The sequence below is a fragment of the Sorex araneus genome, chromosome X (assembly GCF_027595985.1).
Source record: "Sorex araneus isolate mSorAra2 chromosome X, mSorAra2.pri, whole genome shotgun sequence".
Taxonomy (NCBI): domain Eukaryota; kingdom Metazoa; phylum Chordata; class Mammalia; order Eulipotyphla; family Soricidae; genus Sorex; species Sorex araneus.
In genome coordinates this window covers 367,390,397-367,606,169 of record NC_073313.1, presented here as the reverse complement: position 1 = coordinate 367,606,169, position 215,773 = coordinate 367,390,397, and the positions used below count along the sequence as shown (strand labels likewise).

The window sequence follows — 215,773 nt, the reverse complement described above, 5'->3', positions numbered from 1 at the left end:
CTCCTTCAAAACCACACATACACACACACCCTCCTTCAAAACCACACACACACACACACACCCTCCCTCAAAACCACACACACACACACACCCTCCCTCAAAACCACACACACACACCCTCCCTCAAAACCACACACACACACACACACCCTCCCTCAAAACCACACACACACACACACCCTCAAAACCACACACACACACACACCCTCCCTCAAAACCACACACACACACATACACCCTCCCTCAAAACCACACACACACACCCTCCCTCAAAACCACACACACACACACACACACCCTCCCTCAAAACCACACACACACACACACACCCTCCCTCAAAACCACACACACACACACACACACACACACACACCGTTGCTATTGAGCGCTTGGGAATTCTGCTAGAAAAGCAAACCGTGGGCAGCGTTGGTACTCTGTCAGTGCCCGCTCGGGCTTTGACTACTGGTTTCGAGGCACCCTGGGAACAAGGTGCCAGGCCAGAGCCGGGGCCGGTGTCGCGGGAGGCTGGAGTCGGAGTCTGGGCGAGTGGCCGTGAGCTCCCAGCAGAGAGCCCTTTGCCTGATGAGCCAGAGAGTGTTTCCACGGGAGACACCCTGGCACTCCACCCGAGGAACCGCCGCAACTGAATCACGTCCCACTGTTTCCAATTAGCGGCGAACGTTGGCGTGGTGACCCCCAACATGACACACCGGGAAGCTCTGCCAGAGACACACGTGGGGCTGGCCTGCCCCTGGGCTCCGCGCAGGGCCCGTCCCTGCCGCATGCAGGGAAGCAGAGGGGCGAGAGGCCGCAAGCCTTCCATCGCCCCCTGGAACCCGGGCCAGGGGCAGAGACGGTCCGTGTCTCGATGGCTTCCACCACCCCACGCCCCCCCACATATGCACACACACACGTACACATACGCATGCACACACATGCACACATGTACACACAGAGACATATGTGCGCACATACATGCGCACACATGCACATATACAGACACACATGCACACACGCATACACATGGACACACACGCATATACATGCACACACACAGACACACATGCACACACGCATACACATGGACACACACGCATATACATGCACACACACAGGCGCACACACACACACACACACACACACACACACACACACACACAAGAAAACAGCCACATCAGTCGCGGTGCTGGTAGCTGGGGAGACCAAGTTCCAGTTGCCACGATGGATTTTCAGCATTTCCAGAGCCGTGTCCCGACACTGACCCTGAGGGGACAGGAGTGGGGATGGAGCCCACAAGGAGCCTCTGCCGAGACGGCACCCCTGGTCCCCCTCGCCCACACGCCAGGCCCGGCCCTCAGCCGTCTCCGGGGCCCTGCCTTGCTCCCTCTGCGCGTCACTTAGGACGGGTCGAGTGTGAACTGAATACTTTTAGGTCGTTCTTTCAGTTTTGGTTTGGGGGTCACACCTGGCAGTGCTCAGAGTGGACTCCTGGCTCTGTGCTCGGGGATCACCCCGAGGCGGCGGGGTGGGGTGGATAAACGTGGTGCGGGGGTCGGGCAGGCTAGCCAAGCTCTGTGAGCACTGGGAAGCCCCCACCCGCGCTCCTAAGCGAGGGGCCGCTCTCCCCTCTCCCGGGGCTGGGGGCCCTGAGCAGCGTTTCCTTCCTGACGCCGGGAGGGGACCCGCGGCCCGCAGCTCAAACGTGGGCTTGTTCCATCCCCCTCCAGCCCCCTGGTCTGTCACGGTGACAGTTCACCCTTAGCCCGCACCCCCCGCCTTGGCCTGCAGACCCCCAGGGAGCCGCTCTCGTGGCAGCCACCGAGGGGTCCGGGAGCGGTGCGCGGGGGAGGGGTTGGGGGAACGAGGTCGCTCATCCGCACACTGGGCAGAGGGCAGCGCTCGGCCACCGGCAGTCTCTCCCCCAGGGTGGGGGGCGGGCGCGGGGGGCAACAGCCTTGCAACACTGGGGCTCAGAGAAGGGCCGGGACGGGGGGCCCTGAACCCCCGGGTCCCGGGGTGCAGCCCAGCCTCCCCACAGCAGTTTCTCCCTCCTCCTCCGCCCATCCCACCCCTCACCCCCCAACCCCGTTCCTTCGGGAGGGGGGAGGGCCGAGACCCTGGCCCGGGCAGTTAGCCTGCTCGGAGGGGGGATCAGGACGAGGGTGGGCGGGGGTTGTTGGGCTCGAGGGGCTCCCGGCAGTACCGAAGGCCGGAGGAGGCGGCTGTGAGAAGCAAGAACAGCCCCTGGCACGGGACAGACGCTCGGACACGGGCTCTGCTCGCAGCTCTCCTGCCTCAGGGGCTGGGGCCGGGCCCCTGAAGCGAGTGGGACACGCGCGGGGCAGAGTGCTCCGGGAGCACTGACAGCTCAGATGCCAGGAGACAGCGGGGAGCAGGGCCCTGAGCCCGGGAAGGCCTCCCAGGGTGGGATGGCTGCGCCTGGCCGCTGGTCCAGAGAGGCAGCGTGAAGACGTCTCCAGAACTCAAACACAGAACCAGGCGTTTGCTGGTGGGCCTGGGTTCGATGCCCGGCACCCCCACGGTCCCCCAAGCCCCGCTGAGCGCAGAGCCAGGAGTAAGCTTTGAGCACCACCGGGCGTGTTCCCAGTCCCAGAGAAAACACAGAACCACCACAGGACAGTCAGTTATGGTCCCCGGGGCTTCCCGAGAACATGGGCTGATTTATACTTCTGTGTGTATTTTTTAAAAACACGGAGATGGGGCTGGAGCGATAGCACAACGGGGAGGGCATTTGCCTTGCACGCGGCCGACCCGGGTTCGATCCCCGGCATCCCATATGGTCCCCCAAGCACCGCCAGGAGTAATTCCTGAGTGCAGAGTCAGGAGTAAACCCTGAGCATCGCCAGGTGTGACCCAAAAAGCAAAAATAAATAAATAAATAAAATAAAAATAAATAAATAAAAACACGGAGATTTACAAAGTGGCTCATCCTAAGTTGTTTCAGGCGCTGAGTGTCCCTACCCCCGTCCCGCCACCAGTGTGACCTGTTCCCCACCGTGTCCCCGGTTCCCAGCCACCCTCCAAGCCCGCCCCAGAGCACGAGCAAGCAAGTGTACTCCGCATTGCCTGTCACAGCCGAACAGCAAACGGCAGGTCAGAAGCGATCAGTGAAAACCAAGTCACGATGGCGGTGACATCTCGCAACGGCGCTAAGGCCTTGTGGGATTTGCTGTTTGTTGCCAGCTGAGCCTTTCGTGGCGTTGCCTTGCTCACTGGTGGCTTCTGGGAACCCTCCCATCTAATCCAATCCAATCTAATCTAATCTCATCTCATCTCATCTCATCTAACTCATCTGATCTGATCTAATCCCATCCAATCTGCTGGGCTCCTGCGGGCTGTCCGTGGAATCTACCTGCATCTGTGTTCACTGTGAGCCCTTTCTGAGAGCAGAGACCCGGGGCCACCCCCAAGGCCGAGTGAGAGGCGAGAGGACAGAGGGTGTGTGTGTCTGGGGGGGCAGGGGGTTTGCTCCCCGCACCACATGCCCTCTGGGAGTGACTCGTGCACCAACCCCAGGCAAGAGCGCCAACATCCCAAAGAAAAAAAGAAAAAACAAAGGGCCTGGGGCCATAGCACAGCAGGCAGGGCGCCTGCCCTGCACACGGCCAGCCCGGGCCCCAGCCCCGCCTCCCATCTGGTCCCCGGCCCCCCAGGACTGAGCCCTGAGCACCGCCAGCTGCGGCCCCCAAAGCAAATCAGAACAAAAACGAGAAAGAAGAGAAGAAACGGTCTCTGGGCGCCGTGAAGGGCTGCTGGGCCCCAGGAAGACGGAATCTGATCTTCCGTTTCTGAGAGAACGTGAACGAAATAAATCAGGGGCAGGAGCACAAATGCCGGACGATCTCACGTCTGCGGAAGAGAAAAAACGAGGGAGGGAAGCGGCACACACGGCCGAGACTCGGCGGCAGAGCCCGGAGGGGGAGGGGGCGGGGGGAAGAGGAGGCAGCTGCACCTCGGGGCAGTGCGAGGGGTGACCTGGGACCCCCAAAGTTGAACATGAGCACTGTGTGAGCCAAGTCGCCTCGACAAGGACTCAGTTGCTCTGGGGGATTCCACGCTGACCCGGGCGCCTCCTTGGCTGTTTTTTTTTTTTTCTTTCTTTCCTGTTTTCAGCTGCAGAGAAACTTTCCAGCCTTGCAGAATCGCTGACCCCGGCCACGCTGGGCCTCCCTTCCTGTGGCCCCACTGGCCCCTGCACTTTGCAGGCCTGCGTCGGGGTGCAGGGACAGGCTGCTCCCTCCTGTCGGTCTGGCCCGCGGTGGAGAAGGTTCTGGAATGCAGAGGCGGGGAGTGGGGATGTTCTGGGCACGGGCAGAGGTCGCTGCTGCTGGCCCTGTTCTGTGGACCCCGAAAGCCCAAGTGTCTGCTCTGCAGCCGAGCACGGGTGGGGGGGCCTGGGGACAGCTTCGGGGGGACCCGGCGCCCTGGGGTCAGGAGAAGCCCTAGAACATGCATGGAGCACACAGGTGTGTGACATACACCGCAGGCACGCACACGTGCAGGTCCACGCAGAGCTCCAGGGCCCGTGTCCACCTACTCATGCGTGCACGCACGCAGACGTACACAGACGGGCATGCACACGCATGCACACCCACGCCCACGGGCGTTGCGCCCATGGACAAGCACGGCCGTCCGGAGGGGACGTGCGCGGCCCTGAGCAGAGGCTGTGGGCAAACGCTTCCTCCCCGCTTTAAAGCACGAGTGCAGCCGCCACTGCTGGCCAGAGGTCAGGGCGACGGGGGAGGGGGGCTGCAGATGCCCCCCGTCTCTGCCCACTTGTGAGGCGCCCAGCACAGGGTCCAAGAGCTGCACTGAGCCCCCTCCTCCATACTAGGAACCGCAGCCAGAGATGGGGGTGCTGGGGGTGCAGGCAGCCCTGCAAAGCGGGTGTAGACTCTGACCCCCACCTGGGCGGTGTCCGGCCCCGTCACGCCCCACCCCTGCTGCATGGCCTCCTGGCTGGCCCCGTCCTGTGGGCCCTGCCCTGCCCCCCGTTCTGCGCCGGGTGGGAGATGGGGGGCACTTCCCGCTCCTCCAGGACGGCAGGGCCACAGCAGGCTCTCGGGAAGGCCCCAGGGACCCGAGACACGAAGGGGCTGAGGGGTCACTGCAGAGCCGATGCCGTCATGGTGCCCTCCCCTGAGGCACCCGGACTGAGTCCAAGCCCCAGCCCTGAACAAGCCCCACCCCACCCCACTCCCGCTCGCAGGCAGAGCCCCAGGGCGGACAGAGGAGGCTGCAGCCTCCCGCAGTGCGGGGGAGAAAACGTGAGGCCCCCAGGACCCCCACAAAGACCTCCCTAACACGCCAACGGTGGGCGAGCAGACACGCACGCGGGACAGTGAGGGGGTCTCATAGCCCACGCCGGGAAGGAGCAGTTCCGGGACCCCCACCGCCCCGGCCACGCAGCTGGGCTGCAGAACCAATCGTCACCCTCCTCCTCCCTCACGCCTTCCTCCTCTTTCCTTCCCTCCTTCTCTCGTTCCTCCCTCCCCCTCCTCCTTCCCTTCCCTCTCCTCTCCCTCTCTCCCTCTCCCTCTCTCCCTCTCTCTCTCTCTCCCTCTCCTTTTTTGGTAAAAGCAGAGAAACCTTCTTTGCACTTGTTTCAGTGACAGAAAACAGACACAAGTGTGGGTGTGGGGGTCCAGGGAAGCCCCCCAGGAGCAGGGTGGGGGCGGTCCGTCACCACCAACTCCCCCGTCCTCAAGTACCCCGGGAAAGAAGAAGGTGGGTGTCGCCAGAACCGAAATGCTCAAACCAGCTGTTTTCAGGACAAAACCCGACGGCTCCATCTTTCCAGGCCCAGCGGAACAGGTGCCCACTGCAGCCCGGGGTCTCATGGGCCTCTCAGCACGGGGGTCACGTGCCCTCTCAGCGCGGGGTCCTGTGGCCCCTCCTGATTCCAAGAGAGCGGAGGGAAGAACGGTGCCTGGCGCTCCTTGCATCCTCCGTGGAGAGTGCGTGCACAGAGCACTGGCCAGGAGAGGACGGGGCAGCGGGAGGGCACTTGCCATGCATGCGGCCAACCCAGGTTCGATCCCTGGCATCCCATGTGGTCCCCTGAGTACCATGACGAGTAATTCCTGAGTACAGAGCCAAGAGTAAGCCCCGAGCATGACTGTGTGGCCCCCAAAGCAAAACAACTAAAACCAAAAGAAGTCCCTATGAGGATACCCAGGACAGTTTTCAAAGAAATAGACCAGACACTCCTGCAATCACGGTGAACGATAAACCCCCAGGGCAGCCAAAGCATCCTCGGGAACAAGAGGAGGCCTCGCCTCCCCCAGCCTCAGACTGGACTGCAAAGCGGTGGTGATTAAAGCAGCATGGGACCGAGCACAGGCAGAGCTGCAGAGAGTGGACAGAGTCAGATATCCTGACACCAGCCCTTAAATATCTGATCACTCAGTCTTTGATAGAGCAGCAAGAAACACGAAGTGGAGCAAGGACAGCCTCTTCAACCGTGGGGCTGGGAAAATGGGCAACTACATGTGAAAAAATGAACTCAGACCTCCGTCTAATGCCGGGCACAAAAGTCAGAGCAAAATGGATCAAAGACCCCAACACCAGACCTGAATCCATTAGGTACATGGAAGAAAACATAGGTAAAACCCTCCGTGATATTAAGGCCAAAGGCATAGTTTTTTTTTTTCTTTTTGGGTCACACCTGGAGATACACAGGGGTTACTCCTGGCTCTGCACTCAGGAATTACCCCTGGCGGTGCTCAGGGGACCATATGGGGTGCTGGGAATCGAACCCGGGTCGGCCGAGTGCAAGGCAAACACCCTACCCGCTGTGCTATCACTCCAGCCCCCCAAAGGCACAGTTTGAGATCAAACACCACTGAGCAAGCTAGTGGAGGCAAAGATAAACAGTGAGACTACAAGAAACTAAAGACTCTGCACCTCTCGCTCCGCTCCTTCCCGCGAACACCGAGGAGCAGGATTTTAAGCTGAAAACCGTAACCAAGAGGCCGCTAGGATCCCGGTGGCGATCACAGTGGACTGTGAGCCCACGGAGACAAGGGGCGGCTTCTCCCCTCCCCCCACCCTGCTCCGTGCAGAACCCCGGGGCTGCACCTCCAGACCGTCGCCAGCAAGGGCAGGTGGGCTCGGTGCCCCCAAACGCCTCCTCGCACTAACCTGCTTTTCCCAAAGTCTCTGCCCACAGCCTCCTGCCAAATGCTGCAAGACGGTCGGTGGCCTGGACCGCGGCCGGGACTCAGCTAGAACATCGGTGGCCTGGACTGTGGCCGGGTCTGAACCAGAATGTCAGTGGCGTGGACCTCGGTGAACAGTAACATCTGACGTGGACCGTGGCTGGGTCTGAGCCACTGAAGGTTCCCGCGGGCGGGCCCCCACCCAGTCTCCGAGTGGCACTGCTGGTGGCCTGCCTGTCCAACGCCTGTCCCCGGGAACCCCATCTGGAGCACAAACCAGGCCCAGGCGGAGCCCCGGCCCGTCACCAGGGTTCCTCCCTCCACCCCACTCTGCTGTTACCCCACAAAAGGCTCAAAACCGGCTGACGCTTCCCAGGCCTGGGCGCTCGTCAGCCCGAGAGAGTGAGCGACCAGGCTCTGGCCGGGGCACGAGAGGCTGGGAGCGGGGGGCTCACAGGTCAGCAGGGGGTCACCGGTGAGGGGGAGGTTGGGGGGGGGGGAGAGCCAGTGACGGCTGCCGAGACCTGATGGGTCCAGGAGGCGGCGGAGTGTCCCCAGCAGTGCACTCGGCTTCTCGACCCGGCTTCAACCGCCGGCACTGCAGGGCCCCCCAGCCCGACTCATCGGGGATAGCATGGTGCTCCCCACCAGTGGCTTCTGGGAAGCCCCGTCCACGCCCCCCATCCCCTCTTTTCCAAAATGAACATTGTCTTGCCATTTGCCCTCAAGTCCAAGGCAGAAACCAAATGTGCTGCCTTTGCCAGACGGCTGAAAGAGGCACTTGACAAGGTAAGTGGCCACATACACATGCACACACACACACACATGCACACACACGCACACACACATGCACACATGCGCACATGCACGCACACGCATGCACATGCGCACACATGTACATGCGCATGCATGCACACACGCACACACATGCACACACACATGCACACACACGCGCACACGCACACATACACACACGCATGCACACACTCACGCACACACACACACATGCACACACACACGCACACACACACGCCTCAAACTCGTGTCCAAATTAACTTTGCCGCGGGCTGCGGGCCCAGAGCAAAAAGCGCCTCTGTCCATGGAACAGCGATGAAGGATTAACAAAGCTGTCACCCCTGACTGGGCTGTCATGTGGTGAAACCCTGACGCAGCGACAATTGCCACTGGGCCGTGGTCTGTGACAGCCCGGGCCCCCAGGACTGCCCGGTGACGAGTCCGGTCCTGGGTGGGAATGACACAGGCGCTTCCGACACTGCCACTCCGTCTGCAGGGGGGCTCAAGTGCTCCACCAGGTGCCACCAGCCCCCCGGGGCTGCTGTAACAGGCGCGGAGGAAGAGAGAAGCTGAGGGGGAGGGGCGCGTGGCCGGGAGTGGCGGTGAGGCTGGCAGGAAGCACAAGCTGTCCCCGCACTTCCCGGCACATGGGACGCTCACCTCAGACTCAGGACAGAGTAAGGTCCCGTCTCAAAAGCAGGCGACCGGTGCTCCTCCCGGGACTGGGAACGTTTCAAGACCAAAGGGGGTGACGGGCAGTAAAGAGAGGTCTGGGCTGGGCAGGACATTTCAGAGCAGGTGTGGAGAGGGACTGGGGCTGCCCACTTGACCGACGCCTTTCTGCCCTGAGCCCGACGGGCAAAACAACATTGAAACAACTTGGTGACTGTCAGTCTTCCACTTGGTTTCTTAAGTCGCTGCTCCCTCCCGTCCTGTGCATTGGCTTTCTCTTGGCTTTAGTTAAATGTCCATACAGTTCATCTTAAACCCTGCACTTCCACCCATCCACTGTCCATTCATCCATCCATCCATTCATCCATCCATCCATCCACCTATCCATCCATCCATCCATTCATCCACCCACCCACCCACCCACCCACCCATCCATCCATCCATCCATCCACCCACCCATCCATCCATCCATCCATCCATCCATCCATCCATCCATCCATCCATCCATCCATCCACCTATCTATCCATCCATCCATCCATCCACCCATCCATCCACCATCCACCTATCCATCCATCCATCCATCCATCCATCCATCCATCCATCCATCCATCCATCCATCCCCATCCATTTATTCTCCCACAATCCACTCACCCACCACTAAACCACCATACCCCCACCCCCCATCTATCCACTCACCCGCCCTTCGCCCATCCCCTATCCATCCATTAATCCATCAATCCACGCACCGCTGAGTCATCATCCATCTACCAATTCCCTAATAATTTCTATACCAGCAAACTTTTCTTTGAGCTTGCACATTTTCTGTTCCCCCACTTCATTTAGACAATATCGCTCACAAAGTTGTTCATGATGACTTGTTCCAGGCATTGAATATTCCAGCCCCAATCCCACCACCACTTCACCTTCCCTCCACCGTTTCTCCATTTTCCCAACCACCCCCAAGCCCGCCCCGGTAGCAGGCCCACAATCATTATTCTATGTTGCTTCATACCCACTAACGGGCTAATGAAATGATCTAAAAATACTTCCGTAAAAGAAACTTGGTGAAAATTGTATCCTACCATGGGGACATAGTCCTTGTCAGAGGGCTTACTGAGCTGTTGTTGCGAGTTAAGCTTCTGAGTTACTGTTTCCGTTAGTTATGCCTAGTTGGCTTCTACACGACACCCCGCCCACTCTGGTGTGCTCTTAGTGGGACATTAGGATCGTAGCGTTTGGAGATGTTTTGCTCCAGAAAATCCAGAATGTTTAATGGGGGAGCGAGCTTACATGTTGGTGGTGGTGGAAAGTGGGTGTGGCTGCCGGGTTTCTGGAAGCAGGGGACAGTGGGGGGAGGTAGCCCACCCCGATTCAAGAAGGCCCTGAGTTTTCAGCCAAGACAATACCCTGTTGTACCTGAGATTGTCGGTAGTGTGGCTGCAGGCACGGCGGCAGTTGCTGGGGTGTGAGGGCAGCTGCTGGCTCTGGTAGGGCGTGAACCTGGCCCACCCCCACCCCCCAAGGCTGCCCTAGAAGCCTCAGCCCGTACGGGTGCATCTGAGACATTTTTGCGGCTAGTTGATCTCTTTCAAGATTTAACTGGGTGACTCTGGAGCACGGCTGCCAAGTAAGCTCACTTGGCGTCAGCGTGGGACGTGGTGGTGCTCGAGAAAACAACAACCAACTCAGGTGCCGCCTCAGTTTGCCGAGTCAGACCTTGGGATCTAACTAAAGAGGGGCAGGACCTGTACAAAGAAAACTACAAAACACTGCCTCAAGGGACGAGAGGAACCAGCAAATGGAGACACATCCCTCGCTCTGGGAGCAGGAGCACTAATGGCATCAAGTGGCAATACTCCCCAAAGCACGTACACACTCAGCGCAGTCCCTAGGAGGGACACCGTGCCATCTGTCAAGGAAACAGGTAAGATGCCCCCGAGATTTATATGGAACAATAACCCCCATGAATAACTAAAGCAATCCTTGGAGAAAAGAAGACGGGAGGTATCGCCTTCCCCAACGTCAAACTACAACACAAAGCGGTAGTAATCAAAACAGCATGGCACTGGAGTAAAGAAAGACCCACAGGTCAGAGGCACAGAGGTGACTATCCGGACACGGGTCCTCAGGTAAGGCTGAAGGAAAGCCTCTTCGACAAGGGGTGCTGGAAAATCGGTCAGCTATATGCCAAAAAATAAATTGTTATTATCCCTAAAGAAATGCCTTTTCTTTTCTTCTCCTCCGGTATTATACTGAGGGTAAGAGCAGGCGGTCAGAGAATGGAATATCCTAGCACCTAGACCCAAACTCACGGAGGGAGACTTGAACGGTGCTTCTTAACATCAGATGTACTTTCATGGGCTACATTTCCAAGGGCCCCTGAAACTCACAGGAAGGACTAGAAATTATTCAGAGTATAAATTAGAACGTGGAGAAAAGCAAGACCCCGTGACTCGTGTGGGGCACCCGAACGCCCCATTCGGCTTTCCTGTGTGACTTCTGCAGGAAGACTCGGCTCAACGGCTGCCTTCGGCCCTGGGTCCCGACGCCACCGCCGAGGTGTTTGTGCCGGGATGTCGGTCACGTGGCACCTTTCGCATGACCATGCTGAAGTCCATGCTCGGGCCTGGGGGAGCACGCCATGGAGGGCTGGCCTGGTGACCAGTGGCTTACGGCTGAGTCAAAATTTGGATCCCGTCCCCTTTTCCCTTGTGTGTTGCTGATCTCGGCGTGAAGCCACGCCCCAATCTCCCCGCTCCAAGCGTCAAGGTTTCCATCGCTGTGCTGACTTTCTGGGTTTTTAAATCACTCTTGGACAATAAGACAAAACAGCTGATCTAACCATCCCACAAACTTGCAATTGTGTGCTTTTCCTATTTATTCTGTTTTTCCAAAGAATGACCTAATGCATGGCAGGCAGCGAGGGGATAAAAACTAGGCGGTGAAGACGGATGATTATGTGGAAATGCCTCGAGAAGAAGGGATGTCCTGCATGTGACTATGATGACGACTGCAGAAACTGGGAACGTTCCGTCCGCTCTCCGTCAGAAAGTCGGAAAATCACGAGACCAAGGAGGTAAGCATATCGGACATTTTGTTTATTTCTTTAAAAATAATAATAATAATGATAATGTCACTCTGGTGTTTTGGGAATGCAGATGCAGGAGGCTGCCGTGGCAGAGACGCCCTTTCCGGGCCCTGTCCTGGGGCCGTCAATACTGATTCCTGAGCTGGTTGCTCAGGTCCTGCAGCTCCGTGACGAGCGCGTCCATGGCGGCGACATCCTCGGCCAGCTCCCCGCAAACCTCGCCAGTTGCCACGTCTGTGAAAAGTTGCTGCAACGTGACAAAGCAGACAGTGAGACAGGGACAGCCTCTTCCCATGGGACAGGCCCAGGGTCCTGTGGCTCGGTGGGGCCACAGCACAGAGGTGACCAGAGGTCTCACTGGTGGCCCCCCTGGGCAGTGCCAGCTACGCCCCCGGGCAGGGCGGAAAGACAACCGGCTGGCAAGGGTGGTGCCACAGGCTGGAGGTGTGGACGGGCAGACGGATCCCGAGACAGAGCACCGCGTGTGGGGCGGACAGGCAAGGCCTGTTTCACAGTCACCCTGGCCACACCGTCAGGGCTCCTGCGTGGAAACTGTGTGTGACAGGACCCACGAGAGACGATTCGGTAAAAGCAAACCGAAGGAGCCAAACAAGATCAATTAAAAATACACCCTCCTGCCGCAGAAAGGGTAGCTCTGGGAGGGATCTTCTGCTTTACCAAGGCCGCTACGGGGAGCAGAGCGGAGGGAGAGCGGGTGAGCCACCTGCACACCGCAGACCTGGGCTCGGTCCCCGGCATCCCATATGGTCAAACGAGCACTGCCAGGAGTGATCCCTGAGTGCAGGCAGGAGTGAACCCAGAGCACTGCCAGGTATGGCTCAAAAAACCCCTAAATAAATAAAAACAATGCAACTATAGGGCTGGAGTGAAAGTACAGCGAGCAGAGCATTGGCCTGGCATGTGGCAGGGAGGGGGGAGGAAGGGGAGGAGGGGAGAGGAGGAGGGAGGGGAGGGACAGGGGCGGGCGGGGAGGGGGAGAAGCAAGCTTCAGGACCGTGTGTGCATGAGTCAATGTCTCCACCGAGCTACCTGCTCTCTACCAGCCGTCTCTCGTCCCGGGAGTAACGTGTGTGTGTGTGTGTGTGTGTGTGTGTGTGTGTGTGTGTGTGTGTGTGTGTGTGTGGTGTGAGGCCTGTGGCTCTCCTGGACATGTTCTCCCACTTGGGGAAACTCACACATCCCGTCCCGGGGAGTAACATGTGTGTGTGTGTGTGTATGTGTGTGTGGTGTGAGGCCTGTGGCTCTCCTGGACATGTTCTCCCGCTTGGGGAAACTCACACACCCCGTCCCGGGGAGTAACATGTGTGTGTGTGTGTGTGTGTGTGGTGTGAGGCCTGTGGCTCTCCTGGACATGTTCTCCCGCTTGGGGAAACTCGCACACCCCGTCCCGGGAGTAACGTGTGTGTGTGTGTGTGTGTGTGTGTGTGTGTGTGTGTGTGTGTGTGTGTGTGTGTGTGTGTGTGTGTGTGTGTGTGTGTGTGTGTGTGTGTGTGTGTGTGTGTGTGTGTATAGTGAGGCCTGTGGCTCTCCTGGACATGTTCTCCCACTTGGGGAAACTCGCATGCCCCGAATCCGGGCAGCGCTGGTGTCCAGGGTGGGGCCAGCCCGGCCCGGCAGCACGGTGGGGAGGGCCCTTACTCTGCATGTGACTGACCCGCTTCCATCCCCGATGCCACCCAGGGTGCCCGATCCACCCCGGGAGTGCTCCCTGAGCACCGCCGGTGTGAGCCGAAGTGCTCCCCGCCCCGAGGGCAGCTGGTGGGGCGGTGTCCCGTCCGGCACTCACCTTGGCCTTGGCCAGCAGGCCCCGCAGGTTCAGGCGGACGGAGGAGAGCACCTGCACGGCCTCCTGGGGGCTGGCTTTGGTCCTGCTGCACTTCACGGCCACTGCGTGGGAAAGGGGACACGTCATGCCACGGGAGCCACTTTGGTCTTCTGAGGAGGGGCCACGGCCGGCGGCCTCAGGGGCCGCTCCCAGATCTGGGCTGACGCCTGCCTCTCCCGGGATTCCTCGACACAGCAGAGAGCAGCCTTGAAACCGGAAGCGGGGCCAGGCGTGGTCGGCTGAAGGACAGTCCCGAGGGCACTGGCCCCCCAGTCACCCCTGAAGGGGTCTCGGCTCAGAGGGGGAGGGGTCAGCGCATCAAGGGTCAGTGTCAGGGTCGGCAAGTTTAAGTCCATAAAAACGTTTCAAGGGGCTGGAGCGACAGCACAGCGGGGAGGGCGTCTGCCTTGCACGAGGCCGACCCAGGTTCGATTCCCAGCATCCCATATGGTCCCCTGAGCACCGCCAGGGGTGATTCCTCAGTGCAGAGCCAGGAGTGACCCCTGTGCATCGCTGGGTGTGACCGACAAAAAAGAAAAAGAAACGCTTGGAGGCGAATGGCAGCCTGCACGGGCTGGGCACGCTCTCCTGAACGGGTCCCCAGTGCTCCGGCACAGGGCCAGGCCCCTGTTCACCCCCGGCCCCCGCAGCCCCCACCAGGCCACGCCGTGCTGTTCCCAGCGCCCCAGAGTCGGAGCTGCGGCTCGGGGGAGCCGCCTCGCCTAGAAGGGACAGGCACCCCCGAAACGGGCCCTGACACTTGTCCGGGCTGAAGGCTGTGAGCGGGACGGCGAGGCCCCTCCCCAGCTCCTAGGGGCCAGGCGAGACTTTCCCCCGCTGGGCGCTGCACCGGCTCATCGGACCCGCTGCCCGGGGCCCTGGGACCTGCGGGCGTCAGGAGGGAGACGCTGCAGCCCCGTCACCTGGGCCCAGTGTCCCCTCTCCGGCCGGGTCACTGCTCCCCAGCGCTGGGGCCAGACTCGTGAATCTTTTCCCGTTTTTTCCTTTCTGGGTCCCACCCGGCGATGCACAGGGGTTAGTCCTGGCTCTAGGAGACTGGTGAATCTTCTCATTCGGGGTGGGAGACTGTGGCCCGGGCACGAGGGACACCCCGACACCAACAGCCGACGAGAGCTGCTCCCGGTTCCCGCCGTCTCTCGCCCCTGGGACCCCGAGCTGGGGCCCGTCGGCCCGGAGCCAACCCCCCGCACGGTGTCTGGGACCCGGCGTCTGGGACCCACACCCGGGAGAGAGACACGCCTGGGCCCCAGGGTGATGCCACGTACCGCGGGCCAGGCCCAGGGCGCTCTGCACCACGGCCCTGAAGGACGGCACCTCCTTCTCCCAGCAGCCCGCCTGGGTGTCGCACTTGTAGGCCTTCGAGAGACACTGGAACGCCTGCGGGGGACAGGGCCCGCTCAGACAGGAAGGGCGGACGGGCCACCGGCTCCGGGGACAACCGTGGCCGGGGTTCCAGGAGAGGTGAGCCAGGAGAGCGGGGCGCGGTGGGAGGGAGGAAACCAGGCGGGAGACGCCCAAGGCCACCCCCGCCCGGGGACAGGACGCTGGGTCGGGCCCCAGCACCACACGGGGGCCCCTGCCCTGCCAGAAGGGACCCCAAGCCCAGCGCCAAGGGGAAGCCCAGCGTGGGGCCCCAGAACTGTGTGTGGGGGCCCCCAAACAAACACAAAGCTGAGCGGGACGGAGGCGGATTCACACTCCATAGGGGCCGGATGGCGGCACGGCGGGCAGGACAGGGCGAGGGAGTGGCGCCCAGCACCCATCTGGGGACCCCGAGCAGGAAGAGCACCTAACTCCCAAGGGGGAGCCCATCTGAGGGGCATCTCGGAGACCCGACACTGCAGCTTCGAGCACGGCGACGGGGCTGGGGGAGGTGTCGGCTCCTTCCGGGGCTGGGGGGGAGGGAGGCACTGACGGGGGAGGGCCGGGATTCGGGCTGGGAGGCTGGGGGTCCGCTCTGGGTCAGGTTTCTCCTTTCCTCCTGCCCGCATCAGCCCCGTCATCACCCCGGGGTGAGAGTGGGCACAGGCCAGGATGGATGGAGGGAGGGAAGGAGGGAGGGAGGGAGGGAGGGAGGAAGGGAGGGAAGGAAGGGAGGAAGGAAGGAAGGAAAGAAGGAATAGAGGGAGGGAGGGAGGGACCAAGGGAGGGAGGGAGGAAGGGAGGGAGGAAGGAAGGGAGGGAGGGAGGGAGGGAGGAAGGAAAAAGGCAGGAAGGAAGAAACAGGCAGGAAGGAAGGGAGGAAGGGAGGGAAGGAGGAAGAAAGGCAGGCGGGCAGGCAGGCGTGCGTATGTGGAGAAAGCCGTGCGGCTACCCCGCCCTGTGCCCGGGGGACGGGTCCCTCTGGCCCTGAGTCCCTGCTGCCCGGCGGGAACCGACCTTCTCCAGCTCCTCGGGCGCGTCGCTCTGCCCGTCGCCGTAGAGCTGGGCGTACAGCCTCCAGACGGCCGCGTCGCTGGTCACTCTGGACGTCACCCGGCCCAGCAGCTCCCGCAGCTTCCCTCGAAGGCCGCCGGCGCCCTCCCCGTGGCGGTCAGCCGTGCCGTCCACCACCGCGCGGACCAGGACCGTCAGCACCTGGGCAGGACACGGGGGTCGCGGTGAGCGGGCGGGCCCACCACGCTCGCGTCACGGGGGGGGCGGACGCGGGAGTCTGTGGACCCCCCATCCCGCGGGGTCCCTCGTCCAGAAGCAGGCCCGGGGCCGGGAGACAGGACAGCGGGAGGGCATCTGCCTTGCCCGTGCCCGACCCGGGTTCGAGCCCCGGCACCCCACAGGGTCCCCGCAGCTCAGACCAGGAGTGACGCCCCAGCACCAGGGGGTGTGGCCCCAAATCCAACAGCACAAAGCAAAAATACAGATGAGGCCGGCCATGTGTGGGCGGAGGGGTGGAAACAGACAGCAACGGCCGCGGAGCCCAGGGCGGGGCACCTGGTGGTCAGCGGAGGGGGGCGTGGGGCCGGTGGTCTGCTCCGGGCCGGTGGCTGAGCTCTCAGGTGACAGAGGCGGGGGGGGGGGCAGCCCGAGGGGCTGGGTCCCAGTGTCCGCCGCCCGCGCCCAGGAGCACTGGGGACAGAGCTAGCTTCGGGCCTTCCTCTCCCAGGCTCAGTCCCAGGGACCCCCGAAGGTGGCCACGGGCCGTGCCACCTCGCCCTGCTCTGGGGCCAGGGCAGCGTCCAGGGCCACTCCCTGCCGGTCAGTCCTCAGGGGCAGGAGGTGTTTTCCCCCCGGGGTGGGGTCAGCTCACACCTGCGATGCTCGGGGGACCTGTGGGACGCGGGGGTCGAACCCGGGCCAGTGCGAGGCAAACGCCCACCCTGCTGTGCTCTCTCCGGCCCCCAGGGCAGGGGTTTCAAACTCCCGCACTTCTCGATCCTTCTCCCACCGCTGCGGGGCTTCTGGGTCACGGGGAGGACGCCCAGGGGACGCCAGTGTGGCCACCCCTTCTCTGAGCTGGGACGACGGCCCTGGCCAGCTGGCCCTCCCCCGAGCTCGGCCAGTGAGTCCAGTGCGGGGCGGGGAGGGGCCCCCCAGCCCTCCCTGACTGAGCGCCTCCCCCCTCCCCCCAGGCCCTATTTTTACCCATTCGAGTTTATTTGGGTTGAAGGCGGCTGGCGGAGCTTTAGTTTTTGGCCCCAAGTATTTGGCTGACCCCAAGCCCCTCTTGAAAATCCTATTTTTAATCCCCGGATCTGAGCTGCCGTGCGGGACGGCATTCCCGCGCCTGCTGCGCCCCGTCCGGAATTCTCCGCGCTGCCCGGCCCATTCCCGGGCAGATGTGACCTCTTCACCGGACGGCGGTATTCTCAGCGGCCTGATCCCTCCTGCTCGCTGCACAGATCTCACATATCTTTCGCATGTGGTCACAGATTCCTTCCCCCTTTCCCTTCCATGGCTTCAAGGCTCAGGAAATTTGGTACGTGTCCACTTCGCTTTCCTGACTCTCCTCTGAGGCGAAACAGACGAAAGCAGACCATCTGGGGCGGGACAGCCGCCCCGTCCCCGGTCCTCCCCAGGCCTGAGGCAGGGTGCACTTGGCCTTCGCCGGCCACTCGGGCGTCCATCAGCGCGGGCCTCGCGCTGCGGGGAGGCAGCGGGAAACGTGGGGAGCCCCCAGCGCCCCTGAGAGCCCGTCCCCGCCCGCCCGCAGCAGCCGACCTGTTCTCTGTATCCATATGCTTAGTTTTTCTTATTTTCATTCTTAAGATTTTGCACCTAGGAGAGAGCACACAGAACGTGCCCCTCGGACCTGTGCGATGAGATGACGCGCTTTTAAGAGAAAGGGGCGGGGTGAGGCGCAAGGAAACAAGCATTTCATGCTCACGATGGGAAGAGTTCTCATCGCTAACGTGACCGCCCAGCCCCAATCACACAGACTCAAAGCGCGTCCTCCCAGGTCCCAGTGGCATCCCTCGCGTGCAGAGTCGGGCCATCGAGGGGCCCAGGACAGGCCCAACAGCCCCGCGGAGACATCGGAAGGGGCCCCAGGTGGCGCTGAGAGACGGGCCCTGGCCGGGGAATCCTGGACCGCAGGTGGCCCCCGGAGACCCCCCAGGGGTGGCCTGAGCACAGAGCCGACAGCGACTGCTCTGTGGCCTTCTGGCCAAGACACGTGTCGCGCCTGTCCGCAGTTCAGCACAGCCAAGAGCGCTGAGCGCCGGCCTGTGCCCCCCACTCCCCCCCCCCCCGGAAGCAATGGCCGTCCTGGGACGCAGCTCCAAGAGCCGGAGCACTGCTTTGCGGAAGGAAGCATGCCCCGAGCACTGCTTGGAGGAGCCCCTGAACCATCAGATCCAGCCCGACGGCCACGCACGCAGGAGCGCATCACGTGACCGGACTTCAAAGCACACTGGTATGGTCGCGTCTACAAGCAGGCCAGGAATGGCACGGAGAGCCACAGACACACCCGGACCCCGCAGACAGTGGCCCGGCCAGGAGCAGCTCCCGGGAGGGGCAGTCTCTGCAGGCCGGGGTGCTGGGGCGGCTACACGGGAAAGAATGGGGCGGGATGACATCTCCTGTCTCTCTCACACACACGAATGAAGCAGAATGACATCTCCTGTCTCTCTCACACACACGCACACGCACACATGCATACACTCCAACAAGGGCCCGGGCTGGCGACGCTCGGGGGACCCATTTGGTGCCGGTATCTGAGCCCCGGTCAGCCCCGTGGCGGGCAAGGGCCTCGGCCCCACTGTGCTCTCTCCGATTCCCGCAGATTTCCTTAACTCTGAGACCTTAACCCATGAAAGGAAAGACGAAACCAACGGCAACACTCCCCTGGGCCAGCTGCAGTGCCGCACCAGGAGACTCGACTCCACGGGTAAGAAAAACAAACACAAAGATTAGCAAGTGAACTAGGAACCGAGAGGCTCCTGCACAGCCAAGGAGACCATCAGGAAAACAGCAAGATCCTGCTTCATGAGCGGAGGGGAGGAGGCAGATGGAGTAGAGAAGGGATCACTAAGAAAATGATGGCTGGAGGAATCAGTCGGGATCGGAGATGCATGCCGAAAGTAGATAATGGACCAAACATGATGACCTCTCAGTGTCTGTGCTGCAAGCCACGATGCCCCAAAGTAGAGAGAGAGTATGGGGAATATTGCCTGCCATGGAGGCAGGGGGAGGGTGGGAAAGGGGGAGTATACCCGGGATATTGGTGGTGGGGAATGTGCACTGGTGGAGGGATGGGTGTTTGATCATTGTGAGAGTGTAACCCAGACATGAAAGCTTGTAACTATCTCACGGTGACTCAATAAAATTTCAAAAAAAAGAAAGAAAGAAAACAGAAAGATTCCACCGCATGGACGGAAACATCTATGTGTCCCATGACTCCAAAAAATGCCAAGAACTCACAAAATCAGCACCACAACACGCAGAATCCCCACCGAAACAATAGGCCGAGGAGCGGAACAGACCTCCAAATGGACAGACTGTCAAAGGCACGAATGCGAAACGCTTTCAAACGCACTGCCCAGGGAAGCAAGCGCGCCCGCCTCTCCCCGGGCAGCTCCCATCAGCCCCAGGCCCGGGGCTGCGGCGAGACGGAGAAAGAGTCTCTCGTCCACCGATGGCGGGGACACGAGTCAGCCTGGCGTCCGTGGGAGGCAGCATGGGGGGTTCTCAGAATCCGTAAGCCGGGTGGACGGGCTAGCTGGGCCGCGTGGCAGCAGGTGTGAAGTCACGACTCTGAAAGTCACGACTCTGTCCTGGCCACCACCGCTGCTGCGCCCCCAGCCAGCACCTGGAAACAGCCCCGGGTCCCTGCCGCGTGCCAGGGCGTGGGTGGGTCACAGGAGTGAAGGGAGCCTGGAGGCAGAGAAGTGGCCGGGGGTTTACTCCCAGACCACCTGGGAGGAAACCGTCACAGCAAACAGTCCCGGGCTCTGTGGGCCGCTGTGGCAGTGCGGGTCAGACTGCGGGAGGGGGTCTGAGGACCGTGGACACCCCCCGAAGCTCTGCAGACGGGGCGGCGTGGCGCGGAGGGGCCCTGGGGGTGGGCTGGTGTGGCAAGGTGCACCTGATGAGACGACATTCACGCACTACGTGAATGTCCGTGATGGCGCCGTGATGCCAGCCACGGAGAGCACACGACTCACTCGTGTTCAGGGTTCCGAACCTGCCTTTCTCTGAGCTCGCTTATCAGGGTCCACCCACGGGGCCAAAAGGAGCAGAAGTTCAGTTCATGTTCGGGGCTGAGTAATACTCTACTCCAGTCCTGTCCGGGGGCACTGGAGTATTACTCAGCCCTAAACATGAACTGAACTTCTGCTCCTTGGACCCCCGTGGGTGGACTCCGATAAGTGATCGGAATACTAAACATAAGTAAGTAAGTAAGTAAGTAAGTAAGTAAATAAATTGTGTGCTCATCGGATGTGCCTTGCTGCACCCAGCCCAGTCCCAGGGCCCCTCAACGCCACGCCGCCCCATCTGCAGAGCTTTGGGGTGGGGTGGGACTGGAGCGAGAGCATAGCAGGTATGGTATTTGCCCTGCATGTGGCCGACCCGGGTTCAATTTCTCAGTCCCTCTCGGCAAGCCCGGCAAGCTATCGGGAGTATCCTGCCCGCACGGCAGAGCCTGTCAAGCTCCCCGTGGCGTATTGGATATGCCAAAGACAGTAACAAAAAGCCTCACAATGGAGATGTTACTGGTGCCCGCTTGAGCAAATCGATGAGCAACGGGACGACAGTGCTCCAGTGCTACTCCAGTGCGCGTCCCATTTTCTTCATCCATTCGCCTCCTGACGGGTACTTAGGCTGTCGGCGTGTCTTGGCTGGTACCAACAGCGCTGAGGCGAACACAGGTGTGCAGACCTTTCTGAACAGTGTCTCCGCTTCCTTCCGGTCGGACCAGGGGAGGCACAGCTGAGTCACAGGAAAACTCCAACTCCAGCGCTGTGAGGCCCCCCAGCCTAGCGCGGCGCCAGCTCACAGCCACCCACGGTGCTCGAGCGACCCCTCTCTCAACCCCATGCCAGCGCCGGGGGCTCCCGGCTCTCACCCCAGCAGGTACAAAGCAAAGGCTCTCTGGGCAGGGTGGGCTGGACTTGGAACCAGGCTTCGGAACAGGGACCTTCTCACTGGCCCAAAGGCAGGACCCACAGCGGCAAAAACCCAGAGATGCATAAATGTGACCCGATTCTCAGCCTGTCTGGGCCCGGAAGCCGGGCTCGCGGGGGGAGGGACACTGACGGTGTCAGCGGAGACTCTGCCTGGCCCCACACGGTGTCAGCGCAGACTCTGCCTAGCCCGCACGGTGTCAGCGCAGACACTGCCTGGCCCCACACGGTGTCAGCGCAGACTCTGCCTGGCCCCGCACGCCAGCCAAGCGCGTTTCAAGTCAGAAACGGAAAGGGCAGGAACATGAAAGCATCCAGGGCACGTTAATCCCCGCCTCTGCTCACGGGCAGCAAGTGCGGGGTGATAATGCAGCAGGCACATTCCTGTCCCAAAGTGACTGTGCCAAGTCATCGAAGGAGAGCCGGGAGGAAGGCGAGAAAAGGGCAAAGAAAACAAGAAACCGGCGAAGAAGTCCGCACCCGAGTCGGGCCGGGGAGAGGCGCGGGCCCTGCAGGAGTGCTCGTCCGGGGATGCTCAGAGCACCACTCTGGGAGCGAGACCCTGGAAGTGACGCAGCAACAAGCGCGTCTGAGCATCAGTGAAGATGTGTCTGGGCCCCACATGAGCAGCTGTGAAGACACAGCCTGAGTTTCATGCATCTACACGGCAGTCAAACTTGGGGACAGAGAGAAAGGTGAGAAGGCGACAATAGTGGGTCACCCGGCCGCTCTCCACAGAGACAGGAGGGGGGCACAGATGTCAGCCTGATTTACCCAACCTGCAGTAGAATGAGCACAAATTTACATATTTACACACACAGAAACAGACACGAAAAACTTGACATGATAGCAACCACATCCACACGTTAGCAGGAAAGCTCCGTCACGGGGCTGGAGCGACAGCACAGCGGGGAGGGCGTCTGCCTCACACATGTCTGACCCGGGTTCGAGCCCTGGGCTCCTCTACAGGCCCCTGAGCACCATTAGGAGTACTTCCTGAGTGCAGAGCCAGGAGTCACCCCTGAGCATCGCTGGCTGTGGCCCCACCCCACCACCAAAAAAGAAAAGCTGCATAAGAAGAAAATTTGAAAGCAAGCGGAAATAGCGCGGGGTCGGGGGCGTCGGCGCGAGAACGCCGGAGCTATTCTGAAAGGCACCTGTCGCTGCACCAGCAGCGTCACAGTAAGTAAAATGTTTTTAGCGGAGACAAAAATAATCTGAACAACCTGTCAAGTGCTCCTCCAGCCCAACGCTCCAGGCCCCCGAGCCCGCCCTCCCCACTTGACCAGCCCACGACCCCCCCGTCCCCGCCGGGCGCACCAATGACCGGCAGCCGCCCCATCTCCCCGGACACGGGAGCCTGTATGTCCAGAGCCACAGACGGGCGCCGCGGGGCGGCAGGCGGAGGCCCCGGTTGGGATCCCCAGAGCCAGACAGACCCCCAGCACCACCAGGTGAGGGTCAGACCTTACCCCCAGGCTCCAAGATGACCCCTTGTCCGGGGCCAGTCACGGCCTTCGAGCCGTCAGACTCCTGGTGCTGTTTCCCAGGCCCCCCAGAAACGCCAGGCTCACGGCCACTCGAGGGCCCCGACGGGGCTCCGTGAATGGGGGTGATTCCACCTCGGGGGCTGCCCCACTGAGCATCACAGAGCGGCTGGGACACTCAGCAGCACCGACACCCCCTCCGTGCCCGAGCCTGCAGGCTTGTTTCCGACGGCCTGTGTTGTGTTTTGGGGGCTGGAGCGATAGCACAGCGGTAGGGCGTTCGCCTTTCACGCGGCCGACCCGGGTTCGATTCCTCTGCCCCTCTCGGAGAGCCCAGCAAGCTACCGAGAGTATCGCGCCTGCATGGCAGAGCCTGGCAAGCTCCCCGTGGCGTATTGGATATGCCAAAAACAGTAACAACAAGTCTCACAATGGAGACGTTACTGGGGCCCGCGTTGCATCTGGAGCCACACCTGGTGGTGCCCGGGGCTACTGCGCTTAGGGCTTCCTCCTGCCGGGCTCGGGAACGTGTGTGATGTGAACCTCAGCCCCAGCCACTGCCCTGACTCTCGGCGTGCCGGCCTGTCGCGTGTGTGCGCCTACAGGAGGGCGGTCAGAGCACCGGAGTCACAGCCTACAGGCGCACACGCGCGGGCCAGGGAAACGTCTCGATTCACGAGGAAACTCCGCCAGAGAACAGGCACCCGGCTTCCGAACAGCTGTGTTCAAAGCCAGTTCCCGGGCACACTGGCATCAGTGGCTTGCGGCAGAAAACTCGTACGAGCACCAGACGCAGGGGGAAACCCCGTGAGCAGCCTACCTGGACGTCTTTGTATTTGTCCCGCAGGTCCAAGAGCCGGTGGTAGGCCTTGATGGCCTCGGAAAACTCCCCCACGTCGGTGCAGGTGAGGATGTAGTTCTCCCAGATCTGCCAGTGCTCGTAGTTGCACTTGAGTGCCTCCTGCAAGGTCCTGAAGGCTTTGGCCCTGTGGAGAGCCGGGGGCAGGGGCCGATGATGCAGGAGGCCGCGGGAAACCCTCACTGAGACTTTCTGCCCGTCCCCGTCCCCGCTGATAAGGAGGCCGCGACGACCAGAGCCCCCGACGCAGCTCAAATTTCCCTGCACGATGATCTCTTAAAAACTTACAGATAAAGGAACTGCAAAACAAGAGCAGGAAGAAATAACATAAAGACAAGGAGGAAGAAAATAAAAGCCACACGGAGTGTCAGGATATACCAGAAAACCTTCCAGTTCCTGTACTACAAACCATGAGTCAAAAGAGAGGGGAGGGGGGAGGGGGAGGGAGAGAGGGAGGGGGAGAGAGAAAGGGAGGGGGAGAGAGAGGGGGAAGGGGAAGGGGAGGGGGGGGGAAAGAGAAGGAGAGGGGGAGGGAGAGGGGAGGGGGAGAGAGAGGGGGAAGGGGGAGGGGGAGGAGGAAGGGGGAAGGGGAGAGAAGGGGAGGGGGAGATGAAGAGAGAGGGGGAAGGGGGAGGGGGAGAGAGAAGGGGAGGGGGAGGGGAGAGAGAAGGGGAGGGGAGGTGGAGGGGAAGAGAGAGGGGGAAGCGGGAGGGGGAGAGAGAGGGAGGGGGGGAGAGAGAGGGAGAGGGGGAGGGGGAGGGGGAGAACCTGCCACAGAGGGGCGGGAAACTGGGACATGGGTGTTGGGACTGTGTACGTGAAGGAGGGAGGGTGCTGGAACACTGTATCACTGAAACCAACCCGAGCATGAGCAACTCTGTAACTGTGCATCTCACTGTGATTTAATTTAAAAATAAAGAAATAAAATTACTTGTTACTAATGACTAATCTCGACAATCATCACTGATTACTGACCAATGACCCAGGGCCAGGGGAGAGCTGGAATGAATGCCGAGCGGGACCCTGGCCATGCATCGTCCCCAAGGTTCCCACGCGGCCCTGGGCATGGGCACTGCGTGTGTGGCCAGCACAGTGGGGTGGGGATAACCAACAGTCCCCGTGGCTCTCAGCACAGCAGAGGCCTCAGGAAAAGCAAACCGAACCGAGTATAGTGTTCTCAGTAGCCAGAACCTGGAAACCCGAGTGCCCGAGAACAGACGACTGGTTAAAGAAACCATGGTACATCTACACAATGGAATACTATGCAGCTGTTAGGAGAGATGCAGTCATGAAATTTGCTTATAAATGGATAGATGCTTATAAATGGATATCATGCTAAGTGAAATGAGTCAGAAAGAGAGGGACAGACATAGAAGGACTGCGCTCATTTGTGGAGTATAGAATAACATAACATGAGGCTGACACCCACGGACAGTAGACACAAGGGCCAGGAATATTGCCCCGCAGCTGGAAGCCTGCCTCATGAGCTGGGGGAGAAGGCAGCTGGGACAGAGAAGGGATCAGTAAGACAGTGATGGTTGGCGGGATGGGTCGGGATGGGAGGTGTGTGCTGACAGTAGATAAGGGACCAGACGTGATGGCCTCGCAGTACCTACACTGAAAACCCTCGTGCCCAAAAGTAGGGAAAGAGTCTGGGGGAAACTGTCTGCCATGGAGGCAGGGGGAGGAGTCGAATGGGGCAGGGGGGACACTGGGGACACTGGTGGTGGGGACTGTGCACTGGTGGAGGGATGAGTGTTTGATCTTGGTAGGACTGAAACTCAAACATGAAATTTTTGTAACTTTATCTCACGGTGATTCAAAACACCAAAACCCAAAACCTGGCTGTGTATGGCCAATACTCTGAAGGCTGCAGCTCAGCCAAGACATACATGAGTCGGCGATAAAACACTCTCTCTGGAAACTCCGAAACACCCCTTCCAGGGAAAGAAAAGGAACTCACGTACGCAGAGGGGGCTCACTAAAAACGTCCAAACCAGGGGCTAGAGCCCCCGTACGGCAGGGAGGGCGCGTGCCTCGCACTCGGCCCTCCTGGGCACTGCCCGGAGAGGCCCCACAGCGGGCCCACGGGCCCTCTGCCTGCGCAGGCCTCGCCTTGACCCCCCCCCCCCGCGCCCACTCTTGCAGGCCATCTGTCAATGCTGGCAGTGGGTCAGGTGAACCCCAAGACCCCGGAATCCGGGCGCATGGGGCCTCAGCTTCTTTCACAGCCAGAGCCCCACGCGGGGTGCGGGGGACCGGACCCGGGTCAGCCGTGTGCAAGGCGAGTGCCGGAACCCGTGCAGCGCTCTCCGGCCCGGGCTCTCTCCAGCCCCCGCTCCCGGAAGAGAACGGCTGACACTCGTCGCTCTCAGTGCTGACCAGAACCCACTGGCCCAGCGGGCTGACGCAGGCTCAGGGGCCGGGACCAGGGGAAAGCACAAAACTTCAAACAACAGTTCTTTCCGGAGAGACGGTCCCAGGGCAAAAGGTGTTGCCTTCCTGCACACGGCTGACCAGGGCTGGAGATCCCTGGCACCACCGGCGCTGGCCCGTGAGCACAGAGCCAGGAGTAAGCCATGAGCACTGTTGAATGTGAGCCCTCTTCCAAAAAAGAAAATCAAAACCAGCAATTCTTCTTGGTACTGCCTATCAAGACGTCCTCAAGAAATAAGCCACACTGCGATGACCGCACGGAGCCACTTGAACGCAGCCGTGTGAGTGGGTGAAACGGGAAGGGGGGGTCCGGAGAAAGCCCGCCCTGACTCTGGCAGCGAAGCCCACCACACGCAGGGAACTTACTTCTGTTTCAGCCGGATGTAGGACGTCGAGAGATTGTTCCAGGCCTCGGCGTTCTGAAAGGAGAGAGAGGCCGTGAGACGTGCCCGGGCGCCCGGGAGGGGAGCGGCCACGCACCAGCTCACCCGTGGGGGAGAATATTCGCCTTCCGTGACTTCAAACCAAAAGGATCACCCAAGAGACTACAAACTAGGGAATAACCGCGGGAGCATGGGCCAGGAATGTTCAGGTTTCCACGTGCCAAAGAGCTGGGCAGTGCCCACTCGGGCCACCCAACAGACCGGTGAGTCACAGTGCTGAGCCATGCAAAAAGTTTTTGTGTTTTTTGTGGTTTTTTTTTTCTTTTTGGGTCACACCCGGCGATGCACAGGGGTTACTCCTGGCTCTGCACTCAGGGATCACTCCTGGCGGTGCTCAGGGGACCATGTGGGATGCTGGGAATCAAAGCCCGATCGGCCGCATGCAAGGCAAATGCCCTACCCGCTGTGCTATTGCTCCAGCCCTGCAAAAAGTTGTTTTTCCCATGTGCAAAGGCCGGGTGGTTCCGGCCCCTCGGGAGCAAAGGGGTGGCGTTCCCCAGTCACTTCTCTCTGCCCACTTCCCAGGTCACGACCAAGCAGCGGAGTCTCCGGATGGGGGCCGACTCTCTCGGGGACAGTGAGAACCGAACTGGTCGCTCTTGGTCCCACCGTCGCTATGATCGGAGCCTGGAGGCCCTGCACACGCCTCAGGCTCTTCGAAGCGAAGGGTCTCTGCACGCAGACCCACCACGGTCAGGGCCAGACGGGCTCAGCACCTTGGAAAGCCGTGGACAAAGCGGACAAACTTAGGGTCCACCACTGACCGTCAGCGCCAGGTGGCTCTAAACTGGTTCCCGGGAGAAGGGCAGTAGCACAGGCCTCGCCGCCGAGCTGGACACCGGACATCTCCGCCACCAGCTAGACCTCCCCGGACTGGGCCCTTGAGGCCACACAACAGAGGGGTAGTGAGTGCCCGAGGCACAGTCCGGCCGAGCCGGAGCGGGGACACACCAGGGCACCTCGTTCTCTCTGGGGCCTCAGCCCCCAGCAGCACGCGGCCGCGCAGGACTCTCTCCGGAAGGTCTCCAGAGGGCACAGGCCAGGGGCCAGCCGCGGGCACGGGGCAGCGGTGCAGAGTAGGGCGTGCTCGTGACCACCTGTCCCCAGTCTCCGCCCAGGAGGCGGACACTATCGGAGACACTGCTGCCCCCACCAAGCTGACCTGGAGTGAGCTGCACGCCAGCAGGACAAGGAGCGAAGGGAACGATCTGGGCTAGGGAGGGAAAAACCCAGCACCAACTGCAGGATACTCTGTTTCTGTGGGATGAAACTATCACGGTGTAAGTCTGCGATGCCCAATCCACTGCTCCGGCAGGTCACGGCGATGAGCACGCCAAGCAGGGGAAGACCGTGAGTGTCCAGCAGCGTATCAGAGAGCAGGAGATGAAAAAAAAACAAGCTCTGAGCAAGAAGAGAGTAATCAAAAGAATCCAGACAGAAGTAGAAAAAAACAGAACAAACACAAGGTTCCGAGGCCTGCTGGGACCACACAGGCAGCATGAAACAGTCGAGACTGGAATATGGGGGGGGGGTCACTGGCAGAAAGGGGCGGGGGAGGTGGCGGAGTGGCCAGGGCACTTGCCGGGCACCCTGCTGGTCTCTGTGCCCCGCGAGGAGTGCTCCTAGCTCAGTGCTCGCATACGGGGCAGACACACCAGCACACACAGCCATTAAACTACTGATGACCGGAGGGGCTACCTTCAAGGCAGACGAAGACGGTGACAGACACAGGAACAAAGGGCCCGAGGCACAAGAGCACAGCGTGCACGATTCTGCTTCCGTGTGACACCCAGCAGCTGCCGCGGAGACGCCAAGAGGACAGGGGCGGGGGGGGGGGGGGCAGTGACGGGCTCTGTGGGCGAGTGCCACGTGTGTCCCCGAGCACAGGGCCAGGAAGGGGCCCTGAGAGTGTCCCAGACCACAGCCCCAAAGCGGAAACTGCAGCAGGGTGAGGGGCGTCCCACGCCGTCACCCAGGTACACAACCCGAAGACACGAATCGCTGTCCGAGCAACACGGGGTTCACGATCGGTGGCACCGGGCACACGGCAACAGCGACAGGCAAAGCCGGGGTAGCGGGACCAAGGCAAAGGCCGAGCCGGCGGGGGCACGGCAGCGAGTGCGGCCACGATGGGCCGCGGGGACACAGGCTCTCCGATGCCCGCTCAACACGCAGCCACGGCACGCGTCACGGTGACCGGCCGAACTGATGACGCGTGTCCAGTCACTTAGTCACTGCCTGTAAGGTGGGGAGGGACGTCCCCAGGGGCTCGTGCTCACCTGTCTCCAGTCTCCGGAGCACAAGCCCTGCGGTGAGAGCCTCAGCTCCCGGGGCCCCACCCTGGGGGCACCCAGCCCCGTGCCAGGAAGGGCAGCACCCCCCCGCCCCCCCACCCCACCCCCAAAGCAGGACCTGTGAAGAGGCTCGTGGATTTAGCAATGTCCAAACCTCCCCGCAGAGAAAGCCCCAGAACCAGGAGGGTTCACTGACACATTTCACAGAACGGAAAATTCCTTTACAGCCTCTTGTAAAGAGACAGAAGAGGGAACAGCTCCTGGCTTATTCCATGAGACAACTCGTACCCTGAAACCAAGCCCAAATAAAGGCATCGTAAATATACGTATATAGAGACCAGCGTCTCTGAAGAATGTAGACGGAAAAAGCCTCCATAAAACACAAGCTGGCCGGAGAGATAGTGGGGAGATAAGATACTTTGCTCTGAACACGGTCAACCCTGGTTCAGTTCCCAGCATGTCAGAGGTCAATTCTGAGCACAGAGCCAGGAAAAGTTAGTGTGGACCCCGAAACAAGGATAATAAATACTAGCAGGGGCTGGAGAGACAGTGCAGCGGGAAGGGAGCTTGCCTTGCACACGGCCTTGCACGCAGCCGACCTGGGTTTAATCCCCAGCACCCTACGTGGTCCCCTAAGCACAGTCACCCCTGAGCATCGCTGGGTGTGGCCCCCCAAACAAATAACACACACACTGTCACTGTCATCCCATTGCTCATCGATTTGTTCGAGCAGGCACCAGTAACGTCTCTCATTGAGAGACTTATTGTTACTGTTTTTGGCATATCCAATACGCCACGGGAAGCTTGCCAGGCTCTGCCGTGCGGGCGAGATACTCTTGGTAGCTTGCCGGGCTCTCTGAGAGGGGCGGAGGAATAGAACACGCTCAGCTGCGTGAAAGGCGAATGCCCTACCGCTGTGCTATCACTCCAGCCCAAACAAATAAATAAAATTTAAAAATAATAAGAGTCGGGCCAAGTGGAATTTTCCAGGAATGCAAGGTTGAGTCAACAAGCAAAGTAATTTACTGTATTCACAGAATAAAGGATGGAAGAAACCACAGAATCATCTCAAAAGACACAGAAAAAGAGTTTGGCAAATTCCATTACCTTTTCATTACAAAATTATTCAACAAATCAGGAGTAGACGGAAGGTCCTTAGAGCCATAAAGGGCGCCTGCAGAAAACCAGGCCTACGGCAGCCTCCCGCTGAGAGATAAAAAACCAAAGTCTTCCATAGATGAGCGAGGAGACAAGGACCCCGTTTCTGCTCCTTCCACTCAGCCCGAACCGAAAGGACAGGAAAAAGAAAAGCACCCCAAGGAAGGAGACGAAGCTGCCCCCGCAGCAAGAGGCACGGCAGTCAGTACAGAAACCTCGTTATCTCACAAAACAACAGCGAGCGTTAAGGAGTCTGAGGCTGCAGGACACAAGACTGATGCTGAAGGCATGAACTGGGCTCCACGCAGCAGAAAAGAACATTCTGGAAGTAACACTAAGAATCCAACTTCCTTTATAATAGCCCCAAGAGCAAATGACACAGAATATCTCAGCAAGGACAGAATCTCGGGCCAGAGTGCTAGCACAGCAGGGAGGGTGTTTGCTGGACAACCCCGATTTGGTCCCAGTACCCCACCTGGTCCTCCAAGCCTCACCAAGAGTGATCCCCCGAGCACAGCTGGGTGTGGCCCCAAACAAACAAACAAAATGTAAGAAATTTCTACTCTGGAAACTACCAATTATTGTTGAAAGAAAACAAAAATAAATGGAAAAACATTCCATATTTGTGGGTTAGAGGATTTAATATTGTTAAGATGGTATCAAAAATACTTCCCAAACTTATCTACAAGTTTAAAATCACAGCCAGGCAGCTGCAGGGATATAGCACAGCGGGGCGGGCACTTGCCCTGAGCCTTCTACAATCCCCTGGGCCCAGCCAGGAGTGAGTCCTGAGTACTGTCAGCTGCGCTGCCCACCCCCCAAATAAATAAATAAATAAAAATTATAACTAAAATAAGGGCCAGAGCAACAGGACAATGGGCAGGGCATTTCCCGTGCATGGGACTCACCAGGGTTCGATCCCCTGCATCCTCTACGGTCCCCTGAGACCACCAGGAATGATTCTGAGTCCAGAGCCAGGCATGAGCCCAGAGCACTGCCGGGTATGGCCCCCAGAGTAAAATTAAATCAATAAAGTCATCACCATGGGGGCTGGAGCAATAGCACAGCGGGTAGGGCATTTGCCTTTGATGCAGCCGACCCAGGTTCAATTCCCAGCACCCATAGGGTCCCCCGAGCACTGCCAGGAGTAATTCCTGAGTGCAGAGCCAGGAGTAACCCCTGAGTATCGCAGGATGTGACCCAAAAATAAAATTTAAAAAATTGTCACCATGGTGGGGCAAGAGAGACCGCCCACTGGGTAAGGTACGAGCCTTCCGGCACCCCGAGGGCCCCCGAGCACTGCCTGGTATGGCCCCAAGCCCACCCGCCACGCCCCCAAATCACCGCTCTCAACATGCCACGGGTTCTAGCAGGGGTGGGGGAGTTGGGGCTCCCAAGGGGTCCCCGGGCAGCCTGGAGTGTCCGCCCGGGACTGTGAAGCCATGCCGGGCGGGGGATCAAACCCGGGGCCTCGGGGGTGGCCCTGGCTGGGGCTGCGGTCAGGACAGGGAGGACAGAGGCAGGTGCCGCTGTCAGGGGCCCGGCAATGGGCTGGACCCTCCGCTCCTCACGGTCAAGTCCCAGAGCCCCGGGGCTGGGAACGGGGGACCAGGGTGGAAGCCCCGTCCGCCACCCCCCGCCATCCCCGGAGGGCGAGCCGGAGCAGACGCGGCCGGGGGACACTCACGTCAGGCTCGAGCGTCACGCAGCGCTGGAAGGCCCGTGCCGAGCCCGCGTAGTCCTCCAGGGCCAGGTAGGCGCAGCCCAGCGAGAACCACACGCCCAGCTGGAAGAGCAGAGGGAGGCGTCACTCGCACGCAGGGCCCCGCGGGGCAGAGGGAGGCGTCACGCGCACGCAGGGCCCCTCGGGGCCCGCCACCCTTCCAGGAAACTGGCACACGGGAGCCGTGGTCCAGCTGCAAACGGGAAAGTGAGTTTTTCACCAGGGACTCGCGTCCTCGCGTCATCTCCCAGAGACATTTCCTTACTGACTTTCCTGTCTGGGGAGGGCTAAAATACTTTGTTTTTTTTCATATATAACTTAAAAACTCAGAATTACAGAATTACCTGCTATTCCAGAGCTGTCAGCAGTATTTTCAACTACTGCAATTCTGAACACACATGCACACACATGCATACATGCATGCACACACATGCACACACATGCTCACACACACACCAGCCCGGCAGCCCCGGGGCTGGTGGCGAATCCCCATCCGGCAGCCCCAGAAACTCAAACTTGCCCGCCGGGTGGCTCCGCAGCCCGGGAAGTGGGAGGGGCAACTTCCAGGGAAGCTTCCGGAAAATGCTTTTCTGTGGCCACCATCTCTCAGCCTCCGCTCACAGGGCTTTCTGTCATCAGAGCTTAACTCTGCAGGGCCTTTTTAGAGGAGGGGCCACCCCAGCGGTCCTGGGGGCTCGGGGTCAGCTGGGCGGGCTGGCCCAGCGAGGCATGCTCTGCCACATCCCCAGCCCACAGCCTCTTCTGGGCTTTTCTGGGTGACAGGCCACACCCAGTGGGTCCCACAGGTGGGAGCGGGGACTTGAACCAGGCAGGCCACGTGCCCGGCAAGCACGGTCACCCACCAGCCAATGCTCTTAACAAGACGAGGCTGGCCAGGTCAACGGTCTCTGCTTCTAGTTTTCTATCTCTGCGAGGGTGGCGGAATTTAGACGCGACTGAATTACAGACCTTCTCCGAGCTCCCCAGCCCCCCGCCCCGGGCTCTGCAGAGGCTGACCTGCATGGGGTTGATCTGCACGGAGCGCTCGAAGCAGGTGGTGCAGTCCCGGAACTGGCGGTGGCGCAGGTGCAGGAGGCCCTTGCAGCGCTGGGCTCGGGCACTGCGCTGCCCCGACAGCTCCCAGGCGCGGTCGTAGCAGCCCTGGTCCCCCAGCACGTCGCCCAGCAGGCAGTACAGGCTGGGCGTCTCCCTCTTGGCCAGCTCCTGCCGCAGGATCTCCTCGGCCTGCAAGGACAGAAACCCCGGGGGCCTCAGTGCGGGCGGGCGGGCGGCGGGCGCGCGTCTCTCGCACCTGCCGTAAGCCCGGAACCTCCTGTATACCAGGGGGCTCTGAGCTTGGTTTGCAAAGTCTGAGATGGGATGTGGGCCACAGAAGACGCCGGAGGCAGGGACACGTCAGCGTTTCCTTTTCCCCCCAAAAGGATCTGCCCGGGGGCCGGAGAGAGAGCAGAGTGGTCAGGGCGCTTGCCTTGCACCTGCCGACCCTGGTTCGATCCCTGGCACCACAGGGCTCAGAGCCAGGAACAGTCCCTGAGCAGTGCCAGGTGTGAAAGTGAGAGAAAGCTAATCAGTGTTTGAAAGCTAACAAAATAAACAAGTGGAAATTCTGAGCATCACTCGGTGTGCCCCCCGCCCCCGATAAAAAAAAAAAAAAGAAAAGCAGAACTGGTACATTTGGCCGTTGACTGACAGGTGAAGGCGACATCACCCCCATGAACTCTTCCTCTGGGCCCTCCCAGGGGTCGCGGCCGGGGACAGACACTCCGCGGACACTCAGAGTGAAGAAAACCAGCAGGACCTGCTGTGGGGACCGACCAATCACCAGAACGGGAGAGGGAAGGGGCCGGGTGACGGGGGGCAAAGGAGCCGAGGGGCCCGGCCCGGCCTGGGGATGAGGCGGGCGGCCCGTCATGAGGCCGGCCAGGCACACGGTCTTTGGGTCTGGCTCCGGGGCCACACCCAGCAGTGCTCTGGGCTTGCTCCTGGCTGGGTGCTCAGGGACCGTAGGGGTGCCGGGGATTGAACCCCCGGCCGGCCACCCCCAAGGCGAGCGCCCTCCCGCCGTGCTCACTCCAGCCCCAGCGGGACTCTAGCAGAAATGATCTCAACGCAGCGCGATGGGAACAAACTAAACGGCTCCCGTCACCTTCCCCCAGGAGGCACAGCTCCGCCACACCACGGTTCCTCACACGGATGAACAGGTGAGACGCCGGGGCCAGAGTGGCAGCACAGCGGGGAGGGCGCTGGCCTTGGCCCTGGCCGGCCCGGGTCTGACCCCAGCCCCCCACACGGCGCCCTGAGCCTGCCAGGAGCCGCACGCGAGGGGAAGGTCATGACTCAGCGCTGGGGGGAGACGGGCGGGCCGGGGCGAAGGAGCCAGAAGGAGCGAGATGACCTCACTCATCTGGGAGGGAAGCTCAGGGACGCGCTGCCCAGCCCCGTGGACAGAGCCCCTGGGGGCGGGAGGAGAGGAACAGTCTGATCAGGGCCTGGGGCCGGGGCGGCTCAGCGCTTATGGCACTTGCCCAGCCCGTGACCTCCCTGCCATCATTCCCGACACCCCGGGTGGAGGGGTCCCCGAACACTCGCGGTCAGCCCTGAGCACTGCTGGGTGGGGCCCCCCAGTCCCATGAAGACAAGTTTATGTTCTTTTTTTTCTTTTTGGGTCACACCCAGCGATGCACAGGGGTTACTCCTGGCTCTGCACTCAGGAATTACTCCTGGTGGTGCTTGGGGGACCATATGGGATGCCGGGGATTGAACCTGGGTCGGCCGCGTGCAAGGCAAACACTCTCCCCGCTGAGCTATCGCTCCAGCCCCAATAGTTTCCGTTCTTGTAAGCCAATGTTGCCACAGTGAAGAACGGAAGAGAAAGCAAGTCAAAGAATTCTTGGGGGCCGGAGAGTACGGCAGGGAGGGCACCTGTCTGGGTTTGACCCCCAGCACCCCAGGTGGTCCCCTGAGCCCTGCACCCCACTAGCTGCCTGGCAGCGAGCACTGGCCAGCGGGCACTCCTCCCAGGAGCTCAGCCTCTGGGCGCTCACTGCCTGCGGCGTGCGCGCAGACTCACACCCAGGGCTGCAGCCTTGGAAGCAGGAGGGCCCCGAGGCCCTGGGGGTCTGGAGGGCCCTGGACAGAGAGCCCGTCCGCGGCTCGGCCGGCCCTGCACGCTCCGCTCCCCGCCGCCTCAGAGCTGGCTCGAACGTGGCCGAGCCAGGACCCTCGTGTCGTGTGAAGGGCGGACCCCGGGGCTCAGCTCGAGAAACTGTTAGTCCGACTCCGGTCTCCCGGCTGCCTGGCGAGGTCTGGGGGTCTTTTATCTCCTCTCAGAGCGACCCGCTGGCGGAGGGCGCGCCCCCACCCTGCACGCCAGGCCCCGCACTCCTGGGTCCGCGCGGCAACTCCCCGCAGGGCCAGCAGCCAGGGTCAGGAGACAGGCCGTCCTCGCGTCCCAGCAGCCAGGACAGAGGGCCACAGACCGGCCAGAGAGACGGTACGGCGGGGAGGGCCCGCTTGGCGCATGGCCCACCCGAGCCATCCTGGCAGCCGTGTGGTCCCCTGAGCCCGCAGAGCCAGAGGATCCCAGGCACTGCCGGGTGCGGCCCCAGACACACAAACACAACCAACCACGTTTCCAGCCCGAGTGGCACACCTGAGCGGTAAGTGGCCGCCGTGAACATGGGGCACGTGCAAGAATCCTGCCGGCCCCAAGAATTCCTTCCCCCGCTCCCCGCTACACACACACGCATGCGCGCACACACACACATGCACACACACATGCACGCACACATACACATGCATACACATGCATGCACGCACACATGCATGCACACACACGCACACATGCACGTACATGCACGCACACATACACACGCATACACATGCATGCACGCACACATGCATGCACACACACGCACACATGCGTGCACACGCACACGCACACACATGCATGCACATGCACACACACGCACGCATACACATGCACACACGCACGCATGCACCGGCATCCCACATATCTGGACGCGCCCCACTGGCCAGTCCCAAGAGGACGAAGCTGGTGGGCAGGGCCCAGGGGAGCGTGGTTCCGGCCATTCCTCGAACCCTCTGGCCCCACGCTGGACAGGCCGGCTCAGCGCAGCCCTGCACTGCAGGCCCAGGCGCAGCTGCACTGGCCGGGCCGAGACTTTCCTGTGAGCGAGAGATCAGGCCTGGCCTCCGGGCCACCCGGTCAGGTCACGGAGCTGCTGTGGGACAGGCACCGGCCGGCAGGGCCCCCATCCCCACCTGCGGGGCCGGAGGGAGCGGTGCAGCCCCTCAGGGCCCGCCTGTGGCGCCCAGACAGGGGTACAGAACAGAGGGACTCCAGACACACTCTGCCTGCCGAGGGGCCAGTGACGGCTCCGAGAGGCCCGCGCGGGCGGCGTCGGGGCAGGGAAGGGGCCCCGAACAGGGGCTGGGTGTGGGGACAAGGCCAGAGCCGGCCTCGGGGGTCGGGGGTGGGCGTCCCCACCGCCGTCAGCGGCCAGGCTCCCCGCGGAGGCGGCTCCGGAGGGGCTGGAGTCTGCACGGTCTCTGCACGCAGGGCCTGCGGACGGCAGGGGGCGGGCGGGGGGGGCGTCCACAGGCTCCTCCCAAGGCAGTGCCTGGTCCAGCCCCTCTCCAGGGCCGGGCGCCCCCGCATGGCTCTGCACTTGCGGTGACCATCCCCGGGACCCTCCCCCACTGGCCGGTCCTTCATGGACCGTCGCACTCGGTACCCCCCGTACCTTCACGTGTGCTTGACCTCCCGTACTTTCCCATGTGCCCAGCCTCCCCCCTGTACCTTCCCGTGTGCCCTCGCCGCCCCCCACCCCTGTACCTTGCCGTGCTGCCCGGATCTCTCGTAGCAGATGACGACATCTTCCCACATCTCCAGCTTCTCGAAGATCTGCAGCGCCGAGCTCGTGCATCCCAGCTCCATGAGCAGACTTGCGAGCTGGCGCTGGAAAGTCGGATTCAGACAGTGACCACGTCCTGCTGGACAGAGCCCGACTCGGGGGTGGATCCCCTCCTGCCTCCCTGGGGTCCCCCGGCTTCTTTAGGACGGGTGCGGTTCCTAAGAACTGCTCAGAAATCTCAAGAGGGAAACAATTCCCCCGAGAGGCCCAGAGGGGCAGTGCAGGGGCGGGAGGGCTCACCCTGCACACCGCCCCCCACGCTGGACCCCAGCACTGGGCAGGGCCCCCAGTCCCGGCCGGGACTGAGTCCTGAGCACAGAGCTAGGAGTAAGGTCTGAGCTGGGTGTGGCCCTCAAACTAAATAAGCAAAAAACAGTGACTTGAAAAGTCTATTTCTGGGGGCTGGAGCAATAGCACAACGGGCAGGGCGTTTGCCTTGCACGCGGCCGACCCGGGTTCGATTCCCAGCACCCCATATGGTCCCCTGAGCACCGCCAGGAGTAATTCCTGAGTGCAGAGCCAGGAGTAACCCCTGTGCATCACCAGGTGTGACCCAAAAAGCAAAAAAAAAAAAAAAAAAGTTTATTTCTGGCTTCAGTGAGATTCTCTTAGGACCCTCCGTGGCTGTGAGGTGGCGCCAGCACAGCCTCTGTGAACTGTGGGGGTGGGAGTGGCCCCCACTGAACAGACACGTGGTGACAGTAGCAGAAAAGGGTCCCCACACGGGGCCACTGTGGGTGGGAAGGCAGGGGATGAGCCTCCAGATCCCAGCGACAGGAGTCAGCCAGCCTCCTCTTCTCCCTCCCTCTCTCCATCCCTTTCTCTCTCTCTCTCTCTCTCTCTCTCTCTCTCTCTCTCTCTCTCTCTCTCTCTCAGCCAGCCTCCTAGCCTCCTCTCTCCCTCTCAGGCACCTATCTACTGACTGCCTTATTTTGAGGCCCGATGCAAGGAGTCGCATCTGCTTGGTGCTTGGGGGTCACTGCTGCTGGTGTTGGGGATCAAACCCGGGGCTCTCGCAGGCTGAGCCCGGCCCCAGTGCTCGCGCCAGTCCCCAGCCAGAATTCCATCTTAATGAAAGTATTTATCTGAGCGCCAGAAGCCGGGGGGGTCCACAGCGCCCTGGGCAGACCACAAAACATTTGGTCTAAATTGCACTTGAACGGTTTGCCGTTCTCGTGATGCTTCTGTTCAAAACACATCAAAGCAACGCCCACCAGACATTTGTTCTGTCACAGTAACGGCTCCGAGTCGGCCGTTTATCCACCACAAACCACACGAAGCACTTATGCTCCAGGCAGCAAGATTAAACACATGTCAACGAGTCTCGCTTAGTCACTTCTTGATGAGTGTAACACTGTTGTCCTGTTGTTCATCGATTTGCTCGAGCGGGCACCAGTAACGTCTCCATGGTGAGACTTGTTACTGTCTTTGGCATATCGAACACGCCACGGGGAGCTTGCCAGGCTCTGCCGTGCGGGCGGGACACTCTCGGTAGCTGGCCGGGCTCTCCGAGGGGGCGGGGCTTTTGCGTGCAAGGCAAACACCCTACCGACAGCCGTGCGATGGCTCCAGGCCCTTGATGAGTTTCTCCCTTTTACTTATTCTGACCCCACCCGGCCGTGCTCAGGGCTCACCCCAGGGAGTGCTCGGCAGAGCATCAAACCCAGCCGACCCTCACGAGGCAAGCGCCCACCCCGCTGTGCGCGCGCTCCAGCCCCGTCTTTCTGGCCCAGGGCTCCCCGGATGCGGTGACGCCCCCAGAGGTACCTGAACAGCCCAGTGTGGCGGGACGCGGCAGCAGTGGAAGACCTTGAGGCGCTCCAGGACGGACGTCGTCTTGTCTCCAAACTGGTCTGCAAGAGCCTGGGGGCCAGGGTCAGAAGGGGTCAGCGCCATGACTTAAGAACACAAACACAGTTTCGCTTTGGGGCCACGCCTGGTGGTGCGCAGGGCTGACTCCTGGCTCTGTGCTCGGTGCTCAGGGCTGACTCCTGGCTCAGGGCTCAGGGCTCACTCCTAGCTCAGGGCTCACTTCCAGGGATCATTCCTGGAAGTGCTCAGGGGGCCCTGTGGGGTGCCAGGCAGCAATACCAAGTCGGTCACGTGCAGGCAGGCGCCCTCCCCGCGGAACTGTGGCCCATGTACAGGCGTGAAACTGATGCCCACGGTGGGGGGACGAAGCCCAGGGCCTGGCTCTGGCTGCCGCCCACACCGGCACCACCGGTGCGACCCCGGAACACAAACACAGGTCAGACAACGAACAAATAAAATCAAAAACCCACAAGTCACTCTGACAGGATGAAGAAGAGCTGTGGGTCTTTTTTTTTTCTTAGGTGATTCTTAAAAATCCTCGAAAATACTCTCGTGAGCATGGACACAGACACGCCCACCAATGTGCCGGGGACCAGGGGGTCTTCTCGGGCCCTGCTGGTGGGAAGGTAACCCGGGGCTGCCACAGCGGGAAATGCGGAACGTGTCCTCCCAAACTTAGAACAGAACTCAGCGGCTCCTGCGTGTCTGAAGGGTAAGGCCCCAGGATGGGGTAGGCACGGGGTCTGCTACAACAGCTGCGTCTCCATAGACAGGCGGGAGACAGAGGAGCAGTGAGCACCACTCGGTGGAATACCATTCAGCCACGAAAAAGGGGCCTGCTCACTGCAGTCTCCAGGGGAGGTGCTGAGGGAAGGGAGTCAGGTGTGAGACTCCACTCCACTGAGGAACATGAAGAAGCAAGGGGGGCACAGAGCAATCTCAGATGCTGGCTGGTGCCAGGGGGAGGGGATGGAGGGTGGCAGGCATGGTGGGCAGCTCAGGTGCCGGGTTACGGTGGAAACCCACACCAGTGTCCACAGCAGGACAAAAATAATGGGCGCCCTAGACAGAGGCGGCACAGGAGACAGGACGGCGGCCAGCAGGCGCGCCCGACCTGGTGCAGTTCCCAGCACCAGCACCGGGTGCGGCCCTAGGCCCTGGAGCACCACGGGTGAGTCCTGGAACACTACAGGCGAGTCTGTGAGCACCAGCAGGAGAGTCCATGAGCACCACAGGTGAGTCCGGGTGAGTCGAGGGCCCTGACCCTGCCAGTACCCAGAGATCCTCGGGCCGCTGCACTGACCCCCAGTTGGCCAGGAGTCCCCAGCGGGGCCCCCACCGCTGTCTTCCTGGGACCACAAAGAAACCCAAAATCGCCAAGAGCCAAGGAGGGCTTCTGTGCCCTGCCCTGCGTGTCACTCAGCGGCTTCGCTTCTTTAAGGGGCCGGGAAACAGCGGAGGGCACCTGCCTTGCTCGGAGCCAACCGGGCCGAGTCCTTGGGCTCAGAGTCAGGAGTGACTCTGAGCACAGAGCCGGGAGTGACCCTGAGCACTGAGCCAGGACTGAGCCCTGAGCCGGGAGTGACCCTGAGCACAGAGCCGGGAGTGAGCCCTGAGCACTGAGCCGGGAGTGACCCTGAGCACTGCTGGCTAAGGCTCAAAGAGACAAAGAAGAAAGGAAAAAGCAAGAGGCCGAGTGCAGACGGCGCTCCCAGGGGAGCCGGGACTGCTCCTGCCGGGCTGACTCCCCGACCTCCCGCACCTGCTCCGGCCCGGGGTGGCGCCGGCATAGGGCAAAGCCGCATCTGGCCCTCCCCCCCACGCCCTGGCGCCTCTGAGGCCCTGAGAAGAGTCTCCCCGACTCGCGCCGACGAGCGCGGAGGCCAGGGCGGGGCAGCTCGGGACCCCAGCAAAGGCCCAGAGAGAGAGAGAGAGAGAGAGAGAGAGAGAGCCCCTTCCGCCTGGCCGCGTGCCCCGCCGGCCACTCACTCACGGCTCCAAGGGAGGCGCGTGGGCCCTTCTGGGGTCTCCTGGGAGTTACGGGGGGGGGGGGCACGAGAAACCCCAGCTACCCGCTGGCGCAGCACCCAGGACGTGCCAGGACTGGTCAGACCGGGCCACGCCCTGGACGGAGGGGGCGCGGGGTGGGGGCCGCACACGGGGGGGGGCACCCACCTGCGTCTGCCGCAGCGCCCGCTCCATGCGCCGCGCACTGCCGCGCTCCAGCTTTGTCCGCAGGATGAGGGCCGCCGTGTGCACGGCCCAGAACTTGGGCTGGGAGAGCAGACACTGCGGGGAGAGGAGAGGAGGGGGGTGAGCGCTGGGCCCCCACTGCAGGGGAGAGGAGAAGAGAGGAGAGGGGTGAGCACTGGGCCTCCACTGCAGGGGAGAGGAGAGGAGAGGGTAGGGTAGGGGAGGGGAGGGGAGGGGAGGGGAGGGGAGGGGAGGAGAGGAGAGGAGAGGAGAGGAGAGGAGAGGAGAGGAGAGGAGAGGAGAGGAGAGGAGAGGAGAGGAGAGGAGAGGAGTGAGTGCTGGGCCCCCACTGCAGGGGAGAGGAGAGAGGGGTGAGCGCTGCTTAAAGGAGAGCTACGAAAAATATGACATAGAGAAAAACTTATATTTGGCTATATGTAAATCAAAGGTAATTTCTAATTTGAGTACATGTAACCAAAGTAATAACATTGGCTGGTTTTGCTTATTCGGTGATAGGAGTATTTATTTTCTTTTGAAACTTATATCCATGATTTCTTCTTATATTTCCTCAGCTAGTAATCCATTTAAACAACCATAGTAAGTTTACTTATAATATTTCTAGTCATTTTGTAGGGACACAGGAAGAGATATATTAAGCTTAAAGGGTGGCTCTTTAGGACTGGAGCGATAGCACAGCGGGGAGGGCGTTTGTCTTGCACACGGTCAACCCAGGTTCGATTCCCAGCATCCCATATGGTCCCCTGAGCACCGCCAGGAGTAATTCTTGAGTGCAGAGCCAGGAGTAACCCCTGTGCATCGCCAGGTGTGACCCAAAAAGCAAAAAAAAAAAAAAATAAACAAAATAAAAGTTGGCCCTTCCTGGGGACATCTCGCTATGTATCCCAGACCACAGTCCTCAGGCCAGGTTAGTCTTTCCTCACCCCAGCAGGGTCCTTGTTCAGTTACTTCTTTTGGGTTATGACAGAGTTTGTTCCCTGACCATGCTCTTAACTTATTATACTTACGGTGTTTAGCTCGTCCCCTTTCGATGCCAGGGTAGCTTACAGCTTGCCCTGGGTCCGTCCAGTCCCTCTGTCGGGACCCTGCTTTTGGAGTGTCAGGCACTAAGGGCAACTGAGGCTTAAGTCAGGTAAATAAGATGGATGCCCAGGAGTAAATATTTGGAATCAATAAACTCCCATGTTCCAAAGCACAGCGTCAACTGTCTTCCTGTGTCTATACAAAAGGACATTGCTAAAGCATGCAGGTGACAGAAAGGAAAGAGAAAAGCCATGTAGGATTATCAGTGTGCCTCGGGGGCACTGTCGTGGGAGTAGCTCCATACACCTAAGCCCCTGCGGAGGAGCAAGGGCCACCCGATGTTGCCCAACAGAGGAGGAAGAGGAGGAAGGAGAAAGGACAAGGGTGAAGGCCTGTGGAGCCTGGGCAGTGGGGCGCTAACTCTGCACCTCAATACGCTCACACACGCCTGTAGCCGCATCACCGACACCACAGCCACGAGCTTTCCCTGCAGATACAAGGAGAGAGAAATGTGGCCAGCCCCCCTGGTGTCTCTGCTCGGACCCGGCGGGCTGCCAGGCTCCGCTCACAGTGGCGCGAAGCTTCTGCCGACGGAAACCGCAACACCTGAATGAGCGGCGCACAGCCCCTCCCCAACAACGGGAGGAGGTGAGCAGCACGGCGGGTGCCAGCGCCTGGCGCAGCGGGGAGGAGGGACGCAGAGACGGCTAATGTTAGACGGCAGCTAGTGGACGCGGCGGCGCCCAGGGCCTCACGGGTGTGTTGACTCGGATTGGCCCCAGGGCCCTGAAGCGAGCGGCCCGGAACGTCCACAGTGGCAAGTGCTCCCTTCAGGACAAGCTCTGCCGCGGAGCTCAGCCAGGCCCGCCCCCAGCAGAGCACACACACGCAAGCCAGCCGCGCCAACGTGGGAACGGGACGCTCTCGCCATCACCCAGTGCGCAGGGACAGTCAGAACCGGGCAGGAGGGGCCGAGCACCCTTCTCTCATCACTCAGGAAAGCAGGAAAGTGGGACCACAGCAGCTGGCCCTCAGGGGACCCTGCGGAGCTGGGGCGGAACCAGGGTGGCCCTCGTGCCAGGCGGCACCTTGGCCCTCGCACTGAGCCGATGCAGGAAACCTCGTCTGGGGGAGAGGAGGGTGAGGGGTTGCTCCCTGCAGTGCTCAGGGCACCAAACGCAGTGCCCGTAGGGACGATGTCTCAAGACAAGCGCCACAGCCCGGGAGGCTCGCTCTGGCCCTGCGCAGAAATGTTTTTTTTTTTTTTTTTTTTGCTTTTTGGGTCACATCCGGCGATGCATAGGGGTTACTCCTGGCTCTGCACTCAGGAATTACTCCTGGCAGTGCTCAGGGGACCATATGGGATGCTGGGAATCGAACCCGGGTCGGCCGCGTGCAAGGCAAGCGCCCTACCCGCTGTGCTATCGCTCCAGCCCCCAGAAATGTTTTTTTAAATAATTGTTAGTTCTCCGGACCCGGCGGTGCTCAGGGATGACTCCTGGCAGAGCTCAGGGGACCGGGTGGGGTGCCGGGGACCAAACTTGGGTCAGCTGCATGCAAGGCCAACGCCCTCCTTGGACACACGCCTAGCGCCCGTGCAGGGCCCCACCGGGGGCTCCATGGCCGCAGGCGACCCCTGGGTGCTGCTGCTCTCTGCCCCACGCCGAGGCGGCAGCTGGCGACCAGCGTGGGGCCTGTCACTGCCACCTCCGGCGCCCCCCACGCCTGACACCAATGTCCAGACCCACTGGGTGCCTGCAGCCCGGTCGAGCCCTGAGTGGGGCAGGTGGACGGGGCAGCACGGACGGGCCCTGCCTGCAGGTCAGCAGCGACGGAAGGGGACCTCCCAGCGTCTGCCCTGAGGAGGGGCCAAGACACAGGACAGTCCAGGGTCACCTGAAGCATCCCCGCGCCAGACTGTCACCTGGATCATCTAGGCCTGGTGGCCAGACAGCGGCGGGGAGGGGCGAGATGAATGGCCCAACACTGGCCCTGCCCGGGCAGGGCCCCTCGGGGAACCAGACCCATGCCCCCGTCGCTGTACATGAGCACTTCCTTGGGCCCAGCGCCCCCTCACCGCCCCCCTGCCAGCCACCGAGATCCGGGCTCTGCTCCTCTGAGGCCCCTGGGCTCTGGAATATTCCAGCGCAGTCTAATCCTCTTCTTTTTCAGTTTTCTATTTTGTGTGTGTGTGTGTGTGTTTGGGTTTGGGTTTGGATCTGGGCCACACCCGGTGGCACTCAGGGGTGTCGGGGGTGGAAGCTGGGTGGGCCAAGTGCATGGTGATACCCTCCCCGTGGGTGCTCTGCCCTCTGTGCATGGGGTCCCTAGCCCGCCCCATCAGACTCCCGCAGGGGAACTAAAGCCACGGTGACCGAGGGAGCCCGAGTCCCTGGGCCCTGCCCCCTCCCTCCACAGCCTACCCAGCGCTCTGACCTTCCGGCTCGGACAAAGAGCAGCAGACGGTGGTGGCCTGAGTGGGCCAGAGAGGGAGAGACAGAGAGACAGTGACACAGAGATATGACAGAAACAGAGAGGCAAGAGAGACAGACGGGGGAGAGAGACAGAGACAGAGAGAGACAGAGAGACAGAGAAACAGAGAAAGACAGAGGCGGACACAGAGACACAGAGAGACCATGTTGGGCGTGAGGACGAATCCCTGGGGAACAGACGCCTCTGGCCCAGACTCCAGGTAAAATTCAGAGTGCAGAGACAGGACCCAGGTAAGGAACTGCCCCAATCCCATCCGAGCACCCCAGGAGTGAGCCCTGGGCACGGCAGCGCTGGCTACGACCCACCTAAACCCCGAATGATCAAACAGGAAGAGTCTGAACTAGAAAGGAGCAGCAGCTGCCTGGGAAGGGCGCGTGTCCGCCAGGGCGGGGCCTGTGCAGAGCAAAGCACCGAACAGCGGACAGCGGACAGGGGACAGGGGACAGGGGACAGGACGGAGACGGGAGGGGAGAGCAGGACTCACTGCCGTGAACGCCAGAAGCTCCTCCTCCGTCAGCTTGTGCACCGGGTTATTCTTCTGGAGATTCGTGCTTCAACAGACAAACAAAGCCATGCGTCAATTCAAAAATACATGTTTTAAGTAACAAAATACAACAATTTTTTTTCTTTTTGGGTCACACCCAGCGGTGCACAGGGGTCACTCCTGGCTCTGCACTCAGGAATTACTCCTGGCGGTGCTCGGGGGACTATATGGGATGCTGGGAACCAAATGCGGGTCGGCCGCGTGCAAGGCAAACGCCCTCCCCGCTGGGCTATCTGTCCAGCCCCATATACAACGATTTTTACCATGAGAGAGGACACGTATACACCTGAAGGCACATATTTCACTATTACTGTACAATACACAACGTATGTGAGCTTCCCGAAGTTAAATACAAAACTCTCTCCGTTAGAAACAGCTCAAGTCTTCACGGATCAGAGCTCCGTGTCCCGAGGAGGCCAGAGGCCGGCGCTCCTGGAGGGGGCTGTAAAGTCGGGGCTCAGGAAAGCCCATCGCTAGGGATTCCAGGCTTGGAAACCCCCGCAGGGCAAATAAAACAGAAACTCTAAACTAGGGGCGGGAAAGACAGAAGAGCAGGCTGGGGCTCCCGTCCCCCACACGGGCGGGGTCCAATCCCCGCCCCCCACATCATCCCCGAGCCAGGAGTCGGCCCTGAGCACGGCTGGGTGTGGCCCCAAAGCGAAAGCAAAACCCCCCCAAAGGTAAATGCAGTTTACACGTGCAGCAGACACAGTGCCCCACGACGCCCAGCCCTCGCGGCTTTGGCCCCAGCCCTGAAACTAGCCTGAGAGGTCGGGGAAGGGACGAGCACGGCCTCCCCGGCACTGCAGGACAGCCCGCTGGGCGAGCGAAGGCGCCGAGGCCGTCCCGCTGCGGGGACAGTGTGAGGGGCCGGGGCGACAGGACAGCGGGCGGCGCCCGGGGACGACCCCCCCACCCCAGACGGCCCCCCGAGGCCCACCAGGCGTGGCCCCCGAGCACAGGGCAGGAGTCAGGCCCGAGCACCGCCAGGCAGAGAGGGCGAGCACCCGAGGGGGCCCAGCCCCCGCCAGCCCTGCAGGGCCCCGCCCTCACCAGACCCCCAGGACCACGGCCAGCTCCTCGGCGCACAGCTCGGGCGTCCCGCGGCGCTCGCCGTCCGCCAGCCGCACCTCGTCCAGCACCGTGTCGTCGTCCAGCTGCAGGTCCTGCGCGACACGGCGAGGGTGGGCCCGGGCTGCGGCCTCCCCGGGCAGCTCCCAGGTGGGCGCGGGGACACGGGCCTGGGCTCACTGCCGCGGCCCGTGGCTGACCCCGCTCCCACCTCCCACAGTCCGCCAGGGGTGATTCCTGAGCACAGAGTCAGGAGTCAGCCCTGAGCACTGTCAGGTGTGGCCCAAACAGAAACAAACAGAGGAGAAGAATGATGAGACCTGGCGGCAGGGGTGGGGGCAGCGGGGCTGGGGCAGGGGTGTGGCCCCCAGACAGACGCCTCTGAACAGGAGGTGCCGCGGCCGCTCGCTCTAGGACGGGCTAAGGAAAGGGGCACAGCAGGCGGAGCGTTCCCAAAAAAAGGGGGCGTGGGGGTCCTCGGCACAGACGCCCTCGGGGAACAGGCCAGGCTTCAAGGTCGGCTTTGTGCACGACCCTGGATGGCGGCCCTGGGCACTTGACCAAGAGCATCGAAAACACGTTTACAGATACAACAATCACAGATGCAGAAGCGACCCAGACGAGCACTGTCCCACGAGCCCCTGACCGAAGTGGCCCCGTACATCACAGCTCAGCCACACAGAGCAGTGACCCGGGCAACCCGCAGGACTGAGGGGCCAAGAGCACCCGGGGCACAGGCCCTGTGGTCAATCCTGGCACTGAGCCCCAGCACCCTCCCAAGGTGCCTGGTGGGAGGCAGAGCCAGGCGGGCTGGCAGGGCGCGGCGGTGCGGGCTCCAGCCCAGCCAGGCAGAGCAGAGGCCACCGAGCTCTGGGACTGTAGAAGATGGGGGCCAGGGCGGGCGGTGGCAGGGGCGGCGGGAGCTGTCTGCGCTGGATCCTGAAACCGCGGGCCTCGCGGGAACAGAGCGCGGCTGTGGTGCTCCTGCCACCACCCCTGGGCAGCCCCCGGGAATGACGGACAAAGCACGCGCTCTGTGTTTCCCGCTGGTCTGTCCTCACGGGCGGGATCCACACCGTCCCTGGAGTCCGGGCCCGGCCCCCAGGGCTGACCACGGCTCGGCAGCCTTCCCGGAAGGGCAGGACGAGCAGCTTAAACATCAGGAAGCCCCGCAGCCCCGCGGGGTCCGGCCGGAGCGTGCGGTCACCCGCGCTGCTCAGCTCCCGGGGAAACCGCAGCCCCGCGCCCCACCCGGGGGGCTGCAGAGGGGCCCCAGGCTCCCAGCCCGCAGGGGCCTTCCCCCGCTGGGCTGGCGGCCGCACGGCGCCCCCTGGTGGCCACGCGGTTCCGGAAACCCGCCGAACCCAAAGGCATCCCTGGGGCCGCATCCCTGGAAAGTGCCGGGAGCGCCCCACAGCGCGGGCCTCGGCTCGCGGGACCACCACACGGGTCTGGAGTCTTTAACACTCGCCTGACTGCCAACAGCCAGCGGCACTGACGCTGGCCTGGGCTGAGGACAAACGCGGCGCAGGAAAACTCCAGTGCCGAGGCTGAGACTAGTCAGCCTTCCCCAGCGCTTCTCTCGGGGGCGGGGATGGGGGCGCACAGCCCGCGGGGCGCAGGGCTCACTCCCGCTTTAAAGCCTCGCCTGTGTCTGGCTCGAGGCGCAGGGCCCGAGAGGCCCGTCTGTCCTTCCTGGGGATCCCCCCGCGCTGCTCGGGACCACGGGCAGAGTCTGGGGCTGAGCCGGGTCACCCACGGCAGCCCTGCCGCCTGGCCACTGTCTGGCCCCGCCCCTGCCCGAGGCCCCGCCCCTGCCCGAGGCCCCGCCCCTCGATCGAGCAGACACACGCAAGGGTGCGCGAGGACACCAGCCGTCACTCAGACCTTCCGCGAGCCCGCCCAGCTCTTTCCGGAACCAGCAGAGTGGGGTGGGCCCCCGGAGTCACCCCCCGGCACCGCAGGGGAACCCCGGAGCCCGGACCGACGCAAAGCCCAGTGAGCCGTGCAGGCCGCCCCGGTACCTTGGTCAAGTGCTCCCGGGGAGTCGGGGCGGGGCTGAACTCGGGGTCTGTGAGAGCCGCCCCCTCCCGCCGGACGTCCAGGACGAGCTGCGCCACGTAATTCTCCTGGAACCGAGTCCGCTTCCCCAAAGCGCCTGCGAAAACGTAAAATTTTATCACCAGTTTCTCAGTCGAACCGACCGCGCCATCAAGAACATTCCCGGGGGCTGGAGCGAGAGCACAGCGGGGAGGGCGTTTGCCTTGCACGCGGCCAACCCGGGTTCGACTCCCAGCATCCCATACGGTCCCCTGAGCACCGCCAGGGGTGGTTCCTGAGTGCAGAGCCAGGAGGAACCCCTGTGCATCGCAGGGTGTGACCCAAAAAGAAAAAAAAAAAAAGAATATTCTCGGACCATGGGGGGCGGAGCTAACTGTCCCCTGAGCCCGTCAGGCCCATCCCGAGTCAGGGCCCAGAGTAAGCCCCGAGCACGGCCAGGTGCGGCCACAAAACAAAGCCAACACCTGCGGTTCAGCAGTGCTGAGACACCAGAGCGACTCTGGGCGCGTGCACCCAACTGTGTTTGCTGAGCGCCTCCCGCAGGCGTGTCCCGGGATGAAGATCCTAAAACTGAGGGATTTCAGTGAATTCTTTACAAAGAGCCGTGGAGAACCAAATCCCGCCCGCCTACACGCCCCTCCCCCGCCACCCGCGCCCTCACCCGTCAGCTCGATCTGCAGCTTGCTGATGTCCTGGGCCGCGTCCAGCTGCTCTTTGGCCTTCTTGTACTCGTAGTAACACAGCAGCGTGTGCGCGCACTCCAGGTGGAACTGCACGGCCAGACAGCGGCCGCCAGCGCCCACGAACAGATCCTCCAGCTTCGTCACTGCAAAACAAAGGGGGGCCCAGGCTTGGGGGCCGGAGTCTCAGAGGGGACGGGCAGGGCCCTCGCCACTCAGGCGGCTGACCGGGTCCGCTCCCCGGCACCCCATCGGGTTCCCCGAGAGTGATCCGGGTGTCACCACCTTCACACCCCGAAACAGAACCTTCTGGTCCCCGAGCGTGTCCCAGCCACACCACCAAGCTCTGCCCTCCCCGACGGTCGCGCCCGGCTCTCGAGCACTGTGATGGGGGCAGGGCATGTTGTCCAAACGCTCAGCACCTAACGCCACGCCATCACGCCTGCAGGGGCCCGGTCAGGGGTATCGGCCCTGCTCGCCAGGACCCCAGGGTCGCTGTAGCCTGGTGCCGGGGCCTGTGGGCGGGAGACGGGTCACCTCTGAGGCTCCTCCCGCCCGTCACTGCCCTCCCCAGCCCCATCCTCGCCCGGGGCTGGAGCTGAATGTGAACGAGGGAGGCTGGACAGCACAGCGGGGAGGGCACCTGCCTTGCGCGGGGCTGACCCGGGTTCGAGCCCTGAGCCCAGAGCACCGCGGAATGTGGACCCCAGACAAGCAAAACCCCAAAAGTAACTGCATAGAAAATTCCTTCTGTTTGAGCAACTGTTTGCTCCTAGATCAGGCAAAGTATATGAAGTCAGAATCCGTTTCCTACAGACTCCGACGGGATGATCTCGTGCTCCCACCCGCTTGTCACCCGAGTCACTGAGAGGAACGGGGCTGGGAGACAGCTCAGGGCGGGAGCACGAGAGGGCAGGGCCCGGCGTCGCTGGTACCCACGGCCCCGGCCCCCGCGCCAGCAATCCAAACCCGCCATGAAGGCGCTGCATGGGCCGGCACCGCGTACGTATGGCCCCTGAGCCCACCCAGAGCGACCCCCGAGGGAGGGGCGGGGTGAGCCCTGAGCATCGCCGGATGTGGCCCGAAAGCCAAATCAGAGCCAAAGCAACGAAGACCCTGAGAGGTCTCCCGGCTCGTTCAGGAAGAAGCTGGCCTGGGGGGCGGGGAGGGGACAGGGCGGGGAGGGACACTGCGAGGACGGTGGAAGGACGTGGTCAGCTGGGACGAGGCCGGGGCTCTGGGAGGGGGGTCAGGGCCTGCATGAACCCCCAGCAGCAACAGCCCGTCAGCCACGGTGCCAAGTTACTGAGACAAACGCCCTTCCAGAGGGGCTGAGCCACAGCACCGGGCAGAGCGCCTGCCGGGCACGCAGCCGACCTGGGTTCCATCCCGGCATCCCTGGGGTCCCGGGCACCAGCAGGAGTGACCCCTCGGTGCGGTCGGGAGGACTGAGATGGGCAGCCTTGGGCTCACCCCTCGCTCCCTGCCTGCCCCTGCCGAACCCCCCGATATACCCTTCCCGCTTCCATTCTTCTTTTTTTTTGCTTTTTGGTCACACCCAGCAATGCTCAGGGGTCCTCCTGGCTCGCACTCAGGAATTACCCCTGGCGGTGCTCGGAGGATCATCTGGGATGCCGGGGATTGAACCCGGGTCGGCCGCGTGCAAGGCAAAGGCCCTCCCCGCTGTGCCACCGCTCTGGCCCTTCCCTCTGTCTAAACAAGCGCAGCAGATGGACAGACTTTGGGAAAGAAAACTGAAAAAAGGCACGAGGGTCTGTTCCATTTCCCATCAGGAGAAAGAAAGGGTGTGTGTGTGGGTGGGGGGGGGCGCAAACCACAGGTGACCATTAGGGCCGCAGACAGAACAGCGGGAAGGCCTGATGTGGCCCAGCCCGGCTCCGTCCCCAGCACCACGCGGTGCAGGTGCCCTGAGCAGGAAGCCTGACTCCCCTCCCCTGACTCCCCCCGACTCCCGCCCCCCACTCCCCACCCCCCAACTCCCACCCCCCGCCCCCCCCACCCACCTTGTTCGATGCAGTCCTCGGCGAGGGCGCGGAGCTGCGGGGAGCGCTCGTCCAGCAGCTGCTGGTGGACGCCCACGTACCGCAGCGCCCACCAGGGCAGGGTCTGGGGAGAAAGGCCGCGGTGAGGCCTCCAGGGGAACAGGCCGGGGACCCGCCCGCACAGCCGGCTCCAGTCAGGGCTAACCTGGCCGACCGGCACTGTGGGGGACCGAACCCAGGGTCTGACGCGGGCCACGCCCTCCCAGCCTTTAAACTCTCCCGGGGCCAGGATTCGGGGTGGCTCGGGCTGCAGTGCTCAGGGTCTCCAGGTCACAGCAGTGCCGGGGGACCCCAGGGCTGCACCGGAAGGTGCTGGGGACTGAACCGAGGCCGCTGCTCGCAAGGCCGGAGCCCTAACCCCTGGCGCATCTCTCGGCCCCAAGACCAGGTTTACAAACTGTCTACAGGGCTGGAGGCCCAGCACAGCGGGCAGGGCTCTCCCGCGCACGCAGCCAACACGGGCCGGCCCCCGACATCCCACAGGGCCCCCAGACACTGTCGGGGGGATTCCCGAGTGCAGGGCCAGGAGGAACCCCTGAGTTTGCCCGCAGGCGTGGCTGGGTGCCAGCGGGTGTAGCTGGCGGGTGTAGCGGGGGGTGCCGGCGGGTGTAGTGGGGGGTGCCAGCGGGTGTAGGGGGGTTGCCGGCGGGTGTAGTGGGATGCCGGCAGGTGTAGTGCGGTGCCAGTGGGTATAGCGGGGTGCTGGTAGGAGCAAGTCCCGCCTGCACCCTCTGCGGTGTGCCCCGGGCAGCTGTCCCTGGGGCTCCCACATCACAGTCGTGCCTCCCTGGGGCTCACTGCAGGGCGCCCACCCCGTGGAGGAGCACTCGGAGTACTCCCAGCTGCAGTGCTCACAGGGTTGTCCCCATGCAGTGCTCACTCACACTGCTATGGCACCGCGGGGTCATGCAGAGCTGCAAGAGTGTGGTCAGCGCACGGGGACCTGGGACCTCTTCAAGACTGAGACTCAGGGCCCTGCGCGGCCCCTCTGGGCCCAGACGGAACCTGGTGTGTAAGGAGACACTGGCCCCTCGGTGGGGGGACGGGCTCAGAAGGTTCCGGGTGAAAGGATGCCGGCTGACTTGTTCCCTTTGTCAAATGACGAACCGTGACATTCAGGGACAGCGCCACGCGAGGTCACGCAGCTCCCAGGCTGGGCCAGGCAGCTGCAGCCTCCTCTCGGCTACCACAAACACGGGGCGCCCCGAAACTGGAGCCTGAGGAGAGGCCGAACCCTTTCCCACAAAGGCAGCGTGCTGCAAACGCTTCGCTCCTTTACTCTCTGGGGTGAGGGTCACAGCGGTGGGGCTCAGGGACCACAAATGCCCTCCCTGCTCTACTACCGCGCTAACCCCAGGACACTGGACGCTGAGCAGACGTCAGCAGCAAAGGGCCAGTCTGCTGAGGTGAGAGCGAGCACTGTGAGCTCAGGAGCTCCGGGGCGGACCCCACCAGTGCCCGGAGCAGTCGCAGGGCTCAGGGGCTCCCTGCCAGGAGACGCGAGCAGCCCCGCCGGGGTCCTGCTCCCGTACCTGGATGGTTGTGAGCCTGGGTCCCAGGCACGCCAGGACGACGCGGGCCAGGAGCAGCAGGACGGGTGTCGCCGTCAGGCTGTAGACGGCCTCTCCATCCAGAACGAGCGCGCGCAGGACAGCTGCATCCAGGGCCCTGGCCTGAGAACCGGGAGGTGAGCCAGCGCCGGCCGCGGCACCCAGGGCCGGAGGGACCCGGGCCCCACCCACAGCACACGGGCCAGAGGCCCCGGGCACCACCAGGAGTGCCCCATCACACACTCACACACACACACACACACACACACGCACACACACACGCACACACACGCCCGGACGCATGCCCAGCAAACAGTTCACAGAACATGAATCTTTACAGACCAGGGTGACACTTTTTCCCATTAAACTTGCTCTAAAACAAAACAGCTCATCAATATACCCGGGACAAGGAGAATGTTCTAGATGCTCTGGGAACATGTCAATTCCGGTGACCACCCCCTGCTTCTACGACAGGGGGGCGGGGACTCGGGCAAATGCTGGGGCCGGGCCAGAGCCTAGCCCAGCAGCTGGGCGCCTGCCAGCAGTGTGGCCCTGCCCCCCACTGAGGCACCCTGAGGGGCTCCGTGTGGGCGCTCAAGTCCTGCTTCTGTCCGCCCGACAAGGACCCCGGGGGATCGGTCAGGCCCGCCCCACCCCGAGAGCCTACCTCACTGCCTCGAGGCCACAGAGCGGCGGGAAGGAAGTCCTGCGGGCGCAAAGTGACAGGCGGCCCCGTCCAGTTACTCTGGACGAAGAGCTGCAGGCTGCTCACGCCAAGGAGGAAGACCAGCTGCTGTCTGCACAGAGGAACAGAAATGGGGAGTACAGCGGGGAGGCGTCTGCCTTGCATGTGGTCAACCCAGGTTCCATCCCCGGCACCCCATGGGGTCCCCCGCCAGGAGGGATTCCTGACTGCAGAGCCAGGAGGAACCCCTGAGCACCGCCAGGTGTGACCCCAAAACAACAACAGTAAACCAGTAACACGGGGAAGGAGAGGCCGTACGGCGGGCCAGATGCTTGGCTTCACGCAACCAGGGTTCAATCTCTGGCACCTCACAAAGTCGCCCAGGCCCCGTCGGAGTGAGCCCGGAGGAAGCCAGGTGTGGCTCCAAATTCAAAAACGAAAGAAGAGAAAGTCTTACTTACGGCTAAGCCCTATCAGACCTAAACATCTGGAAGTTCAGTGGTCAGCAGTTCCCACCCAACGTTTGTCAGTGTCCCTGAAACGCACCCCCTAGATCACTCTGCCCGTTCATCCCACCCAAGGGTCGGGGGAGGCTTGTGTTTGGGGGACGAACATCTCTACTTGGTCTTTCCGCTTCCGCATGAGTCCCGACTACGTAAAAATCCCATCCTTCACCGACCCGTCACACGATGCCTACCTGTCACACAAAGCCCTTTAAACGGACTCAGTGTCCCCCTAATGCAGTCAGGTACTGGGTGGGAATTTCAGGTGAAATCCTACCTTGTAACTTTGTCGAAATCTGTGGAGGAATCCAGAAACGCTGCTATCTGCTTCTCGAGGTAGTGGCCAATCTCTTCCTCGGTCGCCGTGGTTGAGTTCAGGATGCCCTGGGCCACAGGATGCGAGAAGACAGCCTCATAGTTTCCTTCGAGCAGCAGGTGCAGGAAAGAGCCGCTCTCTGTAGAAGGAAAACAGGCCCGAGTCTAAGGCCGTGCCTAGCGTGAGTACAGCTGCAGCCCTGGTTTGAATCCGGAAATGTTTATGCTCCCCCGAGCACTGCCAGGTGTGGTACACCAGGATGGAAGTACACGTGCCCCCCCAAAACCAAACCAATAAACAGTAGCACTGTAGCACCGTCATCCATTGCTCATCGATTTGCTGGAGCGGGCACCAGTAATGTTTCCATTGTGACTTATCGTTACTGTTTTTGGCATATCGAATACGCCACAGGTAGCTTACCAGGCTCTGCCGTGCGGGCTCGATACTCTCGGTAGCTTACCAGGCTCTCCAAGAGGGATGGAGGAATCAAACCCGGGTCAGCCACGTGCAAGGCAAATGCCCTACCCGCTGTGCTGTTGCTCCAGTCCAACTGTACTTATTATAGTATTTAAATTATTTTATTTTTCTCCCCCTTGGGTGGGTGGAGACAGGGAGGGTTATGCCCAGCTGTGCTCAGGGTTTATTCCTGGCTCTGCACTCAGGGGGTCACTCCTGGTGGTGCTCAGGTGCCAGGATGGAAGCTGGGCAGTTCATCACCCCATGCAAGGCAAGTGCCCTATCCGCTTTACTACTGCTCCAGCCCACAGTGCCCTGTTTTCTTATTAAAAATACATTAGCACAGGGGCCAAGGCACTTGCCTTGCATGGGATTAACCTCTGGCACTGCCTGTGGTGCCTGAGCACCCTAGGAGTGATCCCCAAGCACAGAGACAGAGTAAGTATTAAAGACAGTCAGGCAGAACCTGCCTAACAAACAGTAGCAAATCCAATAATCCAAGTCCTTCTTGTTTTTGTTTTTTTTTTGCTTTTTGGCTCTGCACTCAGGAATCACCCCTGGCAGTGCTCAGAGGACCATATGGGATGCTGGGAATCGAACCCGGGTTGGCCGCGTGCAAGGCAAACGCCCTACCTGCTGTGCTATCACTCCAGCCCCCCAAGTCCTTCTTTTATAAACTAATTTTTCTTTCTTCTTCTTCTTCTTTTTTTTTTTTTTAATTTGGCTTTTTGGGTCATGCCCAGTGATGCTCGGGAGTTACTCTTGGCTCTGCTTTCCGGAATTCCTCCTGGCAGTACTCTGGGGATGATATGGGATGCTGGGGATCAAACCCTGGTGAGCACATGCAAGGCAAATAAATGTTCGACCTCCTGTACTATCGCTCTGGCCCTAGAGTGATTTTTCATGCTACCAGGTAAATCTGATTTCAGTATGCAAAGTGCATCCCGAGAATGCCACCACAGTAACCCAAAGCTCTGGGCAAAGTCCCATCATTCTCTCAAATATTTTGGAAGAGCAACACGACGGGACTGAGACCGCAGGCGATATTCCTCACTCGTGAACTGCCCTTGCGACAGGGACTGACAGTGCGACTGACATCAGCGTCTCCTCGGCTCCTGCGAGGTCTGCCCCACTCCACCTGAGGAGAGGCCGGTTGACTCACTGTCCCCCTAGGAACCCGTGCACATTCCCGCCTCTGCACTGTGACCCTGGTGATTTCTGCTGCTCAGTTGTCCTCTGCGTGCCAGGCTGACCCCTACCCCAAACTCAGCTTAAGCCTCTGTCTTCTGGGAAACTTCTCCAAACCTCTCCTGCACCCCGACAATTCCTAATTGATGACGTCTCTCATCCAGCCTAAATCCACAGCAGAGTGTCCACATCCCACTAGCAGAAGGTCCTCTGAACTCCTGGTTACCGGTCACAAGCGTCCCCTCTCTGCTGCCTTGCTCCCGGCTCCTCGGCTTACCAGCTGCGCCCCTCGCCCTGTGCTTAGCCAATTAATGCCCCGATGCCACCATGTGTAAAGGAGGACTGAGAGTACCATGCACCTTCCGCGTTTAGTGTCTTTACACTGAATGACTGAATCAACGAGAAGGGCTCAGAGACGTGGGGCACAGCGATAGCTCCGAAGAGGTCGGCGCGCACGGCTCGCATGAAGGAGGGTCAAGTATGACCCCAGAGCCTCCAGGACAGCCACAGGGCGCTGGGCAAGCCTCGGAACTGCGGGTGTGGCCCCCAAACAAACCTAGGAGCCACCGGATGTGGCCCCCCAAACAAACCCGAAAGCATGGATTTGAAGCACTCAGAGAAGTGACTGCCGGGCTGGCGACTAGTTCAGCAGGGAAGGTGCCAGCAGGGCGAGGGCCAGGGCACGCCCGGCCCGGAGGGGGTCACGGCTCCCTACACGCGGGCCGGCCCCCGCGCCCCCGCGCCCACAGTCCCAGACGCACGGCCACGGGTGCGACAGCCAGCGGGACGGGAAGCGGGCACTGGGCTGGGGAAACAACAAACCGCCGCGGCACGCGAGCCCGGCAGCCCCCGCCCCTCCCCCGGACAGTGCCCGCCCGGGTCTGACCCCGCCGGGGCTCCGCTCTCACCGGAGTCCGAAACCCCGTCCTGCTTCCACTGCTGCAGCTCAGCCTCGGTGGGGAAGCCCCTCACGACGGCCACCTCCGGGCCCCACATGGCGCCGGACACGGCGGCAGCAAAGGCAGGCGAGGCCTAAGACCAGTGAGGACACTTGAGGTGGTTACGCCCCCATGTGCGGGGACCGGGCCGCGGGCGCAGCCATGACAGCTGCGCGAGGCATCCTGGGAAAAATCCCACTCGCGGTGCTTCCGCCCCGAAGACCAATCAGAACGCTCGGTACTGCGCATGCCCGCTGGAGATGGGGCGGGGACGGGGAAGCCGCCGCGGCCGCTAGCCCCGCCCCGGGGCGGGCCCACGAGGTCTGCGCTTCCGGGATCCGCCTCTATTTCCGGGCGTCCAGCCGCGCCGCGCGGCGTGTCCAGCTGCTTCCTGGCCCCGCATGTGCCCACGGTGCACGGGGTGCGTTCTCCTCCCGCAGCTCCAGAGCCCAGCGTGGGGGGCGACCCTGGCCGTGCTGGGGGCTCCCGGATGACCGGGGTGTAGAGAAATGAGGCGGCTCCAGGCGCCAGACCCCGCCGAGGGGCCAAGGCCCCGGGGTGGGATGCAGCTGAGAGTGCAGCGTGCAAGGCGGGGGCCGGGCGCTGCCGCGCGGCCCGTGGCCCCCACCCCGGGAGCGAGGCGAGTGCACGTGTGGGTGTGCTCGGTACCTCCCCGCACAGCCCCCGGGCCCCCCGCAGCCTTGGCTGGGAGGCAGGGCAGGTTCCCGGCGGAATGACGGGGGTCCTCTCTGCATCACCACCACTGGACACCGAGCGGCCTCCGGAGGGGCCACTGAGGTTCTTGGCAGAGGGGTCTCTGGGCCCCACCTCCCGGCCCCGCGAAGCCCCACCCGCGCCCCGCCCGGCCGCCCACGCGCCCCTGCTGGTGGGTCAGGTCTTCACTGGGTGCGTGGCACTGGGATTTTAAAGGGCGAGGGAGCAGGAGAGATGCACGAGTAAGGAGCCAGCATTGAGCACCCACCAGTGAGAAATGAGGTACTCAGATTCAATACGCAGTCCACCCAGAACCTTCTTTTCTTGGTTCTGGGGCCACATACGGCAGCACTGAGTTCTCACTCCTGCCAGTCCTGGGGCCGTGGGTGGTGCCGGGGATCAGCCACCTCGGGCCAGCGCCCCAACGCTGTAGCGTGGCTCCAGCCACCTCGCCACCTTTCCTGGTGCGTGTCACTGCACTCCTCTGCCAGGTGGCAGGGCCAAGGCAAACTCCTGCAGCACCTGCTCGGCCCGTGGCCCTGGGATGTTCTGAGGCTGTGGTGGGGGGGCAACACTTGTTTTTCTTTTTGAGTCAGACCCAGCGATGCTCAGGGCTTACTCCTGGCTCTGCACTCAAGAATTACTCCTGGTGGTGCTCAGGGGACCATATGGGATGCTGGAATCGAACCTGGGTCAGCTGCATGCAAGGCAAATGCCCCCCCACCCCAAAACTTTTTTTTTCCCCGGTCACACCTGGCAATGCTCAGGGGTTACTCCTGGCTCTGCACTCAGGAAGCCCAGGGGACCCTATGGGATGCTGGGAATCTAACCCGGGTTGGCCGTGTACAAGGCAAACACCCTACCCGCTATGCTAGGTTTGGTGAAGAGACCGTTTGTTTTTGTTGGTTCGGGATTTCTTCAGCTCCTCTTGGCATGAGCTCTGTGCGGCCTCCCCGGGCTCCTCAGCCCGCACATCAGTGGGCGCTTTCCCGCCCCTCACCGTCCCCCTTGGAACGCTGGCGTGCCTGGCGAGCGGCAGCTTCATCCTTTCAGCCTTTCTGGACCTCTGCCCATGAGCGTTGGGTCCGAGAAGATCCCTCCCCGGGGCCCCCCACAGAACCCTGGGTCAGCTCCAGGACCAGGGAGGCCGAGACGCGCGTGGACAGCAGCAGATGTGGCACGAGCACTTCCTCCACTTCGCAGAAGGAAGTGACGGGTCTCTGGAAAGGCAAAAGGACTGTGCCGGGCCCAGTCTGGGTCCCGAAGGACCCACTTTTGTGTCATCTGCTCAAATGCAGTTTTAGCATCGGTCCTTCAAAAACAGGAGCCAGACCTTTGAGTCCTGACCTGGGGCTTCCCTTGGGGATGGGGGCGGGAAGCTGCCGGCGCTGCTGTGGCCCATAGCAGGGTGTGACCCAAAGGAGACTGTCTGGGCGGGGGACGCGGCTCAGGAGGATGGCCCTTGTCTCCATGGGAGGGAGGCCCCGCTCCTATTTCTGGCACCGTAAGGAACAAAAAGCCCACAGAAGCCAGTGATGCACGAGGTGCCGTGGCCTGCACCTTTGCACTGTCCCTGAGGGGTCCACGGGACAAGAAGCCCCGAGGCTGCCCCTCTGGCCCCTTGCTGTCCCACAGGCTGTGCCCGGGTGCCGCCTGCTGTAGGGGGCGGTGGTGAGGGGCTCCCTCTAGCCTGGGAGGGGGAGAGACACAGACAGACAAAACGGGGTTGGGGCGAGGGGTGGCCTCCCAGTGGCCAGGGTCAGAGCTGGGGCTGCAGCAGGCACAGGACGTGCCCCGTGTCGGGTGCCCTGGGGACATGGGTGCAGAGTCGCTGCTCAACTTGGCCGTTGTGTCTCGGAGGCTTTAATTCAAAGAACAAATGCATCCAGAGGCCCGAATGTTGGCATAGAATAAAATCATGTTCATTTATTTTTTTTCTGCATCTTAGAATTAGAAGGCATAAAATTAAATACGTTGAATGTAATAAATTCATCCATACAAGTGCAAGTTTTCCATCTATAATGCATCTTATGGCAGATTCACCATTTAAAAAAATGTATCAGTAAATCAAAAAACAGGGAGTATGTCCATTGAACTTTTATTGAAGTGTATGTAAGAGGTCTTTAGAAATCAAACAGGAGCATGAAGGTATGGCCAAACAAACGGATCCAATTCCGTGAAAAGTTGCCGACTTTAAATAGCAGTTGTAAGAATGACCAATATATATTCTTTGTTAACAACCCCTCACTCTACAGTAAAAAAAAAAAAAATAATAATAAACATTCAGTAAACATTCTTTCCTAAGGTAGCTTCCCTTATAGGTCAGTGATTTATCCGCTTCTTTGTATACACAAATTTGTTGAACATACCAATCAGTGGTTCTCACAATTGGGAAAAAAAAAAAAGCACAAAAAAGTTTCCACCCTTGTACAGTAACTGACAGATCACTGCGAATCCACGGGGTCTCCTGCAAGGCTCGGGCCGGTGCCACCTCATCACCTCAGCACGCATCATCGGGTTCTTACATACAAACAGTGACATATTTGGCTTGTGCTTCGGAGCCGTCGCGCCCACGAGGTCCGTGTCCACGCGCTCAGAGCTGGAAGTCGCCGGGGAGGTCTTTGCTGCCGCTGGCCCTGCCCTGCTCGGGCAGCGGCGTCTCCTCGGGCCCCGCCGTGGCACTGCACAGCTCCGCGGCGTCGGCGGCGGCGTCGGGGTCCAGGCCGTCGGGACAGGGCAGCTTGAGCAGCTCCTCGCGCAGCTGGGCCGTGTGGCGCTGTGGGGAAGGAGAACGGGTCACGGCCCAGCCTCGGGGCCACATGGCCACAACCCCTGGGCAGTCAGCCCCGAGCACTGCCGCTCTGGCCGAGCACCAGCACCAAAGTGATCCTGGCTGATCGGGGCCGGAGCGATACGGCAGGGAGGGCGCTGGCCCGCTGGCGGCCAACCCAGCCCACACGGTCCCCTCCCCCGATCCCGCCGGGAGTGACTGCTGAGCGCGGGAATTACCGACCCACCGCTCCTTTAGTGACAAGACACGAGACAGCAGGTCCTACACCCTGCAAAAGTCACGCAGGATGTTTCACTTAATGCTGAAAACAACCCTTAGAAATAAATGCATAAGAAAATTTTTTAAATGTAAGTAAATAAAAATGTAAACAGGTTGATTTTACATGATCCCACACTGCCACTTCGAGGCGATCACAGAGATGGCGAAGGGAAGCGTTCAGAGATGAGCCTAAGCTTCATCTCTAATTTTTAGTTTTTGAGGGAAAAAACACTCAAGTATCATTATCGCTGGCTTTGTAAACTCATCAGTTTTCAAAGTCAGCCGCTGACTTTCAAACACACTAACCAACATTTACAGAACTAGTTCTCTGTTGCAGGGACTTTACTCAACACCAATGATAAAAAATCATGGATAGAGTGAGAGAATCCAATCTGATTCACAGAGGAACCAAGACGTGAAACAAGACAGTACAGGGGCCGTGGAGCTGGCACAGGAGCCCGTAACGCCTTGAAGGCGGCCGACAGAACACAGGGTCCCCCAACACTGTCAGGGGTCTCTCCGGCAGTCAGACCAAGAAACAGCTCCAGAGGAGTACAAGGTGTGGCCCATCTGCCTGGCTTCCCCCCAGCCACCCGCAAGGATCCAAAGTACGTTTACATGCGAGTCAAAAGCGTCAAAAGTGAAGCGGCTCCAACTTCCCTCCCACTGTTAAGAGGAAAAACAGCAAGAGAAAAGGAAAAGGAGAACCAGGAGGCGGGTGGGCACAGGAGATGAGTCCCTCCGGCACAATCAGGCACAGCTACGGCCTCCACAGAGGGCTGTGAAGGCGGGTGGCTCGGGGTAGGGGCTCCCAGGGAGACAATGTCTGCAGGACACCGGCCAACAGGGTCAGGAAGCCACTGAGGGGTTGCGCGGGGAAAGCCAGACCTACCACGCAGGGGTGAGGGGGTGTGCGGGGAAAGATAGACCTACCACGAAGAGGTGAGGGGTGCTCGGGGAAAGACAGTCAGACCTACCACGGCAGAGGTGAAGGGGTGCGGGGGAAAGCCAGACCTACCACACAGACGTGAGGGGTGCTCGGGGAGGGACAGACCTACCACGCAGAGGTGAGGGTGTGCGGGAAAGCCAGACCTACCACGCAGAGGTGAGGGTGTGCGGGAAAGCACACCCTCCACAGGGGGCCGCTCTGGGTGTGCAGCAAACGGGCAGCAGCGGGAGCAGCGGGGAAGGTAACCAGGCGCAGAGCTGACTGTGCTCGGGGCCACTGGCTGCGTTAGGGCACGTGCCGACTCGGGAACAGGAGCTGGCCTGCACAGGGCGACGGCTTTGCTCACAGTCCCATCTCCCGGCCCAGAGTCCATGTTTCTGCCGGGGACTGGGGGCTGTCTCCAGCGGGGCTGCAGACGCGACCCTGGCTCAGGTCTCTGCTGCGCACAGGTGACCCGGGCACAGCAGAAGCCTCGGTGGTGCAGAGCTGGGGTGGGGGCTGGGGGTCTCCCCAGAAGTGACCAGGAAAGACTTTGAAGAGGTCTTCAGGACTAGGGAGACAAGAGTCCGCGCCATAGTACAGCGGGTAAGGCACTTGCTCTGGACGTGGCCACGCCAGGTTCCAGCCCTGAGAGCCGGCAGGAGTGGCCTGTGGCAGGCAGAGCCGGGAGTCCGGCCCGAGGAGCAGGGACACAGCTGGTCTCTGCCAAGCCCAGGGTCCATCCCCCGGCAACGGCCCTGAGAAGCCTCAGGAGGACTGAAAGGATGGCAAGAGAATTCTTTTTCTCTTTTTTTCTTTTCTTTCTCTCTTTTTTTCTCTTTTTCTTTTCTTTTTTTGCTTTTCTGGGCCACACCCGGCAATGCTTGGGGGTCACTCCTGGCTCTGCACTCAGCAATTACTCCTGGCGGTGCTCAGGGGACCATATGGGATGCTGGGAATCGAATCTGGGTTGGCTGCGTGTAAGGCAAACACCCTCCCCACTGTGCTATCACTCCAGCTCCCAAGATAAATCATTCTAAAAGGGAACAATTGGGGGAAGATCAATATTAATTTTAAACTATCAGTGAGGTGACGACACACCCAGGTTCAAAATGCTGGCGATGAAATCTGGGAAAACGAAGTGCCAACAACGGCCTGACGAGCCACCTTCGGTGGGGACAGGGCCAGTGCGCGGACGTGTGCCCAGACCCGCTCACGGCAGCTGCCGCCCCAAAGCCAAGAGACCTCCCACTTACTGGACTTTAAAGCAATCCCCGCTCCCACTAGCATAAACGCTTCCGTGCCTAACAAAACAGGAAAGATGCCACATAAAACACGAACAACTCCGTATTGTCATCCGCTAAGCACTAAATGGAAAAGAGCTAAAAAAGTGGAAGCAAGAGGGAAGATAATGTCGGAGAAGAGGAGTGAAGAGAAGGCTGGAGCGACAGCACAGCGGGGAGGGCGTTTGCCTTGCACGCAGGCAACCCGGGTGGAGCCCCAGCATCCCACAGGGTCCCCTGAGCACCGCCAGGAGTGTTCCTGAGTGCAGAGCCAGGAGTCACCCCTGCGCACTGCCGGGTGTGACCCAAAAAGCAAACAAAAGAGGGGTGACCAGTGAGGGTCCAGACCCCGACTGGGGCGGCTGCGCGGACCCTGGCCCCCGGGCACACTCACCTTTAGCGCGGCCGCGTGGTGTGACATGGTCCGGCCCACCCGCTTGTCGCTGCTGTACTGCTGGATGTCCGCGATCCACTCCTCGCACTGGGCCATGATCTCCACGCGCTTCAAGTAAAAGTGTCTGTGTATGACCTGCCGGGCAGCAGGGGACAGAGGGGCTCGAGTCAGACCCGAAGCGCAGCGGCAGCAGCTGCCTGCGTGACCCACACCTGCTTCTGGCAAACTTCAGCGTGAGAACCGTCAGCAGAGACAAATCCAGCCAGGAAACCCCAAAGAACCCCGAGCCACACCCGGCGAGAGGCTCGCACACGAGAGTTCAAGCAGGGCCGTGACCCAGAGACACACAAGAACCTCCAAACCGAGCAGCTTGCTGCAGAGATTTCTCCTGACCCTGCTTATCTAAAATTCTAGATTCCCAGGAGTTATTCACGATAAGCAACACAAAACAGTATGGGGGAGACCGTCCACCATAGAGGCAGGGGGAGGGTGGGATTGGGGGGCAGATTCTGGGGACACTGGTGGTGGAGAGTGTGCACTGGTGGAGGGATGGGTGTTCGGTCATTGTATGAAGGAAACACACACGAAAGCTTTGTAACTATCTCACGGTGATTGAAAAGATAATAATAATAATAAAATTAACATTCTGAATTTATAAAATCATGTGGAGTTCATGCCCAATTCCATCAGCTTAATGGCTGAATAAATAGCAGTACTCCTACATTAAAAAAAAAAAAAAAAAAAAAAGAGGGGCTAGAGAGGTCGGACAGCAGAGGCAACTGCCTTGCAGGGACCGACCCAGGTTCCAACCGCAACATCCTGTACAGTTCCCCAGGCCCTCCAGGAGTGACCTTGGGCACAGGGCCAAGAGGGACCCCTGAGCACTGCCGGGCATGACTCCGAAACAAAACAAAAAGTAGCAAAATTGGAAGAAAAAAAAAAAAGGAAAGGTATCTTGCACTTAAGAATAGAAAAAGTAACATTGTTAAAAACCACAATGTTACCTGAAGAGACATTCAGATCCGATGCTCTACCAAAATCCCAAGGGCATTTCGTGTAAGGACAAAACAAAATCCTCTTAGAAATAAAACACGCAAAGAGTCAAAATAATCTTGAGGAAAAAACACAAGTAAGGCATCCCACTTGCAATTCAAACTCGAATACTGTTTGGAGGAGGGTCAGTGCTGGCCAGTACGGGAGCGGGGCCAGGAGGGACCCTGAGCACTGCTTGGGAGCACGCCCCCCTCACAACCCCCCAAAAAAACCGTTCAAATGGCTCCAAAACAAAAAGGAAACGGAACACTTGTCGAAGAAAACCTCTGTAATAGCCAACAAGAGCAGGCAGGCAAGACGTCCTGTTCCCTTACTGACAGAGAAACACAAATCCAGCTCACGCCATCACCCTCCCCCTCGTGCCTGCCGGGACGGTTGTCACTGGGAAGTGCTGGCAAGGTCCCCGGCACCCCCCACGGTCCCGAGCCCACAGCACAGAGCCCCGAGGAAGCCCTGAGTCCCACGAGTGGGGCCCCATACCGACCCCAAAATAAAACACAAACAAGGAAAACCAGCCAAAAATAATCAGAGTCCTTTTAGGAGTGGTCCTAGATGGTTGATTTTTTTAGAAACGATTCTAAAACTCAAAGCGGAAACTCGACGAGGAAAAGGAACTGCCAGTGGAGCAGACGCTGCCGGCGGCCCGCGCAGGGGGCTGGAGGGCGGGCGCGGTACCTCTTTAAAGCAGGGGGACGGGTTCCGGATCTGCTCCAGCATCGCCCACTTAACCGTTGCCTGCCGGATGTTGCCGTCGTACTCCCGGGAGCTCTGGGTGCCGCTGGGCGTGCCCCGGGAGCGCTCGTAGCCCGGCTCGTTGAAGTAAGGCTCCGCGACGAGGATGAGGGACTGGACGGACACCAGCACCTAGGGGAAAGGACGCCTCGTGAGTGACCGGCGTCCGCGCGCAGGGAGTGACAGGCAGCCCGGCCGGGGGCCCGCTGCTCCCTGGCTCCGAGAACCATGCCAGGGACGGCAACGACGGGCGAAGCTGCAGGGGACGTCTGCAGCGCCCTGTGGGGGTCCAGCGGGGCCCCCTGCGTGCAGGGAGGGCTGCGGCGGCTGCCGGGCAGCGGCTAGAGCATCTGCACGTCCTGCCTTAGTTGGGTTTGTTTCTGGCCAAGGGCCGAACTGGCCACCTACACTGGTCACAGCGCCAGTGACCCCAATGGCAGCTCTTGCCCGGGAGAAAGGCCGCAGCAGCAGCCACCCTCTGGGACTCAGGTTAGATGCCCAGGAAGCAGCGACGTGGAAACTAAGTCACGTGAGCATGATCCTCCACTGATCCCCTGAGCAAACGCAATCATTCTTTCGTATCCGGGGACCAAGCTGAGCAGTGCTCAGGGATCACTCCCACCGGGGTTTGAGGGGCCAGAGGGGGGCTAAAGACTGCAACCCAGTCAGCCGCTTGCAAGGCCAGCAACCTACCAGCTTGCGACTGCCCCGGGCCCGACACGGACCCACTCTTGACCCCAGTTCTGAGAGTAACCGGAATTTTTTAAGTTCCACAGTCCAGACGATTAAGCTCTTGCTGGATAAGGAACATACGGGGTAACTAAAGGGGAAGAATTTTTTTTTTTTTTTTTTTTTTTTGCTTTTTGGGTCACACCCAGCGATGCTCAGGGGTTACTCCTGGCTTTGCACTTAGGAATTGCTCCTGGCAGTGCTTGGGGGACCATATGGGATGCCGGGGATCGAACCCAGGTCAGCCCCGTGCAAGGCAAACGCCCTCCCCGCTGTGCTATCGCTCTGGCCCAAGGGGAAGAAATTTTTGTAAAGCAGCACCAGGGGCTAGAGCAGGGCGTCACACCTGGAGGCAGGCCCTCCACTGCCCTGCACGTCACCCGCTCTGAAACCGCTTGGGACAGACAGAGGGTCAGGGGCCAGGTGGGGCAGTGCGCAGCGTTCCCACCTCCCAGGGCTGGGGGGGTCCGAGCGGGCCGGGCCTGTGCAGGGCGCATGCCTTACCCACCCCCTACACAACTGTACCACCTTCTGCAGCCACTAACACGTGATTCTTAAAAACCAACACCCAGCCCTCTGGGTCACACGGCCGTCGCCAGGGGTGAGGCCTGTGGAGCACGCGGCTCGAGAAGCTGAGGTATGACCCGGCACCGGAAGGACAGACGCTCTGCCAAGACACGTGGGCAAGCGCATCAGCTCGTCAGGCAGTTGCTACTTCCTCTCCATTTGTATGAACTCAGACATGCTCCGAGTGGCCACGGAACCTTCCTCCTCTGTGCACGTGATTGCGTAGAAGTCCCGAGTCCAGGACTCTGAGGAGCACAAGAACCCAGCACTGTGGCCCGAGAGACAGCCCAGCAGTGAGGGTGGTCCCCGGGGGTCCCGGCACCCCATCAGGTCCCCCAGCCCACAGGGATAATCTCTGATCACTGCCAGGTGTGACACCCCCCCCAAAAAAAAATCCAACGTAAGTATACAATTTAATCCCTACCTACTTTTTAAAACGTCACATGATTTCTGGCATATGATGTAGATCCACAGTCAATCTTTTTTAAACTAAAAATATCTGAATGTTAGTTGTGAATTTATTTTCCCAAGTGTCCAGAGAGCCCTGCTGGGCGTCTGGCCAGCACACGGCCTAACCGCGCTCACCCCAGCTGCTCTCCCCGACCCGGGCATGCTCAGACTGACTGCCCCCGCACCCCCCAACAACCACACAAATCTGACCCAAAAAATTGATTTTAGATTCTCTAGAAAGGATTTCTATTTTTTTTTTTTTTTTTTTTTTGCTTTTTGGGTCACACCCAGCGATGCTCAGGGGTCACTCCTGGCTCTGCACTCAGGAATTACCCCTGGCCTTGCTCAGGGGACCTTATGGGATGCTGGGAATCGAATCCGGGTTGGCCGAGTGCAAGGCAAACGCCCTACCCGCTGTGCTATCACTCTAGCCCCTCTAGAAAGGATTTCATAGCAACTCATGACTGACTTTCCCTTAATGGTGAAACCTTTTGTTTGTTTGGGAACACACCTGGTGATGCTCAGGGGTTACTCCTGGCTCTGTGCTCAGGCGACCATACAGGGGTGCCAGGCACGGAAGCCGGGCCGGCTGGGTGCAAGGCAAATGCCTTACCTGCTATTTCTCTGGCTCACGATGGGACTTTAAGGTCAGTCATGTTGGCACGTGGCACATACACGTAGGGAAAAGGCATTTTAAGGTACGGACAACAAAAATGGCCTCCACAGGCCAGAGAGACAGGACAGTGAGGAGGGCCCTAATTTGCATGCAGCTGACCAGGGTTCAAACTGGGCGCAGAGCAAGGTGGAAGCTTTGGGCACAGCCCATGTGGCCATAGAACAAAACCCACAAAGACAATCATTTATAAAATGATGCTGGGTGCAGGAACACTCGATTTCTGTAAAGACACTGGACAGACCACCTGTCTCTGTTCACGTCGAACTGAACCTCAGGCAGGCCCGCTCTGCAAGGCTGCGCCCCCTGTCCCGTCTCCCCGCCTGCCAGCTGGCACTCCGGAGAAGCCCGCTCTCTCACACACACACATCTTCCTACATAAGTTTCAATTAAAATGTCACTGGGGAAGGAAAGGGGAGGAAGGGCAGGGAGGCGAGGCGACAGGGGAGGGGGCTGAAATACGCCATGAAGGTCCTGTTTCCCGGGTGATGAGGGCGCTGCGCATCCAAGTCGCAGATGCAGTGACCAAGGGCCGCCCACAGGCCTGGCGCATGCAGGGCTCCGAGAGCTACTTGGGGGTCCCCAGGGGAAGAGGAGACTCACGCGCCAACCCCAGGGGGATCATCTCTTCCTTTCGCTCGGAGCAGAAGGCAGGGAGAGAACCCTTGCAGAGTCGGTGACTTGAGCACAGCTGGAGGACTCAGCGTCCTCTTTGCTAAGCACTGCCTAGAAGGTCTGTCCATAAACTATCGTGCAGACATACAGACGGACAAGCGGCAGAGTCCACTCTTGTTAGCATCCCAACTCTTCTACACCTGGCCAAGGTCACGCCAAGACAAAGCATGCACAGGCACCCGCCCGGCTGCCCAACAACGTCTCAGGTCTAGCGGCCCGTGGGGACGGTCTGACATCAGCCCCTACGGCAGTGAGACAAGCCAACAGGCCCGCCCCGCTGCCGTGCCGTGTCCAGCCGCCCCCTGCGTGCACTGAGCCCAGTCGGGCTCTGGCACCAGCGACCCCCACACACAACCCCAACAACGGCAACTGTGACGAAACGCAGCTTCTGTCTTATGCTCCGACCGAAGAGCTAAACTTCGGGTGGGTTTCACTGCATCCACGGACTTCATGCCAATGAATTCACTTAGTGTCAGGCTCTTACTATCTGTGCTCTCGATTATTAGAAGAACATTCCAAAGGCCTCCGTGACCATTTTCTAAGCGAAAACTGCCAGAGAAATTTGTTTACTTGCAAAAAGCTCGAGGTCTGCGGGTTCCACTTCTCCTCGGGCCGCCCGTGCCACGTGTTCAGGATGCTTAAGCAGACCTGCGGGCAGAGAGAGCGTGAGTGCGCGGGCAGGGACCGTCTCCCAGACCCAACTGCCGCTGGCGCGCCACAACGCGTCCTCAAAGAGACGGCACGGTGGCGAAGGCGCTCGGTTTGAAAGTGGCCGACCAGGGGACCCAGGCCCCCAAATTCCGCCGGCAGAGCAGGGGGTAAGCCCTAAGCAGTGCTGGGCGTGGCACGAAACACCCCAACAAGAATCAGGAGGAGCCGGTAAGGCGGGCCTAGGAGACAAACTGGCACCCCGGCTAGGCTGTCTTTACAAGGAAAGGAGAAACGCCCATTGCTATGCTAATAGAAATATACTAGACTGAACATTTCGGCCATAGTTTGGGGGGTTGGGTTTGGTCCACACCTGGCGGTGCCTGGGGATGAGCCCTGGGCTGGCTCTGAGCGACACCAGCGCCCTTCCCGCTGCGCCCGCTCTGTAACGGAAGACAATTTCCGCAAACAAAACATTTCAGTGACAGGACTGTGAGAAGTGCGGGGGGAGACAGCCGGCTTCCCAGCGGCCAGCCTGACTGACCCGGGCCTGCCGGCAGGGGTCTTGAGGCCGTGAGCCCGGGGCAGTCACCCCCACACCACTCCCCCTCAGGAAGAAAAAAAAAGGAGAGAGAAAAAAATGCAGTAACAAAAATAAGTCATTTTCCCAAATCTCAAGACGTATTCAGTTTTGATAATAGAATATAGTTTAATGGTTTTTTTTTTGGGTCATACCCAGTGATGCTCAGGGGTTACTCCTGGCTCTGCACTTAGGAATTACTCCTGGTGGTGCTTGGGGGACCATATGGGATGCCGGGGATTGAACCCAGGTCGGCTGTGTGCAAGGTAAATGCCCTACCTGCTGTGCTATCGCTCCGGCCCCTAGTTTAATGTTACAAGATTCAGTACTTCCTCCTTATTCAAGTTATTAAAAACATTCTTTTAGCTGGGAGTGTGTCCATACAAAGTCCTGCCTCAGACATGAAGCTGGGACTGGGATGAGCCACAGACCCCCTGGAAGGGCCCTGGGCTGTCAGGATTCCCTGCAAGAAACCAGGAGAGGGAGTGGCTCCTGGCGCCGGCCAAGGGCAGTACTGAACACAGACACCAGGGGGCGGACTGTGGGCTGAGGGACTGAGAGGCTCCCTTGCGGCCGCCCCGGCACGTGGGGAGGAAGCTCGTTCCGCAGTGCTCATCCCCACAGACAGGGAGGAGACGCTCAGAGACAGCCCTGTCTCCCGCCCCAGTACCTTGCCGTCGTTGTAGAGGTTGGGGTTGAAGCGCACGCTGTGGCCGCCCGTGGTCTCGAGGTTCACGAGGGGCGGCGAGCTGGGGTAATCTTGAGGGAAATACACGTCGAACTCAAAGCAGCCGTTTGCGTACGGGGTGTCGGCTGGGCCGGTGATCAGAACCTGGGGGCGAGCCCAAACACAGGCTGGGTCCGCGGCGGGCCAGGGACTCAGAGTGAGGCAGAGGCACCTGCCCCGCGCACAGGACACGTGTGTGGACACGCGCGCGCCAGACTGGTGAGAGGGGAGCGGGCACCCGGGAGTTCTGCAGGAGGAAGGCGGCCACGCGGGGGAGGGTTCCGGCCGTGGGGGTCAGGAAGGCTGACAGCGACACTCCACACGCCGGGAGAGAGGGCCCTGCGCCACAGGCATCATACCTGAGGAGCCCTTCGGCGCAGCAAGCTCCGCTCCCGAGGCCAGGGACCGGGCACTGAAGCGCCAGGGACTGAGCAGTAAAGCACCAGGGACCAGGCAGTAAAGCACCAGGGACCGGGCCGTAAGGCACCAGGGCGACCGGGCAGTAAGGCACCAGGGACCGGGCACTGAAGCACCAGGGACCGGGCAGTAAGGCACCAAGGCGCGGCTGGGGACAAAGCGACGGCTGACCGCCATCTGCGACCGGAGAGAAACGTCTGACGTTTCCGGAAGCCCAGGACTGGGCGCCACAGGCCACACCCCGCCTAAGCCGCTTTCTTCCCAGCCTCGGTCCCGCCGAGCCACGGGGCCTTTGCCTGCTGTACCCAGCGGCCATTGAGGTCCCAGCGGAGGAGGGAGAAGGGCACCGCGAGGCCGGTGGGGCTCTACCTTCATGATGTCGAGGCGCTCCTCGTCGCAGCGCACGAACACGCTGGACGAGGACGAGAGGGGCAGCGAGGTGGACAGGGTCACAGCTTCCTGGGCCAGGCGCCGGGCCCTGGCGGCGCTGTTGGCGTCGTTTGCGTTTTTCACCTGAGACATGTAGTGGTAATTCACTTTAAAACCCAACTTGCCATCCGCATCTTCAGAAACCATCTCAAATGTATCTAGAAGAAGAAGAAGATTTAAAAAAAAAAAAAAAAGCACTGAAAAAAAAAGGGGGTGGGGGGAGAAAACACCAGAATGGAGGAATGTTGTTACACAGACAGACACCAGAATCAATCACTACTGTCCACCCAAATCAGAGACACACGGGCCGCGGCTGGCTGACGGGTGTGAGCTTACACGGCACCCGCGGGTCTGTGCTGGCGCCGCAAGACGGAACACGAAACGGGCCGCGGACACGGTGCCCCGTCAACGGCCTCGCGTGCACCAGACCCGGGTTCCAATACCAATTCTAGCAGAAACACAGAAACCCGTCTCAGACGGAATCCACGCTGTTCTCCCGGCCAGACTACTTTATCAAGTCGCTAGCTAACAGCGCAACGTAGTACAAATTTCAAAAGCCGCGCCGTGGCTGGGCAGCGTCCTGGGAGCAGGGCAGGTGCCTGGCAATGCCCGGCACCCCAGGTGGCTCCCCGCGGTTGAATATACGCCTCTTGCATGCCTTGGCAATCCCTTTATTAACCTGCCCTAGGAGGCCATGCCGGGCCGGAGAGCCAGCCCGAGGCTCTTGCTCTGCACGCGGCCAGGCCTCGTCTCCCCCAGGGCACTGCACACGGCCCGGAGCACTGCCGCGGGGAGCCCTGGGCCCACTCAGTGTGTCCCAAACACCCTCCATCCCACCACACACAGACACACAGAGGGAAAGAGAATCCCAAAAGCACAAAGGCAAGGATGCCCACCGAAAAGCATTTACAGAAAATGCCAAAGAACTCCGAACAGTTGCGTGGGTTACAGAAAGGACAGAGCGACGTGTGGTGGCTAAGGAAGGGGGGGCCAACGGGGCCGGGCATCGAACTCGGGGCTTCTCGTGTGGGAGCATGACCTCTGACCCTGAGCTCCAGCCAAAGTGCTGGGAATGTTTGATTGTTTCTTACTATTATTGTTCTTTGGGGATTTTGCTTCATTTGGGGGGCCACAACCAGTAGCAGGGTGCCGGAGATCGAACCCAGATCCAACAACACGCAAGGCAAAACCCCTCACCTACCCCACTGTATCCTCTCACTCCAGCCCTGGGTTAGGCACTTAGATAGCAAATATTCTGAACAACCTAATCCAGCAAAGACAAATCCTCAAGGCTGGAGTGACAGTACAGCAGGGAGCAGCGCCCAGCCAACCCGGTTCCACCCCGGCACCCCACAGGGTCCCCTGAGCACTGACAGGAGTGATCCCCAAGTGCAGAGCCAGGAGTAAGCCCTGAGCACCGCCAGGTGTGATCCAAAACCAAAACCATAAAAATAGAATTTAAAACAGCAGCAATATACTTGATTAAAAAAAAAAAAAGACAAGAATGACAGAGTGAGGCAGCAGTTTAGAAAAGAAATGGAATCTAAAATCAAAGTATGGAAAGGAGAAATGTAGGGGGCTGGAGCAATAGCACAGCGGGCAGGGCATTTGCCTTGCACGCGGCCAACCCGGGTTCGATTCCCAGCATCCCATATGGTCCCCTGAGCACCGCCAGGGGTGATTCCTGAGTACAGAGCCAGGAGTAACCCCTGTGCATCGCCAGGTGTGACCCAAAAAGCAAAAAAAAAAAAAAAATTTAAAAAAAGGAAAGGAGAAATGTGCACGGCGCAGGGCAGAGATGTGGAAGGGAAACGAAACGGCGTTATACAGTATGAGAGCACAATGATGGCCACATTCCGTAACAGCTTCTCAGGGTAACAGGCGGCAACAGCAAAAATGGAGGAGGAAAATAATCACCTAAAAATAATTAAACAGATTGTTTTTCTGCAGTAAAACAGAGCTTCTCAAGGACAGAGATTAAATGCTTGAACAGTTTGCCCCGAAGGCACCACGCCCTCCCAGGAGGGACCCGTGCGAAAGAGGAGGGAGAGGAGAGGGCACAGCTGCCCGCGGCCGCCAAAAGCACAACAGTAAAAACAAGTTGTGTGCAGAGTAGAAAATACTATTTAAAATCCTGAAGCAGAAATCCCAGGACTAAGCCCCACCCCAGCCTCTCCCAGGCCCCGAGGCGAGGAGACGTGAACCTCCAGGAGCCAGAGGCTCACCCTTGGGCTACACCTGGTCTTTCTGAGTAGCATTGTCATCGGTTAGCTCGAGCGGGCTCCAGTAATGTCTCCATTGTGAGACTTGTTGTTACTGTTTTTGGCATACTGAATACACTAGGGGGAGCTTGCCAGGCTCTGCTGTGCGGGCGAGACACTCTCGGTAGCTTGCCGGGCTCTCCGTGAAGGATGGAGGAATCGAACCCGGGTCGGCCGCGTGCAAGGCAAATGCCCTACCCGCTGTGCTATGGCTCCAGCCCAGTAAATCCGAGTTTTTTCACTCTTTACTCTGCTTTTACTCTTATTCTGCTCTTTGGGTTGGAGGCCACACCAGGCTTACTCCTGGTGATGCTCTGGGGCCCGTATGTCATGTACCAAACCCAGCTGAGCGACAGGCAAGCCCAGTGCCCCAGCTGCTGACCACCTTTGCGGCCCTCACATCTGCTGTCAGTCTTGCAATTCTAAGATGGGAGCAGACAGCATTCTGATTACTTGCTGTCACACTCACAGCGACGCACAGTACGGAGTGGATGAGAGAACTGTTGATCCACTCCCCCAAGGCCAAGTGTGGATGAGAGAGGCCGGGCGCGGGTGGCTGGCCCACATCCCCAGCACTGTGGTCACTAGGCGGAGCCCTTTCAAGCCGCTCTGAAGACCACCTTACAGGCGAGCCTGGTCGGCCACCTCCCAGATGACACTACTGTTTTAGTAAGGAGTCAAGACAGGCTGTGTGACCTGCACGGGGCCTTTCAAGTTATTTGGTAAAAAGAGAAAAATAATTTAAAGCAAACCAATGTTTTGGGCCGAGAATGTGCCCATTTCAGTACCAAATACTTAGGAGTGACTTGCAAGAACAGGAGCCGGCAGGGTACGGGCAGCAAGGACGGCAAAGCCTAGATCTGAGTATGGGGGACACCGATGTCCCCGCCCCCACCGTGGTCACCTACGCGGGAGGCCCGTGTCCCTGCACGTCCCAACCCGACGAGTCTCCACACAGGAAGGAACCACGCGCAGCTACACTCCCAAGATCAATCTCATGGGATTTTTTTCTTTGTGAATTTCATTAAAAAGTTCCAGGTTCGGCTTCCTTCAAACCAGGAAGCAGCGAGAGGGAGACTCGAGACAGAACCAGCTGTGACCGCGCCTCGGACACTTGGTTCTTTCTGCCACTGATTTTGACGGAATACAGTATGTCAATGTCACTACAGAGAAATGAGTCAGAAAAGGGAAAAGCCACCGTATTTATCAAATTACAAAAAATGAGTCATTTATGTCAGAAACTTAAGTCTTTAAAGAAGAAAGTGAGTAGCACAACTTAAAAACATAATTCAAAACTCACCGAACTGCAACTTCTTCATAACAGCCACGTATTTTTCTTCAAGTGATTTCAATACTGATAAAGGTTTGGGTTTCATAGCCACCTTCTTTGAGAATTCACCTAGTTTTTTTTCTGTCGTTTAATATTGCAAGACAAATAGCATTAAGTCAACATTTTTAGAAAACTAAAAAGACAATTAACTTCTAAGTTTCAAAATGTGAACACCAAAAAAACAACACCCACCCAGCTCTTCACAAGTCTCACTACTGTATCTTTATAAGAATAAAAGATTCTTATTTTTTAATCAACATAAATTATCAACTTTAAAGCTTGAACTACCAATTAGGTTTCATCCACAGCAGGAATAAAATAATAAGTGATCCAGGTTCATTCATACCTTCTATAGAAAAATATATAGAAAAATGCCCATATATGGGCAAAACTTTTACTGAATTCTCATCTGTGGTCTTGTGCTAAGGGCGGGAGGGCCAAGGAAGCCCCCAGGCCGGGGGTTCTCGTGCCTGTCTACTGGGGAATGCCCCCGCCCAGTGACAGGCCTCTCCGGGAGTCAGGGACAGGCAGGGCGCTGGCGCCTGCCAATGAGGCTTTCTTGGCAACTCTACGTAGCACAGTCAAAATATTTTTAAATGAAGCGATTATTTACAACTCACTTGTCAAACTGACATCTAACCAAGTTTTAGGCAGAGCAGCTTGCTTGCACGCCATCTACACAGATGTTTTTAGACGCAGCCGCCAGTGAGGGAGCCCCACCTCTCGGGGTGCGGGGGGAGGAGCGAGCGGGGGGGACGGACGCACCTTGGCTGGCCTGCCGCAGGCTGGTGGTGGCCGAGCACACGATCTCCGCCGTCCTCTGGATGTCGGGCACCAGGAGCGTGAGGCCTTCTGGCTCCGGGTCGGCCGCGTCAGGTTTCACGCCTGTTTTCACATTTTCCCTTTTGGATCTGAAAGATACATACACGTGCAAGAGAGATTTTATGGCCCTAAATCAATGAGAGTTCTTAAAAAGAGCCGAAGACCAGCGTGTCCTTGGACCTCTGCACCTGGTATGAGAACCGCCCCGGCTTATGCACAGTATCTGTACAGTATCTACACTAAGTGTACGAGCTGCATATCCACTCAGGATACGCGCAGAGAGAGGTGCTTCAGGGAAAATACGCGCTGAACTACAGGCTTGAGGACAGAAATTTAACCAACACCGCATGTGAGGGCACTTGCTCTTCATTGCCACCTTCGTGCAGTCTAGAATGTACCCAAGCTTCTAGCAAACGCAAGTCAACATCCATGGGACGGCAAGTTTTCAGTGTATAAATTTTAGAGATAAATGCAACAGTGTTTCATGTCAGTGACAAGAAATACAAATTTCGACTCAGTTTGTTATTCGTATCATAAACATTACTGATTTGATATTCAAAGTCACACCTTTGTTAATTCATTAACTATTAAAATAAAATTAAGTAACTTCCGAAAGTGCTTAACACATTTATGTGATCTGAGAGTGACCCAACCTACCTCTCGCCTTCCTGGCTGCCTACAAGGCAAGAGCCTGACTCCTACACTATCTCACAAAATGGGAACGCTTGGAAAATCATTCGAAAAGTAGGGGAAACAGAAAAAGCCTTAACAAAAGAGGATTTATTTCCTACCGACCAACCAAATATTCTGTAGCCCAAAGACAAAACTCTGCGGAGAAGCAATTCCGGGCTTTGCTCTGACTCAGAGCTCGGCGGAGGAAACAGCAGGGACTGGCTCGACACCACGTGGAAAAACACTCTGGGAATCGGGAAGGGAGGGGGGGAAGGGGGCACCTGTCATACTCAGGGGTTACTCCTAGCTCTGTGCTCAGGGTGCATGGGGGACCCCATGGGGTTCTGGGGATCAAACCTGGGTTGGCTGCGTGCAAGGCAAACGCCCTCCCCGCTGTCCTATCTCTCGGGCCCCACCCGGGGATTTTTAAGGGAGTATGAGCTCGCCTAACAGCTGGCTCCTGTGTTGCTGGGTTACGACCCCTTCCCCTACAGGTTCTTTTATTTTATTTTTTTGCTTTCTGGGTCACACCCGGCAATGCACAGGAGCACTGGCGGTGCTCAGGAGACCATATGGGATGCTGGGATTCGAACTCAGGTCGGCCGTGTGCAAGGCAAACTCCCTACGCGCTGTGCTATCGCTTCAGCCCCCATCCTACAGGTTCTTTTGGGGGACTCACTGGTGGTGCTCAGGGAACCCCGGAGTGAGGCCCTACAGACCGTCCCTTCGTGGTGCTGGGGGGTCACCTGCAGGCCATGTGCCTTCAGCCCTTGCTGTCACTAGTCCCCGGGAGGGCAGAGGACAGCTTTTCCGGCATCCACATGGCGGATCTCCTCCCTCGGGCCCCTCGTGCTCAGACAGACATGTGTGCGGCTGTGGCTGAGGGGGAGAGCACCGCGCAGCAGTGCGTCTCAGCCCTGTTTGGCTAGACCAGCCCGGAGAGTCTCCATGTGGCCTTCACCCACGGCCACTCACAGCGCGGTGAGAGGCGGGGGAGGAAACGCGCGGGCTGGCCAGGCCGACACAGGCCCCAGCGGGCAGCAGCCCCGGGCCCTGCGCCCCAGCCGTGTGCCTATGCCGGCCGCCCAGTTGCCCGCTAGGAGCATCCGACAGTATTTTACCACAGTGAAGGACGGGGCCAAACGTTCTACCTTCTCTTCCAGAACACAAACAGTGTCACCCAGGTGCCTGCCCAGCTCCCTTCTCTGGCAGGGCAAACAGCACACACCTAGGGCTGTCTACATCCTCACCATGGTCTTCTCTTCGCTGCTGTTTCTGCCGACAGCCCGGCCACCCAACAGAACCAGCACCAGCCCAAACGCCGGGTCCCCTGATCACGACTGAAGCCAACCAGCGCCCCGCAATGACCAACATTCCGCATCCTTCAGTGTATACCTTTGCTTGAAACGTTTGGGCCCCTGGAACAGCAGCCAATCAGCCAGATCAAATACAAATCCTGGGGGAGGTTCCGGGAAAGGCGCCCGCGTGCTCTGAGCACGGCCGGCTGCGGGGCTCTGCACACCAGCAGCTAGTCCTGACCACCCCAGAAGCTCCCTGGGAAAGCGCGTCCCTGCAGACCACCCTCAGCCCATCAGCAGGCCTGCGCCACCGGGCAGTGAGAGGACGGAGAGCACAGAGGGGCACTGCGGGGGCAAAGCGGCTGCCGTGAACTGGCTGGTCTCAGCCCCCACGGGGCCCCTGAGCACTGCCAGCAGCAGCCCGGCCTCTAGTGATCTGGGCCCGGCACGAGTGAGAGAAGAAACAGCTGAAGGTTCTCAATGCAGTGAAACAGACATTTAAGCCCAGCATGCATGTAAAATTTAACTTTCCATAAAAACACCTAATTTACAACTAAAACGTCGACACATGCAGAATCTTGTCTTTGGGAAAAGATCACGGCGTGAATTGGGGTGTGTGTGTGTGTTCAAGAGAGAGGAACAGTATAAACCAGGAGGGAACTCGCGCCCAGGGAATCACTCGGCAGCTCAGTGGCCGCGCTCGGCAGTGGCTGCAGGGCTGGGTGCCGCCCGGCGCCCACACGGGCGACAAAGCCCTGCCCCACGTGCCACGGGACGGCACAGCTGCCTGCCAAGGAAAGAGACTCTGACTCCATGCAGTGGCGCGGACCCGCCGTGATGCCTTGTCCTCTGCCTGCACACGCGTGTGGCCAGCCTGTGGCCCGGGACTCCCTCGGAGCCTACCGTAAGCGGTTGGTGTAGGTGTCCACGCAGGTCTTCATCTTGGCCAGCAGCGTGCCCACGGAGGCCTGGCCCTCGGCCTGCTCCTCGTCCTCCTCGCCGCTCTCCGTGGACAGGGGCAGCAGCAGGGGGACCATGGACGCGCAGGACGCGATGGCCCGCAGAAGCTCCAGCACGGCGCGGTACAGGGGCACGTGCCTGGCCATGTCGAGCACTGCAGGGACGAGAAGGCGGCCATGAGGCTCCTGGCAGCGGGGCAGTGAGTGCTCAGGGCCGGGACAGGAAGACCCGTGCCCAGCTGGCCTGGTCTGGGTGTTGGCTACACCCGGCGATGCTCAGGGTCCCTCCTGACTGCACGCAGGAATCATGCCGGCCAGTACACTGGGGCTCGAACCCTGGTTGGTCGAGTGCAAGCAGCTTCCCCGTAAAACCAACCGCGTTTGCTCGGGAATGCACTCCCCCCACTCGAGCCCCAAAACGGATTCTGTATATGGGGGTGAATTGCCTAGTCAGGTCTGCGGCTTTGATCCCCTGGGGCTGGGAGGGAAACTGCTCCCAGCTTGTCTCCAGTACCACCGAGAGCACAGTCGCTCCATCAACACGCAGGTACAGAAGCAAAGGCCACGGCAGCCACGCCCTCACACGCCAAATGCGGGGGACACGCCCCCGGCAGCTCGGGAACGTCCGTGACCTCTCCCGGGGGATGGAGGACGGTGACAATCGTCTCTCCAGGCCCGGGGTGGCAGGGCAACACGTGCTCACCTGCAGAGGGGCCTCTCGTGCCGGGGCCACGGCCGCTGACGCGACCACCGTGACGGGTTTGAGCACCACGGCCACGCGTGGGGCTGCCCGGGCAGCAGGGAGGGCCACGGCCTGCACTCTCCCCCCAGACCGACGCCAGATCTTCCCGGGGGCCCAGGCGGGCATTCTGCCCCGCCCCCAGCCGCGCGTGGAAACAGCCCCCACCGGCCAGAGCCAGGACAGAGCCGCCTGGCATGCGGCCAACCACGGCCCAACCCCTGCATCACACGTCGTCCCTGGAGTACAGTCGAGGGCCAGGAGTAGCCCCGAGAAGCAGGGACGTGGCCCCCGCACCCCTCAAGCTCGAAGGATAATAAAGACGCAACTTCCCAGTGCCCTGTCGGACCCGAAGATCTCAGAACAACTTTTTGGAACTGACCTGGGAGCGGAGCGAGAGCACTGTGGCCGAGCACCTGCCTGAACGCAGAGCCAGGAGGAAGCCCCGAGCCTCACAGTGACCAAGAAAGACTCCCTGACCCCAGCACAGTCAGGCCCGCGCCCGCCTTCTTCCCCAAGGAAGAAACTCCGAGCCTGCACACCCGCCCTGCACGACACGCCCAGAGCGCCAGACCCTTGTCCGGATGGCTGAGGCCCGCGGGCCGCCCCAGGCCACTGACCTGAGTCGTTGCGCAGGTAGGAGGACATGGCGGGGATGAGGCAGGACTGGCTGAGCAGCTCGAGGAGCACGGGCGGGAGAGCACTGCTGTTCTGGCCTCCGCTCTCCGGGGAGGCCTGGGCCTCCCCACTCACGGTCCCGCTCACAGGGTTGATGTAGCTCGCCAGGACCTGCAAGACACGCGGGGTCAGGCTGGCGCGTAGCCGGGCGTCCACACCGGGCTCAGCCCGTGCTCCAGGCGAGCGGCACGAGCACTTTCCCAGTGAGACGCAGCGGGCACGTCGCTAGGAAGCCTGGAATACCCTGTCAGCAGAACAGCGAGGCTCAGAGAGCAACTGCAGGAAAGCAGTTCCGGGACCACGGACTCCAGGCCTGCGCCCCCCCACCCGCCCCCGCAACAGGACTGAGCGCCGCGGGGGGCCGGGAGGCGTGTAGGGCCCACCCTGGCCGCTCTCACACTCAGCTTCCGAGGGAGCACGGTGGGACGTGACACTGTGACAGCAGGCCGGGCGTCTGTGCCAACCCTGGGCACCAGGCTCCAAGCCTCTGCCAGGTAGGGGGCGGTTTCCAGGGCCACACGGAGACCCTCAGGGCTCGCTCCTCTGGGCTCCCGGGTCCCTGCCGGCAGTGCTCAGGGCGCTCTGCCTGGGGGCGGGGCAGGGGCCGAGCAGGGCAAGCACCATGCCCCGTGCTGACGCTCTGCCCACCCCCGGTTAGGGGACACGCCTTCAGCCCCGCCCCTTCCCACTGAACACCCTCAGGCCAGAGGCAGGCGGCCGGGGTCCCGTCACTCCCGGGAAGAGGGGCCGGCTCACCTGCAGGAGGCACGTGACGTGCTCCTCCTCCAGCCGCTGCTTGGTCAGGGCCTGCTCCACGTCCCAGCCCGACGCCGTGGAGCCCGTGCCGAAGCCCGTGCCCTTGGCCCAGTACAGCTGCTGCTCCTCGGTGGGCGCGGGGCTGGGCGAGCTGCACACCTGGGGCTGCGCGCGGAACAGCACAGCGTTAGCGGGGCGGGGGGTTCCGCACCCCCGTCCGCGCACCGAGACCGGGGGCCATGGGCAAGGACAGGGAGCGAGGAAGAGAACGCTGAGGCAGCGCAGTGAATAACGGGGGAGTCTCACGCACCCCCCCGCGTGAACACGCACTCAGGAGAGACGCAGAGACGCAGAGACACAGGCCCAGACGCAGGCCAGAGCCAGGGGAAGGGACCGGGCGCAGGGAGCAGGCACTTAATCAGCAGAGGATGAGCCTTAGTTTCCCGGGGCGTTTTAGGGTGAACTGAGCAAGAGCTCCTCAGAGGAAAACTACAATGCTGCCTCGTCTTCCCTCCCAGTGGCCCTGGGGCCTCACCGTGGTGCTCAGGGCACACTCCTGGCGGTGCTCAGAGGACCACAGGGCATCTGCGGACGAAGCCACGCCGGCCTCGCCTCCTGCCTGTACCTGCAGCCCCAGGACACTCCCTACCAAGTGTTACGTGAAGCGTGCACAGCACCAGCCCAGCTTCCCTATCTGCCCGTGACACTCCACCGCTTCACCTTTGTCCTATGACTGCAGCCAACAGAGGTGTGTTCCCCTTCCATCTGGGGGCCTCAGCAGGGGGAGTCACAGCTGGCAGTGCTCAGGGGGACTCCTGGCTATGCGCTAGAGGAAGGTTAGCCACACGCAGGGCCGCGCCTTAATCCCGGTACTTTTCTCTCCAGCCCGTTTCGTCAACTTCTTAAACACGTGAGTTTACGGGGCAGAGCGACAGGGCGGGTAGGGCCTTGTCCTGCAAAGGCCAACAGGGTCACCCCGGCGCCCCATACGGAGCTGACGCAGAGGCAAAAGCCTGAGCACGGCTACGCGTGACCAAAAACAAATGCAAAACCAAAAATCTGAATAAATATGCGAAAGTCCCTTGCGATGTATTTTAGTTGTAATCCTGATTTTATCAGCAGACCGTGTGGTTGGCTAGAGCTGTTCACAGCCATTACGTTTACTCATCTTGGGGCTTGGGGAGGAGGCTGTGCCCAGCCCTCACTCCAGGCTCAGCGCTCAGGGTCACTCCGGGTGCTGGACAGCGTGTGACGCAGGGGACAGAACTCAGGGTCACACGCAAGACAAGCCCCTCGCCCCCGACCAGCTCTCTGGCTCCCATTACACCGCAGAGCACGAGAACGAAGCCTCGGGCCGGAGCGACAGACAGCAGGGAGGGCGTCTGCCTTGCAAGTGGCTGCCCGGGTTCGATCCCCGGCATCCCCGATGGTCCCCCGGGTACCACTAGAAGTGATCCCCGAGCACAGAGCCACGAGGAGGCCTGAGCGTCGCCAGCTGTGGCCCAACGACAACAAGCAGGCGACACTCTCCCCTCACTGCCTTCCCACGTCACAGAGGGCGACTCCGACTCAGACGCCGTGGGGATCATCCACACTTGGCCCACGGCTGCGCTTCCTGCTACGCTCCCTCCGGCCTCGCGTCCTTGCTACGCTCTCCTAGTGTATTTTATGAATAGAGACGTGGACGTGTTTCCAGACTGATATCTCTTTCTCCTTACGCCATTCTGACACCTTAATAAAGCTGGTGTCTGTGGGTATGTAGAAAATGATCGCTTTCATATATCGGCCTGTGCTATCACAGCCTCACTCAGGCCACATATGCCATTCATTTTTTTTTTTTTGCTTTTTTTTTGGGGGGGGGTCACACCTGGCGATGCACAGGGGTTACTCCTGGCTCTGCACTCAGGAATTACCCCTGGCGTTGCTCAGGGGACCATATGGGATGCTGGGAATCGAACCTGGGTCAACTGCGTGCAAGGCAAACGCCCTACCCACTGTGCTATCGCTCCAGCCCCTGCCATTAATCATTTTTTGCATTTTTCGCTGAGCAACCAAATGTCTCCAACAGTGAAGGGATTCTTTTGCTCTTTGCTCCTTGTGCTTCCTGACCGGGATCTCTCGTTCACCGGCAGGACTCCCTTAAAGTTCAGGGAAGGACAGAAGGGCCAGGAGACAAATCCAACAAGCCCCTCCACGGAACTGCGCAAGCCTATGAAGTCACTGAGGATACTTTTGTTTCCCCACAAGCTGCCTCAAGCTACCCAGTCGCCTATGCAGGAAGCTCCTCAGAGGAGCGTCTCGGGCGGGCAACGCGCCCACAGGCGGCCACTGAAACCTCCCCTGCCGCAGGCGCGAGGGGACCCCCACGCACCTCGGCCTGGTTGAGGCTGGAGCTGGGCACGCGGGGCGCGTGGTGGCTGAGCGCCGAGAGGCACACGAGGATGAGGTGCAGCGCCCCGATCTCCAGCGCCATGCGGCGCAGCAGCACGCCGTCGTCCGTGGTCAGGGGCGTGCAGCTCAGCAGGCTCCGCAGCACGTGGAAGGGCAGCGTGGGGAGCACGTTGGCCGACGGGGACTGCAGAATATGGCCTGGGTCCGAGAGAAACAGGAGATGCCGCACGCTTAGAACACAGGTCCCGGGGCTGGCGGAACGAACCGCCCGGGAAAACGCCCAAGTACAAACGTGATTCAGAACAAAGCGGGAATAGCCAGGGAGCCCCGCGAGGCTCTCAGACCACGGGCGGGGGGGCCCTGGGGAGACGAGCCAGGGGCCGAGGGCACGGCCGGTCCGCACGGCCTGGGAACACACTTTCTCTTCCTGCCCCCACCAACCTCTCTCCCTGGAGCCCTGAACCAAACAATTTACTACAAAAATATTCTTAAAATGGAATGACGACAATTTCTTGTCTTGGAAGTAGCTTAAGTCATGAAATAATGAGAGAGTAACACGGACTTGTTTTGTTTGCAATGTGACTTTCTAGTAGAAAAGTATGTACTAAGTTAAAAATATTAAACAAAGCATTGCAATTTGGATCAGTGCAAGGAAGAGGAGCAGAATTAGGGGCTGGAGCAATAGCACAGTGGGGAGGGCGTTTGCCTTGCACAGGGCCGACCCGGGTTCGATTCCCAGCATCCCATATGGTTCCCTGAGCACCACCAGGGGTAATTCCTGAGTGCAGAGCCAGGAGCAACCCCTGTGCATCGCCGGGTGTGATCCAAAAAGGAAAAAGAAAAAAAAAAAAAACCAAGGGAGATGAGCAGAACTAAAGCAGTTTCAAAAAAGTACAGTCGAAATGACATCTGCACTTATATGTTCATCGCGGCACTGTTTACAATAGCCAGGACCTGGAAAAAACCCGAGTGCCCAAGAACAGATGACTGGTTAAAGAAACTCTGGTACATCTAAGCAATGGAATACTATGCAGCTGTTAGAAAAGATGAAGTCGTGAACTTTGCATATAAGTGGATCAGCATGGAAAGTATCATGCTAAGTGAAATGAGCCAGAAAGAGAAAGACAGACATAGAAAGATTGCATTCATCTGTGGAATATAAAATAACAGAGTAGGAAACTAATACCCAGGAATAGTAGTATACAATACCAGGAGGTTGACTCCATAGCTTGGAACTTGGCCTCACACGCTGGGGGAAAGTCATACCAAATGGAGAAGGGAACACCAAATAAATTGTGAGTGGAGATCCCGAGTGGTAAGGGAAATGCGCACTGAAAGTGGACTAGTGACCGAACATGATGGCCACTCAATACCCCTATTGCAGACCATAACACCCAAAAGGAGAGAGAGAGAACAAATTGGAATGCCCTGCCACAGAGGCAGGGTGGGGTGGGGGGGATGGGACTGGGGGGTGGGAGGGATACTGGGGTCATTGGTGGTAGAGAATGGACACTGGTGGAGGGATGGGCTCCCGAACACTGCATGAGGGAAAAACAAGCATGAAATGTTTGAATCTGTAACTGTACCCTCACTGTGACTCACTAATTAAAAAATTAAAAATTTTAAGAAATTTTTAAAAATTAAAAAAATTAATTAAAAAAAAAGAATTAAAGCAGTTTCTCCCCCTGTCTGGCGACACTCACATGAGAGATCCTCCCCTTCCCTGTAGTTAAACGAACAAATAAAAAATAGGTCGGGTAATTAAAATGTTTTCTTCTAGCCACGTAGGTATATGACAGGTATGAAACTGAACTTGAACCAGTTAGTGTACAGAAGCTATAATTTAGTAACAGTAATAAAAATAACTTTTAACCCGTCAATATTTTGGGAAGAATTCCATCAACATGGAAAAACAGGAAAGGAAAAAGCACGCAGGTGGGCGAGCAAGAGCTCTGGTTGCACAGCGCACAGGTAAACCACCCGTCCCTGTTGGCGACACTGGGGGGCACGGAGCGCAAGCCAGTCGGGACACAGGGGTCGAGGCTCCTGAGCGACAGCTCGCCGGTGAGCAGCTCGCCCTGCGCGTGGGCACCCAGTTCAGCGCCCAGCGACAGGAACTCCTGACCAGGGCTGCGTGTGGCCCAGGAAAATCTAAGAATGAAAATCAAAACCAAAACCAAACCAAGGGATCCACCGAGGCAAACCAACTGCAAACCCTTTTCTCACGATTCTGCTCCGAGCGGTGGGTGCAGTGAAACAACCCCAGAGCTGCACGCCGCAGGTGACAGCTGTCACAGGTGACAAACAGCTGGTGCCACTCAGGTTCCACATCAGGCCCAGGCTCCTTCCGTGCGGGGCCGAGGGCAGCGGGTGCTGACACGTGCCCGCCGCCTCCGCACACACCCACGCCGACTGCCATCTCCTTCCCATTCTCATCTCAGCTTCGCGGTTTGGTTCTGGCCACAGCCGGCGAGGCTCGGAGGCCCGAGGGGTGCCGGGGACTGTATCTGGGCCAGTGACACGCAAGGCAGGAGCCCGGCTCGCTGTGTCTCTTCTCTGGCCCCTGCTGACTCATCTGGATAAGCCTTCACTGTCCTTTTTGGGGGTTGGGGGGGAGTTGCCTTTTCAAGACTCCCCATGGCCCACTGACAAGAGCTATCTATTCACTTCTTTATCTGGCCACGAGGGGTGGGGGACGTTACTCCCGGGGGTGCTGAGGTGCTCCACTGCGAGCTGGGGGCGGCAGCACAGGGACCTGTCCCGGTCTCTGAGCCAGTCACGACTCTCCGGCAAGGCCCCACCAGGCCCAGTGGCGCCGCGTGGCCTGAAACACGAGCCTGCCCAGACACTTCTGCGCGGGGCGACACGTGCCACCCTGAGGCTACTCCCGGGCCAAGGTGAAGCACCAACTCCGCCTTCCTGCAGGCAGCCAGCAAACGCCTTCGAAGCGAATCGAGAACCCAGAGCGAAGACGCTGAAGGATTTCTCGCGTCTGATCTCGGGACTAAGGCGTCACCCGCAAACCACTAAGCCGGGCGCCCGAGAAGGCTGAGAGGAGCCCCAAGGGCGCCCGGACACTTACTTCCTTCCCCATCGTCCGTCACGCCCAGCACCAGGCGCAGCAGGCACTGGGCGTGTTTCCGCTCCTTGAGCAGCACCTCGGCGTAGCCGGGCAGGCGCAGGAACAGGCCGAAGGCGGCCAGGGAGTGCGCCGGGATGGGCGACATCGTCTGCACGGCCGACTTCAGCGGGGGCGGCTCGGCCGCGATAGTCTCCGGGGCCTCGTAGACCAGCTCCCCCGACTGCTCGATGGTCACCCACTCAAACTGGTCGCTGTCCTTCGGCTTCTCCTGGGCGGCGGACGGCACCACCGGAGCGCTCACCTGGGCAGGAGAGAAGCACGTGGTGCCACCGCCCGACCACGCCGCAGCCGGGCCCTCCCCTGCCCGCCCTCTCTCGGCGCCCTGACGGTCACGGGCACGGAGGCACGGAGACTTCCGCCCAGGAAGAGGAGCCCACCCTCTGGTCCCAGCACGCCCGCCACCGGCCCTGTTAGTCGGCTGTGATGCACCACCCCGTCCGGGGCGAGGCGTGCCTCTCCACTCACCCGCCCCTGCCCCCGGCCCCAGCTGAAGGCCACTCGTGCGTCTTTATGTATTTATCAGACAACACCCCACACTGAGGCACTAATGAGAGACTCGGAGGGAGACCATCTTCACTAAACCACGGTAATGTAACTACTGTCCAAGTCTCCTTGATCACCTGACTGCGTCACTGCTACTTACAGGAAGGGCAGCGTTAGCCCTACTTTGACCAGTCACCTCGTGATCACGGCCGTGACACCTTAAAGTGAGAAGCTCTCCAGGTGGGCGATGACTCGCCAGCGAAGCCCTCGGTGTGCACGTGGCCACACCCTGGTTCTGCCCTGACACCGCAGAGGGCCGCTGGGCACCCGAGAGCCAAGCCCCCGGCCCCGTAACCCCTTCAGCCTCCCCAGCAGGTGGACAGCCCAGCACACTCTGCTGCGGGCTGCACAGTCGCCCCCAAACACGCCCAAGGCCCAACCTCCGCGACCTTACTGGGGCACGAGAGTTTTCACGGGAATCGTCAGTTAGAAATAGGGTCCTGGGGCCGGAGCGATAGCACAGTGGGGAGGGTGTTTGCCTTGCACTCGGCCGACCCGGGTTTGATCCCCGGCATCCCATATGGTCCCCCAAGCACTGCCAGGAGTAATTTCTGAGTGCAGAGCCAGGAGTAAGTAACCCCGGAGCATCGCCGGGTGTGACCCAAAAAGCAAAAAAAAAAAAAAAAAGAAAGAAAGAAGGTCCTGGCGAATGCAAGGGCCCTGAGTCCCAGAACTGTTCTCGGGAAGGGAGAGAGAAGCACAGGGCACACCAGGACGGTCCTGAGACGTTCCGATGACGCAGCTTACGGACCCCAGGGGACCGGCTACACCGAGGGCACCTTGGGGCCCCCAGGGAGGCTGCCTGCTGCCCGCCTCCTGCCCACTGACTCCTCTCTCAGGCACAGCCAGTCTTCGGCGGCTCCAGGAAACAGGCACCAAGTACCCAAACTGCGAGAGTCTCCCCTTTGGAGCCGAGCGCAGCGGCGGGCGCGGGCGGCGGGCAGGGCTCGGCAGAGGGAGCAGCCCCGGGGGATGCCCGGCCTCACAGTCTGGAGCTGCTCAGGCCCTGGCTGGCACCACACCCAAGGGCACGCGCCGCCACCATGAAGCAAAGGTCCAGACGTGCTACAGGGTCATGACTTGGGCAGATGTGCTGGACTCCCTGGTGGGCCCGCTCGGAAGCGACGGAGGCCGGGCAGCCCCGCCCCCGAGCTCACCTGCTGGATCACCTCCGGGTACAGCATGGGCAGCCGCTCGGCGATGAGGGCCAGGCCGCCCATGCCCGCGAAGACCTGCAGCGGGGACGGGATGGGGCAGGTCTCCAGCAGGGACTCGTCCAGGGCCCCGTCCATGCAGTCCTCGCCCGGAGACAGGGCCTCGTCCTCGGGGCAGCTGCCGAGCGGGTCTCCGTGATCTGGAACGCCAAGGGGAGGTCAGGAAGGGTCCCGCTCCTGACACGGGTTTGCATGTCTTAGTGCACAAGAAGGAAAACGTGACTTCCGGGGACTGGCGCGGCGCGGGAACGGACCCCAGCTCCCGACAGGCGACCACATCCCCGGCCCGAGAGGGCAGAGCCTGCGACGAGACCTCCTGCGACGAGACAGGGCCGCTCAAGAGCGCTGGCCCAGGGGGACGCACAGAGCAGCGGTGCCGGCCTGGCACCCGCGCCCGCTCAGCAGAGCCTGTCCCCGGAGTGGAGCCCTCGGCACGGGAGGCGGGAGGGAGGCACCGCAGGGACCTGCCACGTAAGAATCTGGGCTGTTCGGGCCGGAGAGACGCGGCAGGCCAGGGGAGGGGGCTCTCTTCTCATGTGGATGGTCCAGGTTCCATCCCCAACGCCACCAGAAGTGACTCCTGAGCACTGTAAGGTGTGACCCAAACAACACTCTCCGCCTCCCCCCGCAAAAAATAATATCCACTCCTGCCTGTGCTCAGGGATCACTTCTGACGGTGCTCAGGGGACAGTATGGGATGCTGGGAATCGAACCCGACTATCACGTCAGCCCCTATCACGTGTGTTTGCTGCTTTAGAATTTCAATAGTCAGGCCAGAGGCAGCACTGGGATTATGGCATGTCCTGAAGGCAGCTGTGCCTCAGTCCCCTCGTGCCAACACCCGTCCCGAGGTCCCTGGCCTGCCCGAGCAGGGTGGGCACGAGCCTCCGCACCCACACGATACAAGGAACTCCAAAACAGTTGAGAAAAGAATTAAGACACTTCTTACTAAAAGCAAAAAAACACACATATTGGTTAATCAGTAACCTCTCATAGAGGAAAGCTAAAGCATTCGTCTACACACAAGGAAAGATCACGTGAAACACAAAGACAAACCCGCTCAAACTCTGGGATTTGTACTAAAATTTACAACAGAACCAAGAAAAGCCATTTGTGACAAACTGAAATTTAAACAGAGGAATAAGCTGAAGTTAAAATACGACGAACCACATTCCTGCCAGGCAACTTTGGGAACTTTTCCTTGTAAGGCAATTATAGTAGTAAAATATTTTAAAACGATCAAAATAAAGCAACTGAAGAAAAATTACTATTCTACACTTTAAAAAAAGCAACGGGCTTCTCCCACTCCAGAGAAGCCCGGGTCTCTCTCCGGCACACACACCCCTCTCCCTCCCCTCGCAGCTCCCCAGGAAAGCGCATCCAGGGCCGGAGAGGAAGAGCGGGAGGTGCCTGGCGAGCACGCAGCTACCCGCGCCCCATGCCCGGCACCCGGAGTGAGCCTGAGTGCAGAGCCAGGGCTCAGTCCTGAGCGCCGCCCGGTGTGGCCTCAAGACAGACAAACAGCAACTAAGTCCCTTCACTGTAGGAGAGAGAGGCAGAAGCGACCCGAGGGACAACGCAGAGGTTGAGGCGTTTTCCTGGCACCCCAACGGCGCCGGGCCAAATCCCGGCACCACAAAGGGTCCCCAGGGCACCGACAGGAATAGCCCCCAAGTACTATCAGGGGTGGCCCAAACCAACCCCACTTCCCTCAAAAGGCAAGAAAACACCCATTCGGAACTAGTTAGTGCTACGTAAGTAAAAGCAAGAAAATAATGCAACTACTGGTCTTTGAAAAAATGTAACTGCAGAAAATATTAATCAATAATAAGAATCAGAAGCCCATTTTATAGTAACAGGATTCTCATTTGCATAGAATAAACCACATGACCCATGCAAAGCCGTAAGACCGCAGAGCACCTGGAGAACAGGTGCGCAGTCAGTGCGCTGACACTAAACACCGTCAGTGCGCATGAAGATCACACCCCACTGAGAGTAACGCACCGGCTCACACTCCTGACCAGAGAGGAGTGTCCCGAGCACATGGGATTCCAGGCAGATGACTGGCGACCAGGACGCCTGCTTCAAGCCTGCCCGGTGGGAGCGATGAGGGAGGGGGTGGGGGGCACCCGAACCCCCAGGAGCTGAGTCCTGTTTGGGCGCCGGAACAGAGCCGGCCGCCGGAGTGTGGGAGAGACACAGCTTCGCACCAAGGGGGTGGCAGGCCAGAGAAGTTGGTCACCTCTGGGTCCCACACACGTACCTTTCTCAGGGTGTAGTCGTTTAAACGAATCTGTTTTCGACAGGCTTGGGTCTGTGATAACTCTCGATCCCAGTTTCACAGTCAGATCTACCGAGCGGTACCCTTGAGGAAGTTTTCGGTCATACAGGATTGTTAAAAGTTGGGCGAGTGTCATTTCAGCTGGCAACGGCTGGCCTAAAGATAAAATAACGAACTTACACCCGAAACCCAAGGAGACATCAACTGAGGGCCTGAAAGAGAGTTCAGTGGTTAAGGCTCCGCTGCTGCACGCAGCAACCTGGATTTGATCCTTGCACACAGACGGGGGAGCACGGAACACAGCCAGGGACGAACCCAAAACCAACCCGACCCAACCCGAACCAAAAGCAAACCAACCACACTCAATTTAACCCATCTACCGCAAGACCGGCTCTTGGCAGGCACAGCCGCAGTGCCCGGTGAGCCTGACTCTTGGCGCTGTCCTCAGCAGTGACCCCTGGCGGCGCTGGGAGCCCAGTGACGCCCTGGGCAGTGCACTGAGTGTGGCCTGCGCACAGTGACTGTTCTACCCCCAGGACTATCTCCCACCTCCCCAGTTTCATGTTCTTTTATCTGGATGGGCTGCTCTTGGCGCTGTGCAGGGACCCCTGGCCTTGCTCACCATATGCGGTGGCGGGACCCTGAGTGGGAGCCGCGGCCACTACCAGCCCCGTCAGGCCAGCGGCCAGCCTGCCCTGCTGACTCTCCAGCCTACTGCAGCAGGCCAGGCTGCCCTGCTAACTCTCCGTCCTACCGCAGCCCGGCCAGGCCAGCGGCCAGCCTGCCCTGCTGACTCTCCAGCCTACCGCAGCCCGGCCAGGCCAGCGGCCAGCCTGCCCTGCTAACTCTCCAGCCCAGCTCCATATCAGAAACACTTAAAATCAACACTCGGAAGGCTTTACTAAGCAATCCCCACCGAGCTCTGTGCCGCAGTCACGGACACCTGGGAAGAGGCAGTGCCGTGAGGCCGGGGCAGGCGAGCCCTGCTACGTACACGGCCAGACAGAGCGTTAGCCTCCAGCGACCGAACAGCTCCCTTACACCCGCAACCAAGTACCGGCCTCAGGCCAGATCATTTTCCAGCAGGGAACGGCCTCGGGGCGCGGGCACCGGGTCCCCACTGCCGCTGACTCTCGCCGCTCCAACGGCACCTGACTGACCATACTGGGGGTCACACAGCCAGTCTGGGTGCCCAAGTTCCTAGCGGAAGCTCCCCGATGCCTCAGCGCGGCGATCTTACCTGCCAGGAGTTTGTGGAACAGGTGGAACACGGGGACCGTGATCACCTTGCCGGCCGCATCTGCTCCCGAAGAAGTGCTCCCCACTTTGTCGGGCACGGTCCTCCCCCTCCGGGACGGGGGCCTTGGGGGCGTACCTGACACGGCCCGTTTGGACTGAGACTTCAGGCCTAGAGAGAGGGACGCGAAGAGTCACAGGGCCGGCACCCCGCGGTGCACCTCCCTTCCGCACGGAGCCCGGCCCGCCAGCGCTGGACGGCGTCAGGGCCACGGCGGCGGCCACCCAGGCTCAGGGATGGGGCCCGAGCCTGCAAGACCTTGCCCGCTGTCCCCTCCGTCCCCTCCTCCAATCTCACGCTTCCTCCCCGCACAGCCAACTCTCCCAGCACCCCGTCTGCGCGCTCTGCAGCGTGTGCAAAGGCACAGCGACCCCTGGCACGGCCGGGGCCTGGCCACGGGGACCTTCTGCTGTCCTTCTCTTTCTTCCTTTTTCGGTGCTGGGGCCACCCCCAGTTTTGGTGACTGGGGTTCGCTCCTGGCTGTGCGGTCACGGGCGGTGACCCCTGCAGGTGCCGGAGTCCAGCCCACAGCCTCGCCCGCAGGACACTCTGCCCCGCTGCCTCCCCCCGGCCCCCGACTCGATTCCACAGATCAGTCGCACCAAGGGGGACCTGAGTGAACCCAGACTGTCCCGAGAAACTGAGGCCACCGCAGCCGTGTGAAGTGAGACATTCTGGAAAGTGAGTATCATTATCGTGGCCGGGAGTTGGCCTCCTTAAGCCCCGCGGGAACGCTGTGACTCTGACCACAGCTGAAGAGGACGGTCCCGGAGACATGTCCGAGATTCTCAAAAGCACAGTGAGCCGTGGACACAGGTACGTCACATCTCACGTACATAAGACATCTTCGCTCCAAGGCGCCCGTCCTATAATATGTACCCGTTGAGACTCCCATCAACAGGCACATATTATAGGAACCAAAAGTCACTAAAAACCCAAACGCATACCAGAAGCAACGACAACACTGTAGTTCTCCTGCAATCCGTTTTCTGCCTTCACTTTTTCCTTCTCTTCATGGTTTTTCTTTTCTTTGTCATCTTTTTGCTCGCTAATCAGCTTAGCAGTGATACTTGGGGTATCTGTAAGGAAACATCATCTAAAATACACTGCTGCTTTCAAAGTCATTTAAAAGTACCACACAGGGGCTGGAGCAATAGCACAGTGGGTAGGACGTTTGCCTTGCACGCGGCCGACCCGGGTTCGATTCCCAGCATCCCATATGGTCCCCTGAGCAGCGCCAGGGGTAATTCCTGAGTGCAGAGCCAGGAGTGACCCCTGTGCATCGCCGGGTGTGACCCAAAAAGAAAAAAAAATTAAAATAAACTAACTTTAAAATTTAAAAAAAAAAAAAAGTACCACACAAAAAGTTCATCCACGATTTTAACAGCCCTCCCTCACAGAGAGGCAGAGTAAAGGCACCGAACAGTGCCACTCTCGTCAAGGCTCCTGACCTGCTGCAGCACTGCTCTGAGGCCAGCGCCCTTCGCGTCAAATCCCAGAAAGCATTACGAGTTACCTCAATGTTCCTTCAGGGGCGAGGAGGAGGCAGGTGGTCACACTGGGAGGGGTGTGTGTGTGTGTGTGTGTGTGTGTGTGTGTGTGGATCACTAAATGCTTGAAACAACTACGTGACGAACAACTTTGTACATCACAGTGTTTTAAATTGATTTTTTTTAAAAAAAAAAAAAGACGTACCCCCCAGCCCTGAACATTTTTTTTGAGAAGGAAAGAAAAAATGGGGGGTCTCCCTTCTACCCCAGATCAATTTTTTTTCATTTATGAAAAATGAAAATCACTGTATCACTGTCATCCCGCTGCTCATTGATTTGCTCGAGCAGGCACCAGTAACGTCTCCATTGTGAGACTTGCTGTTACTGTTTTTGGCATATCGAATATGCCACGAGTAGCTTGCCAGGCTCTGCTGTGCAGGCGGGATACTCTTGGTAGCTTGCCAGGCTCTCTGAGAGGGGCGGAGGAATCGAATCCAGGTTGGCCGCATGAAAGGCAAACGCCCTACCCGCTGTGCTATTGCTCCAGCCCACCACCCCCCCCCCAAAAAAAAATTTAATTTAAAGACATACATTATTCTCCTCCAAGCATTTATAATATTATCTGATCAAAAGTTAACCTTCCCTAGTGCCCCACCTAGTGCCCCAGGCACGGCCAGAAGTGGGTCGTGAGCACTGCGGCTGGTAACTGCAGCGCTGTCCTGAGACACCCCCAGACACCCACAGGGGGCGCTCACACACTGCAAACGTTCAGGCTCCCAACAGGCGACTCCACACACCTGACCGGCACCTGCCACACGAACTGCCCTCCCGTCACTAAGCTCTGAAAGGGTTTGAGGCCCAAGCAGGAAACCCCGGGGCGGTCTCTCTGCCTCCTTCGCCCACACGAGGAACACGTGTGAGGTCTACCTCCTTCGCTCTGCTCTCCCGTGACCCATTCCTTCCTGAGACTCAGTGGATGCTGCTCACTAAGAAATCTCTAAACTCCAAATCAATAATAGTGAGTTTTTTGTTGAAATATTGACTGTAATCAAAGTAAAGTGAAAGTAAAGTGAAATTTAACAGTTACACAGGCAGGGTGGGGGGCTAGGGTGGCGGGGGGGGGGAGCGGGGAGGTATACTGTGATTCTTGGTGGTGGAATATGGGCACTGGTGAAGGGATGGGTGTTCGAGCACTGTTTAACTGAGACTTAAACCTGAAAGCTTTGTAACTTTCCACATGGTGATTCAATAAAAGAATTAAAAAAAAAATAAAAAAAATAAAGAAATTTTCCACAAAAAATAAAAAATAATAAATATTTAAAGAATATATATTTTAAATAGCCAATAAAATAATTTACATATAAAAAAAGAAAAAAAAAGAAATCTCTAAGCTCTGCGCTGACCTCGCGCCCCGCGCAGCACACACGGCTGCGAGGCTCCGCCCTCGACTCCACGCCTGCAGTGACACCCAGAGCGCGTCCCCCCGCGCAGCACACACGGCTGCGAGGCTCCGCCCTCGACTCCACGCCTGCAGTGACACCCAGAGCGCGTCCCTCCGCACCCGACGGAGCTAAGGCGGAACCCTTGAGCCTGACTGACCTGACACTCTGTCCAGAACTTCTGACAGCGTCGTGGAGACGGGCAGGTGGAGCGTCCGGAACTTGTGACCTGCCCCGTACATTGGGTGCTGGATGACGTGGCTGGTCGCGTTGATTCTGCCCTTGTACAGCTGGAAATGGATTCAAAGTAAGATCTTCCAGATCTTTTGAAATACAGCGAATCATGAAGCAGTCGAAAGCACAAAATAACTTCAGTTTTACTAACACATTCTACCTCATTTCTTCCAGTATAGCACACGGGTATGTCACAGGCGTTTTGTGAAACTCTGAGTATTTTGTGGAATTTTCCACCAGTGCGAATATCCCAAACACCCTGTCTTTCTTGCTTGGTTTTGTGTAGGGGTCACGCCCAGTGACACTCAGGGTTCTCTCCTGGTGGGGCTCGGGGGACCGTATGGATGCTGGGGATTGATCCCGGGTTGCTCAGGCGCAAAGCAAGCACCCACCCCACTGCACTATCCCCAAGGCCTCTATTCGTCCCCTTCGCCACCTTCTCCTGCTGCACTGCTGATGAGGGAGAATACTTCGAGATTTTTAACCCCTGGACGTTGGACTCTAGAAATGACGACAGGCTCTGATACGGAACTCCAAGGATCTGCACAGAGCTGGCCGCGGGCCACTCACCGGGCAGGGGGACTGAAGGAACATGGTCACTTTCTCATCCTCCAGCATCAGCTGCAGGAACAGTCTCCGGACAAACCCAGAGATGTTCCCTGACGTGGGCAGGTTCCCCCTCTGGGGAGATGTCTGGAACAGCTCACAGAGCACCTGGAAAGGCAGAGGATTTAAAATGTGACAGGCAGTGCCTCGTCCGCAAATGTACTTTAAGAGGAAATCAGAGTGTGGATTAATAAGCTGCTTTGAATACTCAAACTGGCAACTGAATGTTCCACTAGAAAATATCATACAAAAGTACAAGGTTTAAAAGGTGGAGAATAAAGGGGCCAGAAACGCAGCTCAGGCACATTCAGTCCCCAAGCCAGGAGCTGCCCTGGACAGTGGACAGTGCAGAGTGCCCGGGTCACCACAGCTGTGGCCAGCAGAAGCAGAAGTGGGCCCTGGACTTCTGGGAGTTCCCGTAAAGGTCCTTTTTTGGGGCCAAGAGAGGAAATGAGGATTGCACAGTTTCCCTTCGTGACCATCAAGCTACCCGACCTCCCGTTAGCTCCAGCGTCAGTGCGGCTCCGGGCAACACGCGTTCCCAACAGTGACACACTGAGACTGGAAAACCAAAGCCACAACACGAAGCTGAGGGCCGGTGAGGCCAGAAAGCTGCGGGTCGTGCGGCTTCGGATGAGCCCGAGCGTGAGTAAGCTGGGGAACACGATGACCACAGGGGCGGGCACACAGACAGCGAGGAGGGTGTTCGCTGGCACCCGGTGGGCCTGGGTTCAATCCCCGGCGCCCAAGCACCGCAGGAACTGATCCCGCACACAGACCCAGGAACAGGCTCTGGCACCACCTGGGGCGCCCCCAACCCTGTCATGGGAAAAACTGGAGACGGGGGGAGAGGCCACGGCTGGCAGGACCAGGCCCGCTCCTGGCCCTGCGCTCAGGGACCATGTGCAGTGCCAGGGACCCACATGCCTCAGCCGAGAGCGAGGCGACTCGAGCCCCCCCGTAGGTCACTCCAGAAACAAGACACATGCACGGCTTTAGTTAAACTGGTGCTTTGGGCCTCTCCCAGCAGGTCCCCAAAGACAAATTATTTTCTGCTATAAACGATCTTATTCCTCTTACAGAAAATTAGATCATTCGGTTTATGTTTTCAATTAGCATATTTCCAGATCTGGCTGGAGTAAGAGCCACCAAATGCGACTACTCGGGAGAGCCTACTACTCTCACACACTGCGGAGCACGTAATCCTCTCTCAAAGGAGAACAGTCTTTCACTGAGCAGCAACTAACACGGCTGCGGGATTCGGGACTGGGGCACATCCGAGCCGCACGACCTTTTCTAAAACCTGAAAACATACAATCTTTTAATGGAAAACTAATCATCAAATGCTTCCTTAGTAGGGCTATCTTGTTTGGGGGTATAACTTCCACAACAATAGTGAGTTTTGTGTTGAAATATGGAACGCAATCAAGGTGAAGAGAAAATGAAGTGAAATTCATCAGTTATACAGTTGGGGTGGGGGGCGGGGGATATACCGGGGATTTTGGTGGTGGAATATGGGCACTGGTGAAGGGATGGTGTTTGAATACGGTATAACTGAGACATAAACCTGAGAACTTTGCAACTTTCCACATGGTGATAAAAAATAAAATAAAATAAATTAAAAAAATAAAAATAAACTTTCACAATAAAAAAAAAAAGAGAGAACAGTCTTTAGCACACCTCTGCCCCACTTTGGAGTTGCCAGGGTCTACCGGTTAGAAAGCAACAGGTTCTAACAAGATGCGACCCGAATCCAGTATTTACATCACGCTTCCCCTTGGTTCCACAGACTCGCAGAGGAGTCGGACACGCCTGGGGGGTCGGTGGTGACCTCGAGCAGCTCTCGCTCTGCGCATCGGCCAGGGCCGGGCCCAGCAACGGCGCCACGCCGCCCAGAGCACCGCAGGCCCCCGGGTCACACCCGGGAAGCAGCGCCCGGCTCTCCAGGGCTACATCGGGCAGGGCCCTGGGGCCTCACACACAGTCCAGTCTCTCTCCTGGGTGACCTTCCCAGAGACGGGGTCAATCCCAGATGGCCCCGTACTGTGTGCTCTCTCTATACCTGTTCTCAGCGGGGAGGAGGGGTGTTATTTAACTTCACGCAATGCCAGGCTGAAACCTAGGCCCCTCACATTCGGGGCCCAGCGCTGCCCCTGGCGGGGGAGGCGGGCTGAGTTTCATGTCAGGCCATGCCTGGCGGCGCTCAGCCAGGAGAATCCTCCTGGTCTGCACTCGGGGACCACCCTGCTGGCTTGAGGGAGCACATGGGAAGCCAGGGGTCAAGCCCCAGTTGCCGGCGTGCACGGCAAGTCCCCTGTCTGCTGTATACCCCCCCCCCCCGGGGGTTCAGACAAAGAAATGCCTGACCGGCTCGTGGGGTCTCCACAAGCGTACGCCCATCTCCTCAAACAGGAGTCGTGACTGACGGGGGCTAAGGGGAAGGAGAGCCCACCCATGTTGAATCGGGGTTTCAGATCCGACCCCGAGGCACCCACACGCGGCCTGGAGCCCGTGCACTGTGAGGAATCGAACCAGGGCTCCAGCCGCCTCCCTCCCCCAGCCCTCTTCGGCGCACCCGGGCCCCAGGACTCCCGAGCCCTAAGCCACCCACAGCCCTGTCACCTGGGCCATCAGCTTCTGGTTGTTGGGGTGGCACGAGATGCACTGCAGGAAGAAGGCCACGGCTGCGTTCTCGATGGCCGTCCTCTGCTGCGTGGTCAGCCCCGTGGCCGCGCTGGCCGGGAGAGATGCCGGCCGGGCACTGGCCTGCGGGGGGCCGAGGCTGGCGGCGCCCCCGGCTGTGGAGCCCGAGTGGCAGAGCAGGAAGAGCAGCGCCGTCCAGAGCGGGTTCACCTCGGAGCCCCCGAGCCAGTCCTTCATGATGTGGCTGTTGCCCACCTCCGTCAGGAAGCGCAGCACGGGGGCCACCAGGTCGGCGGTGACGGGCATCCTGGGGCACGGGGGCACGTGGTGCCGCCGCAGCTTGTCCTGGGCCGCGTCCGGCGAGGGGGCCGCGCCGTCGGCGGCGGAGACGTGGCTGAAGCAGAAGGCGGCCAGGCTGCGCACCAGCAGGGACGGCAGCCCCGAGTCCAGCAGCTGCTCGACGGCCTCGGGCGACTGCGACGAGGACGCCAGCGTGGCCAGGTGCGACTCGGTCAGGGCCAGCGGGGCCTGGGCGTTCTTGGAGTCGTCGGTCAGCGAGGCGCCCAGGTCCTGCTTCTTGCTGTCGTCGGTCATGGAGAGGCGGTGGTGGCAGGGCACGGGCGGCGGGGTGATGCCCATCCAGCCCATGAGCAGGGAGAAGTAGGCGGGGTGGATGTGGCACATGGAGCACAGCAGGCTGTCCACCGCCTTCTTCAGCACCATGTTGCAGGGCAGCGACATGGACCAGTTGAAGAGCAACCTGGGAAGGGCAGGGCCGCGTCAGGAGATGGCGCGCCAGGCGGCAGGCAGCCCGCCCGGACGCCCCCACGGGGACGCTGGCCACAGAGCGTCTGAGAGGGGGCGAGCCGCAGGCCAGGCGTTCAGCGAGAACAGAAAACCTTTCCAAGAGATCTTTTCGGGCTGAGCGACAGCACAGCGGGGAGGGCGTTTGCCGTGCACGCAGACGACCGGGGCTCAGTCCCCAGCATCCCATATGGCCCCCCGAGCACCGCCAGAGAAATTCCTGAGTAATTACCCCTGTGCATCACCAGGTGTGACCCAAAAAAAAAAAAAAGAAGAGATTTCTTTTTAGATGAAGATGATTGATGATTCAACCATTTGTGACCTCAGGTCATATAAGAAATAAATTTGTGGGGCTGGAGCGATAGCACAGCGGGTAGGGCGTTTGCCTTGCACGCGGCCGACCTGGGTTCGATTCCCAGCATCCCATACGGTCCCCTGAACACCGCCAGGGGTAATTCCTGAGTGCAGAGCCAGGAGTCACCCCTGTGCATCACCGGGTATGACCCAAAAAGAAAAAAAAAAGAATTTGTATCACACCAAAAGCACATCTGCATTTAACATGACTAATATTTGAAAATAGTCAAATGTTAGTGAAAAACGCTGAATTACGGATTATTCTGACTAGAGGACAGACAGTCTCCTGGGAAATGAGCAATACCCTCCCAGTCCCCTGCAGTTCTGAGACGCCGTCTCGGCATCTCAGGCGCTGCCGTCCCGCACAGTGACCTCTGGCAGCCCCCCGGGCCAAAGCCCGCTGGACAGAGGAAACCCGCCGCGCGGCACATTCTGGCGGGAGGAGCAGCTGGTCACAGGCCTCTATTTCGCAAAGACGCATCGTCGTTGTGACGCCACCGCACACGTGTGTGTGGCCGCACTGTCAGCACTGCGTTACGGCCCTGCGAGGCTTTTGCCGAGGCCCCCGAGCCCCCCTCTCCGGCTCGCACCCGCGCGGGGGGCCCGACTCACTCGAAGAGCTCCCGGTCCAGCAGCGCGGGCAGGTCGTACTCCACCAGCAGCTCGTAGCTCTGCCAGAGGATGGCGGCCACGCAGTGCAGGTGCGACGGGGACGGCATGAGCAGCCCGTACTCCACGGGCGACGCGCTGGGGCTCGTGCAGCTCAGCCGGCCGCTGCGCTTGAGGGCGGCCACGCGCGCCGAGTCACTCACCCACTTGAGCAGGGCCTGGATTCTTAAAGAAGAGAACGGACTCACATGACCAGCGACCCCCGGCCGGCGCCCGGCGGGGCGGGAGAGCCCAGCACTGCGTGGACAGTGCCCGGCGCCCTGCATGAGAGGGACTGTCCCCTGAAACCGGAGGGTCGAGGAACCCAGCACCAAGGCTCTCCTGCGACCTCACTATTGCGAGTGTGTCACTCGGGTGTTTGAGACAGAACAACTCCGAGACCGGAGGAACTGTTCTCGGGATAAGTGAACACCCCCAGCCGCTGCGGAGTAGCTGGGACGGCAGGAGCAGTGTGTGGCGACGCTGATTTTCCCGGGAGCCTCAGATGGGGACAGTGTCACCCCTCCACCTGCCCCCGGAACATCCTGGAAGCCGCCAACTTCCAAAAGCCACTGAGAAGGGCAGGTACATGGGTTCAAGGACGGCAAACTCGAGGCCTCCAGGGCTAGGGGATGGGCTGGTCCCTCATCCTCCCATCCTCACGGGACCCTGGAGGTCACGCCCACAAACTGCCTCCGGCTGCTACTTAAGCTCCTTAACGGCCATGATCCAGAGACACACAAAAGAATCTCAGAACCGAGCAGCTCATTGTGAAGATTTCTCCAGACCCTAATTATCTAAGAAAACTTTAAAAGACCAGGAATGCACGGCCCGCTAGACATCTCATGCTATTCACAACAAGCAATACAAAATAAATTGTCTAGCATCTACCTTTTCAGCAGAATTAGTGGTGGCAGGGAAATCCAAAATAATTGGGGTGGAAAGGTGCCACGGGGGTGGGACTGGTGTTGGAATATTAAATGTAATCCATTATTGTGAACAAGTTTGTGAACGTTAATTTAAACAATTTAAAAAATATACAGTGTGTGGCAGCAGCTTGTGGATCCAAGGCCCCGAGTCCAACAGCGGAGCGTTACCCCAGAAAACGCGCTCGCGTGCGTTTCACTCTCCCCACCCCCCTGTGGAAGCGAGCATCACTAAAAGCGAGAACTTCCCAGATGAAGCCTCTAAAGAAGTGGGCAGGGGACTGTGAAGTCGAAGTTCTGACAGAGCTGCCCTCATCAGAGCTAGACGAGGACGGAGAATCTTAATGAAAGGCTGTCAATAAGAAACAACTAAAATAGACATGAACAGCATCCAGCCCGCCTGAACCCCTAGAAGGGCAACACAGTCCGTTCAGAAAGGGCTCCCTGCGACAGCGTGACGAGGCCACAGCTGACCAACCCTGCGTCACAGAAAGGGTGATGGGAAAATGTTTTGTTTCACTCCATTCTGCGCCTCAAAAGGTGTGCAAGAACTGTACTGGGATTCTAGTTTGCATCAAACATACTCAGGTATACATAAATCAACGTTCAGAAAAATCACCCTAAACTGACCCGTAAGGAAGAGAGAGGCACGCTCCACCCAGCAGCCTTCGCTTCCGGGGTATGGGAGTACCCCGCAGAGGAAGTCCCGGCACGGCTCACGCGTGGGCGTGCGTGCCCGTGTCTCCGCTGAGCAAAGCGAGGCCGTGATCTACCTGTCTTTGGTGCCAGGGTCCTGCGTGGTTCCGAGCTGGTAGAGAATGTCGATGGTGGAGTCCGAGGAGAGCCCGTTCAGTCTTCCAAAGAGCAAAGGGCTGTTCAGGTCTGGGGACAGAGAACCGGGAGGGCAGCCCAGCTGAGAGGGCCGGCCAGGTGGGAGGCTTTCTCGGCCCAACTCCTGCCCGCTCCGAAGCGAGACTCGGGAACCACCCAGCATCAGATGCTGCGTGATGGGAGCGACTTCAGGACAGACAGACCCTGTGGCTGACCGCGGGGCTCTGCCCACCGCCAACGCCCCGACCCGCTCACCTGTGGGGTCGCTGCCGGAGGCGGCGCAGTTCCGAAGCAGGATGTCGATGAGCCTGAGGCCGATGCGCGTGGACTGCAGGCCGATCTTGACGAGCACCACCTCGATGTTGGGCGAGTGCATGCCGCAGTAGGGCGACATGAGCAGGGCGGCGCACGTCTGCAGCAGGTTGGCCGTGGGCGCGGCCGCGCTGGCCATCAGCCCCTCCAGCTCGCTGATGTGCGTGAGGCAGTGGTGCAGCAGCCGCAGCCACCCGATGCTGCAACACACAACGCCCAGGGCTGCCGAGGGACGGCGGGAAACGCACAGGGGCCGCGGGAACGGAACCCGGGGCAGCCGCGCGAGGCCAGTCCCCGCCCCGCTGTGCTATCTCTCCCGCCGGGGAGACGAGGTGTGCAGCGACATGCAGAGATAAACGTGCTGGTACATGCGTGTATATATATATTCAGACACACAAACTTCACAGGATCACAGATGCACAAAACGTAAAATCTTGACAATTCAGGGGAAAAACACACCTGAATGTTTTTTAAATGCAAAAAAAAAAAAAACATACTGAAACCATTCAATTAAAATATTTCTCTTTCAGATGTTAAGCCATGAACATGTACCACAGGAGCTGGAGAGACAGCACAGCGGGTACGGCGCTTTCCCTGCATGCTGCAGCTCTGGGTTCAATCCCCGGCACCCCAGAGCCCCCAGCCCCCACCCAGAGTGACTCCTGAGTGCAGAGTCAGGAGGGGCCCGAGAACAGCTGAGTGTGGCTCCAAACACTTTACTGTAAACTTGACTATAAAGGCAGGTCGTGGGCCTGCAGTTCATGGGCGAGCCCCGGGCTCGAACCCAGGCATGGCACAGGTCCCTGAACACCACTGAGAGCAGCTCCAGAAAGTGACCCCAGCACAGAGCCAAAGCGGTAACCCAGAGACCCCTGGGCGAGGCCCAAACACAAAGATGTGCCGAGTCAAGGGTCAGGATGGGCGCTGCCTCAGGGTCCTTGGGTTTGACTCCGACCCATCTGATGACGAGCATGGAGGGGTCTTCGATGAGAGCACTGTGCAGGAGAGACAGCACAGGGGGCAGGGCCTTGCATGCAGGCCACTCTGGGTTCGATCTCTGGCACCAGATGGTCCCCTGAGCACCGCCAGCAGTGATGTCTGAACAGTCACAGGAGGACACTGGGCACAGCTGGGTGTGAGCCCAAGTGGGGAATGGGAACATCTGTGTGGACAGCCTATCTGGCTGTGACAGGCCTGCGGAATGCTTTTGGAAGGAAGCTCTCGAGCCCCAGCCTGGAGGGGCACGAGGAGGTGCAAGGCCGGCTCCCAGAGTCAGGAGTCACCTCAGGAAGTAAACGCACACCAGCCTCAATTTTACCTACGCCCAGGTTTCCAATTCTCTAAGAATACTTTCTCGGGAACGATAGCCCAGCGGGTCAGGCGCTTGCCCTGCAGGCAGCCGGCAAGGCTTAGTCCCTGGCGGCCCACAGGGTCATCTGAGAAGCCCCAGGAGTGACTCCTGAGCGCAGAGCCAGGAGTGACCCCTGAGCATCACCAGGTGTGGCCCAAATAATTTTAAAAAAAAAAAAAAAGTTTGATAGTGATGTGTATTATTGTGGATTTCTTAAAATTTTACTGTTTGGGGGCTGGAGAGATAGCACAGCGGGTAGGGCGTTTGCCTTGCACGCAGTCAACCTGGGTTCAATTCCCAGCATCCCATATGGTCCCCTGAGCACCGCCAGGGGTGATTCCTGAGTGCAGAGCCAGGAGTAACCCCTGAGCATCACCAGGTGTGACCCAAAAAGCAAAAAAAAAAAAAAAAAAATTACTGTTTGGACTTATTAAAATTCTTATACCTGTTAAAAATAAAACATCAACAACAAGAAACACCCTCTTCCTACTATCGTTGAAACACATCAGATCCCAGAGACACCCTCAGAACACCGAGACCCTAAAAATGACAGCAGGGAATAACTGTACACAACTGATTAACCTTCTGAACTGACTCGTGACTAAATTCCGGACACCGGAGCCCGAGTGTCAGGGACGCAAGGCTGTGCCCTCGCACCGAGCCTCACCCCAGCAGAACAGGCGGAGACAGACAGACAGACAGACCCGGGGTGCAGCTCGGCGGCCCGGCACGTGCCCTGCGCACTCGCGGGCCAAGGTCCCACTCCCAGCTCCGCACGGTCCTCTGAGCACTGAGGGGGGCCCGTCCCGCACCAGGGGGTGTGGCCCAGGCGTCAGAAACGCAAGGAAATGAAGGGCCAGGAATCGACGGCAAGGAAAGGCACAGAAGCCCGTGCAGGGGCCCGGGAGAGACCTCCGGCATGCCAGGGCCCAGGCCCCCCTCCACCGCGCCTGTCTCCCGGGCATGCCTGGGCGTGACCGGAAAGCGGGCGAGGAACGGAACCTACCTGGTTTTAGATACCTGGTCTTCAGACGGGAGAAACGGGTTGTTGACGGTTGCTGAAGACGTGGTCCCGAAGGCCGTGAGGCCCAGTAACTTGATCTGTGACAGGCCCAGGGTGCCGGCATCACGCGGCCGGTGCAGCCGCAGGCAGACGGCGGAAGCCACTTCGGCTCTGACCAGCTGGATCTTTATGTAGGTCAGGCCGCTTGTGACGACAGGCGTGGACAGGGGCAGCATGTTCACGCCGTCAGCGCTGACTTCCACGGACACGGAGGAAGGACAGGCTGGGGGGGGGGGGTGAAGGCCTGGTCAGGAGCGAGGGGGCACAGGCGGGTGCGTCCCCTCCCCACCGTCAGAGCCCAGGGCGCAGGCTGGGGACGCCCCAAAGCCCGCCTCCAAACAGGCCGAAGCCCTTGGGCGGAACATGACCCCGACCCCACGAGTGGTCCCAAGTCACAGGTGCCCCGCAAAGTCCCCCCCCCCACACCCCCCGTCACCTGCACCACAGGCGCCCGGAGCACTGTCCCGGAGCACTACCCCCCAGAGCAAACAAAACCAAAACTGCATGTGAGCAGATTTCCCCGTGGCTCGAAACCAGCGACTCCAACGGCATCCGCCTCCTCCGGGCTTCCCGGCCCAGCGCAGGAGCCCTCACGGGTCCCAGCCCGGCCAAGACCTGCCCTCCGTCCCCCTCTCGGGTCCCAGCCCGGCCAGGACCTGCCCTCCGTCCCCCTCTCGGGTCCCAGCCCGGCCAGGACCTGCCCTCCGTCCCCCTCGAGGGTCCCAGCCCGGCCAGGACCTGCCCTCCGTCCCCACCCGCGGCACTCACTCGCCAGGGACGCCAGGTGCGGCTGGATGTGGATCTCCTTCAGCAGCACGGCGGCCGGCAGGTGGATGGTCAGGTCGCACCAGGCCTCCTCGGGCAGGAAGATGTAGGACCAGGCGGCGGAGCGCGCGCGCCGGTGGGGCGGGGTCGCCTGCAGGAGCACCTCGGCCGGCTGGGCCGTGGGGCTGCTGGACGTGATGGTGCCTGTGGGGGGGATCCGGTGTCACACGCAGCCCCAAGCCCACGGGGCTCTTTGGATGGCCACGCGAGGAGGCAAAGGGGCGTCACAGTTGACGCCGTCTCCTCCGCACTGTCCCGGCTCTCACGCGCCCCCGACTCGGGACAGGAGGTCAAGAACTGCGGCTCTGGGGCTGGAGCAATAGCACAGTGGGGAGGGCGTTTGCCTTGCACGCAGCCGACCCAGGTTCGATTCCCAGCATCCCATAGGGTCCCCTGAGCACCGCCAGGGGTAATTCCTGAGTGCAGAGCCAGGAGTGACCCCTGAGCATCGCCGGGTGTGACCCAAAAATAGAAAGAAAAAAAAAGAATTGCGGCATCATTTCCTTACAGACGAAGGTCCTAGGGCTCTCCCCCCGGCCCCCACTGCCCCCCAGAAACAGACAGGCGCTCAGTAACAGAGTGAACATGAGCACGAAATGACTCTCCAATGGTTCGGCCAAAGACCTTCTGCTTCGTGTGGGGGCCGGTGGGGGGGCGGGGGGCGGGCAGAGCGTGCGCCACGCCTGCAGTCAGCCCTGGCAACACATGCCCCTATGTATCACAACCAAGCCCAGACCCCTGGAAGGCAAATAAAAATTATGAGAAGAGAAAACCTGAAGAAATATGGAAAGAAAAAAATGTAAAAAGAAGTATGTTTCAAACAGGAAAAAATAGCACCGCTGTAAATCAGAAGATTGTTAAGGAGTAAATAACATCAAAAAAAAAAAAGCAAGATTAATCCAATGATACCAACTAACATTCACAGTAGAAACTGATAATCAGAAACGCCTATTGAATTCTGCTGTTCCTATTTAAATTCAAAAATAAAAACCCTGATTTCTCCTGCAATGACATGCAATGCTTTAACTCTTTATAAATTCTGCGACTCTTTTCTTACCGAGGGGGGCGAAGTTATGAATCCCTTCTGCATTGTCTGGCTCCGAGGGCAGCATCCTTGTTTTCAGCGTGCTGTCAGCCGCTTTATTGGGCCCAGAGTCCAGGAATTTCATGATGGTCGAGACCATGCTTCTCGCAGTGTTCACGATGGCTCTCGTGCTAGTGACCATGTTGTTGCAGATGAGCTGGACGCCGCCTACACTCACAAGAACACGAAGTGAACACGTGGACACCCCGCAAGCCGGACAGAGACACGGTGAGAGACCGACTTTGTAACGAGCACGTGAGGCACGACCCTGGGCGACAGTTCCAACTCCCTCCGGAATCCTCGCTTACCCATATCGTGGAATGCTTTCAGGGCGTCGCTGGTATCCAACACTCTCAGTATAAACCACAGCAACGGTTCCGACAGCTGGCAGGTAGCCAGAGAGCCCTGCAAGACACAGTGACGATTTCCCACCGTAAGGACGACGGGACTGTGGGATGCCGTGTTCTACGCCACCTATCCCGGGCCTTGCCTCTGCACACGTCACTGCCTCCTCTTAAACAAGTATGCCCCCCTGCGCCTCTCCCCTCGAATTTCTCTCAGAAAGGCCTTTCAATAAGCTACTCTGACTGGCCTGCGTGGGGCAGCGCGTGCTGGCCTCATATGCAGCCGACCCGGGTCTGTCCCCACACCCCATACGCTTCCCCGAGCATCTCCGGGAGTGGCCCCTGAGCATGGAGACAGGAGGAAGCCCTGAGCACCACCGGGTATGTCCCAAATACTGAAATCAAAGGCAAAAAAAAAAAAAAAAAAGGCTGTTTCCCACCTCCCAGCCCCACAGCACGGTGCTATGGAGGCCATAAAGACATTGCGATGGGTAGGGTATCAGCCTGGACTGGAGAGACAGCACAGTGGGTACGGTGTTTGCCTCGCACGGGGCTGACCTGGGTTCGATTCCTCTGTCCCTCTTGGAGAGCCCGGCAAGCTACCCATGGCGTATTCGATATGCCAAAAACAGTAACAAGTCTCACAATGGAGACGTTACTGGTGCCCGCTCGAGCAAATCAATGAGCAATGGGACGACAGTGCTACAAGGTGTCAGTCCTGCAGAGCTGACCCGCTTATGATCCCCAGAACCACATAAGGTCTGCCAACCTTGCCAGAAGTAACCCCGGAGCACAGAGCCAGGAGTAAGCCCTGAGCACAGCTGAATGTGGACCCAAACACCACCGCCTCCCAGCCCCCCCCAACAAAACCCCAAAACTAGTATACATGAAAGCCGTAAGTAAATCACTAGACACACTTACTGAAACTCTTCCCTGAATCAGAAAGTAAACAAGTCTTACTCTGAACTCTGAGTAATTTAAGAAAATGGTCCTTGCATACTATACCTTGCATTCTCTACTATAATTTTCTGGATTAACATGCATTTATTGCTATTCACTAATGCTAATTTCATTTAAAAACTGGGCCCTGGGGCTGGAGTGATAGCTTAGCGGGTAGGGCTACGATTCCCAGCATCCCCAGTAACCCCTGAGCACCGCTGGGTGTGACCAAAACAGAAAAAACAAAAAACAAAAAAAAACTGAACCCTCTGAAATTATCGTATCTTCCACTAGAAAATTCTACACAAGTAACCATATACTGATCTATAAAATATTCCTGAAGAAATGATGAAATAAAAAGAATACATGAAAAAATGCTAGACCAGAAATCAAAACAGCCATAGTGGTTCCGTATCTTTAAGAAGTAAACAGGTACAATATACTAGCATACTTTTCGCTAAAAGTTACACTAATCTCTTTTAAATAAGAGGAAACTTGAAAAAAGCACATTTTAACTTCACTTTAATGTCTAGAGAGAACTTTTACTATTCTAGTACGCTATTTTGGAGGAAAAATAAAAACCCACCGTTGGGCTGAGAAAGTATCTACGGCTTGTAAACAGTAAGTAAGGGTTTACCCTTCCATCGCTGCACTATGAAAGCATTACTTAGGGGCCGTGACTCGCTCCTGACTTAGTAACTTACAACCCCGACTGGCAGAATATCCTTCCCGGCCCACACCACGACCCCCGTGTCTGCCCGTCCCGCCGGGCGGGCCTGACCTGTCTGCCCATGTAGCCACAGGCCATGTAGGTGAGGATGGGCTGCAGCATCACGTGGACGGTCGACGCCTTCTTGCTGAGGGTCGTGAGGATGGTGAACAGGCCGTCCCCCACGGAGATGGCGTCCAGCCCGCCGTGGAAGTTCTCGTGCTTGGTGAGATGCAGTCCGCTCGCCCCTGGTGGAAACGAGACTTTCTCACCAAGTATCTGACGAAGCAGCAACCCCCACAAGGCGCTACGAAGCAGGTCCACCACAACCCACCACCACCTGCCCGGAGCACCTGCGCAACCCGGAGAACTTCAGCCACTTTCGATCAACTCAACGTTGATATCTACGTGCACGAACCCACGAGACCCAAAGAGGGTTTCCCGGCTTCCTACTCGGCCCACACTGGGGGCTGCGGCCCGACGGGAGCCAGAGCACAGGGCTCTGCGGGCGTGCGCGCAGCTCTCACTGGCGTTATGTCATCGTGAGGCTGGCGCTTTGAGAGCGTAAGTGTGACCTGGTATAAACCGACGGTCGTGTCAAGAGCTCCGGTGAACCTTCCCAGACACACTCAGGAAGGCTTCAGGGCATGTGGGCTCACTCGAGATTTCAGACAAAAACCATTTTCATATCTCTCAGTAATTACGAGGAAAAAAAGAAAAGAAAATATTGATGCAATCATCAGTGTTTTGCTTCTATCTTATATATTAGATATTATTTCTGAAAATAATAGAAAGTTTTCTGCTACTCAAGTTATTGCAAACTGGATTTTATCGCAGTTCACAGAAATTTGATTATTTAAGTAACAAAGACCATTAGCTCTCAAAGACTCAAAGTGGTTAAGTGATGGTACTTGATAAGGAAATTAAAGAGACTTTTCCCTTAATTTATCAGGCAAGAAATGTTGTATTTTGGGGCTGGAGCAATAGCACCCCGGTGCCTTGCCTTGCACGCAGCCAACCTGGGTTCGATTCCCAGCATCCCATATGGTCCCGAGCACCGCCAGGAGTTAATTCCTGAGTGCATGAGCCAGGAGTAACCCTTGTGCATCACTGAGTGTGACCCAAAAAGAAAAAAAAAAGAAAGAAAAAGACAAAGAAAGTTGTGTTTTCCTTTTTTTAGAAAAAATAATATTCACATGCTAGAAGGATCGTACAGCAGGTGGGGGACTTGCCTGAGTTCATTCCCTGGGACCCCCGAGTACTGATGCCTTGAGCCCCACCGGCAGTGAGTCCTGAGCCAGGAACTTTTTAACAAAAATTTAAATAAATAGAAGTTATTTAGAAACTAATAAAACTTTTCATCTTTAAATGCTGTGACTGAAATCACCCTAAAAATCAGTGTTAGGGGCCAGAGCAATAGCACAGCGGGGAGGGCATTTGCCTTGCACACGGCCGACCCAGGTTCAATCCCCAGCATCCCATATGGTCCCCCGGGCACCGTCAGGAGTAATTCCTGAGCGCAAAGCCAGGGGTAACCCCTGAGCATTGCTGGGTTAAGCAAAAAATAATAATAAATAAAAATCACTATTAAAATGCATTAAGTAGAAGGGACAGGCAATCTGGCGGGGGCTGTGTTCCTCCAGAGAAAAGCGTGAGGTTCAGACCAGAGACACCTTCCAGGAGCTGAGGAGCCGCGGCTGCACGCAGCTGACCGGGGTCTGCAAACACGGCGTCCAGGCACCGCCAGGGGCCATTTTGGAGCACGGGCAGAAATACTGCGTTTCAGTAACCAACCAATAACCACAAAATGGAAACCCCCTTGTGACCTGTTACTCCCCGAAGAATCTGAACCCTGAGCACCCCGCTCAAATGTTCAGTGGACCCTAACAGGCGCCAGCGGCCAGGCCCGCGCGCGTCCACACCTACCGATGATCATGGCCATGGCGCTGCTGTTACACAGGCCCAGCGCAGACAGGATCTGGCTCATGATCTGCTGGTTGGCGAGCACCAGGTCAGCCACGTAGGCGGCCGCGCCCTGCACGCTGCCGCCGCCGCCATTGCCGTCTTTGCCCCCCGAGACTTTCTCCTCGTCCGAAACGCTGTCCGTGGTGCTGGCGGAGACGGACACCCTGGCGCTGTGCTCCCGGTTGCCCGACAGGGGCAGCTGGACCAGGATGTTGACAAGCTTCAGCAGGTCGAACATGAGCTGGTCTCGGGTCATCTCCCCACACACCGCCTTGGCGTCCCCCGGGCGGATGAGGTTGGCGAAGAGGCCCCCGAAGCAGGCGCGGGCGCCCACGGAGCTGTCCGAGCCGCTGCGGGACGTGACCTTGTCCGAGCAGGTGATGTAGTGGTGTACCAGGAAGGTGACGGACTCGATGACGGCCGAGATGGTGCTCACCGACACGGCCTCGAAGTTCTGCTCCAGCGTGAATTCCAGCAGCTTGATCTGGGCATCCAGCGGCCCCTGCCCGGTCTGGAAGGCGCCCCTGCGGGAGGGAAGCAGAGTGAGCAGCGAAGGGGTGACAGACGGCGACAGAACAAGAGAGCTCCAGGTTCCGCCTCGTGGGTGCGGGGCTCTGAGTCAGTCCTTGATTCTGCCCCCACCTGCACCGCAGAAATAAAGAAGCTAAAACTAAAAAAAAAAAAAAAATTGCCTTCCAAGTAGAAGTCAAAGGGATGAGCAAAACTGGAAACTCGACCCTGAAATCTTTCATTACCAGAGGGCGATCCCCTTACTAGAATGAGCTATCTCATGAAACACTTTGTGGGGAGGGGAGAGAGGGAACAATGCTGGAAACAGTTAAAAAAAAAAAACATGACTTTAGAGGATTTAAAGTAGCATTTTACTCTAAATTTTTGAAGTGTGTGTGTGTGTGTGTGTGTTTGTGAGAGAGAGAGAGAGAGAGAGAGAGAGAGAGAGCGCGTTGGGGGGGAGAGAGAGGGGAGAGAGAGAGAGAGGGAGAGGGAGTTAGAGAGAGACCACGTGATGGAGAACGGGCCAGTTGCGCGCTAGGCATACACCCGAACGCCAATGTTACCTCTGAGGGCTGACCGTGAAGGTCTGATAAGGGAGTCTCGTCTCCCAGCGATCCCATCTGTATGATACGGAACAGTCGTGCTCTTGTTTCTGGTGGGAGCTGGGGGGAGGGGCACACAACCAGCTGTGCCCAGGGAAACATAGGTGGAGTCAGGGATGGAACAGGATCGGCCACGTGCAAGGCCAATCAATGGTCTGACCCATGACCTTGCCTACAGAGAGGCCGAAGAGAGAGTGCAGTGCAGTGGTTAGGGCTCCTGCGGGACACACAGTCAACCACCTTCGACCCCAGCAACCCACAGGGCTCCCTGAGCCTCGGCGGGAGTGAGCCCTGGACTCGGGGCAGGGAAGCCCAGAGCAGCACCCAGGGAGGCCCCCAATCTGAAGAGAGAAGTCTGCCCGCCACAGCTGAGACTCATCTTTAACATACTGGAGGATTTACAAATGAAGTTTTGCATTTTATATAGGATTTTTACATGAAATTAGAATGTAACTATTTTTTTAATTAAAGAGTTTATTTGGAGAAATATAAGCAGCAGGGACAGGGACACGAGAGGGAGAGCGGAGAGGACAGGGCAGGGAAGAAGCTGGTGGCTCTGACGTGAGCAGTTAAGTTCTCATTCAAAAGTGACAGGATTTTGAAAACTACAACTTTGAGCAATATGACATGTAAACAAAATTAATTTTACGAGGTGAATTAATATAAACATGAGTTAAGTTTCTAGAGAAAAACCAAGATTCCCCAATACGCTAAGAGTAAACAGGATCTTTTCCGTCCTGCCACTGGCCTTTTCCAATTCTGAACCAAAAGAGGTTAGAACCCCACTCTGCCATCAGAGAGGGCCTAATTCCAGAGAGTACTTCCTTTACCTCACAGCATCCAGGCACACGTTCCTACACTCAACTCTCACGAAAACCATTTATTTATGCCTCTCAACCTAACCTTCCACTACTTTGGTATTTGGGAATAAATCAGAATGAAAAGGGAACCAAAACACATAAGGTGAACTTGCAAATTTCAGGTAGTCCAGTTAAGAATCATTTTTTTTCAGGGCTGGAGAGATAGCACAGCGGGTAGGGCATTTGCCTTGCACTCGGCCGACCCGGGTTCAAATCCCAGCATCCCATATGGTCCCCTGAGCATGGCCAGGGGTAATTCCTGAGTGCAGAGCCAGGAGTAACCCCTATGCATCGCCAGGTGTGACCCAAAAAGAAAAAAAAAATCATTTTTTTTCAACAACATTATGAAGAAATAAATAATAACAAAGTTACATAAGAAACTGTTCCTAGTGAAAATTTAATCACTAGTAGCATTAATGCCTTATCTGTACCCTAGAATAATTTTCCAGTTCTTCCTACTAGATTCATGAGAATTAATCTATGAAGCCAACAAAAGCATAGATTTGACATAAATTATTCCCCTGAGATTACAGAAATTTCATGGATCTGAGAGAATCACAATGAATGAAATAAGAGCAATCAGAACATACATCAACAGTAAGAAAACACGTCAATAAACTCTTGCCCACTTCATGCCTATTATTTTCTTGCTTTACGCTTCCCAGATACAATCACGATCAATGCAAAACAGACTTTGTTTGTGGGGTGACCCGCTGCCTCGCTCAGGAGTGTCAGTGTACACGGAGATGTACCTTTCTGTGGACAGGATATGCACGAGCTTGAGCAGAAATTCACTGAATATCTGAGGACACGTGGAAGAAAGATGCACTTGCAGTCGGGTGAGGAATTCCTGCATAGCTTGTGTGGCTGTTGGACCAACCTGCAGAGAAATGAAACTCTACTGAAACCTGTGTACTGATATTTGCAAAACCATTCACCTAGAAGCCCTCAACTGTGGAACACCAAGCACTGCCCCAAATTTTCAAAAGACAAAAAACCTAAAAAGCGTCAACAGAAACCAAATCGTTCGTTCGCTTTTTAGTGGTAACAAGCAATGTACATAAATCCTTACAACCCTGTGATGGGGGCAGGCGTGCGGGCAGCTGGGAAAATGGAGAAATGTGGAGGGGAGGAGACAGCGGTGATGGGGGTGCGGTTGGGACATTAAGTGCCTGCAACGAGTCACCACGACCAGCTTTGTAAACCTCCAGGTTTAAATAAACTGGGGGGAAACTAAAAGTGCTCACTGGGAAATTTATGGGAACTCAAGTAAGTTTACACATTAGATTTACACAGGAAGTAATATTAACAAAAGAACTGTTTTATGCCCTTCGATGCACCTTAACTAGAAAAAAAAATATTTTAGTATTGTAGGCAATTCTCAACAGAAGAAACATTTTTTTCTGTTAAAGTAACAAGGTAATGGAAGTAATAAAACTTCTATTATAGTGAACGCCGGGGCTGGCAGAGACGCAGAGAAGGACTGCGGAGAGACATTACACACGGCCAGTCCCCATTTGGGCCACCGAGCACAGAACCAGCAGTGTGGGCCCAAGCCAAACCCCTAAAAACATAAATAAAAACAAGTGTCATGAGCACTATCTTCGTACATAGGAAAATCTAGCTCAGAATCTTGTAACATAAAAAAGAATCTTTTGAAAGACCCGGCTAGCGTGCGCTGTGAAGGTGTTGGCACCGCGTGGTGGAGGCTCCAGCAGGACCGACTCAGGAACTGTGTATCGAGGGGTGATTCGAGGAAAAGCTTTCTTAGAACAATCAACAGCCTGGACCTGGCGAGTGGCTCAGCGGCCAGGGCAGGGTGGGCCTTTCGCCCTCCACACGCACGAGGCAGGGTGGCACTGTCCGGCCACAGCAGAATGATCTTAAGCACACAGATAGCCAACACCCAGAAGGAGAGAGAGAGCAAAAGGGAATGCCCTGCCACAGAGACGGGGTGGGGTGGGGTGGAGGAGTCAGGGTGGGGGTGGTGGGAGGGATACTGGGACCATTGGTGGTGGAGAATGGGCACTGGTGGAGGGATGGGCACTTGGCCATTGTATGACTGAAACACAAGCATGAAAGTGTGTAAGTCTGTAACTGTACCTCACGGTGATTCACTAATAGAAAATTTAAAAAAGAAAAAAAAAAGAAAAAAGGCAGTTCACAGGAAAAAAAAAAAAAACACGAACTGATTATGTACCCACTGAATAAGTGAAATCCAACTGAATTGCTCTGCCTAACAGAAAGCCCAGAGGGAAATTTAGACAGGAGAATATATGGTCCATTTTCAAAATAATCTTCACGAAGCTCCCAGGTAAAATTCAGAACATTTCTGGGACCCAAGAGCAAGCCCATGAGCTAGGGTGGCACTGGCCTTGCGTGCGGCAGACCCAGGGTCCATCCCTGGCACTGCCAGGAGTGATCCCTGAGCACCCACCAGGTGTACCTCCCCCATTCCCAAACAAGAAAGAATTCAAAATGTTCCTAAACATCCAGAATTAAAGACAAAAATATGTAGCTAAAAAATTATCAGGAGAAAGTTCGAAGAGTTGTAAATCAATTTCAAAGCAGCTTCCCTCTACCTATCAGAACAGTTCCCGATGAAGACCAAGGCGAGGCTACCACAACACCGTACAGACTCGAGAGCCAAGACTTCCTCAACGCCCTGGGCCCAGGTGTTACCTGAGGACTATGCTGGTTTGTCCCGTGCGGACTCGTGCCAGACAGAAACTTCACCAGCACGTGGATGAGATTCGGGTCCGAGACCAGCAGGTGGGCGGTGCTCTCCTGGGCCCCGATGGCGCTGCTCGAACCAGCTGCAAACAGAAGGCGCGTCAGGAAACGCTCTCAATAACGGGCTCCAACAACAGAAATGCAGTGATTCAAATGCCACCTACTAACATGGGCACTGGTGAATGGATGGGTGTTTGAATATTGTATAACTGAGACATAAACCTGAGAACTTTGTTACTTTCCACATGGTGATTCAATAAAAATTAAAAAAAAAAAAATGCCACCTACTTTCACGAAGTCACTTATTCTTGGGAATCAGCCCACTGCAAGTTTCGGAAGGTCGAAGGGAGCGTGACTCCCTCCTCTCCTCACTGCAGGCCTGAGACCGTCCACCCGGCCCGGCGTCCCTTCAGGACGGACAGGAGGGCCGGGCGGACGAAGCTGTCCTCTACTGAAGCCCCTTCTTACTCATTCCCAACCTTATCCAGAAACAGATCTACCTTCAGGTAACTTTTAATCCAGTTTTCAAAAACATATTCAGCTTTAAAATTTTTATTTTTTATGACTTGTTTTGTAGAGCATCATACTGGAAATCAAGTTTTCAGAAGTAAGTTTACATTTACCTACATAATCCACGACTTTGAAATTATCTCTCTAGGAAATATTTTCCATATTTTTTAAATGGAGTATCACTTTTATGCTCAACTATGATTTAAAGTGCAAGTTTTATTTGTCACACCTTTTTTTATTTCATGAAATCAAGCCCCAGAAGAATGATAAAATATACCCATTAGTCATAAGATTCCCAGCATCCTATATGGTCCCCCGAGTACTGCCAAGAGTAATTCCTGAGTGCTGAGCCAGGAGTAAACCCCTGTACATCGCTGGATGTGACCCAAAAAGAAAAATAATAATAATAAAAAATAAAATTTGAAATTTTATTCTATTTCTCTAGTTTGAACTTGCATTTGTACCTCAAAACCTCAAATATATCAGGAAAAAAAACCGGATCTATGTGTGAGCCGTGACGACAGCGCCACGAGACAGGAGACGACGAGGACGTGTGTCCCAGCCGCAGGAAGCACGAGCCGTCTCCTGAGACAGCAGCCGGAGCGTAAACTTGTCGAAATGGAAACAGGGCAGCAGGCTCAGAAAACTCAAACTCTGCTTAGCCTCTGACGCAAAGGTACCTGTTCAGTCACATCTAGGTCTAGTTTCGTTTTGGTTTTTAAAGGTGATTCCAGGGCTCCGGCCAGGCGTACGGTGGGGAGGGCGCTTGCCTGGCACACAGCTGACCCAGGATCGGAGCCCAGCACCCCGGATGGTCCACCAAGCCTGCCAGGAGCCCTGAGCGAGGGGGAGACGCATACACTGCCTGGAGAGACACCCAGACACCCCCGTCGCCCACCGGGAACTCTCCCAATTCTCAACGAAGATTCTAGATGCTGAAGAGGAGACTGAGTTTATGTCTCTACGTGACCTTGAACAGCCCCTTCTATTCCATGCATAGGGGCACCAGCAAACGTAATCACAGGGCCAGCGCAGCTGGAGGGCTGGCGCAGCAGTGTCCCCGAGCTCCGGCCGGCCCCCCGTACAGCCTGCGAGCCCAGGCCTCAGCTCGACCCTGGGACATCACGGTCCCTGACAACCCCAAGGACAACTGGCGTCCCCGGGACCATGCTCACAGGGCCGGTCCCAAGCTCTGAGCCGGCAACCTGATGCCGACCAGCCTATAAGACAAGGACAAGGCACAGACTAGACATTTGTCTTGAGATCTACACTGACCACTGTACAATGAACCACCACTACCACCGTTCATCACACTATACATGCGGCCGTGTAACGATTAACTGCAATACTGTCCGACTACAAAGTCACATTACCCTAATAAATGCTTGTGGGAACAATGACCGGGGCGTGTGATGGCACGTATGTGAAAGCACGCTATCAGCGTGCACTAAGAGTCCGGAATAGGCCAGGGAAGCGCAACAGCCTAAATAAACGCTGTGTGTGCAAAAGGCCTGGGGTCCCTTCAACAAGCCATCACAGAGCACTGAGCTAGGTGCAGCCCTCGAGGAATGCTAGCTGTGGGCTCAAATGACACCCAGCAGGAGCACAGAGGGAAAGTGATCACCCACATACGCAGAGCCCTGCGGAGGGAAGAAACTCAGTCCTCCCCTGCCTGCCGGCCGTTCCTGACAAGCAGGTGGCAGGAACCCTCGGGCCGCGTCAGGAGCTGACAGGCGCCAAGCGACGCACTCACAGTTGAGCTGCATGTTCGTCATGAGCGTCAGGCTGTGCAACACGAGGCACCAGGTGCGGAGCAGGCTGCTGGGGTACCAGGCGAGCACCGTCAGGAAGGTGGTCACCGACGCTGCGGAGAGGGGAAAGCGCGGACAGTTAAACAGAGCACACACGTCTACGAAGAAATAAAAACAAAGCAATGAACTTTAACTTTTTTATTATTTTTGCTGTTGGGGTCACACCCAGTGATGCTCAGGGGCAGCTCCTGGGAATTAGTCCTGCCAGTGCTCAGGGGACCGTATGGGATGTGGGGATTGAATCGGGTCAGCTGCGCGCACAGGAACAGCATCCCTCGGGCCTTACTAAAGCACCGAGAGTGACAGAACCGTCCCGCTGTTGGGTCTGCAGGTTGGGGCTCGATGTGGGGCCACACCCCGCAGTGCCCAGGGCACCTGTGCCAATCGGGGTACTGAACTCTGCCCTCTGGCCCCGACAGCGGCGTCTCAACCGCTGTCTCTCCAAACTACGGAACCTCCTAGGGCGCCCGGATGCGCAAGGCACTCCATCCCCATGTTCCGCAAACCACACACTGCGGGCAGCAGCCAGATGGCAGGCCGGGGCTACTCGGCCTTGCAGGGCACCGAGCAGCTCGTGTGGCCCATCCTAGGCGCCAGCTATGTTCCCCCGAGGCTCCCCCAGACTGTTCCCTAAGCCATGGAGTTGGGAGTTAGACCCCGAGCACCACTTTGGAAATGACAGAAAAAGGCAGTTCTCTGTTCCCCGCTGTGAAACCTGCAGTGAGTGTAAGGGTGGACTCGAGCTGGGGGGCCAGAACAGACAGTGCAAAAGCTGCGACCTCTCCAGTCCCAGCCGGAAATTCCCATGAGGAGTCATACGGCAAGTCTGAGCGTGAGTTGTTCGTGAACGCCACCTAGGAAAGGGGCAGCAGAATCCTTCCCGGCCCCGGACTGAACTCTGCGGATATGGGGCACACGCCGCCTTGACCATCAGCGCCCTGGCCGCTGTGTGCCGCGTGAAGGGGGGTCCCGCCGGCAGGCCCTACCTTGGTTCAGGGAGATGACAGGGACGCGGCTGGCGTTGTACAGGAGGATGTCCGGGCCGCTCTCTCTGCTGCCAGCCGAGCTGGAATTCAGGCTGAGGCTGAGCCACAGCTGCAGCAGGGATTCCAACTGCGGAGAAGCGCCGGCAAGGCAAGCAGCGGAGCTTACGTTAGACACCTCCCGGGGCGACGGCCAGCGGTAACAAGCACACATTAAATATCCACATGGGGGACTGGAGCGATAGCACAGCGGGGAGGGCGTTTGCCTTGCACGCGGACGACCCGGGTTCAACTCCCAGCATCCCATATGGTCTCCCGAGCACTGCCAGGGGTGATTCCTGAGTGCAGAGCCAGGAGGAACCCCTGAGCATCACCGGGTATGACCCAAAAAGCAAAAAAAAATTTAAAAATCCACATGAAATAAAACCTAACTAAGTTAGAATTTGCGGAATACAAGTGATTTTCTAAAACACAAGACGGGATTCAGGATCTTCAAACGAGTGTCTACAACCTATCCAGGTGGATTTAAAGTACTAGAGCACCAAATCACATACAAAAGCAAATTCGGGCTCCTCCCCCACCCCACGGGACCCTGAGATGCCCACGAACTGCCCCCGGCTACTTATTAATAAGCTCCTTAATGGCCATGATCCCAGAGACACACAAACGAATCTCGGAACCTCGCGGCTCTTGGCAGAAACGCCTCCGCACTCCGCACCAGGCCCCCTTCACCAGGCCACCCCGGACAGGAGCGGGAGGCGTCCCCCCACCTGTTCCCCAGGAGACCTCGCGGCTGCCATCTCCCAAAGCTCACAGGAAAACCCAGGTACCGGCCAGTAGTGGCGACACAGGCCAGGCCTCGGGGACAGGGGAGGAGCCGGTCCTTCTCCGCCCACCCCGATGGGACCCCGAGATGTCGCCCACCAACCACCCCCCGGCTACTTATTAAGCTCCTTAACGGTCATGAGTACAGAGACACATAAACAAATCTCGGAACCGAGCAGCTCTCGGCAGAAATCTCTCCAGACCTAATTATTTAAATTTTAGAATTGCAAGATCGCGTGGCCACTCTCGCGACTATTCATAACCAACAACAGAAAACTGTCTAATGTTGTCTCTTCAGCAGGTCTCAGTGCTGGGGGAAAATTCAAAATAATGATGGTAAGACTGGTGTTGAAATACTGAATGTAATCGAAGTAGATGAGAGTCATGTGGAAATTATCTGCCACACAGGCAGGGGTGGGATGGGGGCATACTGGGGTGTTGGTGGTGGAGAATGTGCACTGGTGAAAGGACGGGTGTTTGATCATTGTATGACTGAGACTCAAACATGAAAGCTTTGTAACTGTCCTCACGGTGATTCAATAAATAAATTAAAAATAAAAAAACCAAAGTCAGAGGCTGACCGGGCTGAGTGTAAAGCACGCGGCCTAACTACTACTCTAGTCTCTGGTCCAAAATTATAAACATTTTTCAATTTTTAAATGACCTATAGTGAAGCTATGGTCATAAAGTTTATCCAGTATTTTTCTGAGTATAATATTCATCCCTGTCAAATTAAGAATGACTTCCACACTTAAAATTTTCATTTTCGCCTAAGCGGACAATGGCGTATGAAAACGCATCACTTCTTTGAGAAATCATACCTGAACATGATGGACTTGAAGCATAGAAAAGAGTTTGTTGAAGCAAACATTCAACATGGGGACAGACGATAACTGTATGATGAGCTGGCTGGACTGGTTCGCTGCCTGTAACCCACCGAGAAGTGAGTCATCTGTTCCAGTGGGAGATTGTGAGACTGAAAAATAAAACACAATTATGATTTTATACATCAAGTATCAGGAGAGCTGTTGGCAAATCAAGGTAAATTAAGATCATTTTACTATTAATTTAAAATTCTTAACATTCTTGGGACTATTCGTGGTTCAATTATCGTTTTAAAATGTTTTCCCAAGATAAATAAAATGTTTTCACAACAGTACTTGAACGCAAAATACAATTATCAAAGCAGTTCCCAAAACCAGAGAATATGAAAACAAAACAAAAAAAAAACTCTCTGGCAATTTTTTAAAATATTTTTCTAGGGGGCTGGAGGGATATCACAGAGGGGAGGGCATGTGCCTTACACGTGGCCAACCTGGGTATCCCATATGATCCCCCCGAGCACTGCCAGGAGTAATTCCTGAGTGCATGAGCCAGGAGTAACCCCTGAACATCGTTGGGTATGACCCAAAAACCAAAAAGAAAAGAAAATATATACATATGCTTTTTTCTAATAAGGTAGAAAGATAATCCTTAATTTTTGAGATGGCAGTGGTAGAACAATACAGATTCTGGTTTACTGATACTTAACCCTGACTTTCTATTTAAAATACTTGGAAACTTGGAGAAAAAAAAAACCCCTGAGATCCCAGTCATAAACTGGAACACTGGAGCACTGTCGTCCAGTGAGCTCATCGATTTGCTCGAGCGGGCACCAGTAACGTCTCCATTGTGAGACTTGTTGTTACTGTTTTTGGCATATGGAATACGCCACGGGGAGGTTACCAGGTTCTGCCGTGCGGGTGGGATACTCTCGGTAGCTGGTTGGGCTCTCCGAGAGGGACAGAGGAATCGAACCCGGGTCGGCTGCGTGCAAGGCAAACACCCAACTGCTGTGCTATGGCTCCAGCCCATGAGTGATGTCCTTACCCTCCCCCCAGCAGGGCAGGGCTGCTACATTCCCAGTCTACTGAGACGCACACTGGACCTGAAATGTGTAGAAACGCATGATACATTCGCACGAAACCCACAGGGAGAGAAGGAGATGGGCGGGGAGGAAGCGGCGCCCGTGCCTGGCACTCACATGCAGGCGACGTGTTGGTCAGGGCCTGCAGCACGGAGTCCGCCTCCAGCGTGGACATCATCTTCAGCATGAGCTCCGCCTGCTGCTCGAGTCCCACTTCCAGGCGAGCATCTAGGGCTGCACAAATGTTTCCGTTTTAAAGTGAACGTTACTCGGTACTACTCGGGTCCGAATGCCTGTAATAAAATGCTGACAGCGGAGTCTGAAACGACCAGCAGAATGTCCTCAGCCAGGAGCAACGTGAGGGGCTGGAGCCGTAGCACAGCGGGGAGAGCGTTCGCCTTGCACAAGGCCCATCAGGGTTCGATCCCCGGCATCCCATAAGGTCCCCTGAGCCCCACCAGGAGAGATTCAAGTGCTCAGGAGGAACCCCTGAGCACAGCCAGGAGGGGCCCCAAAACAAAACAAACCAAACCCCAATCTGAGCTCTCAGAGCCTGCACGAAGGCGCTAGAGAGGAGAGGGGGTTCACGGAGAGTGGTGCAGGAACAAGACAAGGGGTGGTAAGCAAGCAAGGAAACCCAAAGCAGGTCCCCAGCTGTCAGAGGACCAATACAGACAGACAGGAAGAAAGCAAACCCGTGAAGATTACAACCATGTTTCCGCTGAACTCCTGACAGAAGCCAAAGTGTAGTGGACACATCATACCACACACAACACCCTCTCCCCCCTCCCTCTCCCCTTCCCCCTTCCCCCTCCCCCTCGCTCTCTCATTCTGCCCATCAGAAAGGCAAGGAAGGAAATAACAGCAACTATTCCCAGTACCAAATCAGCGCTTACACACCTCTCCCTCACAGGCCTGCACAGGGCCTCCCTACAGAAACTGCCCATTGCCCGGGTGAACTTATCGACAGATCTGTGCCAAACAAGCGCTCAAAAAGGAAGAGCAGGTGCCGGAAGGAGACAGAAGCTGGGGCAGGCATCCCACCGGCCTAATCTGGGAATACTTAAACATCAAAATGAACAAGGACCACAGGCTGTAGAACTGTACGGTTAAAATAGTAAATTTTGTTACTTTTTCACCTCTTCAAGAACTAGCAAAGAAATTATGAAGAACCTCATGAATACACAAAAACATGACTTAGCTTAGAAACAAAATAAACTAGTCATTTAAAAAAAAAAAGCCTTTTAAAAGGAGTTTTTTTTTTAAAGAACAGTGGAAAATAAGTACCAGCAGAAGCAGGCCCGGGGCAGAAAGGCAAGGGACGGCGCTCCCGACCGACCCCGCGGGGACGCAGCCCCCTGGCACCAACGGGGCCCGGAGCTCCGAGTCGGCAGCCCCAGCACCGTTAGCTGTGACCCAACCACCCAAACAACCCAGCGAAACAAACACTGGAACCAGGACAAGTTAAAATGTAAGGCGCCTAACAGGCCGCAGTAAGAAACCCGTGTGCAGTTTACCCAAAGACAATCGTGCAGAAACGGTCTGAAACACTGCACAAAATAAAGCCTCCTCCTCTTAGCATCTGTATTGCAAACCTTAACGCCCAGAATTAGAGAGTAAGAAAGAATGCACTGCCACAGAGGCGGGGTGGAGGGAGGGACACTGGGAACACTGGTGTGGAGGGCACTGGTGGAGGGATGGGTGCTCGGGCACTGTGTGGCTGAAATGCAAAAAGTCTGCGACTATCTCACGGTGAACTAAGAAAAATAAAAATTTAAAATGATAAATAAATAATGCCTCTAATACTCGAAACCACCGAAGCCACGGAGGAAAACTCTGAAACAAGTGCCAGGCTGAACAAGACCAAGAGACGCCCAAGGAAACGCGATGCGGGACTCTTCCGGTAAGGGACACTGTTTGCATCTGGAGGCGCCACCAGGGTGGGGAGTGTGTCCGGGAGGAGGGAGGATTCCCAATACCGACCGGGTGTTTCCCAAACCCCTTTGTGAAGAATAAAGCAGAAAATACAACAAAACTCGTGCGGGATTAGTGCCCGGGCCGAGCATTGTTCTTTCGATGCCTCTCGATTTTCCATTTGCAACTTTTCGCATTTAGGGACAAAACTTCCAGCCTGCTACAGTCTACAAACAAGACACGCAAAAACAATATCCAACGAGGTGGCACTCTGTTCCCAAATCAACAGCGACAAAAATCCATGAAAAGCCGTCACGGTGCCACAGCCCTGAGGGACGGGTCCCCTGCCCTGCTGCGACTCCGAGAGGCAGAAGGCCCAGAACCCGGGCGCCCGCACGCCCCAGCGGAACCCAGCGGGCGCCACTGCCCAGCCCCGCCACGGGCCTGCCGTCCCTGGGCAGGATCTTCCCGGAGACGGAGAGGCACTCGCGAACGGGGCGTCACTCACCCTGGGAGACGGACACGCTGACGGTCTGAGAACCGTTCTTCTCCGTGCTGGCTGCCGGCTTGACCACCTGGACGCCGATGCCACAGACGTAGGGGTTGTAGTTGTACGTGCTGTAGTCGGCGCCCCAGTAGTCGTACCACGTGCTGCTGATGGGCTTCGGGGAGACGGGACAGCGTGAGGGTGACCGTGGCTTCGGCACGAGGAACGGGGCAGCCGGAGCACAGAGCAAGTACCCGGTCCTCCCGGCCAGCTCCCAACACAGGGTCCCCTGAGCTACAGGAACCACTCGCTGGGATCATCTTCGTGGCAGAACAAAATCTAAAACTACATTGTTGACTTAGACCCTGAAAGTCCATCAACATCCTTCGTGAGACAGGGAGTACCTGGGCTGGGCGTGAGGGGGCTAAGCCAAGGACGGGGCGGCCTGCAGTCCCTACGTTTCCTTTAGAGTATTCCAGCACTGGTACCCAGGGGCCAGAGAGTGCAGTGGGCGGGGCGCCTGCCTGTGTGCAGCTGGCCGGTGCCACCCCCAGTGTCCATCTGTCCCTCCAAGCCCTGCCAGGAGCTTGCTGAGCACAGGGTGTGGGGTAATCCCCGGAACAGGGGTTACTTATTTTTGTATGATTTTACTCTACTACAAAGGAGTAAAGCAAATGAGGGCCCGAGAACTGGCCATGACCGGAAGCTTCTCTAAGTGGGGGGCAGGGAGAGGGCAGTCAGGCCAGAGAAGGGAGCACAACAGCTGGAAACGCCCACTCTGGACAAGATCCGAGAGCTGAAGGAGGGAAGGGCTGTACGGGATAAGCTCATGGTACCTGGGTCAAAACCACAACAATCAAAAGGGGAGGGGGGGAGGGGGAGAGGGGGAAGGAGAAAATGTGTGTGTGGGGGGGGGGGCCTAGACTGGATGGGGAACAGGCTGACGGGGGGGTGGGGGGTGGAAGCGTGCCAGAGGGACACTGGGGACAGGCTGCTGGGAAACTACACTGGTGAAGGGACATTATCTGACTGAAACCCCGTCACGGACGACTTTGTAGCTGTGATTTAATAAAATTAAATCATGATGATTTAATTTTTAAAAACTTTTGAAGAAACTGAAGAATAAAACAAAAACTTAATTGTCCTATGTATTATGATGCTAAGACCGCACCTGGTAGACTGACAGTGTCACCTGAATTTCTCTTATTCGGACCCCAAGACTGAAACAAACAACCAAACCCCCGCCCCGCCCCCCACTGGTGCCCAGAGCCCGTCACTACCCTTGGGTGCAGGAGGCGGCTCCCAGCATACCTTGAACACTTTAGCTGCAAGAGGGTCTTTCTCCAAATCAATATCTAGAGGGTCAATGTCGACTTCCATGAGATCCTGAAGCAGCTCCAGATCAATCTCTTTATCCTTTTCCAAGGAGGCGAGAGGAGGTGCGCCTTCAAATAATCCAAAGGGGTTTTAACAGTGTGGTATTTCACACGAAAACCCGTATTTTCATTACATAGCATGTTGTTACAATAGGATGTCTGAGAGAAAATAATCTCGATTTTTATATGAAATAACAAAGCATTAGTAACTAAATGCACAAATATACTCTATAACACACATTTTAAAACACCATGAAAACAATTCATTTCCTAGGGGAAAGGATGATGGAATCATCCATAACTGAAACAAACTGCATAAATGTTGCCACTGCGGACAACTGACCATCTGAGAATACTAATTCATTTCATTTTCTGCATTATTTACATGCTACATACGTTAGAGAAAATGACACAGTATTAAAGTGAAAAACAAAGGTAACAGTTGTAAAACAATGTTCACTTGACTTTCCTATTTTGATTGAAATAACATTCTCACGTCTCTAAACTCTCACTAGTCTTCTAGACTCACGGTCCTGAACTTCCCACTACAACATACAGCTATAAAATCCTTTAGCAACCCCCTCAGGGCACAGGGCAGTGGCATAGACCCCTCAGGGCACAGGGCAGGCAGACACCGCCCTGGGGCACAGAGCAGGCAGACTCCCTCCCCCTGGGGCACAGGAACTGGAGCAGAGGGGACTGCTGGCAGACAGAACGTCCCCGTGCGGTTGGGGGAGATGAAGGGAAGCTGAGGACAGGCTCTCTATGCACCCGACTCAAGACCATCATGAATAAGAGACCCAAGACTGTCCCAATGAAGAGACTTTAGGGCAGGGAGACGGCAGACCTCGAGAGCTCCCCGTGGCGTACTCCATATGCCAAATACAGTAACAGGGACAGTCTCGTTCCCCTGACCCTGAAAGAGCCGCCAATCGTTGGGAAAGACGAGTAAGGAGAGGCTGCTAAAATCTCAGAGCTGGGACGAATGGAGACACTACTGGCACCCGCTCAAGTACATCAATGAACAACGGAGTGACAGGGTGGGGAGACACTGAAAAACGGCAGACGTCTAACATACTACTTCATCGATCCAGTGGACACAGGGCGGGGACTCGGCAAGGCCTGAGAAGCAGAGAAGTGCGAAGTCTGTCCCGGAAATCATCAAGCAAGCATGGCGCGTGTGAACAGAATATTTGGGGCAGGGGCAGGGTGGGAGAATCACGTGATCTGCCTAAAGGGTGGTTGGGGGCCCGGCTGCCCTTCCCCGACAGACGGCACCCAGAGTGTGAATACACAGGACACGGTGTGGATGGACTGGAACAGCCCCGCGACACACCATGTGTCCTCAAAGCAAGGCCCGAGGCAGTCGCCGGGCGGAGGAACTGACGCCTCGCAGGGCCTACCCGTCATCTCGTGCGTCAGGGGCTCGTCGATGGTCTCCAGCAGCTGCGCGGCCGACTGCTGCAGGGAGTCGTCCGAGTCGCCCGCCGTGGCGCCTGCGTCATCGCCCACGGTCCCCTCCTCCATGGCCTCGGCGGCCACGGGAGCCAGCAGCTCGCCTGCGGGACAGAGACGGCCCGACGCACTCAGCACCCAGCCCGGGCCCAGCACCCAGGGCCCTCGGCCGCGCTCCCGAGCCAGCCGCCCTCGGAATGACGTAGTTAGGAAGGTACCAACATCCCCGTAGAGTTTACGGGAGAAAATCTCGGCCTTCCAAAACCTTCCCAAAGGTCACACGAAGAAACAGTGACAACACAAACGGGAGCCAATAAAGCGGGTCAAAGCTCCAGTGCTCTCATGCTGAGCCAACCTCCCCAGCTCGTAACAACTCCCACTTGCCACAACCGTCAAAAGAAACACAAAAGTAATGCAAAATGTTGCCACTTCTTCTGCAACTTGTGCTATTTTTATCAGGGGAGGGGACTCCCTTAGCAGACTAAGAAATAAGCTGACTGAGCTGGAGCGATAGCACAGCAGGGAGGGCATCTCCTTGCACACGGCCGACCCGGGTTCGATTCCCAGCATCCCAGAGGGTCCCCCGAGCACCGCCAGGGGTAATTCCTGAGTGCATGAGCCAGGAGTAGCCCCTGAGCATCGCCGGGTGTGACCCAGAAGGCAAAGTAAGAAAAAGGAAGGGGAGTGCAGCCGACGCACCGGAGAGGATGTCCTGCAGCATGCAGGTCAGCGAGTACTGCGCCCAGGCGCCCCCCCACGAGATGTCTCCGCGGTTGAAGTCGGTGCCGACCAGCAGCAAGAGCAGCCGCTCCAGCTGGGGCTCGTTCACGATCTCGCACAGGTGGATGGTCGGCCGGGTGGCGTTGGCGATGCGCGCCAGGACCTGCAAGACATTCCCCACGCACACGCTCGCCTCGGTGCGCACGGCAGGGGGACGGGCTGCAAACCAAGGCGGGCGAGGCTTCGGAGGCGGGCACTAGCGGGGGCGGAGCGCACGGTGGACTTGACAAACCAAATACACAGTTTTGGTGTAAAATCCTGGTGTGACAGTTTGTAATTCCTACGAACAATGAATAGGCCAAGTCTTCGGGGCCTTCTAACCCCTCATTATCAGGCGTGAACACTCCCTGCTTCAATCACCTCTCTAGAGTGATAGCACAGTGGGGAGGGCGTTTGCCTTGCACGCAGCCGATCTGGGTTCGATTCCCAGCATCCCATATGGTCCCCTGAGCACCGCCAGGAGTAGTTCCTGAGTGCAGAGCCAGGAGTAACCCCTGTGCATCACCAGGTGTGACCCAAGAAAAAAAAAAAAAGCAAAAAAAAAAAAAAAAAAAGTAAAATTACAGACACACGCCCCAATGTGACCTACGCTACGCATCTCCGCCAGTCCAACGCTAGCCGGAACAGTATGAACCCGCGCGGCCCGGTAGCTGCTCCCTCTCTCAGGCAGGAGGGACGCGGCTCGCCAGCGGGCACTCGCCTGCACGTGTCAAGCCCTGGCCCCACCAAAAACAAACTTTCACGGCACGTGAACCAAAACACGTGAATGAATTTGAAACATTGATCTTCACGAGAGCCACAGCCAAGAGTGCGCGGTGCCCAGTGGCCCAGCATCGGGGGGGGGGGGGGGGGGGGGGGGCCGGCAAAGGGGCAAAACTGCCCTTTCCTTCCTTCAAGGGGGCAGAGGCGCTGCAGGGACGACAGGCCTTGGGCGGGCAAGGCGAGCGCCGTCCCGCCTCCCCGCCAACGCTTCCTCCCTGCCTGTCTTTCAGTCACGCCCGTGAGTCGACTCACCTTGCAGACAAATAACAGAAGATCGGCGTGACACGTGAAGTCCATGGAGAGGAGAAACAGGACGAGTTTCTGGACTACCGAGATGCACCGCTCGTGGGCCAGGGTGAACGGGAGCGGCTCGATCTCCGGGCTCTCCTTCGTCGCTGGGACTTCCGTGTCCACGTTGGAACGAGACCACTCTGCTGTCCGACGCAACCGAATCAAATCCTTAAAGTGCTGCACACAAATGGACAACATTTAAATCAATGCTTACTATACAAAGTCACTCGAGTGTATGCACGGAATAAAGGCATTTACTCCGCAAAACCACTGCTTCTAAACAATATATTTATGTTAACTACAAGCATCCAAAGAAGTAGTGCTCCTGAGAGCCATATTGGCAAAGAACTTAATTACTATTTGAAAAAGGTATAGAATACATAACAAAAGTCAAATTCTACAGAAAGGCTACAGTAAATCAATTTAACATTAAACATTACCAGAAGACCTTACACATACTCATGAAAGGTACAAAAACTGTAAGGAGACTAGTAACCTTTATTAATAGTCACTTCAAAACCTGATGGAGTAAGTGTAATTTCTTATTGGTAGAGACAGTGAGCAAATTTCATAGCTATGTGCTACCTTCCCACATTAAAAAAAATGCTTTTGTGTTTTAAAATTTTTATTTACTAAGCAGTGAACTTAATTTCTATTAGAAAGGACACAGAAGAAAAGATAGCCTCACGTTATCGCGAGGCTAACATTCAATGTACTGGAATACAATCCACTCCAAAGGCAATACACTAAACTGTAAATCGAACGTAACTGTGTATTTCCTTGAGTTAAAAGCTACTTCCCCTCCACTACAAAAATAATGTTGAGAATACGTGAGTATTTCTAGTGATTAGCAGAAAAACATTTAACTTGGTTTCCTGAAAATTAATGATACTTAATGAGTCAAATAATTTTCAATATTTAAAGGGAAAGTGACGTTTTAATGATAACAGCATTAAGAAGCGTAACTCATACCTTTGTAGTAGCCTGCTTTAGTTTGGCTTGCTCTACTAGAAGTTTATATGATGATCCTTTGTTACTCTGAATTTTTTCTTTTTCCATCTGTTCCACCAAAGCCTTCTGTTTTGCTTTTAGTAGGTTAAGTTGCTTTTAAAAAAAATTTAAAAAGCTAATCTTACAACTAACAATGTTACAACAATAAAGTAAATTTTAATACTCCTCAAAGTTCATACATCAAGCCAATGTATAACAATTCCCTGAAACACCTAATAAACCAATTTTAACTGCTACTGGTTTAAAATATATATATATATATATTTTTTTTTTTAAATTTTAGGTGGCAGGGGGTTGTGGCGGTGCTCAGGGGACCATATGGGAGAACTGGAGATCAGCCCATCTTGGCCACGATTCGAGTAGGGCCCTGCCCGAGGTCCTATGGCTGACCCCTACTCAACGCTTTTCGGTCTTTATTTTTTTCTGGGGGCGGGGTGGTACATGGTTCCTAGTTCCCATTCTTGACTCCCAAATCTCTCCACACTGTAATGCGGAATGAATCAGCCCCTTAGACATGGGGAAAGAAAACTGGTCAAAGATGCTGTTGGACCTGTCACTGACAAGACAGCGAATAACATTTTTAGAGAGAGGGAGGCCTGAGAGGGTCAAAGGGCAAACGTCTGCGGGTGGCGAGCAAGGGGGACGGGACTGCAAAATCCAGAGTCTCACCGGGAGAGACGCCCTGAGCAGCGTGGCATATGGCCCAAAGGACAGAAACAAAAATTTTTAATATTTATTTGTAAATAAAAGGCTGGGGGAGGGGAGGGAGTTTCACCCCGAGGGTGGGCTGCTCCCTCGGCCGTCTGGCTAAGTTGGTCTGTGCTTTTCCCCTAAAGCATTTCCAGCTGCGCGTGCAGCCACACGCTAAACGGGGGGGGGGGGGGGGGGGGGGAACCGAGCACCCAAGCAGGCCCCAAGATGCCACCACTCACTGTGTGTCCGGGCCCAGGGTGCTGGTCCGAGCACAACGTACAGAGTCCACTCAGGTGCCCGGGTACTCCCACTGCCACCCTGACACTGAGCTGAGAGACCAGAGGGGTCCCTGAAATTCTCCACCACAACGAGCCTCATCGACAGGGGCTGAATGGGGGGTGGGCAGGGGAGGCCCGCTTCCCGGCCGGGAAGGGAAGGAAGCACCGACCAAAGGAACTTGGAAATGCAGAATATCAAAATAAATGACTTTCACTAGGACGCCAGAGATAGTTACAAATTAATAATTTAGTTGATTAGGGACATATTTTGTCTTAAAGAGAATGTTTCCTGAATGTATACTACCGATACATAACTTTTCTGAGCTGGAAAAAAATACAACCCTCAATATTACAAAGGAAGATCTATTGGCTTGACTATAGATCTATACACAGAGTGAAAAGGCACATGAAATTAAACCTAGCCTACACATGCTACATAACCAATATATATGTTTGAAGAACACTGAGAAAAAATATTATAAATCACTATATTCAGAAAATGATTCCAAAAATTTTGCAATTTACACAATTAGTATAAAAATGTGATGATTATTTTGAAACCACACTCAGCCTGTTGTTTTGATTAAGTCCTGGCTGCCACCTGCTTTTTCACATGTATGTAGATATATAAACATATAATTCCGTATGTATTTTCTGGGGGGGGAAGCGAACCCTTTCCTAACACAACCATCAAAATCATAGAGTGAAACTGATGTACTATTAGTTGCCCTCAGACTCCAGAATTTTGCCAACTGCACACAATAAACAATAAACGTTCACTAAGAAATGTTTCAAATTCACAACGACCAAGTTCCGATCATCCAAAATCAGCCAGGTAAGGACTTGAGGTACAACACTCCCCCCCACCCCCACCCCGCCCATTTTTCTGGTGAAAAAGGGTGAGAAATCAAAAACATTTAGGGCCAGAGACCGTACAGCAGGTAAGGCACTTGCCTTGCACGCGGCCAACCTGGGTTCGATCCCGGGCTTCCCTTATGGTCCCCTAAACACCACCATGAGTAACTCCTGAGCCCAGAGCTAGCAGTGAGCCCTGATCACAGCCTGGTGAGGACCAAACACAAACAAAAAAATAGGAAAACTTTAATAATAATAAGCCCTACTAGAGGTTCTTTTCCATCTTCCTAAGCTAAATTAAATACAGCGAGTACAAACATTTAAGTGCTCAAAATAGTCTGGCTAAGTTTTACAAAATTAGCAGCAGCTAAAACTGGTCAAGGATTTAAAAAAGAAAAATAAAATGATGAAGCAGCTTTTGCTTTTCTTATGTAAGACTGACCACTCGGGGCTGGAGAGAGGGCGAGAGGCTGACCCCCGGCCCCAGAACCTTCTAGAGGTAAACTCCTCTCTCTCACAAAAGAGCCTGAATGGATTAGCACAAAGCTGAAAACACAGAAGCAAAAGTAAATAGTGCAGTGCTAAATTCACTTAACCAAACCCAGAGCAGTCACGGGCTTGCAAGCGTCCCAGGCTTCCCGAGAAGATCCTCTCGGCGGGCGAAGGGAAGGGTGTGTGACTGAAATCAAGCATGGACAACTGTCCCTGTGTTTCTCACGGTGACTGAAGTTTATAAGGGGTGAGTGTGTGTGTCTGTGTGTGTGTGTGTGTGTGTCTGTGTGTGTGTGTGTATCTGTGTCCTTGTGTGGATCCACTCCATCTCACCCCTGGTTCTGCACTCAGAAATCCCCCGGATGGGGCTCAGGAGACCACATGGGGTGTCAGGGCTCGAACCCCGGCTGGTCACGTGCAAGGCAAGCGCCCTGCCCTCTGTCCTGTTGCTCCAGCCCAGTGCAGCAACTCAGCATTCCCGTCCGACACTACACGTCAAGGACCATGGCACACAGCCCACATATGAAAGTGAGGGAGAGGGCGGCTTTTTCAAGTATTGTCATGTGGGAGCAGAAGCGTTACTGGGGAAGGCACCACCTCGGACGTGGCCAACCCAATCTCCACAGGCCGCCTCAGGTAACAGTCACCAGGAGGGACCCAAAAGCGTCTGAGCAGAATTTAGGAGGACCCAAAAGAAATGAGAAGGCAAGAGAAACAAATTCTAGCTCACAGAGGATTCTTACGATGCTAGCTCGAAAGAGTAAGATAAAAATGAAAATTCACAAAGTGAAATGCAACTGAATAAAATCTATTAGTAATTTCCAGAGAGACCACAACACTAAGATGAATCCATAAGAATTAATGATTGCCCTGTGAGCAAAGTCCCGCCGTAACACACAAGCACGTGCAAGGCAAGGTGTGGGCACGGTGTGCAAACGGAAACAGCGAATATGTACATAAATGAGACATTTCCAAACCAGCTTTCAGAAAGAGAACCTGAGAGTCTGCGACACGGAAGCAGACAGGGAAGGGGGGGCTGGCGGAGAGGGCGGGGAGCCGCCTGCAGACCCCTGACCTCAGCCCAATCCCCAGCGCCAAAGCTGCCCTGAGCACAGACTCCTGAGCACCACCAGTGGCCCAAACACGAGGACCACCGCCAACGAAAGAAGGGAAGTGGACTCACAGAGGCTGGGGCATTCAAAGTCAAGGCACACTGGCAGGAAGGAACACGACCGGATACACTCAGAAGACGAATCAATCTCCAAAGTACCAACAGGCGGGAAGAAACCGATGCCTGATGCCGAACAACAGGTGAAGAACACGGAAACCTTGTAACTACACACGATTCCCTGCGAAAACTCTACACACAGGAGTGCCCAAGACGCACGGGGCGTGTGCTCGAGGGGGTCCTACCCAAACTCTGCACGGGCCAGCCGGCGCCTGGAAACGGATCGGATCCACCCCAGAGAGCAAAGCCCGTGGGGCGGGGACCCGTGTGAGAGCAGGGCCCTGACCCCGCCGGAGCGCAACACGTCTGTCACAGTGCTCACCCAGAGCAGTGCTGGAACCAAGCCGCCTCGCACCGCGTCCCCACGGACGGGACAACCGACAACCAGGCACTTCCGGTCCTCCGAGCACTGCTCTGCGCAACCCTCTCCCGAGTGGTTCTTGGTAGGAAAACCGGCGTGGCAGCAGCAAGGTGCCCTTGGGGAGACCACCCGGCGCCCCGACCCAGCGGGGGGGGGGGGGGGGTGGCCCTGAGGGACACCTGCAATCGGGCCCGCACCGCAAGGCCCGATTCACAGCACGTGCGTCACCCGAGCACAGGGCGGGCTGCCGAGCGCGCCAGGGGCCGCCCAGAAGGAAGGGGCCGAGGGAAGGCGCAGAGGGCTGCGGCCCAGGCGCAATCCTGGCACCAGCCAGTCCCCCGAGCACCGCCAGGAGAGGCCCCGAGCACACAGCCAGGAGCAGCCTCGGAGCATCACCGGATGTAGCCCATGAAAAGAGGAGAAGGAAAATGGGCTGGGGAGACCCCGAAACAGTCAACACGGCTCGACACGAGCTGAAGCCCGGACACTGGAGAGCAGGGAAGCGGGTGGAGCGCTCAGCCAGGCCCCCGGAAGCCGCTGAACTGAGAAGTGCAAGGGGGTCCTGCTCACCTTCTGAAACAAACAGTTCACTGTGGAAGGGCACTTGCCCTGCGCGCTCAGGGGTGGCCGGAGCGGAACGTGCCGTGACCATATAGTACCCCCAAGGCCCCCAAGGGAACCTCAAAGATTTGGAGCTGAATAAACATGTTAGATATACACCAGGTCACATAGGAAATTAAGAAAAATAGAATTATTGCATGAAACAAAAAAGAACAAACTATGCAAATGTTCGGGACACAGCCAGAGCAGCAATAATGCAAACAGCACGGAAATAGAAGCACACAGCAGGAAACAGGAAAAAATCCCAAGTAAAGAACCGCACAGTTTGAGAAACCAGAAAAAGATCAAAACAGTAAAATACATAAAGTAATAAAAATCAAGACAGGAATTAATGGCATACAAATGCCAAGTCAAATGGTCAATGAAACAAATAGCTATTTAAAGGATTAAACAACAGCGACAAATCCCTAGCCAGACTCAGGTGAGGAAGAAAAGAGAAAACCCCAATCAATCAGGTCAGACATCAGAGGGGGAAAATTACAACAGGTGCCTCAGAAATGCAACGAATCATAAGAGGTAACTATGAACATCACCTATGCCACTAGAGACAAAGGGGAAATGGACAATTTCTTTGACTCAGAGAACTGTCTAAAATTGAATTAAGAGGGAGGAGAAAACCTAGCCACCACAACCACAAGTAAGAAAATTGACTCAAACTCTGCCTCAGGACAAAAGCCCAGGTTCCCGGTGCCCCTGTGGACCCCCACCACCTCCTCAGAGGAACCCTGGGCCCTCCAGCTCTGGCAAAACACAAGAGACAAGTACCCTCTGTAAGGTCTGCGGACCACATTTCCCGAATAACAAAACAAGAGCTAGTGGGGAAAAAACAGACTGATGATATTCATGATAAACATGATGCAAGATCCTCCACAAAATCCTATGGACGGGCCGGACTGACAATGCAGCCAATAGGGCGCTTGCCTTGCATGCAGCCAGTCCGGGTTCAATCCCGGCACCCCACGTGCTCCCCAAGCCTACCGGGAGTGATGCCTGCGTGTAGAGCCAGAAGGAAGCCCTGAGCACCACCGGGTGTGGCCCAGAACCAACAGAACAAAAACTTCAGTGAAGCAAACACAACCACCTCAAAGGATTATGTGATTCAGTCAAGTGGACTCATTCCTGGGCCGAAAGAGTGCGCACATGGATTACTGTGACGTACCGTGTCCACAGAGTAAAGACAGAGATCACAGAAATCAGTTAGCAGGTGCAGAGGACGTGTGGAAGGGAGAAAGGAACGAGGCACCAGCAGGGGCGGAGGGTGATTTACCCAAGGACTCCATAACAAAACTTAAAATGTTTAAGAGGAAAAAAAAATGACAGTAACAGAGGTAGGAAAAAATGGGTTAAGAGGGACATCACCAAAATCAGTAAACTACATATATTACAATAAAGAAACTCGGTCTCCAAGTGTCAGACCATTTCCCTAAGTTCAGTTCATGTCACATGTGAGATTTTCTGGCAAGTGAATCTCATGCACCATCCAAAAGAACATTCTCAGGAAGCGATAAAAACTGTCCTGAAAATTACCTGTTTGTGATGAACTAGCTGCTTCCTGATTTTTCTGGAATATAAGCGCTCGATAGTATAGCCACCCTTGGAGGCCCTATTGAGGCTCTGAGTGTGCAGACTGTTGTTGATGAAACTCCACTGGTTACCTGAAAGCAGGACATCATGTCAGCAGCAATTCTACACGACTTGAATTTAAACAACTCTGTAAAACTGATCCCAAATTTCTAGCAGGTTAAACATGATGCAACTTTTAACTATAATTTTAAAAAGCTAAAGATTTAGATCGTAAATTTGTCGTTAGCTTCTTATTTATGACAACAGCTTTCTCCACGAATGTTTAATGACAGCACAAAGGAGGGGAAGTAGTCCAAAACCCGTGTGTACTGTGCTTAAGTGTCGTTCTTCAACAAATTTCAAGCCCAACATACTACACTGAGCCCATTCTACTCATGCATGCTCAAGGCAAAGACATGTCTTTGTTCACGTCTCCTGAACACATCCACCCTCCCTCCACGTGTCTAACTGGCTCAGATTAGTCCAAGTCATCCAAGCACACAGCAGGGATGCGGCTCAGGGCCAGAGCACCCTCTGCCCACGCCACAGGGGTTCAAGGTTCAACTCAGACCCGCCCCTCGCCCCAAAGCTGCTCCACTTCTCTGGCTCGACAGTAACTGGATAATAAAAAATAAAGGCTTCTGATAAGTTCATTACAACGTTAGTCACAGCTGTATTTCCTCGCATATCCTATTGCCATGTAACAGTAAAGTGGACCAAAGACAGAGTACACACACACACACACAAACACACACACACACACACCAGGCAAATGTGCACTTGAGATTCACCAGACCATCTATAATACACCATCACGAACTGATTCACCTAAAATAAGGGATTTTAGAAAAATACTAGAATCTCGATCATATTTATAATATTTATGTTTCACGTCAAATTAATCTGAGCATTTCTCTCAGCGTAACTGCCACCTTAAGGGGAGAGGAGAGAACTCTGTCAGGGCCGCCCCAGGACCTTGAGCTCCAACTTCAGACCAACACGGACCCGTGGGCACTGCCCAGAGACCCGGCTCAGCTGCACAGGCTGGGCCCGGGTGGGCAGAATTCACAGGAATTGGCCCTCATCCACCGGAGCACTGCCTGAGGATTCAACCCTCTCCTCCCCCCTCCAAGGCCACCAGCATCTAATTAGTGCGTGGAAATGGTAAAGAGAGCGTCACGGTATAGTAATAACTTCAAGGACACTCCCAGGAGTCCCGTCCCTTTTCCTGCATGTCCGTTTCCTTGTGTCACATGAGCAAAGGTGCCACCCTTCAAGACACGACTGTGCCGAGGGGTCAAGTGCTTTGACCAAACCCATGGCCTTGTCCAGGGAGACTTTCACGAGCTGGTTCTATTCTCAAACGCGTAGAAAATTCACACCTGACATGAGTCATTCACTTGACACCCACCGCAAGGCTGTGAGGCTCTCACCTGTCACGAACCTCTCCCTGTCTTTACCACTCGAGGGTTTCTTTGCAGCAGCTGCTTCATCTTCAACAGTTGCCACGTAGTCGAGCAGCCTGGAGACCAGCATGACCACCCAGCTGATCATGGGGATGTCCAGCACACCTATGCAGAGGCGACAAGGGACAGGCGGGAGGGTCAGATGACGCCGCATTTGAATGACATCTGATAAATTGCGTCCAACATTTCATGAATCCAAAAACAACGCATTATTGACACTAATATCTATGATAAGCACCAAAACTGAAACCGACACCCATGAACTGAGTAACCCTGGAAATAATGGACAAGAAATTCCTCCTGGTACATTCTACATAGTACTTGTGGAGTTGAAATTAACAGGTAACTTGTGAACCAGGCAAAAAAGGGTATGAGTATAGGTATAAAGGTATAAAGTGCTAGTGTTAGTCATACAAGGCTGAGTTTTAAGATGTTTAACAGAAGCTCATTATCCAGCCAAGACTCATAAATCAATCTCAAAAGAGATCAACAAACGCACAGATGCCTCCAGAGCCTGCGCAAGGCTGAATCTCCAGAAGTGCATCTGCTGAAGAAACTAGGTATGCATGTTTGTTGACCAAAATCTCCAGGCTGTCACAGAGTAGCAGATGGGCTCCCTCCCCCCAGCCCCCGTTCTTCCAGGAGCCTCGCAGTCACACCCATGAACTGCCTCTGGTGCCAAATAAGCTCATTAACCATGATCTAGAGACTCATAAAAAACGTCTTAAGAGACATCAACATGCTGCAGAGATGCCTCCGGACCCCAAAGCCACCATCCAGTTAAAAATTTAATTCCAGCCGTTTCACCCCATTCCAAATTTTAGAATTCCTGGAGCGACATCTCACGCCCTACCCCCACTGACACATCAGGAGGAGCAGCCACATTGGATGGGATGTAACGCAGAAGGGAACCACTCTTGGTTAAGAAAATATTCACACACAGGCTTAGCCTGTAACATTATGTGAGTAATCTCTAGTACAAGGGCTTAGTGCTCCAGGGTGAGACAACAATCTTCACATACTTTCTTCTAAGGAAACCTTTTTTGATCATTTTTAGTGCATTATTCATAACAAGCAATACAAATTAATAATTTACAGCCTGTAATTGGGGCAGACGTGGGCTGTGGTTGGGAAAATTGGAGATAACAATGGTGGGAAGGTGCAATGGTGGTAGGGTTGGTGTTGGAATCCTGAATGCAATAAATCATCATGAACAACTTTATAAAGATGAAATTACATCTTAAAAAATATACCATTTTTATTCCAGTAACCTACTCCAAGAAAACTTGTCAATAATCAAAACAACAATGATTACTTAAAGTTTGAACATAAACACAAACTTGATTTAAACCAAGAAGTACCGAAAAATATCACAATAATTTTCAATTTCAATTTTTAAAAAATAAGAGGATAAATTCAAAAGATGACGATCAGGCCCGAGAGAGCTCACTGGGCATCTTCGCAGGGAGGAGGCCAAGTTCAATTCCTGACACCACCTGGTCCTCACAATCCCCGAGGAGCTCCTCTAAGCATTGCTGAATGAGGCCCCAAAACCAAGCATAAAGTATTTTAGAGTAAAAATTAGTAATTATGATGACAATCAAATACTGTCATTTTGAAGTCTTTGTCATTAAAAAAAAATAATCAGAAAATGAGCAGCAATAGTAAAGTATGCATTCCATCAGGGCAGGAACAAAGTACAGGGTTCTTTGGCTTACAGGGGTCCTACACAAGGACCCCCGCCCCCCAGAACTGCCAGGTCACTTCTGAGAACAAAGACAGGAATAGCCCCCAAGTACCACAAGGTGTGGTCAACAGATCTCTACTCCGAAAACAGAAGAAAAACTATTTCAACAGGTATGAACTTGGTGGCTCGGGAAAGAAAAAAAAAATGTGTTTTGAACTTGAACAGCGGGACACTTGGGAAGTCGCGGGCTGGGGCTGGCACCGGCTCTGGCTCACGCTCCGCCGGGATTCGAACCGGGTGGCCATGCGTTCGCACGGCCGCTCTGCTGCTGAACGCCCAACATCCGGAGCCAGATGGATGACTTCTGCACCCAGCAAGTGCTCCCAACCATGTCCCCAGAACAGCAATGCACTGGGACTGTGAGCTGGGCTATGCGATTTCTGGCAGAATTTTCCCTGGACTTTATACAGAAATCCAAAACTGCAAGGACGCTGTTGCGTCCGCGTGACTTAACATTTATAATTGTCAGCAATGTGAAATGGTTCCTTTTGAACAGGTATGACTTGGGGGGGGAACTCCAAATAATAACAGTAAGTTTTTGTTTAAATATTGAAGGTTATTAATGTAGCAGCCACCTCTCTGGACTGTGAACTAAGCAAAAGCCCCACGCTGGCTGATGCGGCATGGCGTACACCATACTATGAGGCGCGGGAAGGGGGATGACGGGAAAAAAAAAAAAGGGAAAAGGAAAAAGGAAAAAAAAATAAAAGAAGAGTTATGTACTTGTAGCAGTGGGGCTACATATATCTTCATCTCCAGCAATGGAAAATTAATTATCAAATGCTTCCTTGGTAGTAGGTCTGTCTCTCTTGGGTGGAAACTCCAACAACTATAGTGAGTTTTGTAGTGAAATATGGAAGGTAATCAAGGTAAAGAGAAAATGAAGTGAAATTCATTAGTAATACAGTAGGGGGTAGAGGGTGGGGGCGGGGGGTACAGTGGGGTTTTTGGTGGTGGAATATGGGCACTGGTGAAGGGATGGGTGTTTGAGTATTGTATAACTGAGACATAAACCTGAGAACTTTGTAACTCTCCACATGGTGATTTAATAAAAAGTTAAATTAAAAAAAAATGATGCTAATAAAAAGTTTTCATAAGGACACCAAAAAAAAAAAAACCAAACTATTTCAGATTACTTTATATGGAAGAATATGTGAAAGAATCGTATTTCTTTAAGGTCACTTGTAAATACCTTCTGTCCTCCGATGCATGGGTAACTGTGGTTGAAGAGGAGACAATAGATTATCCAGGAGATTCAGTAAACTTTCTAGTACTCCACTGTTACTAAGTGATCTTTGACCAATGCAAGAAAGTAACATAAAGACCCTACAAATGAAAAAATAAACACCCAATATGAATAAGCTGAATTATATAAATTTTAAAATAATTTACTTAAAATTCTGCATAACAAACTTCATAGTGCTGTAACAGAAAATCTGGTTCTTAGCAAGATTCTTTTCTGAAAGTAAGATGCTAACACCACTTCGTGTTGACACGACTGCATACATTACCTAACTCTATGTTAGCCTTAGAAACTCCACTTGAGCACATCAAGTGACACGACCTGATAAATATTTTTAAACACGAATTTGTGAACTATGAAACTCAATTAGGAAATGAAAGAATAAACTTTATTTTTTTGTTTTTTTGTTTTTTGCTTTTTGGGTCACACCTGGCGATGCACAGGGGTTACTCCTGGCTCTGCACTCAGGAATTACTCCTGGCGGTGCTTGGGGGACCATATGGGATGCCGGGGATCGAACCCGGGTCGGCCGCGTGCAAGGCAAACGCCCTACCCACTGTGCTATCGCTCCGGCCCCGAAAGAATGAACTTTAGTTGGGGCCAGAGCAATAGTACAACAGGTAGGGAGGCATGTGCCTTGCATGCAGCTGACCAGGGCTCGAACCCTGGCCCCCCCAGAGCCCTGGACCGTCCAGGAATGATCTCTGAGCACCACCCCTAAAAATAATGTGCTTATTTCTTCCATGTCCTTCAAAGAGCAATACCCAAATCCACAAAGACATATGGCTTATCTATACCTTCACTCAACACACACACACACACACACACACACTCACACTCTCTCTCTCTCCCAAATCCACAAAAACATACAGCTTATCTATACCTCCACTCTATACACACACGACACATACACACGCACACACGCGCGCGCACACACACACACACACACACACACACACACGCGCTTCTGAAACCTGAATCGTGACTAGCAGAAGTACAAGCCACCACTAACAGACCATGGCACTCTTTTCGGACCTACCTGTCCTGTGGGAAGATGAGGAGCTGCTCGGAATTGTACAACTCCTGGAGAACATTGGAAAGGAACTGCCCCCACCACCTCTCGCCACCACAGAGCTGAACGAGTAAGAGCCCGGTGTGCAAGCGGATCTTCGGGGTCCCGCTGATGCACAGGTGTTTAAAAAGCTCTTCGCAGGCCTGGGCGTGAAACGTGCTCTGCAAAACTGCAGGAACAGAGTGTCCTATTACGAGAAAGCAGACAGTAAGCCTTCCTGTTTGACCGTGCGCTGGCCTCGTCTCGCGCCGAGGTCCCGGCGCTTCTGTCCCTAGTTCCCCGGCCGGGCTCGGGGCAGGGAAGCGTGCCTCCGGTGAGGCCGGGGGTCCCTCCCCAGCACAGAGGGGGGAGAGGCCGACAGCTGGAATCATGAAGACACACTTAACCCAGTTCTACTCTATGTGGCGCCAGGGGGAGAAAGGAGCAGCTGGCTTTCGGGTCTCCGAGGGTTTCCGGAGTTTCTCGGGAGCCAAGCGAGGGGGTCGAGGCACTGTCCTGCCCACAATGGGAACATTCGCCAGGAGGGGCTCTGAGAACAAAGTCAGGAGCAGGCCTGAGCCCCACCAGACAAGGCCCCGAAGAGCCCGAAATAACCTAAGCAGTAGCAGGGGGGCAGAAAGCTAACAGGATACAGGGCACCTGTCTTGAACAAAACCACCTGGGTATGATGACTGTCCCCTCCACGGTCCCTGAGCCACCAAGGAGGGACAGCTGAGCACAGAGCCAGGAGCAGCCCTGACAACTGCTGAAACACAAGCCACGCGAGAGCCGGGCAGGGCAGGACACAAACCGTTCGAGGAGTGCAGGAGGCTGAGCAGGGTGTCCAGCAGGTATCTGACCACGGTGCGGAGCTGCTCCGTGGACGACGCCTGGATCACGTCTTCGGGGTCCGAGGCCTCACACAGCGTCTTTCGGCTGGCGCCCAGGGCCACGCGCAGCCGCTGCACGGCGTGGTGGGCCAGGTTGAGCTGCAGCTGGAGCTGAATGCAGTCCTGGTAGGCGGAGAAGACCCTGCTGTCCTCCTCCACCGCCTTGTCCGGCTTGCGCAGGAAGTACTGGGCGTTGTTCGCACTGTTGAGGGGCGGCAGATCGATGCTCTGCAGCAGCGTTTCCAATCGATGACAGGCCAAGTTGTACCTGTAAGTAAGAAAAGTACATGTCAACCCTGCATACCGGTTTCCACGACACACCCCTGCGTGTAACAACCGAAAAACTGAAGATGATTAAAACGGTAAACGTGGGAACTAACAACTGCATCTGCAAACACATTTCACCAGCTCCAGGTATGAAAGGACGATAAAATGTTAGATGTTCCGTGATGCTTCTAGAAACACAGTGAGCTGAGGAGGAAAAGCATCCGCGTGTGTGCATTTCCCGACCATCTGCAGAGGGAGGTCGGGACATCACACTCTTAGCAGGTGAGCAGAAACTTGAGTGCAAGCAGGTCTCCGGGGTGTAGTGAAATCTGACAGTGCATTCTCGACACGATTCGAAACCAGAAGAGCAGCCACTGTCACCTCTATATATAACCTTCACTTACAGAGGATCAGATTCTTCTAAAGAGACTGTTTCCGGTTAAGAAAGACGTTATGAAAGTTTGTCTATATATGTAGCCCTTGTGTATGCTTCCTTTCGTAGAACAAGTAATACAAAAAAGAGCCAACACCTTTAGGACACGCACTACACGTGAAATCTCTAACACCTGCACCCCAAGTCTCCCCTCCCCACCCCCCGCTGACGCAGGCCCGAGCCCCACACTTCCAGGGCCACGTCCGGGCCAGTCCCCGGGAGTGGCACCGTGAACCCGTAAGTGTCAAGTGCGTCGCCAGCACTGAAGAGCTCCCTGCCCGTGGCTCGGGGCGCTGGAGTCCCTGCCGTGCCAGTGTCCCGCTTCCTCCCACGCGCCCTGGGCAGGTATCTGACGGGCGAGAGAAAGGCCGGGGGAGGCCGACTGACCGGCACTGGATGTCCTCCTGCAGAGCCGCCATCATGGCCAGGTGCTGGTCGATCTCGGGCTGGTGCGCGGACTCCCCGTCGCCCCGCAGAGGGTCGTGCATCAGCTTCAGCTCGCTCTCCCACGGCAGGATGTAGGTGTGGCCGTAGTAGAACCCTAGTGGGATTTTGGCTCTGGCGTTGGTGCTTCCGTAGCGTCCGATGACGGTGATCTGAAATCGGAAAATGAAGAGGGAGGTAGGCCCAAGAACAACTTTAAGCAGTGGGTATTCAAGGGTACGGTGGCCTTTTGGTTTATCTGATTATTTGCTCATGGATTTACTTTCATGAATCTGCAGACAGGTGGGGGGATCAGGTCGTGCAGGATCAGCGAGTGCGTGCTGATGTCCGTGGCCACCACCAGACGCCGCCCGTCCACCTCTTCTCCCAATGTCCAAATGTCAATAGACAAAGAAGCCAAATCTCCACACGTGGGAATTAAAACGTCTGTCAACAGGATTGGTTTGCCAAAGTCCAAGGTCACAAACCTCCTCGCTCCTACGAGAAGAAGAGAACGTGTTTGCCAAAACGAGTCACGGATTAAGCAAAAGACATACGTAAGAACTATGGGGCAGGAGACCCAGGTTTGATCCCTGGCATCCCACATGGTCCCCAGGACAGCCAGGTATGACCCAAAAAGCAAAAAATTAAAAATTAAAAAGAATTATCTGGGTCACCCAATCTAAAAGATGAAATCAGGGGGTAGAGCTATAGCACAGTGAGTAGGGCCTTTGCCTTGCATGCGGCCAACCCAGGTTCAAATCCCAGCATCTCATATGGTCCCCTGAGCACCACCAGGAGTAATTCCTGAGAGCAGAGCCAGGAGTAACCCTTGTGCATGGCTGGGTGTGACCCAAAAAGAAAAAAAAAAAAAAGATGAAATCAACTTGCTATGGTATGGCTTATCAAATAGAAATCAATGAACCTCACCAGTCTTTTTTTTTTTTTTTTTTGCTTTTTTTGGGTCACACCCGGCCATGCACAGGGGTTACTCCTGGCTCTGCACTCAGGAATTACCCCTGGCGGTGCTCAGGGGACCATATGGGATGCTGGGATTTGAACCCGGGTCGGCTGCGTGCAAAGCAAACGCCCTACCCGCTGTGCTATCTCTCCAGCCCCACACCAGTCTTATTTATATACTTTGTGTCTGCAGTAGTAAAAAATACACTGCTTTTCTGAAGGCAAACACGACTGTACATGACAGTTAATTTAAAACAATGAAAGCCACTAACGGAAATGTTTCCAGTGGTACCTACTATTCGGTGTGCTATGATGAAGCTCCGACTTACACCGGGCCAAGAGCTAAGATCACTGTCTCGAACATCACCAAAGACCTCCCCGAATCAGCGTTTCCTTCTCCCAGGGACACCCAAGCCCCTCCTGAACAGAGCGACCAAGCGCAATCACTACCCTGCCTGACGCTGGGCTGGAGGGGCGCTCATAGCAGGAGGCTGAGGAGGGTGTGAGCGCGCGGGAGACGCAGCTGTGGGCTGTCTGTCACGCTGCAGACAGGAAGGGAACCAAGATTGCCGCTACCAGCGTCTACACTCCTGCAGCCAGTCCTATTCCCAAGGGAGGAGCACCAAGACCACTACCGGGTTTCCCGAAACAGAGACGATGAGACAAGAACCCAAGCCTCATGCACCACGGCCACTTTCAGAGAATAATAAAATTAGAGAAAAAAAAAATCAGGGACATTGATCGCACAGTAGGTGGGGTGCGTCCCCTGCACCCATATTCGATCCCCGGCACCCCCTATGGTCCCCCAAGCTCCTCAAGAGGGAGTCATGAGCACAGAGCCAGGAGTAACTCCTGAGCACTGCAATGCGTGGCCCCAAAGCAAATCAGAAAAAGGGAAGAAAGGCGGGAGGGCGGGAGGAAGGGAGGGAGGGAGGGAGAGAGGGAGTATGCATCAATCCACAGCACTTCCCCCAGCAGACATGCCCAGGAACCGGGCATTGCCGAAGCCCAGAACAGCAGGGTTTCGAGATTAAAACCGACTACAGGGGCCGGAGCCATGGTGCAGTGGGGAGCTCGCTTGTTTTGCATGGCGGCTAACCCAGGTTCGATCCCCGGCACCCCGAGCATCGCCAGGAGTAGAAAAGGTTCGAAGCCAGATCCGCTCTCGGGCTACACTGGGCGCGGACGCTCCCTCTGGTCAGGCACACGGAGGAGATTCCTGCGCGGATCCAACTCCCGAACCCACTGAGCCACAGGCCACCGCTGGGCTTCTGAAAGGTCACAGGTGGCCTTTCAGAGGGCTACTTCTTAGTAACACTTCTCGGTCGGGAACAAGTGTCAGTTACGTGCAGACTTGTAGAAAATCCTCTCGTCCAGTAGCTGGCAGGGCTAGTGGGGAGGCTGCGTACTCGGAGCAGGCTTGCCCCGTTGGGGTGGGGCCAGGGCTGACCCCCGAGAGCCCCACTAGGAACAGGCCCGGAAACAAGGCCTGCCGCTTACAGAAGTGCGGTTACCTGAGTGCATCCGCTCGATGATGATGGACTGGTGAGGCGGAGGCTGCAGGAAGTGCGAAGCGTGAGAAATCGCGAGGGCGAGGCCAGAACCAAGTGGATTCTAAGGAAGGAAAAATCACAACTCGACGTCAGTACTGCATCAAGAAAAACTTATCACTGGGCCGAAGTGACAGCAGAGCAGGGAGGGCGTGTGCCTTGCACACGGCCACCGCGGGTTCGACCCCTGCCATCCCACATGACTCCCGAGCACTGCCAGGAGTAACTCTTGAGTGCAAAGCCAGGAGGAACCCCTGAGCATCACCAGGTGTGACCCAAAAAAAGCAAAAAAAATATTAAAAAATAAAAAATAAAAAAAACCTCATCATCACGTATTGTAATACTCTGCAACATCTCATAACGGACAGAGAGATTTGCCTCACGAAGTTGTAATACAATTTCCTTTTAGTCATGAAAACACTTTGGCTGCAGAGAGACCCGGTCACGGTCCTGGCCTTGTGGGCAGGAGACTGGGCTTGTCCCCCGGGACTGGCATTGGTCCCTCGGGCACCGTCAGGGGCAAGCCCTGGGCACTGCAGAGCAGCCCCAAACAGACCGACATGTCTCCGGGTCTGGAGCGAGCAGAGGCCTCGACTGCAGGGCGTTACCATTCTGGACTTGTTGGAATTCTTGTTCTGGGCGGCGAGGCTGACGGCCGGAGGGTCGATGACGGAGCCGGGGAAGAGCTGGGCGAGCTCGGCGTTGATGACCACGGACACCGCCTCGTTGGGGGGCGTGAGCGGCGGGGTCATGAACAGCGGCGTTGTTTTGGGAGTGGGTGGAATCACATCTGACGGGTGAATGAAGAAGCCCGGGGCTGCCCCAGGGTGGGAAGGCACAGAGGCGTGGACGGACCCCACGGTGGGCACGCTGGACGTCGGAGCAGCCGCCGCGGCCGCCGTCGTCTGGTGTAACTTGGCTTCCAGCTTCGCTTTCTGTGGAAGGAGTTCAAAGCAGCACATGTAGGCTGACCCTGCCTCCCGACGCCACGAGGGCATCTATGTCAGAGACAAACAGCGTTTACTGTATTCCAGTTACGTCAATGACAATATGTCAAAAGCCTGGCTTAAGAATGCAGAGTTTCTTTGCTGAACAGACTTCACTAAGTTCATTACATTTGAAAACTAGGGCTCTATCAAAGCAAACGTGAGAACGAATCACACTGCAATGTAAAGGGGGAACAACGGGAGAGGGACGCCCGGCGAATGCAACGGGCTGGCCTTTAAGGCCCCATCGAAAGTCTAAAGCATTGCTCCTAGTTGCAAACTCACGTTAATTACGGGTCTTAAAACGGAAGTTCAGTCCACGTTAAAACAGTAAATCCTATCTAGAAACTATGAAGTCAAGAGGATTTAAACGAAGAATGGATTGACCAACAAGGCTGCCAGAAACAATCACCATTTTAGATTCCCATTTTGATTCAGACAGTGCAAACAAAATCAATTTATATATATATTTTTAATTTAACGATAGCACCAAGACATTACCTCAATTTCTGTAGAAAATGATTAGCTCAGACCGATCAACCTACTTTCCTTTATGACAATAACGGTCCTGTCTATAGCACTTTCTCGCATGAACAAAGAGCCAAAGGGCCTCCAACCTGTTGCTGAAGCTTCAAAAGCTGCTGCTGTTTCTCTTGCAGCACCTGCAGCTGTTGCTCGGCTGAAGCCATTGCATGAGAGAGAGACTGCAAAGCTACCTGGGCTGCTGACGTCAGGGCCGTGGAGGCCTCCCCGACCGTCCCCGATGACAGTCCACCTACTGCAGGAGTGACCCCGAAGGAGCTCACTGGCGGGAGACAGGGGAGAGAAGAGACCGCGGTGAGCAACGGGCGCAGAGAGACGACACGGCAGCTGCGCTGGGCACAGCAGTCTCATCGTCAGCGGGGGGGACGCCCGAAGACGACGAGGGGGACGCTTGGGCCACAGTGTTTGAGGGGCCCAGGGCTCCACGAGGAGGTTCGAGTAGGGCCTCGAGGATGTGTGTGAGTTTCTAAAAACATTGCTGAGGGGCCAGAGCGATGGCACAGCGGGGAGGGCATTTACCTTGCACACGGCTGACCCGGGTTCGAGTCCCAGCATCCCATATAGTCCCCCACCGCCAGGGGTAATAACACCGCCAGGGGTAATTCCTAAGTGCAGAGTAACCCCTGTGCATCGCCGGGTGTGACCCAAAAAGCAAAAAAATAAATAAAAAATATAAAACCCAGCTGCGAGTTTTCCTGCACGGGGGAAGCCCGCAGACAGAGGCGGTGTCTGGAGGAGAGCTGAGGGCAGGCAGCCGCCCGGACCCACAGACAGACTGCGACAATCACAGCAGAACACAGTGAGGGGAAACACGAAAACCTTTGCAATGGGGCCCGGAGAGAGCGTGCCACAGCCAGCGCCGCCCGCGAGGGCCCCCGGGCAGGCATGGGGCCCTTCAACGTCCCCCGGCTTCTCAAGAAAGCCCCACAGCTGCTGAGGAAAACAAGACCGTAAGACCGCCTCATCCTGACAACAGGATTCTCGAAGCCAAGCCATCATGGAATCGAGGGTTGCTGCTGTTTTATTCTGGGGCTTGGGGCCACACCCTGCAGTGCTCAAGGCTTCCCCCTGGCTCTGTGCTCAGGGACTACCCGGGTGCTGAGGCCTGAACTCAGGCTGACTACGTGCAAGACCAGCACCCAGCATGCTACATTACCAGTCGGGACCTAGAGTTTGAAACAAACATCAACATTCTTAACTCTAACTACTGGAATTCACGTGTGCCAAACAGAGGTACCTGCAAACAGGGCTGGGCGTGGGCGTGACAGTACAGGGGCGGGGTGTTTGCCTTGCAGGCGGCTGCCCTGGGCACAATCCCCAGCCCTGAGCACCGCCAGGAGTAATTCTCGAGTGCAGAGCCCAGAGTAAACCCCTGAGCACTTCCAGGTGTGAAACGCAAAAAAAGCAAAATAAGAAAAGAAGGCAAAAAAAAAAAAAAGTACTTGCAAGGCTGGAGCGATAGCACAGCGGGTAGGAGTGATCCCTGTGCATCGCCAGGTGTGACCCAAAAAGCAAAAAAAAAAAAAAAAAAAAAAAAAAGTACTTGCAAATTAACATAAATCCTTCCATATAAACAGTGAGAATAAGACACACAAAATCAATTCCTAACTAACAGTCCAAAGTGTAAGTTTTCAAGTGCAAATATTTCTTTTGGTTCGTGGCCGCGCATGGCCGTGCTGGGGGCACTGTGACCCCGGCCCCCACCTCAACCCCCTCTGGGCCGCAGGCGAGCCGGAGCTCTGCTCACCGGCCGCGCCGGCGCCCGACAGGAATCCGCAAGGCGCTCGAACCCCTCGGCCCCCGGCCACGGGCCGCACCTCCAGTCTCAGGATGTTAGCGGGAAGTGCAAGGAATTCCAGCCCGACACTGCTCGGGAAAGGGCCTCTAATTCCAGTAAGCTCGAGCATTTCCAAATTAAGAGAATTCTAAAAATGTACACAAAGACCCAGAGGACCTACGGCCCCCGTGTGACCCCTGGGACTGACAACCGAGCTGCGGGTCGGGGAAGGACCAGGAGTCTCCTGGTCACCGGAGCCAGGCGTGGCCGTGGGCACCCGCCCCACAGCTCCACTCCAAGTGGCCCCAAAAACAAAGTAAAAAACAAGGGGGGGGCCGGAGCGATAGCACAGCAGGTAGGGCGTTTGCCTTGCACACGGCCGACCCGGGTTCGATCCCCGGCATCCCATATGGTCCCCAAAGCACTGCCAGGAGCAATTCCTGAGTGCAAAGCCAGGAGTAACCCCTGAACATTGCTGGGTGTGACCCAAAAAGCAAAAAAAAAAAACAAACAAGGGGACAGGAGACAGCCGTTCACAGGGAGAGAAACCCTCTGAGCACACATTTTAAATAGGATAATTTCTGTAATCTAAAATGCCTCAGGAAACAAACTTCTATTTAGCATGACAGCAGAGAAACATTTATCACATTAATCTATAACATTAATACATTTCCATAACATTTTATAAACAGTTATATTATTAAACCATGTAACACAGCATTAAGTTTTCTCTTATTATAGCAGACGACAGAACAGGCATCAATGTTGGTCTGCAACATTTACTTAGAAGCTATCTAGAACTTTCTCGCGCACGGCCAGGTGAGAAGTAAGGAAAGCGCCTATACCCGTGAACGTACTTGCGTCATCCCTCTCTATGCGGGTCCCGTCACTAGTTGACACACAGGTGAAGTGCAGTGGCTCCACCTCGAGCAGGCCGGTGAGCGACGTGAAGCTGCCCTCGGCGGCCGCGCAGCTGCTGCCCTTGCCAGTCCCTGGGGGGGAGACGAGCGTTAGGGGGTGTCTGGGGGCAGCAAAGCTGCTTCCCAAGCTCTGCAATAAAGTCCAGCGAGCCCGAGCCCACGACACACAGCCTCAGACGCTCGCGTTTCCAACATTGTAACGTCTCCACGGTGAGAGTTGTTGCTACTGTGTTTGGCATATCGAATACGCCACGGGGAGCTTGCCAGGCTCTGGCGTGCGGGCGGGATACTCTCGGTAGCTTGCCGTTCTCTCCGAGAGGGGCGGAGGAATCGAACCCAGGTCGGCCGCGCACAAGGCAAATGCCCTACCCGCTGTGCTATGGCTCCAGCCCCAGTGAAGAACAAATTTTCCAAAGTTCTAATTTTTTTTTTAAAGCTTTATTTTTAAAACTGGTAAAATACTATGAATTGGATGCATTGGATGGATAAACCTGCTACATGATTCAGAGGCAATGCCTGCCCAGTAACCAAACTTAAGTCAACATAATCTCATTTTCTAAAATTCTGTGCTTTGGAACTGGAGCAACAGCACAGGGGCAAGGAGCGCGCCTTGCACGCAGCCAACCCAGGGCTGCTCCCCCGCACCAAAAATGCCCTCCCAGCCCCGCAGAACCTGGATCAAGCCCTGAGCACCACCGGGTGTGGCCCAAAAGCCAACCCCAATCAAAAAGTTGTATTCCATTAAATCAGAGTACACCTTGAGTAAGGATGGAGCGATAGCACAGAGGTTGGGCATTCGCCTTTCACACGGCCGACCCGTGTTCGATTCCTCCGGCCCTCTCCGAGAGCCCAGCAAGCTACCGAGAATATCGAGCCCTCACGGCAGAGCCTGGCAAGGTACCCGTGCATATTGAATATGTCAAAAATAGTAACAATAAGTCTCTCAATGAGACGTTACTGGTGCCCGCTCAAACAAATCGATGAGCAACGGGATGACAGTGACACCTTGAGTAAGTACACAAGTCTTGCTGTCTTTAGATTCCTTGAAGTGACAACAGTACTTCAGCATATAGCAAGTGCTTTACGCCTGCCTTCCATCATGTTACCACACAGCTAAAAGATGATGCACGCTCAGAAATATGGTTATGGGCGGCCAGAGTGATAGCACAGTGGGTAGGGCACTTGCCTTGCATGAGGTTGACCTGATCCCACTGTCCCATTGGGTCCCAAGCCCACCAGGAGTGATCCCTGAGCACAGAGCCTGGAGTAAGCCTGAGCACCTCACGGCTCAAAAACAAACAAGAAAACAAAGGCCTAAGGTTAGGAAAGGAAGATGAGCCGCGTGAACTGCACTGCGGGGACTCGGACACTCCCAGGCACAGTTGGTGTCCCGAGAAGAACTTAGGGTGGGTTCAATTATCCCCTTAAGACATAGGCGCATAGGGGCTGGAGCGATAGCACAGCAGGTAGGGCATTTGCCTTGCACGCAGCCGACCCGGGTTCATCCCAGCATCCCATATGGTCCCCTGAGCACCGCCAGGGGTAATTCCTGAGTGCAGAGCCAGGAGTGACCCATGTGCATTGCCGGGTGTGACCCAAAAAGCAAAAAAAAAAAAAAAAAAATAGGCGCATAAAATATTACAACAATGAAAAATTAAACAAAGTACTCGTGCAGTTAGAACTCCGTGTAACTAAGTGATCAAGAACATCTGAAATGGGGCCGAAAAGACAGTCGAGTGTGTAGACCTGTTTGGATCCCAACCAAGTTTGGATCCCTGGCACAAGCCCTACCAAGAGTGACCCCTAAGTCTGCGCACTGCTAAGTGCACCCCCCAAAAAACGTTTGTAAGTGAAATAAGCACATATTTTATTGCATTAACATAATTAACAGTTCTGAGTAATCCATAAAAACAATTCAAATACTGCACTGGAATTAGCCAAAGTACCAAAATGTCGGCCAAAATAAAAACAGTAACAAAAATATCTCACTCCACTAAAAAAGAAAATTTAAAAAAAAAAAAAATCCACACAACTCATGTCAATGTGGGGAATATAAGAACAAATGCGGGGAAAGTTAAGAAAGCTATTACTGCAGCGTGGCTTTATGGAAACTGGTCCAGCCAGTCATCCTGCACTCATGGGAGGCTTGGTGAGGGGTAAGGTGCGGGATATGCACGGAGAGAAACCAGGTAAGCCCCGGTGATGGTCTCCGTGAGAAAGATGGGTCCCAGGAGGACATTCAGATTCCGGTCTCGTGCCAGTGACGCCAAACTTGACAGAGCGCTGAGTGCTAAGGATAAAATGCCAACGCATCCCTTGGAAGGCTCCGAGCCTGGCACGGAGGCCCTTTCTCCCGGGTATTCAGGGCAATGTGTGAAGCCGTTTTTATCCGGTCACTGTCCTAGGCTGGTCTTCTATTGCCACCATGATCACTCCACTCTGCCAACATCTCACAAGCCCCACCAGAACCACTCGGAAGTGCCGAGCCTCTCGGACAGACACGGGGGACTGAGGCCTACGGCAGCAGCGGAGACCATGAAAAGGCAAGGAGCCGTCACGGAAGCGCGTACACCCGGACCATGGACCATGAACGGCGCGCACGGGCGATACGGCAGGTGAGTGCGCGGGCCAAGTGTGCGGGAACAGCCTAGGAAAAGGCCCGGGCAGAGCTGAGGTACTTGACAGAAATTCACATTTTCGTAATTTTTTCACAATCCATAATATATTCTAAAATAAACAAAACGGGAAATAATTTCCAAAACATGTCTAAATGGTGATTATTTTACTGTCACTGTCACTGTCATCCCGTTGCTCATCAATTTGTTTGAGTGGGCACCAGTAACATCTCTTATCGTGAGACTTATTGTTACTATTTTTTGGCATATCCAATACGCCCCGGGTAGCTTGCCGGACTTTGCCATGCGGGCGTGATACTCTCGGTAGCTTGCCGGGCTCTCCGAGAGGGGCGGAGGAATCGAACACAGGTCGGCCACATGCAAGGCAAACACCCTACCCCTGTGCTATCGCTCCAGCCTATCTTTACAAATAAGCTTACAAAGTCACAGCTTAATGTCATCTGTAAATATCTAACGCTCCAGAAAAATGCAGCCAAGCCTGCGGGAGCATGTGATTGTACAGCAGAAACCCCTTCCTTCCTGCGCAGACGCTACTTCGCGTTCTGGAATACGCAGCAAGCGTTTTTTACTTTATAGCAGAGGCACAAAAATAGAACTAGGAAGGGGACAGCAGTCACGTGAAAGGTTTGACATGGCGATGGGTGATTTACGGACACGCAATGAGAGCCAAAGGAAAACCAAATCTACAGTAGCTTCAAAATCGACCTGTTTTGTTGGGGGTGGAGGTAAGAAAGGAAAGTGAACGGCTGCAGGAATGGCAGGTGTGACGCCGGCAGGCACGTGAGCCCCTGGAGACGGCGCCGTCTGGGGCAGGCGGCAGGAACCGCTGTGGGGCCCGGGGCCCGCTCCCCAAACCAGCTACCTGAGAGGACGTCGGAGAAGTCGATCTCGTCCGACTGGCCCCCGACGCTGTTGTTGGCCACGTTCTTCCAGGAAGAGCCGTTCATCTCCAGGTCAAAGAGCACCGGGTCGAACGGGGAGCTGTACAAGCCGTACCTGGGGAACGAGAGACGTCCTGCCGCCCTTCCCGCGCACCAGAGGGCCAGGGTGGCTGGGGACAGCTGGACGGGGCAGCGCGCACAGCGGCACCGGCTCCCGAGCCCGTCACCCAACTGGGAGTCGCTGCCGGGTGGCGTCAGAAACAAAGAAAAACGTGCAGTTTGGGGCTGGAACGTTAGTACAGCAGGAAGGGTGTTTGCCTTGCACGTGGCTGACCCGGGTTCGATTCCCAGCATCCCATAGGGTCCCCTGAGCACCGCCAGGGGTAATTCCTGAGTGCAGAGCCAGGAGGAACCCCTGTGCATCGCCAGGTGTGACCCCAAAAAGGAAAAACAAATGTGCAGTTCAAAGACGGCAGCCATGAGGTACAGCCACAGATACACGTTCACGGTCAGAAATTCTTCCCGCCATTCTCCAAGGAGATGTTTTTAATTATGCTAATCAATTTTTCTTGGAGAGAGAGACAGATTTAAAAAAAAAAAAAAAAGGTTGGCGGGAGACACCGGCCAAAGCCTGTTAGTACCGGTGGAGCGGCCGGCCCCGCAGAGCCACACGCCAAAGGCGCGAGTCTCCTCAGACCTGCCATGAGGGGCCGCCTGAGGCCAGAGGCGCCGGCCACACGGCCACGCGCAGCAGAACCCAAAGGCCCCACTCGACTCCCCAGCAAAACCAACGGGAGGCAAGCAGCGCGAGAACTGTCTTTAGAAAACTGACCAGCATATACAGGTTTCCAATCAAGGGCCACACATATTCACATAAAATTTCAGCGATAGGGAAAACAAGTCCCTTTAAATGATGCCACCGTGAGATAGCCACTTTCAGAAACATGAGTGACTCCCGAGACATCACCGATACTTGGAGAACGTCTCTGGGGCACTATTCCCGAGAAAACGGGGAAGGAGAAAGCCTCGGGCCAGAGCACTGGGAAGATGCTACCCCCGGGGGCGGAGAGGCAACACCCCCTCACAGAGACGGGACCGCAAGCACAGCCGGGGATGGTGCGAGGGCAAACACAAAGAAAAGTGGACGCCAGGACCCAGGTGACGGGCTGAGAACAGCACCCGGCGCGGCAGAGGCCCTGAGCAGCATGGGTGAGCCCCCGACTCAAGCACAAGCAGAGGGGAAAGCCTGGTCTCTCGGGAGCGCGCTGCAGAGAGCCGCTCTGCACACGGCGGCGTGTCGGGCCCCGGGCCCCGCGGGGCCACCGCCAGCACGACCTACCTGGTCTGCAGCAGCGCCTCCATGGGCGTCAGCCTGTCCTGCAGCTGGCGAGACACGGCGGTGAGCAGGGACGCGCAGGCCGTGCTGCAGCCCGCCAGGTCCTCATCCTTGACGTAGTTCAGCAGGACGAAGTACCAGTACACGGAGCCTGCGAGCAGAGAGCACAGCCAGCTCCTGGGGGGGGGCTCGCCGCACAGGGCAGCTCGGCACACCCAGCCCACCTGACCCACGGGGGTTTCTCAAGTCTGACCCCACAGTCACAGTTAAGTTTAGAAAGTGAATCAACAGCCCTTCAGAGTAACAGCATTAAAATGTAAAAAAGGAAAAAAAATATATATATATATATACATGCCAGTATTTTCCAAACACTGCTACCTTACACACGTGACTTTTTTTTTGAACCGTCTGTAATCTACTTAGTAATTACAGTCATAACTAAATGGCGGTGCCACAGGCCACAGGTCCTGGGGGCAAAGCCATCAGCTACTCTTAGGAAATTCCCATGTGCCACTGCCCCTCCCTTTCCAACAGCGCACAGGCCTGCAGCCGCCTGGACCACTGACTCTGTCATTCTAGCAACTTCTGTCTTTGTAGTCTGTGACATCTGATTTACTCTCAGGGCAAACGACGTCATCATTTTAACGAGGTCCAGGAAAGTCCCCGAGTATGCCGCACTGGCTGGCATTTACTCAATCACCACTGATCTTCTTCAGAAGCGTGTCAACGAGCAGACTGTAGCCCACCCAGTCAAAACGTATCGGTTCATTTTAAAACAAACTCGGGTCAATACGGGAGAGAGCGGGGGACCATTTCCTACACAACCGAACCGCACACTGAGAGGTTTGCGCTAACTACACGTATCTGGGATTCATTTCACTCACCGCCAGTTGCTGCTGCGGGTAAAAATGACATATTATCAAGCAAGGCCTTCAACAGAACAGATCCAAATCCTGGTTGACATGGGTCACATTTGCCATTACTAGAAAATTTTAAGAGAAAAAGAAGTCAAGACGTTACGCAAGGCTGTCAGCAAAAACCTCCGTGCAGACGTGGGAGTGTCGCGTGTCACAGTGTGGCGGGAAGGTCTGCGGTCAGGCCTTACTGACACGCGGAGGGAAGAGGGGGAGTCACGCCGAGTCTCTCCTGAGCATCAAACACTCGCCACCCAACGGGCCACCAAGCAGGGTCAGGGCATCGATTCGCTCTGAAACACTTCCTAGGTCGTTTTCAGGTGAAGAATTAAAGCAACCAGGAAGTAGGAGTGAAAGTAGTGGCAGGGTCCCCACTGCCGCCCGCACACCTGAGCCCCTCCCGAGAGGCGGGAAGCCTGCTAGACTTCTCTGGGTAAAAGATTTGGCGTGACGCTTCCCAGAAAACCCCAGAATCCCAGAAAAAAAATGTCACCGACGTTCAAAATTCTCATATGTATACAGAGCCTGGCAAGCTCCCATGGCATATTCGATATAGCAAAAACAGTAACAAGTCTCACAATGGAGACGTTACTGGGCCCACTCGAGCAAACTGATGAGCAACGGGACGACGGTGCTCCAGTGCTACATACATATGAGAATCTGTATATATGAGAATTTTCAGACACGGGAATGGGTGTGCGTGTGTGGGTATGTATATACACGCTCTGCTGAACGACATTCTGTGAATGTCCCTACAAAGCATGCATGGGACTGGAAAGGAAACGGGCTTTGACACCAACCTAATGCACAGTGCCAGAAAGCGGGCACACTTGTGGGCTATGCTCCGTCCTGCCTCGAAGAAGCAAACGCGCACAATGTCGGAGAGACACTTCCGTGTTTTGGAAAGCAAGCTCTCATTTCCTTCCTTGGAACTAAAAAGAGAAGACGGTGAGACAGGAAGACTCCTGTTGAGCTTGGGTAGCGGGACCCAGGCCCGGGGCGGGGGAGCCGGCCCACCTGCCGGGGCCGTTGGCGTGCACGCCGGCCAGCCAGCAGAGCGCGTCCAGCACCAGGCTCTGCGCGTGCTCGGTGCTCTGGCCGTCGGCGGCTTTTCTGCACAGAGTGTTCAGAAGCTTCTCGTGGAATTCTGAAAACTGCAACATGGCACATCGCTGGACCCTAGAGAAAAAGGAAATGTCAACAGGTCGCCTGCCGAGTGAAGAGCACACCTAAGGACCACCACGGCCTGGCTGGTCTCCGCCCATTAGACTCGGCGATCGCCGTTCTCCTACATAAACCTTAAAACCTAAATCTAACGTGAAACACAGAGAAACGGAGTTTACAGAACGTTTGGCGTCTGACAAAGAAAAACACTCCAGATTACAGGGAGCTCCTCCCCCCTCCACAGTCAGGCTACCCTGGAGCACTGCTCGGCAGGAGGCCCCTGCCGGGCACACAACCACCATGGGTTCAATCCCCGGCATCCCCAGATCTGGCCAGGAGTGAGTCCTGAGCAGAGCCCAGAGTAAGCCCTGCTGGGTGTGGTCCCCGCTCCTCCTCCCAAAAATTTTTTTTTAATTTGAAACAAACAAAAACCCTAAACAAATCAACAGCAGGGTGAAGCTGTGACAGAGGCAGTTCCTTTGCCCACTGAGATTAGAAGACGGTCCCGGGAGCTTGCAGGAGCCCAGTCCACCGTGGGTTCCACCCGCTGGCCCAAAATCCAAGGCCAAGACCAAAACCAAACTCGTACAAGAAATGACAAACACGAAGAAGTTAAAGATTTAAAAAATCCCGGGACGGGGGCTGGAACGATAGCACAGCGGGTAGGGCGTTTGTCTTGCACGCCGTTCGATTCCCAGCATCCCATATGGTCCCCTGAGCACCGCCAGGAGTAATTCCTGAGTGCAGAGCCAGGAGTAACCCCTGAGCATCATCCGGTGTGACCCAAATAAATAAATAAATAAATAAATAAATAAATAAATAAATAAATAAATAAACAAATAAATAAATAAATAATAAAAATTAAAAATCCCGGGAAACATTCCAAACTGGCGCCCCTGTGAGATCCTTCTGCGTACTGTTTTTCCGCCTGGTATTTCTGCCCTGACTGTGTGCGACAGACAGGATGGTGACCGGCCCTTTCCTACGTTCACCGCTGCAGGAACGGAAGAGGAGAACCCAAGAGTACCTCTCCTTAGAAATCGAAGTCTTCTTGAATCTTCGAATGGTGACTGAAACCTCCTGCAGTAAGTCACAGCCCCGAAGGTTTTCAGCTTTACGGGGGCCACTTGCATTTTCATTCTTAACATTCGATGATTTTTCCTAAACATACAAAGATAAGTACACAAATGGAACCAAAAAAAAAAAGTTACTCACTATGAAAGTTTCTCAAATAAAGAGGAAAGGAATGAACGATGGTCACAGCAGAACAGAGATGGGTGCCTGCAGCATCCCGGGTGGAGCTTCAAACCCGAGCTCAGGAGAGCTCCATGTGCCTAACGCTAAAGGGTGTTACCGCAGGTCCCAGAAACCAGCGCCATGCCCAGAAGGTAAGCGCCAGCTCGAGCAGAGATGCCGCGAGATCACTTCCTACCAGGCGAGTCCTCTGCCTAAGGTAACTCAAAACATTTCCTTCTCACATAACTCTAAATTCACTGCAAGGAAATAAAAACAGAAACCAACTTTCACTGGGGCGAGGGAGGGGAGCAAAGTCCGTGGAAGGCAGAAACTCAGAGCAGTGCCTCACAGAGGGCGGGTGGAATTCAACGTGATGTTCTTACCTTGCCCGCTGCAACTTTGGCCAGGAGTGAGGCGAGGGAATAGCCTTTGTTGCTCTGGGTTTTCAGGGCGGGAAGTCGCACCACAGGGCGGACCCCGCCATTGCAGATCTCATCTGTCCCTCTTTCGTTCACGGCCTTCACGTGGATTAAAAACGAGCGGTACTTTCCCCCTGCCATACCTGAAGAAGCGGTGCAGGACATGGTTAGTAACTGAAGTACTGAAAAGCAAACCAGCTTTCATTCGCGTTAGCAACTTAAATTTACTCCACAAGAAGACAAATGCACTGGCTAGGAATTTTCTAATCGTACTGGTATCGAAATCTACCCTGAGTAAGCCTCAGCTGGCAGCCAGGAGTTGGTGGTCCCAAAGCGGGAGCACCAGGGTTACAGGCGAGACCAGCGTTAGGAGAAAGGACTGCTGGTTCTCAGACCTTCGGGGGTATTTTCAGTCAATGGAATTATCCACTGAAACAATCAATTCTGTGAGGGACACAGAAACCCTGCCAGGAAGCCGCCACCCACACAGACTGCGGGAGCCAGAGACGTGCACTGAACTTGCCGTACAGCCGTGCACACGACAACCACGTGTGCAGGAGCATTACCGTGTGGACAGTGAAAACCTTTCAAGGCCAATAATCGGGCTGAAAGAGTGCACCTATCATTCACTGGGCAACAGATAAATCTTATCAAATACGAAATTATTAACAACGATCCTTCCTTGAAACCAGCGTCACAGGTGACCTGAAACTCTTGTAGTGGCAGCCGGCTCAAAAGCAGCCTTCATTACACGGGCCGGTACCGTCGACGTAAGTCCACCTGAGGGCCTCCAGGCAGTCTGCATTAGAAACAGACTGCAAAGCCCCCACTCGGTCACCAACTGTCCATCTCGCCGCCTGGGGCAGCCCCACCGCCCTGGGCCCAGGCCGCCGGGACCCACCCTCTCTTTTTTTCTACGTATCTTTGATACACATCAATCTTTCACGCCTCTGAAAATTTCACAACTGTTTTTCTCCAGTTCCAAGGATTTTGGAGAGACTTAATTAAGAAAACAATCATTCTGAGTAAATCCTAAGAAACAGAGCATTGGGCACTGATACAAATACAAATACAAGTTATCTGGTTCCATTCTCCATTTTATCCAAGTCAGTATTTCTATTTCAACATGAAATCTTATTCTCCCCGGTGTTCTATATACTACTTATGCAGACCTGAGTGTTTTATTACTCTTACACATAAGTGCAACACTTTAGGCGGCTAACACCATGTGGTCTTATAGACTTAATGAATGACACGTAGTCACGAGACTGAACATCTAAATTTGTACATCCCCCATCAAAGATAAAAGTGTGGATGTGGACAAGTATTACTAATACACACAAATTGAAATAGTTGTCACCGTTATGATCTAACTTCTTTGGATGCCATTCCACATCAAAATTTATCTGATAGTGAGTTTCCTGTCGAAAATTGAATGCAATCAAAGTAAGGAAAGAGTAAAGTGAAAATCATCTGCCACACAGACAGAAGGGGAGCGGGAGGGGGCTATGCGGGGGTTATTGGTGGTGGAACATGTGCACTGTTGAAGGGATGGGTATTTGAACATAGTATGACTGAGACTCGACCCTAAAAGCCCTGTAACTGTTCTCATGGTGACTCATTAAAAAATAAATAATAATAATAAAAAAATGCAACAAGAAAAAATTTGTAAAAGCAAAGCAAAAAAAAAACAATAAAATTTATCTGAACAAGTAAGCCAGCATCCGGACCACTGTTGGCTTTGTACTACAACAGCTATAACTACGTGATAGCCGAGGATTGCAAAATACACTTTAATACACATTTAAATACGTTTTAGAATACACTTTGAAGTACACATTTACATTTGCTATTCAGATTCCTACATCTGTTCTTGCTGCAGTAACTAGTACCCACAGCAGCCAAGCATACTGAAACAGACGTTTATATCCGATACTCTATCACATCTGCCTTAACCAAAACAAGATTTTTTTTTTCTATAAAAACTCTGAAGAGGGGGCCCAAGCCGCAGTGTGGCAGGTGTCCCCCGCCAGGAGTGACCCTGAGGACACAGCCAGGAGCTGGGGGCCCGAGAACACACGGAAAGGACAGCAGGGCTAACGCTGCTGCAAGCACACACAGAAACACAGTGACTCCAGGCGCGACTGGGCCCAGGGTCTCCTGCGAGGGGCAGGTGCCGGCGCACCGTGCCCACCCCGAAGCAGGGCTTGAGGTGACGCAAACAGGGACGCAGCTGTGGGGTCCCTGATACTACACTGGGTCTCCAGGCAAGGCACGGAGGCTGGGTTCTTAGGGACAGAAGCAACAGGGCAGAAAGGACCAAGGCTGCTGGGATGGTGATGAACTGCGCGTGGCGGCGCCGGAGGCAATGGCATGTAGCTTCAGAGACGGGATCTCCGGAGCTGACTACACTGAGTCACACTGTCCTACCTCACCTTTCACGAGCTTGGGGCTCGTCAGCGTCAGCATCCCAGCGTGCCCGGACAGATCAAGGCCACTTGCGAGCCACACAGGCCCGCAGAGAATATCTTCTTTATGGTCCTCTAAGAACGGGCACAACCGAAGGCCTGAGGAGAGAGAGAAGAAGAAAAGACGGCATTTCTTTCTATCGAATCAGTTCATGATTAAAACGCGACATTTAATAAGAGAACATCCATCCCGTGTACATGATACACCACACGAAATACCATACTTGGAAGGCATTTACTCTCTACCATGCTAAGAACGGTAGTCAGCAAACTATTATTGTGTTTTCCATTCACGAATTATTTTTATTCACCTTGATTTTCAAAAAACTTATTAAGGACATGACATGATTGCAAATCCCAAGATAGTCCAAAAACCAGAAATGCCAGTGATAGCGCAGCCGTGTTCAGAGGAGCTGAAGGTTAGAGCATAATGCCAAAGCAGAATTACGGGTTATTTTTTAATCATGTTGTCAAAAATCAAGTTTTCGCAAGCCGCAGAGAAACCTCTGCCCAGCACGATGCGTCTGATCGCTAATCCTCTCACTGCACGAACAACAGCTCTGTAATTGAACTCACACGGTGATTCCTCTACATCCATGCGCTGCATTTCTTCCTTCAAATCAACCAGGGACGGTTTCCCATTTTGTTCCACTTCAATGTTAAGAGCTGGAGACAAAGGAAAGGTGATCTGCCTATCTACTGCTGTTTCTAGAGGATAAAAATATTAGTAGACTTAATTTCGCTTAATAGCAATGATTTATTTATGTGCCTAAAATTAAAAAAAAACCCTGTTCAACCAGAACTCATTTTCATCACAGCTGCTATAAAACAGTTCTAAGGAAAAAAAAAAAAAAAGAAATTTAGATTCCATTTACTGTTTTACAGACTGTTGTAGTGGTAGGAGACAATTCTGAAGATGTAACTTCTGACAACTGAGGTGCATGATGGGATGCAGGGGATTCCTTGGCTTTGCTTGTTCTCCCCTCCCCACCCCCACACACGCTTTTGGTAAATCGACCCCAGGGCCTCCCATATCCAGGGCACAAGCTCAACTATACAACTGCCTGGCCCAGTTGTATAGCCTCAGATGCACAGAACAAGTACCTAAGGTTTAAAAATATGAATGCCTAGTTAGGTTCCTGATCAGTGTGTTAGAATCCAACATGATTCAAGAGAATGCAAACATACAGGCACAGAGACACACAACATACGGACACCCACATATATGTGTGCATATCTGAAGTAGGACGGTTTTCCCATTTCAGTGTTTTTACCTCTGGAATGGAATCTACGCTTTTTCTTAAATAACCTCTAGTCTTTGGAATTAATCTAGTAACGGGAAAAGGCTGAGAATACCTGATTCCCAGTTTGCTAAACATAATCCAATCATTTTAATCAAATCTGGAATCACAAGAAACATACGCTCTAGTACTACATGGGACATTGGCTTCCATAAATAACCTAAGAGGGTAAGTGATATCCATAAAAAAAAAAATGTTCTTTTTCCAATTAAGTCTCCTCTTAAGAAGAGAAAGACGTGGGTTGGTTGAGTAATGCTAAAAGCAAAACTTCTTCATGAAAGAAATTCATTTCCCAAAAAGCATAATTCAATCACAAGATGGTATGCAATGAACAATACCGCATTACTGAAAAGCTTTGAAAACACTGTCTGGATCAATTTTTCTAAATAAAACCACAAAGGAAAACGGGGGGAGAGGGAGGGGTCAGACCTAGACTGCCAAGTGAAGGTCGGGCGGCTGCTTTGACAGCAGCTACGAGGGGAACTCGCCCCTCCAAACGTGCTCCCATCCGTCTTACCGTTGACTTTCCCTAAGCCCGGGGCTTTGTTCTTCAGCAGCGTCACTTGGATCTGTGGGATGTTGGTGATGTTGGAGTTCAGCACGAATTTGAAGTCCACGTGTCCCACCATGCAGGCCTTGGGGAGAACCAGCTCAAACACATGCTCGTCCCAGCTGTTGCTGTGAATGGGAGGGAGACGTGAAACATAGCACAGGAGGAGAAGCACTCGCCGCGCTCCGGCCGGCCAGGGCGCCCCCACTCGGGCTGCCTCCTCCCCCAGCCCGGGGACAGCGCTGTCCCCATCCCCACACGCATGCACCCAGCCCACCCAGGAACATACACCCGGGCTGCACGCTAGGCCCTCTGCCCTAGTCCCAGCAACGCCAAAGACGCGTCCAGCGGACTCCGTCCCAGCCCCCTGGCGGCCTGTGGCCGGGCTCTCGGCAGCCCTGGGAGACCCGCGTGTCCTCTTCCTCCCTCCCCTGCACCAGAAGCAGAATCTGGCGCCTCCGGTCACTGCCGCCATCGGTCAGCAACGTGTCCCTGTCCCAGGCTGACTGCAACTGCCCCCAACTCATGAATCCCCGGTTCTCCTCCCGTGCCCTAACAAATGCTCCTCAGCAAAACTAGAGTCAACACAGGGGCTTTCTGTCCTCCTAAATAAAAATCACGTCAGACCAGTCCTTAGAGGAGACAGAGTGTCATGCAAGACACTCTGGGCATCATCGCAGCAAACCACAGTGCCAAGAGGGGTTGGGGGGGGACGGCTGCCATGGGGGCAGGTGGGGGCGGGAAGGAAACTGCGGCCATCAGTGGAGGAGGTGGACGCTGGTAAAGGGGTGCAGTGGGTGCTGGACGTCCTCTTTAAAAAAAAAAAAAAAAAAAAAAAAGCCCTCTTGTTCCAAAGCAGGAGCAAGGCCCCGCCAGGCCCTTCCTCGGTCCCGGAGGGCTGAGCTGACTGGCCGGCAGAGTCCAGCCGCGCCTCGGGCCACGCCCTCCCGCGTCCAGCTGACTCCCGCCTCCTGCTCTTCCATGCTCCTGCCTCTGGCCTCGCCCTAAGCAGGGTCCCGGGGATGCTGCTCCGGCCCTGGAATCCCAGCGAACGCTGTCCCAGGGTTAGTGACCGCGCGGCCGCAGGGAGACGCTGTCCCCGGACACGGGGGTGTCTGCGACTGACTCTGCGGGCTGTGGGTCGAGTGCGGGGAGGGGGCGGGCCCGGGGCAGTCACCCGTCGGCCTGCAGCTTCCAGGTGCGCGTGTGCTGCGCCGCGTCCCCGTGGTGCTGCTGGTGCAGGTGCTGAGGGTGGCGCCGCTGCTGCTGCTCCTGCTGCACCTCCACCCAGCACGGCGGCACCGTGGCCGAGAAGCGCGGGGTGAGGGTCTCGAAGCGGGTCAGCTCCACGAGAGACGTCAGGATGTCCAGGGTGAAAGGCTGGTCCACCAACAGATCGACTCCTGGGCGGGAGGGAAGGGGATTCCAAGTCAGTGCGCGACACAGTGACTCCGGCTGCGCTGTCGGTCTCGCCCCGCGTCCCAGTGCCTCTGGCCCAACAGCACAGACCGAGACGCAGACTGAGGAGGGGCCAGAGAGACCGCTGCTGGAATGCAGACGAGCAAAACCAGAGCACTGAACTTCGGCGAGCACAGGGCCTTGTCTGTGCAATGGAAACGTTAATGTTTCCAACACCAAGGCTCTCCTGGAGCAGTGACTTCTCAGCCGAGCTCCAACACGGTCTTCGCTTGACCATTGTTAGGGGCACCCTGAGCAGGGCTGGGGGTGTCTGAAGCACCCGCCATGCAAGCATGCCAGCACCCATGTGCGCTGCCAGGGGGCCTGCGGCCCTGCTCCCCGGGGGCGGGGCCCGAGCGTGCGAGGTCCCGACACAGCCAGGCGCGTGCCCAAGCCCCGGGGGAGGAAGGCGGTGCCGAGAGGGGCCGCCGGGTCTCTGCAGAGATACCCGGGAATGGGCCAAACGGCCCCTATGAGATAAAGCCGCAAGGTGATGGTTCTTACTTCACCTGAGAGAGGTTGAAAATAAACAGCTGAACCGTGCAAAGGGCAGGTGTAGGATGCTCCCGTATTTAAAGCGACTCCCACACCACACTCTGTCCTCCCCCGCAGAGCCACGCGTCTGTGTGAGCCCCGCAGGCTGGAGAGCACCGTGCCCCCCGCTTCACTGGCGGACTCCCAGGGAGTGGGCCAGACAGACCATGGCCGGCCCATATGGTATGGCACCCCCATCTGCGGTGATCCCTGAGCACTGTTGGGTGAGCCCAAAACTCAAACGGAAAAAAACAGCCACACCCGGTGTGTTGTCGCTCTCTAAACCGAGTGACCTGCTGACTCCAGCTGTGAGGTCTCGCCTCGCTGGCGCGGCAGCATGAGTCCGTGAACACCCACCCTGGGATTACCCTGCCGCCCGAGAAGCAATGGGGGGAGCAGTTCTGGGTGCTCTGGAAGTCTGACTCGGTGCCATCCACCCGAGCTGACGGGCCGAGACCGCCCGACATGCACTATGAGGCCACCAGTCACTGAGGCCTTTAGCGCCAAGGGGAAGGCCAAGTGCCCGAATGTAGACGTCTCCAGAGATCAGCTGCAAACTCAGCACCGCTCCCATCTGGAGTGCTGAGCTGAGACACGTGCCTGCGACCAGGGACCAGAGCACGGGCTGCGCGCGTGCTGTGGACCCCAGGGGCACTGAGCACTGCCACTGAGCACTGCCAGGTCAGGGGTCGCCCCGACGCCCCGGCAGGCGTGACCCAAAACCAAAACAGTGACACGCACATTGCCCACCAAGTATTCAGTGACGTTCCCTCGTGGGCTGGGCTTGGGTGTGAAGGTCTGAGTGAGAGCGACAGACTGCGGCACTGCGGAGGGCGCCGCCAGGAAGGGCAGGGGGCTTGGCGCAAGTCTGACACTGAGCTACCCACGAGACACGGGGAGAGGGGCTGCAACCGGGCTGCGAATCATCCATGAACACCCACCACATAAAGGGCACAGGGCCAGTACCTCTTCTGGAAAATACGGTCCCGGAGCACAGGTTGTAGAACGCAGGTCAGAGGGAAAACAGGCAGTGAGCCGGCCCCTGAGGGTCACAGTACCCAGCCCTGGGAGATGACATTTTTTTTTGGGGGGGAGAGCAATGCTCAGGGGTTCCTCCTGGCTCTGCTCTGAGGAATCACTCCTGGCAGTGCTCAGGGGACCATATGGGATGCTGGGGATGGAACCTGGGTGGGCCACATGCAAGGCAAACGCCCTCCCCACAGTGCTCTCGCTCCCGCCCCGGGAGATAACGTCTCAGCGCTTTCCAGCTCCATCCTGGGTCGAGCACTGGCACCGTGAGCCGTTCCACTCACGGCACACTGAGACTCGCTTCAGTTCTGTTTCTCTCCTCACTGGAACAAATGCTCCTCAACGGCCGGATCCATACTCTGTGTCTGCAACTAGCTGCAAGTCTGAAGCTGATTCTCAGTATTTCTCGCGCCTACCAGCACTGTAATACTTCCCCAAAATTCCCATACTGAAATAGTGATAACGGAGAAATAGAAGGCAGGTCCTTAGAAAAGGTCATCCGCCCGGGGACGCGGCCCAGTGTCAGGACACGCCCCGCACCACGCAGAAGGGTCCCCAAAGTAGCGAGAGTGACGGACTCCTCGGGAAACAAACACCTTCAACAATTCAGGAGTCAAATGTCAGAACAGAGATCATGTTAAGATTACATACGGTTCAAACGTTTGTAAGTAAGTCGCAAGGAAATTGCTTTAAATAGAAAAGAATCAGATAAAAAACTTCGTACCATACCTGAAATCCCAGGACTTGAAGGATTCGACAAAGGCCTGGAACCTTCTGGAGACGGCCCCAGTCCTTTGGAAAGCGATCCGTCCACAAGTATGTCGGCTTCGTCAATATCGTCACAGGTCCCTCCAATTTGGAGAAAATGAAGCTCGCCACCTGCAGCGTCGCGAAATCTCGTCAGCATTGGCGCCCAGGAGCCGGGCACACACCCATGCAACCGAGCTAAGAGACTCGCGCCAGCCCAAGCAAGGCCCCCCCAAACGGGAGGGTGCCCCGGAATTTAGTTTAACGGCCAAGGCACTGCAAAACGAAAGGTAGTTTTGATCAAAGAAAACGACAGACGCACGAACATGTGAGGTGTTTAGGGTTTTGTTTTTGTTTTTGTTTTTGTTTTGCTTTTTGGGTCACACCTGGCGATGCACAGGGGTTACTCCTGGCATTGCACTCAGGAATGACCCCTGGCCATGCCCAGGGGACCATATGGGATGCTGGGAATCGAACCCGGGTCAGCCGCGTGCAAGGCAAATGCCCTACCCGCTGTGCTATCGCTCCAGCCCATATCATTATTATTATTATTTGGCTTTTTGGGTCACCTGGTGATGCTCAGGGGTTAACTTCTGTCTCTGGAATTACTCCTGGTTGTAATAATAATAATGATTAATAATAATAATTCATTTAGTCTTCACAGGAGTCCTGGAGAGAGGAACTGTGGCCACGCTTCAGACTCCACGAGGAACCTGCTATCACTGGCTGTCGAGCCCCTGACCCCACTCTCTGAAGGTGGCACTCACTGGACATTCTGAATCTCTGAAGCACCCAGCGCCATAAAATATGATTTCTATTTTCCCTTTCTCACAGAAAAAAAAAAAACGGGGGGGCATGACAGGGTAAGGACCATAAATCCTCCTCCTGGAAAACTGGGCAACACCGAATGGGACCGAGGAGGCTGTGAGGAGGCTGTGACCCCGGCAGACACAGGTGTGACCAGCGCAGGGACTGGGCAGGGCGCCCGGGTGAGGACCCGCCCCGCAGCAGAGAAAGCACTAGAACAGGAGCGACCTGCGTTGACAGGAAATGAGCGGCCGGCAACTGGGGCTCCTGGCTGCACTGACCTGCTCCCCAGGTCTCCAAAGAAGAAAAATAGAGAAAGAAAAGCTCCTGGGTCCCCCTTCCAGGGACAGGACTGAAGACCTTGGGCTGATGGGGCTGGATCGATAGCACAGGGAGTAGGGCGTTTGCCTTGCACGCGGCCGACCCAGGTTCGATTCCCAGCATCCCATATGGTCCCCCGAGCACCACCAGGAGTAATTCCTGAGTGCAGAGCCAGGAGTAACCCCTGTGCATCTCCGGGTATGATCCAAAAAGCAAGAAACAACCTTAGGCTGAATATAAGGCTGGGTGGATAAAAGTCAGCCAAGCAGAAACAGAGGAATGAGAGGAGGAGTGCGGTGCATTTCAAAGATCCAGCCCAGGGGGGTCACCACAGGGGTGGGGAGAAGGGGCAGAGCTCAGGGCCCCACCCAGCCAGAGGACCCACCCACACCCCACCTGGAGGCCCCCAGCTGCACCGCAACCCCAGGAACCATCAATTTGGGAGTTCAACGGCGTATCACAGCAAGTGAGGTCCCGAAGCACTTTGGAGAACTGCACCCCCTCCATAATCTAATTTCGGCAATGTCATTTATAATTAAAATTACTGACATAAAATTTGAAACTATAAGGCATGGGAAGAAAATGTTACATGTTTAAGAAATCCAAACCCAGTGAGAATTACCTCTAAGTGCCCCAAATTCTAATTTAGAGAAGAATTCAAAGAAGTGATTGTAAATGCTGCCGTACACTTACAGGAAATCAGGTACAGGGAATTAAAATCACTGAAGGTGAAATGACTCAACACGTAAGAAACGTCAGGAAAGAAACAAGAGTTAGTTTAAAGGACCAAAAGGAAATTTCTGGAGTTTAAAAAAAAAAAGTCACTACAAAGTTCAGTAAAGGTACAGAGCAGATGGGACAGCGGCAAAAAGCAGCAGCAAAATTAAAATAGGGAAAGTAATTAGGCAGGGTGAGTAAACAGAGACAGGTCCCAACACGGTGCGGAGCCGGAATGAAAGGCCGGGGTAGGCACAGAGGAGAAAGCAACGGGCCGGGAGGACCGTCCAAGGCCAGCAGCTGCTCAAGGGTGTGGGCAGGCAGCAGGACACAGGAGGAGGGAGCACTACGCCAGGAGTCGGAAAGGAGAACCCTGGGCCAGGGCCCAGTGCTGAGAGGAGGGGATGACCGCAGTGGAACCTTTCAGAACAGAATGTGGCAAAGCACAGCGCCTAAGCGAGGGGGGGGGGGTTTCAACAAAGAAGGAAAAATATATTTTTCTTTAAATAAAAAGCATCTCAGATTCAAGGACAGATCAAGTCTAAGAGCACAAATGTAATGAGCATTTCTGTAAACAAAGAGAACATAAAAAAATTAAAGACATAAAGATTAAACATGAGGTGTGCCCCCCACCCATGGACAAAAAAATGCCCCATATTTGATTTTTTCAAAACTCCAAACACTGGGGCTGGAGTGACAGCACAGCGGGTAGGGCGTTTGCCTTGCACATGGCCGACCCGGGTTCGATCCCCAACATCCCACATGGTCCCAAAGCACTGCCAGGAGTAAGCTCTGAGCATCGCTGGGTGTGACCCAAAAAGGAAAAAAAAAAAAAACCCAATCATTATAGTACAATCAGTTCAATGAAGCTCAAGCAGAGTAAATATACACAGTCAAGTCCATGCATTGTAGTCAGGCCACTGAGAGTCACAGTCAACGAGGGGATCTGAAAGCAGCAAACTAAGAAGGGCTGATCCCAGACAGGTGAGGGACACTGCAGAGCCACAGCTGACCCAGGGGACAGAGGCGGCCGGCAGGACACGGACACCGGCCTCAGCCCGGGACGCAGGTGTCAGCTGCCACCCACAAGGAAACCTGCTGGCCCCAGGCCACCAGGAGCAGGTTAGAGGAAACTTTTCAGAACGATGATTCAATAAAGACATTTCCAGGTAATCGAAGAAAAAGATTTTGCTAGTCAACATGTCTCACTTAAATATAACAAAACAGTCCTTCAGCGGAACAGAAAATAACACCAAAAATACAAGAAAGACTCTTCTGTAGCTAAACATGATTATCATTTTTCTCATTTTCTTATGAACTCTTTAAAAAGATACTGTGCAAAACACAGCACTTTTGGGGCTAGTTTTATCATTTATCTCAATGAGATGCAAGACATAATACAAACATATCCAAAAAAATAAAGTTAGGGGCAAGTTTCCATATTTCACTCCAATCTAGCTAGCATTCATCTGAAAAACCTTATGATAAAAAAACAGAACAGAACCCAAAACAGGATTAAAATTACGAATCAGCACCTGCACCCGCCAACACCTGAATGAACCAGGACGCGCCCGTGGGCCTCAGAGGGACAGCGGGGAGGGCGTCTGTCCTGCACGGCGCGACCCGGGCTCAATCCTGACATCCCCAATGCTGCCCCGAGCACCGCCAGGAGTAATTCCTGAGCTCAGAGCCAGAAGTAACCCCTGTGCATTGCCAGGTGTGACCCAAAAAGCAAATAAATAAATAAATAAATAAAATGGTTTTGTTTGTTTGTTTGTTTTTTTGGTTTCTGGGTCACGCCTGGCGATGCACAGGGGTTACTCCTGGCTCTGCACTCAAGAATTACTCCTGGCGGTGCTCAGGGGACCATATGGGATGCTGGGATTTGAACCCGGGTCGGCCTCGTGCAAGGCAAACGCCCTACCCGCTATGCTATCACTCCAGCCCCAATAAATAAAATGTAAAAGAAAAAGAAAGGCAACCCCAGCACTGGTACCGGGTCTCATTAGTGAAACTCCTGCGGTCTCTGTTCTCGGGCCCTGTGATCACCGTGGCTGGCCCAGGGCTGGGGTCCCCTGCCAGCCAGCATGCCTCGGAGCTCTCTCCCCAACCTGAATTCTCTGGAAAGAGAGCAAAAGCCTGCCGGAGATCTCGCACAGGGGAGTTAAGGGCGGCCCTGGTGCAATCCCCAGGACCACGGGGTGTGGCTCACACACAGACACTAGAGGGAAGGAAAACCGAGGAAAACCCCTACCCAAACGGCGAGAAGACGGCTTTCTTCTCAAACCCAGCATGTCTGCCAAGCACTGGTTATTTTTCTGGGCTTTAATTAGGTCCTAGCCCTAAATCCCCACGAAACCATCAATGAAGGCTCCATCTTGCCTCTCCTGTGAGTGCTCCTTCCCAACGCTGCTGTCCTGCTCCAACTTAAAACGCCTTCTCAGCAAAGGCACCAGGGCAGGGGCGTGCTCGGGGGTTTCTCTGCGCGCTCTCCCTGCCAGCCTCTCTCGGGGTGATGAAGAGCGGGGGGGCGTCCTTTCCCCCCACCCAAAGCTAGTGATTATTTGACAATTTGGTTTTGGTTTTAATTCCAGAAGGAAGTAAGGGCCCGTGTCTCTGCCAGAATCTAAAATGCACACCAGCTGGTTTTATGTCAGCTACTGATCTGGGCCCTCCTGGCGCTAGCCCAGGCGGGGTTACGGCACTTACAGGAACTCGCCCAGGGGCTGCAGCGACAGCACAGCGGGGAGGGCGTTTGCCCTGCACGCGGCGGACCCAGGACTGATTCCCAGCATCCCATGTGGTCCCTGAGCAGCACCAGGAGTAATTCCTGAGCACAGAGCCAGGAGGAACCCCTGTGCATCGCCAGGTGTGACCCAAAAATGAAATACAGGAACTTGCCCGGTGGACAGTGCTCAGACTCACGGTGAGAGGCGGGTCATCTCCGTCAGGTCACCGTCAAAGACCCCGCCCGCCTGGCGAGAAGCCCCCCAGAGGGCGCGGGGGAGCCCGCCCGGCGGCACCTACCTCTGGTGCACGCGCACAGCCGGTCTGTGCCCGAGCAGTAGATGACGGAGACGAACGAGTCCTGCTCCTCGGAGCCCTCCTTCTTGGGGGGCTCCACGCGGGCCAGAATCTCGAAGCTCGAGAGGTCGAGGATCTTGACATAGCCTCCCTGAGTGGTGACCACCAGGTGCCCGAGCGGGGCCGTGTCGGCCTTCCGGTCCCTGTCCGGGCCGCTCTTGCTGGGCAGCTGCGGGTCCTCGGCCGGCTCCTCGCCGTCGTCCTCTCGGCCCTGCAGGATGTCGGGCGGGAGCAGCAGCAGCGACGTGATGCTGTCCTGGGGGTCCTTGATGTGCTGGATCTTGACGGGCTCCTCCTCCAGCGTCACGATGCGCGTGGCGTAGTTCATCTTGTACAGGACCAGGTAGCCCCCGCTCCGCCGCGGCTCGGGCTCCGGGGCCGGCGGGGCCTGCGCGTCGGCCGGCGGCTCGTGAGGGAGGACGCCCAGCCCCGCGCCGTTCACCACGGCCAGGCCCGGCTCCGGCTCCCCTTTCCGCCGACTGCATAGCGCAGAGTTGAGTTTGTTTAGATTATTCAAGGCCTCGACTTGATTTATTGCACTCAAGGGTTCGGCGGGGCACGTCCGCAGCCCCACCAGCAGGTGCAGCCCGTCGGCGCACGGGGTCACCGAGTCCACACACAGGTTCTGGTCCTCGGCGAACTTGGGCAGCCGCAGGCACTGCACCAGCGTGCCCGGCTTGGGGAACACCGAGCCCCACTTCTCCGAGTCCGGGGACGCCAGGCTGGTGGCGGCGGCGTCGGCGAACTGCTGGATGTAGGTGACGGGCGGGTCCTGCAGCAGCAGCTGCTCCTGGCTGTCCAGCTCCATCTCGATGATCTGCGGGACCGTGAAGCCGTCGTCGTGCAGCGCCTTGCCCATCACGCTGCTCATCTGCGAGAAGATCTTGCCCGCCTTCTCGTCCGACTCCTTGATGCTGTACAGCAGCAGCACCGGCAACGTCCTCCGGGCCAGCGGGGAGCCGAGCTCGGAGTTGGTGCACGACTCGTTGTCCGTGGAGCCCGGCTCCGACGCGCTCTCGCCCTGAGTCCTGCCCAGGGCGTCCAGGGACCTGTGCGAGTGGCTGCTGGCCGGCGAGCCGGCGGGGGACTTGTAGGTGAGCAGCGCCCCGGCCAGCAGGCAGGGGAAGGGGATGTTGTGCTGCTCGGGGTGCTTGTCCTTCAGCTTCTCGCTCTTGCCCGCCAGGCCCGGGTTGGCCCCCAGCTCCTCCAGGTCCTTGACGGTGTCCTCCAGCACGTTGGCGACGATCTCCCACTGCAGCTTCTCGGGCTGCTGGAGGACGCTGAGCGCCGTGACGTCCAGGCTCACCTCGATGGCCTCCTTGTGGGAGGTGTGGCCTGGGGAGAAGGACACGCGTCAGAGAGGGCCATGCCCGGGCCTCGGCCCGTCACGGCCTCACCGTACTCACCGGGCAGCAGCCACAGGGTTTAAGGGCCTCACGGCACCGAAAGGGACACGCAGTCCTAGGAGATGGCGCCTGCCCAGAACACCCAACAGTGAAACAGAAACTCAAATCTTTTTTTTTCTTTTCTTTTTGGGTCACACCCGGCGATGCATCCTTGCTGCTGAATACCAATGCTTAACAATAATTCAACTTAGGAGATAGATATTATACCAGGGTGACTCCTGGCTCTGCACTCAGGAATTACTCCTGGCGGTGCTCGGGAGACCAGAAAGGATGCCGGGGATTTAACCCGGGTCGGCCAAGTGCAAGGCAAACGCCCTCCCGGCTGTGCTATCGCTCCGGCCCTCAAAATCATCTTCAACTCAAAGATTTTCTAATACATCCGTCAGCTGAGTGATTTTTGCCCAAAATCAGAATAAAATGAAATTATTTAACTCATTATTTTAACAGAAAAGTAGAATTTCCACTCTTCCTAAAAGCGCAGCATCACCCTCATGCAAACGCTGCCCCCACTCTGGGCCGTCTGAGCGAGGTGCTGGTGCTGAGTCCCTCCCCCGCCTCTCGCTCGCCACGCCTGAGCCTGGCCCTGGTGTCTTCTTCACGCTAACAAAATACACTAACTAGGAAAAACAAGTGTCATTTTAAAGTGAAACACTGGGTCGGGGAGATAGCACAGCGGGTAGGGGTTGGCCTTGCACGCAGCTGGCCCGGGTTCAATCCCCAGCATCCCATATGGTCCCCTGAGCACCGCCAGGAGTAATTCCTGAGTGCGGAGCCAGGAGTAACCCCTGAGTATCGTTGGATGTGACCCAAAAAGGAAAATAAAATAAAATGAAATGAAACACCGAGTGGCTTCTCATACCACCTGCTAATTTTTAGTTCATTTTAAGTAAGTCATTGGATTTTTTCTTATTGACCTAGTGCCACTGAGTCTTCTTCAAGTTCTTTGGGAGGCACAGCTGGCAGTGCTCAGGCTTACTCCTGGATCTGTGCTCAAGAACCGCACACCTGGAGGTGCTCCAGGGACCATATCAGGGTGCCAGAAATTTAACCTGACACAGTTTATTAAAAAGAGAACTAGAACAAGTGGAGAGAGACGGTACAGAGACAAAGGTGCTTGCCTGGCAGCAAGTGCGCCAGCAACCAGTGTGATCCAGTGTGATCCAGTGTGATCCGGTGTGACCCAGCACCAGATACGGTCCCGAGTCTACAGGGAGAGCCCCGAGCAGAGCCAGGCTCGGTCCCCAGGCAGGTCCAGGAGTGACCCCTGACCACCAAGAGAGGTGTGATCGGCAAGCAGAACCAGGCTCGGTCCCCGAGCACAGAGCCAGGAGTGACCCCAGAGCTCAGAGTCAGAACTGAGCCCTGAGCACAGAGCCAGGAGCAACCAACATTCTAAGAAGTAACATGACCTTAACACTGGTAAGATCCAAAACCAAAGTTAGCAGAGAGGGAGGGAGACTAGGGGAGAGAAGGGGGGTTGGGGGGAGAGTCAGAGAGACAGAGGCAGAGAAAAGGAGGGAGGGAAGGGAAAGGAGGGAGGGGGAAGGAGGGAGCGTCTGCCCTAGGGGCAGGCTGGGGAGGGGGTGGCGGGAGGGAAACTAGGGACACTGGTGGTGGTGAAGCAAGGGTGCTGGAATGTTCTACTACTGACACCCAATCCTGAACAACTTTGTGTACCTCACGCTGATTCAATAAAATATTTTTGTTTTTAAAAAACTGTGAATTAGCATTTATGATTTACTTTGCACACTTAAAGGAGGAGTAAACATCTCCCACTGTAACAAGCTTTCATTAAATCACCCAAGTGTTTCAATAGAAAAGACTTTAACTTAGGAGATAGATATTATACTACACATAATATATTTATAAGCCTGCAAAGGAAAAAAATTAAAACTTTGAATTAGAATGATTATCACACTATGTAAGAACATCCTGTCCTAAATGAACCATCCTACATTTAACAGGAATCTACAGTAATTTCCTAGACAATGAGGTGTAAACAGAACCAAAGTAGTGAAAGTGGGAAAGACCCAGCGGGCAGAAATGAAAGGCAGGAACGGCACGGCAGGCAAAGCACCGGGTTGCACACAGACAGCCCAGGCCTGACCCGGCACCCCAGGTGGTCCTACGAGCACTGCCAGGAGTGATCCCTGAGCACAGAACCAGGAGCAAGCCCAGAGAACCACCTGTGGCCCAAAAATAAAGCAACAATAGTAACAGATGACAGTACTAAGTATTAAAAATTCAATCCGACAGTAAGTGACAGTCTTTAAATTCTGAGCTATTAACACTATTTGAGATGAGGGGCCAGTTCAGTCCTCAGTACCCCAAGGGTACCCCCAGTCTGCCAGCAGTGATCCCTGAGCACTGTGCTCTGAGCTCTAAGCACTGCCAGTTGTGGCCCAAAACAAAAACATATTTGAGATGAACTATTAACATTGTGTATATAAATACTATATTTAAAGATAAAGGGCCAGACATGGTGATTCAATTTTAAAAAAAAAATTAAAATTAAATAAAGGGCCAGAGAAAAAGGAAAGCGGGTGGGGTGTTTGCTTGCATGCAGCCAACCAGATCCCCACGTCCCGCCTGGCCCCCGAAGATGGCCAGGAGTGACCTCTGGGTGCAGAGCCAGGAACTGCCCCTAAGCATCCCTGGGTGTGGCCCCAAAACCAAAATAAATAAAAATAAAGCAAACTCCTTCACCTTAATTTCACCTTAAGTAACTGAATAAATCAACATTACTTGCTGCTGAATACCAATGCTTAACAATAATTCAATATTCTTTATTCACCTGTTCTCTTTGGAGAACAAGCAAGTTAAATTTAGGTGCTATCTTTGTAAGCAGTACACAGCATGCTAAACCTGAACACATGGAGAGACTTGCCATCAATTCCCTCACACCGGAACAAAGATTAAATGTGTCGATTTAATTTCTTTGATCTCTAAGAAACATTCTATTAATTTAAGATCCTTAACATACATGCTTATACATCTTAACAAAACAAAAGCTGACAGTAAGAAATTTCAATCCGAAAGGCTTCACAAATGCAAAAACTGAAAACATAAACACCTTTACATACCTGTCACAGAATCTGATCTGGAATGCTCTTCACTATCCGAATCTTCCAGTAAATCGTCACTTAAAAGAGACAGAAAGTAAAAGACAACTTACATTTTCAAGAAAAGCGCACAGGGCGGAGCTGGGGGGGCTCCTGCCTGCACGCAGAAGACGGAGACGACCCGGCACCCCAGACCCGACCCCCCACCCCGCCAGGAGGGCTGTGCAGAGCCAAGGTGAGCCTGAACACCTCAGGGTGTGGCCCCAAAGGGGAAGGGAAAGAAAGGCGAGGCCGGAAGGGAGGGGTGGGGCTCGAGGAGGGGAAGGAGGGGAAGGAGGAGGAGGAGGGAGGGGAGGGGAGGGGAGAGGAGGGGACGGGAGAGGAGAGCAGAGTTACCACTACTTTGAAAGCTCAACGGAGCACAGTGCGACATAACCATTAAAATGAGCTTCAAGCCTGAGACCCAATCTGACAATGCTAAGAATGAATCATCCTAAAACGTTCATTGGAAATAGGGTATATATAGACAGAATTTCTGAACCACAGGACGACAGTGCTATAGACAGAATTTCTAGGGATCTGCGCCCTGCTAAGATAAAGTTTGGGTAGCACAGTCACAGTCATCCCACTGCTCATCAATCTGCTCGAGCGGGCACCAGTAACATCTCTTGGTGAGACTTGTTGTTTCTGTTTTTGGCATATCGAATATGCCACGGGGAGCTTGCCAGGCTCTGCTGTGCGGGCGGGATACCCTAAACTGCAAGGCTGAGACAAAGCTCTAATCGAGAGCAGCGTTCTTTCAAAGACACCGATTCTCTTACAGTCCACTGATTTCTAGAAACCCAGACACTGAGTTTGCAGACTCTGCAGTCCACATGGAAATGTAGAATAAACACAGTCGGAGGCCGAGAGGCCGAGCCAGCGGCCGTCCCGGCAGGCCCTTGCAGGGATTAACAATAATCAGGAAGAACCTTGAAGCTTCGTAACTCCCCGTGTCCAGCGTCCACAGACATCAGCCACACAGTGACTCTCACAGACCCTCACCAAGAGGACGAGAAAGGGGAAGGAACTGACCCAAGCTGAAGGCTGTGGGTTTCCCACTGGGGTCCTTAATAAGCCCGTGCACGGACTCCCGGGGGAGCAGGGACACGGCACCTGCCGGGCACCTGGCGCCTGGCCGCAGGGGACCTGCCGGCCTGGCTGGGTCCAGCCCTGAGGCGGGGAGTCACGGGCAGGTAAGGAAGCAGGGACTGGGGAGTAACAGGAGAAACCCGAGGTGCCGGAACGCAGACCCACGCCTCCAGCATCTGTGCGCGCGGGCGCCTGCCCGAGGCCCGCTGCACCGGCGGAACCAAGCCCCGGCCAGCCAGGAGGGCTCCGCGGCCCCGCCCCACCCGCGTGGGAATACGGCAAAGCTGCCCCGTGATCCCGACCCATTCTCTCACACCCACGTGAGTCCAACAGAGCGACCCACATGGAGGCGAGCGGAATGGGGAGACACCCGCACCCCGACTTCACCACCTGCCCCTACGGCAGTCATTTACACGCCTCATTCACGACCCACTGCTGACACACCCACACAATTAGTCACTTGGAGCAGGCACAGGTTACTCCACGTTAATCTGAGGTGTCAATGGGAAAAGGCAAAACTGGAACCATTTGGCAGAAGGCAAAATGGCAAGGACTGTGTCTCGCTACGGAAACTGTTTCAAAATGGCCATCGCTTCCAGTGCACAGAGTTCAAACAGAATACAAGGCCCATCTCAGGACTGTGGCGATCACAAGCAACGTTTCCTCCCAGGAGGGAAAAGGCCAAGGCACAGACCGAGGCTGGGGTGCCCCTGGGCCGCCCACTTAAGCCTCAGAGAGCCTGGGTTAGTCACCAGCACGGTCAGAAGCTTCTGGTGTTGGTTTTCCTTCCTTTAGTTCCAGAGCTCCTTCCCATTCCTAACCATTCACTCGCTTCATCTCCTGAGCAGCAGCGTTTTCAGCCTCTTCAGTCTGTACGAAGAGAAACGCTCCCCTGGGGAAAGCAGAGCCCCCTACCCGCCCCGCGCCGAGCTCACGTACCTATCTCCTTCCAATTTGGGAATATCTGAGCAACTCGAAGAGTCTTCCAGCCACGCCAGGGTCGGTCTCCGGGACTCAACGGCCGAGCTCGGTTCTCCGGCCAGGATGAGTTGCTGGACGATGGCCGGGTCATACGCGTTGATCTCAAACTTTAAGTGCACCTAGACACAGAGCACGCCGTCAGCGCGCGTTCCCCCCGGCCGTGCCTGCCCGCTGCCAGCCCGGCGCTCCGGGCCTCGAGCCTACCTTCATCAGCTTGGAGACGTCCCAAATGCAGATCTTCCCCCGTTTGGTTGCAGCAGCGAGGAAGTGCGGGCAGCTCCCGGACCCGAAACAAGCTATCCTGTCCGTCCCGTCCGTGCAGGGGAACTGCGCGGGGCTGGTGGCGAGGGTGACGGACAGCGGCACGTTCTGCGTGTGCTCGCCCTTCACGAACGGGCAGTTGGGGGAGTGTCGCTCGTGCTCGGACCTGGGCGCGGGGCGAGGGGGGAGACGTTTACTGAAGAGCAAAGCTTTGGGTTTGTACTTAGACAGAACTTCGGAATCATCTTGAAAAGCAAAACTCATTGAACAGATTACTTCTGGAAAGCGCTCAAGTAATGGATCAGTCGCTTTTACCAAGACCCCTCAGTCCTGCCCAGGAAAAAGGAAGATGAAGAACAACCAGGGCCTTTTTCTCATCCTTTCCCTCCTTCTTGTGGGGTAATGAGGGAGACGGGGCTGTGGAGAGGCCTCCATTTAAGTTAAAATTTGAAATACCAAAAAAAGGGGGGGGCGCGGAGCGATAGTACAGCAGGTAGGGCTTTGCCTTGCACGCGGCCGACCCGGGTTCGATCCCCGGCATCCCATATGGTCCCCCAAGCACCACCAGGAGTAAATCCTAAGTGCAGAGCCAGGAGTAACCCCTGAGCATCGCTGGGTGTGACCCAGAAAGGAAAAAAAAAAAAAAAAGGTTGCACTGCTTCCAAGAGAAAAAATATAAACATATATTACAGCCTTTTTAAAAAACGTCTACAAGACCCTGCGGAATTATTCCCCCTGGCAGGTGATTACGGATTCTGCCAGGAGAGTTTGTTGCCAGCGTAAGGATTTTTCCACCTCAGATGCACCCAGCCTATCACTGGACAGATCTTAGAGTGACTCCCAGACATGAGAGAACTCTTCCCTTGGCTGCGGTACCTGGGTGCTGGGCCCAGGGCTCGCTCCGGGCTCTGCATCAGGATCACTTCCTGCCGAGCTCCAAAGACCCTTGTGCTACTCGGGGTGGGCAAGGGCTGGCCACAAGCCAGGCAAGCTCCTCACCCCCCAACAAGCTTCTTATATCATTGTGGTTTTACAAAAATCTTTACTCCGACAGGCTCAACCATCCACTTGAACAGCAGCTGTGACTCGACTGATTATAAAGGCAGACACAGAAGAACCGGGAATTGATGCTACGATAGACTGAATTATTAAAATTCTCTTAAGTCCTGGTAGCTGCCCACTGAAAGCCTGGTGTCCCCTGGTCTCCTGGAACTCTCAGTATCTCTTCCTTGCCTCATACTGAAGGTCCCTTATGGGGCAAGAGTGAGAGCACAGCGGGCAGGCCGCTTGCCCGCACAAGCCAACACGAGTCCGACCTCGGGCACCACACACGGGTCCCCGAGTCCAGTCAGAAGGGATCCCTGAGCTCGGGGCCAGGAGCAAGCGCTGAGCACCCGGGTGTGGCCCAAAAACACAGAGATCGTACAGCACAGAGGCGGGGGCTAGAGATCGTCTTGCTCGTGCCCTGCTCGGTTAGGGCCCAGCGGAGGAAGTTCCTGTGTGCAGGGCCCGCCTGCCCCACTGCCACACAAGGACAGAGGGTGACAAAAGGCCCTCGGCTGGTTTGCATCTCCCGTCTTGTCTCCATGCAGTGTCCATGTCCAGCAAGGGATGTGTAACTGGCTTAGCAGTGGGGATCTTTGCACAAACCGTGCATATACAAACAGATATCAAACATCAGCTTGTACAAGTCAAATATAAATACTTTATGTGCTGGAAATACCACAAAGCTATTTAAACAAAATCTGCACACACCAGTGGCTAGAACTCAAATGACATCCAGTGAAAACTCAGTAAATTCCATTCCTTATCATAAAAAGCTTCGCAGAATATGTGAAAGCAACTTCTTAGAATTTCTTCTCAAATAACCTGAGAAAGATATTTATAATATCGAGTTGTGATATAGTGACTTCCTTTCAAATAAATGCTTGTTGAAAACAAAATGCTAAATTACTTTGCCCAAAGTCTCAAATTAGAACCTCGGGTTAAGACTGATTCAACGACTATGTGCACTGGTGAAGGGATGGGTGTTTGAGCATTGTAATAACTGAAGCTTAAACCTGAAAGCTTTGTAACTTTCCACATGGTGATTAATAAAAGAATAAAATAAAAAAAAAGTACAAAACCCACCTAATCAAAAAAGTAAAAAATAAAAACAAGACTGATTCAACGACTTAAGGGATTTTCTCAAACACTGCCAGCAAAATCCACCTGAACACTCAAAATTTCTCCATCCAACCTGTCAACCTCCTTCCTTTGGAGCTATTCGACTTTACGCTCCATACCCATTCGTTAGCCTTCAAGTGTAAGGGGTAACTTGGACGTTAGTACAACACTTACCGAACAGGAATCTTCTTAAAACAAAATTCCTTTTCCTATTTCCAGGGTCAAGAGAAACTAGGCATACGAGACATACTATTCCAGGGGGTAAAGGTTTCAAGTTCTCCAGCCCCTACATCTCTGTGCTCGTATAGAAACCCGGAACCATCTACAGCTGCGGCTTTCCCCTACCTAAGGCCAGGAGTAAGCCTGAGCCGGTATCGCCGGCCGTGGCCCCAAAACCAAAAACACACACGCAAAACACCCAGGCCAACCAAAGTGCGCCCCCCCACCCCCGACACCTGTCCCTCACGGCAGACTGGGGGGAGGGAGGGAAACTGAGGGTAGTGGTGGAGGGGAGGGGGTACTGGGGAGGGACCAGTGCCAGACACTGACCCTGAGGCCCAACCAGAAATAACCCAGTCACTCTGTGATGCACAATGACTTAATAATATAAAGCTAAAAAAAAATCAAACCCAAATAAGTGAAACGGGGGGGGGGGGGAAGGAGAGGGAGGGGGAGGGCAGGGAATCGAGTCTGATCCCGAGAACGAGACGGGCCCCAGGCACTGAGCCAGACAGGTCCAGCCCCAACTCCAGACCCCAGAAATAAAATCTCTGCAAACAAGCCCTGGTATTTGACTAGTCACATATTCTTCTACAAAGTTTTCTTATAATTGTTTTTTTAAAAGAAAAAAGAAAAACAAAAAAATTAAATGGGCTGACAGGGGTCTGAGCAATAGCACAGCCAGCAGGGAACCTGCCTTGCACATGGCCGGCCCAGCCTGGAACCCCGGCACCTGACAGGTGCCCCAGTGGCCCCAGGAGCAACTCCCGAGTACCCCAAAGTGCTGACGACCAGTTAGATACGACTACACAAATACTCGCTGGCGGCACCGTCTCTAGGGACCTGCACTCAGAACTGGGGTCTGTAAGGTGAGGTTTCAATTCATGATCTCTGATATTTAAGTTCCAGTTTTTTTACGCATCAGATATGGAATCACTAGCTGTCCTAACACTATGCTCAAATAAATAATATAAAGGCACAGAACAGGATCAAGGCGTCTGCCCTGCACACAGCTAAGCCAAGTTCAATGCCCCGCAACCCACAAGGTCCAGTGCTCGCTGAGCACAGAGCCAAAAGCACACGGAGTGCACAGCCAGGTGGGGCCCTAAACCAAAATTCGAACAGAAACACAGGGGCTGGAGCGACGGTACAGAAGACAATGCGCCAATGCACCGCTAGCCCAGGTCACCAGGGACGGTGCTGGCAGCGAGTATTTGTATGATCGTCTCTAACAGTGACAGGGACACAGTGACCTGGCCGTAAGCACCTGCAGGCCGTCCCAGCACCCCATGTGGTGCCCGAGTCTTGGCAGGAGCAAGGTCTGAGCACCGCCAGGATAAGGAGACGGAAAGGCCAGCCCAGGGCTCCCTGCCGGAGGCTGTCCACACGGCACAGGGAGGCCGAGGAAACCCATCCTGGTTTAACCGCCGGTTCCTAGCCAGGACCCGACTCACTCCTAGAGACCGCTCCCTCAGAAGCGCATCAAGTCGAGACCTTGCGTCTTTTTTTTTTTCTTTTCGGGTCACACCCAGCGATGCTCAGGGGTTACTCCTGGCTTTGCACTCAGGAATTACTCCTCGCAGTGCTTGGGGGACTACATGGGATGCCGGGGATCGAACCCGGGTTGGCCGCATGCCAGGCAAACGCCCTACCCGCTGTGCTATCGCTCCGGCCCCTCGAGACCTTGCATCTTGTATGCCAACTGACTGACAGACTGCTACCTCCTCCCTTGGACAGGGCGGCAGGACCAATACATGCCAACTGCCTGAAGGACTGCTGCCTCCTCCCTCGGACAGGGCGGCAGGACCAATACATGTGGAAAGGAGGAAGGCTTCCGAGCACCGTCTCGGCGACACTCACCAGGGCTCGTCGGTAGGTTCCCAGCACACGAGACACACGCTGCACGTGAAGCACATGGCCCGGTCGTCTCCCGAGGACGCGGGCTGCAAGCGGACACAGAAGCAGAAGGGTCAGTGCTGCCACGGCTCCACACTGGCAAACGTGACCAGCTCAGACAGCCAGGCTCCAAATACATAATGAACTCTCAGTGTTAATACTCTTGCTAATTTAAGTTTAAAAAATAAACTGTTCAGTACTGGATAGACGGTGACACTGGTAAGCGTCGGCTTCGACGAAGCCCACCCGAATTCAATCGCCATCACCACGTACGGTTCCCTGAGTCCCGCCGGGAGTGATCCCCGAGCACAGAGCCAGGAGTGATCCCGAGCACAGATTCAGGAGTGAGCCCCGAGCACAGAGTCAGGAGTGAGCCCTGAGCACAGAGCCGGGAGTGAGCCCCGAGCACAGAGCCAGGAGTGGGCACCGAGCAAGCACAGCCAACTGTCAGAAGATTCCACACAAGAGCAGAGTGAGGAAAATAAGAAAAGCAAACTATCGGACCCAATTCATGTAGTAAGACTTAATATATATAAGCACGATGCTTTGCATAAATACATACGTATCTGAAATAACATCAAAACCAGAACTGAAAGATGTCTCTGTAAACTAAATTACATTCTTAGTACTCACTGTTGAAAGACATACATTTGTTAAATAATTCAGAGTTTAAAACTGTGATTGGATTTCCTTTACAAAGATGAAATACATTAAAAAATAATTGAAAAACCAGAAGGCGTCACTTAATATACTATTTTATGAAAGCGATACCAAATAACAAAATACTGCATATTCGACCACTGAGTCAGAGAAATATCAATATTTCTAATCTTTTCCTCCAGGGGCTGGGGGACCCGCATCTGTTAGGCTTGGGCCGACTCCTGCTCTGCCCTCAGAGATCTCTCCCGGCAGGCTCGGGTATCCCATGGCGTGCCGGGGCTCGAACCCCCTGCACTACGGCCCAGCCCCTAAAACATCAGTGTTTCCAGTATTTGTCTCCAAACTAAGCTTCCGGGCGCGGGGCTGGGGAGGGCTGGGGCAGGCCCCGCCTTGCTCAGCACCTACCCCTGACTCGGCCCAAGAATCACTCTGGGAGGTGCTTGCGGGACGGATACGAGACACGCAGGGATCAAACCAGGGCCAGCCGCAGGGGACACAGGAGCTTGAGGCCCTTGTCATCCCCTGTCATCACTCTGCCCCACACTAAACGCCCTGCAAGTGCAGTACTGACAAGCTTCTGCACAGTATTCAAAATATGCACGGAGGCTCTGACCTACGCTTAGTTAATGCATCGAGGGTAAGAGGACACATCCCCAGACCCCTTGTTTTGCTGGTTTGCTTCTGGGCCACCCCCAGCCGTGCCCAGGAGCAGTGCCAGGGCCTGTAGCTGGGCAACTCCCCCACCCACTAGACTATCACCCCAGCCATACGCCCCAGGCTCTATAGAACAGGAACTTGGATTATTTCAAAGTGTAGCTGATTTCTAAAACAGTGACATCCAAGAATTAGATTCCTGAGCTGTAACCGTCCATGCTACTCATGTTAAGTTTCTGGTCATCGGTACGTTATGGCTATTTAAATGCATCTTTTGGGGCCAGAGCAGCAGTACAGCGGGGAGGACGTGTGCCTTGCATGCAGCCGATCCAGGTTCAATCCCCGGCATCCCACCTGGTCCCCGAGTACCGCCAGGAGTGATTCCTGAGTGCAGAGCCAGGAGGCACCGCGGAGCATGGCCGGGGGTGACCCCACAAGTGTCTTCCTTCATTTCCTTGTATGTTTAGATTGTGCAGCTCTTTGTATGGTTCCATTTTCACTTCTTTTTGCCGCACTAATCCTTGCCTCGACGCTGACCAGAGCCGTTAGTAACCACTCTTCCCACTCTGAACTCCATCTCCTCCATGCTGCAGGCAGGGGCACGACACCACCACCCACCGCAATTAGCTTTCTAGTATTTTCTAGCATAATTAAGGAGAAAGTCACCTGCTGCCTGGGAAGTCTATCTCCCTTGGGAAGTAAAACTTCCAGGACCCGAGCCAGCGGTGGTTAGGACACGGGCACCAACACCAGGGCTGAGCACCACCGGCTGAGTCCCCCTTCCAAAGTCCCGTTTCCAGGCAGAGCGGTGGGACTGCCCAAAGGGCACAGGGCCCCAGAGCCATGCCCAGCGCCTGGGGCCACAGCAGCGCCTCCCTTGCAGAAGGAATGACAGTGCCCTGGAGTGGGTGCGGGGCGGGGGTTGTGGGCATTAGCCTCACAGGCATGCGGCTCCGGGCTGAGTTCCTGGCATCAAGAAAAAGCAAGCAGGAATTCCCCAATAACTGCAATGTTTTGCTCTAGATACACCTGGAAACTGAATACCTAGTATCGTGTTAGGAATGACAGTGGCCCGACTTACACACTTTGGTGCTCACGTCTCGGTCATACCATGATCCAGTCCCACCCCTCCAACCACCAGGGCCCATTCTCCATCACCGAGATCCAGGCCCTGCTTTTCCCTGTGTACTGTGGCTGCTCAGGGTCTACTCCTAAGCGCATGTCTAGAAAGAACACGGTGCAGGACGGGAAGAAGGGAGCAGTCCTACGGGATGCTTCTGATAGCTAAAGAGGTGGAGACGGTCTGGAAAAATAGTTACAAAATATTATCCTGGCTTTTAAATACTTCAAGTCATTTTTTTTCTCTTCCTACGTAACACCTGAAAACATCACTCTGATCAACAGAGTAAGAACCAAAACAAAACCCACGTAAGACACTACAAACACACACAGAGCCAGGTCGAATAACATGTTCTGTTTTGGTTTGGTTTATGGCTCACACCAGCGATGCTCAGGGGTGACTCCTGGCTCTGCACTCAGGCATCACTCCTGGTGGTGCTCGGGGGACCAGATGGGACCATGTGGGACCGAACCCGGGTCGACGGCATGCAAGCAAACGCCCTCCCACTGTGCTATAGCTCCATCCAGACCCTGATGACAAGTTTTTTAAAACGAAATTAAATGTTGATGACTTTACCAGAGCCACAAAAGCATACGGACAATGTTTCTGATGATCTTTTACCTGATGATAAAATCCAGCTTGAGCCATGGGGTCTGGCTGGGCCCATCTGTAGCCTACATGAGGCCATGAGGTAAATGTCTCCCGTCTGTTAGCCTCACTGTACATCAATGATCTGAAAGGAAACAGAAGTTAGAGAAGAAGCCGGGGAGTTAGAGCGATACACCTGCTTCACGCAACAGGCAAAGATGCACACCAACTGGGGATGCCTAGTGAGCAATAACCCTCCGGGAGATCTGCCCTGCAAGGCGCAGACAGCAGCGCCCTGCAGCCCCGACTAAGGGCCACAGAGCAGCTACAACCATAACCAGAGGCACAGGGGGTTTGCGGGGATTTTATCTTGCACCCAAATTGGGAGAGGATTTTCCGAAGTTTTTCTTTTCTTTTTTTTTTTCCAATTTAGTAGAAACCCATTTTCTGTTCTGTTTTCAGAGACGTTCCTTTTCTGGGAAAGCTGTGTTCTTTGGGGACTAACCAAAAGGGAAATCTTCGTGTATTACAGAAACGTGTATTGGCCAGGCCAGAGGGATCGTCCAGGAGGGACTCGGGTTCTGTCCCCGGCATCCCACACGGCCCTCACAGCAGCGCCAGGAGTAACGCCTAAGTTTCACTGGTGTTCCCCGCTACTCATAGTGACCCTGGAACAGAGTACGAGCACGTGTGTTTTAAGGAACCACACCAAAAGCAGAAAAAAAAGAGTTTCAACAGCTTCAGTAGAAGAGCCACGGCAAGCTCCACTTCCTCGCTCCTCCCAACAGTGTACCCGGGATGGGGCCAGCAAGGGCACAGCGGGGGGCCCAGGCTCAATCCCTGGCACCCCGAGGGGCCCCGAGCACCACCAGGAGTGATCCCTGAGCATGCCGGGAATGGCCCAAAAGCCAAAAACAAAGTGTACCTGAGAGCACTGTGGCACTGTCATCCATTGATTTGTTCGAGCGGGCACCAGCAACGTCTCCATTGTGAGACTTGTTACTGTTTTTGGCATATTGAATACGCCACGGGGAGCTTGCCCGGCTCTGCTGTGCGGGCGGGATACTCTCGGAGGGCTGCCGGGTTCTCCCAAAGGGGTGGAGGCAATCAAACCCGGTCGGCCTCGCGCAAGGCTAACGCCCCACCCTCCCTCAGTGCCACGGCTCCGGAGCAGGCGGGGGAAGCTCCCAAGAGCAGGGCCCGTGCAGAGACAGGGAGGGCTTCTCTTTCAGCTCCTCCCGTGTCCGACCTGTCAGTTTCCCGAAACCCCGCAGTGTGGGTTAAGGCTGCGCCGAGCGCTCTCGATGGCAACAGCAACACAGCGGCTGGGTTGGAAAACTCTCTCCGGGGGCTGCCGCTGTCCGCAGGAGCCCGCCCCCCGCCAGGCCAGCCCGCCCACCCGTCCACACCTGCGCCGCTTCAGACTCAGGTTCCTAGACTGACTGGGAAAGAAACGAACCCCACGGACGACACCAGAATCCGCACCGGGGACGCGTCCCACCTCCAGAAGCACCGGCTCCAGGAGCCGTCCCCCCAGTATAGCATTTCCCACAGACTGCAGCGACTTTCTTTAGAAATTCTGCTGCTGTTTACAGAGAAAATAGCTCTGGAGGGCTGCTCGAGGATCTCAAAATAGGCTCAACCCAGACAAGAAACATCTAGGCACACATTCTTCTTATTCTCCCTCTCTAGACAAATTCCAAAGAATATTTAGAAGACTGCACAGCACACACCACCTCGCAGTTATCCTGATGGAAAATAAAGTCTCTCGCTGGTGGCGCGAGGGGACACTGGTGGTGGCCGTGAGCTGGAACGCGTATGCCTGAATTAACTCTATTACAAGCTTTAGAAACCATGGGGTCTTTTTTTTTTCCCCGATTTTTGGGTCACACCCAGAGACACTCAGAGGGTACTCCTGGCTTTGCACTCAGGAATTACTTACTCTTGGAGGTGCTCAGGGAACCGGGGTGCTCAGGATGCCGGGGACCGAACCCGGGTCAGTGGCGTGCAAGGCAAATGCCCCACCTGCTGTGCTATCACTCCAGCCCCTGAAACCATGGTGTCTTAATAAAAAATTTTTTTTCCATAAAGTCTGTATTTGTCCAAAGATACCAGTATTTGGAATATTTAAAATATTTCCCAAATGTGAGGCTGGAGCAATAGCACAGCGGGTAGGGCGTTTGCCTTGCACGCGGCCAACCCAGGTTCGATTCCCAGCATCCCATAGGGTCCCCTGAGCACCACCAGGGGTAATTCCTGAGTGCAGAGCCAGGAGTGACCCCTGTGCATCACCGGGTGTGACCTAAAAAGCAAAAAAAAAAAAAATATATATATATATATATATATACACACACACACACACACACACACACACACACACATATAACTAGTTTAACCGAGAAATAAACAAGTGCTGCAAACTAATGTAAGAGCCATTATTAAGATAACAGAATTTAAAAGTAAATGAATCGGGAGCCGAAACAACAGTACAGCAGGGAGGACCCGAGTCTGATCCCCCAAGCACTGCCTGAAGTGATCCCTGAGCACAGCACCAGGAGAAAGCCCTGAGCACGGCTGAGCGTGACCCAAACCCACGCCAAAAAAACCCCAGGAATTCACCACTAGTGCCTTCACTAAGTGGCCCTTGCTACCCATAAACACAGCCCAGGGAAGCGGGTACGGGGGTTTACGACTCCTATCCATGAGAACATCAAGCGTCAGAGATGGAGAGAAGTACTCCGTGGCTCCGAGACGGGTCTGGGGTTGGTTTCCAATTGGCCACCCGCCGTGGGGGCAAGTGTGAACCGTGACACACTGAAATGACGAGGCACAGATGCAGCACGGGACTCTCAGGATTGAGGGGCAGGCGGGCGGGGACCCCCAGTCCCCCATACAGCACCGGGGTGACCCAGAACACAGTGTGACCGCTGCAAATACTGCTGGCTGCGGCCCAAAACAAGGAGATGCGTCTTCCCTAAAACCACACTTGACGATACCAATTCATGTTCACTATATTGATGAAAGTCAAAAATTATTTTGGTGGGTATTTTTTTTGCCCTCTGGTTTTGGGGTCACACCTGGCAGTGCTCAGGGCTTACTCCTGGCTCTGCGCTCAAAAATCACACCCTATCTCCCTGACCCCCTGTAGTCCCTTTAAATGCATTCCAATTCTCCTCGAGTTTCAAGACTGACGCAGAGGCCTCCCTCCCCTCTCCCCGGCGCGGAGCTACCTGTCCACGGAGCGGCCTGGCCCCACCCCGAGCTCCGGCCGCGCGCTGGGCAGGAGGTAGGACAGTCGGTCCATCACTGAGGACGCCACAGGCAAGGCAGCAACGTTCTGGTTGATTTTCTTGAGTTCGTTCACAATGGCACCGGCGACGGACTTGAGCACGTGGTGAGGAAGATGAAATGTCACTGTGGCCCACTGCAAGAGAGAGGGGTGTCAGCACCGGGAACCAGCCGAGGGTCGACCCAGGACAGGAAAAGCAGATTAGGAAACAGAAACACTTTCCCCACTCTCATTCGCACTGAGGCCCCCCTGGCAGCCGTGAGCGGGACAGAGGAGCGGGAACTCAGCCGCTCCGGTCGGTTTGTTCCTGTAGTTCATGATTTAAAGCGGAAATGACGATTATGTGAAAAATCAGACCCCAAATAATCACCCTGGATTCTGAAGGCCAGACGCGACGAGCACGTCTTCTGACATACCTCATCTGTACTTAAGAGGCATTTTGTGCAGTTTTTGCACATGAACGTGTCCGGCCTAACCTGAGTGAGCATCGGTTCCTGAGCCCACCACCAGCCCGTGGGTCGAGACTGGGACGCGAAAGTCTCACTCCTGTGCCTGTCACTGTCACCATCCTCCAGTTACAGTGACCCAAGACAGGACCAAAACCAGAATAAATAATAATTGTTAAGGGGGGCTGGAGCGATAGCACAGCGGGTAGGGCGTTTGCCTTGCACACGGCCAACCCGGGTTCGAATCCCAGCATCCCATATGGTCCCCTGAGCACTGTCAGGAGTAATTCCTGAGTGTAGAACCAGGAGTAACCCCTGTGCATCGCCGGGTGTGACCCAAAAAGCAAAATAATAATAATAATAATAATAATTGTTAAGAAATTCCCTAACCAGGCCAGAACGGGAGAGTGTCTGCCCTGCACACAGCTGATCCAGTTCGATCCCCTGCATCCCATGGTCCCCTGAGCACTGCCAGGAGTGATTCCTGAGTACATTAGCCAGGAGTCACCCCTGATCATCACTGAGTATGATCCCAAAAAAGAAAAACAAATTCCCTAAACTAGCAACAAACTTTGTTTAACCTGACAACAGCAACAATCAACTATCTGACCCCTGACCCTCAGAGAAACGGCTCAAGGGCTTTGTTTGGGGCTTTTTCTTTCTTTTTTTTTGTTTTGTTTAGAGGCACTGGGTGTACTTAGAACTACTAGGGGCAGTGAGTGGGGGACCATCAGGGATGCCGGAGGTGGGACCCGGGTTCGCCCGGCGCAAGGCCAATGCCTCCGCCCCGCACTAACTCTGCGGCCTGTCACGTTCTTTCTTCTCTGGAACGGAGTCGGCATTACCTGCTCAGCGTCCTGCACACCCCCAGCCATGTAGGCAGCACGTTAACCGCTCCCCAAAAGGAGGTGAGAGCCCAGACCCAGAACCTCCATGGCACATGCGCCAGCTGCAGAGCTCCAGTAACGACCCCGAAACACTCGGGGCCCAGCTGGCGGTCTAGAGGTACGGCCGGGCGTGTCAGGGGAAAGGACAGGTCGGTCATCACAACTGGAGACTCGAAATGCTAGGAAGGGCACGGCGAGCGCCAGGCCAGGCCGACTGGCACGCCAACCCTCAGCAGGTCCGAGGCTGCTCTCACTCACCCAGCACAGGCCCGCGGCCGGCCCAGAGTGCCAGGCACACGGGGAAAGTCCATGGAAGCATTGCCCGTGAGTCAGGGGCCGCCCGGGCAGGAGACAGACAGCTCTCCGAGAGTGAGTCAGGAGAGGGCAGTGGCCACAAAGTCCAGCACAAACGCTGGCCACCGTGAGTAAGCCACCAGCCCAGCCCTCTCTATCGATCGATGCCAAAGGCTCAGCCGGGACGAAAGGGAACTGCGGAAGCAGCAGCCTGACTCGGGCAGACAGACAGACAGACCTACAGGCCGGGGGGCACTACGCACACGAGTTCCAAGTACGGCCAAAATGAAGAGGAGCAGAGAGCCTGGACAGAGCAAACGCTTGTCCTCTTCCTGCCCACAGAACTGAGGAGCCCTGATGGTCAGGACCAGAACCACGTCCCGGCCGGAGGGCCGGGCATCTGGAAAGATCCGAGCTGGTCAGCACAGTCGGGGGGAGGGTCTGTGGACAGACCTGAGCTTCATCCTGAACACGGGTGTGAAAATACTGGTGCCGCGTGTGAAAGCCGTACATGAAGGCCCTGGCTCCAGGGGACAGGGACACCAAGCACAGAGCGTGGGGCTATCACGGCCACGCCAGGGGCCCAGCAGAGCCACGACAGGAGGCAGGAAGACCCTGACCGCCCAAGCCACAGGCCCGGTCAGCGCCCTGGCGCTCTCCGCCCGAGAGCAGGACAGAGCACCCGAGACCAGCTCCGCCCGAGCCACCCCGAGGCGCAGGCCGCAGCCTTCAGCTTAGGGTCACACACTCACTCACACTGTCACTCGGGGGCCTGGAGGGGGGTCACACCTGGTGGGCAGGGCGGACTCCTGGATCACTCCTGGTGGGGTGCAGGGGACCCTATGGGGTACTGGGGAATCAAACCTGGATCAGGCGCGTGCCAGGCAAATGCCTTAACCTTTGCACCACCTCTCCAGCCCCTTCCCAAGCGACACAGGAAGTGGTATTCTGTTACAGCATCGCAAATGCAGTAAAACAATTAATCGAAATATTTCCGTATCACTAATACAGCAGTACTAGAGAAGAAAAAGATGCTTTCAAACACACTCTCGGGGCTGGAGTGATAGCACAGCAGGCAGGGCATTTCCTTTACATGCGGCCGACCCGGGTTCGATTCCCAGCATCCCATAGGGTCCCCTGAGCACCGCCAGGAGTAGTTCCTGAGTGCAGAGCCAGGAGGAACCATGTGCATCGCTGGATGTGACCCAAAAAGCAAATAATAATAATAATAATAATGATGATGATGATAATAATAATAATAATAAAATGCACTCTTCCCCCTAGGAAAACGGCTTCTACCCTCCTCTACTTATGTCTTTCAATAAAATAATTTTACAAGTAGATAATTCTACCTTTAAAACAAAAGAAATGAACAAAATAAATCCAAGTCAAAGCAGCGGGGGCTGGGCGACAGTAAGGCGGGCGGGGTAGCACAGTGGCTAGGGATGGTACAGCGGGTAGGGCCTTCCTTCGTCTCAGCTAGTGGCAGAGCCAGGAGCAAGCCCCGAGCACGGCTGGGTGTGGCCCAAACACAAAAACCAAAACAAAGTCAATCCAAAGCACCATCCCCCACAGGCAGCCCAGTCTGGCCTCTTTTCAAAGAAAGCCCGAATGAGCCCCGTTCCCAAAGCCATGGTCAAAGCCATGGTCCGGGCCTCAGCCAGGCGCAACCCCTCGAACAGGCTGTCATCAGCTTCCTGACCAATAGGAACGCTAAGTCAGCAACTTAAGAGGAAAATGAAGCAAAAACCTTTCCACGAACTTCAGTAAAACGATTTCAACTTTGAGTGACTCATGAGCACATTTGTAAGAGAAAAAAAAGCCTCGAGAATGTGTGCTGGGGGCCGGGGGGAGAGACACCCACGACGGGCCGAGGATACTCCGTCCCTCGCGCCCAGTCCGGGTGCCGCGCTTGGCGCTCCTTACCTTGGCGACTTTGTGGTTCGCTGCAGTCTCGTGAGATGTGTTTTTCAAACCATCTTTGAGCTGTGTGATGAACAAATCATACCCTTCTGTACTAGAAATATCAATCTTTTCTAAGCATGCGGATAAAAGCTGTTGTGCCTGGAGAAAAAGATCGCAGAAAACAAAACACGTCAAAGGTGAGAAATGCAGTTTCTACTCAGGTATCTCAACTTGCAATGACAAGACCTGGACAAAGACCACACGAAAGCATACCATCTATTTTCACATTCTTAACAGATTCAAATAATCATTTAAAAAATTAACATTCCTCTGAAAACAATGATTTAAAGGGCTGTGACAAGTTTAATGAGATAAAATCAAAAGCAACATATTCCAAATAACACCAGGGATGAACTACCCAACAGTGTGTCTAGGTTGGTGCCAGAGAGCAAACAGGGCTGCTCTCACTAACCAAACCCAGACAGAAGACGCGGGCAAGCTGCAACCATGAGCAAAAGGCAGAGGGAAAGTCTCCAAGAGATGCGAAGGCAGGGCCTGAGAGACGGCCGCGGGCAGTGGGAAAGCACAGCCACACCAGCTCACCTGGCGAGCCACGCCTTGCCGAGAGTGACCAGCCCACCCCCAGCCCACCCCCAGCCCACCCCACCAGGTGTAAGTGCAATGAGCGCCAGGAGCAGAACACCGTCAGTGAGGACCCCCACTGTGGGTAAGCGGACAACCTTCTGGCTGCTGTCCGTACACACGCGTCAGGGAAGGAAGACAGCCAGGCCAGAGCCAGGGCCCAGTCAGGTGAGAGCAGCGATTCAAGCAAAAAGGAAAAAACTAACAACAGATGCTGACAGCCAGTTTTGGGGGGTTGGGATGCAATAGTCAGCCAGGGAGTAGCTAAAAGGAAAGTCAAGTTTGAAGGGAAAATGTCGACCTGAGGGTCTACTTCACAGAAACCCAGTATTTGTCTGTGATTCTGGAGTCCCGTTTAAACCTGAGCGCTTTGAGGCCAGGGATATAGCTCAAGATTACTCGCCAGGCACATAGAAGGCTCGGTTAGATTCCCCGTCACTTTTAAGATACACTTTTCAATGTAAACATCTTAATAATTTGATACCATCTAGCCTATACAGAAAATCCTCTTATGAGCTATTGCTTTCATTAAGATTTCACTTGGGAGAAGAAAAATTCACAATAGAGAATATTAATCTTCAGTCCAAAGACTTTCGACAATCCCCCACACATCCGAACTTGCAGAAGACAAAGATGGCTAACCCACCTTCAGAATGCAACTTGCAGAAACATACTTTCAATGGCAACATATAACATAAAACACAATCCCGCTATGACATTAAATCTGAAAGCTCACTGGATCGATTTTGCTATTTAAAAAAACAAAAAAGGCAGCAGGTCAGAGAGAGAAACAGCGGGTTGGGCACGAGCCTTGCGAGGGGGCCAGGCTGGGTCCCCACGTGGTCCCCTGAGCACCGCCAGCAATAATCCCAAATGCACGGCAAGGACGAGGCTGAGCACTGCTGGCCTGGCCCAAAGGCAAAGGGGGGAAATAAAGCCTACCTAAGTTGAGGAAGTGAAAAATGTTAAGCCTATTCAAAGAATGGGAAGGGGGTGAGGGAGAGGGTCCCTCAGAAGCCACCGCTCTGCTCAGAGAAGCTAATGCCCCGCACTCCTCACGTCGCCCAGAGCCTTGTCTGAGTGAGTGGGGCAGGGCCAGGCACAGGGAGGGCTCTGGTCACAGTGCTCTCAACAGACACACTTAAAATTCCACTTTTTTTTTTTTTTTTTTTTTTTTGCTTTTTGGGTCACACGCGGCAATGCACAGGGGTTACCCCTGGCTCTGCACTCAGGAATCACCCTGGCGATGCTCGGGGGACCATATGGGATGCTGGGAATCGAACTCTGGTCGGCCGAATGCAAGGCAAATGCCCTACCCGCCGTGCTATTGCTCCAGCCCCTAAAATTCCACTTCAATAGGTCCGACTCATTACACAGGCTAGACGGGTATCTAAACAAAGTGTGATTAATATGCCAATTTCTTACTTTTATAGGGGTATGTATGTCATGTCCTCGAAGGAGAATCATTTAACAGCCTGAGACAGCAATAAACAGGAAAACCCCCATTTGCACTCACCTCCGTAACAGGCAACTCTAGCTGGACCACATCATCCTGCTTTGAGACCGGAGTCTGCAGCGCCGTATCTAACAACAAGATCCCGTTCAGGTCTTTCCTGCACCCCACTGCATAGTCGTCCACGAAGATAACTTTATCCACGGCAGAAATATACTGACATTTCACCTGTCCACCCGGCTTAGCTGTTAAAGGAACAAAAATTTGATGAGTCCATTAAAAATAAAGGTTTGTATTAAAACTGAATGTAATATAGGCAATTCTGAATGGTAAAAATAGCTCTGAGACATTAAACTGGAAATGTGTTATTGTATATTAGGGAGAAATCAACAGGAAATTATCAGTAACTGACACCTCTATTGCTGTTACTCAAGATTCACCCATCTGGGGCCGGAGAGCACAGTGGGTAGGGCACTTGTGTGTTGGGGGTCGGGAAGAAATCCCACCTAGGTTCCATCCCGTGCACCGACAGAGTCCGTGAGCACAGAGCCAGCTGGAAGCCCTGAGCACAGTCACGGGTGGAGCAGAAATATAAATCTTGGATATATATAAATCTTGGATACAAACGCACAAAGAGCAGCTTGACACATGCGATCTCCTCGAGAGCTACATGAACGTACATGTGTGTGGGTGGGGGCATACGGCAAACACAAGACACGGGAACGGGCCAAAGGTTTAGGGGAAAGTTCCTTATGCTTCAGAAACTGAGGCGCTCCACGCACAATTTTAAAGTAGTCAATATTTTCACTTTCAAAACTCGGCAAACAAAACCATCATGGGTAGTTCCTCGTATCATTTACTTCAAAACGCGTCTAGGTAAGCGAGAGAACTAAGTACACCCCCGTTCAAGCACCACAGAGCAGAAACACACGGCTCCCTGGAGCGCAGGGCCCTCCTGCTGAGGAATGACCCGAGGGGACTCCCCAGGAAACATCCCCGAAAACATCGAAGTAGAAATTCCAAGCCATTGGACAAGGATGTGAAGGGACAGCGCAAAGCCTGAACTAGAACACCGCTGGGTCCCTCGGCCGGGGTAAGGGTCGGGTCGAGACGGTGAGCGGAGGGGCGGGAGCGATAGCACAGCGGGGAGGGCGTTGGCCTCGCATGCAGCCAACCCAGGCTCGATCCCCAGCATCCCACATGGTCCCCAGCGAGTGAGTCCTGAGAGCAGAGCCAGAAGTAACCCCTGAGCATTGCTGGATGTGAAACCCCCCTCCCAAAAAAGGAAAGAATAAAAAAAAAAAAAGACGGTGAGTGGAGAGGAAGGTGTGGTCCATCCGCCAGAGAACGCCCTGAAGACGCAACGGCGATGCAACCAAGCAACTCCTGCAACCCGCAGGAGCCGGGGGCCGCCGTGCTGAGCAGTCAGGAGGGCTAACAGCAGAAGGCCTCTCCCCTCTGCACCATACAGGACAGGAGACTCGAGGGGCGGGTGGGGGAGGCTGGACTACCCTGGCCACCAGCGCTAGGAGGCGGTCAGAGGGCCAAGGTCAAGAAGAAAAGGCAGAAACAGTGTCAGGGAGGGCGGGGAGGGAGCCCAGACCGAGCCTCGCACAGGCGAGCACCTGGGGCCAGGTGGGGCCGGCCACAGTCAGGGCCCAGGAGGGGATGAAGTGCTGAGCACGGGACTGTCCCCCACACCCGGGAGGCCGAGACCAGGGACGCCGGGACCACTGAACAGGAGCTGCGGGCACAGCTGGGAAGCAGCGACGGGCATGAGTGGGCGCACCAGGAGGCGGCGGGGCGGGGCAGAACTGCGGCGGGGACAGGTCGGTCACGGGACCTGGGCCCAGCTCCCTTTCCGCGGATAATAAACTCTGACCCCTCAGCTGCGGAGTTCTGTATGGAAATCTTTCAGTCCCAGGAACCCGCCAGCGCAGGACAAATGCGCTTCCAGCTAACGAGTAACCGGGAGTAATTCCCGGGTGCAGAGCCAGGAGTGACCCTGAGCCAGCCGGGTGTGACCCAAAACCATGACCACCACGTGACATCCCAGCACCACTGTGCTGTCTGAGGGTCCCCTGCAATACCGGGCGGACACTCCCCCACACTCCCCCTGCCCCAAGAAAGACAAGCTAAATAATTTATCACATTTTGTTTTGTTTTCTTGGGTCACGCCTAGCAGTCTCTGGGCTCACTCCCGGCTCTCTACAACCAGCACCCCCGGCTCTACAACCAGGGAGCACTCCCGACTCTACACTCAGAGCACTCCCAGCTCTCCGCTCAGGGAGTACCCCCGGCTCTCCACTCAGAGCACTCCCAGCTCTCCGCTCAGGGAGCACCCCCAGCTCTATCCAAAGGGGACGCTCCAGGCGGTGCTACTGAATGCAGACCAGCACAGGCACGGCAAGTGCCCTCCCCACTGCACTCTGGCTTCCGGAGCCACATCTGGATTCTGAAAAAAAGCAAAGTCTTATGGCCTATCCCCTGTCTGGAGTGATTTTGTAGCAGATACACGCTAACAAGGCGTTTAAACCACACATGGACACAGTGCCAAAAGAAAACGCTGTCCCACAAAGCCAGAGAGCGCGCAATGGGCTGGGGCATGTTTGACACCCAGGTCCAGGGTCAGTCACGGCACCACATGGTTCTGTTCCCCCAGCACAGACCCAAAAGAAGCCCCTGAGCACTGCTGAGTGTAGCCCCCGTGCCCCAAAAATGCAAGCAATAACTCTGAACAAGGGCTGGAGCGATAGCACAGCAGGTAGGGCGTTTGCCTTGCACACAGCCAACCCGGGTTCAAATCCCAGCATCCCATATGGTCCCCTGAGCACCGCCAGGGGCAATTCCTGAGCGCATGAGCCAGAAATGACCCCTGTGCATCGCCAGGTGTGACCCAAAAAGCAAAAAATAAAATAAAATAAAATAAAATAAAATAAAATAAAATAAACAACTCTGAACAGAGGAAAACTCCTATTTCCGCCTCTACATGAGGGACCAGCAAACTTGTGAAGAAAGTGAGAAGAGCCGGCAGAGAGTGCCGCGGGCTTGGACGCCTCCCACGAAGGCAATAAAGAGGGAAAGTATTCTGGGTCGGGGAAGCAGGCCCCGCCACAGGCAGCACGGAAAGAAAAGGGTGTGGCGGCGAGGTCGAAGCCACCTGCTTGAGTCACACACTGGCTGGGCAGGCGACTTCCGGAGAGAGGGTTAGAAACTCGCAGCCCGAAGCAGTGCGATGGTACAAAGGAGAAACAAAGGGGACTCCGAAAGGTGACCGGGCAGCTAGAGATGACAGTAAGTACACATGTACACGGGGGCCACCAGCCCGAGTCTCTTCACAGCACTGTACAAAGAAACTCTGTAACAAAAATGACCTTCAGGAATGAAGGGAGAGACATTCTCAGATAGATGCAGTGGAGAAACTGTGGCAAATCTGCTAGGACAGGACACAAAGGGCAGCACAGGCTGTGCAGGGGGACCCACACACAGGTGCGGAGACCGCTTCAGCAGGAACAGGGACAGAGAATCACCCAAGGACAACAGCGATGAGAGAGAACTGGGCAAACTAACTCATTACACTTCACCCGATTTCTTTAAAGTAACATGGGGGGCCAGAAGGGCAGTACGGCGGGTGGGGCGTTAGTTTGCCTTGCACACGGCCGGCCAACTGGGTTCAATCGGCATCCCGTAAGGCCCCCAAGCACTGCCAGGAGAGATCCCCAAGTGCAGAATCAGGATTAACCCCTGAACACTGCCCCAAAAGCAAAAACGAATAATGAAACAAAATATATTGGGGCGTGGCCTTGGTGAAGGGACTGGAGTTCACACACGGGACGAACTGTCCTTTCACAATGACTACACTGATATATATTTGACAACTAAGCAAAAACCATTGGTGGAAAGGGTCTCTAGTTCACCAAAATGATGAAAACTGATTAACAAAAGGAGCGACCCCTGAGCATCTCCAGGTGTGGCCCCAAACCAAAATCCATTAATTTAAATGCCATTCAAATGTGATTAACAGAACTTAAACACACACACGCCTATTATTTTTAGTGCACAAGACACATTTCTCCTTCTAAAAGGAAGAAAATTAAGGAACGGAAAACATCAATGCCAGTGTTGCTCAGAGTGGCTTAGTATCAGGGGACGCGCAGAGCCAGGGAAGCCGACAGGACAGGTGGACGCTACATGACAGGGCGGCACAGGTGTGGCCCAGAAAAGGAGACCAACGCAATGGACAAGCCTCTAAGCAGACTGGCAGGAAGCGAAGAGGTACACATTACCAGTAGGGCTATCCGGGAGGACATACAGACCTCGGCCTGTGGGCCCCACCGTCTATCTCTCTGTCCAGGGGGAAGGCCTCAGGGCCCATCGGGAGCTGCCCGGGGCCGAACCTCGCAGCAGCGGAACCTTCCCTCATTCCGCCGCATCTCGCTGTTGCAACACACACAGCCACGCTAACGAATCTGAAGCGGCACCTCACTGGTTCCCGCTTGTGCTTCCCAAATGCAGCGTGTGGAGCTGTGCATCCTTTCCAGTGTCTGCTCGCCAGCTGCACTGCTTCAGAGAAATGTCTCCCGGTCTTTGACCATTCCTGAAGCAAATCGTTTCATTTTGCTGCCCTGGAGTTGTAGAAATTCTCCATGTACTCGTATATTAATGACCTATGTAGAGGGTTATGTGACCCACAGTATTTTTCTGTTCTATGACTTGCCCTTTCACTCTTGTGAAGTGGCCTTCGATGTACATATTTTTCATCCTGAAGAAGCTAAATCTGCCTAAGCTTCTTGCCACAAATGCCCTGTGTCACCTCCAACAATCTACCAAATCCAATGCCATGAATCTCCCCACCACACCTTTGCTTGCTTTTTTTTTTTTTTTTTTTTTTGGTTTTTGGGTCACACCCGGCAATGCACAGGGGTTATTCCTGGCTCTGCACTCAGGAGTCACCCCTGCCTGGCGGTGCTCAGGGGACCACATGGGATGCTGGGAATTGAACCCGGGTCGGCCACGTGCAAGGCAAACGCCCTACCGGCTGTGCTATTGCTCCAGCCCCACACCTTTGCTTTCTTTCAGTCTTTTCTTACTAAGATTTTTGAAACGGTCTGAGTTTTGCATAGTTAGTTAAGTGTCCAACTCCAATGTCTTCTATGTCGCTCTGCAGTTTTCTTAACACCATGCAGACACCGTCCTTCCCGCCACCAAGCGGACCAGGCTTCTCTGCCGAAAACCATTTGAAGGGCCAAGAGGCAGGACAGGGACGAAGGCGATGAAGGCACTTGCTGTGGACACTGCCTGATCTGTACGTGGTCCCTGAGCACAGCCAGGAGTGATCCCCGCGCACACGGCAAGGACTAAACCCTGAGCACCACCTTGCTGTGCCAAAGAAATACCTATTTGACCATATTCAAGAGGATTTATTTTAAATGCGCTGAAGATCAAATACTTAACGAATCCTCCGTGTCCCTTGCAGCACTCAGTGTAGCAATTCCTGAGTAAGGGGCTGTGAGTGGGCACGGCCTAAGGGGGCCAGAGGTCTGAAGGCAGGGCAGGGGTTAAGGTCCTGACCTCCCCCGGCACCGCTCCTGTCAGCCCTCGCCTCTTCCTCGGACCCTCACATTAACCCTGAGCCAGGCCCAGGCGCTGAGACTCGCGGGAGCCGCCCGGGAGACCCTGAGCACCTCTCTTCTTGGAAAACCCCCAAGAAAAACGTTTAAGAAGCTCTGAACCAGAGACATAAGAAGGAAGGTAAGCGCATCCTTCATCACTCTGGCCGCTGCCTCATCACTGAGCAAGCCTGGATCAGCGAGGCCTCCAACTCAAGTTCTTTTTGAAATATATTGAAAAGGTCAAGAAATTGGAGGGGCCGCGTCCAGGGGCCAAGCACAGCGCATACCAACCGGGTTGCACCCCCAGGACCTCGCAGACTCCCGGCATCACCAGGTACCTCGAGGGTGGCCCGAGTCCCCAGCATCACCAGATCTGGGAGTGGTCCCCAGGCCCCGGGCACCACTCGAGAGCACCCCCCAAAGTAAGTTACAATTTCAGTAACATAAAATGAGATTACTCTAAAAAGTGGTCTATTTGTCAAATCTAAAATAAGTATTTGTGGAAAGCAAAACAGGGCCAAAGCGTTTAGAAAAGGTTTTGTGGCTGGGTGAAGGCCTGAGAAATAAAATGCAGGGTCCGAGAGACGCACGGCAGCTCAGTACCCCACACGGCGCCCGGAGCGCCACCGGGAGTGACCCCTGAGTGCACAGCTGGGAGTAACTTCTCAGTGTCACCAGAGTCCAAAAAATATATATATTTAAAAGGAAAGAAAGAAAAGACAATGTAGTGACGGTATTAACACGAGCAAGGAAACAGTATCCACGTAAGTACAAAGCAGTTCCTCAAAAGACACGTGCTTAGGCCGAGCCCAGCCACAGCAGGAGGCGCGCCCCGCACGGGCTCCTGGGTCCCTGAGCACAAGGCCAGGAGCAAGCCGGGCACCACTGGGTGTGGCCCAAACAAACAAGGTAGGGTCAGAGAGAGCCGAAGGTCAAAGTCTTGACTGAAGGTCAAAGTCCTGCCCAGCATGTGGCCACTGGCCGTACATGCGTGCGACACCCATGTGGCAAGGCACCGCCTGCCAAGACTCTGTCCTGAGCTCGGCCCATGTGGCTCAAAGAACCAAAGTCGCCCGACTGTCTCGGGCCGGTGAGACAGTGCAGGGAGTCACCTGCTCCGCCAGCAGCTGACCTGGCACCCCCGTATGCCCCTGTGCGCAGAGCCAGAAGCCTTGAGCACCGTCAGGTGGGTCACAAACCCTCGCCCCTCCCCACATCAAAAAAAAAAAAAAGGAAAGAATTCCCATTTCTCTATTCATTTTGCCCAAAACAGCCACCAGACCACTTATAATTATCTTAACACCAGCTGGGAATGTTTTGGGTGTTCGCTCCTCATTCGCCGGATCTGGGGGCCCCAGCTGGCAATGCTCTCGGAAGCCACACGGGTGTGTGGGTCAAAGCGGGGCCGGCGGCATGCAAGGCGGCGCCCTACCTGCCGTGCCCTCCCTCCGGCCCCACCGGGAGCATCTTGAGGCTAAACCCCACGAGAAGACCCCCTGGACGGAACCTGATCCTTAGGGACTGCTCCTTGGCCTGGGGAGCCCTCCGTGGGGAAGGGGGTGTAGCCGGCAGCGCGCGGACCCCCGAGCGCTGTCAGGGACCACCCAAGCTCAGTGCTCACATCGCGGAGGCTCAAAAATCCCAAAACTTAAAATCACTGAAGTCTGAGAGAAAGCACGAAACAGTCGACTCCCTGAAATTCTGGATTTTTCTCCAGACCCCGGCTCCGCCCTCCACTCTCTGCACGAAGACGCCCGTCCATGGCACATCAACACAAGCCTCGGGTCTCAGACCCCTCCCCACTCCTCACAGCCCACTCGACACTCCCCGGGCGCCGTTTCTGCACGCACAGAAGCAGGACAGACGCGCGCCCTGGGAAGGCCTCAAGGACTCGAGCTCTCCCCGGTGAGGACCGCGCCAAGAGGGGCAAAAACCAGGCAAGGGTGTGTCAAACAGCAACATCCTCCACTTCTCTGGGGCAGGGGCGTGGGGGAGGTGGGGGTCTGACTCCTGGCAGGACGCAGGGGCCAAACGAGGGTCAGCGGCAGCCAAGGCAACTCCCCTACCCCACACCCTCCCTCTGGTCTCCACAAAATCAAAGAGCCCGCTCATGTTCCTGGGCACATCCAATCAGCTCGGCCCTCTGGGGTCCCCGGGAGGTGGGACCCCTACGGCCAGCTGCACATTCAATCCCTGGGCACACAATTTTAGTACCAGTATGTCTGGGCTCTGCTCCGGAACGCTGCCGCCAGGAGGCGGGGCCAAGCAGAGACCCCCTCAGAAGCTCTCCTGACGGCATCCCGGGCCCAAGGCTGAGCACCCGGCCCCGAGCCATCTTCCCAGCCTGCCTCTTTCTCTCCTTCATACACGGAGTACAGAATCCAATCAAGATCTAAAGTCCCGATGCCCAGGATACACCTCAGAGCGGACGCCTTCATCCGCCCCCACTCGAAGATCCCTATCACCTCCTGTGCTCACACCTATACCCTCTAAAACACACTTCCGGGGCCCGAGAGACGGCACAGGTGAGACTGCACCTCACCTGCCATCCCTGGAACAGAGCCGGCACTTGCGAGTGTGGCCCCCAAACACGACAAAATAAACCAAACTGCATTTCTGCCTTAACATACTAAAGCTAGTATCACAATTCCTTCTTCCAAGGAGCCCCGCTTGCCACAGTTTTTACACAGGCCAACTTTTTCTTTCCCGTGGGGTGCAGGGAGTGGGGCCACACCTGGGGCAGGGCAGAGGGGAGCAGAGCGCCCGGGCCTACTTCCGGCACCACCATGCGGTTCCCTATTTGGTGCTCTGCCTACTTCAGGAGTTTACCTGAAATTTTTGGTATCGAATAACTTGAACAATGTCATGCCCAAAATCAGTTTAATAGTTCTGTGTTTGTTTGAAGGGTGTGGGACCCACACCCACTGATACTCGGGGTTTTCCTGCCTCTGCACTCAGGAATTCCTCCTAGTGGTGCTCAGGAGTCCACATGGAATCGGGGGACGGAACCCAGGTCGGCTGCGTGCAAGGCAGCGCCCTCCGCTGCACTATCGCTCCAGCTCAAGGTCAGTTTTTTGTTTGTTTGTTTTTGCTTTTTGGGTCACACCCAGCGATGCTCAGGGGTGACTCCTGGCTCTGCACTCAGGAACTACTCCTGGCGGTGCTTGGGGACCATCTGGGATGCCGGGGATGGAATTCGGGGACTGAACTCGGGTCGGCCGTGTGCAAGGCAAACGCGTTGTACTATCTCTCCGGCCCCTGGGCGTGGCCCAGTTCCCGGGAGGGTCCAGCTGGCTGGCACACGGGGCGACAGCAGCAAGGGGATGGGCTGGGGGAGGCAGCCATGCTCCAGAAGCCCACACAGCCGCACAAGGGGCCCTTCTCACCCCCAGCCGCACAGAGAGCGAGTCTGTCCCGGGTGCAGGCGGACCAGAGGAGCACTGGGTAAAGGGCCCCCACGCATGCCAGGGAAACACTCTGTCAGCTGCACCCTGCCACGGCCGAGCACTCAGGAGACGAGCACTAAGGAGGCTCAGGGAGGGAGGAAGCACCCAGGGACTCTCTGGCACTGCTCAAGTGTGGATGGTGCAGCGGGGGGGGAGGGGGACGGGCAGCCCGGGGGGCCAGCGCGGTGTCCTAGGCTCTCAGCAGGTCACACACGGGCACACCCAGGGCTCTGTTCCAGGCAGGTGGCCCGGGCGTGCGGGCGCAGTCACAGACGCGGAAGAGCCCCTGCCCGGAGAAAACTAGTCTTCACCAAGACAGGCCGGTCTGGAACCCGGGGCCACGGCCGTGCCCCGAACAGAGAAAGGAAAGAAAGCGCAGCCTGAAGCCCGAGATGAGCCGCTCCGGCCTGGCAGCTCTAGGCTCCCCAGCGAGAGTACCACGCGCGGTGCGCCAGCACTCAGGGGCAGAAACCCTGGGCAGCAGAGGAACTGAAGTCCAGAGGATCATGATCCGAACTTTAAAAACTGCGATTAGCAAAAGTTCGAGCTGATTCTAGAAAACCAGCACGTTTCTGGGCCCGCGCAACAGTCCAGCGGGGAGGGCTTTTGCCGTGCACACAGCCGACCTCGGTTCGATCCTCGGCACCCCACACGGTCCCCAAGCTCCGCCAGAAGTGGTTCCCGAGGGCAGAGCCAGGAGTAAGCCCTGAGCATCCCTGGGTGTGACCCAAAACCAAAAATAAACAAAGAAACCCGCAAGTTTCTGAATCAGCTACGCCGTCACCAAAGCATACAGCCACAAAGGACTGCCCACATCGCTCTGAGTTCTCAGGAAGAACTCAGATGCACCCACAAGATTAATTTCACACAGGCTTTCAATTCCCAACTATGTAATGGGTTTCTTTTCCTTTTGTGGGGCGGGGTGGGGGAACGGTTGGGACATACCTGGCTGTGGCCAGGGGTGTGTCTCCTGGCAGCACCCACCGTGCAATGCCAGGACTCCAGCCCCGTTGGCGGCGGGCACCTTAGTCACCTCTCTAGCCCCATGCAGTGCTCCTCTAACAGATGAACAACTGAGACCGGGAGCACGGCGGCACCGAGAGCAGTCCTGAAGTAATCATTTACAATGTTCTCAACTGGGACCTACAGAAAGATTTTGCCAAGTTAATGTACGCCCAACTCAGAAGTTTTAAGGAAAGCATCTGCCATGGGGTGGGAGAGAGTATGGAGAGACCTGCCCTGCCCGCAGCCAGCCTGGCTTCACCCCTCCTCCCCACAGGATCCCGTGGGTCCTGCCACGAGTGACCCTGAGCACAGAGACAGGAGCAAACCCGAGCAGTCAGGTAGCCCAAAATGGCCAAAAAAAAAAAAAAAGAAAAAGAAAAAAAGGGGGTGGGGAGATAATTTGTATATAAGTTTGGACAATATGTAAACTAAAATTCTAAATTCAAAACAATAATAAACAAAGCTCTCCACTCTATGTCCTCAAAAAAGTTTACAATAATAAATAATATAAAACAGACTTCACTAGGGGAGTGTAGATGTGCTGTTTCAGGCAGGAAGAGAAAAAATACCCCCATGAGACACTACTAAACAAACCAATGATACCCCACCCTCTCTATCAAAGCATCCACTAGACAGAGGTAGCAGGATGAAGAAAGGTGGTGAAAGTCAAAAAGTCTCCTAAACTGAATTTGGACGGGGAGTTCAGAAAGCTTAACAATCAAAAAGGTGGACCGAGGGGCCAGAGAGACAGTCCACGGGTCAAGGCATACGCAGCCAGCCAGAAGCCCACCCAACTGCTTATGGTTCCCTGAGCACTGCCAGGAGTGATCCCAGAGCACAGCGCCAGGAGTCAGCCCTGAGCGCAGCTGGCTTTGGTAAAGAAAGAAGCAAGCTGAGGTTTAACTGAAAAAGGAAAGAGTTTACAGAGATTTACAAGTAAATAATAGAAACTTGGGGGGGGTGGGCGGACACAAATGCATTACCAGTAAACATTCCTAAGCACATACATGGATTAACACACTTAGCATCACACGGAGTACGTGGAATAGAAATATTAATTTAGCCAGGGTTACAGAGCTAAATTCAAAGAGAAAACAAAAAAGCTTAAAGGCCCGCAAACTGGGTTCTGACCAAGTCACCTGTTTCCAAACCCAGGCTCCTTCCCAACTGAACAGCATTACAGGAACAAGCGATACCTACAGGAAGGAATAAAGCACCGCCAGGTGTGGACCGAAAACAGAAAGTTCAAAACAAGAAGAGGATCAAGAGTGTGGCCCAGCGCTGTGTCCAGCTATTCTGGCCTTGAGCACTCAGAGTCGGCGGCCAAGCAGGCAGGCTGCTTGCCCCGCCTGGGGCCAGCCGGGGTAGACCCCTGGCACCCCGGGTGGTTCCCGGAACCCCACAGGAGTGAGATCTGAGCACAGAGCGGAGAGTAAGGCCTGGGCACCACTGGCTGTGGCCAAAACAAAAACTAAGAAAAGATGCTCGGTGACCTGTCACTAAGGAATTGCAAATTAAAATGAGGTCACCACATGTGCCGGCATGACCCAAAGCCAGACGCTCACGCCACCTCGCGCTTCCCGGGATGCTCTGGCTCCCGCGCCCAGGAGAGCCAACAGGCGCTCTGAGCCCCCCAGCAGCGGTGCTGCTTGATACTTCCCCACAAGGATCGAAAACACGCTCAATGCTCGCACAGAGGCACGCGGGTATTTACAGCAGAGCCAGGAGTAACCCCTGTGCATCGCTGGGTGTGACCCCAAAAAAAGAAAAAAGAAAAACGAAATTAAGAAAGAAAAAAAAATGTCGGGGCACAGAGTGGGTGGGGAGTTGGCCCTGCACGAGGCAGCCCCAGGTTCGATCCCCTGCATCCCATATGGTCCACCCATGCTCCACCAGGCGTGACTCCTGAGTGCAGAGCCAGGAGAAACCCCTGAGCATCCTCAAGGGTGACCCCAAAAAGGGAAAAATAAAAAGACTACACACTTTGCAGTTCCAACTCTGACATTCTAGAAAAGGTTAACACTATGGAGAGACTGTCAGAAAGTAAAAAGGAGGGGAAAATAAAATCAGTAGGTGGGGAGGGGAAGGACACAGTGAAGGGCAGAGCGCGGGATGCTGAGGACAGTGGAACGACTGTAGCATCTTTCCTGCAACTCTCCCAGCGGGCAGAGGGACAGGAGGGGGACTCCCACTGCAAGTAAACAATGGACTCTGGGCGGTAACAATGTGTCGCCACCGCTTCAATGTAACAAATACTTCCTGGCCTGAGCTGCTGACCAGAGGGTGAGGGACAAGGAGTAGACAGGAACTCCGCTCCTTTTTGTTCAACTTTGCTTGAAGCCTAAAGTTACACTAAAAGAGGTCTGGGGGGGGGGGGTGGATTTACTCGGCAATTAGTAAGCTAGTCATTCATTTAACATAGTCACCGTATCACATGACGAATCAAAAGTATGTCTTGTACAAGATACTCTGGGGAGGTTATGAACGAGGAGGCAAGCGTCTTCCCACCAAGTTTCTCCAAGTTCAAAAGGCTTCGTATTCCTAAAAAGCTAATGAGAACTGAATTTAAACAGCTCGAGAGAAAACCGCGCACGAGGGCCAGGAAGTGCACCAGAGAAGAGTCAGCCTGGTGCGACCCCGCGTCACACACAGTCCCCGAGCAGCCCCCGGAGGGAGCCCCAAGCTCAGGAGAGTCAGGAGAAAGTCCCAAGAAAGACAGAGAAGTCGGCATGCCGGAAGCCGGCGGGTCCTCCAGCAGACCCGGACAGCGCGGTACGTGCCCCTGGCTCGGAGAATCACGCCGGGCTAAAAGGATCCAGAAGTCACGACCCACTCTCGGTCAGGGTAAGATTGATCGAGCTGCAGGGAGGAAACTGCCTTCTAAGAAAGAATGAGACTGCGGCGGTGAGGAAGGGAAACTCCAAGAGCCAGTGAAGATTAGCGAGAAAGGTAGCGGGCGGCTCCTGAACACCAATCATAGGTCAAAGTTCTCAACACGAGAGGGTTGGCTGACCTGGCACCAAGAAAAGTGCATCTGCTGGACTCCAGGGAAGTGTCCCTATAAACACTCCAAGCCCACGACTCTGAAGAGAGACGCTGTGTCTTTTGAACAGGGTAGACACTCCCCAGGGGAGACCAAAGATGGCCAGCGGGCACATAACGGAGTGGGCATGGCCGGCCAGTGCTGACCGGGCTGCGGCTGGGAAAGGGAACCCTCGGCCACTGCTGGTGGCAGGGCCCGGCTCAACCTCCACGGAGAGCAAGGCAGACCCCTGAGGAAACAGGAAGACACGATCACCCAGGGCCCCGCTTCCTGGCGTCTGCACCCAAACGTAAGAGCATTCACTCCGAAGGACCCCCGAGCACCTACGGGGCCAGCCAAGTGGCCGGGCTGCGGGACGCGTACACGGTGGAATACACTGCAGCCCGAAGAAAGAACAAAACCACGCGATCTTGCTCCCACGCGGCTGAAGCTAGAGAATACACTGAGGGGGACAGAGAGCGCGCGATGGCCTCGGAAGAGGCACAGCACGGGAGCACAAAGGGCCAGACACCGCTGCCCCACAGCACTGTGGCTGGGTTCTGGTTGCTCTGGGGGTGTCAGGAAGGGGCTTCAGGGCCTGGGGGCAGGCAGGCACCGTGATGGTGAGGGGGCTGTGTTGGAATGATACGAACATGAAACCAGAATCAACAGTACAGCGGTCACAGCATCTCAATCAACAGAGATAATCAACTGAAAAATAAAAATCTGGGGCTGGAGCGATAGTACCGCGGGTAGGGCGTCCGACCTGTGTTCGATTCCCAGCATCCCATATGGTCCCTCGAGCACTTCCATGAATAATTCCTGCGTGCAGAGCCAGGAGGAACCCCTGTGCACCCCCGGGTGTGACCCAAAAAGCCAAAACAAAAACAAACAACTGACTGTGAACCAGGCCTGGGGCTGGGGCAGAGGCGGACAGAAGGGTGCCCGCTGGCCGGGCGCTCCAGGCCTCCCTCTCTCCCTGCTTCTCGGCTCTTCAACTGACCAGCATACGAAAGTTAGCTGTGTGTATGTGGGGCTCATTCATATTTGTTTTCTCTGCTACTCATTAACAAGATGTGGGAAAAAAACACTCGCCACTTGGCCCTGCAGCTAAACACACACTCTCTCTCTCTCTCTCTCTCTCCCCCTACCCCCACAGCCCCCCATCCCGGCCCAGACCCCTCTTCACTACCCCCTGACCCCAGGCTCCCGCCAGACTGCTCGACCACCCAGAACACTCTGCCCGCCCGACCCCCCCTCCTCTCCGGGCAGAGACGCCCTCCTCTTCCTCCAGGGAGAGAAGAAAACAGCTCATGGCCACTGAACCTGAAGAGAAGCAGGACCGGATCATTGCTGGCGTCTCCCCCCCCCCCCATTCTGTTTATGGGGCTATATTCCTCTACTGATCACTGAAGGCAAACCTGTTACAAGCCAACACTCTCTAAGCAAAAGCAGGAAACTGCTTCCCCAATCACCTGAGCAGTTGATATGCAAAGGCCACTACACAGCCATTGTTAATTACCACTACTAAGCTGTACTTCTCCTAAGAATGCTTCAGAATTGACCCATTACTTTCAAGTATTTCTCTGTTACTGTTTTTGCCTGCAACAAACCCTTCTACATATTTTCATCACCTAGTCAAGCCTCCTACACACGTAATCTGCAATCATATCCAATACTACTCTAGGGGCTGGAGCAGGTAAGGCCTTTGCCTTTGCCTTGCACGTGGCAGACCCAGGTTCAATCCCCAGCACCCCACATGGTCCCCGACCACTGCCCGGAGTAACTCCTGAGTGCAGGTCCAGGAATATCCCCTGAGCATCGCTGGGTGTGACCCAAAAAGCAAAAAATAAATAAGTAAATACTATTCCAAGAGATGCCCAACATATCCCAGCTACACTATCCCGAAATCCATGCCATGTCTCACGCACCGACCTTTACACTTGTGTGCCTAAAACTCTCACCCAACACTTTAGTAATGTGTTTTCTTCACTTCCACAGACACAAAGCCCAGCAGAGGGAGGCCCCAACTGCCCCAACCAACGTTCTCCTCAAATGGACCCTCTAAACACAGGAACACCCTAGAAGGGGCTGGTGAGACAGTAGAGCAGGCCGGGCACTCGCCTTGCCGTACGGAGGGACGCAGCAGGAAGGACCCCTGAGCCCGGAACGGGAGCAAGGCCTAGGCACCAAAAGACCAACCAGCCAATAAAACTCGCCTTTGTGCTGCAAACACTGGACTGCCACTGTAGACACGCCACTCCAGGACGGGAAAGCACGCCAGGGCCCGTGTGCTTGCCACGAAGGAGGCACAGACTCAGTCCCAGGCAGCCCCGTGTTCCCAGAGCACCTCTGGGTGTGACATGGAAAAAGGAAACATGGCAACCCCAAGACTTATGCTACACCACTTAGTCAAAGCTCAGACAGACTCAAGACACTGAACAGACTAATATGAAACCAAACCAACGCTGCGTCTGCGGGGGAGGGGGCGCTGGGAGGGAGGAGCCTGGACCACCCTAGGGAGGTCCCCACTCTCCAAGGAAGGTCGGAGTCCTCAACGGAGTCCGGAGACATGACTGGTCACCGTTAATTATCCCCCACCCGCTTTGTGCCTAGAGTATCTTAAGCACCCCTGAAAAGATTTGCAAGGGGGCCGGTGCTCACCTTGCCGGCGGCGGATCCCATTCAGTCCCGGGCACCACGTACGGTCACCCAGCACCCAGGAGGCCGAGAGGGAGCGGGAAGGGAAGACAGGCAGGCAGGCAGAGAGAAAGAGAGCGCAAAAAATAAAGACCAAGAGAGTAGGTGGCTGGAGCGATAGCACAGCAGGGAGGGCGTTTGCCTTGCATGCGGCCGACCCGGGTTCTAATCCCAGCATCCCATAGGGTGTCCTGAGCGCCGCCAGGGGTGATTCCTGAGTGCAGAGCCAGGAGTGACCCCTGTGCTTCGCCGGGTGTGACCCAAAAAAGAAAAAAAAAAAAGAAAGACCAAGAGAGTAGACCCCCGCAGTGAGCCAAGAGTGGCCGCGAGCACCATGGGTGAGGCCCCAAAAGCAAGAATTAAGATAGTTAAGTTCTGAAAGGAAAGCAGAGATTTCCAATCACTAACTGGGGCCCCTCCTCCTACACACGTACGTGCAGTGAAGTCCAACCTGCAGGAACTGCTCACTGCTCCATCTGGGGCACCCCTGGCTCGACGGGCGCCCAGAAAAAAATCAATTACATACAGACAACTCAGAAGTCGGGACACACACGAGACATCTATTCCAGCCCCCTGGTCTCAACTTCTGCACAACGCACTTTTCACAATTCTCGCAGCAACCATGTAACAAATGCACATAAGTGTTATGTGGCTGATATGACATATGTCCGATACATACCTGTCCTTCCTTACTTCATCTTTGTAGCCCTAAATTGGCCTGAGCTTGACTCACACAGTTAAAGGAAAAGAAGGGCTTTTCCTCATCCGCCCAGTTAACATTCAAGTCAACTGGCAACAACACACACCTATTTCCACTTGGCCAGGCGAGGTGGGCGGGAGGTATCCTATGCATGTGCGCTTGTGTGTGTAGCTAGAGTTCCTGTGCATGTAGCTAGTGTGTGCCTGTGCGTGTGTGTAGCTAGTGTGTGCCTGTGCGCGTGTGTAGCTGGTGTCTGCTGTGCACGTGTGTAGCTGGTATGTGCCTGTGTGTGTGTAGTGTCTGCCTGTGCATGTGTGTAGCTAGTGTGTGCCTGCATGTGTAGCTACTGTGTGCCTATGCGTGTGTGTAGCTAATGCGTGCCTGTGCATGTGTGCAGCTGGTGCGTGCCTGTGCATGTACACAGTTGGTGTGTCTGTGCGTGTGTCGCTGGTGTGCCCGTGCATGTGTGTGCCTGTGCACGTGTGAAGTGTGTACCCGTGCGTGTATACAGCCGGTGTGTGCCTGTGCGCCTGTGTGGCTGGCGCGTGTAGCGGGTGTGTGCCCGTGCACGTGTGTGCGTACGCGCGTGTGGCATCTGCGTGTGCCCGGGAGCCAAGCCCGCTCCTCTTCCCACCCCAACTTACAGCAGCTGGACGGGCCGCCCCCTCCCCAGCGGCCCGCGAACGGAGTGTCACCGCGGGGCGGGCGCGGGTCCCGGCCCTGGCACCCGGCGGCTCGGGTTTCTGCCCCGACCCCCGGCCGGCCGGGCCGACCCCGCGGCCGAGCGCCAGTTCCCCGCCCCCCCGAGTCCCCGGCCCCGAGTTCCCCCGGCGGGGGGCGGCGGGGGCAGGGCCCTCCCGGCCGGCCGGGGTCCTCCCCGCCCCCACCGGCACCTGCGGGGCCCGCCCGAGGCCCGGCCCGGCGGCCCCTCCCCGGCGCCGCTTCCGGGCGGCCGGCCGGGCCCGCACCCTCACCGCCGAGCGCCGAGGCCTGCAGCGTGGCCCCCGACGTGCCGTCGATGACTTTGATGGTCCCGCGGCTGGTGACGGCCAGGATGGCGTTGAGCGCCGGGTGGTAGGACAGGCTGTGCAGCCCGTCGGCGTCGCAGCGCATGCAGCCGTCCCGCAGCACCAGCCACTCGGCGCCCGCGGCCGCGCAGCCCGGGCCCGCGCCCGCCGCCATCTTCCGGCCTGCGCTCCGCACAATCGCACTGGGAAGCGGCGCCCTGACAGTCCCGGGAGGTGCCGCGCCGCCGCCAGTCACCATCCGGGGCCAGGGGGCAAGCGGAGCGCGTTAGCCGGAAGTGAAGTCAGGCGCCGGCGCGCACGCGGACGTCGGCCGCGCGCCCCGGGGGCGGGGCCGGGCCGGGGCGGGGCCGCGGCGCGGGGGGCGTGGCATCGGGGCCAGGGCGGGGCCACGGTGCGGGGGGCGGGGCTCGGCGCCGAGGGCGGGGCCCGGCGGGCGCGCGCATGCGCCCAGACCCTCGCGCCCGCCACGCGCCTCAGCGCCTCGCCCAGCTGGCCGGCTCGGCGTCTGCAGCGTCCGAGTTTCTGTTTCCCGGCCCGGAGCGGGGGAAGGGCTCAGGCCCCGGGTACTTCCGCTGGGCGGGCTCGGGCGACCTGGGCGACACGCCCTGAGGGCCTCGGCCGCGGGGCCCCGCTGCGCCCGCAGCCTTTGCACGGTGACCGGAAGGGGACCCGGGGCCGCGAATCCCACCCAAGTGCCAGCTAGCAGGGGACACTCGAGCTCTGTCCCCACCCCCATTCGGTGGGTTCTGAAGGGCGGGGCGAAACCGCGGGGCCTCCGAAAGCTGCAGGCCTGACCCGGCGTTTCTGGGACCCCAGACCATGCCCCCGCTCGTGCTGAAGGCGTCCCCTCCTGACCGGGCCCCCTGGCCACCCGGGCCACGCACGGTTCCGCCCAAAGGTCCGCCAGGGGTCTGTGAACACCTCTGTGTGCGTTGCCACGTGTCGAGTCGTGCACCCAAATCAGAACAGCAAACGGGTCGGGCTGGAGTCCCCGCACTGCACCAGCCCCACCCCCGCCCCCAGGCTCCCCCCTCCCCGTGTGCCCCCAAAAGAAAACATGTAGCAAACCATGTTGGGTTTGTTTCCGGAAACCCTCTTACTTTCTCATCACCTGGATGAAGGTTTATTTTGTTTTTTTTTTTGATCCCAGTGAGGATCAAAAATAATCTGTAAACTGCATAAAACTGACAAGTTTTGTAAAGCCCAGGGCCGGAGAGATACTCCAGGGCGTGAGGCACTTGCCTTGCACACAGACAGACCCTAATATGTCCCCTTACCACTTACTGCCTCCGAGTGATCCTGGAGTGCTCCTGAGCACAGAGCCAGGAGTCAGTGCTCAGCACTGTTACTTTTTTTGACCCACCCACTGCCAACCCACCTCAACAAGTCAGTTGTTCACGTGATTGTGGGATAGCTCAGTGGGCTGTGGGGGGGGAAGCGTCCTTTGCCATGCTTTACCTGTGGGAGGCCGGGGTTCAGTCCCCAACACTGGGTCTCCTGAGCATCTCTGGGAAAGACCTCAGAGCGAAGAACCGGAAGTAGCACTGCCAGGTGTGGCCCCAAAACAAACCAACCGAAAAAACCTAATTGCCTGCCCACAGTACCGCTGCCTGGGTGCTCAGCGGCTGGCTGGCCGAGAGCAAGGCAAGTACCTTACCCCCCGTAGCAGGCACAGCCGTTTATATCTAATATTGAGTGTGAAAATTGCCAGATATCTGGGGCCAGAGAAATAGGACGGTGGCCAGGCGCTTGCCGTGCGCGTGAGTCTGTTCAGGCTCTTTCTCTGCATCCTGTATCCCATCAGCCCACAAAAATGATCCCTGAGTGCAGAGGCAGAGTGGCCCAAAAGCACTGTATCACTGTCATTCCGTTGTTCATCAATTTACTCGAGCGGGCAACAGTAACGTCTCTATTCCTCCCAGCCCTGAGATTTTAGCAGCCTCTCCTTACTCGTCTTTCCCAACGATTGGAGGGTCTTTCAGGGTCAGGGGAATGAGACCTATGGTTACTGTTTTTTGGCATATCGAATATGCCACGGGTAGCTTGCCAGGCTCTGCATATATATATATATGTGTGTGTATATATATATGTATATGTATATATGTATATGTATATATATATATTACTCTCTATGACTTGTTGCCTGCTTTCTGAACTCCATCCAATATGGTGTGGTAATTATGGAAAATGGGTAGGAAGTGTCTTATAATGTGTCTGGAAAGCAGCCTGGAGCATGGCAGCGGTTGGGTAGTGGCGGTCGGCTGCCAGGGCTGGGTCCCTTGGGGCGGGGAGGGTTCTCGCCCACCCCCTTCTAGGGCGCCCCAAGTGAAAACAGCCTGGCACGGAGTCCGGTGGCGTGGCTATGGGGGCCTCATTTTATATTTCCGTCTGGGAGGCGCAGCCGTTGAGATCTGGAGGGTGGCCAGTGAGGAGACAGGGTGTGGCAGGGTGTGGCTTATGGGTGTGATCCCTGGGCCACTGGAGATTGGGGGATAGCAGGCAGAGATCTCTGCTTCCGGTCCCAGAAAACCCAGGCCCAAAAGCAAAACCAAAAAATGAAATGTCAGTATCAGATTTGAGTTCACTCTGTGCACTATGGAAAGCCACTGAGCGTTCCAAGAAGTCCCAGCCAGTGTCAAATAGAGATGATAAAATTACTTGCCTACTTAGGTTAGTCACAATACTTGTGACCGTGCTTGTTCATTGTAAAAGTGGCAGCAGGGACCTTCCTGTCTTGCCCAGAGTGCAGACAGAGGGGCAGCAAAGCAGCGAGCGAGGGGCCGGAGCAGTGGTACAGTGCGGGGAGGCACTTGTCTTGCCCGCAGCATACCCGGGTTTGGCCCCAGCGTCCTGTACGGTGCCCTGCACCTTGCCAGGAGTGGCTGATGAGCACTGCCGAGTATGACAAAAAAAAAAAAAAAAAAAAAGCTAAAGTTTAAAACCCGGGGGGTGGGGGGGTTGTATTGTTTGTTTTGGTTTGGGGGCACACCTAGCAGCGCTCAATGCTTATTCCTCGCCCCGTGGCAGGGTGGGGGCACCATAGGAGGTGCCGGGAATTCAAGGCCGGTCAGCATCCTACCCACTGTACCATCAGGCCCCTAAACCCATAGTCTCCAGGCAGGACTCAGGTTCCAAATACCTGCTGTCCCCAAAGGGCGCCACTGCCTCGGAGAGGAGCAGCACGGGACCCACTGCCTGACCCGGGCACCGCACAGGGTCCACCAACGGGCACAGCTCCCCCCCTCCACCGCGAGAAAGCTCTGCACATGAACTCTAAATGCCCCGAAAACTTTTCTTTCTTTTTTTTTTTTTTTTTGTTTCAGGACATAAGCAGATGCTGGGGAAAAAAAGGAAAAAAAAAAAAAAAACACCCGACATTAAAAAGGGGTTTTTTTAATTTTGGGATTTTTGGGGGTTTTTTTCTTGCTTTTTTTTTTTTTATTTTTTATTTTTGCCGAAGCGATAGTACAGCAGGTAGGGCATTTGCCTTGCAAGCAGCCGATCCCCCACCTTCCCATACGGTCCCCTGTGAGCACCGCCAGGAGTAATTCCTAAGCATCACCGGCGTGTTCCAAAAACCAAAAAAATAAGGGGGGAGTTTCCATTCTCAACATCCATTTGGATGTGGATCACACCTTTTCAATACTCCAAAAGGTTTGCTCAACAGGCTTGCCTAGGAGGCAAATCAGTCTTATTGCTAACAAAGAAGAGTCTTCTTAAACAAGTTTAAGCTTTGTGCCCCTTTTTTTTTTAGCTTGTCCTAGATTAAACTGAGGCGGGAAGGCAGGGGAGGGGGGCCTGGAAGGCCAGAGCACATGGTCTGCACCCAGGTTCCATCCCGAACTCAAAGTCTCCTCCTTGGCACCCAGAGAAGCAGCCCCTGCCCCAGTCCAAGCAGGGGTGACCCCCAAGCCTCACTGGTACCGCCCCAAGACAGACAATACAGCAAATAAAGCAGAAACACATTGAGCCAGATTTATTTTTTCTTTTTTGGGTCACACCCAGCGATGCACAGGGGTTACTTCTGGCTCACGCACTCAGTAATCATTCCTGGAGGTGCTCTGGGAACCATATGGGATGCCGGGAATTGAACCCGGGTTGGCTGTGTGTAAGGCAAACACCCTCCCTGCTGTGCTATCGCTCCAGCCCCAAGCCAGATTTTCCATTTTCTATTAATTTAGATTGCTTTCACTTGTTGGGTTGGTTCGGTTTTGTTTGCCTGGGTGGGCAAATCCTTGTCGTGTTAAGGGACCACGTTAAGGAGCCCAGTTTTGTGCTCAAAAGTGACCACCGGGGGCTGGAGCTATAGTACCGATCGGTAGGGAGCTTGCCTTGCACATGGCCGACCCAGGTTCGATTCCCAGCATCCCATATGGTCCCCCGAGCACCACCAGGAGTAATTCCTGAGTGCAGAGCCAGGAGGAACCCCTGAGCATCACCAGGTGTGACCCAAAGAGAAAAAAAGTGACCTCTGGCTTGGGGCATGCAAGATAGTACAGAGGCACTTTTCTTGCATGCAGTCAACCTGGGTTTGATTCCCGGCATCCCCTATGGTGGCCTGAGCCCTTCATGACTGATCCCTGAGCACAGAGCCAGGAGTCAGCCCTGAGCACTGCTGGGTGTAGCCCAAACCCTGCCCTCCAAAGTGACCACTGGTGGTGCTGAGGGGACCATGTGCCAGGGTGCCAGGGATCAAACTCGGGTCAGCTGCAAGCAAGACAAGTGCCTTTCCCCTGTTTTCTCTCTCCTGCCCCTGGGTTGGCGTCACTTGTAGAGTGAAACTACAGTCTCCGAGTACCAGAGGTGTTCTGAAAGAAGACTCTTCTATTCTCAAAGAATTGAGGGGAACAACTCACTCTGTATGGCTCTTCGAGGATATTTTTACTGTGATTTGCTTAATGAAACGCTGACTTCCTACGATGGAGAGTTCTCCTCCGTTAACCAGTATCTCACCAACCCCTATGATCACAGAATCCTATGAACCACGTTTAGAAGCGCATTGTTGTGTGTAAGTTGTTGCTTGGTTATGAAAACCTTTTTTTTTTTTTTGAGCCACACCCAACAGTGCTCGGAGGTTCAGATCCCTGGCTCTGAGCTCAGGGATCACTCCTGGCAGGCTTGGAAGACCCTATGGGATGCCGCGGATCCAGCCCACGATGGGTCCCTGGAAGATAAGCGCCCTATCCACCACTGGACTATCGCTCTGGCCCCAGTTCTGGAGGCTTTTGGGTACTTGCTCAGATCTCAAAGTCAGCACTGCGTATCTGAGGAACCAGGCGAAGGTTCCTGAATCAAAGTGATAACGTGATCATAAAA

At 56.0% G+C, this 215,773-nt stretch overlaps 2 protein-coding genes across 10 annotated transcripts; both read right to left on the bottom strand.

The window, feature by feature from the left end:
• Window positions 1-11,732: 11,732 nt before the first annotated feature.
• Window positions 11,733-56,310, bottom strand: TTC27 (tetratricopeptide repeat domain 27). The gene is made up of 20 exons (XM_004616067.2): window positions 56,089-56,310; window positions 53,498-53,675; window positions 52,700-52,829; window positions 52,015-52,155; window positions 50,444-50,546; window positions 48,401-48,565; window positions 47,703-47,836; window positions 45,661-45,773; window positions 44,548-44,614; window positions 40,512-40,625; window positions 38,292-38,387; window positions 36,446-36,568; window positions 32,584-32,811; window positions 31,531-31,629; window positions 26,315-26,367; window positions 23,474-23,639; window positions 15,984-16,181; window positions 14,870-14,981; window positions 13,545-13,645; window positions 11,733-11,984 (listed from the first exon to the last, which is right to left on the bottom strand). Exons 1-20 carry the CDS (start codon window positions 56,174-56,176, stop codon window positions 11,862-11,864), a joined length of 2,532 nt encoding a protein of 843 aa, XP_004616124.1. The 5' UTR covers window positions 56,177-56,310; the 3' UTR covers window positions 11,733-11,861.
• A 2,420-nt stretch (window positions 56,311-58,730) lies between these two features.
• On the bottom strand, window positions 58,731-210,712 carry BIRC6 (baculoviral IAP repeat containing 6). 9 transcript variants are annotated; one of them, XM_055123521.1, is made up of 74 exons: window positions 210,404-210,712; window positions 193,008-193,189; window positions 190,871-191,008; window positions 187,259-187,452; window positions 184,062-184,173; window positions 180,971-181,053; window positions 176,669-176,891; window positions 176,423-176,583; window positions 174,374-174,432; window positions 169,828-171,219; window positions 164,938-165,087; window positions 162,365-162,590; window positions 161,155-161,315; window positions 159,913-160,044; window positions 159,304-159,435; window positions 156,833-157,011; window positions 156,241-156,374; window positions 155,067-155,228; window positions 154,850-154,981; window positions 154,020-154,117; window positions 153,139-153,286; window positions 151,781-151,914; window positions 148,208-148,354; window positions 145,660-145,847; window positions 144,665-144,991; window positions 144,021-144,120; window positions 141,830-142,044; window positions 141,511-141,719; window positions 140,345-140,691; window positions 139,522-139,741; window positions 138,432-138,565; window positions 135,460-135,597; window positions 133,991-134,118; window positions 127,897-128,028; window positions 126,886-127,101; window positions 125,791-125,974; window positions 125,040-125,195; window positions 123,572-123,705; window positions 122,282-122,435; window positions 119,977-120,093; window positions 118,775-118,929; window positions 117,132-117,258; window positions 116,088-116,198; window positions 113,774-113,907; window positions 111,844-111,971; window positions 109,078-109,640; window positions 107,224-107,399; window positions 105,468-105,564; window positions 105,133-105,327; window positions 104,019-104,219; window positions 103,194-103,473; window positions 100,780-101,036; window positions 100,467-100,575; window positions 98,732-98,953; window positions 96,941-97,721; window positions 94,283-94,426; window positions 93,639-93,768; window positions 91,497-91,628; window positions 90,493-90,660; window positions 89,235-89,408; window positions 86,915-87,111; window positions 85,155-85,455; window positions 82,053-82,270; window positions 79,682-79,846; window positions 78,868-79,036; window positions 77,453-77,663; window positions 74,523-74,668; window positions 73,728-73,838; window positions 70,107-70,324; window positions 69,264-69,425; window positions 67,936-68,013; window positions 64,215-64,403; window positions 62,487-62,621; window positions 58,731-59,608 (listed from the first exon to the last, which is right to left on the bottom strand). In XM_055123521.1, exons 1-74 carry the CDS (start codon window positions 210,693-210,695, stop codon window positions 59,426-59,428), a joined length of 14,637 nt encoding a protein of 4,878 aa, XP_054979496.1. In that variant the 5' UTR covers window positions 210,696-210,712; the 3' UTR covers window positions 58,731-59,425. The 9 variants fall into 9 exon arrangements, with proteins under 9 accessions (XP_054979496.1, XP_054979498.1, XP_054979501.1 ...); XM_055123523.1 differs by having other exon boundaries at window positions 139,522-139,723; XM_055123526.1 differs by having other exon boundaries at window positions 145,759-145,847.
• Window positions 210,713-215,773: the final 5,061 nt, after the last annotated feature.

Excerpts from the sequence above, each read along its gene's own strand:
- BIRC6 (XM_055123521.1), bottom strand. The coding sequence starts at position 210,695 with ATGGTGACTGGCGGCGGCGCGGCACCTCCCGGGACTGTCAGGGCGCCG. Across the intron at positions 69,426-70,106 it reads AGCGCCTCGACATCATGAAG|GTTCTGATCACCGGCCCAGC; the intron begins GTAGAGCCCCAC and ends GCTCGCCCCCAG. Across the intron at positions 59,609-62,486 it reads ACCACGCGGCCGCGCTAAAG|CGCCACACGGCCCAGCTGCG; the intron begins GTGAGTGTGCCC and ends CCTTCCCCACAG.
- TTC27 (XM_004616067.2), bottom strand. The coding sequence starts at position 56,176 with ATGTGGGGCCCGGAGGTGGCCGTCGTGAGGGGCTTCCCCACCGAGGCT. Across the intron at positions 31,630-32,583 it reads TGCAGATCAACCCCATGCAG|CTGGGCGTGTGGTTCTCGCT; the intron begins GTCAGCCTCTGC and ends CTGCTCTTCCAG. Across the intron at positions 14,982-15,983 it reads CGCCCGAGGAGCTGGAGAAG|GCGTTCCAGTGTCTCTCGAA; the intron begins GTCGGTTCCCGC and ends TGTCCCCCGCAG.